We start from the raw sequence: 254588 nt of genomic DNA, 5'->3' as shown, positions 1-254588 counted from the left end.
CCAATTTAAATTGTTCGAATAAACTTGCGTTTTTTAAATTTTCTTTTCTTTTTTTTACTAAAAAAATATCATTAGTGCCCGATAAACCGCTTGCCCAATTTTGAATCTTTTGGCATGCTTTTGTAGATGTTTTTTTTATTGTCTGAATGTGTCCTGAATAAATTATTCGATCATTTTTATGATACTTTTCACTAAAAACAGTCAAAACATGCCTTAAAACTTTTTTTTTTCATGTAAATTTGGATTTTAAGATGATTTGTTGGAAGTTTTCACACAACATCAGATAATTAGCATCATATTTAGGGATATGGAACACAGTGGAAGAAGGTCGGAAAACGGGAAACGTCCCATTTTACCCATTTTGCCCTTTTATGCACTATTTTAATGAATAACATAATAAAGAAGTGAAGATAAACCTCTGCGCCGATATACATAAAAAAAGTTCAATACTATAGCAGAGGTTGTTCTCAATTGAAGTTGAACATTGTCGTGTTGTGTAGTCAACGTAATGCCCCATTTTGCCCCATCTACTTATCAAGTATGTAAAACTAGTTTTTTCATAGATTTTCAAGCTATCTTCGATGTTTCCATGTTAATCATAGTAATCATGTTGAAAATACAAAAGAAAAACAAACGAGATAGAATTGATATCCGCCAGAGCACGTGATGTGGCCTATTTTGCCCCAACTATCCCTAATTTTCATGTTTCGGCGCAAAATTTAATAAAAAAGCCTTGAAGATCTGAATGTATGGAAAATGTTTACCATTTTAGCAAAGATGATCCACAACAAGGTTGAAACATTTTCATGTTGCCCAGTGATCAATAATGTCCCATTTTGCCCCCTTATTCCTTAAAATGTATTGAAGTTAGTTTTTTGTCATAAGCTTTCAAACTGTTTCTGATATTTTCATGTAAATCATAGCAAATTGGTTTACACCATGGAACAACTAGAGAAGTGACCTATGTTGCCCAAGTCACCCTAATTTTCTTGTTTCGTTGCAAAATGTGAGCAAAAAGCATATGATGATCTCCACGGATGATCTACATCTATGAAAAACGATCAGTATTTTAGCAAAGATAATTAACAATGAGGGTTAAGGTGGCCCACACTTATATGTAAAACAAAAATTTCGAAAAATGCCAAGTCCTAAATTAGTTGTTTTGGACTGCCAGAAGCTACGTTCAAAATTTGAGCAAAATCAATTAAGCCTAAGGGGGCGCTCAAAACGCTTGAAGTTTGTATGGGAAAACTTGGCCAAATGTAGTGTGCGCCACCCTAATGAGGGTGGAACATTTTCATATTTTGTATTTCAAGAACATTTCTCATTTTGTTCCATGTTGCTTGAATATTGTGAAAAACTAGTTTTTTTTATAAGTTTTCGATGTTTCCATGTAAATCAAAGAATTCATAATGTTAATAGTTTTGAGGAATTAGACAACTTTGATTTGAACCCTGGCAAAGAACAAGAAGTGACCTATTTGACCCCAATGCCTCTTTTTTCTCATGTTTTATAGTAAAATTTAACCACGAAACATATTAAATGTAATGTACTTTACTTCACGATAAGCTTCTATGGAAAAAGATGAAAAAAGGTTACTACTGTAGGGAGAGTAATTGAAATACGTGCGGTTCAGACTTGAACTGTCTTTATTCTGGCATAACTCAATTAAAATAAACACACCACGGCCAATACTACACTACAGTAACGTATGCATTAGACCTGTTCACTTTTTTTGACCTACCCGTGTCACATCAAATTATCAATCCACATGCAAAAACAAGTCTTCAGTCCAAAAATGAGCCAAATTGGTAAAGGTTTAGAGGTGTATCAAATCGATTTTGTGATTTTTCGAGCATTTTCACGAAAATGTACTCCAATATCCAAAAAATTGCACCGAAAAGGTACCAAAAACACCGTTAAAATATAGTTGGAATAATACTCTACAACTTTGCCGAAGACACTACGTTGTTTAAATTGCTTATTTCAAAGTTATTCAACAATTTTCGTTAAAAAATCGCGAAAAAATACAATATTTTTACGGTTTTTCATGTAAAAGTCATGTAAATTTACATTGTTTTAAGTGACTAAATTAATTAGCTATTTCTCCTATGTGTTACGAACATTTCGTCAATACATCATTTTAGAGTTGGAATTCGTTTTCATTGACTAATTATCAAAAGTATGTCACGTTGATACTAAAAATCGCATAGAGTTGCCAGCACAAAATTAAACAAAGTTACCCATGATTATAACGTCATTACATTTCTTTGTCGCATCTGCATCAGTTTCAATTTGGTGTAGATGGTTGAGCATGAGACTGCCGATTCGAAGATTCAAGGTTCGAGCCCTGGAATAGGATTTTTTGCGTTTCGATCCAGCTATAAGTTAATGAGACTACGCTTTGCATCTTATTGCAATTTGGCATCATAGCCTTGTTTCGAAACCGTAGAGTGCATAGTAAGAATGAAGTTTCCCTTTATCGTGTAGTTGTGTTGCTTGTGGATAGATAGATGGAAGTAACCTCCACAGTTGTATGATAAATTTTGCATCCAGAAGCAGTTCCATCATCGTATTGAATTGTTTTAGCTAAATTAATCGGTATCAAACAGATGTCCAATATTTCGTCCAGCTGATCTCGTCGACACGATTTCTTGTCAACAAGTAAACTAAATATCTAGCTAGTCCTGGAATGGGATTAATTGGCAGGTCCCGATCATCATTATTTGGGAGATTGCGTGTAAGCCATGGGCCATGGCTCATGGCAGATTCATCATCCTAACTGCTACAAAGAAAGAAAATAAAAGTTTATTATGTATTTGAGCTTGAACCTGGGACCTTATGATCCGCAGGCTCGAGTCTTATCATCTGCGCCATTTCTGATACTTGAATCAAAAGGCATTAGAATACGATGGCATGACGTCTTAATCATGGGTAACTTTGTTCTAATTCGTGCTGGCAACTCTACGCGATTTTTAGTATCAACGTGACATACTTTTGATAATTAGTCATTGAAAACGAATTCCTACACAAAAACAATGTATGGACGAAATGTCCGTTACACAAAGGAGAAATAGCTAATTAATTTAGTCACTTAAAATAATGTAAAATTACATGACTTTTATATGTAAAATCGTAAAAATATCGTGTTTTTTCGTGATTTATCTACTAAAATTATTGAATAACTTCGAAATAAGCAATTTAAACACCGTAGTGTCTTCGGCAAAGTTGTAGAGTATTGTACTAACTATATCCTAACGGTATTTTCGGCACCCTTTCGGAGCAATTTTCTGGATTTATGAGTAAATTTCTGTGAAAACGGTTAAAAAAACACAAAATCGATTTGATACACCTTTAAAGCTTTATCAATTTGGCTCAATTTTGGACTGAAGACTTGTTTTTGCATGTGGATTGATAATTTGATGTGTCACGGAGAATCGGAGAAAAAAAGTTTCAAAGTGAACAGGTCTAGTATGCATAAAAATAGTTATTTATGTAACGAGTTGCAAAATGATGATTTTTTCAGCACGAGTCATATAATTATTCAACGAGGCTTGCCACCTTATGGTACCGGTTCCTATTCCTATTTTTCGCAAGTTAATCAATGCTTTCGAAGTGTAATTTACATCAAAACGTGGAAATAAGGTTGGGTGCTACTGCATATGCCAAAAATTTTGTTAGAAAATTGTTCAAAACGGTAAAGAATATCGATAAATATGTGAAAAAAATGTTATCAACTACTTGGACAAGATCCTCACTTACTTTTTTTTAGAATATCTAGAGTCATATATTTTAATATAGGTTCTCTAAAATTGTCTGATAAATCTTCATAAAAATATGCCTTGTGCTTTTTTGAATGGTTCCTGGTCTTTTTGGTATTCATACATGTATAAGGATTCAAAATATAATCAAATTAAAAAAACCTTTTGTATGGGAAAATTTGGCCTTTTATTTTCATAAAAATCATATCTCAAAAACTAAAGAAACATACATCTCTGATTTTTTTTTACATGTTACGCCAAGTTTCCTGAACTTTCTGATATTCTCCTAACAAGCCCAGGTTAATCATCATGAACTTTCTGATAAAAATATAGAATCAGGGTACCTCTGTGATCCCGAGACCATAAAAACGTGAAAAAAACTAATATTTTTGCATATTTTTTGCACAAAAACACAATTTGGCCCATTGAACGTATTTTTCCTGAGAATTAGATTTTTTTTCTTTATTATTGTGTTTTTTAACTTTTAATGTTAGTTCAACACACATTGAGAACTAGAGTTCAATAGCTTTCAAAAAAAAAGAAGTGTCAAATCGGTTGGCTGGTTCAAAAGTTATGATTTTTTGAAAATTTTTAGTTTATAAAAACCTTGATTTTTAGGACCCTATTTGAAAATTGGTCGCCCTTATGACGAAATAAAAAATAAAAAAACCCACTAAATTTCACGATAATCGGAGTTGCACTAGGGTGCCTCTACAGGAAAAATATAGAATCGGAGCCAAAACTTCTTTTAGTATTTATTACAGCGTGTGTTCATGATAGGAACCTTATACCAGTTATGGCTACAACTCCGGTTCCTTTTCGCACTGTTTGCATGCATTCCTTATGGGATTAGCCATAACTGGTACTCTATGGCGAAAAAGGGTGCAAGGAAGCCGCAATTTTAAGGAAAATGATTTATTTCTACCATAATTCGAGCAAAATGTGGAGTTTAAATGAGTGCAGCCGTCTTTTGTGAACATGATCTGTTGTTCACAAAAACTGTCTTGTTGATTTACATCATTAAAGGGTGAAAAACAACTATGGCGAATAATTGGTACTATAGCCATAATTGGAACACTTACCCTTAACATATCAAAAAATTAGGAATGTTCATCAAGCTGTTTTTGAGCTACATTTTTTTTTTGAAAATTTCAAGTCTTGTGCGCATATACATAAGGTCATTCCTTGCATCTCCATCACTTTAAAAAAGCTGTTTATTTAACTTATTTTTGATTGTTTATTAATTCTAATATATTTATATTTGTATATGCATTATCGAAGCAAGTTTACCAAGAAAGTACGATTCTACTTATTTTTTTTTTTAAATTGAAACAAAAGGGCACGGTAAATAGATAGCCTAAAAATCAATGGTCTCCATTCACCGTGCCCCATGTCGCCCCATATAAGTAGAAAAAAAAAATGAAAATTTGAACATTCGTTTTTCTAATAAATCTTGCAAGTTATTACTTAAAATTAATATAAACGAAAAAAAAACTAACTTTGCTTGGTGGTTTTGATCATTTTCAAACAAAAAAAAAGGGGATCTTCTTATACGCGGTGAATGGTGACCTACCACGGAATCAGGCGACCTTCACATCCTCTACTAAATGTACTATATCACCATTTTTTGGGAAAAATTTTCTACTTTTGTGATTATTTCTTTTATTCTAACCTTTAATGAAGGCAACTTACAGCAACTTACCAATGCTCAGTGTAAATATTGGAGATTTTTCTAACGAAAATATGAATTTTTAAAAGTTGGTGTTGATTTGTATGTTACTTGTACATAACTGTTAACAAGCATCAATATTTTTCAGATTTTTTATCGTGCAATTCTATTCGGTACATGTTTTTGACCGTTGAAAATTTTTAACAAAATTGCATTTTGTGTAGATTTTTATTTTGTGGGGTATATGCATTAACCATGTACGTAAATTCCATATTTTAAAAAGTTGTAAAACTCGATATTGATGATGATGATGATGATGATGGTTTCCATTCATTGTAGCACGGTACTAAGCCCGATAGCAGTGGGCTGTCCATCCAATGTGATTTGATCAAGCAAAACATTATAATTATACAACCAAGATCATGCAATTATATATAGTGCAAGCACTTCACATTGGAGGATGCCCCAATGAATGTGAAAAAGAAGAAGCTGTCATTCTCCACATAAAAGTTATAATAAGAAGTTGGCATCTCCACTCTTCCCAACCATTATGTTTCGACTGACAGCTCTTATTTCCCTCCACTCCCAGAAATAGTTGTTTTATACCAAATGTTTTATGATATCAAAAAAATATCATATCATATTTTTCCCACATAACTTACCTATTTTTCTCGTTCATTCTTGCTAACATTGTTTATTCTGTAAAATAATTGTTTCTTTACCTAATTGATGAGAACCTATTTTGTTTGTTTTTTATGATAATTTATTTGGAGCAGGGAAAAGCCCCTGGGAGTGTAGCTTTTTTTGTTAATAATCCACTTCTCCCAAAGGCATAAAACCTGCTCTTCTTTTCAAAAATGATTATACAACTTCTACTCGCTTTTTTTTTACAAAATATATCGCTGTTTGACCCGTACATTTATCTCTATTTTTTATGACATCTTTTTCCAGTGTTTATATCTTTTTCCTCCTTGATTCTCATCGTCCGTCGATACACCTTCCGAAATTTCACTTTCTTCATTGTTATATATTTCTTCCGCTTTTCGTTTCAATTTCTCTTTGTCCATCGCAACTTCTTCCCATTCATCATTATCAATACTATCATATCTAATTAGGTCGTGCTCAAGAGATTTTCTCCACGTCAAACCTGGTCTACCTTCTTTTCTTTTGTTTAAATTTAGATTATATGCTAATTTCAAAGGATGTCCCTCTCCTCTTCTTTTGATATGTCCGAAGTAATTTATCCTTCCAACTCTCACTCTTCTATTTATTGTTTTTCCATTAAGTAACTTTCTTGCATTAAATTTCAAGGCAGAATCTTTCTTACAATTATTAAAAATATTTCTCAAGATTACTTTTTCATAATTAGCCATCGAAATTCTACTTTTTTTAGTCAATACCGCAACCTTAGTCCCGTATAACAAAGCTGGCGATAAAACTGTTATGTAAATCAGTTTTCCTAGCTCCCAAGATGGATGGAATCGTTTACAGAATTCTACTATTAATCTTGATGTTCTTAGAACATTGACTGATCTTAACCTGTTTGTTAACTTTCTGTTCAATGTGGCAGTCATACTAACACCTAAATATTTGATACACTCACATGTTTTATACATTTTACCGTTCAACATTATTTCCTTTGGTTGCAACTCCTTATTATTAGGATACCTGATTAAAATTTGACTTTTATCATGATTTATTTGAAGACCTACTTTATCCAATTCTATTTCTAACACCTTCAATATGTCTTCCAACTCCTTCAAATTACTTGCAATGATCAAAATGTCATCGGCAAAAGCTAATATTATTGGAATTTTTAAGATATCAATATCTATAAGCTTCAATTCCGGAATCTGTTGTGCTACCTTTCTTAATACGTCTTGTATTAGAAAATTGAACAGCTGTGGAGATAATGGACAACCCTGTTTTATTCCTTTCCCTCTTTTGTATTCCCTAGAATACTGATTTTGCCATAAAACTTTGGTAACTTCATCCTTCACACATAATAACACTCTATCTATTAATCTGGTGGGTACATTCAAGTTCATCAAAACTTCCCTTATATTTTGTATATTAACGGTATCAAATGCCTTTTTAATATCTAAAGCTAACACTACTAAGTCTTCTCCAGCATTCCAATATTCTTCCATAAGACGCCTAGCTATGAATATGTGGTCATCAGTAGATCTACTTCTTGTGAATGCAGCTTGATGCAATCCTGGCTCTCCCGCAAATTTATTTAACTGATTTGCTATCCATTTTGCATATATTTTGTACGCTACATTACAAAGGGATATCCTACGAAAGTCATTTGCATCCGAAGCACTTGCTTTTTTAGGAATTGGAATCTGTGTCGTCTTTTTCCAATCATTAGGCATAACATTTTCTATATATATTCTCCTCATTATTTCTACTAACTCTACTACACTATCTTCATCTGCGTGTTTAAGATACTCTATAAAAATTCTATCCGAACCTGGAGTTTTGCCGTTACATGAAGTATTAATAATAAATTTTATTTCATCCAAGGTTGGAGGATTTGGCAAAGGTATAAAGTCATGCTGATCACAAAACTCTATCTCTGGTCCTTGTCCTTCTTCTAACAATTTATCCCATACTCGTGTACTTATCATTGCCGATTTTTTGTTTTTTTCCTTCACATATTGCTTCAGATAAGAATATGTTTTCCTGATTCTCATACCTACATCAAAATCATTCAAGTTCCTGAAAAATGACATTATTTCCTTTTCCTTATGATTTTTTATAGCTATGGCTAGTTCTTGTTTTCTATTTCCTAGCTTATATCTGAAATTCTGCATATCGGGATGCTTTTTGACAACCTTCATGGCTATTCTTAGTTTATCAAATGCTCTTCGTCTTTTGGGAGTACTAGGTATTTTTGATACTCTTAATGTACTTGACGCTGCCGATTTCAATTTTAAAGCTAGATTGCTATATCTTTGATCAATAGATTGTCCCTCATTGATCGGATTTGATTTATTTCTAAGCTTTTCCTGAAATTTTTTCCTTGTCCCCGGATTTTTTAGTAGTTCTACACAAATTTTCGTAGGCTCCTTAACTTTGGCAAATTTTTCATTTCTTTCGCTAAAAATTATACCTATTTGAAGCATCTTATGATCTGTTTTCACTTGAGTCCAAAATCCTTTAATGAACCTAATTTTATAACTATTGAACTGTGGTGCCAAAACATGGTCAATCTGACTTTGTTTGTCTTTACATTTCCAAGTTATCTTAACATTTCTACCTATCTTGGATGACATATTCCTAAGCTTTGATGTATGTAGAAATAATTTCAACATATCTCCGTTTGCATTTGATACATCATGTCCTAACTCTTTTCCTATATATTTTTCATCTTCTTTACTCAAATCTTTCAATCCTAATTGTGCATTAAAATCTCCAAGCACAATCAAATTTTTAAAATATCTCTGATTAGATACTAAACTTTGTAAATTTGAAAGAAACGTATTCTGTTTTACATTAGGAGCATGCACATTAATGAGAATCAATCTATTACCGCGCACTGATAACTTGCACCACATCATGTTGTTTTTAGATATTTTAATGTGCTGGACTTGTATTCCTATACCTTTTCGTATCAATAATGCCAAACCCCTAGTTTTGTTTGTATTGTTGTTTTTAATAATCCAATTGTAATTAGTTGTGCTTGCTTCAACACCCAATGTATTTACCTCTTGAAGAACAGCTATATCTATATCGTATGCTTCCAGAGTACCATCTATTTCTTTTCTTTTCTCTTCTGTTCTACATCCCCTAACATTCCATGTAACAATTTTAGTCAGTATGTTCTTTTTAATACTATTCATTGCTGCTTTTTCTGCCACTTCCTTGTTCTCAATTACATCATTTGTTGCAGTTAAGTCTTTTAGTAAGTCCTGTTGTGATGCTGTTTTTCTTGATGCCATTATGTTATCTGAGCTATTCAATCGTTCGGCGTTGTCTTGTTCTTCTGAAATTATCATTTCTTTATCAATTGACCTATCTTCTATCCTTCTGTTATCATTTGGATTTTTGCCCTTATTTTGTTCACGTGTGTATATCATTTGTTTACTCTTATATGTAACTGGATCTTTCGTATTTCTACCTTTAGCTTTTATCTGAAATTCCTGTTTCTTTACTTCATCTATACTAACATTTGAGCTTTTGTTATTTTTTTCTACTTGTTGTGTACACTGTATCTCTGTAGAAGACAATGAAAAACTCGATATTGAGCTAAAACTCAAAAACTGTTCTACTTAATTTTTTTTGAAGCACGGTTTCGAAATCAGTACTAAATTATGCTTAAAAAATTTTGGTCGTTGACAGAAGTTCACGACTTTCGTTTTATTTTGTAAACTAGTGTAATTCAAGAAAAAAATCCACGGCATTTTGGTGCAATTCTTAAAATGGAAAAAAAAATAAGTAACCACTTTTTTTCTATGCTTCTCCAAATCAAGTTTACACAAAAAAAAATACAAAAAGTGAAAAATCCGCATTTTTTAAATTGGGTATGTTTTTTGATTTATTGACGAGTAAGTTAGAGCAAAAAGCGGAATTTTATAACCCTTAAGATATGTAATGCAATGCTTTAATGTTGATTGATTAACTATAGATTTTTGCTGCTTAAACACCTGAGTGGAAGATTTACTTAATTCCAAAAGCTAGACTTTACAAATACTGGCGTGAGTGGAGTCTGTGGGAAACAATTTCGAGCTGAACTTGAACTCAGGTTAGTCACCACATCTTCGAGTCTTCTCGTATGGTGTACACTCAATTCTGTTTTTACGCGATGGATGCGTCCGCGTAGAAAAAGTCGCGTAGTGTAGTTTGCAACGCGTCTGTCTAGTGAGTAGGAGCCGTGAGTTCGAGTCTCACCGAGGGGACGGGTAACTTTTTCGCAAATTCTACTCCAATCTTCACTCATGAAAGTATTTATAAAGTCTAGCTTTTGAAGTGCTTCAAAGTTTGACCGAAATATATGCTTTTTTGTGGTTGACCATCTTGTAAATATTAGAGATTTTTCTATCGAAAATATGAATTTTGAAAGTTGGTGTTGATTGGTATGTTACTTGTACATAACTGTTAACAAGCATCAATATTTTTCAGATTTTTTATCGTACAATTTTATTCGCTACAGGTTTTTGACAATTGAAAATTTTTTTTTCACGTGCATTAACCATGTACGTGAATTTTCCAAGTTTCTTCAAGCCGTTCTAAACTTAACTATATTGTGAAGATTTCATAGAAGAACCGAAATAAAAAAAAACATACCAGCTTCGAGATGAACATTTTCAACTACTTTTCGATACACTCCTTACGTAAGTAGATTTTTATTTTTTTTGTAGTGAAGAAACTGACTCTAAAAATATGGCATATTAAATGTTCATGGTTTAGTATTTCCTTACAAAAGATCGACAATATTTAATCCAATATTCTTTGAGATATGTAGGAGCTATAATATAAATTTTATGGTTAGTCAAAATGAATGCATGAAAAAGTGTTTAAAAGTCATCATTAGTATACCACTAGCCAGACAATATTATTTCAATATAATACCTTCTTGGAACTTAACGGTGTGTTTTTTTTTTGGTTCAATAGCATCAACTAATTCTCATAGCATGAGCATATATTCGTAGTTGCTACTCCGTGATTGATCGGAGCTATCAAAATTGCACAGAGAATCAATGAATAGTACTCGATACTTACGGGAACTGTCTTCTTTAGTGACGCCAACCACGTCCTCACGGTCATGCGGGATGAGAAGGAATGTTTGTAAGACAAATGTTTTTATTGAGTTGGGGGTTGGTGATACGATCTGGCAATAAATTAAGGACAATCGTCTTGAAATCCCGCTTCAACAGTGCATCAGAACTTCAAACGCACAAATCTCAAGAAGAGAGCTTTACACAACAGTGCATTTCATTATTCTGTTCTTGCTCACTCGTAATAAGCTTGAAATAAGAAGATCAGGTGCGCTGGTTTTGTTTACGAAGAGATTTGTGCCCTCGAAATCGTGAGTAGGTGCCGAAGTCGGCCATTTTGGGATTCTAACAAGTTGAACCAGCCAAGGGCTGAAAGTCTCTCAAATAAAGATAAATCAATCAATCAATAAATCAAAATTCTAACAAGTTTGTCCTTATTATATAGAAACCACCGCCCACAACTGATTTTTTTCTTCTGCTGACAAATGTTAAAAAAAAGCAATTCTTATTCATTTGACAGTCAAAACATTTGTAATTTGTACCTACGTGGTATTTGCTCTGCGGTTGATTTTTGACATCATTAAGCAACCTAGAAAAGTAGATGGCATAATTATGTTTTTCATGTAATGGACAACATTGCTGTTAAAGATAAGAAATTAATGATCTGGATTTTTTCTGCATTTATAAGTAAGTATTTCAAGGAATATAATAATCCAATTGGACACTGTAATCTAGAATCAACATGGCTAAGCTCTATTCGAAAACTAATTGGAACTTGTCAGTTGCATTGGAATCTTACTACGGTATGATCAATAGGATAATTATTTCCACAATATCACTACCCGTATGCCCCATGTTTTACTACCCGTGTATGACACAAATTGCGTGGTTGCGTGTCACAGGTAAATTCTACGATGGGAAAAAGTTGGGTATTTCATATTTCAAAATACCAATTTTATAACTTGGTAGTAGTGAAGCTGGTGATTTATATTGGCCATCATATGAAGAATGATTGAAATCTCAGCATCAAGGAGTAACCTTTCTAGCTTGATGTATATTGTATGTAGGTAACTCTTCCGAAATGATGAGCAATTTAAAACTGAACCAAAAAGAGCAAGAAAATGAAAGAAGCTGTATGCTGCATAACATCCCAGATATAACAACTATAGTGCGTAACTATGGAATACTTCGTAGTCTGAATATTAACAACGTTCATGTTCCTTTCAATATCCCAGACTGATTTTAGGAACAAGGCTTGCAAGTTGATCCAATCTTGAACCAGAATTCCAAAAGCATGAATGTCACTATTCTCGGTCACGCCGGTGGAATCTTCACCGTTTCTTGGGACAGGGGAGGAAATGTTGATGTAGCACTAACTCAACGAGAGGCCTCCGACTCAGTGAGGAATTAGGTCAAGGATTGAAAATCTGGCGATGAGCCCAAGGATTTTGTAAATACCAGCAATCAATAGAGAATCAATTTGTTCAATTTATTTCATAAATAATTATGTTTCTGCTCAGTGAGAGGCACAAGCAGAATCAATCCCTCGTCTTCTTGTTTTTTTATTGAGTTTTTGTTTACAATACGCAAGCAAAAAAAAAAGAGTTAAAAACGACACGGAAAACAAAAAAAAATCACAATTTACCTAAAAAGGTAGTATAAGAAAAAAAAACAAAACATCGTATAACGAGTTCAACATTATTAGGATACGACTGAAACGATAAATGTAACTCATTTCATTACTTAGGTCTCGGTTTTAGGTGTGGCCGAGATGGATCTTGAAACAAAGAAACATGGGTTAGTAAATATTCCTAATGTTTTATTCGGTGTACACTGGTTTGAAACAGAAAAGACTAAGGTTCCGATGTATGGTCAATATCGGTATCATTTCTTGACGATCTCGTTAAGGGATCCGATTTTGACTGAAAAAGGAGCGTGTTAAAAGCGGAACCTATGAATCAGAATCCTTCCTTGCGATTATGTCGAAAATGAATACTGTAACAAAACCGTATACTTTAGAACTTCTCAATGGTGATAAAGTAATACGACATGCACTATACAAAGGACACGGGGAATACCACAATAGATCAAAATATTGGTCGCAGTGGTTATGCTCCGAACAGAGAAAAAAAGTATTGCTTTCAGAATTGCAAACCGCTTTGATCGGAGATAAATACTGTATCAATCCCACCAAAACATCATGTGTACCATAGGTAGAACCAAGTGGTTAATACACTGCTTTGATACCTACAACTGCTACTGAATTTATAGGTACCTCAGCTAGAACATACCTGGTAGGTTTGTTGTGGGTATACACATGGACCTATACGTACCTAATGTGTTTTTAAACGATCTTGTCGATCCGAATGTCAACCAGTCAACGATCACCAACAAGAGCAGTACAACAGGCGCTATAATTGATCATAATGGGAAAACTAACTCGTAACCTTCCCCGATTCTCACCGATTCCGGAGCAGAGGGTCTGTTGTGAGGAACACCTGGAGGAGCCGGAATACTTCTGTGGTCATTGTCATACGTCAGTTTGCGACGTTTGCGCAAACGATAAGCATTTGGAGCATACGTTCCAGTCGCTCGAGAAAGTGAATACACCGGATAAGAAGAAAGTGCAGAAGTCGTCAACGTGCGATAAATCAGTGGAAGCTCGCGTTCAAGACATCGAAAAGGAGTTGGCCAAGTTGGATTTGGAGAAATTGAACCAGAAGAGTGACTAAAATGATGATATTTTCAATAAAGTTTTGAAACATATTTTCGCATTTCTTTTAATGTGTCCCTAACCGACACGTGCAACCTTTACCCCATAGCTATTCCCCATGGTCAGTCAGTGAGCGGTACTATGTTTCCACTATATTCTACGAAGGATAAATAATACAACAGCGTGTCCCTAACAACGGTTTCGCCGAAACGCGCAAACAAATCACACCTCGGTCAGTGTTTTGTTGGTGCGAAGTTGAAAAAAGTTTTCTCGAAATTAACTCTTTAATATCATCAAATTACTGGATCTTTTGTTGGCGATTGCTGCTTAAAACTATGTTCATTGCCATCTGGATAAGCCTACTATGGTTGCTCGGTGTTAGCGATGCTAAATACGTGGAAGGACATGTGAAAACAACTGCGGTAAGCAATCAAGTTACCTTCGCTTTGGGTGAAGATTCTTCCGCTTGGTTACGAACGGAAAGAGCAATGGCCTACTTCTTTCTTTTCCGCAGGATTGGGCATTCCTGGCAAGGTTCTGCTTTCTTTCCAATCATGGTCGGTACCAGTATGAGATTGAGTACGAAAAACGGTACGGGGATTTAAAACTGTTGCTCTACTACGATGACAAAACGCAATGGCCCGCGGTATACAAAACGGATAGACCATTGGTATGGGAGTTGATTAATTTGTAATAAGTCAAACATGTACATATGTATACTTTATTATTTCAGACCTGTTCCGAGAAACTATCTGTTCTGAGCGTTGTTGATAATCAGATTGTGCCCTTGACGCCACGTAATCACCTCTACTCTGGGTGTACCCTCCTGACGCAAACTTCGAAAGATAACAAGGAAGTGCTGAAAAAGACTTCGCCAGATCCTCCCGTGGGTCGCACCCCGTCGAACGAAGATGATACATTCACCTATGATCATTTTTTGAAACCCAGCACACCAGAAGTGAGTGCGGATCCGATCGAAGGGTTCGAATGGAACGCGACGGAAATAGATCTGTCCACGATCGAGAACAGCACGTTTGAGCCGATGGCAGAGGCACACAGCGTGGAATACAACGAGTTGGAGAACAACACAGATTACCGCGTGTACGTTGAACAATTGTTCGACAATGCAGCGGAGGTTTCGGGAAATGTGACTCGAATCAGGCGGGCTGCCAAGTATGATTCGAAGCTGATAGTGAGTTGCAGCAATCACGGAACGTTTACCAGTTCAAGGCAGAGGTACACCTGGGGTTTTACGCAATGTAACACGGAGTATCCTCATATTTGAATGTTTCAGGTGGTGGTACATAGCCATTTCCAACTGTGGGAGTAATCGAGGACTGGACGTTTACTACAGATTTAAGATGACCAACGGCGTACCGGGCGACTTTTGGCATGAACATTTTTCCGCTGATGAAATGTGTAAGTACTATTGAGATATGTAGCTGATTGCCTTCTGGGGGTTAGTATCACATGTCATCTGTTGGTCCTCACAGGCATCTGATAAATTTAAAATTTCAGTGAAAATGGTTCTGAAATTCAGCATGCAAAACTGAATTAACAAATATTGGCCACTATTGGCAAACAACACACTTAAAGCACATTTGTGACGCGATCACCTTGAAATTGCGTTTTTTTTAAGTTTCATTACGGTGATCTCTTCAGTTATGTTGCTGGCTTTTCAATCTTCTGGGAGAATCAAGATAACTCTACACTGATTTTTCATTTGGGCCTAACTGACATTTTCGAGTTCTCTTCATCGATTCTCTCTTTGTGTTATCACAGAATGTGTATTGAGTTTTCCAAAGATTTTTTTGTTGATATGCGAAGAAGACGATTACATGTTACTATAGAAACAAAAAGAATAATGATTTTGTTTGTTTTGATCAAGTTATTAGCGAAAGAGAGAGTCGACGAAGAGAAATCGATCAAGACAGTTAGGCTCTTATGAAAAATCATTGTCGAACTATATGTTATCTTGATTCGACGTATCGGTCCTTATTGGACTTTTTCAAGGATTCTACAATATTTGATATCTTGGCAACTAATTGACCGATTTGCAAACTTTTTTTTAAATTGTTCGTATTTCAAATACTGGGTTTGAGGTGCTAAACGGTTCACTTGAAAATGCATAGTTGTTAGAATCCCGAAATGGGCGATTTTGACCGCACAAATCTCTTTGTAAACAAAACCAGTTCACCTGATTATAATAAAGTTGAAAGCATGTTTCTTTAGATTTGTGCGCTTGTAGCTCTGATGCACTGCTGAAGCGGGATTTCAAGACGTTTGTCCTAAAAAAAAGTACTTTATAACTTTTAACACTTGAAGAAAAATGGCTTTTTCACGTATCATGGATGTATCGAGAAACATTTTTTTGGTTAAGATAAGTATAAGATATGAACCAGAAGATATTAATCCCCTTAACTGCCCAAGTATCAAATTTAGTGAATTAGACTAGGGGTCGTCCATAAATAACGTAGTATTTTATGGGGGGAGTCTCCGAATATGCTACGAGCCATGTATTAGGTATAGGAAAAAAGCAACGGGGGATGAGGGGGTGTAGAAAATCACCAAAATTTTTTTTTTTAATTTCTTTGTATTTTTGAATTTTAACTTAATGCTAATTCTTCATACGTCAAGTAGAGAAAGTCCCAGAGGAGACCTTTCTGAAATTAATGCTGGGTAGGGAGGGGTCTCGCCACACACCAAAAAGTGCTATGTCATTTATGGACCATCCCCTAGAAGGGGTAACTTCCATATTTAGTCAAATAAGAGTTGCATAGATTTGTGTAATTTAGAGTTCTTCAGTTAGCCTTGTCAATAAGGCTTTAGATCGGCAATCCCAATACGGCGGAGTTGATTCCCATTCCGGTCAGCAAGTTCTCTCGGCTCAAAAACACTAAGTTTAAGAGACAGGCTAAGTTTCAAGTGGGAACGTAGTCTCAAAAAATAGAAAAGGAGATTTGTGTAGAACATATGTGCTACTCGGGTAGAAATATAATTAAACCGAAAAAGAGTATTCGGTTTTATGACGGTATTCGTAACCGTTACAAAATTAAATGATCACCAAAATGTTACTGAATCACTATTCGGTTCTGTTACAGTGGCTATTCTCATCTTAAACGTAAAAATAGACTCTGATTGAAAGGTTCTGCTTGTTACGCGCTCCTTTGTTAGCCAAAATTTGAACCCCTAAAGTCAAGACTCTACATTAAACCGATATTGACCATTAGGGTTGTCAAACTTTATATAAAAAAAAACTGTAACTTAAAAAAGCTCCAAAGATTTCTCCTGAGTAAGCAACAAACTCAGAAGGAATCCTTGGAGCTTTTTAAAGTTTAAGTTTGTCACTCATAAGCTCCAGTAAAATGTTAGTTCAATTCCATCAAATCTAAGGCCATGTTCAACGAACTTGAAGTTTGTATGGGACAAACACGTTCATGTATATGCAGAAAAGATATGTTCATATGTTCTGGGCTAACATTTGAAAAAGGCGTCTCTGCTTTGTGTAAGCGAACACGTTTCTATCTCTCAATAGGGTCTATCTACGCTTCAACATCGTAGATCAGAAGACGTAACCGAAAAATGTCGATTTTAGCATTACGTAATAAATGGATGCTGCAAATTCTACATTACACGAAGAAATTTTTTAACAGATCTCAGGTAACTTTAACAGATAACGTATGAGCGAAGAAAGGACAAAACCCAAGACTGTCTTTGTCTTACTCATGCAGAACTGTCAAAGTGACCTGAGAAGTGCTAAAACCTGCAATGAAAAACGGGGTGTATTATAGCAAATTTATTTATCCTACATGCCAATTATTGCTCCTACATGATTGATTCGTATTGTACGTAACTATGGTAACGACGCCTGGGTGGCGTTTGAGGGGAAGAGCAAAAGGAGGTCTCTCAGAATTGGCAAGGGACAAAAGGGCGAAGTGGGGAGTCCTATGCGGGAGCACTAGAGGAACGCATGATGACTTTCAATGGGTTCCGGAGGATTGTTAAGAAGCTTCAAAGGAATTCGGGGATTCATGGGACTGAAAAAGATGTTTAAAGAGAGGGACGTTTGGGTTTTAAGGATTTGAGAGCTTTAGAGGTTCTAGGGGATTTCATGGAAGTTCCAGTACGATTCAAGTGGGGTTTCTGAGAGGTTTTAGTGAGTCTCAATGGATTTTACGGGAGTTTCAGAAGCGTCTCAGGAAGTTTCGGCAGGTTTCAGGGCCCGATTGAAAGCAGACCGGCGCTAGTAATCAAGCGTCTGGTCATCAAGAGCCGATTTCTCTGAGTCAAAGCAACCCTCATCATCCTCCGCATTTGTCGGCACTGACCTACCCCGAACTGCTTCCACGTACCTTGTCATGCCATCTGCTGGTTCCTCGGCTCGAATTCACTCTATGTGGGTCATTATTCCCCTCATTTCTTTCATGGCTTTCATGTTCCACCGCCCACGCAGCTATGTCCCGATTCCGGAATTCCACCCAGGTACCAATAATCTGTTGACCCTAAGTAGTACTAAAGTACCTTGGGGGCTGTCCGTAAACCACGTGGTCATGAGAGGGGGGGGGGGTGGTTCGGCCAATGACTATTTTGTATGGACAAATAAAAAAAAATGTATGGACTAATGAGACCACGCGGGGGGGGGGTTGAAAGGTCCCAAAAAAATGACCACGTGGTTCATGGACAGCCCCTTGTCAAAAATTAGGTTTCCGCCTGGCTGAATCTTCTGAAACAGAGCCGAAAGGTTCCGGGGCCAAAAATAGGGTCTTATTGAGAGAAGTGGCCCAAAAGTGCTTTCTAGCGGTCTCAGGGGGTTTCAAGTGGCTTCCAAGGGCATTCCTATTCCAAGGGGTATTAGGAAGTCTCAGAACGTTTGAGGGGTGTTTACGGTGGTCTCAGGGGTTCCGTGAACGAGCTTCAAGTGATTTTCAGGGGATTTTTCAGTGTCGTTCCCCCGTTTTCAAGGGGTTTAAGAGGCGTTCCAGGAGGGTTTCAGGGAGGTTCAAAGGAGCTCCAAAGAGGTTCAAGGGGTTTTATAGGGTGTTGAGTGGTTTCCATAAGGTTCCAAAGGTATTCCAGGATATTTTAGGAGATTTCAGGAGCGTCCAAGAAATTCTAGATGATTTTAAAGGGCCTTTCATAAACCACGAAGACTAAAATTTAATCATCTCAGATCCCCTACCCCTCTTAGACTTTCGTCCATACATAAAAATTAATATTAGAATGGAGCGAGGACTTCGGAAAGACACATGGTTTATGACGACTCCAAGGTATTTCGTTTCAGAAGCATTCCAGAGATGTTCTAGGTGGTCCCATGAGCTTTGGAAGCGTTCCAAGGAATCTCAAAGGGCCTCCCCTGCTATAAGCTATAAGGGTGTTCCATGGGATTTAAGGCGTCCTAGGAAGCTTCGTTTGGCATCAGCGGGCTTCGGGGGCATCGCAAGGGGTTTCATGAGACATTCCAGCGATTCAAGCCCAGCCTCTCGATTCCCTAAACTCGACTGAAACCTTCTTGCTACTGCATTCAAAGCATTGACTTAATTATGCCTAAAACTCCATCTTTGAATACCCTGTTTTAATACGCATGCGGGTCTTCAGTTAGCCTAGTAGTTAAGGCTATGAATCGCCAATCCAGAGACGGCGGGTTCCCTGGGCATAGTGTATCATTTTACTTGCCTCACAATGGCAGGCAAAGAAAGTCATTCAACTAAAAACTGTGGAAGTGCTCAAAGAACACTAAGTTGAAGCGAGGCAGGTCAAGTCCCAGTGGGGACGTAGAGCCATAAAGAAGAAGAAGAAGAAGAAGAAGAAGAATGCGCATGCACATGGGGTCAATAAAAGCACCCCAGATCATTGTGTAGAAAGAAATTCCAGTAATAAAAAAATGATACATCGTCTTCAACCAGAGATTGCCCAAACTGAACGATCACAAACATTAGGCAACAGACAACGCAAGAAACATCCAGTGGTCCAGTCGAGAATTTTCCGTTTGACAAGAATTTTCACCGACTGAAGTGGGAATCGAATCCACATTCCGAGGCTTACGAAATGCCTAGACGGCTGACGCCACTAACCGCATGGTCACGAAGCCTTTTTCATACCGATTTCTACTAGTATGCTGATGAATTTTGCACTAAAATGTCATTTTATTTTTTCGAGTCAGCCAAATTTTAATTTGTTGTCTGTCCTGAAGTTTTATGATGAACCACCCTAAGGAATTCCAGCAGAAATAGCTTGCGAAATTGTAGCATGAATTACAGGAGAATTTCCAGCAAGAATTTTAGTCGAGTCTAGTCTAGTCTATACATACACAGCCATTCATTGAAAGAATACTGTCATATTAATACTTGCAGTGCATTGGAAATGTATTACAAACATCAAAGCGGCCAGGCCTACTGTGTAGCGTCATTGAATACAATTGAACTAAACAATGGAAGGGCGATATCTCGTAAGCCACTTAGGCATGGTACACAAATTACGTAACGCTAAAATCGGCCATTTCAGACCCCCTTCCCCCTATGTAACGCATTCTGTATGAAAACCCAAAATTTTTTGTATGGATCGTAACGCTACGCTAGACTCCCCCTGCCCCTATAGCGTTACGTAATTTGTATACGATGCCTAGTATAGTATGTACTATTGATGTGAAGCAAAAACGTACGGAGTGAAGTTGCTAAGAAAGACAACGTCACTCCATTGGAGATCCTCTTCCTGGGATGGGACACAGGAATTTTACACAAATGTTCTCGCTTTCTGAAACGAGAAGAGAATATGATAATCCCAGCATCGACTAAACTAATAAAAACCGGTTTTATAATAAGGAAAGTAAGCTGTAAGAATTCTAATGGTAACTTATCGTAAAAAGTGCTTTACTTGAAAAGTAGCATAACATCAAAGATTAATTAAACAAATAAAAAAAACTCGACTACTTCAAAAGAATTGATCTATTGTGAAGCTTAGAAAATGCTTTCACAATAGATCAATAGCATGAAACAAACTCACAAATTCCGTGAGTTGGGTCATTTTTCTACAAACGGTTCACAACGGTTCAGAATGATGCAACTCAGTTGACACAAAACATCAATAGCAACATTTCCAGACATTTTCTCTGTACTATAGCTGGTTTTCTGCGTTCACCACAACTCTGTAAATCTCAAAATGAATTAGCAGCTAGAGAATCTATCCGCTCAGCAACTCGTTGTTAAACATGCTAGTAAAAATCTTCATTTTGCAATTCATTGCAAAAAATATAAATATTTAAAGGTTGATAAAAAGTAATCCACGAGCTCTATAAATATTTTTTGTCTCCATCCCTTCTAGACATTCCACCGATCTTGTTGGTTCAATCGATCTCCTACACGCTGCTACTGCTGGCGGTATTCCTGTGTGCCATCGAGCTGAAGTCCCGCCATCTGTACCATTGCACCTACCGCTTGTTCGCCTTGAGTGTACTGCTCCAGTGGTTCGGAGTGTTGCTGCTGAGTGTCACATGGGCCAAATATGCCGTGTCCGGGATAGGACCTTTCACCAGTTTTGGGGCTTTCTTCACCAGTGCCAGTGAAATTACTTTCCTGCTGTTGCTGCTGCTGATGGCCAAAGGATATACGATCACTCGGGCTCGACTGAAGACCTGCGCCACCGTTAAGATAACGGTGTTTACCAATTTGTATGTGATTGTGTACATTTCACTGTTCATTTATCAATCGGAGGTATGTATGCGGCGTGTGGACGTGGGAAAATGGTGTTGACTGATGAGTTTGTTTTAGGCATTTGATCCAGGGGAAGTGCTGAATCTCTACGAGTCCCCTGCAGGTTTTGGATTGGCTGGGCTACGTTGTGTAAGCTGGGGCTTCTTCATCTATTCTTGCGCTGCTACAATACGAAAGTTCACGGAAAAAGGCCCATTCTACTACCCATTCACATTGTTGGGATCGATATGGATCATGAGTGGACCCATCTTAACCGTCGTTGGAGTAAACGTGCTCGATCCTTGGGTTCGCGAGAGTGTCATGTTTGGGGCTCTGTCTTTGGTAGCATTCTGTGGACATTCAGCATTCCTTTGGCTAACGTGGCCTTCGAGGGCAAACAAGAGCTTTCCCTACCACGTTCGAACCAACCACGTTGGAATTTCGGCTGCCGATGATGAAGTGAACTACCCACGGCATACTTACGAACCAGCACCTCCGGAAACGGGCATCATTATTCCGTTGTCAAGGTAAGTATCTGCCTGACTCAAGATTCCTGAATTGTTCCATATATAGATACATATTATCATTTCGTTTCAGCAACACGGCAACGCTGAATGGAATCTACGATCAATATCTGCGTGAAAGGGACATCTATCACAGCACCTCCACTCCAATCAGTTACGTCTCATTCCCGGCGGCGGCAAAATCGCTCAACAACAATCACCACCCTTACCCAAATCCACAGAACCACCCGGCTCTCCTCAGGACAACCCCCTCCCAGACCAATCAACGCAACATCTACAGCCCCCCTGACAGTGCGCCACAAAGTTTGGCCATCAGTAACGGAACTCATGGCAACAACGATAGTAATAACAATAACCACAACAACGAAGACGATGACGGAGCCAACAATAACAACAACTATGGCAACCACGACATCCTGGTCGATTCCGGGCATCCCTCACTGGACACTTCTATCTCGACAAGCCCGCCAAAACATGATGGTAGCGGTGGTTCGATCAATAACAGTAACCACCTCGACGGTGACACAGAAGGCGAAAACAAGAACAGTACAACCCCATCGGCACCGCCAGCACCGTTGGACGATTCGAATATCAATAGTCCACGGGTGGAACCGAAACCGTTCAATCCGTTTATTGTGGGTGCGGCGGCTGCAGCGATGGCAGAAGAAAGGCGCCGTAACAAGATTATACTGCCCAGTCTGGATGGACATCACGCGGAGGGATCGGTTCCGAAGCATCTGTTTGCTGCCAAACGGGAAGAGAGGTCAAGTTAAACCTGGGAAGATGCTGTGGTCTAATGGATACATTCACACTTCCATGAGTTTCTGGTAATACGATTTTTTAATTGAGTGTCAAACTGCTTTCCAAAAAAAAATCTGTAGAATATCAAACTTGCTGTTTTCATATTTTGTCAATGGTAGTATCGTGCGAGTCGGTAATCCATAGGAGTGTGCATGCATACATTTTGGTTGTTCGTAAAAGAAAAAAAAACAGAGTTTAATCAGGAGAAATGCACACATAACTATAACAAATAAAGTAAATCTTCACAACTTTACGAATGGTTTGAAGTTGTTTTATTAATCCTAAGTGAAACCGTTGAAATGAGTTTCGGGATCGTAGAGCTGGAACTGTGAACGCCCGGATATACAACGAGACTATACGTAGAGTGGGTGTACTGGTCAGTTCCCGTTACACACAGAGCGATCTGCAATGTCTATAAGTTGTGCTCTATACGCGAAGTAATATCGGCTTCTTGGACTCGGACTGTCTCCTTGTGATCAATGCGTTTTTTATCCAATGATACAAAGTGACAAAGCTGAGATAAGAGACATTTGAAGTTTTACTGTTTTCTCTTATTGTCTATTTTATTGTTTCTTCACAACTGGTAAAGGAGTTAAGTCTAATTTTCACGGCCTTATAACCCTTTCGTGACGAACCAGCACAGTTGTGCTGTTGAGCAGTAACAGATTTGCGAAATTTTTTCAACTAGTTAGTCTTTGGTTTACCTGATGTAAATTGTTTTGTATATTGAGCCATTACGTATACTTGCATGTGTGCAAACAAACTTTTGTTTATGTTATGTGTGAGATTCACCATAACAAGTTAAACAAAAAGTGAGCAAAAATTGTAAAACAAGAAAAAGTTTTATCTGTCGCAAATTTTTAATTTTCGATTTATCTAGGTGGATAAAGCTAGGAATCGAAAGTTCACGAGTAGTTCTTGCAAATGTCAAAGAAAAAGTGTTGTTATATTGAAATATCTGATAGTTCTGAAGAGCCAAAATTGAGCAATTTGTATAGAAATTTTAGTTTTTTGAGCTCCGTCCCGAAAGGGATAAACAGTAAATGGAGACTACGTACATTTCGGAAACCAATTGATTTAAATTTCACAATCAAAAGTAATCTCGTGGAGACGCATGGTTGCTCTCTATTTCATCAAGGCTTGTTCCGGTTAACATCAGAGAGCTACCATGCGTCTCCACAAGTGATTGCTTCTTCTTACCAGATTGTTACGGGGTATTTAGGCGCAGTTCGACCATCACCAGGTAGTGGTCATAGTCGATGGTGACGCCACAATAGGTTCTGACGTTGATACTGTCGGAGAAGTGCCGTCCATCATTCAGAACGTGATCGATTTGCGATTTCGTCTGCTGTGGTAATCTCCAGGTGTAACGATTTGAGAGGCTGTGTTGGACGCAAGTGCTACGAATGTATTTAGGCCTCCTATTGTTGTCTACACTGGCAGCACTGTGGTCGATAACGAATTTGAACACGAAGCCCAGTGGAACTCCGTAAGTGAACAATGGACATCGGTTACGAATGCCATCGATCGTAACATGACTGACAGAGGCATAACGATTATGATAGAAAATTTGAATGTCACAGATTTAACCTCGCTGAGACTGGCCCACAATTTACACCTTGTCTTCAAAAATGTTTAAGGTGGCGATTTTCTGAAAGCCCTCGCTAAAAAAAGTAAGGAAAATGCATATGGTTACCTCACGACGCATATCGACTGGGGTAAATATGCTAAATTGGTCTCAGAGGCGACTGCTCGCCCTTGACGTTCTTTCACCGCAGGAAGAATACCAATTCTTGTCCGGGTTAATCGTCGAAAGTGCTCTTCAAGCGCAGCGTAGACCGGTTTCGGGAACTTCGATACGGCGAAGATCCCCCCACACTGTGGTGGGATGAAGAATGTACTGGAGCATATCGCGGAAGATCCGTCGCGTTTAAAACCTACCGGAAGCGCGGTACACTGGAGAATTACGAGTGGTATTCCTCTCTTCACAACAAATTCACGAACCTTGTGAAGGCAAAGAAACGTGGTTATTGGAGGAATTTCGTCAACGGTTTATCGCGGGAGACGTCAATGTGGACTCTCTGGACGGTGGGTAGGAGAATGCGCAACGCGGTATCGGTAAATGAGGATCGAGAAAGCTCGCCTCGATGGATTATCGATTTCGCAAAGAAAGTCTGTCTGGATTCGGTCCAAGTACAAGCGAATATTCGTCGTTATTCACCCGAAAGGAATGTGATGGATTCACCCTTTTCGATGCTAGAATTCTCACTCGCGCTTCTGTCATGGAACAACTCTGCCCCAGGAATAGATAGATTAAAGTTCAACTTGCTCAAAAGCCTCTTAGACCTCGCGAAGAGGCGCTTGTTGAATTTGTTCAATCTATTCTTGAAAAGCAACACTGTTCCGGATGGCTAGAGACGAGTGAGGGTTATCGCCATTCAAAAGCCCAGGAAGCCCGCGTCGGATCACAACTCGTACCGTGCTGCTGCGGTGTTGTCGTGCTTATGGAAGCTGCTAGACAAGATGATTCTCCATCGGCTCGATACATGGGTTGAATCGAAAGGCCTTCTTTCAGATATTCAATTCGGTTTTCGCAGAGGCAAGGGAACGAGCGATTGTCTGGCGCTGCGTTCTACAGAAATTCAACTCAGGAAACAATGTAGAAAGAGTTGGAACAGACGACGTTCGGCTGGTTCGGAGGCTTTCAGGTCGGCTCGCAAGGCCTACAGGAAAGCTCTCCGGTCTGCTGAACGATCCGGCTGGAAAAACCTTTGTACAAATGTTTCCAGCTTGAGTGAAGTCAGTCGGTTAAACAAAATCCTTGCGAAATCTAAGGATTTCCGGGTGAACGAACTTCGTTTGCCAAATGGCGATCTGACTTCCTCTGATGAGGAAGTTCTAGAATGCTTATTCAGCACACACTTCCCTGGATGTGTGGATATTACATCTTCGGATGATCCTGATGTCTTTTCTTGTAGTTATGATTCTTTAGCTTCGGCTCGGAGTATTGTAACTATAGAATCGATTGAGTGGGCTCTTAATAGCTTTGCTCCTTTCAAATCTCCTGGGGCAGATGGGATTTATCCTATTTTGCTTCAGAAGGGATTTGATTATTTCAAACATGTTTTGAAAAAACTACTTGTTTGCAGTTTTGCTACAGGGTATATTCCCAAATCCTGGAGGGATATTACTGTAAAGTTTATTCCGAAAGTGGGTCGTGCGTCGTATGAAGAAGCAAAGAGTTTCAGACCTATCAGTTTGACCTCTTTTCTTCTGAAATGCTTAGAACGCATTGTGGATCATCACATCCGTGATGTTCATCTGGCCAACGTGCCTTTTCATGTGAACCAACATGCCTACCAATCTGGTAAGTCCACTGTGACTCTTTTACACAAGGTTGTTTACGATATCGAGAAAGCATTCGCTCAAAAGCAATCTTGTTTGGGTGTTTTCTTAGATATCGAGGGTGCCTTTGACAACGTGCCTTTCGATGCCATATTGGAAGCCGCACGGAGTCATGGTATATCTCCAATGATTTCCAATTGGATTCACCAAATGCTCAAAAACCGATATCTCTTCTCGACATTGCGTCTAGCAGGGATTAGGAAATTGAGTGTTTGTGGATGCCCCAAGGGGGAGTCTTATCACCGCTTTTGTGGAATCTCGTAGCAGATACGCTATTGAGGCAACTCAATAATAGCGGTTTTCCTACTTATGGTTTTGCCGACGACTACCTAACACTGTTAGTTGGTATGTGCATCAGCACCCTTTTCGACCTGATGCAAAACGCCCTTCAGGTAGTTGAGGGTTGGTGTCGCCAATATGGCCTTTCGGTTAATCCGAGTAAAACATCTATTGTTCTTTTCACGGAAAGGCGAAACCGTAATGGCGTTCGACCTTTGCGTCTCTTTGATTCTGAAATCGATGTGACTGAACAGGTAAAGTACATTGGAGTCATTCTTGATTCCAAGCTTTCCTGGACACCTCACATTGAGTTCAGAATCAAGAAAGCTTGTATGGCCTTCGGGCAATGCCGGCGTACTTTTGGTACAACTTGGGGTCTAAAACCCAAGTATATCAAATGGATTTACACAACTGTGGTTCGGCCAATATTGGCTTATGGATGTCTTGTGTGGTGGCAAAAGGGTGAAGTGAGAACGGTCCAATCAAAATTAGGCCATCTCCAAAGGATGTGCTTAATGGCGATGTCTGGAGCGTTCTCTTCAACTCCTACGGCAGCGCTAGAAGTTCTCTTTGACGTTGCCCCACTACACATTCATCTCAAACAAGAAGCCCTTTCTTGCACTTACCGGTTACGGGTACTCGGTCTACTAGAGGAAACTCCTGTGAACCACAGTTCAACACACACCTCGTTGTTTCCACTTTTGGTGAATTGGGACAAAATTGTCCTTGCTCCAAGTGATCTTACAATTGCTTGTAATTTTCCATATAGGACATTTTCCACGAAATTCCCTTCCCGGGCAGAGTGGACATCTGGTTATCTGGAAAGAAGTATTTCAGACGGCATCGTATGTTACGCTGATGGCTCCCTTCTCGAAGGTCGAGCAGGTGCTGGTGTTTATTCTCGTGAGCTAAGGCTGTATCAGTCTTATTCACTTGGTAGACACTGTACCGTTTTTCAGGCCGAAATCTTTGCTCTTATGTGCGGAGTGCAATCAGCACTTCAGCAGCACGTAATGGGCAAAGTAATATACTTCTGTTCAGATAGCCAGGCTGCTATTAAAGCAATTGCTTCGGCCAACTCCAGGTCGAAGATAGTTATCGCTTGTCGAACTCAAATCGAGGAGCTGAATTCAGCAAACGCTGTTCACCTTCTATGGGTACCTGGTCATTCTTCCATCGCTGGAAATGAATTGGCTGATGAGTTAGCTCGCTCTGGAGCATCACATGACTTCATTGGCCCTGAGCCAGCTATTCCGATATCGAAGTGTTGGATTAAGCTTCAGATTCACACCTGGGCTGTCACTCAACACAGACAATATTGGAATAGTTTGGAGTCATGTCGTCAAACCAAATTGTATAGTGCTGAGCCATCTCTACGGGTGGCGAAGTATCTAACTAATCTGTCTAAGCAGAATTGCAGCATGCTGGTCAAAGCATTGACTGGCCACTGCCGACTCAGCTATCACATGGCGAATATTCAGCAAGCTGATTCATTTGCCTGTGATAGCTGTGAATCCGATTATGGAACTTCGTATCATTTGATATGTAACTGTCCAGTTTTCGCGCAACTGCGTTTCCGAGTATTCGGTAAACACTTATTAAGTGAAACTGACTTCAGAAACCTGAATCTTCAGGATATTCTGTTGTTCTTAACCCGCTGTGGTAAAGAGCTATAGGCTCTCTTTCGCTTTATGCGTTATTACAGTGCCCTTTTCAGGGCGCTGTTTGAACCCATTGTGGTACGCTTGTGCGTTAGTACCCTCTTCCAGGGTATTTTTCCTATTTCCCTACCTGTCCCTATCCCCATCCAAATCCTTTTTCCTTCCTTTTCCCTCAGGTAGATGATGAAATAGGCTGTTATTTTGGCGATGGCACAAATGTCCCAAATGGAGGATAACGTGCCTCTGGAGCCGGCCTTCTGATACCCCAGATGATGGGTAGGAGAATGCGCAACGCGGTATCGGTAAATGAGGATCGAGAAAGCTCGCCTCGATGGATTATCGATTTCGCAAAGAAAGTCTGTCTGGATTCGGTCCAAGTACAAGCGAATATTCGTCGTTATTCACCCGAAAGGAATGTGATGGATTCACCCTTTTCGATGCTAGAATTCTCACTCGCGCTTCTGTCATGGAACAACTCTGCCCCAGGAATAGATAGATTAAAGTTCAACTTGCTCAAAAGCCTCTTAGACCTCGCGAAGAGGCGCTTGTTGAATTTGTTCAATCTATTCTTGAAAAGCAACACTGTTCCGGATGGCTAGAGACGAGTGAGGGTTATCGCCATTCAAAAGCCCAGGAAGCCCGCGTCGGATCACAACTCGTACCGTGCTGCTGCGGTGTTGTCGTGCTTATGGAAGCTGCTAGACAAGATGATTCTCCATCGGCTCGATACATGGGTTGAATCGAAAGGCCTTCTTTCAGATATTCAATTCGGTTTTCGCAGAGGCAAGGGAACGAGCGATTGTCTGGCGCTGCGTTCTACAGAAATTCAACTGGCCTACGCTCAAAAATACCAATTGGGTTCAGTATTTTTGGATATTAAGGGGGCTTTTGATGCAGTTTGCGTTGATGTGCTTTCAGACAAACTCCACGAGTGTGGGCTTTCTCCGAATTTAAACAAATATTTGTACAACTTGTTGTCTGAGAAGCACATGTTTGTATCTCATAGAACCTCGGCAACTTTACGAATTAGTTACATGGGTCTCCTCCAGGGCTCATGCTTAAGGCGAAACTGGAAGCATTTCCACGCTTTATGGTATTTGATTTTTTATTAAATAACGAAGCAATATTTTCAAAATCGGTTTTCGTACAAGGATGTATCAAGGCATCTTCTGATTTTTTTTTCGTAGTGGAAAATGTTTTTCGTTTTTGCAGAAACCATTTTTGAACGAAATTTCACAAAAAAATGGTTTTAGAAAAAATGGAAAACTTTTTCAACACCAAAAAAAATCAGAAGATGCCTTGATCCATCCTCTACACGTGTACGAAAACCGTTTGTTCGCGCAACACTACAATATTTACAATTACCCTACTACCCAAGTAACAAATTGACAACCTTTCAGCTTTCGTAGTATTTTATAAAGGTTTTATTATAGCAGAAAACATGCCACGTTGTGTAAAGAAAGCATTTAAATATACAAAATAACTACAGATAAAAAAATTACTTCTAATTGTTTTCACAACCTTCTGTAGCCAAAATTTAAAACCAAATATGACATGGTATTTAAAATAGGTTTATCATCGCATTCCGTTCCTCTAGAGAACCGTTCGTTTAAAACTATACACATGAACTTATGAATGCTGTGATATATTATTCTATAAATGTACTTTGTTATCATAAAAGACGCGAGTAAACCAAACGGTTTTATATGAGATCAAACGGCATTTAAACCAGCTGATCAGTGGCTGCCTACTGACCGAGCGCCATCATTGCTTTTAACCCATAATTCACATTCCGTAATGGCAATCTTGCAGTGGCCAGCAAGAATCAATGATTCGAACTATAGATAACAACGGATAGAAGTTTATCACGGCATTCTCCAGGCCATGGAAGTACAGCAGAACCACATACGAAATCATAAACGGGACACTTTACGAAGCACATCAGTGCCACATCAGCAGGACGGTTCATAGCCAGAATCGCTAGTCAACTTGAATGAAGAATTGGCGAACAACGCTCGTTTCTCAGTTACTTACCAGTCAGTTCTAAATAGTTTAATATGGTTGCCGATGGGAAAAAGCCATCGTACGTATTTTCTGCTGTTTTTAATCACTTCGATAAGAAAATAGTCACAGTACTTTCACTGCACTCGAATGGATGGCTCAAATGTAAACATCACATTCCAGCTGTCAATTTTGTAACAGGTTGCTGTTTAGTCTTCCTATAAGTAAAAAAAAATAACGGAACGGCTTTATATCAGCTTTTAACGTAACCATTTAGCATACAGGTTGTCATTACAAATGCAATCACTAGGCATTATGCGTTAAATAATGCTTTTATGAAAGCAAAGTGGAAATGATAGAAATTAGATATTTTTAGCGCCGACATATTGGATTGTTGAATTTTTCCAGTTCGATGATGATTTTCAAGCATATTTTTAGGTGACATTTGTACGTTATATTAACGATTTCGAAGAGGGCGCTTATTTTTTCGCATCTTCAATAGCGTATTCCACATTAAATTTCATCCGGCAATTGATTTGGCGGCACTATACGATAAATAATCAGCGTGCAAAATTTGCAAATTTGGAACGTATTATTTGCATCATTTCTCTGACAGTTTTGTTTATTCTTTCATGATGCATTTTTCAAGACGAAATATAATTTATAAATTCGGAATAGTTACGATGAATGTCATTATTAGTGGGGATAGCATTTATCTAGGTAGATTACTCTAGAGATAGTTACTACAAATGCTGGATTACTTTTGTTGAATACACTTCAAAACCTTTACCAGGATGGGCCAACTAGCAAGATTGTAATCTTCCGGAGGTTATGGTAGAAGCAATGCGGATAATGTTGCTTTGACTAGAGTTTTATTGAAGTAGGTTTATAATAATCTTCTAGTGTTTCATACTTGGGATGCCTCCGCCATGGCTGGACGGGAAATAACTGTCGTTTCATTTATTCAACCACAACGTAGGAAATATCCCTGGCCGGTGTGCCAACACCGTTTTTGAAAATATTACTTCGTATTTTTTTTTAAATCAAAAACTGAAAAAATGAGGAAATGCTTCCAGTTTCGCCTTAAGTCCCCTTCTTTACAATTTTACGTCAGAGATACCGACGAATGTCTCATGGAAAATTGCATGCTACGACAGCTTGCGGATGACGCCGTGGTTTCTATCACCGGACCAAAGGAGGAAGATCTGCAAGGACTATTGCAAGATACTCTGGACAATTTGTCTGCTTGGGCTGTAAAGTTGGGTATCGAATTCTCTCCGGAGAAAACTCAGTTAATCTCATATATCAGTTTTTGAAACGTGTTGATGTCAGAGTTTGATGTAGTACGTTCCTTGTTTTCTTTGTCCGTGTTTTGGTTTTGTTGTTCGCCCCTGTCTGTCGTCGTCCGCCTTCTGCTCTCTTCTTGTCGTTGTCTACCGATAAAGTCCTTTCTTTTTAGTTCCGTTACAGATCTGGACAATTTGTCCCATCAATGTTTTAGTATAAGTTAGCAAATAATTTAGTTCTTGTACCGACTTTTCGAACCCTCTAAGCAGAATACCCTCTTTGAATGAGTGTAATCACACAGTGGATAACTGACACTGAGGAAGATTACAAGTGGTAATCGAAATACGCGTATCTGTCAAAGGATAAGCAATTAGGGCGGAATTAAAAGGTACGAAACTGATTACACTCATTCGAAGGCCAAGGGGTGTTTACAGAGGGGAGCAAAGGAAGGCTACAGGTTCGTTTTTGGGCAGTGGTCACCAAATTGCGGCCCGCGGGCCGCATGCGGCCCTCGACCAGGTTTTGTGCGGCCCACAAGCTGATTTTGAAATGTATTAGGAAGTGGCCCACTCATAGATTCCATAATGAAAATCTGAAATTTCAATATATTTTAAAACTTTCATGAGAGTGAATATTAACTACTGATCATGGAGAGTTTTTCAAAAGAAATAAGATTTTTGAAAGTTTTACATACAGTAAAATACTAATTTTTCGAATTTTGTTCCAAAAACATTCGAAACTGTATGTTTCGCTTGAATAATGAGTTAAGGATAAATTTTACAGATTCTCTTCCATGGATTTTGGAGTTGTGGCAGAACTTGTCAGTAGTAATTTGTTTAATTTCAAGAAAATAAAATTAAAATAATGACCATTTTGTTTTTTATCGGTTAAAAAATTTCTTGTAATAGTTATAACCTAAAATTTCAACACTTCTACCAGGAGACTATTCAAAACCATTTTACAATTTTTGCCTGGGCAAGACTGGGTAAGATTCTCTCCATTCGCCTAGCAATAGTTTTGGAAATTCTTCTTAAAATATATATTCTATATAGGCTACAAATACTTACACACATTGTTCAGAAAATCATGTTTGCAGGTTTTTCTTCATTGGCTCTCTAAGAAATTACACAAGATAAACTTAAAGAATCATCAAGGATTTCCACAATAGTATCTCCAGGCAGTTTATGTGAATTTCTTCCGAGAACCCTGAAATTCCTACAAATAATTCTGAAATTTCTCAAAATTCACGAAGTTTCAAAAAACCTCACAGTTCCAAAATTGTTTTTAATAAAGGATTCGATATACTTTTTAGAAAATCCCTAAGCTGCAGAAAAAAACTCAGAAATGTTGCTTAGATCTTGTTCCTTGTACAGTATTTTCAAAAAATCGACAAATGGATTTTGTGTTGAATCTTGAAAATAGTTGAAAATAAACTCTTGAACGACTTGCGGCCCGCATTCTCTATTCAAAATTCAATTTTGGCCCGCAAAGACAGTTAGGCTGAGGATCACTGTTTTTGGGTGTTTCCGAAGGTCTCATGTGCGTTACATGGGGTCCGAGTGGGTCTTAAAGGGGCTTAGGAATCATTTCAGGAAGTATCAGAGGCTGATTTCAGAGGCGTTACGGAGGCGTGTTTAGGGGTTTTGGCTTAGGAGGATTTATTGGGCATTTCGGGATGTTTCAGACCATTTTCGGCGTGATTCAGATGCGTTACGGAAGCGTTACGGAGAAATTTTCGGAGTTTCTCAGGTGCGTTACATGGGGTCCAAGGGGGTTTAAGAGGGAGGCATTTCAAGATGTTTCAGAACATTTTCGGCGGGATGCAGAGTATAGACACTATAGATTCCATAGACTCGCGGAGACGTAGACAACTGTAGCCAAACGAACTGTCAGTTCGTGTAGCCAAACGAGCATGATGTCACGATTTCAATAGCGACTATGGATTGCGTGACGTCATATTTGCTCGGTACACTCTAAATTCTTGGTAAAACACACTACAATCGTATTGTTCAACCATGTCTCCGTGAGTCTATGGAATCTATAGTGTCTATAATGCAGAGGCATTACTTAAGCGTTACGAGGAGTTTTCGTGGGTTTCGGAGCCTCTCAGGTGCATTACATGGGGTTCGAGAGGGTCTAAGGGGGATTTTGAAGGCATTTCAGGACGTTCCAGAGTATTTTCTGTGGGATTAAGAGGCGTTACGAAAGCGTTACGGAGGAGTTTCGGCGGGTTTGGAGCCTCTTAGGTGCGTTACATGGGGTCCGAGGGGGTTCAAGGGGGATATTGATGGCACTTCAGGATGTTTCAGACCATTTTCGGCGTGATTAGGAGGCGTTACGAAAGCGTTACGGAGGAGTTTTTGGGGGGTTTGAAGCGTTTCAGGTGCGTTACATGGGGGTTTAAGGAGGATTTTGGAGGCATTTCAAAACGTTTCAGAGCATTTTCGGGGGATTCCGATAGGCGTTACGGATGCGTTACGGAGGAGTTCTCAAGGGTTTCGAAGCCTCTTAGGTGCGTTACATGGGGTCCCCGGGGAGTTTAAGAGGGATTTTAGAGGTATTTCAGGAAGGTTCAGAGCAGACTCTGAAATACCTTAAAACGCCCCTCAAACCTCTTGGGGAGCGTCCATAAATTACGTCACGCAAAAAATGACCATTTCCAACCCCCCCTCCCCCCTATGTCACACTTTTTGTATAAGACCTCGGAATTTTTTGTATGGGTTGTCACACTTTACTGAACCCCCCCTCCCCCTAACAGCGTGACGTAATTTATGGACGTTCCCTTGCAACGCCCTTCAAAGGCTCCTGAGATCCCTTGAATTGCCCCTAAAGCCCCTTGGAACGCCCCTGAAATCCACTTAATACTATTGAAATACCCCAGAATTCCCCGTAATCCCACGAAAACACCAAAAATCTTGACAGAACACCCTTAAAAGGTTCCTCAAATCCCCCCCAAAAAAAAAACTTAAAACGCCCCTGAAGTCTCTTGGAACCCCCTTTTTGGGCTCTCTGGGAACTTTCTGGAAACCCCCTTAGTCCCACCTCAACTGCCCAGGAGCAAGACCTGTTCTCACGAACTAGATTCTGTAATTAAAGCCCAAACTTAATTTATGCATAAATTTCCCTCTATTTAAGCCTTTTTTAATTTATGCACATTTTTAATTTATGCAGTCCCAGTTATGTGCATAAAAAGAGGTTCCAGTGTACTCCCTTTATCAGATCGTTTCGTGGAGTTGTCGTTGAGGTTCCTCATCCGCTGTGAGGTGCTGAATCCATTGGTAATTGAAAGCTTTGAGAAGCTGATCGAACGAATTCATCAAACAAAATTTATGATAGTGTACTACTCGTACATGACTCTGGAGGTTCACCCTTCATTGAATGTTCTCAACCGTGATTGCTTCCCAGACTTCTCCAATTCCACTATAGGTTTTGATCTGACCATGAAATCCGATCAGGAGCACATTCCAAAAATTTTTGCAAACAAGTTTGGCCAAGTCTGCTGCGACAGAAGGTTTTTCACTGACGGGTCAAAAACAAACGATTCCACTGGATTTGGTATATTTAATGAGCTTCATAGCGCCGCCCATAAACTTCAAAGTCCTTGCTCAGTATATGTCGCAGAATTGGCGGCTATACACTACGCATTTGAGCGAATCGCCTCTCTTCCCTCTGATCAATATTTCATTTTCAGTTCAATTGAGGCTATTCGCTCAATGAGGCCGGTAAAGCACTCCACGTATTTCCTAAGCGAAATACGATCATTTTTGAGTGCTCTATCGAATCAAGCATATATCATCCATCACCTTGGTTTGGATCCCTTCGCATTGCTCGAAGGTGGGCGCTATGAAAGGCGATATTTATGACCGTCATATCGTCTTCAATGTTTTTTTATTGCTCGTCCCAAGAAACAATCACTCATTTAACCAACATTGCAATGACATTTTTATTCCACATTTGATTGAATTACAGTTTAACATTATTTCATCACAGCTTGTAATCAGGCGTTGTTCAAACAAAAGTGGAGAAGTTATTCAGCAATCTTTTCTAAAAGCGCGATATAGGCTTTACAGTCGGAAGTAATCTGTGTTATATCAGCCTCATATTAAACTTGTATCCAGCTATAATAACGCACTGAGAAAACAAAAACAAATTTAAGTGCGAGGAACAATTATAGTCTAATCATGTTTATTTGTCGCATCTAAACACATTTGTAACACACAAGCTCTTCTAAAAATTTCTCAACTTGGGATTTGAACTCGTGATCTTCCAATCACCCGTCGCATGCCTTGCCAACTACGCCATCTTGGAATTGGTAAGTTGCTCGCTGAGAGTGAAACATCTTCACAAAGCTGTGAAAGATCAATATTCAGATCTATGGAACCTTGTAGATATTTATTTAAAAAAAGTTGTGAAGATGACTGTAACTTTGAAATTGCTACGAAAATTAGCAAATGTTTCGAACATTTTGCATTAGTGTGCAACAAACATCAATACATATTTAATAATGAGGAACGTTCTAGTACTGCTGTAATATATTTACTTTGACGTGTTGTTCAATCGAAAAGTGATATTCGAAAAAATAAATTATGAATCCGTTTATATAGCTTACTGTTAAACCATTATTGAACATTCCCAAAATAGCTGAAATTTTAAACATCAAAAGCATTTGTTCAACCTATGTAGACCACAATAATCAGCTATCGAAAACTGTGGAACATAAGCTTTTTTACGCGTAGAAAAAAGTTCTTCTTCAGCTTATATTAAAGCTACTAAGGGCAAATCGAACAAACAAAAATTGTTTACGTTTGCAGCAATAGTTCGACATGCATGCTTATTTATGACTTTGAATTGTTCTTTGGGGTCAGCATGCCTTAGTCAGTTGGCAACAAAAAATGGGATGCAGGAAAGGTGGGCAGGTGGTTACATTCAATTCTCCCACAGGTATCGAAGACGGCGTGGTTCAAGGGGTTGGATATGGGTCGACATTTTATCAAGATAATGTGTCGACTTATGTCCAATCACTACTCTCTGGGCTCGCATTTTTATCGAATAGGGCTCACAGATAGCAATCGTAGTGCAGGCTATCAAGATATCAACCATAAATGTCCCGAATACGGTATTGCCAGATCCGATTTATGTGCATCCCCCAGAGCCCGAGGGAAAACCAGAAAAGGAAGACATTAGAGATGTGTTGGGTAAATTTGATCTTGAGTATATGAAGCTTGTGTACGACTTCTTGAAGCAAGCTGAATTCTTCGTTTGATATCCCAGTCTTGTTGCTCCATTTGTCCACCTCGTGTCCCTTCGAAAATCGTCTGTATGTATCGTTACAGGTTGTTTGTCCACTCTACGTTTGACCAGCAGCAATATGCCTCACCAAGCTGTCACGTGTCAACGAAAAGCCCCATCACCCTATCCTTTCCTCAAATATATTTGTTCCCTCTAACCTCGACTAAACCACGAGTTTTTCGGTTCCCCAAAACTAACATAGTTTATAAGACAAAAACATGAAATTGTAAATAGTTTTAACTGAATTTGGCTCCGTTATGCCTGTTGGCGCATGAGCCTTAAATAAATGATTAATTAAAAAAAGGCATCAGCTTAGGAGGTTTTGGGCGAAAAAGTGCCGGTGAAAGCCTTAACAGCGAAGGCAAGTGTAAAAACCTGCATGTGATCAGCGATTAAGCAGCAGTGCGAAGTAGATGCACTAAGTGCATCGATTAGCATGCGAAAGAGACTCAAATAACTCAACGTACATATGTGCAGATGGGTAAATTATTGGTCAAATTGAGAAAAAATCCACATCTCAGGTGAGATTTGAACTCACGACCCTTATTCGCTAGACAAGTGCTTTACCAACTAAGCTACCGAGCCAATTATTGATCCGGCATTTTAGTTGTCATGAGGTAATCCAAATCTCATCAATCTAGGTATATCATCTTCCCCTAAACCGCAAATCTGTACATATGTACGTTGAGTTATTTAAAAATGCGAAAGGGTCCGGCAGGCACACATATCGCCACGATAAAGCTTGTTTTAGTTGAAAAAGGCTTCGAGTCCGGACGGTATCCCGAAAGTAGCCATCAAGACGGCCATCGAGGCTAGCCCTGACATGTTTAGAATGGCTATGCAGATGGGCCTTGACAGAGGCGAATTTCCGGAGAGCTGGAAAAGGCAAAGATTGGTTCTATTGCCCAAACCCGAGAAACCCTGGTGGCATACAGACCTATCTGCCTTCTGTCAATTATAGAGGAAATTTGAATGAACTATAATTGTCGTCTTCAATTTTGAAACCATGTTGCAGTTTTGGCTAACTTTGTGTTATATTAGAAAAATAATCTAATCGGCATAACTTTTTTCCATTTCAACAATTGTAGGTTAAGTCAAACGTTTCTTTAAAAATCATTACATAAGTCATCATGCTTAAAATTTTATTTCATTGAATCCAGGATATCCCTTTCGTGACGAACCAGCACAGTTGTGCTGTTGAGCAATAACAGGTTTGCATATTTTTTTTTTGTTTTTTTTTTTATGTGGTGTAAACTGTTTTAGTAATTCTTTCAAATGAGGGACAATAATTGTTGTTTTGTTGGGAAATCTTAGATTTCTGGAGAGTCAAAAGTTGATCCATTTGTATGGAGATATCCTCCATCCCGAAAGAGATATGTATATGCCACTGTTTGCGCATTTTTGCGCTAAGCGCGAAAAAAAAGTATTCTATCAGGTTACAATGGAGCCGGATGGTTGCGGAGGAAGCGATATTGTTTGAAGTTTATATTTTATCTTACCATAATTCAAATTGGCTTTAGAATTTTTGATGTAATCCTCATTCTAGCAAGAGGTTATCACTAAGTCACGTGGTCATAGGAGAGGGGGAGCGGAATGAGGAGGGGAGTGATAATGTGATCCATGGCCACAACTCTTACATTTTTATTTTATTTTATTTTATTTTTTAATATTATTTTATTTTTTGACTGAAAAACACAAGAAGGTGGGTGCTCCTGTAGCGGTCCTGCCGACCGAAGGAAGCATTTCCCTCCCTGTATCGAATAAATCTAAAGATCAATGATCACCATTGATCTAAGAAAGACCATTTATTTCCTCATGGTGCTCCACGCAATTAGTGGATTACATCACATGTGGATTTCACGGTCATGTTTATAGACCAACGCCGGTTAACCAAGAAATAAGCGATGCAAGCAGAGAGAATGCTTACTGCTTGTTGCTGGTTGACCTGGTGATATAACGTTCTCGCTCCAATGCCGGAGAAATGTTTTTTCTTTTAATTTTTGTTTGTCGCCCGGCAGCGCTGACTGAACCCCAACAAGGTCTCAGTCACGCGGCCGAACTAATGAAGCCAGAGTGGACGACGCCCGTTTTGGCTTTTCTCTTTTCTCTTATTTCTTTTCAGATCGGGAGAATGAGTTCTTGCGACGGCAAGTTAAAAGACCCGCGATTGACGCCGGGGCGGGGTGTTGTATTGTTGTGTGGATCGTCGGCTGCCCGGTTCGTCTGTTCGCGGTGACGGTTGTTGTGGGTTCGTTGGAGAAGTCCGGGTGTCCGTTTGTCGTCGGTGTCGACGACGTTAGTGTGCCGTGTGGTTGCGAGAAAGTGTTAGAAAGTAAGTCTAGAAGAAGAATAAACAGTAAGAAGTAATAATCGTAGAGTTAGTTTTTCCGAAAAAGGAAGAATAGAAAGAAAGCCAGTGCAGTGCCGTGACCACTTCGCGTCTACATTCTGGTGACAGCCACCACCTCCTCTACACTCCAGTTAAAAACAGTGAGCTGGAGAGGAGGGGAGTGATGACTAAGAATGATTGAATCGACCTCTGATCTGGTCAAGTTCAAAATATCTTTAATTCCGAGTATTGTAGCTATAGAATCGATTAAGTGGACACTATAAAGCTCTGCTTCCTTCGAATCTCTTGGAAATGGGTTTTTGTCCTATTATATCCAGAGGGATTTGAGTATTTCAAACATGTTTTGAATAACTACTTTTTTATGACTTTTCTATTGGTTATTCTCATGGCATAAAATTACTCTATAGTTTTATCCCGAAAAGGTGCGTGCGGTGTGTGAAGAAGAAAAGATTTCTAGATTTATCAGGTTAACCTCGTTCCTGTGATGTTCGTCTGGCTAACATGCCAATTCATGTCAACTCACATGCCTCAGGATATCCTCAGCGACACTTTTGCACAAAGTTGTATGCATTTTCAGGAAAGCTCCCGCTTAAACGTAGTATTTGCTTGGGTGGTTTCTTTAATATCATATTCAAAGTCACATGGCATCACATGCTACATACAATGTGCTATAGGCTTTCTTTACGCTTGGGCACTAATTAAACCTGTTGTGGTATGGGCTGTGACCTCTAGTTAAGCTTATACGTTAATTTCTCTTTTAGGGTACCCTTTCCTATTTCATCTCCTTTCTCCTTCCTAATCCGCATCCCTTGTTCCATTCTCCCTGAGCTAAAATATGAAATAGGCTTATACATATGACGGCATAAGTATCCCAAATGGAGGATAACGTACCCCTGGATCCAGCCTTCTGATACCTGCACAAACTTGCACGTTTATTGTTTTCAGCCTTTCAAAATCTCGCTCGAGAGACGCATGCAGCGCAAAATGACTTTCACCGGATGCTGCTTGACAGGTGCAGCCAGACATCAGCAACCAAGTATCTCCATTTTATTCACAATTTCCCAAAATCACCAGAAAACCTAAAGAGCAAGTAAGAAAACCCGGAGTTCGTCAGTTTACGTAGGGAAATCAAAAGAATTCCTATGGGATCGTCTATTAGGCTCTTACAAAGAATTTGAAAGGCATTTTAAACCATGTTCCCAAACACTTTGGTTTGCTATATGAATGCCATCTTATCACAACTCCAAACAATTTTAGAGCCATCTTATCGAGAACAATCAGTTTATCCTTCTATTTTTGCCTGTAATAGCATATAAGTCCTATCTTTGCCGGGCTTCGTATACGTATGAGATAGTAATATGATAACAGGCAAATTCGGCATCATCATCTGTAAATGTAGAGAAATTGTTCTATTATGAATTCTTAGGCTGTCCTACGCCTACCATCAATATCGTTAATCGTTGATCAATGAAGATCAACGTTGAAAGGGATTTGACCGAGGTCTAGTGATGCAACTTGATGCACTTGACTTAATTGGAAGAGGTCTATGATTAATGTACTGCAAACCTCCAGAAGCGAACTCCACCAACTAACCACACGTCAAAGGTGCCTTCGAGACGACTTTTTCCCATATGACAGAAGACCACAGAGTACAAAGTGCAGCGGACAATGCCAAAAAGGGCAACTTTCTCTTTCGTTCCATCCAACATAACATCAGCGTTTTTTTTTTCATATTAATTGCAACAATGAAGCAATATTTAATACTTTATTTCATTCAATCATTCCTCAATTCAACTGTTGTTGTTTCATATTTTTTTTGTGATTTTTTTGTTTGTGTTTACCTGTGTTGTTGGTTCTCTCATTTGTGTGTTGACTCTGTCTCTCTCGATTCTATCCATTTAGGTATGTTTCTGTACTACATATTGATTTTTGTTTTGTTTTCCATTGATTCTGTTGATTTGCTCCGGGTTGTTTCTCGTGTCTCAATGACGACAATGTTTACTTCTTTATTATCCGTTTTTCTTTTGTTTGCGTTGTGTTTCATCCATAGAGTTATAGGGTTTCGGGTTGGTTTGTTCAATACAATTAAATATGAATTTGGGGATATTTTTCGCTCTTTTTTTTTTGTTTTTGGATTTTTCTCATTCGCATTCTTGCTCATGTATTGTGTGTATTTTTTATTTCAATTTCAATTGATTTTTTCTGCTTTCATTCTCTTTATTCTCTTTTTTAAATGTTATACAGCTATAGTCCTAAACCTAGAAACTTTCTCCTTATACATGTAGGGTTTTCTTTCTGTTTTTTTTTTCATCTTATTACTGTTGCACATGTTTTGACGATTTGTTTCTGTTTTTTCGTGTATGTAGTTATTATCCATTATGGTTCGCATTCATTCTCACACACTTGCATCCCCAGTAGAAGTATAAATTTGATAAAATCACACTCCTTTTCTGCACACACGCGTCAACGCATTCGTTCACGGTTTTCAAACTTAATTCATTTCTTGTATGCTTTTTTCCTTTTTTCTTTTATAAAACATTGATTCTTATGCTTTACTTTTGATAAAGGATTTTGCTTCATAAAAATAATAATAATAGGTGATACGGAAAAACTAACTCTCTCAATTAAAATGGTTTTACTTTAAATTAAAACTTGGTCTCGTGTGTATGTGTTTTTGTTTGTTTTCTTTTTTAACCTTAACGTTTTTAATTAGCTATTTACAAAAAGTTTTGGAAAACATAAAGGACACTTAATAAAGAATAATAAGAATGTTAATAAGCAAATGTTTCAATAAATAAAAATCTGCACGTTTAATTAAAAGGAGGATAATAGTCTAATTACACTATGTACAAATTTCAGCTTGATTTTTGTTTCCAAAGCGACGGACGTCGCTTTGGCTTTTCACTTTTTTTTCTATACTTTCAATTAAAAGTAGATTGCAAACATCTGCTTGTTTTCCATCATCTGTGAAATTAAAATTAGAACGGATTTGATAATTTCATGCTTCCTTTGTGTTTGTTACGGTTTAAAGTACGGTTTTGTTGCTTGCTTCCCATTTCCCCCCTAATCAGGCCCTGCTTAAAAACAATATTTCTGATCTCACTTTCCGTTAATTCTCGTCGCCTGCATCACACGTGTCTTGCGCCCCCCGCGCACAGTGGGACCGTGTTTGGTAAAAATTTGGAATTCCTTGTCACGACTATTTACAGTGCGCGCAAAACTACAAACTCGCGCAGTTTTCAAATCTAGTCTGTCTTTCCTACTGTTATATATGTTCAGTTTAACACACCCCCCGTGCCTGATAGGTTTTCCTTGATAAATTCATCGATTGGTTCGTCTTCCGTTTCTAACTTGTCTGAGTACTCTCTGATTGAATTCAATCATGATTTTTTGTTTCTAGTAATATGCTTAGAACATATCCACAATGTATGTGTGTACGTGTCAATGATTCATCCTCTATCCACTAAAAACGCAATGTCTTCCTGTTTGGCTTGTTTCGATGATTATTACATCATTCACACGATCATGCATCTCGCACAGTCGGAAAGTTTTAAACTCTTCGGGAGGGAATCTGATTGTTGCTGCTGGCCAGCCAGCCGGCCAGCTAACCGCCTTTTTCTCCTCCTCGTTTTGCAGCCCGCGCGCCCCCTCCCCTCTCTCTCGATTGGCGGAAGAGGAGGTAAAATAGAGATCCTCGTTTTTTCTTTTGTTTTTTTTTTTTGCTTTAGGTTTAGGCTTAGTAAAATATCAATGCTCTTCTTTAGTGATTTGCACACACAGTGACGGTGACTCCTCCTCCGTGGAGGGCGGGGCGCGCGTCCCGATTTATAAAATTCTAATCCGTACCTCACTACTCGCAAACTCTAATGTTAAACTTTGTACACAGTTGTGTAAACTGATCTGCCTCTTTTACTGCTTGTGTTTGTTTTAGTAGTAGTTTCCATTTGTCGATCACTTAGTAGTAGTAGTAGTAGTTTGTTGTTGTTAGGGTGGTGGGCGTGGCTTACGCTTCCAGTAGCACCTTGTGGATGGTGGCTGTGGAGGAGGAGGTGGATTGGTGGCGTGCTGGAGAGGGCGAGGGGGATTTTTTCGACAGGTTCAGAGGGGCATCGGTGGTACCGGAGGAAGCGGAACCGCCAGCGATGTCCACTTGAAGCTCGATGAGGCGAGGGGAGGGAGAGGGTGCCGTCACCACGGACTGAGGGGAACCAATGGATCCGGTGGTGGTGCTGCTGGCTTGCTGGGCCATGACGGCCACCGGTGGGGAGATCGATGTCGAATGTGGTGACTGGAAGTAGCGGATGCTAGTACTGCTGCTGGCAGCACTGGAAGAGGAGGAAGTGTCGGCACTTCCGGTGGAATTGAGCGATGGGGAAGGAGTTTGCTGGCGGGTGGTGGTGATTACGCTGGTTGGACCACTTTGCCACCGGCTTCCGGCGCCATTGGCTGCTGAGAAGGGACAACCACTGCCGGAGGAGGATGAGTTACTGCTACTGCTACTGCTGGAGGTCAGCGGAGAGACTGATGAGGATCGTGGGCTGCAAACTAGGAGGCCACTCCGGTACGAGCTCTGCGCTTCCGGGTGGTGCTGAGATTGTTGCGACTCTCGCATGATGTAGTTGTGGATGATGTCGGACCGTTTCATCTGTTCCGGGGTCATCGTGGGTTGCTCCATGAGGGATTTGGCCAACACCGAGTGGGTGCTGGACAGGGAAGACGATTGATGGTGGCTCGCTGGAGGAGTCCCCGCGTGGTGATGGTGATGATGGTGGTGAAGGCTTTGGTGTGGTGACTGATTCAACGGTCGGGTTAAATGCATATGAAGCTGCGATAGAGGCTGCTGCGGAGGAGACTGACCCGCTCCCATACTGCTACTGTGGGACGATACCACCGACGAGGGCGACGAGCTAGACGATGGTTTCGGTGAATGTGATGACAGAGTGATTGTAGAGGACGACGATGAACTAGGAGCAGGCTCGGCTTCACTCTCTCGATGACGCATTGCACGGAACTTCTTGTGCGGCTTGTACGCTTCATCCATTAGGCTGTTGGTATCGTACAGTGGAGGCGCCTGGAGCACTCGCTTGAGGACCGGCATATTCTCCACGATGTGACGCTTGTCGTCCGATTGATCCTCCAGAGAAGATCGGGGACTTGAGCAAGAAGACGATCCACTGCTGACTGGTTTGTGGTCGTGCTTTTCATTGCCGGATTCGATACCGGAATCGGTGGGAGAGTCTAGCTTCCGGTACCGGACGTGATGTGTTCCAACCGATCGGATCACCGGTGTAATGGTCAAGCCGTTCTGTGCCAGATGGGCCGTTCCTCCAATGATATCATCCTCGGCGGACGAACCGCTGCTTGCCCGATGGCGAATGGGGCACTGACCGGACAGGGTAGCGGCCAGCAGAGGCGCCGAAGCGCTCAACGAGGAAGGAATATGCGAGTAGTCCGAGGTTGTTTCCGCCGATTCCGTACTGGATACCGAGCTCATCGGACTCTTGGCCACATCCTCGACATTGTTGCCATCGCAGCTCCACGTGTTCGAGCTGGGACTCTTTGCGAGATCTTCTTCAGCGTTCCACATGTGCTGCCGCAGGAGCTCCTTGTGCTCCGTCCGGAACACTACCAGCTTCTCCGTGTGCAACGTGCTGAGCGTACGCAGATCCGGTAGTGTTCGCAGCAGTTCCTGCATGAACTCGGGCTTGTCGGGCCGGTTCTGCGATACGATCGACTGCAGGCAGGCCTTCAGCTTGGAGTACATGCGTTCGATCAACTCCACGTTCCGCAGGCCCGGTCGGTCGGGCGTGATCAACACAATGGCACAGAACAGACCGATTTCCGCGTCCGTCAGATTCATCGAGTTCATCCGTTCGGCAAAGTTGAACGTCGAATCGACCAGGAAACGGGCATTCGCACCGTTCTGAATCGTATCGCGGCGCATCACCTGACCGTTCAGGCAGATGATCGAGTTGATCTGCGAATCGAACATGCAAATCAGACGCACAAACAGCGCATCGAACAGACCGGCCTTCAACAGCGTGAACTTATCATCCTGGGTCAGCATCTGGAAGCCGGGGATCATGCCGGCGAAGTCGATCACGCCACGAATTACGTGCGCGAACCGTTGGCTAAACTCCTGTTCCGATTGGAGCTCCGGCGCCGGGTTCAGCGGACATGCCTGCAAGGGAAACAAAAGAGAGAAAAAAAAACCGTCGTTATTATTTTGTCTGAGGTTTGGAAATGAACAAAAAAACGCGGAACCACGGATCATCGCCACGCGTCGTCTTTCGATTGCTAGAAGCTAGAAAAAAGCGCGCGCAGCGCACGCGAACGCTCGCCTACGCAAATCGCACGCGGAAGCATTCTCACAACGCTTCCTCATCCAAGTAGCCAGGCGGCAGGCGGCTATAGGGCAATCAATCTAGTACTCCACGTGTCGCCCTTTGTTGTGCGCCAGCGAGAGCTATAAATCACAGTAGCCCTTCGTGACGTGTTCTTGGAATCAGCAGCGGTCAGAGGAACTCACGAACCCTTTTGATGAAAGGGGAAAATGAGTGCTCGAGCGTTGCTCTTGCTCTTTGGCCGCTCATCGTAGTCGGAGTCGAGTCGGGTCGGGTCGGGGCTGGGATTGGGAAAAATGCTTCCTCATCCTGACCTTGAAAAATTATTGATATACGACTACTGGTTGGGAATGAGCTTTATGTGTGGCTGTATGTGAGAGTGTGCGAGGTGTATTCCTATTCGCAAAACTATTTTCGGACATTTCAAGGCCAACCCCGACGTCGTAGTCATCGTCGTCGTCGGACAGCGTTGATAAAAAATTTAGAACTTCCCATTCCAGTTTCCAGTCGCGCAAAAGTTGTTCTTGTGGTGGTCGACGACGAGAATACGAGCGCGCGACGGGCTTGACCTTTATCTGGAGGGTACGGAACCGTTGCTGCGTGGTGTTATGGCTACTAGATACAGCGCGAGTGGTTTTGTCAAGGCACTCTTTGTTGTTGTTTTGTATGACGACGTTGATTAATTATCAACACGAGGCGCGGTTGGCGAGGCCTGCTGCGATGTGAACGTTCGTCACACGAGCTATATCGTCAAACATCACACACGCACGCCATACAATGTACGATTTGTTTTTTTTTTTTTTTCTTATCTCGTACAACAAAGTTGTAACGAAAAGCTAGAATTTCAGGTTCAAAAATCAATTTTCAAGACATATGACAATCGACACAGCTCGTTGAACAAACATTATAGTTAAACCCGACTGAACTCTTAAAAATTCTTAAATTTCTACGAGAAAGCTCCAATCACTCCTAGGTAGATCATTCTGTTTTATTTTTTTTGGTTTTAAGAATGCTTCCACACGATTCCGCACGGCCTACTGGGTTGGTGGTGGTGGTATGAGCGAATGAGTGAATGATCCCCCATTCTGCTGTATGGCTGTGGTGCCCACTGACTGGTGGTAGTGGTGGATCGATATGACGTCGTCCTCGCACGTAGGCAGAGCTCGCTTGGCATCAGCAAACGAGCAAAATGTTCTTTTCTTCTTCGCTACTCCGCTGCCTGCCGTGTATAGATGTTTGCTTTGCGCTCGCAACGAGCAGCAGCGCGCTCGCTATAACATACCACGCCAAGGTCGACGAACTGGGTTCAAGGTTTCGGCAACAGCAGCAGCAGAAGCGTATCGACGCGGCGTTTGGCTTCCTTCTGCTTGGTTTTGCTTCTTTTTTTGGAGGAGCTCATCTTTATTGGAGCGCTTCTTCCCTCCTGATGGGGATCTTCTTCGGGCAGACGCGACTTCTTTTATAATTTATTTGGCCTCAAACCTGTCTGCAGTCGAACGAAGCCGAGAGTCGAAGGGGAAGCCAATAAACTAGAGACGCGCGCGAAATGATTACCATGCGGATGAGAAGAGTGTATTCTCGTGTGCATGCCTCGTTCTCGGAAGGACAATGAACTTGGCCGCATTTGTTCGCATTTGAGACTGAGCTTTTTTCGGGTTTTGTAGCTAGGGGGAGATCAACTGGGCTCTTCGCTTCTTCGAAAACTCATCGATGGGCGCTGCCCAACAATAGAAATTGCTTCAAAGTTTGTTGTAATTCTTAAAAACATCAAAACAAAAGCTCGATTTGCGTAATTTTGTCACTTACGACCTTATCAAATCGAACTCCAGAATTACTTGACGTCTCCTGTTTGAGAAACAATGACATAAGCCAATCTATCAAAGAGTAGAGATATGCTTTGTGAAGAACGTCGTTGTAGAGAAAGTTTCAATCATAGTAGTCATAGTCATCTGGTCAGGATTCAAAATGTAAACGTCAGTTTGTTGGTTAGCTTTCGTGATGGAAAAACATGTTTGGAAGAAAAATGTGTTTGTGTTTTGAATTGAAAGGAAGGATAAGTTACGGAAACGATTCGAGGAACAGGTTTGTCATGCATTACTTGTTTTTGAATTACTAGACGAACGATGATGCATGGATATGAGTAGGGTGCCGAACCTCTTGGGCAGTGGCTGGTATTTCGGGAACTTTTTCGCCATAACTCAGTCAATTTTAAACCAATTGACGTGAACTTTTGTACACGGCTAAATGATTTACGTATCTCACCGCGTACGAAAGAAAAAACGCTAATTTTAAGCGAGAAAATGCCCAAAATAGAAGCCTTCTCGAGGTGTCAATGTTTTGTTGTATGTTTTGCGATTCATTTTGAGACCAACTGTTAGTAGTAAAGTGACTAAAATAAGTTTATCCCAACAAATACAATGATCAATGATCCAACTAAAAACCATCCCAAATAAGACACCTTCACAAAAAGTTTCGCTTCGTCGGTGCCAAAAATAAGACCTTTCAAGCAAAGCTAATTGTGCAACGCCATCCGGTCGACCGATCGACGACCGCTCATGAACCCCCGGTACGAACTTCAAGTTGACATTCAACTGCAATGTTGACGTCACTCGATATAATAGAACCGAGCCTAACCTAACCTTAGTTGGTGCAGTTAGTTAGCAAGCGGTTAGCCCAGCCTGCCTGTGGCATTTTACCCCCTCACTCGCAATATGGCCGCATCGCATCGTCATCCAGGTAGCTAGTAGTGGTGCGCTCAGTTTGCTTGCATTCTCTTCCTCCTCCTGTGCCTGCTTCGATCATCCGTCCATGCATCCGAGAGAACGGTGGCGGCGACGTGTTTTTAAATTAGCAGGCGGCCGCACTAGTCATTCAACATGCAGCTCAAGGTCCTATAACCGTATATTCTAGCGCTCGCTAAATTTATTTCCGCATTATCTGTCTGGTATGGCTGTGTGCACGGGAATGTGCCGCTTTCGTTGTATTAGTACCCGTGTCGCTCGATTATAGGCAATAAAACGCGCAAAACACTTGCTTGCAATCGACGCAAATCACAGCAAGCGACGGCGGCGCGCACGTGGAGGCAATCTAATCGCAAACGTGTGTGCTTGCTTATGGCTACGCGGTAGTCAGTCAACGAACGGACTCACGCACCCTGCAAGGTAGGCCATGACGCGTTGTTTCGATTCGAGCGTTTATCGCCTCGGCGGCTGCGGCGGCATGGCACCCTTCGATTACGGCGATTTCGGCGATGCAACATGCTTCCGTACACTCGGCAAAAATCGCCGAGAACGGCGGCCTGTATTGCTCTGTTGCTATACCCTACTCGTCTTCAAGGTCAATAGCAACGACTACGACTGTGCTGGATGGACGGCGGCTGAGTGTTGTTGTTACTACTACCGCTGTACTCTGTCGGGGGGAGCGTAAACTAAGTCGCTCAGCTCGGCTCAGATCGAGATACATATCTACTTCTAGTCGGTGGTAGTGGCGTATGAACGGGAGCTTGATTCTGATACGAGGAAGTGACGACAAGCTTATTCGCGCGAAAGATGACCTTGAAAATATGTTTTTTTTTTTCGCAAATGGCGACGGCGGCGCCCTTGGAAGTCGGCTAGAACCGCCCGGAAATCGAAATTTTATGTTCGAAATGCTGAGAACGACGTCGTTTGGCGATTTGCGTGGCAATTAATGGCGCAGGTACAGCCGACCCTCCACATCTCATTATCCAGTTATTGAACTGAGAGGTAAACAGTGACTTTCATGGCTACCCAGATGGTCGCCGTGACGAGATGTGGATAAGCGACTTTACTGTACCGAATTGTGACGTATGATTCCAAAATTCAACTTACCAGAGTAGGCATCGAGTAGGTCGGACACTCGCGGGCACGTTGCCGCATCGAGGTGACCTTCTCACGCGTGAACTCACACGTGTCCATGTGCGCTCGCAGCACGGCTGCCAGCAAACGGGGCTGATCGTCCAGCTCGGTGGCCAGCGCCCGCTGGTTCCCTCGGTTCTGCGTGCTTTGCTGCATGGCCGCCAGAATGCGGGCCTTTTCGCGCTTCGGCACCCGACCAAACCTGACCGCTGTAATGAGAAAGAAAAAAGACGAGAAAATGTTAAAATTCAATATTTCCACTGTTAAACGACATCTTTCACCCGGCGGTAGTCGATGACCCACTTCCCACAAACCGAAAAAGAGTATCAAATGTCGATCGGTAACAAACGGCCGCAGCACCTGATCGCGCAGTAGACCATGAATCCTCCAGTCAGCCAGACGATCGAAGCCAGCCCTGACCGTCAACCACATGACTCATTCAAAAATCATAAAGCCGTCCGCCACTCACAGAAAAAACACAACAAGGAAGCCTATGGCAGTTTCATGGCAACACGGACAGCGCGCAAAGTGGTGAAAGGGTTAACCCTGCTCACGGCTTTGGTTCTTCCGAATCGGGTCTCGGAAGCGTCCTCCAGAACACGAACGAGCTCGAGCTTGAACGCAGCAAGCTGTGATCGTGAAGGATGACGGCGTCATGGCCTTCCATTGAGAGCACGAGGAGACCGAATCGACCGAATAAAGGTGTCGTGGCCTGCTGCTGTCAGACGGACGGCGCAAAAGAAGCGAACGAACCACGAGGTCGCGTTCATGGTGCGCTCTTTATAACCTAGTTAAGTCAGTCAGTTCCGTGTCAATCGAGCATCGAGCGAGCGAAAGCCCACCGAATGACCTACTAAAAGCGTGCGCAAGCGAGAGTCGGTACAGCGAGGTGCCGCGACAATGGCGCGCGTAGGTTGAACGACCCCCATTGAACACGGAAGACGCGATCCCCGAAAAAAAAAAAATCGAAAGCGCACTCTGGTTTAATGACCTTCTCGCGGCAGCGACGGTTGCTTTTCACTTTTTTGCCTCGAAGACTGGGTGGAATTTTTGGACACCTCGTCGACTGCTGGTGCTGCTGCCGCTGCACCAGGTGCAAATCAAGGAGGGCGGGAGGGGCTTGAAATTCACTTTCTTTTATCGAAGACGACGGCGCGAGCCCCCCTTTAATCGTGCGAAACAGGGTGCACAGTGGAAAGTGAAAAGATACTAGCCCAAAATAAGCCAACCGACCAACCAAGCAAGCAGGCACGTTTGTCGGGCCAATCGAAGAAAGAGCGTGAGAAGAGAAAGAGCGAGAGGACGGAGGCCAAGATAAATAAATGGAAAAGTGTGTTACTTTCACGCGGCGACGCTATCCGAGCGACTCAGCTGATGCGTGAGGCCGAGGAGGCTCGCGAGAAAACGATCGAACGAAAACAAGACGCAGCAGCGAAGAGGAGGAGGAGCTTCAAATTCGGAACTTGTCTGCGCTGCGCCGTAAAGCGTCCACCGGAAGAGAAGGGGGTCGCGGCGTCCGCGTCGTCATCGGTCGAATTGATGCGAGTGAAATGAGGCTATGTGATTAATAGAGAAATTACAAACAACGCTGCACGCTCGCCGCACACAGCGCAGCAGAAAGAAGACCAAGAGAGAAAGGAGGAAAAGCGAAAATACAAACAGATTTGGCCTTTATTTTGACTGCGAGTTAGAAGGTCTCAACGACTGCTGCGGCTGTGGCGGCGTCTGAACGATTGATCGATCAAGGTGTGCCATGATGCTGCATCGTAGATGCGAGCGGTGAACCGAAGGTGAGAGTGGCATGCTGCGCTTCCTTGTTTCACTTTCGTCTGTCTGCACGACGCACGACGCGGTTGTAGAATAGTAGGCTACGCACATGCGGCATGCAAAATAAAGGTGCGTACGCATGTGGAGCAGAGGGAAAAGTAGGCGACGGCGTGACGCGTTTCTGCACTGCGGAACGAAATTGGCGAACTGAGAAGATTGTGGGGAAAATTTAATCAGTGAAACGATCAAGAGATAATTGCTGTTTCGTCTGACAGTTGATGTCTGGGAGTTTCAATGATGTCGTTTTCGAAAATCGTCTATCAATAGTTTTAATTAACGCAGTTTAATGAAATCTGAAGTTTCAATCGAAGGAGCTTGATATGAAAAGAACATACAAAAAACTTGACCTCTCATTGAAACTTTCTCATTCAAATGTAGAAATCTTATAGGAAAGGGCTATTCTAATGGCCGTCCATGAAATGTCAAAGTGTTCTGTTTGACGTTTCGTAAGTCAAAAATGTGTACTGAAATATGCACGCATATTTCACTATTCCTCAAAAATGTCATAGCTGGAAGCAACCTTTCCATCAACCGCTTTCTCTGCAACTCCATCAGCCAGCGAACTGCGAAGACGGCTCTGCGACGAGTGAGTGAGTGATGGCTCTCGGTTGTTCTCTTTTGCTCACGCGGTAAAAAAAACCCTGATGATGGCCTGCTTGGATGCTTCGAATTCGGTAGGATGGGAAGCGAGCAAGCGAGCAAGCGTGGCGTTGGCGTTGCCAGAATCAAGGTCAAAGATCACAATTATTCGCACACTAACGAGAGGTCAAGTGCTGGGTCGATGGATTGTGGGTGGCCTGGCAGAAAGGAAGCCATTTGCCGCCACTCACGCGCGCGTTCCGATGATATGCGGGGGTGGTCGGGATGGGATTATGGGAATGCGGGATGAGAAGAATGCGCCCTGTAACCTGTGTGTGATATGGAATGATAAGCGGAAAAGTAAGTTCTCTTCAACCTACGTGCATTGTGGTAGGAGACAACTCCCTTCAGGATGCCCTTCAATATTGGTAGTTCTTCGCTCATGTTGCAACTTGTAGAATTCTTTGCGTCAAAAATTGGAACTTTTTCTTTGGTACTGATTTCACTGCTATTTCTTTGCTTCTTTTCTTGATGAGATTTATATCAAACTGTGTAGGTACACCTTTCTCTTCTTGCGGATTACTTCTTGATATCGAACTAGTGCACTCGGAACAGGATTATGTCGACGTTTTTTGCAATCTTGTGCTTTTCATATTGTTTCACTTGGAAATTGATTTTCACCGTCGTCATACACGTCAAATTGCGTTTCCAATTCCGATCCATCCAGCAGAGCGCGCGGCAACAGCGACGAAGGAGCGAGATTTATGCGGCACACTCTCTAGTCACAGTAACCCATGCCAGTCAGCCAACCAAAGCAACCAACCAGCACACTTTCACTAGCCGCCGTGTGCGCTGCAGAGCCTACTTGTTTTCACTGCTCTGCTTTTTCCTCGTGCACTCTCTCTTCGAGCGCTGGTTGTATCTTTCTTTTTTCACTACGTAGGTCGGCTTTTCCCAGCTTGTTTTCATTTGTAACTTCACTAATCACAGAGTGTAGAGCACCTGGAGACACGTTTTTGCTGCTTCCATGCAACTATTTATCTTACAAACACAGATTGCTTCCAGAGATTCGATTGCCTTATCATATCAGAGCAACTAGACGGTTACCCATACGTCACACGGATTGAGATCACACATTAAACACTCTTCCTCGAACGCCCCAAAAACTCCCTGCGTACACCGTTTTTGGCTCCGAAATTTGTACCCTTGAATATGTTGCTTCCTGTTGTCCTTGACGGCGAGAAGCAAGACAGCGGTGGAGAGATCGATCGATCGAGATCGCGATCCGCGCGATCACGTTTCCACAACTTCGATCAACTTGCAAGCGCACTACTATCCACCGGAGGAGTGACTGCTAAAATGCGACCACCGACATCAACGGACTAACTGTAAAGCTCCGTCCTGCCTTACTGAACACCCAAAGAGCCCTCGTCGAAGCGCGATACTCGGCACTCGAACTCCCCGCTCGCTCACTGCTACATAGAAGCAACTGCCCGCAGAGAGACACGATATACAACATGCGGAAAAGCCCCAAGCAACAACCCAAAGCTCACGCTCTTCTTCTACCACCATCAGCGCTCGAGGTAACTCACTTTATCCAAGGAAGAAGACATCGACCACCGCGTTGAAGCCATTCAACGAATCCACTGACCCTGGAACCAATGTCGAACGTCGCTCGCTACCGTATACCTTCCCGTGCTTCTTCCGCTCCGAAGTAGATCAGGAAGATTGGTGGTACGTAGCTTCTTGAAGTGCTTGTTGTCACTCACGTGTTTGCTCTCAATCACTCTCCACGACGGCGGCTGGCGCGCACACATTTTTGCGCATCTGGAGTCTCCTCGCCGCTTGCTTGGCGGTGTGTGGTGGCGAGAGTGTCGTTATAGTTGGCCTTGAACTTATCCGAATTGAATGTTACCATCGGCAACCAACCACCATAGAGGCACAGACACACGTAGGTATATGCCCTCTCCTCATGTATACCTACATATTAGCGCGCGGGGCCGAGTGGTTTATTTTTACACCAGCACGTACCGCGCGCGCTGCCTTCTACCACCTTGTTGACGGTGGTGTTCTTGATTGGAGGTTTTCTTTCCGGTACCAACCAGAACCATCTTCCTCCATCGATTGATTACATGAGTTCGGTTCGACATTGTTTCCTCTTGACATCGCTTGACCCCGTTGCCGGAAATGACGCCGTTCGATGTAGCGAATGCGATCGTGATAAGGGGTCATCCCTCCGCCTACGCGTGTGCATTATCTTCGCACGCAGCAGGCTGTGAAATTCGAGCGGAATCGCATTACATTCTGGCAAATTACTTCCCGCCGCGCCGTCGCCCGCCACCCTCCTCCAAAGTTCGAAGCAGACAGCAGCACGAACAACGAGACGAAGCGGAGACGGGAAGAAGAACGCAGTAGGCACGGCGGAGGTGAATAGAAAAAAAAAACGCTGTCCTTGACTCGTGATAACCTTGATTCACCCCCTATATTTATTTCATGTTTGCGGTGCTCGCTTTGCTTCGCTCTCTTCTATGTATGTACACGAAATCGAAGCAGGCTGTGGCAGCCAGACCCGCGTCGACGGTTGCTTTGGTTGGTTGGGTGGTCGAAAAGCTCGCTCCGATCCACTCATTCTCGCTCTCTCCGTTCGATGACTGCTCGTGAGCGCTTTTGACAGCACACACAGCCTGCTACGAATTTATGGCAAACTGACAGCGCGCTCGCTGACTCACAGCCTGTCTTATAGCGAGCGGGCGTAAGCTCCACGCCTGGGGGGCGCTTCTCGCTCTGACGGACGACGGTTTGAAGCTTTTATCGCAGCGTTTCGAGCAGTGGTGGTGGAGCATAAGGTCGCCTGCTCGAGCTCGAATTAATGAACTTTGATGCTGCCGGGCCGGTTGCTTCACGGTTCGCTGGAAGTAGAACGTTCTACTCGGTTGAACTCTCCTGCTATAGCTCTGTTGTGGTCGATGCTCGCCGTTCGACCCGGGCGCGCGCAAACGAGCAGCAGAGTTCGATGACTTGGCCATTAGTGGTGTCGAAATGAGGTTGCCATTGGAGAGGTGGATGCTTCCTCGCCTCTGGCGCTGGCCTGCTTCGATGCTTCGGGTTAGTTGGATGCGGAAAAGCACGGTTTTGGAAGGTGTTCTAATGATTGCCATTTCCACTCGAACGGATGGAAGGTTTTTGACTTTTGCTCTTGCCAGGGGGAGGAATGACCGAATGGAGCTTGGGATTGATCAAATTAAAAGTCGTTTTTTTCGGGTTGAGAAAAGTATAGTTACATGATTCATGAGTAGGTACGTCGTTCAGCGAGCATTGCCTCCGGTGCGGTTACGACACCGAACGCAGCTTTTCGTCGCTTCATAGGGGGAATCGGTTTAGTAGGCGCCGCTGGAGTAAAACGGCCTACTTCAATACATTCCTGAAGAAAAGAGTTATGATGCAATATTTCTGCACTAATTCAATGAAATTTTCATAACCTATCTTGACTTAAAATTGGAGTTTTACAAGACAAAAACATAATAAAATTGACAACCAAGATTTTAACCCTTTTCGGTTGTTGATTTTGACAACAATTTCTTATCAATTTTGGCAACACCCGTTTTTAACAACACTGTTTTTACCGATTTTGGCAACATGAATTCACCTCGTGTTGCCAAAATCGGTAAGAAACTGTATTTGGTGGTCAAAACGGAACAAAATAGCGTAACTTGACACGAAAATCTCAGTGCTCGTTTGCGAAATTTATGGTTTGTGTGAAAAAAGTACAATAGGCTCCTAAAGTCGTATCGGGATTCCTGTTTTAAACCACAACATATGGTTCAAGAGTACTCATTTTTAGACGTTTTTATTAACCGTAGTTGAAAATAAATAATTTTTATTTTTTTAGCCTTTTGTCTCGTCCCTAGCTTATAACACATACTTTGAGTGATTTTTTTCACCGTGTATGTCAGATATACACGCTAGTTCGGGAATACCCATTAATGGGTACTTTAGTACCCATTTCGAACTAAAGTGGCTTAACCCATTTAATGGGTATTCGCCGTTTACCCATTAATGGGTATTCGACTCGAACTTCAAAAAATGGGTATTGTTTTTAATGATAAATGGGTAAAAATGCCCCATTGTTTTTCAATAATAAATGGGTAAAAATGCCGCATTTTTGGAAATTTTTCAGCCGGGCCAGCTATTAAAAGCACAAATATTTTAATTAAAAAATAATGAATTTTTCTTTACGTTTACTCTTAAATTTTATTCCAATGAACCATTTTAATACATATATAAAGATGCAATCTATAAAATTAACCTAATTTTTTTTCTGCAATGTACACGGGGTTTCGAAGCAGGTTGAGTAGGTTGCACCTCGGGTTGCACCGGTAGCACCGTAGCTCATCTCATGCCTTATGTTCTGCGACAAGTCCGGCGATGTCCGTCATCAAGATTGATCACTTGGATGTCCATCATTTGCTCTGCCCTGAAAGTTCATTAAAATAAGCTTTAGGAAACATTTCTTGGAGATGGGTGAAGTGATCAAAAACCGAGTCAAAAACTTACCTTCCAGCTCCCGGAATGTATCTTCATCGGCCTGTTTCTGGTGTCGTCCGTTCACTACCAAATTTCAAGAGTATTCTAAACTCAACAAAAACTTTTCCAAGACGATTCTCAAAATGGCGGCGTCATTCGTCAAAGCTATCCATGTGCATTATTTACCCATTGTGAGGTTGTCCGGCTTAACTCCAAAATGTGGAAAATACACCCATTATTTGAAGTTTGAAAAATACCCATTATGTGACAGCTCAGTACTTCTTCGAAAAATGGGTACTTGAGACTCATTTAATGGGTATTCCCGAACTAGCGTGTAGGAACATTTTTGAAATCCCAGTGCGAAAAATGTCGAGCTCAGTCACACAAGGTTGACCTCAAATGTCAAAGTAGAACTATTTACCATTTTTCTTATTTCGAATTTTCTCATTATTCCTTTGTTTTTCAAGTTCGAGTAAAGTACATTTCCGATTAGAATACCATGCTTGATCGTATTATTCAATATAAGCGAGATTTCGTCTTTAATTTTAAGACCCTATTGTAAGTGTAGAAAGCATGATGCTGCGAGCACCCCTTGGGCAAAATGCGTCAGTTCACGCCGTAACTCCCAAACAGTCATGTGAACCTTACAAATGCGCATACATTCCTACATTTTTATGCGTTTTATCGCTAAAATCGAGTCAATGCTTGAGGGGATGCATGTCACCCCGATCTCTCCCACTGTTCGATCGTATGCCGCATGAATATCCAATCGACAGTGAGAGTGGTGTAAGTGTGTGAAAAACTCGGTTCCGGTTCGGACCCAATCTTGATTTGGAAAAAAAAGTGGGCCATAAATTTCGCCTTCCATCTCCGCTAAAAATCACAAAGTTATGCCACTCTAGGCACTGGGTGCCTCTATTTTATGTTTTTTGGAAAGTCTCCAAGCCCAATCACGACCACCACCGATTGCACGAGTGCACCCAGTCTAGTAATTGGTGGGAGCAAAGTGAAATTGTGTCTATGACCTCAGTAGGCTGCTCGGCACAGCCTGCTTTGCCACTTTCAATTTCACTATTGAATTCAAATATCTCCTCCAGTCCAGTGACGTCCCTCTCTCTCTCCGCATTCGCTCCATGGCCTGCCACGTTTAGCGCTTCGCGGCAGCGACGGTGCGGTTTTTACATAAACGTCATCCACAACAGCAAAGAGTTCACTAACCTCGGTGCGAGACCGCGAGACTGCCGTGCCGTGTGTCTGACGGCTGCAAAGGCACCATTTCGAAACGAAATCGAAATTGGTTACTTTCACCATCGTCTTGGTCGTGGTGCGCAAACGGCCGCGCTGCCCGAAGCTATGCGACGCGACGCAACCGACTTGGGGATTTGATTTTTTTTTTTTTGGGTGATTTCTCCCCGACACCACCAGACTCGTCAAACTGGAGCAACGAAAGTGAAGAGCGTCAAATGCGCGTGAAGCCGCCCGAAAATTAGTCCTATCGCGGTCGGGTTTCACCGTCTTCGTTACTGTCTGGGAACTTTTCCGTGCAATCTGGTCCAAGGGGATAAGCTATGCAATATCATGATGAAAGCGAACTTTCGATGAGGAGTGCAAAGAAGTCAGCTTCATGTTTGATCAGTGCTAAAATGCTGGTTCTTAATTTCTGCTCCGTTGTGCTTTGTGACATCTGAGCCCATCAAACAAGCGAATTAGTAAAAAAAACACCACTGGGTAAATGTACAACGGGGTATTAACGTCATTTGATGCAAATCGGCCAAAGCGTTCTAAAGGTACGATCTGCAAGATCAACCAATTCACAACTGGTATAATGGCCAACTGTGATCGAAAATTTAAGCACCAAGATAAGCAAAACTGTTGCGACGGAATTTTACTATTATTTCTATCAGTATCTTAATATTCGATTTGATTTCCTATTGAATAAACGTGTGTTGTGCGACACTGCCCCTTGTGAATCAATACATTGACATGCCAATTTCAATGCATTGCGTTCCACGGTGAACAAAAAACAAGGAAGGTTTCTCCGAAAAGTTGCAAATGATAGTGACGAAATTGCTCTTCATAAACAGAAATGATTTGCAGAAAAGTCAATATCTATTGCATAAACAAGACAAAAATTTATAATAAAATTGATTTTTGTAGGCCGGAATAGCCTACCTTATCTGTCTAAACGCCATGCTTTTGTCAAAAGAGTGGCCCGTTGAAAAGAGGAGAGCGAAATTTCCACAATGGGCGGGAGAAACCGGAATTAAAAACACTGTTTCTCGCTATCATTTAGTGAGTACACTGAAATAAATTTTGTTGTAGAAACTACCGATTTCATAGTAAAATTACTAACCGTACCTATGATTCTCAACCGACAGCTATTTCCTGTTAATTCCACTAAAACACTGTCAATTTAACAAGCAGTGCTGTTAACATTACCAAAAATATTCTAAATTTAACAGCTGGGCATTGTATTTTTAACCATACCGTGTTGTAAGATGCGTGTCCAGGAAAAATTGACAATGTTTTGTTGTTGAGGCGACTACGCTTTTAGTCAAATTTACTGCAATGCATTGTTACTTCAATCATAATTCAGTGAACTTAACAGATTTTGTTGTCGGTTGAGAATCATAGGTACGGTTAGTAATTTTACTATGGAATCAGTAATTTCCACAACAAAATTTATTTCAGTGTAGGACTGCAAAAACTAAAGCTAGACTGTGGTACAATTGGCAACCATAAAAGTTTAGTTGTCAGTACAGAAGTTTGACTGAAAAGTTCGGTCAAATTTATAGAAATAACAAATGTGAATGTTTCGTAGTTGCTCCAAGTAACAGTTGAGAAACAAGTCGTTACACAGAAGTATCAAGAGCATCGATGTGTAATTGTTGCCAGAAATTCTCGTCGGAATCAGCGATAATTTTCAAAAATCCTTGAGTCTATTGAAATTTGATGCAAAGTGACAAACCATTGCTTGGTTTCTAGGAAAGAGTTATCATAGTAGGCTTTCACTTTAGTCCTCAGCTCTTGGCGCCGCTACCATCGACTCTTTACAAACGTTTTCCAAAAACCTTTCAAATTTTGAAGCTTCAAAACTGAAAATTTATTTCTTCATTACTCTAAGAACACTTTCCTGCAACATCTTTCGTAAACCTCCCTACATACTGCAAACAATGTGCTAGTAGTGCCTAACGATCTCGCGAGGCCAACGACCTCCGTGATGTAGAACACACTGCGAACCCATAAACAGTTCGTTGTCCTAGAAATTCTACCCCAGTATCAGCGGAGCTCCACAGCACCGTGTCAAAAGGTCACTGAAACTTGTTCAATCCGGAACCACAATCTGGTCCAATTAGCACACACCATATTCCGCCACCACCCCCTCAACCTCACGTTCCTCATTATTCCCAGTACTCCTCCCTGCTCGCCCGCCTGCTTTGTTCCTCATTCTCGTTCGTCGGCTTCGCTGGCGTTTTGTGTGCATTTGTCATGAATCCGTTTGAATGTTCGTCGTCAATGTTCGAGATAACAACACACAGTCAGTCCGTGTCCGTGTCCGTCCCATGCGAGTACAATAGAGCGCACCCGTCCACCCGTGCACACTGGCACTCACACTGGCTCGTTGACCTACAATTGGCAAGCTAGGTGAATAACCTTTTGCGCCGCCAACCAACAGAGTGGTTACGGATGACGGGCAGGCAAAGTAGGCGCGCAACAGCTCGAGTTCGAGCTCGAGCGCTCTCTATCTCGCCCGCCGCCCGCCTCAAGTGTCTAGCAGCCCGCCGCCACCGCTGGTGTTCGGGGCGGGCGATCATCGCTCGCATCGCATCGCATCGCAGTAGGCAATGGTGTGATGAGGTAGCCAAGCGAAATGAAAAGTGAAAACGACCGTCATCGACGAGGACGGTTGCGTTGCCGAGCGATCATTGGAACCTGCCTGCGTCAAAGCAGCAGTAGCAGCAGCAGCAGTGGTGGGAAGTGGGGAGTACCCTGGCAGAGTTCGTTCACCTCGGCTAGGGCCCCGGGCTCACGCGCGCTCTCTCTCTCTTTCTGTCTCTCTCGCGCTGTTTTGCACACATCGACCTGGAAGTTACGTTTTCCTGCCGTTCGACCACCTCTCGGAATCATAAGTTTGTGGTCAACAATTGACCGAAAAATCGTTCAATCGCCAAGAGAAAGTTGACTCAAAGCGGTTTGAAAAGCGAAACCCCAAGAGTGCTAATCTAGTGAGCCATGACGGCGAAGCACACAGACATCATCCAAGTAGCCGTCATTGTTCTCCCCGGGGCGATGCACTTTTTTTTGCACAAAAAGTTACAAAAGAACAACGATAAGCCCTCTTCTTTTCGGGTGCAACAAAGAAACGGAACGACGATACTTGAAACTGTCGCCCTCGATTCGCACCACCATCGTCGAATCCGATATGTGTGCATGGATCGACGTTGCCGTTGTCTTCTTACTTGTCGTTGCTGGCCACTCGGTTTCTTAACCTATAAAAAAAAATGGTACAAAGAAACGCAAACAGCACACCCATCGCGCCAAGCCAACAACGGACGACGCTCGGGGAACAACGATGATTGGGGAGCAGAAATGAGAACAACAGCCGAAGAATGGGGAGCCGCTGTGCTCACCGTACGCAACGGACGAGGACCAGCCGCAGCAGCAGCACGGAGAGCGAGCAGGCACATGTGTGTGCTCGTTTCCAACTTAACTTTTGAGGTCATTTTCCGCCCAAAAATTAACCAATCGAATGTGGTGAAGCATAAAAAAGCAACAAAATTTAGGAGAAGCCCTCATTTCATAAGAGCTGGAGATCTCACGCGCTCATTGTCAGTCATGGACGGTGCCGCGCTTGCTACGATTAGGGTTACCAGACGTACTCTTTTAAGAGTACATGTACTCTTTTTCCGCCAAAAATTAGGCGTACTATTCTTTTGACGTAGGACTACGTCTCTCTTTTCTATACCGGGTGTCATTCTAAATTTTCAGAAATCAGCCGCGTTACGTTTAAAGTGGAGATTTTGAGCGTTAATAGCTCAGCCATTTCTTGTTGAATTTTCCAAATTTTGGCACCAATCGATTGCAAATCTTTACACCAATTATGTCCAATAATAATATTTGCTGTTTTTCAATAACAAACTATTGAAAAATTGGGAAAAGTGAACCCATGTTTATTCCAGCCAATCACGATCGAGCACATTTTGGAGCACATTTTGGATGCTCCCGTCGAATATAAAAGCTACTGCTTCTTCGCATCTTCCCTCATTTGCCTTTGTCGTCTCGAGGTGAACGCATCGAACGAGAGCTGCCCACTTTCTTCGTTTGCGTTTTCGCTCATTATTCTTTGACGGCCGTTTTGGCTCGGCGTCGGTGGTTGTCGGCAAGGGTGCTGTTGCACATTCGCCTTCTAACCGTCTAACGCGGCAGACGAAGGAAAGAATACGTTTCATCGATTGCTCGGCGGTGGTGGCAGAGGCAGCAAAATCCACAGAAAGATCAGCGACATACGAATTTGCGAGTTGCGTCGCTGTCCTCGGGGCTCGGTCCTTTCGCCGATTGATTGGCGGTGGCGCATTGATGATAGCATCAGGAACATCCAGGGCAACAAGCGGCGGGCCAATTTTCGACGGCGTTCAGCATTCAGCACGGAGGAATCCAACACGCATTGCGTGGCATGATAAATTCATGTCATTTTTTTGTCTAAAATCTTTCAATATTCAATCGGTTCTTTTCAGGACCATAGAAAATTATTCATCAAGAGTTGTGAATCAGATAATTATTTCATTCCATCATGGATCGGTAAAAGTGTGGTGCAACCGAAAAGTGAAAGATTGAATGCTTGGTGGCCCCGCAAGAATGATGATGCCGGCCACTAATGGTTCCATCCGGAATTTATCAACCCTATCCGAACCATTTTTCGTGACACATGGATAAATTATAACGTTGTTCGAGTTAAAATGATATTAACCTTACAATATTTTGATTACTTTATTCGTTAAATGGAAATTTTCTCATTTCTCGGTTGATTAACCGTTTCAAGCGTCTGGTGCATGCGGGGCGGGTCATGCAAATAAAATATACTGAAAAGCCAGCCGAATGGGAGGAGCTTCATCTGCTAATCTAGGGCATAAAAGCTGCTCCCTCTGATTTCTTTCGTCATTTTCGTTGGATCAGTCAAGCAGGGTGGATGTCACCTCCACACCTGAGCACTACCCATCGGCGACTCTCGGCTATCGTGCTGATAGCGTCATGAATCTTATCCACGGCAGAAAGCGGCCTACCAATTTTCGGTGGCATCCTGCAGGATTAGCACGGAGAAAACCAACACGCATTGCGTGGCAAGGCGGTTTCATGCCATTTTCTTCCTGAAATCGTTACTTTATCAAACGGTCCTTATCAGGATCACCAAAAAATGATTCTTCAAGAGTTGTAAATCAGATAATTTTACTCCATCAATCGAGAAAAGTGTGGTTCACCCGAAAAATGAATGATTGAATTCCGGCCACTAATGGTTCCACACAGAATTCAGCAACGCATTACCCTATCAGAACTATTTTCCGTAAAACATTGTTTAACTCTAACAATTTTCGAATTAAAATGATCTAAATCATCCAATATTTTGTTTACTTTAACGCTTAATGAAATTTTTTTCCATTTCTGGGTTGATTAATCGTTTGAAGCGTCTGAAGCAGGCGGGGCGGGCCATGCAAATGAAATATTCTGGAAAGCCAGCCGAATGGGAGGAGCTGCATCTGCTAATCTAGGGGTATAAAAGCTGTTCCCTCTGATTTCTTTCTGGATTCCGCCAGACTGAAAAAATGTCGAATGTCGGGTTAAAGTCGGGTCAATTTTTATCGAATGTTGGGCCACTGTTGGACCAACATCGATCAACTATTGGGTCTATGTTAGGTTTGGTGGCTAAAATCAAAATAGGTGAATGATAGGTTGATGTCGGGTTTGACGTCATCAACTATGGTAAAAGCTTTAAACCTACAACACCACAAATTTATGCTTCCTAGCTGGGGCTCAATTGAATGATGTGCCTTGACTGAGGCTGGAGCTGAAAATTAGTAAAAGCTCGAGATCAGTCTTACCCAACCAATCACAATCAAGCATAGTTCTGTGAGGCGACACGACGAAACTTATATAAGTGGTGCACACACTCATTTCGATCATTTCATCGGCACACACAGCAGCGGACGGACAGCACCGAGCAGCAGCAAGATCCCAAAAAAGATCCGCTTCAACGGATGAGCAAGCGGGTGGCACCGCCCTCTGTCCAATGAAGCCTCGATTCTTTTCGGATCCATCGGCAGTGGAGGCAGCAGCGGAAGCAGCATCCAAAGAAAAATCCGCCTCGGCAAACGAAAATTTGATTGGCGTCACTTTTCGTTTGCCGGGGCCCCGATTCTTTCATGGATTGCCGGCGGCAGCAGCAGCGAGATCCCAAAAAAGATCCGCTTCAACGGATGAGCAAGCGGGTGGCACCGCCCTCTGTCCAATGAAGCCTCGATTCTTTTCGGATCCATCGGCAGTGGAGGCAGTAGCGGAAGTAACATCCAAAGAAAAATCCGCCTCGGCAAACGAAAATTCGATTGGCGTCACTTTTTGTTTGCCGGGGCCCCGATTCTTTCATGGATTGTCGGTGGCAGCAGCAGCAAGATCCCAAAAAAGATCCGCTTCAACGGATGAGCAAGCGGGTGGCACCGCCCTCTGTCCAATGAAGCCTCGATTCTTTTCGGATCAATCGGTGGTGGCGGCATGGGTGGCAATGAATTATACCAAAATGGTTCTTTTAAGGGCCCCAAAGCTTCCGAAAGAGTTATTTGGAGCATTATTCAATTATTTCTAAAAATTCAACTAATTCTAATTTTTATAGTTTAGTTTATCGATAAAGTTTAATTTTTATACTAAATATACACCGCTGTATATTTGGTATTTGAAATTCCAAATTTACTGTCAATGTCATTCCAATCGAGTAGCAGGGTGGCCAGTGAATTTCAGGTTTTGATTTCCCGGTTTTCTCCCGGTTTTTTCCCGAAATTTTCAATTTTTTCCCGGTTTTACTTGTTTGTTTACTTGTGTTGAATAAAATAATCCCTATCGGTTCAGGAGCTGTTCCAGGATAAATTTCAGAACTAACATATGTTTGAATTTTCAATTAAACTCCTGGGTGAACTTCAAGAGATTCTTTTGGGTAAAATTCAGAACATAGGTTTCTGTAAAAACTATACATGTACATTTTTGCAACTGTAAAGTACTTTCACATTTCTTCTCATTTTTAGTTTGAACGTCAAAACATCATTTCCACTAGAATTGATACAGTATGCCTTATACTTGTGTTAAAATTTTGAAGATGTTTCATATCAAGTTAATTTAAACAACATGTTCAGATTCAGAAATTTTTGGCACACAGGCTTCTTTGAAAAATATTCAAACTTTTGATGGAAAGCAATTATATTACAGAAATTCTTGCATGAATCGCCCAAGAAACCGTTTTTCTTCGCAGTACGCAGTTGCGAAGGAATGACAATTCAAATGGCTGTCACTGTTGAATTTTTATTCCAGGAATTGGTTTAAAACTTTCTTGAGCGATTCCTTTTGGACACGAAACTGGCCTTATTGCTGAATTCCTTTGAGCAATCGTTAATTCCTTTTAACAATTTTACATTTTTTTTCAGAAAGCCTATAGCCTTTATTGTTTTGTGTTCGTCTCTCATGTTCCTTATAATAACATTATTTGTTTTAGTAACACTTGCCAAAAAAAAACTGCTTAGAATTACGTTTGGCCAAGTAAAAATACTGATTCTAGGTTTCAGTTTAGTTGTATATAACTGTTGTTAAAATTTAGCCAACGACAACGTCCTATTTACTCCATTTAGTCTGTTCATCAATTTCTTGTTGCTTTTGTTAAAATACATTTCCCACAATTTCAATTTGATGTGGCTAAGTGAAAAGAAACATGTGAGTGCCCTTGTTAGTTTTTGTAGCATTATTGTATTTTGGTGACATCGATACAAGACTAATTCAAAGGAAGATTGCCCTGTACTAAAGTTTACTGAAACTTTTTACATTATTACGCAGGAATTATAAATTATTGTTTCTTCTTGATTTGCTGAAAACTAAGAATAAAAACAGTTATAACTTTTAAAATGACTTAACAGATCGACTTCAGCAACCGATATTATGATTTTAAAATTCTCAACATCTAAATATAACGCAAGTCGTATTTTCAATAAAATATATCGAAATATTGCAACTTCTGTTAAACCAGCAACAAGCTTGGCATTACAGATTATTTTCATGGATGATAAAAAGTGTTTAATAATCAGAAATAATAGAGCAGTATGGAATTATTCCTGGAAATGCAAAATTTTCCCGGTGGCAATCTGAATTCCCGAATATTTTCCGGTTTTTTCCCGGTGATTCCGAATTCCCGGCTTTTCCCCGGTTCTCCCGGTTTTCCCGGTTCACTGGCCACCCTGGAGTAGGATACCTGTCAAATGCGCTTTAAGGTTGAAGGATTCGTCATTGACATAATCGTCATCATTGAAAGTTCGAAAGCAGTTTTCTCATTCTAAACTGAAATTTCTGCAGTGAAAATAAGTTCACTGTACTCCAATCTTCAGCCGCAATACAGTGAATACATTTTCACTGCGGAAATTTCAGCTTTGTACGAGAAAACTGCTTTCGAATTTTCAATGATGACGATTATTTCAATGACGAATCCTTCAACTTTAAAGGCATTGCTCGGCAGCATCATCGTCATGATACGGGAATCATCATTACCAGCAACAATCGCCAGATTTCGAGTCTTTAGCATATAGTGATTTTACTCTGGCCGTTATTTTTGCTGAATAGATACACGTTTACTTCATCTGTGAGCCCCAAATTCTTTATTATGCGTTAAAAATTAGTCCTACGTCAACATTGCGGTTATGTCTCAGACATTACACACTCCTAGTTTTTTGTAAAATAGCCCCAATTGTACTCTTTTTGTCAAGAATACAATTTCATAATAAAATATTTCAGTAAAATTATCGATTCTATCGAAAAAATCATAAGTCCTTCAGTGATACAATTTATTATGCTTCAGCACCCCTCGTTTCACAACACGTTTCAAATGTAATGTGGTATTTTCTCCCCCAAGAAATTGCCTACCTTTAGGTGTCATTGTTTACAGATTTCCTAACATCAAAGAACTTCAAAAGTACATGACTTCTAAGATTAAGTATAAAAGTAAAGTTTTTTTTTCAAATAACGTTAAAAACTTTTAAAGCATTTGCTCACAATTGCAACGCTTAATTGCATTAACAATAACCACTTGAAAAAAAAAAATACGTTGGATTACCGTACTCTTTTGTACTCTATTTTCAGAATTCTTAAATGTACTCTTTACATGTGTGCCAAATATGGTATCCCTAGCTACGATTGGATCCAGTAGTCGGCAGCATCTCGACCGACTCGACTCTCGCCGAGTTGAGAAACGTTCACAGCTCAGCTGAAGGTAAAACGAGCTCACCATGCATCCAAGCAGGCAGGCAGGCAGCCCCAAAAGCACGGGGGGTTGCAAATGTATAATCTTTTTTCATGAATTGTAAAACAAGTGAACGACCGTGCATGACCGAATTAAGAGTCAACGACATCGCCTCAACTCGCCTTCGTTTTTTCCATACGTACCAGAGCGTGCACTCACACCACTTCAGCTGGTGGTGGCGCTGTCTCGCTCTCGCACGTGGAGGCGCTTCGCTGTCTCGCTCGGTCTTCGACCCGGAGAGTAGCAGCCTTTATGTAAGCACAGCACCCCCCTGTAGAAGAGTGTGAGTGTGGCGGTTTTGTGAATGTTACTTTCGAAAGACCGTGCGTCCGCGCTCTTGGAGGAATTGATCGCACAAGCGTCCTATGCGTCCGTCGGGTTACTGACCGGGGCCGGCGCTTGGGGCACTTATTCGATCAACGACAACACAAACTGGTTGGAATTTAAACGCTCTGTGAATGGGGATCGTCACGTTTACAACGACGGCGACCGAGACGACAACGAAGACAATTTGCGTTTTCGTCACTCGGTGGTGCTGTAGGTATGTTGAACAATGACACCAAATCGAGATCTATATCGTGTTTGGAACGGGCCTTGTTCGACTGCGAAGCGAACGTGGGGCACCCGTAAACTAGGCGTGAATTAGAAAATGAAAGTTTTCGTGACATTACAGTTAGAGTCTCCGTGGCTCTGATCCGAATGATATAATCAATTGAATGGCGTCAAGCGATAATCGGTGAAATTCGCCGATCCAGTCCAGATTGGAACATTGTCATCAGTGCCTTACAAATTAGGGGCATAGGTAAACATAGTAGGCTCGAAATTTTAGCACAACGGTCAACATAGCACGTGCAAGACCGAGGGTAACCAAGCAACAAAATTCTCGAATGCTAAGGTGTACGAGTTATGGGTCCATACTGTCAAAGCGTGTTCGTCAACACACTGCTAAGGGTGACGGGCAGTTCGTGAACTTTTCGCTAAGGAAATTTTGAAATTCTTTGACTTTATTGGGAACAAAGCGTTTTTTCGTCTGCCACACGATGTACAAATACAAAATGGTCATTGACAAGGAGCTTTTAGTCAAAAACTGTGAAGACGTCAAGACCGCTTCAAAGACCGCTTAGCCATTACGGGAGTGTAGCGTGTGATGCAAAATTGATACATTGCGGTTGCAATTGCGTTAGCTTGACGATTTCCCGACTGGGAAAAAGCTTACTCGGGAGACTTTCCCAGTCGGGAAACTGTCAAGCTAACGCAAATGCAGCCGCAATGTATCAATTTTGCATCACACGTTACACTCCCGTAACAGCTACCCATTACCAGTACTACGGAATACAAGGGTGATTGAAACAAGAAATGTTACATGAACCTATCGCCACCGCTCATTTCCGGATAACAAAAAATCATCAAATTTGCATGTCCCAGTTTTCCCATACATATTCATTAGCTCCGAGCCATACGAGAGTGGTATGGTGCTGGGTAATAATCGAAAAGGTGATTGACATTTCTCTCGTTCGCTTTGCTGTGTGCACCTCTTTCCTTCCAATCCATCCAGCGCAGCGCGCAGAGCGATTACGAAACAAGAGAAAGTGAAATTTTAGATTTCACACGCACCGCGTTTTGAGAGGCTCGTTCGCTTGCTCGCTCGCGTCTTCTTCACCTTCTCGGCCCATTCGCTTCGCATCGCTCATCGCGCGCATACACATACGCGCGCGCGCGGAGCTTCTTTCATAATAACCGGCGCGCATTGACAGACATCACAGACAGCCATGTTGCTTTGTTTAGCTGTGTGAGTCCGTTCGTCGTTGAAGCGAATGCACGCGCGCATATTGGAAGTGCGGCGCGCCATGCGCCTCCATCCTCAATTTTGCACGGTGCCTACCTGCCTGCCTCTCGGCCTACTGCGATGGAGCGTGTTTATTGCTCGCAAAAATCGAGCTCGAGGACACGGCGGAGGCCTCAAGAAGGCCTCCAACGACGAAGCCGCCGTCGCTGCCGCCGACAAAAAAAGAAGAAATAGTAATCGCGTGGAGCGAGATAAAAAAAAAGTGACACAAATTTAGCAGACAATCAAAAACGTTTTTGTGCATACGTGCGGGGCTCTCGACTCGATTGGCCTAACGCTCGTTCGTGTGTCAGCCTGACGGCAGGCAGGAGGCAGGTCGGTGCAAAATTACCTTGAAAAATTGAAGACGGCAAACAAGGAGGCAAACCGTGGGTCCAAGGTGGATTTGCAATGTTAAGATAGACGTTTGGAAAACATGGCGGGGTGCGACAGACGCTCTTTAAGAGCTTATTTACAACACCATTCTGCTGGTGCGTCGCTTCGGAACATTATGAAACGCATAGTAATCCACCTAGTAGCGGTGACAGCTCAAGAAACAAAAATAGCTGAATAACAGTTTCTTAGGCTAAAGTTTGCTTAAGAGTGGCTTGTTCCTCTTTAGCTGTTATACAGCTAAATTGTTTGTTGGGATTGCCTTTCTCATGGGAATGAAAGTTTTGTGTTCTCCGGATTGGCTAAAATATTCAACAAAATTTAATAAAGTTCAACAAAAAGTTGTTCATTATCGAATAGAAATTGGTTGACACTTGCTATAAAAAGGGAAGGTTTTTTATCTGCTATAAATAAACTAGATTTTCTATTTTGACATAATTTTGGAGCTAAATCAAAATTGTTATTTTGCGGTAAACAAAAGGTTTTAAAGTGATCTGGACCAACTTCTTCCTGTCAGTTATTTTCAGCTGACATTTCAGTTGAAAATAGTTCAATAAAAGATGCTGGAAGCGTCAGTTATGTATCAAAACAGCAATCAGTGGAAAGAGATTTCGGTTAATAATCAGGCAGCGTGAAGTTTCAAGCATCTAATCGCTCACCAGACAAACAAATTGCATAATTATCCAAAACAGCGAACGGAAGTGCCCGCATTCAAGACCCGTGTGTGCACAACAGTCCGCGCTATCAAAGCCTTCGATAAAGAGGTGCAATAAAAAAAATTAAAAACCAAGAAGAACACGCAAACGGCCATCGCGCGAACACCAGTGTGTCAGGGCCTCGCTCAAAAAAGAAAAAAAAAAGTAATAGCGAACGCTCTCGTCATCCCATAACCCCCGAAAAACCAAACACATCATCGAAGCAAGCTGCGCGCCAGTGCTGCGAACCGTCGAACCAACGAACGAACGAATGAGAGCGCCACAAAAGCAAGCGAATATTTTTCTGACCTAAATAGAGTTCAAAATGATTATGGCCTAGTTAGACGGTCAATGAACTTCGCTTTAGCCTCGACGTCGTCCGTCTCACCGTTCGCACAGCTTGGTGATGGTGTGTCGCTCTGTATCACTTTCTATTGCGCATACTCACTCGCCAGCGGCGCGAAAGAGACAGCGTTACCGACCGAACCGTTCGGGGTGGTTGACCATGGGTTGAAGCGAGAGACCAAATTGCTCAACACCAACCATACCAAGGCAACCGCAGGCGACTGTCAGTGCAATGTCGCGCGAGTGTGAGTGTGCAAACGATGTCGCGATTGAGCCATGGCACACTCTGATGAGGGCGATGAGGAGCAAGCAGGGCTGGTGCCAACTTGCTCAAGGGGGAGACCCTGGGCTGGGAGCGGCGACTAATAGCGGAATTTGCGTTCGATCGCTCGAGCGACAGAGCGAGAGCAAGGAGGGGGCCGTGAAATTGTTGCGACAACATGCGAGATTTTCGGGCTGGCTCGATTGATCTCCTCACAGACATGGATGTGTGGCGTGTAGATTGAGATTCTTTTTTTTTCGGTTAGCAGGCTAATTGTCGATTCAAGGACTTGTTTACCCTAGACGCGCGCGCTACGGTCACGTAGCACCGAATTTGATTTTGAAGGACTCTCAATTATGAATAGGTTTTTGTACTTACCGTCGCGACTCATTCCAACGGCGATGCATTTTTTCAGCCTACAATACTGGCAGCGATTACGGTTTATTCGGAGTATACTACACTGCTGGTTTTTAGTACAAGGGCGATACTGAATTTTCTGCTGGATCGAGCGCCTGAAGAAACCCTGTAAGAGAGCGAGAAGGAGAACGAATTAATTCGAAGGTTGACGACCATTGGACGGACCGACCAGCCTACTGAGTCGGTTACTATGGTAAAATGAGATCTGAAGAAACAAAATAAATAAAGAGAAGGTTGCTGAATGGGTAGACAGGCAAGCGTAGGTATGGAAGTGAACGTACATGATCTTCGCATAGGTTCTCCTCGAACTGCTTGCAGAGATCATTGATCAGATAGTCGGAACAGCAGTCGCTACTGCTGCTATTGGAACTGCAACTATTGCTGCAGCAGCTGTCGTCGCTGGCGGGCTCCGGAGATGCTGACAGCGACGAGTGGTCGGAACTTTGCGAGGACTCTCGACTCCGGCACGCTCCGGACGTTGTTTGCTTGGGGGACTGTTCGCTTAGTATGGCACACTGGCTGACGCCTTCTACTTCTGCTGGCTGCTGCTGCTGAGGTTGATTCTTATCTGATGAGTCCTGCTCGCATGCACTTATCCACTCTTTGGCGATTGTGGTCTTCTTCCACGGACAGAAATCGATCTTCGGTGTCGTTTTCATCTTCACCGCGGAAGGATCTTCTACCGTTTGACTGGAACTACTTGCTAACACACTGATTTTCGTTTCCTCCTTAGGAGCTACTACAACTACTTGATTACTTTGACTACTACTGCTACTACTAGAACCACTGACACCGGGACTTCCGCTGTGCAGGGTCTTCAAATTTGAACTATTCAGGGGAGCGGATTCAAGAATTTTAACTAGTGCACTGTGGGCCTTCTTAAGGCTGTTGCTGCTGCTACTGTTGCTCCTGCTGGTGCTATCATTAGTATTCTTTAAACTACACTGACTGCTTGGAACTTTCAGACTTTTCTCAGTCTTGAGCGCCGCCGCTGAGGATTTCTCATTGCTGGCGGGCTCCTGCTGCACTGCACACCCCATTTTCCCGAATTCAGACTTGGACTCTTGGACTACTTGGAGGATTCGACTAACAAGTCTTTCTAGTGTGGTGAAGCTCCCGCGCTTTCGTTCTTCACTCCCAACTTATTGCACTTGCGACAGCGCTTCTTCCGCTCTCTCTATTATTACTGGGCCATGATTTCTTCCCGCTTGATTGATACACACTTTCCGCACTTTTTTCCTTTTCAAGGATCCTTCGATGGATCGAACTTTTTTGAGGTATTTCTCTGAGACGCACTGACGACGCACTACCAGCCTTCGACGACGACGGCGCTTCGTTGACGGCGGCGACAACGGCTACGACGGCACACGCTCTTTCGCTTCGAGGCGCACGATGCGATGCTCACATTCCAGAGTTTAATTTGCGAATGAAACTCGATGAAAACAACTCACACTCAAAGCGCTGCCAGTTCGCTGGCTCTGTGTGTGAATGCGCGCGCTAGCTCTGGCTGCTGTGTAGTTTGTTTTCGATCGTAGCATGCTCTGCTGTGTGTGCGTTCGACGTTCGTTTGGCATTGCACTGAGGTGGGTGTTGCTTTCTCGCTCGGGCCAATGCGAGCCCCTATCTTACCACCACCGTTATTTGTCTGTGCCTCTTGCTCTCTGGTCGTGTGGCCTCTGTGTCGCCCGGATCTGGCTCACCATCAAAAGCCACACGGCCAGCTGGGGGGTGTGCAACCAGGCTACCAGCTCCATCCAGCCCCGGCCCGGCCACAGCCAAACCCCGGGCCCCTCGCACTGACTGGCAGCAGCAGTCTGTCGGTTCGGCGTATCGAAAGGGGATCTTCTGACGATGGTCGAACGTGGAAGTCGAATCGGTGCGAAAAACGTTGCAATCAGAGTAACCATGCGTCTCCATTTGGGGGTTGCTGCGATACGGCGTACCATGCGGCTCCTTTGATGAGGGCGTTATCAACAAATCATTAAGAAGGAAGACAAAATACCATATTGCTATGAAATCTTTCTGTGTTTTAATGATAAATGCTCTTACTTCAAGGTAATACAGAGTGAGATTTTCATTGAAAAAGTAACTTTTTCTAAAATAATTTCTAGTACACTTTGAAGGACGGGCACTCAAACACAACATGACCAGTAAATGAGGATACAGAATTGTTATAGAGTAATGGCCTGAAGCCATGATCAAAGAAGCCTATGTTAATTAAGTTGTTTGACATTATTCTTTTCTACACTTATTACCACAGCATAAAGATCACAAGGCAGGCTAGTAACCTATGTAAACATCTATTTTGGATGTAAACATGTGACATCGTTCTTATCGTCTTTCACGTGGATCAAATTGGGTGGAGTACTAGATCGCCAATGAACGATTTGAATTACGTCATAAAAAAACTGTCAGATTTCGGGAATATATTACCTTCTGTACACCGTGGCTTTTTACTCTTCCGACCTCCGAAGTAAATAGACCTAAACTACAACTAGTCTTAATTTATTGGAGTTGTGACAAGAATCATAACAATGGAGTGTAGAAGGAAAAGGAAACGCATGCTAGTTAATGTCTACAATGCTAAGGTAAGTCACTGATCATTTCGAAAGCAACTTACACACTCAAAACAGATGGATCATCAACAAAACGCACACAGCCGTGTGCTTAGTAAAACTATTGACTGATATCCCAGCAAAACGTGACGTTTATGAGCTGACTCTCAGCAAAACTTTTGCTGAATAAGCCTAAACAGATGACGTTTAAAATCAGCTGATTTGGATAATTGACAGTTCTCCTATGAAAATGACAGGTCAGCGTTTGCGTCTTTGTTCGGCAGTTGTGAACAGTGACATACGTGGACCTATCAACTGAAAAGGCCTATCTTAGTAATGAACGGTCAAAATTGCTATTTGGAATGCCATATACTGTTCGCTACCAGGTAGATTACACTGAGGTGTCCCCATGCTATACACTGTCTCAACGCACCATGCTCAAGAGGCCGAACGCCGTCGGATTCGACCATCGCAGCCCAAACCCCCCGTCCAAGAGTGTGTCTTTGAAGGTTTCCACTATTGGTGCCACCAACACGATTGGTTCTACCCTCTAGTCGTCGCCGCTCGAGTCGAGCCAGTTTGCCTTATTGAACAAAGCGCACGCCGAGCAGAGAAGAGTGTGTGGAGAGTGGAGCAGCAAAAGCAAGGCGCACAGTTCATCGACCTGTCATTGCCGTCGCTGGCTGGCTAGCTAGCTAGCTAGCTGCTACTGCTGCTGGTGAGCCTTTCCACCCACCACCCACTCTCCGTTGGCCTGGCTCGCCGTAAGTCCCTCCGTTTAGGTTCGCCCAGATCGCTGCCTCACTATCCGATGGTAGTAAACCACCGCACCGCTCGCACACACAGAGGCGCAAAGTAGGCAAGGTTTTTATTTTTTCGGTTGCTCTCTCTTGCCCCGGTCTACTGCGACCGACCGACCGACCACCCACCCACCACCGACTGAACCAAACAACACCGTGTGCTGCGAGCGCTGCCTCGACTATCGACATCATACCAACCTACCAACCGACCGACCAACACAACCACAGCAGGCGGCGGCCATCGCTCGAAAACGGAACGGGGTTGCACGTTTCGAAAAGGCAGCAGCATGCGATCGTTCCGCGCGCTCTTTCGCTCGCTCTGGCTGTAGCTGGCGCATGCAGCTGTATGGGTATGCCCTCGGAATCGAGCGCTGTGTTGGTAGGTTTTTTCGTGACCCAATTTCTGGTCATCTACCCCGACCGTCGTCGACGACGACGACGACGGACGGCGAACCAGACCTGCTCTGCTCCACTACGATGGTGAAGGTGCAACCAGCAGCAGAGGTGGCTGTCGCGGAGGCCTGGGGTCGCGGCTGGCTCAGTTCAGTGTGATTCAGCCGAAGCGAGCCGCACCGCGCGCGGTTATTGCTTTATTAGCGAACAGCCGCAGCCAGAGCGTGCGAGCATCATCGGTCGCAGTTAGGGTTACCAGACGTACTCTTTTAAGAGTACATGTACTCTTTTACAGCAAAAAATTCGGCGTACTATTCTTTTTGGTAAAATGGGCCCAATTGTACTCTTTTTTTGAAAAATTACTTTTCTTTGAATTTTTTTTGAAAATTTTCTGATAAAATATACATATCAATAAAAATAACCTTACAAGTAGTAAAAAAATCAGTGTGCTACAAATTACCGATAAGTCTAATCTGCAGAAGAAAGGCCATCTTTATTTTCCCTTTCTTCCATCGAAATCACACCAAATTATTCAGATTATGATTTGCTCCTTGCTGAAAAATGTTGTTAAAATTGTCGTTTATTAATTTGCTTTGCAAAAATGGCTTCACTTTGACGTGCAATAATCGGAAGAGTAAATAATAACGAAAGTATTTTGTTTCTGTAATATGTTAGCTTTTGAAAGCAGGCTCAATTTTTTAAACTGTCTTGAACGAAGCAGTGAGTTACATTTTCCATTGAGTTCTTTAAAGAAGTTTGTAATCTGTAAACGAGATTCTAGCCCTTCCGAAGAGAGAACTCATATTTTGCGAGTTTTTCGGGATTGAGATTCGATCCTAGGTCTTCGGCGAAAGCGTCACGTGTTTTAACCATTACACTAGGTTCGTTTCACAAAAAAAAGATAAAAAAAGTCTTAATACGAAACCTATTGCACGAAATTACAGTTCTCGCTCATTCTTAACGAAAGGAATTTGAAAACAAATTATTAACACACAAGTATTTAGATTGGTTAATAGTTGGCATGAATACTGAAAAAATGTGATATTGGAACTGCTGTAATAACTATCCAGTGATGTATTAAGTAGACATAACTTTAGTTTTTCACTTCGTTAGAAAATTTACCTACCTTTAGGTGTCAAGTATGATTAACATAATTTAAACATCAAAAACTTCAAGAGTGTCAAATTAATCGAAAAAAAAGATCAATATTTTCACGATGACTGTACTCTTTTGTACTCTTTTATCAGAATTCTTGAATGTACTCTTTTCATGTGTGAACAATATGGTAACCCTAGTCGCAGTAGGCTTAGTAGACTGATGCTAGGAGGAGAGCTAGCCCCAGCCAATCGTGCCGTCTAGCTCTGGGCCTCTACTGCGCTGCATAGCGTTTAGCGTTTAGTTCGACGCGATGGGACGATTTGGTGAACCTAAGCAAGCTGTGTGCGCGCGCGAGTGGAAAGTGAGAGGAATTCAGCACAATGCGAGCGACCGCGCGGACAAAATCTCGAAGGAGATCGAGCTGCTGCTGCTGCTGCCGAGCTGAGTCGAGTGTGTGGAGCAATACGGAGACGAATGACGAAAAATCGCATTCGCACACTGTTGTTGATGATGGCATAGCGGGTTACCAGGGTGGACAAAATTCATTTGGGGAATCTTTAGTTTTGGAATGATTGCGAGTCGCAATGGATCATTGAAGCCAACTTTTCCGCTACTCACCGCATCAAAACAAAAACGCCACCGTATATGGACGGTAACACAGTGACAGCAGTCGAGTTACGTCAAACACACAAGGCTACGGTGGCGCTATCTGTTCATTTCATAGCGGTCGTTTTAGTTATTTTAGTGATCCATTTGGGACGTACTAGAGTTTAGAATGTTCACTAACTCGAGTTGCATTCATTTTTTAATAAGTTTGTTTGGTTTACTCTTATGTAACTAAGTTTGATCATATTACAGTTACATAAGCATATTACAGCATCTGTAATGCTCGGGAAGTCATTATGATAGAGGAAATGTTTGTCAGACTAATTTAATTCGAAAGCAAACTAGAAATGGAGGACTATATCAGGAAACCCTTCACAAGTAGGTTTCCTGGAGTTTCGTGGAGCCTCGTAGCCGTACGGTTAGGGTCACCAAGCTCATAATCGCACCATGCTATGGGGTGAGGGTTCGATTCCCGCTCCGGGCGTTGAAACTTTTCGTGAGAATAGTTTCTTCCCCGTTTCCACTGGTGCATGCTCCGTTCGTCCGTTGTCTAGTGTTAAGTTTAAACAGTCTGTACAGCCCAAAGCTGAAGACGTTGTCCGTGTCTTTTTAAGTAACATTCACGGTTTTGTCATGTTTGAAGTCAGTTTTGGAACTGAAGTTTGGTATAACAAACTGCAAGAAATACAAAATATTAAATATCGGGTTTTTCCATGAACACAAGTGTCACGTAGCGTAAAAATGACGAAAATACGAATAGAATGTGCGAGCAATCTTTTTTTCTTAACAATTTTGTCGAAAAATTTGCACCTTTGGAAGATCAGGATTTGAATAAGTTGACATTTTAGAGCATTACATGTTGAAGATTTCAATGATTTGGAGGGATACTTAAGCGACGAACCTGTTCGGCCTAATATCATCCCATCATGTGCGGTTCATATAGTAGTAGTCGAAGGGGGAAACTCCTTGGGAAACTCACAAAAGTATGAAACCTGGCTTGAAGGAGTATTTACAAAACAATCTCTGTTGCCAGTTTTGTTTAACTCAGAGACATTTTTGAAAATTTTCTGAAAAGATATCCTACAAAACTCAAGAATTTATCCAATCTAGTCTCAGTACATCTTTGTCAAGTATGTATTTCTTTTGAAAAGATTTGAAGAAATATCTGCAGGATCACCGAGAAAATCTACAAGCAAAAGTCTTGAAGAAATGTATTCGTGTTCATGGTGATGGGACAAATTTCCTAAATAGAGGAGAACGTGCATCTGGAGCCGAATTTCTAGTAACGTGTCTAAATTGCAAGAAAATATTGACAATACCACTGAATAAAAACTTTTAGATGAATGCCTTTTAGTATTTGAAGGCAAACAGTTGGAAAGGCCCCGTAAACATTACCAAAACGAACACGTTTTTGTCGATTGAGAGCCCTCTGGGATCCACCCACACATCTCAATACCATTAACAGATAGCACAGTTTACAAGCCTAAATAAGACTCAATCTTCCAGAAGGCCCTAAATCAACAGGAACGTTGATGTTAGCCTTGATTTCAGACAGATGTCTCGAATGATTATTTGACTAAATCACACAGATCCGTCTGTAATTCCTACCGACGAGACGAAATTGAGAGAACCCTCAAGCCTACGTAACCGGATGGTCCAGCCGTGTACTAGATGGAATATTTTTTTTAAACCCGAGAATTTTCAGTTTTTCTCAAAACACTTAACTTGTGTATCGAACCCTGAGGAAGGTTGAATAGACGAACTGAAACGACGGCGATCATATCCGGGTCGGTTATCCGAGATATTCATGGAAAACTTTGTAAATGTTAGTATAGTTTAAGATGTTTAGTGGAAACAGTTACAGTTTTTTGATGATATATTGAAACAGTTTTAGATAGACTACTGAAAGGCAGTGCTGTTGGATAATTTGACTTACAGTTCCACGAAATTTGTAAAGCAAATGGAATTCTGCACCTAGTTCAAATTTTGACTATTAATTTACTAGTCAAAGTTTTTAACAAGAAAAATGTCAAAATCTCGGTTTTTTACATTGAACGCAATTTTTGATAATCGAGTCCGGTTTTTACTTACTAGTAAAACTGAATACGGATCTCTTAAGACATTCGCGACACATTTAGGACATGTTTTTGGTAGAATCAGTTTCAGGTTGCAATGCTCGTCGACATCTTGGATACATTTAAACAGATTTTTTGGAGAATTCCCTGCGTAAAAAATCATGTTGAATTTTAGAGGGAACTGTTAATTATCTTGAGGAATAATTTTGCCGTTGACATCTTGCCAGTTTGATCTCTGAGAATTTTTGAGCATATGCTTGATTTATCCTAGGAAGTTTGTCAGAACTCATATAAAAGTTGTATGAAATGTTCCACCAAACATTATACAACAAGCACACAGGGATGGGAACACTCACTTGTAAAGAGTTACACTGACTTGCTTTTTTCTCAGCTCAGAAGCATGCTATCAAAAAACAGTGTATGGGCTACTTTTACCTTGTAAAAATTTGCCGAATAAAGTAAGGGTCGCACACGCATACCAAACACGTTAGAGAGCTATGAAGGTGACACTCAACGAGTGTTCCAATCCTTGCAAGCATTATAGAGATTTATCAGATAAATTTTCTTAAATTTCTGTAGAGTAATGATATGTTTCGGAAGAAATATGTGCCCAATTGTTCAAATGTTTTATTGGAAATAAAACTCTCAGTTTACCTCTAAACTTGTCTTCACGAAGAAATTCAGAAAAAAAATGGAATTATACATCATGGTTAGATAGGCCCTTACACATCCAATAGAGCTACATTATACAAAAAAAAAAATTTTATGAAGAACTTAAGTTCCTTATGAATATGCATCTTTATGACACTGAAATTGATTAATTGCAAACATTTCCCGAATAAAGAGAAAACTATACCTTTTTTTTAATGTTTACTTATTATTAGCAAAACTTTTTCGTATTTTGATCTCAACTGTGCCCACTGTGCACGGCACAGTATTGGTTACGTACAATTCAACAACTATTAAAAATTTAATAAGCAATCCACTATTACTTCACTTGTGCAAAAACTTCTTTTTTGAAAGAAAAACTAGAAAGGACGAGCAAATTATTTTTAATTGCACTATCGTGCTTATTTTTGGACAGTTAGGGCTGTTTCGTATGTGACTCACAGACTTGTAGTAAAAAGTAAAATTTTTGAAAATATGTTGTTTTACACAGTCTGCAGGGATCCATTAAACTAATCCACAAAATAGGAACTTGTTTCACGCACTTCGAACATTTGCGCCATTCCTATGAAATTTGATATAGTCGGTGACAAAAGTTAGTAATCGAATGCTGTTTTTCCGTACAAAATGCTCTACTTTGGAACCTTGTATCTCAGCGTAGAGTGGTCCAATTTAGCTGAATTTTTGACCACGATCTACAAATTACATGAATTTTAGTTCAGATTTCATTACGTTCCGGTTTGTGATCAAAAAGTTACAGAAGGTGGTTCGAAGACAAAAGTAAGTAATATAATAATATCGAAAATTCCTTAGGTTACTTACTTTTGTCTTCGTACCACCCTCTGAAACTTTTTTGCTCAGTGTCAGAATGGAATGAAATCCCATAAAACAAAAATTCACGTTATTTGTAGATCGCGGTCAAAAAATTCGCTAAATTGGATCACAGTGAGATACAAGGTTCCAAACTTGAGCATTTTGTATGGAAAAACAGCATTTGATTACTAACTTTTGTCACCGACCGTACGCTGAATTTGACCTCTTAATATCAACCGTTGACACTTCGATCAACGATCATCAACGATCAACGATCAAATCTGACTATACATGTCAATGGTTGCTGCTCCGTGATTGATCTGAGCTGGTACCAATTGCACTGATATCTAACTGAAGAAGGGCTGAGACACTCCACTTATTCTCAAAGTACAATTTAAGCAGCTCATACATTTTCGATCAATAACGGCGCCGGCCACGTCCTTATAGTCAGTTGGGAAGGGAAAGGAATGTTAGAGTGTACACAGTTAAAATTTTCGTGTAATTTTGCGTTGATTTCGATGCACATATTTGGAGCATCGAAATAAACGCAAAATTGCGTTAGATTTTAAAATTACACGAGCTGAATAGCGAGTCGTGTAAAATTCAGTTTCGTTGAAATTTAAACGATTTGCTCAATTTATATGCTGCTGCATTTTTCATGGAAGTTTTGATTTATACCCATCTAATGGAATCAAAATCGATAGACTGGTCCCTTACGTGGAGGAGCAAACATCCTTTGCCCTGTTTTGCAATGAACTGCGCCATCATTCCTGTCACGATGCAAGCAAATTTCAAAACAAAGCACCGGGAGACGCGCAGTAAAGGCAGTTAAAAGGGCCGCTGGTGTGGGTGAATTTTTGCCGGATTCGATGGAACTCTTCGTAATCTGCACTTGCTCGAACAGCCATTAGTCAGTGTACACTCACCAGCCATCCTAAACCATAGAAATCGCGGCACAAAACTGCAAACATCACGTCTTCCGGTGCTTTCCACGAAATAAACATTCTCGGTCGCTGGCGAAACAAAACTGAAACAGATGACGTCATTTGCATTGACTCCAAACCAAAAGTTGTAAATTTACACGACTGGAAATTTATAGCTTTTTTGACAGAAAATCGGATGCTTTTCAATGTATTTATCAATACAAAGTTGAAAATACAATCTGATGGAATTTTGAGTTGATTTAAGAGTGAAATTGCGTGTTTTTCAATGCTCCAAGTATGTGCATCAAATTAAACTCTATTTTCAATCATTTTTTCAATTAAATTCGTTGAAATTCACAACAACAACGATTTACATATCGTTTAAATTTAAATATTTTTTTCTGTGTACTGGTTGTTGCTACTAAAGACCGAGAGCACCTCTGCATTCCCACAACCTTTTTTACACTTGTACACAAATTTCGTCAAATAAAACTTCTGCCAGAAAAGCTCGACTCCGCCGACGCTATCATCACCCATCACCCCTTTGCTGCCCATATTCGGATAGTCGATGTAAGCGCCACTGTACTTTTCAACATATTACACAGATCGAAAAAAGAGTGTAAAGTTCTGTGACATATGATGCACATAATTTGAGCGTGAGATATCACAGAAGTTTACATGACATATCATGTAAAATTCATAAAATATCTTGTAAACTTCCATTATATGTCATGTAATTCAGCATGACTCTGAGTTTTTACATGACATATAACACAAATTTACATGATATATCATGTAAACCATCATAACATTAAGTTTACATGACTGAAATGAAGTTTACATGACGTGTAAATCTCATTATATTTATCGGTGTACATATTGGAATTTTAACAGTGAATAAATATCGTCCCCTTAATGCTAGAACTAGGTAACTGGTTTTGCGAAATCGCAGGAAATTTGTTTATATCTGAACGTACACCACAATAAACACAAGTTTGTCGATTGAAAATCCGAAAACACATATTAATTCAACTTTTAAGACCAACAAAGAGTTTGTTTTATACCAGGAAAGGTTTTACCAGCCATTTATATCCGTATTTTCCAAAACGAGTTACCTAGTTCTAGCATTAAGGGGGCGATATAAAGTTCAAGATTTTTTCCGCGTTGACATCTAACTAAGGGTTAGATATTGTGATCTTTTTAATAAAACTGGTCATACGCGTTAGATATTAGCTTTTGTACGGTGGCATTGCCAATGGTGGTTAGGGGAACTGGGGGTAAGACGCCCACGTTAAGGAAGAGTCCAATTTTAACCTCGAAACACTTTATAATACACATTTTTTTGGCACTAACATGAAGCACCACATGTTTCCTTCCAAATGGAAGAAACCATAAACCAGTTTTATGTTTTACTACTAAAAAATTCAAATTTGAAAAAAAGTTTGATTTTCAGAAATTTAGTTTTAATGCGGGGTAAAACGCGCCACTAGCCACAGCTAACGCCAGGATGCCAAATTGTGTACATATACTTGTGCGCCTGGTTTATTGTCAACTGTTATTGTTCGTGAATGGTATACAGTCATAACATAATTATGGATCACCTGTAATTATGGGTCAATCCCATGTAAACGTCATAGTGAGCTGTTTTATCAATTATTACTACAAAATGACGCATGGCTGTGAACTTATTTATAGTAAAAATGTGCTGTTGCTTGGTTCCAACTTGCGTTCTACATAATTTGTGCCAGAATTTGGATCTAAATGGCTATTTTAATGTAAATAACTAGGGGTGGGCATTTTACCCCACACATGCCTCAGAAGTTTGGACCCTTGTAAAAAAGTTGTAAGGGTCAAATTCGATACTTTTTCCGCTTGGTACACAAATAATGGGAGTGTGCAAAACAGTTTGTGGGGAGAGCGAGAAAAAAATTCTTCTAAATGATGTAAAAAAGTGCAAACTTTTGACAGGCTAAACTTACATCAAAAGAAACCAATATCTTTTTTCGAAGATTTGTACAATTTTTTTAGTAAAAAATATGTAAACTCAAATGTAAAGAAGCATTTTTATTCTTATTTTAGTAATTGCAATTGAAAAAAGTACTGAAAATAACGTGGTTTGCCTAAAACAAGGGTGGCGCAACTTGCCCCCTATGGGCGTTAAGGCCGCAGTTCCCCTACATCGACTATGCGAATATGGGCAGTTTGCTCTAAACAGTAGTTTCACTCGACTCCGCTGACACCAATGGTACTGTTCATGTAATCCAACTTCGTCACCCTCGTCGGTAGAAGTTTTCAATTTCGATTCATTCCGATGAATCATTATAATCAATTTTCAATCCATGCATTCGATCAAATCAGTATATCACTAAATTTTGTAAACAAGCCAAGATTTCTCAAAAAAAAAAATCAAAATGTTACTAAATCCTTAGGGCAGATATGTAACCAACAAGCGGAGACCTAGTAAATTACTAGGTTAGGATGAGTCGACGTAAAGTTCAAAAAAACATTAAGTTTTATACGAAAATAGGTGATTAGTTCATAAAGCACCAATTTTCTCAGCAACTCGACCTCTGTAACTTGGGAAGTATTCGCATTTATTCTCATCGAAATTTGACCACCTCAACCCACTGTTTAACCACATTGTCCAGGTCGTCCCTAGGTTGGTCGTTTGTTCATGCTCGCTGCACTGCGGCGGGATGATGAAGACGATGAGCGTTTGGTCGTCGGGAGCGGGGGAGCAGCAAACTAGACCTAATCATACCCCGTTATGCATAGGTACGCGATGGCAACGCACTAACTGCTGCTCTAAAGTGCGAACGGACTGTCGGCGACGACGACGACAACGATGCGATGGAGCACACAAGTCATTTCAAGACCAACAATTGAAATGGTCGCATCAACCTACATTGCATAAACAAATGCGTTTTTGTCGACTTAGGACCTTCTGGGATCAACGCACTCATCTCAATACCATCTGTTAATGGGATTGAGATGTGGGGGTGGATACAAGATAGCCCAAAATTGACAAAAAAACGTATTTATTTACACAATTCTAATGAGACGTTTCCAAATTGTTGATCTTGAACTGTGGTATGCTCGTTGCTGTTGTGCACTGCTCGTCGTCGTATGCCTACCTACCTAGTACTAAATTGGACTGTGACGAATTGTCAACGAATTTATGAAAATGATGATGACTACTGTGGTGAAGGATGAGTGGTTCTAGTAAAAGGCGATTCGTGTGAGTCTCTAGGCCTAGGGGGCAAGGTAACGTGAGTACTGAAGAGAGGGTGCATTTTGCTCGACCGCTTTTGGGAATTGGTTCAATTTAGTGTCCGTTTATTGTCCTCTCCCTGGTTGGCAGTCGTACAGTCAGGTTTCCTATTGGCGATGCCACTCAATTACCAATATTCGCAATTCTCCCACTAAACTTTCTTCATATTGAGTTATCTCTGTTGTAAGCGTGATGAAAGCGTATCGCAAATGGGCGCGAGAAACAAATGCCAGCACCTTATCGGAGATCCGACTGTACGCTGTACTATTGCATCAGATTGGCATGGCGTGTCGGCGGCGTCGGGCGGATTGTTAGATGTAGATGAACGTTGATAAGATAACCGTGTTCGAGGTCAAGAGGGACTCCGGCGGTTGGAAAATTTGGAACAATTGATCAGATGGGTCACAGTAAATTGCGTGCAACATTTTGCACAGCTATAAATGTATCGTGGGAGAATCAAAATACATACATACACAGGAAAAAATATTCATGTAAAATTCAGCGAAAAATCATGCACATAAAGGGAATGCTAGAGTTAGTGCATATTTACATGAGATATCATGTAAAATTACGTTACGTTTGTGTAAATTTCCGCTAATAGTCGCGTAACCGGTTGGTGTCCATGATGATTTACGCGATGGTTGGCGGAAATTTACACGATGGTAATGTAATTTTACATTATATCTCATGTAAAAGTGCACTAACTCTAGCATTCCTTCTATGTGCATGATTTCCCGCTGAAATTCAATTACATATTTTTTTTCTGTGTAGTTTAATTAAAGTCGAGTCAAAATAGACACTTACCAATAAACTTCATAAAATCAATGAAAGATTTTGATTTGATTAATAAAAAAAATCTTTGGATTGTTTGGAAATTTGCCCAGAAATCCTTCAAATAATTTAAGTAATGTAAACCAGTGTTACCCAAATCTTTGGTTGCGACCCACTGGCGGATGTCAAGTAAATACTTCATTAGCATTGGCGTAATTCCGGAATGGTCAGGGCAGGGAAAATATGTCACTCCAGGAAATCGAGAATGTTGAGACCACATTTTATTGAAATGATCAGTATTTATCAGTCATACCTGGTTAGTATTGCAATGTCAAACCTAGTTAATATTGCAATACGAGTCCCATACCAGAACCACACTGAGACATATTTTTCTAAGAACATTAGGATGGAAGTAAAAATGGTTCAAAAAATCGTTTTTGCTCTACACCGCTTATTCGATTCGTAACCAAATTGTATGCCTTCTCTTAAAAATTGAGCCGGTTTTCAGACTTAACAAGTGCTTTAAAGTTTGTATGGGAATTACTATGGGAAAACGATGTTTTTCATTCAATCGAATGTAGCATTTCCCTAAGTGCCATGGAGGGTTTGTTGAGCGTTGGATCTCATTGGCTACTCTATCAGCTAAAACTAATTAGCTATCAATGTTTATAAAATTAGAGAAACTTTAACCTTAACTTTAATCAAAGATTGCCTTGGTCATCGCGACGTTTAATCAGTTTACGCTGTTAAGTGAATCCCCCTAGTGATTCTTCAGCTTCCCAGCATGCAACATTGCTGCACGTTGCGCTAAAGATAGCACACAGAAGTCATGGCTACTATGTTTCGCTGCAAATTGCAGTGATGCCCATCGGATAGTTTAACTATCATGAACAGAGATTACGCACTATTCTGGATAAAAATGGGTAGCTAACTAATGAGGCATGCGATTTCAATGCAGTCTTCGGCAAGAATAGTAGTTAATAGAGTTTCCTAAGAGTACCAGGGGTGAACTAATGCTCTAGAGAACTTGGGGGAATGCTACGATCAATTGAATTTCAAACACAGCTTTCCCATAGTAATTCACATATTTATAAACTGTGAGAGGCTTGTGCAGTCTCAATTTTCAATCAATCGAACTTAAATTTTGGGAGAAGACATACCCAGTGAACCAGTGATCATATAAAAGGTTGAATAAGATGTCAAAGTGGAGGCGATATGCGTACATTTTACTTGCGCCTAACGGAGGCATGCACGCATATGGCCTCCACTTTATCATCTTAACCCGTATCGGCCTGAGTCAGCGCAAATGAACTAAAAATCTCGCCGTTCAGCGAATACTCAACGGATTTGAATATTTTTGTTTTACAGTACACTCGTACATATGCCTAGTTTGTAAAAGTGGACAGAGAACGTCGGGATGGTCCCTATGGCCGGAGTTATACCGGTGGGTCAGATTCGTATAAAAAGGACTGTTTTTCGATACACACAGTGTTTTCCATTATGATTCGCTATTGAATTCACTCTACTTCCATTAAAACTTACACCTTTATCATTAAACATAGTTTATACACAGTTTTGGACCGTTTAGGAACTACCGGATGTGGCCACCGGACATAACCTCCGGAGGAACCTGACACATACTGTATACTGGGGTACACAACCATAACCCATTTTTTGCAGCTCTAATGATTGAATTTAGCGATATAGTGTCTTAGAAGAATTTGTTCTTTATACTGATCTCTTTATTTTGGGCTTTTCACTTTTGTGATTAACCCATCTTAAAGTGCGACAGAAATTTACTTTTTTCATAAATGAAGAGTATTGGAGTCTTCTGCAAAGTTGTAGAAAACTGTATTGTTGGAAAGTTTGCCGAACAAACTATAACCTTATTTGTTTAATTGTAATAGTTGTGTCATTTTTTTGTGAACGACCCCTTAAAAATAGATTTTTTGTTATAACTTTATCTGGGGATTTTTGGGAATTTTCGTGTGTTCTACAAAGTTGTTCTTTGTGATGAAATACACCTCCTTCTGTTTTTATTATTATTGGAATTACGCTCCAACTTAAACAGAGCCTGCATCTCAACTTGAGAAATCGTAAATAGATTTTCTGGATGAGTCCTTGGAGAAATCCCTGGTGGGATCAAGGAAGGAACATTATAGATATTCCTGGAGTGATAATAGGACTCCTCCAGATATTATTGAAGGAATTCTCCTTACAATTACAGCGACTAGTGTAGGCAACCTTTTAATTTTTCATTAATTCTATTTGATAAAGACGAGAAAAGCGAGATGAAAGAGAGGGCCAGCCCCCCTCTTCCATCTGTCTTTGTCTTGTGTTTATTTAGGAGAGTGAGAAGCTGCCAACACTAGTATTTACAGCTGAGATTCCTTTGAAATTTCCTGCAGTGATTCCTTCAAGGATTCCAATGAGGATCACTACAAGAATGTTCTATGAATGTTTCCAGTTATTCCAATGACCATGACATTCTTTTAGAATTTCTCACAAGTATTTCTTCAGGATTATTGCTGGAATTTATTTTAAAATTTCTGGTAGAGCCCAACAGGAACTTTTGCTGGGATTATGCAGGTAATTCCCGCTGGAGATCATCCTGGAGTTCTTGCAGGACTGCTAGGAGCAATTACTAAAGGATTCCCAGCTGAAAATTTATCGAAAAGTCCTAGTAGTAATACCTACTGCTACTCTAAGACATAGTTCTCAAAGACTCCTTGCAAGAGGAATTTCTATAGGACCCCTTAGATAATTCTCAAACATTTGGGGAAGAATTCCAAGAGAACGTTTTTATAAATTTCTCTAATGGATTTCTCTAGGAATTGCTTCTGAAATTGCTGAAGAAATGCCACCAATGATTCTTCCAGGGAGTCCACTTGAAGCTCCTCCAGGGATTCTTGCTGTGATTTGTCAAATGATTTCTCCAAGAATTGTTTCATGAATTCCTCCAGGGATTTTTCTAATAAATCCCGCAATAGTTTTACCAGTGATTGCTCTTTAGATACCTTCAGAAATTTCTCTTGTGATTGCTCTCGCAATTTTTGAAAAAAATATTACAAAATCTCTTCTGACATTATCACTAAAAATTCTTGCTGGGATCCAGCGATACCTGTATGGATTTCTTCAGAAACTCAAGACTTTTTGTGAGAATGCTCTTCTGATTACTTTGGGAACTACTGCTGGAATTGCTACTGGACTGCTGCTGGGATTCTTCAATTAATTTTAGGTAGGAATCCTCCCGGACTTTTTATAAGTTTCCCACCTGCAGGGAATCATTCAGGAATTTCTCAAGATTCTCAAAAGTAATTATTGGAGATATTCCCTGGAAGAATTACAAGAGATTCAGCAGGCATCTTTTGAAATCCTCTTGGAATTCCTCTAGAAATGTCTGATGGGATTCTGCTGGAAATTTCTGGAATTACATGGATTTCTCCAAGGATTCCTCCGCAAACTGCTGCGGTGATTCTTTTAAGGATTTTTCCAAGGATTTCTCTCGAAATACCCTTAGAAATTCCTGCACGGATTTATGAACTCCTACCAGGATTTCTTCAAGTATTTTGGCTGAGAATTCTCAAGCACTTCTAGGTGGTATTTCTGCAGTGCTTGCTCTTGGGAATTCTTCCTGGCAGGAATTGCTTGAAGAATTCCAGCAACACTTCTTGTAGGATTCCTACCACGAAAGCCTGCAAAAACGGCAGTATAATTCCAGCACCAATTTCAACAGAAATTCTCAAAGAAATTTGAAGAGGATTTCCAGAATACTATGAGATATTCCTGGAAAAATCCCTAGAGCATCGGTTCCCAAACTTTCAGGTCATGCGACCCCCTTTTGCCAGCTGACGTAGTTTTCGCGACCCCCCATAGAAATTCGCTCATTTGTTGTCTGTTACAGTAAAATATTTTACTGTCTCTCGCGACCCCCTGGATGAACGCCGGCGACCCCCCTGGGGGGTCGTGACCCACAGTTTGGGAAACCATGCCCTAGAGGAATTCGGCAAAAAAAAAAACCAGTTGGCTATATATAACAAAAAAAAACAAATAATTCAAACTCAACACACATCTTTATATCTTTTTTAGTACTGAAAAATACGTACATCTATACCAGTGTTTCTCAAACTATAGGATGCGACCCACTGGTAGGATACCAAATGCTTTGCACTGGGTCGCAAATCTTAGTGCAAGTTAATGCAAGACTGTGTGATTCCTAGTACCTGAAGTAAAACGATGCCATTTTGAAATTTTTAGTACGATCAGATCATCTTTCAAAAAGTTGTAGAACTTTCATGAAAAGTGAGACGTTTTTTGAGAAGTTTTAAAAACATTGTATCTTAAAATGTTGTGCATCATAAATTTTGAAATTTGTGTTTGTCAGGGTTTCTCTATGCTTTGTTGTATAGAATTTCATATTCACTAGAAAAAAAATATATAAAAATTTAAACATGAAGTTTATAAAATTAGTTCAAATAACGGCTAAGTTGTACTAAAACTTATAGATCTTTTTGAAAAATAATTTTGACGAAAAATATGCAAACCGACACTGTAATTTTCAATATTTCCGTCATTAAATTTATTTGCAACAATTTTCAGTCCATGCCTTTCTATAAAGTGTAAAAAGAAATCACAACGTGTCATAGACATTCTCTTTATTGAACAATTTGTATATGTATTCATTGAAGATGTCTGGAATCAGAAATTGGGTAGAAATTGATACATTTTATGTGGCTTTCATGTATAATTTTCTAAAAAATCATATCAAAATCTTAAGGTGCCATTACATTGTTTGTCATTATTCCAAATATTTGCCATTGAAGTCCGACATTCATCAAAGGTTGCTATGATTTACGTTGTGTTGGTCACTTGATGGGCTTGTTTGTCATGTCATATTTGTCATGTCTAATGAGACCTTTACATTATAATAAGTTACACAGCAGATTATGCACTAAAGGTCCCATTAGACGTGACAAATATTTGACCAAACAAGCCTAACAAATGTCCAACACATCGTGAATCAAAGCAACCTTGGATGAATGTCGGACTTCAATTGCAAATATTTGGCATAATGACATACAGTCTAATGACACCATAAGATACTTGTATTTGTTTTTTTTTTACCAAAAATTTTTAAATACAGATGTGTCGCCAAATTGTATGGTTTGGGAGGGTGAAAAATGTTGAGAACGCCAATAGAGAATCAATGTAAAGTTAGTTCTTCAAGGACTACTACGATGTGCATCTGAATAGTCTATATTCAATACATATACAGTTAACAAATGCCAATGGACATTCAATATTGCATTTTAAATTGAATATTGCGTTTCTTCGTAAACAACAACGTGTTGAATCATAAAGTGACCCCGTTCCTCGAGGATTATTCATAAGTGTTGATCGTGTATGAATCATTGCCCCCAGCGCGGCGGAGTGGGACACCGGAACCCAATATTTCTGGTGCGAAATCTCGCAGCCGCCTCGCTTCTCTGGATCTGGTTACGGCATCCAACAACACTTTCGGTAACTAAATTCAAATCTATTCAAACTGTCCCTGCTGGACTGGAGGACCTACCCCTATGGATGGTCTCCAGGCTCTAGTCAGTCAGCTCACATCACATGTCTTCGCCATCGTTACCAACGCAGCAGAGCCTCCTTCGATTCGAAATCGTCATCCGATTCCAACGCAGCCAACGCAGCCGTGTAGCTCCGCGCGCGTATTATTTCACCAGCAGAGAGCATTATGCAACACCTTCACTCGCGGCACTGTCCCACCTCCGTTCCGTTCTCCTCTACTGCTGTGGTTGTTGTTGTTGCTGCTGCCACTGCTGGCACTAATGGCTTTCTCCAACTTCATCTTCGTGCCGTTGGTTGTTGGACTGCTCTGCCGCTCGCGCTGCTGAACTGGCTGCTTCCATCCAAGTTGGCGGGTTGTTTGGTATGCTGCTTTGCTTGCTGCTGCTGGTAGGTAGGTATACGGGGACAGAGTAGTGGGGTCTTGTTGCTGTTTGTGTTCCAACTGCGAGCGACCGGAGTTCATTAACCCGAGCATCGCGCGCGCGGCCACGACGGACGGAGTTGCTGTTATATGACGACGTGTTTGCCTGGTCGCCCGCCCCGGAGCTTTCTTCGCTTCCTCGCCATCATCCTCTCGATGACATTCACTATGCGCCGCGCGCGCTGCTGTCGTAATCGCCACCGCTTCCATCGCATTGAAATGTTCGGTATTTCCCGGGCTTTCTTTTTTGCTTGCAGGATTTCGAGGATCCGAAATATCCGTCATTCGGGGATTGCCACAGTCACAGAGCCAGGTGATGATGCATTCTTACCCCGGAATGTGTGGCGGAAGGCAACCTTGTTTCGTCGTTCCAGAACGATCCCGATTGTGACCTCGATTGGAGCGTGTGTGGAGAAGATTGGAGCCAAAGCAGAAGCCAAAAATAGACGAGGCCCCAATTTGGATTCTTTTTTTGCGGGAAGAAGTAATTAAGAGCGCCTATAGTTTTATAACTCTTTCAAAACACAAACAACATCTCGTGAAGCTCAAGCCTCGCGTGAAGAGAAAGGTAAAAACCAGATTAGAAACGGAGTGTGTTGTGGCTGTGGGGACGTTCGTTGCGGCCCGCAGCCGCGAGGGGGAGCCAAAGTTGTTGAACTGCCTTTTTCTCATTCTGCCTTGTCTCTGTGTGCTTCTTTCGTTCGCTGCTGCTGCAGTTGGCCGGCTAGCAGTTCATCGACCCCGAGCAGCGTAGCTGGCAGAATACACCGACGACGACGACGACGACGACGACGACGAGAGAATGTGTGAACTAGCATCACAGCAATCGGCGCGAAAACCAGGAAATCACGTCGTGACGTCATGGGTTGCTTTGGTTTAGCGCTTGCTTTGCTCTTTTCGTCGTCTCCTCTCGACTGTGGAGCGGTGCATCCAACACACTCCTGCAATTGTGGGAGGTGGGTGGGTGGATGAAGAGGGGGGGCAGCCGTTGTCGTGTTGTATGGTCGTCGAAGCGGGTGTAAAATCTGTGGTCAGGACCCGACGACGACGAAGACGATGACGATGACTACGACGACACAGAGCAATCAGCCAGGGGCCAACGACCAGCAGCTAGTTCGTCGGTCGGCCAGCCAGCCAGCTAGCCAGCCAGTCAGTCAGTGGTGGTAAAACATATGGGGCCATCGTATTATTGGGGCACATGGGGTTCTTCTTCCCCCGGATCGGGGGAAATAAACGAGGGAACTCAAAGGCGAGCTTCTGCTTTGTGCATGTGTATGCATCGTATGCATGCATGAATGCCAGGAAGGTGGAAGGGAACTTCTCTGAATGGGGAGTTTGAACTTTGGAACGGTTTTCCCTGCCGGAATTGAGTCAGTGTGAAAATAGAACAATTTTACATGAGGACTTTGCAGCATATATTAAGAAAACTTGGTCGAAAGTTGAATCAATCAATTTTAGAAGTCTAGAAACATTCAACAAATCATAGTATTATAACTATCATGTAAAGAATCAGAGACAAAAACTGGAAGAAATGGTCACTGTTTGAACTGTTTGTATAATTTGTTGTTTCGAAAATAACAATTAAATTTGGTACACAGAGTCATTAGTAACTTTATTATGCTCGAAAATTCATCCTATTGAAAATAAGGGATTATGGTTACATTTAATTTGATTCTTTTTGTTCACTTTTGAAAAAAAAAATCAAAAATAAGAAAAATACAAACAGCGTTTTAATCCTATTTTTTGGAGTAGAATGAAAATGAAAAACTAAGCGCATATTAGTAAAAGAACCGATACCCTATGCTTGATAAAGCTTATCACAGAAGATCACAGCATGCTTTGATTCGACTGGGAGAATCAATGTTTCCACTACCACTTAAGTTACAATTGTAACGACGATGAAGGCAGCTACTCACTTAAGGTGAAAGCCTAGGCTTTTCAGGCAGGACATAAGGTGGAAATTGCTTTCCAGGACGAAAAGTTTCAATGGACTGGAGTGGCATTAGTTTGCTTTGTAACGTCACTCCAAACGTTTTTGTTTCACATCTATAACACATAGAGGGACGGAATCCATCTTCAGCAATGTGCTCCCATTTTCATCCTATCGAAAACGAAGCAAATAAGAGCTATTAGTTTTGTTTTGTTTTTTTTTTTTGTTAGAAGTCAGTAGGCATGATAACAAAAAGAACGGAAACAATCGTCTGTTTTTGGAACATAAAATAAAGAACAGGTTAAACATGGGGACATAGGCTGAAAAAGGGCGCTCCTATGAAATTTTCATTTATAAAACTGGTTCTTAAAATGGACTACACATGTAATGCATTTTAGATGTGTTGCAAGAACTGACAAGAAAAATTATAAGAGCAGTTAATTTTATAATTTTCCAGGATTTCTTGTCCTTACGAAAATCTAGCATAAAAGTCAAGTGGATTCTTTAATTGTTAGGGTTCGTCGCTTAAGTTTTATTGTTGAAGTCTCTAATGTAAAACTTTGAATAAATGGGCAATACAATCAGATTTTATCAATTTAATGCATACTAACTTTTGGAAATTTGTTGGTAAAAGCACGATCATGACATTTCTTCAAGGACAAGCTCGTTAGAATCCCAAGATGGCTGCCACAATGGCCGACTTTTGCACCGGCTTACGATTTTAAAAGCACAATTCTCATAAAAAGCTAAATCAACGCGTCGGATCCCCATATTTTAAGCTTATTACAAGTGAGCACGAACAAAATAAAAATTTCAATATTGTCAGTAGTTTACTTCTTGAGATTTGTGCATTTGAGGTTCTGGTACAAAGTTGAACTGGAGCTACAAGACGTTTTTCCTTAAGAACCTTAGAGTTGTTCTTAAGGGCTTGCAGATCGAGCACAAAATCGATTTTTTTATTCTTTTATCTTAAAGTATGGGTTCTTAAGAATCCTGTGTCAAATTTTCATGGAGATCTAAGCAGTACAAGCAAAGATATAGCGTTTTGCGATGACTTTTTGTTATGATTTTTTTAATATATTTTCGCATGCAAAAAAGTTATTTTTTTGGAAAAAATCGTCTCTGTTTGAAAACTAAAAACATTTTTAAATTTTCTGATCGTTCTTCATGTAACCGTTTCTGAAATTATGTGTCAAAACAGTCCTTCTCAAATCTAAAAAACAAAATGTTTTGAAAAATCCACAGATTTTTTTCGAAATGAAGTTTTTTTTTAAATAATTTTACTAAAACCTTTGGCATTTTGAATAATGCAAATATAGGAAGACTTTGGGTATATTCAAGTTTTGTTTTCTTCGTAAGGGGTTTTTGCCTACAGCTTGGTCGTAAAATACAGTTTTATAAGGAAAGCTAGCTTTGAGGCCGACTTTAAGTTCAATAGGCAAAGTTTAGGTTCTAGAAAACATCCAATAAAAAATGGAACAGAACTGTTGAGAATATATTAGGTAACCCCTATTATAGGTACGCAGTGCCGAATTTACATGAGGGTGCCCGGGGCCACAATGACAATATTTTTATTAATATAGAACAAGAAAAAAAATCAAAAACATTTCATCATTCTTAAAATAACAGTTTTGATATTGTGGAAGAAAATAAACCTACGACAATTTGTGTAATTTAGCTTTACTGTTCATTCATAACAAATAGCAAGGATTGTTGGGTTGTTGGACGATTTCCATGAACATTTGCTGGTGGAATATTAGCAAAGTTATAACACAACTGCTAGGACCGTTAGTGGCAACTTCTTAAAAAAACAAAATTCTGAAATAGACTTCTGGTTGAAGTTCATGAAGGACTGGAAATTCTATAGTTTCTATTTCCAGCAGGAATTATGCAAATGTTGGAAGGGGCCCTCGTTTATTTTTTATTACAATTTCTGATTTATTTATCTGGCTGAATGTCAGATACACATTTTTTACGAATTTATCTATAATTTTCATAGATTTTTAAAGTTTCAATCACACCGTCAAGAGTTAGGTATTTTTCTTCAAAAAATATTTGCGATCCTCAATGAATTCTTAGGTTTTGTCTAGAATTCTCCCATGAATTACATTCTTGATTCGGAAAAAATATCTTTCAAAACACATATTTTTCTTGAAAAATTTGGACCAAAATTCTTAAAAAATGCGCCAACAATTCTTGTAATAGTTTCTCAATAAAATTATCTAATAATCCTGGGGTTGACCAGGTCGTAGGTTTTCTACGTTTTGACATGAACTCAAAATAAATTCTCAATTTTGCATCAGATTCCTCAAATACTTTCGCGAAATCCATGGAAAATTCTCCAAAAAACTTAATAAATTTACGTGAGAAATGAACGAACAGCATACACATTTTGACTTAGTGGTTTACAAAACTTTTCCAATGTGAATAACTTTAGAAGTCCCTTCAGAATTCAGGAAAATATTTGGTTAAAACTGTAGCCTTTTCAATAAAAACAAAATCATATCACATACATTTTGCCAGCAGACAGTTTTGTTTTTGAAGTTCATTGATGTAAATCAAACAAAGAGATGTTTCTTGCACTTTTTTTTCCTTGTTTCACATTTTTATTCGAGACGTGAAATTTGGTGGGTCCCGGGGCTTTGTCTACACCCCGAAGTTCGATGTACATATTATAGAAAACTAGCTGTACCCGGCAAACTTTGTCTTGCCTACTGCGTTTTTTGACGTTTCAAGTTTCTAGCCGAGACCAAGTCCACGGTCAAAATGTATGGAAGATCGATTTTCAAAAACTCAACTTCTTCATGTTTTATGCCTCATAAACCTTCCTTGGGTGAAAACTAACAGAACAAAACTCAGACGACCCAAATCAGATCATCCGTTCGCAAGTTATGCGCGGTTTTATAGAAGATACTCTTCAGGTGCCATTAGACTTTTTGCCATTATGCCAAATATTGAACTCCGACGTTTATCCAAGGTTGCTATGATTCACGTTGTGTTGGTCATTTGTTGGGCTTGTTTGTTCAAATATTTGCCACGTCTAATGAGACCAAATTTCGTTAAGTTTCTTGTTAACTGATGTAGGATACGTGTGCTGTTCGGGCATTATATGCCACGATTTACTTTATGCAACACTTTTACACACAAGGAAAGTAGACCATTAAGGTATGATGGGGAATTGCAAACCATATTTTTGATCAACAATACTTGTTAGATCTCTGTGGAATTCGGAAATATTGCATGAAGCCGGAGCGATTAAATGTATATTAAAAACATGACGAACTATCTCCAGTTTAAGGACTCAGAGGGATAACTTAAACTGCTTGGTCGTTTTAAGCTTAGTCTTAAAGGAAAGCGGAATGAAACTTCATTTTTTAAAGTTTTGGAACCAGAACAGGTATCGGATGAATACGCCGAAGTACAATGGGCCAAAGCACAAATTCTTCCATAATTGATTATTCCTTCTTAAAAAAAGATGACTTTTCGCCTTTCTCGTATTCCAAAGTGTCATCATCAGGTTGGGTTCAGAGCAAGCTGTGCGCTCGAGCGGCTGCGTTTTCAAAACTATCACGCGTTTTCTTTGCTCTGTATGCATTGTTTTGAATATGCCCGACCGAATTAGGAAATGTCATCCAGAAATTTTACCTCGGAAAGTGCTTTCAAATTGATCTTTAGTGTTTAGAAAATTTCTCTTGCTTGACGATGTAGCGGATCACGTAGCGTTGAATAGGATAATTCTCGATTGTTGTGAAAGTTTGTCTTATTCCCATCGAGGTTCCAGAATTCGTCTTCATTGTTGCGTGATATTTGTGTAATTTTTGATCATATTGCTGTTGGATGCCCGGTAGATGCAAATGGAACTCAACAATTTCGTCACGAGAGTACCGGAACTAGTGGCAAGCTTGTTCATATATATCGTTTTGATTCCTTTTTTTTTATTTTTGTGTAGTTTAACTTGAGCTAATTCTACACTTGATTTGGTGCCTAAATGTTGACTAATCGTATCTCTTTTTTTTTAGAGAGACTTTACCCTGAAGGGGCATTCGTCCCTAGCAACCGTATCTTTTGGACTTAACCCTTTCCCGTGACATCTAGGATCTAGGCCTGAGGGAACGTAGAGGTTTCTACATACCTTTCATAGGTGTCCTACTAATTTTCCTTTCCAGTCCCTCAGTTGTCGTAAGGACTTGGCCAAAACAGCTTTCGATCGTTGATTACTTATAATAGGGTCCTAAAATTAAAGACGAAATCTCGCTTATATTGAATAATACGATCAAGCATGGTATTCTAATCGGAATTGTACTTTACTCGAACTTGAAAAACAAAGGAATAATGAGAAAATCCGAAATAAGTAAAATGGTAAATAGTTCTACTTTGACATTTGAGGTCAACCTTGTGTGACTGAGCTCGACATTTATCGCACTGAGATTTCAAAAATGTTCCTATCTGACATACACGGTGAAAAAAATCACTCAAAGTATGTGTTATAAGCTAGGGACGAGACAAAAGGCTAAAAAATAAAAATTATATATTTTCAACTATGGTTAATAAAAACGTCAACAAATGAGTAAATATGTACTCTTGAACCATATATTGTGGTTTAAAACAAGAATCCCGATAGGACTTTAGGAGCCTATTATCCGCAAATCTCTGTGACCAAATCTTTGTGTGGATAACGAACGGGAAGGGAGGCAACTCTCATAACAGCGGCCTGGGACTGTACCAACTACGAATTTATGACACTTGCTTAATGCTAATTCTGGAGTTCAATTCATCTCCAGGTCGGCTGTGTTTATAAGTAGAAAAAGTTACGGAAATCAGCTAAAAATTAGGAAAAATGTAAAAGTATTGAAAATTTTATGAGCTGGGAAGAAATTCATTGTTGTCAAACAACCACAACAATAGCAATACAAAGTTGTCCGGGACAGCTAGTTTTTGGAAAACGCTAATAAACAGTAAATGTAACAGTAATTGCAGCTAAATGAAATATTATGCAAAGTTACTCCTGCTCATACATATAGAGAAAATGCATGAAAAAACTCAAAAAATGTAATTCGAGCTATCTGCAATTAAATACAAAATTCACAAAGCTTGTGTGTTGTGGTAAACATTTCTTCTGAATAAATGCATTGAGAAATCTTTAATAATCCACATACTTGTTTAAGACCAAATGTTATCAAAAATCTTGAAAATGTAATAAATCAAAGTTTCAAAGTAAACCATCAATACTTTTTGAAACAGAGTTCGAAATTTTAAAACTGAACAACTATGAGTAATGTGAGCAAGAAATGAAATAGTTAAACAGCATAAGGTTAAGTAAACAAACGTGGAAACGTCGGTTTTAAACCTAAACGATTGCTTAAAAAAAGCTCGACGACTGATATAGGGCCGAAAAAGCCTCAAAAAGGATATAGAATAGATATCAAAGACTTACTAAATCTCTGAAAAAAACATTATTTCGAATCTTGTTCACATAATTTTGCACAGAAGCTTAAATCGCACATGTTTTTTTTTAAATATGATTTTGATTTGATATGATAAAATCTAAATAAATCACCCACTAATTCAATAGTTTATGTAGAAGATTTCAACAATAAGATATGGTAAGTGACGAATCCAAATGATCAGGTGATTCTCCTGTGACTCACGCGTAGACCTCTGCATGATTTCATGCTGTTTTTCATAAACTTCAAACAACTTGAAATCCATGGTCATTTAGACACTTTTTTAGCCCTATCGATCAGAATTGAAATCATGATTCGTTTCTAGCTACCATACCCAAGTAACATTTTTAGGAAAAATGATTAAAGAAAGTCCTCAAAATTTTCATAATTTTTGGTTCTGCGTAAATAAAAAAAGTTCAATATAGGTGTTCAGAACCACTTTTATCTTAATTGAGCGTGTAACCATTATAGGTACTGAAAATACTAAAACACTAGTATAGTTATTTATGTAACGAGTTGTAAATACGAAGAGTGCTGAAAAAATCGAGTTTTGCAACGAGTTCCAAACAAAATTTTATGCAATGTTTTTTTCATAATGCAACCCATTCGAGTTGCATTATGAACATTATACAACTATTTATCGCTTTGCAACTCATTTCAGTTGCATAATGAGCCAGTTCGGAAAAATTGGCCATTATAATACCAAAATGAGTTATATAAAATGTATATTATGATACTGAATTGCGGGGCCCATATAGCCGAGGCGGTAAACGCACGGGTATTCAGCATGACCATGCTGAGGGTGACGGGTTCGATTCCCGGTCGGTCCAGGATCTTTTCGTAAAGGAAATTTCCTTGACTTCCTTGGGCATAGAGTATCTTCGTGCCTGCCACACGATATACACATGCAAAATGGTCATTGGCAGAGGAAGCTCTCAGTTAATAACTGTGGAAGTGCTCATAGAACACTAAGCTGAGAAGCAGGCTTTGTCCCAGTGAGGACGTTACGCCAAGAAGAGGAGAGGAGGATACTGAATTGCATAAAAAATTTTTGTTTGCCTTTGAATCTAAAAAAACAAGACACATAAAGAAAACATCCCAAGTAACAATTTGGTGAGCAATTAGTCTAGAAGAGGTTTTGAGAACTGTCATAAAACCTTATACCATTTGTTTTGGTTTTATGATGGTTCTAAGAGCCTCTTATAGTATATTTGGCTAAACACGAGGGATAGAACCCTAGTAATAACATTACAAGTTCTATAACGATTATCAATAGCAAAATTAAGTTTGATAACTTCTAAAAAATAAAAAATGCTACTGAAATTGATAAATTTTTGAACTTTTTCGAAATTTCGATAAATATATTTAAAAAATCTAATAATTTTTTATTCATTGACCTGAAAGAATGCCAAAGCTGTGCTGAAACATTCCCAAAATCAATCTTATCTCATAATGTAAACCGTAAACAACCTTTCACCATGCATAATTTATCCGCCAAAATCCACCCACATAAATTACGCCATCAGAGTTCTGTGCTATCTCGCACATTTACCGCGCGCCGCTCCCTTTTCCATCCTGTTTACGGTCTACCGCTCACACGCACGCACACTCAACCTGATGAGTGAGCACTTCTTAGAACGAAGTGCAAAAAACGGAGCAGAATCTAGGTCATCTCCATCCATCTCCCTCCTCATTCCCTTCGCCACTTTGCCCGTGCCATCGTTGTTGTCAATCCCTGCCTGTCGTCCAGCTATCTCTCCCGGGCCCCAGGTGCTTGTCCCGATTCCGCGCCCCCTCCCCTTGCACTCTCTCCCAACCCCACCCATTCCCACAGCTAACCAAAACAACAGACACAGCCAGAGTTCAAAGACCCGGAACATTGGAATACCGTCATCGTCATCATCGTCGCCGTCATCATCGGATCGCATCGCCGCGCCGAGTCACGTTCGTCATTCGACGGACTACACGGGGCTACGCGGCGATGCCCTACACGGAGAGGGCGAGAGAGAGTGTCTTTGTCGTGCGACAACGAGCAAAAACGAACGATCTCACCATCATCATCATCATCGCCGTCGACCGACAATGATGATCACCGCCGCCGCCGCGCGTTGTGATTTTTCTCATCGGAGCAAGCGAGATGGTCGTCTCCTCATCCCGCCCGGAGAGTTCAGTGACACATGCGCACAGACAGCGCAGCGGCCCCAGTCAGTGCAGTGGGGCGGTAATAGTAGGCACTGACTGGTCGTACACCGCGAAACGCGGCCTACTACGATGCCTTCGCCCCGGATGATTGTTGTGTGGTGGCACGTTACTCTTCCTCATCATCACCGTCATCATCATCATCATCCGGGGCTGGCTCTGGTGAGAGGTGAAAGTCGGTCGCTGCGCAGCCGATTGGGGACTACGAAGGTGATGATTTTGTTTGCGGTTTTCTGTGAGAAAGTGAAGGAGGGAAGATTTTTTGCTTTTTTTTCACTCATACTCCCATAAGAAACCCCGTAGGAAGAAAGAGTGTTTCCCGGCTCATCAACCTTCGTAGTCGCGAATTGGAGCAGGGTGGGGGATGAAACTGTGACACCGCGCGAACGAGCAAAAAGCGATCTTCGTCACAAAGCAGTGAGATGACTGGCTGCACCAGCAGAGAGGGGGTAAGCGATGGGTAAGAGTTTTGTTAACTCTTTTTTGCGCTCGTGCTCTACCTCAGTACATCGGTCACACGAAAATTGATTTACACATTAAATCAATGTTCTTTTGTAGATTTTTTTTTGTATTTATATATGTTTTGTTTAACATGTAATTTTTATGTGAATATTTACGTATAATTCCGTTTTCTTCCATGATTTCTATAAAAAAATTAAAACTGTCATTTCGTGGGAGGCTTTGAGCCTCCTTCGTTAAATTTCGAAGTTTCTTCTTTGTGATATGAAAAACAAGAACCCCGTTAGCCTATTTTGCTCCAGAACAAGTCCGTCATGGAGACGCATGGTGCTTCATATTTGTTTTACGCTGGACAAATGAAAACCCAGCGAATTGGCTTCTTTAACGGTGTTGAGATAATTCAATATTCTGAATCTGCATGTCAAACTGAGCCGAAATCCAAATTTTCATGAATTCTGGTGCCCGGGAACCTATTTAAAAATCAATTTGAAGTTTGTATGGGAGCGATTTGTCGAATCACCCCTCGTCGCAGCTTGTACTGGGCGGAGCTGTCAAACAGTTGCCCAGCTGTCAAAAGGTGATTTCTAAAAATCTCTTTGAAATTGATTTAAGGTGCCAAAATAAAGTTCTAAAAATCTGAAAAAAATCATAGTGGCTCAGAAAAAGGTGCTCTTTTGTATAAAATCAAAAAATCGATACATTTTTCAAAATTTAAAAACCCAATTGCAGTACCCTGGCCGTGAGGACTATTCGACATAGTAGGCCAGAATTGGCCCGATTCTGAAGTATTTCGCTTTGTTTTGGGTGAATATTTCTCCACAGGTCACTTGGATATTCAAATATGCAAGTAAATTAAAAATAATTTGAGATGAGCTTGTGGATAATTCGGTGATGAGTTCGCCAACTTCGACGTGTTCTCGTCGGGTCGGGTGCGCCAGCACCGTGCCGTGCCGCAAGAAGCGCACGTTTACGAAAATGAGGAACTGGGCCCAGAATCGACAAAAGTCATTGCTCTCTCTTGACTTTCATGTGCACGGGAAAAGCAGGGCAAAGCAAACGAGGAGGAGGAGAAGGATGAGGAGATCGGCAAGAAAGAATGTGCGTAGAAAACAGCAGGCAAATCAGGGTAAAATGAGGCGAGAAGAAAATCTCTTTCTCGTCGTTTTGGCTCGCGGCGTTCTTCTCTGGGGCATCCCATTCCATTCAGCCGGGCACAAAGAGAAGTGTGAGCAAGGGACGGCCGGTGGCGGGCGGGAGAGTGGGAGGGAAAGAGGTTTAACCTATAATTGCTTGTTTCACCTATTTTCGAGTGGTTTATTTTTGGTCAAAACATTTCAACACATGGGAGGAAGAGAGAGAGAGAGAGAGAGAGAGAGCGCGCGAGCGAACGAGCACACTTTTGTTCTATTGACTGCGCTGATGGACGGGTGAGCAGCCAGGAGGAAACTGTGTGAAGCGATGATAATTCATGTGATGCTCAAACGAGTCGTTTGATTGAGTCATATCATCACCGTCATCATCATTCGATGGAAATTTGGGTTACTGCGATTGCGATGGTTGTTGAACTTTTCGTTCAGTCGGTTGAAATTCCGCGTAGCCTGCTTGGATGTCGATGTTCTTTGTGTTTACGACGATAGCTACGTGTAGGGTATCGGGATGCTTCGTTGGCATAGTCCTCTCGTTCGGCCTATCTCAACATAAACCAAAAACTCAAACAAACATGCATAACAGGATATCGGAAAAGCTATGCGCTATACAACTGTAACATTTTGTTTCAATTTTAGCACTTTGGAGTATTTAAATTGAATAAAAATGACTCTTTGTTTTGCTTTTGTAGACGCCATGTTTCGTCCGCTTAGTGGGTAATCTATACACATGTTCATAAATGGTATGATTCTGGAACATTTCGAATTAACTTTTCAATAAATGAACATTTGATGCGACGGTCAAAGACGCTATTTTTAACTTGTATATTTGTTTTCAACGAATAATAACTATTTTACAAATTGAATATGGGCCGAATATTGAGGACATTTTTTTCATTATGTACCCAAATCTTGGCCCATCAGTAAAATTACGTCAACAACACCGATAAAGTGATGTTAACAACATTCCTTGCGTAAGAACCAGAAAGAACGAACAGGAAGAGAGATTTGGTGTGCGGTAACTGTAAAAATATAACACAATAATAGGGTTGCGTTGTTCTCGTTACTTAATTAAGAAAGAACTTTAGTTTAAGTGATTTATTTATAGTTTTTTGAAAATTTGGCTCCGAAAATGTAATTTAATAGTAAGATTGGTGAACAAACAGAGATAATACTTCAGCAGAAATATTAAAAAAAATGAGATAATAAGTGGTTCTAGTGCATGGAAAGTAATAGGCCAACGTTGTATCCACTAATAGGCCAATTTTTGTACCATAGACCAACGTTGCATACCATCACATCGAATCTTTTCAACTAAATTAAGTAAATTTTTGAATATTTACATTAGTTTACTTTCAATTGGGGAAACATGCATTGCCTAGAGTGTGTAATAGGGTCAACATATTATTTCTAGTGCTTTTAATTCATGAGCTATGGTCAAAATTGTCAAGGCGGCTTGCAAATTAGGCCAAGGAACGGTACATATACCCTATATGGAAGTGAGTCATGGCGCCTAATGTGCGATACACAAGGTGATTGAACTCTGTTTGGAAGCTTCTCGGCGCTTTGCTTTGTTTGTTTATATTTTGGGGTTTGTCCGGAAATTGCTGAGATGGAGCTTGTTGTTTGTTGTTGAACCAAAACCCGTTCTATTAAATTGTTATTGTTACTTGTTCCAAGAAGCAAGTTAGGTAATCTAAATCTATGAGTCACGAAAATAGTTGCACACATTTTTCACGTTCTACCAGTACAAGTCAAAACGCAAGAGATAGAAGTTGACACATTTTCCGTGTCGCTAATGGCGACAACTCGCACAGTAGGCGAGCGTTTCGAAATCACCCGCAAAGATCAGCTTGAACCCAGTCGCCCAGGGCAAAGGCCCCATTATGAAGTTCTAAGCAGCGGCATTCCACCGATGTGTGTGCGTCCACGCCGCCTATTTTTAATACCCGCGACTGCACCGAGGCGGACATTATGAAACCCTAGCGCTCATGTTTGCTTTATGTGTCAGTTTCACCCATTTCGGTTTATTTATGTGTCATTGATATGAATTCATTGCTAACCGAGTAAAACAGTTACAAGTCAATAGCCTCCGAGTGGCTCAGGCCTGCCCCCCTCTCCGGCACGTCACACCACACATACGCATTGGTTGTTGTTCTCGCTAACTCCACAGCCTACTGCTGAGGTTAGCAGCCCTTTGCGGCGGACCAACCAGCTGACAACGGCCATTATCCACGTGACCCAAAGCGCAGCGATTTCAAAATGATCCACCCACCAACGCTAGCTGGCGTTGTAACCCTCCAAGTGACAACAACTTAACAGTTCTAGAAAAGTCACTTACGGGAGACTGGGGTTCGCTGTACTTCGCCGAGAACTTTTTGAACCCTGGCGTGATTCAGAAGACTCTCACAAAGTAACGTCAATAGGTTAGAAGTCTCGTTCGGAAGTACACAACTAGCATTGACCCCACCATACCTTACATATCTGTACTATAACCTAGTATAACTACCCCGCTCTCCCCCTTCGGTGGTGTCTCTTTTGCATCCCTCCTGCCTGCGCCTACTTCGTCGTCATCCAAAACAAAGTGCAGCAACTTCTCGGTAGTGGCGGTGGCGGCGGCGGCAGCAGCGGCAACGTTCCACTCAGAGCCATGGCTTGCTTTGCTTGCGAAACCTCATTGAAGGTTCATTGCACCTTCGAACTAGTTATACGGACACTGTGGTGGGTATGTATGTGTGGGTGTGCTCGCGTGCGAATGAGACGGAGAATGCTTCTCATTACTACACGTTTATTGGTGTTGGTGATATTGAGGCTTTGCGGGTGTGTGCGAGTAGTGAAACTATGGTTGTCTCGTTTGCGCCTTCGGTACGACGGCGAATGACGCACAAAAGAGCGATTCGACCGAGTATTTATATCTGTTTATGTGTACGGCTGTAGCATTGACACATTAACAGCTCATAGACCTTTGGCTTAACCGCTGCGGTCGTGGGTTTTAGTTTTCGGAAAAAATGTCCGCGAAACTATTCAAGAAAGGACTAAGGTTATTGATCCACAAATAAGGTTAGAAATCACCTAAGAATTCGTCATAAGCTGTTTCATTTCGGCATTCTGAATTGTAATCCAATTCAAATACAGAACTTCCTCGCATAATCAAACAAAGAAACTCTGCACCCTGTTCGAAATCCGAATTACAAACAAAAAAATCGAAGTCAAAGCACTTGAATCATCCCACAAACGACTCAGTTTATTCACATCAGTAACCTATATGCAAGGTTGATGACCTAAATAGCTCACTTCGTTCTGCTCGCTTTGTGTGTTCTCCCCTCTCTCTCTCGCCCATTCGCTCTCACACCCCCGTTCACAACTCGGTAACTCGGAAACCAGAATTGTAGAACATTCACAGCTGCTGCTACTGCTGCCGAACTCCTCCATCCACCCTAGCTTCTTCGTCCACCCTTCGCCACACACACACACCCCATCAATGTTGAAATATGACCTCCTGCGATCGCGAGACAGCACGTTGCATCCATCCCACTCACTCCCTCACGAATGCTCGCGAAACGCGTACAAGGCTAGCAGCGATTGTAAAAGTAAACCTCATGCCGTCGTACGCCGTACGCCGTAAAGTGAATGGCTGCCTTGGATGGTATCGGATACCAATACCTGCAAGCAGCGATCTACCGTCTCGCTCTCGCATCCGAAGTGTTAGTATTGGTGCTTCGATTCTCGTGCCGTTCGTACGTGTCTGTATTGCAGCACGTTCTTGATTGCAACCGGCGGTCTTCCACCCACCGCGACTCCGCGGCTCTTCAACAAGCGACGCGCCGAATGCATCGCGATGCGGTCGCATGATTCCCGCATATGGGGCCATGCGTGCGTGCTGCGATGGGGATCGTCACACGACACAGCGCAAGGGTTGCTGAGTGAATGGGAATGAGCCGCAGCAGAAACGAGCGACAAGAGATGGCGCTGCTATTTAAAACACCTACAACAACAACAGCAACAAACAACAGAAGAGTACACTCAGGCAAATAAATCTAAGATTATCATAAGGTCTAACTTATGAAATGGCCTTTAAACAATTCATAACGGCTAGAACGATTTTCATAAGGTCGGTCTATGACACAGAATCGACTCATAGTTTGGCTTTTATACACATTTAGCAACACAAAATTCTCAAGCGTCGATAGCCGCGTGGGTTGGGCACGAGCGCAGTGATCTCGACGTTCATGGATCGATTCCAGTCTGCATCATTTTGTGATTTTTCTGCTCTTTTCATAAGTTTATCTTATGTAATTAGGTCATAATAAGCATGTTCAATTTACATAAGGTATTTTTATGGCATCCATACTTTACAGTTATGGCAAAATTTCATAAGGTATTTGGATGAATTTCGGTAGTTTACTTCGCTGAGTGTAGTAGGCCGTGCAGTGCGGGATGATAAGCGAATGCGAAAAATGAGTGAAGAAGAACGGCAGACGGAGCAGAAGCAGCCGCAGCAGGCGATGACCGAGAAGGGCGCAGGCAGCATAGGGCATTGTACTTTCGGACTCGGTCGGTTTCTGGAAAACTCTCTCATTGTGGTTTGATTGAGGTTGCACAATCAAGTAACGAGCCTCGGTGAAAACGTGAACATTTGGCAGGGCGAAATTGCTGTCAATCGAATGGTGGCGATGGAAATGCACTAAGAGAAGCAGTCTTAGCTAGATAACTCCTTTTGATAATTTATTGGAGAACCCGAGAACCTTTTTCTACGTTTACTACAGTAAACGTTCGATAACTGCAACATGTTTACGTTTTACTTACCGAATGAAGTTCGATAACTGCAACAACTGACAGGTGCCAAAAGACTGCAGAATGCAGCCAATGAGCATTCAAAAAACATCGCACTGCAACAAAAGTGGACGTGAAAAACATCACATCGCTGCTGACATTTTGTTTTGACAGGTAGCGGTGGGATAACTGAAATATTGTTACACCTAGCAGATTTTCAGTTAAAAATCATTGTAGTTAGAGCATTTGCACCGAGCTGTACATTTGAACATGTCAAATCGCATGAAATCACAACAAAAAATGCGACAAACATCAACAAACATTGGTAAATCGAACGGCTTTCAAACAGACGTGAATAAGCGCTGTTTGCAAAACGATCAGAAACACTTTTCGATTTGGAACGCGTTGCTTTCAAGGACACCGGCAAGTACCCAATTCAGCAACAGTCAATAAACCTTTCAACGCAACACCAGCCAACACATACAGCAGCGGTTCTAGAACCGCTTCAAACTCGAACTCCTTCGGTGGCGTCGCCGCGCCACCACAACTCGCTGCGCCATCTACCGCGCCACATACCGAGTTAGTTGCTGGTTTTTTCTTCTATTCTGGCACGTTCTGCTTATTCTGCCTACTTCGATCGTGGCTAGATCAAGAAAGACGACGACGACAACGTTCTTGTTCGGCAGAACTCGGACCAGGTCAGTGTACTATTCAATGCCATCGCCGTCGCCACCGCCGCCTTCGATCGTCGAGAAACCTGACGACATAGGCGCCTTAGCTTCGGCGCTGCGGTTGAACTCAGCTCGAATTAAATCGAGGTTGATCTAATGACCAAGAACTGGTTCCGCGGTCGTCGCTCGTTAGAATTTATGCTACATACTAAAAGTGTGCAAAACGCGATGAAAAAGTACACACACGTGCACTGTATCGCGATTTTGTGTGGAAAGGGACACATGGTGCACGATTAATTGCAGCAGGCCACGTCTCGGTTGCTATGCAACCGATGTCGACGAGTCGTTGAATGCGTACCCGAGTGTGTACGACAAAAATTGGATTCTGGCGACGGAGCAACCCGTTTCGCCGGAAAACCATGGCAATCGTGGCTGGTATCAATGCTTGCTTTGTTTTTAACAATGCAAGTGGTGCATTGAACAGAGGACATTTTCCGAAAAACGTCGTGAAGGCATTTGTTACCAGCAACATTCCGATTGCGTACCGTGGCATCCCGACCAGAGGGAAATGTCACATGCAATTCTAAATTTGAATGTCAGTCCCAAATGTCATAGAAAAAGGAGAACTCAGTGGTAACCTAACTAGTCCATTTGATTCTTCGTTCCAAGTTTCGCCCAATTTTGATCACCCACTCCATTCGGGCATCCGCGAGGTTATACTTATGACACACATGTGATACAAGAATCACTGTACAATTGCGCTTGAAATGAGTGCCATACTGAAAATTCTCTCGGTTCAAGTCAGTCTTGTCAAAATTTTCTTGACACTGCGTACCGTTGTACAGGAATCACACTCGTATCACATGTCTGTCCGGGGTATTATGTAGCGGCAGAAACGACCATCATTGCGCGCGGAGCGACATACCTTCGTCTGTCGGAATAGAAACCTTGCCTCGCTTGCTCAGTTGTAGTGGCGACGGTGGCAACGGAGGGGTACGTCGCAGCACCATGGAAACTTGTTTTTCAGCGCCAACTGCTCAGCTCGTTTGACTGGGTCGGCGACTACGAACGGCACACGAATGGCATGAACGAACGAACGACTCCCAGTCAATGACCGATCAATGAAGTTTATCGGCCTTTGAGTTTCTCCACTTTTGGCTTTGTGGTGTTGTTCGGTTGGGTTGCCTGAACGGAGTCATTGAATGGCGGAGTACAGACAGAGCATATTGTGCGGAGAGGGTTTGTGGTTAGGACCCCTTGGTGAATGCTATGTTGGGTTCATGGAATTTTGCTGAGTAATCAGTCATTACAATTTGGAAAATTGGAAATTTTCGTTTTTTTTTACAAATCACCAATAAAATTGTTATAATTTGGCCCTTTTTAAAAGTTTGACTGTCTGGAATCATACACGGAGAAACAAATGTTTTCAAATAAACACGATTCGTATTTCGTCCTCCTCCTTGTAAACATTCGAAAGTCACATTCGGAGTGATGGACGTTTTTGGCGAAACAGCATTTGTAATCGAAAGAACTTCAACTTCTTTTGTAAACAAAAGAACCTCAATTTCTACACGTTGTTTTTTTTTTCAGTGTACAAGCTCGAGTTCTGTTTTCTAGTCAATACAACTTGAAAAACTGTAAAAATGTATGTTGATCTTCGAGAAACAAACGATTGATAAAAACATAAATGTCGTCAATTGGCCCTTTTCAAATGTTTGGCTCTCTGAAATTATACACGGAGAAATAAAAGAACTCAAAAAGATTTCATCAAAATAAAAAAAAACCTACACGAAAGTAAATTTGGGCGAGAATTACAATTGGGACGTAACAAGTTTTGTAATCAAAACGATCCAACAGCAAGTAAAGACGATGACAACTTTTCTACACATTAATTTTTCAGTGTACGAACGCGAGTGAATAACCTATGCGGCGGGTCTCTATGAGCAGGAGGCATTGAACTACCACCGCCGTTCGGATGAAAAACGTACCGCACAGGCAATAGAATCGGATATTTTATGGAACATTGGCCAACGACGACTGGCTGACGATGGTCGCCCGCCAGCATTGGACACAAGCATTGGACACGGACAAGTTTGTGCATGTTGGGTAATAGACATGGTTCTTGGTGTGTGGATTATGCAGTTAGAAAGGCGCAACGTGACCAGCTGAAGCTGAAGGTTAACGGAGTGGTCTGGTCAGCCAGCCTGCCTAACTAAGGGAGCTAGTTGGGCGATCGATCGGTAACTAGATCAAGGCATACTATGTTTTGAGAAAATATGTTGTGCAAGCGTTTTGCGCAAATGATGTCGCAGCAAATCCGTTTCAGTTTCGTTCTTAGGACTCATGATTATTTCATAAAACTCTCAATGTTTAGTTTTAAATATGCTCTGAAGACCGTCATAAAACCAAAACGATTAATATTTGGTTTTATAACAGATTTAAGATCCTTTTCATTAAAACTGTCATGTGGGAGTATTCCTTGGCTTTCATATATTTTAGGAAAATTCAAAAAACATTTATTTTGGGTTTTATGGTGGTTTTAAGACACTTCTTGGGTCGATTTTACATAAAACAACAATGTGAAACAATCTGTTCCGAAGTTAAAGATACTGCGGGCAATGTTCAGTTCCACAAACAAAGGCAGCAACAATGTAACAACAGTAGGATACACCGTTTTTTTAAGTATACATTTTGAAAAGAAACACCTAGATTGTCTAATTTGATGTGAAATTGCATCATTTTGATCGCCTAAATCCAGCGTTTCTCAAACTATGGATCGCGTTCCACTAGTGGGAGGAAATATACAAATACTCTTTTGAAGAATCGGTATCCTTGTTACTAGAAATGGGGTTTCTCAACTTAATTACAAACTCTCGTACGATGAGCGTTAGTCCGAAGTATAAGCTACTTGCCTGTGTGCTGAACTCGGTTTTGTTGTTATAAATTTACCACAAAAAAGTTTAGGAATTTGGTAAAATTTCAGTTTTTTTTACATGTTTTGAATAAGATTAGTTCAATTACTGCTCGTAGTTTGCAATTTCGGTTTGATTTAAACGCTAAATATGAAGTTCAGTGGCTTGAATTCCAGAAAATAGTTCAGTATACCAAATTTCAGCAAAATTTCGGAATTTCGGAATTTCGAAAAAAAAAAACTATCGAAAGTGTGGTAATCTTCTAATCCGGTGAAGGTCCACAGTAGATAGAATAAACGAAGATTTTCATCTAGCATTGCCTTCTCTAACGCTTGCTGTAACGCTTAATATACGGTTTGGTTAAATTTCAAAGACAATTCTTATAATTCTGCTAGAGTATCATAGTGGCAATATCTCCAAGGTTTTTTTTTTGTAGAAATTAGAAGTTTCGAATGATTCTTAATTGTGCAACAGGATTCCCAAACTATGTGGTGTTCTTGTAGTGTTGAAATGGATGAAACTGCATTAAGGAACTTGCCAATTTATGTCAAATTCTTAAGACAGAGAGTCCACTGTGGTTGATTGTTTGGGCTTTTCCTGAGCGATGCCAGGAGGTGTTGCTGAAAAAGTTCTAGTAGAGGAATTCTTTGATCGATTCTGGAAAGAATTGCTAAAATATTGCCTGTTGCGAGGTCAGGATTTTCTGAAGCAATTCGTGGGGTTCTTCCTGGAGTAATGCTTTCAGGGAGTCCTCACGGAATCCCAGAAGGAATCCCTCACGGAATCCCTCACGGAATCCCAGGAGGCATTCCTGGAGGAATTCCATGGAAAATGTGATGTTGTTGCGATTCCTGAAGGAGTTTTCGAAACAATTCTCCTGGAGAGGGGATGCTCGTAATGAGTCCTGGAGGAATCACAAGAGGAGGGACTTCTAGAGGACTTCTTGGGATACATTCCTGAAAGCATTTCTAGAGACATTCCTGGCCGATTGCCTAAAGCGAAACCTAGGGAAATTCCTGAAGCAATTCCTGGAGGAACTTCTGAAGGGATTTCTGGAAGAATTCGTGGAAGAATTTCTGGAAAAATTCGTGGAAGAATTCGTGGAAGAATTGCTGGGAAAATTTTGGAAGGATTCATCATCTGGAAGAATTCCATGAGCGTTTTCTAGCGAAATACCTTGGGAAATTTGCTGTTGCGATTTTTGAAGCAGTTTTCGAAACAGTTCTACTGGAGGGATGCTCAGAATTGATTCCTGGAGGAATTACAAGTGGAGGGACTTCTAGAGGACTTCTTGGGATAAATTCCTAAAAGCATTTCTAGGGACATTCCTGGACGATTGCCTAAGGCGATACCTGAATGTCCTGAAGCGACTCCTGAAGGGATTTCTGGAAGAATTCCTGGGGAAATTTTCGGAGGAATTCATCTGGAGGATTCCTAGGTAAATGCCTAGAGCGGTTCATTTAGAAATTCTGGAATGGATTTTCTTCCGGAGGAATTCTTAGTGGGATTCATAGAGGAATTCCTTGAGAAGTTGCTGAATGAATTCCTGGTAGGACTCCTGGAAAACTTGCAAGTGGAGATACTGGAGGAATGCCTGGAGGTGTCCTAGGTGGATTCCTGAAGGAATTACCGAAACAATTCTCCTAGAGGGATGCTTGGAATTGATTAAAAGAGGTGGGATTTCTAGAGGGCTTTTTGGATAAATTCCTGAAAGGATTCCTAGAGCCATTCCTGAACGAATGCCTAAAGCGATGCCTAGAGAAATTCCTGAAGGGATTTCTGGAAGAATTCCTGGGGAAACTTTTGGAGGAATTCACCTGGAGGATTCCTAGAGAAAAAGGAATTTCTTCCGAAGGAATTCTTAATGGGATTCATAGAGGAATTCCTGGAAAAGGTGAATGAATTACAATCATTGAATCAAGCGGAGTTCCTAGAGGAATGCTTGGAATGATTCTTGGAGAAATTCCTGAATCGATTCCAGTAGCATTTCCGGAATGGATTTCCGGAAGAATTCCTGTAGAAATAAAAACTACACTGCGGGAATTTTTGGGCAGATTCCAGCAAGGATTACGGGAGGAATTTCTAGATTTGACAACTACTATCTCATACTTGATCTTCAGAGTTGATGTGAAATAAGGCACCATATTATTCCGGATGTACAGTTCGGATACAAAAATTGACAAAAAAAACTTTCTATTGAAAAACAAGAATCATAAAAATGCAAACAATAGCGATGATTGCATCACCATATCCAGCCGAACTCGCATCGCAGTGGACATTCGACGAGTTTTCCCTCAGCGCCTACTACTCGACTCCCCACACTTTTCAACGGTCAAAAACCTTTGTCTTGTTTTCCATTGCCTTCTTCGTTCGCTCTGGGTCGAAAAACCCAGAAACTTCCAAACCGGCGGCTAAGCTAACGTTCATTTGAGGTTATTTGCGATGCAACTCATTACTAGGCGATTCCGAAAAAAAAACGGAGTTCACTAGCCTCAAAACTTTGCTAGAACGTATGGACCATAGACACCATACTGTTGTCGAACCACCGGGGTTTTAGTTCGATACACTGGTCACCCTACATTGCCTTATGCATTGTAAATTGAAAAATCTATTATTGTTTTGATTTAAAAATTTGTTTTTCAACCCAATTAAGAAAATATAGAAGTTGTGAAATTCGTTCTTTTCACAACTGTTGGCCGGATGCTTTTTAGGTATTTAGGGAGTCGAATCATAACTTCCGGAAGCAGCGGCTAGAAGATTCTGATAAAGAAGCAGCTGCGGCTGCGAGTATAGCGCAATATTTGATGGTATCACGTTTAATGTGTATATCGCAATGACATTTGAACATGTTTTAATTCGATAAATATCGCATGAGCAGGGTACGCGTTAAAAAGTGTCGCATGACCGGGGTAGAACGGTAAAAGTTCAAGTTGGAAACAAGAATCATAACAAATCGATTTTGTTGACAATTGACACCCTCATTCAGGCATATTATCCAACGAAGAGGAAGTCATTGATTACCCAATGTTTGTCACAAAAGGCAAACAATGCCAAGATTGCATCATCATCATGCCCACCAAAACCCACCGCAGTAGGCCATCAAGTTTTCCCTCGGCGCGGCAGCCAGCAGCGCCTACTACTACTTGGTCCCCACTTTTCTTCGGTCAAAAACCTTTACCTTTTCCATTGCCTACTTCGTTCGCTCGCGACGCGAGTCTAATCCAGCATAACCTAAAAAAATGAATCCAAGCAGGCCACCGCTAGAGCTAAGCTGCTTGAAAAATAGAAAAGACTTCACACACTGCTTCGGCGGCACCAGTGGCAAGTTCAACGCCTGTCCATGGCTCTCTGTGGCAGCCGCAGCAGCAGCTCTAGACACTTAACGAGCGCGCGCGATCGGTCACTAACCTACGTGCTGCCGAGGAGTCAATAAACTGTGATTAAACAAAGTAGGAGAAACTACTAACTCGTATTCACATTCCGCTGTTGCGTTGCACCCCTCCTCGCACCCCACGACCGTCCTAAACCATCGTCATCGTCGCCTTGTTTATAGCTCAGCGCGCGCAGTGCCGCGCGCTTCAACACGCATAGAGCTGCCGGCCGTCAGTCAGAACTTTGTTAACAGTAAACAAATCGGAGTCGTTGGAAAAGCTCCGTTCGTTTTTGAGGCCAGTTTCAAAACAACAACACACCGCACCGATGCGATGTCGAGTCGTCGACGTCGACGACGTGATTCATTCAAGGGTATTTCCATCCGTTCACCTCATAGCCGGTCGTTCGCCACCTCGTTCCCGCAGTGCATCAACGAGAGAAGTCATCGTAGGCCGTAGCGTGCTAACATGGCGAGGCGATGACGAAACGCTCCCCATCGCAGTAGGCGGGTGGACGGACGAACGAACGAACGTTCTTTGCCCTCCGCACATTGTCATCATCATCGACACATTTTCCACTACAGACGGACGCGTGAGGTGCCATCAAAGCAGGCAACGCAAGTCATCCATCCATCCAAGCAAGCGCAGCGTGGTGAGACATCATCATTCGGTCAATGTGCCCATTCTTTTTCATCCTCCACCTCCGCCTGCTGACGTTTCCTCGTCCACGCTCTGCGTTCGCGTCTGACACGGTCGGTCGATGATATGCACTCGTCGTCACCCCGTTTCGCTTCCTTCCTCTACACGTTTACAACAACCTTCGCGCGTCATTCTACCGACAACAACAGAGAAGGGAACGAACGAAACGTAGCGGTTCAAAACCGCGCTGCAGGTCAAAGCACCCCAGAACGACTCGTCGATCTGACCCACGTTGAGTGAGGGGTCATTCGATTGATACGACCTACATGACCCCCCTCGTTTGTACTTGGTACAGGCCATTCACTTACCTTGCAACCTTCGCAGGAGTGCACACCGTAGTGGAAGCCGGAAGCTTTGTCACCGCACACACGGCACAGTACGGTGGTTCCGTCGAATTCTGGAATGAGAGAAAAGGGGTGAAGGGGAAAGATCAGAATTTTGTTGTATGTAATTTGAATGCGAGGTCATATGGGCAACGATGCTTCTCAATTGTTTGAAGATGAGTTCAAGAAGTCGGAGCTTCATAAATCCAATTTTAACCTAAACGGATTCATTACCACAAGACTCAGAACATTACTTAAATAGATTTCAAGGTTACAGAAAAGTTTAGGAGAGAATGACCAGGGGATTTCAAGGTAAGTGCATACGGCACTTAATGGAAGGTTAAGAGGAGCCAAACGAAAATCAGAGTAGTTTTAAAGATACATCAGAGAACCTTCTAGGGAATTCAAGGAGGATCAGGAAGTTTTGAGACATTTCAGGAGGTTCAGGAAGTTACAATGGGGTGTCAGAGAACACTGGGTGATTTCAAACGGTCTCAGAGTGTATCAGGGAGACTTCGAAGAGGTTTCAGAGGGATTTCAAGGCGTTTCAGAAGGTTTATTAGAGTTTCATGAGTATTGAGAGCAGTTCCCTGGGGGTTCAAGGGGATCTAAATGCGTTTCAGGGTGTCTCAACAGGTTAGAGGAGAATTTCCGAGGGAGCGTTTCAGGGATTTCTGAAGGATTCAGGAGCATTTACAAGAGCTTTTAATGTGGTTCAGGGGTTTAAACGCATTTGAATCCTACTTCTAGCATGACGAGAACTTGTGAATTTGTTGATAGGAAATATACTAAATGTATGTACGTTCGAAGAGCATTGTATTGAAACTCCATTGCATTCGCAGTAAAAAGCGAAAGCAAAGCTCAATTATAACTGCTAAGTGGTTGCACCCAACCGACGATTACTGCAACAACAACAACCAGCGGTCATTACCACTGATGCAACGGCCTGCTGCGATGACTAGCGAGCGTATTAGATCCGCACCAGCGCGAGCAAGCTAATCCTGAAAGTGAAAACTCCTCGTTGTACTGCACCTACTGGGATCGAGGACCGATCCATCGACCGATCAACAGCGGTCATTCACTCGCGTGCGTGCTCGCTCGCTCTCCCGCTCTCCCACTCTCTCTCTCTCAAGAGTCAAGAGAGCGACCCTATCCAACCGATCCGATCGACACCCGGTGAAAGTAAAAACAAAATCGAAAAGAAAGCGGAGAAATTCCTCCCTTCCTCACCGCGTCGAAGATCGATCGAATCCCCGCTGGACCGAAACGTGATTTTGTTTTGGTACGCACTGTTCTTCATCCTCCTGTTCTTCGTCTAATGCTACCTGTGCGCGCCGCGCATCTCCTCAAGCAATCAACACTCGGGTTCTTGCGCTTTCTACTTTCTTCGCGCGTGCTCTCGCGCGCTTATCGACTAGTTCTCTCATTTCCCTTATATAATCCCATCGTCATCCCATTCTTCCTTCCCACCAACTTTCTTCGACTGACTTTGACTGACTCTCCCGTGTTATACAACATTATATAACCCCCCAGGCCAGGGGGAGCCTTCCCTCCGTCCCCGCCGATAAACAACTTTCTCCCGTATTCGGAAATTCTTCCTTTCTCGTCTTTCTCTCGGTGTGTCGGGACTGCTCGCGCGAGACGATCGGTCGCTGCTTCGACTCCGGCTTCACCGGCGCTAATTGAGTGATAAATCATGGCCAACTGCGCTGGTGCGCGTGATGTGCGATTGCTACACCTGGCGGACGGACTTTTCCAATCCCTGCCGGCCACGGCCACGCTCGGTCAATTTTCTCCTCTTGGCGTGGCGTGGCGTTTATGATCATCATTATTATCGATTGTGTTTCATTTTTATCTCATCATCGGATTTTCGGTTCAGCGCAATCCGAAAGAAAGTGATTCGATTTCCCACAAACGCCATGGCATGGTCTGCCTGGCGGCTAATTAGGCTAGTAGAGCTGTGCGATATGCGGAGACGAGCACTTTCGATTGTTGTGACTGAGTCAGTTTGCGCACGGTTTGGATTTTCTAAAAATTATTATCGATTTTTGCGATCGCGCACGGAATCAGGGCTCGATTGGAGGTGATCGGAATGGATTCACGTGCGTTTTCTGCAGTGAATTGGATTGATTGGTAAACTGATGGGAACGTGATAATCAATAAGGCTGTAAATTTGATGCCGATTGTGTCTATTTTTTCATTTGTTTAAAGACCGGTCCAGAAAGTATGGACGCAGTAAGAAAATACTGGCATTTCAAAACTATTGATGGCTAGTTCTTTTTGAAAGCTACATCCTGTTGGTCAACCTATTTTCTCAGCATTTGTTTAGTGGTTTTTGTGATTCCAATAGTTAGTTTCAAAATATATGAACTTTCAGTGGAACATCATCGAAAAAATGTGCACAAACGATGTACAGAGCTTGGAAGGTCATTTAGAAAATGAGCAAAATATGGTGGGTGTAAGTGAGAAAACCGAGCAAGCAACAATCAGTAAACACAATGGGGATAACACGTTTAAGCATAAGCAAAAATTTGGTAAAAAAATAAGATCTTTTTAACTCTCCTTTAGATCAACAAATAGTGAAAGTATTTGAGCACAAGAAAAAACCATCTAACTTACACAGACGAGGTATGACCAAAAAAGTTCCCATTTTGAATTCCAATGTTCATCGTGGCAAAGGACATTTGAATTTATGATCCTATAGTAAGCAGAAACAGCCAAAACGAAGCCCGAAACAAGAACCATCGATCAGGCTCAGACAACTGAAGACTAGGTGCGTCCATACTTTCTGGGGCAGTCTTTATTTCATTGAAATATTCGTAAGTGGTCAAGTGTAATCACCTGTATTCACCTGTTTCACTTGAGTAAGATGTTCGAAAGGTTATGGGCCCAGAAATGGAGATCTATTTGACGCTCAAAGCATACACGCACATGAGTAGACTTTGGTTATTAAGATTGTAGAATCCGTGAACAGAGTTCTCAACCAAATTTCAAAAGCAGTATTCTATTCTACAAAAAGGTATAAATGATTGCAAAAGGACATAGATTGCATAGAACATTCCATTAAGGTAGGAAAAATCTTCGGAAAAAGTTTATGCACAAAAGGCAACGTAGATAGCCATGAAAAAAATCATCCCATGATTAAATTTCCGAGAATCTGGCATCACTGCTCCAGTATTGCCAGACCAGCTGAACTCACAGAAGAAACCAACATGATGACAACCAGGAACTAGTAGGCATCCCCGCGGTTTCGATTGCTTACTGCGGATTGTGGAAGCATGCTATTTGTGGTGAAATATGTTCGTATTTAAACACGAGTTCACTACACTACAGAATTAGTATTTGCTACAAGTTTGGAGTAATCAGCTCAAGAAGTTGCTAAAGGTGAAGTACTAGTGTTGGCATTCCGGTGTAAATCCGAAGGAAATTTGGAAATTACGATTATTATGAAAATTATGAAATATTAAAAATTTCTAAAAAAACGGTCCATATTGATCTGGTTGTTCCGTTGAATACTAGTAACCGCTGGGGAAAACCCATGATCTCGTGGACTCTTTCAGGGATTAGAATTTCCTTCAGAGATTTGTTTAGAGATCATCTCAGAAATCTACCATGGTACCAATATAGTCCTGGCTATTCTGTTGTATACTAGCAAACACTGGAGAAAACCCAAGGTCTCCAGAATCCATTCCGAAATTACTCCCTGTAGCAGTTTTCCTGTAATTCTTTCCGTGATTTTTCCTTGAATTTCTACCGCAATTCGTTCTTCATATTCTTACTCAGTTTCGTAAAAAAATATTTCGTGATACATTCAGAGATATTTCATAAAGCTTTGTTGGTTTATCTTCCAGGATTTCTCCAAGAGGTTCTCCCAAGATTTCATCCAGAATTTTCCCAGATTTGCTCTCATAGTTCATTCCAAGATTTTCCAGCTCCTTCTGAAGCTTTTACGGAGATTTTGCAGCAGTACATCTCGGGATTGTTTCAAAAGATTGCTCCCAGAGTATCTCGGAGGACTGCTTCCGGAAGTTCTAACCAATTTCCCTCCCAAAGTTCGTTTAGGGATTTCCGGGATAGTTCTTCAACAGTTTCTCCTGAAATGTTTGCAATGCTTGAGTAGAAGTTCTTCCAAGGACTTATCCCAAAGTATTTTGGGTATCTAACTGGATTCTACCAGGAGTATCTTCCAAGATTCCATCCATGATTTTCTAGGATTTGCATCCAGAGTTTATTCACGGGCCTTCTGCAGAATTACCTCTCGGGATTTCTTCTAGAGACTTTGCCGGTACTACTCCCAAAGCTCGTTCAGAGATTTCTCGAAATTTTCCGGGATTTCCGGGGTTTATCCCAAAATATTTTCTGAATTAACCTTGGAGTCCCTCGGAAAATTTCCCCAGTAGTTCCTACATGGGAATTTCTGCTACACGTCTCCTTAAATCCTCTAATATTTCCACGCGAGATTACTAGATCTTGCCGATACTGTTCCCAGAGTTTTTCGAGAGACTTCTGCTAGGGTGCTTTCAGCAATATTTCAAAGTATTTTCCGAGATTTACCGTGGAGTTCCCGCGGAATTTCTACCGTTGTTTTCACGGACATTTTTCTCAAATAATGACATAGTTTTTTTCTGAGAATTTTCCAAATATTTCTTCTTGTGATAAGTTTTTCCCTAAAATGCCCCAGTTTTTCTCAGGATTCCAAAGTTCGTCTTATAATTTCTCCAATAGTTATTCCCAAAATCCTTCGCAAGATTCCACCAGGTTTTTTTGATGTTTCAGCTCGAATATCTTACCAAAAATTTTGTAGGCTATCCCAGCAGGTATTCCAGGATGGAATATTCTAGCAAGTACTCCATGTACGGAAACTCAAAGAAAAATCTTTATGAGTATCACAGCTCAAAATTTCAGAAACAACTACGAGGCACAGCCTGTAAAATCCCCAGAAAGAAATCGCAGGAAGAACTCCTTGAGAAATATGTAGTAACAATTACTTATCCCAGTAGAAATCCCAAAAAAAACTCTGAATGGGAGAAACTCTGAGAGACATCCCGGGAGCAACACCGGAATGAATCTTCTAGGAGATGTTTCGGGAGAAACTCGGAGAGAAGTTTCAGGTGAAACTTCTAGAGAGATCTTGCAAGATTCCTAGCCAAGGAGAAACTCCTAGCGAAATAATCCAGGGAGTGGCTTTTCTAGATGAAATTCATGATAAATTATAGGAGAAACTCCGAAAGCAATCTCACTTGGGGGGGAATCCTCTGGAAGATATCCTGGAATGAACTCCTTCACAAAACCCATGAACAGCTCCTAATCCCAATGAAATCCTAAGAGGTACTTGAGTTAGCAGACATTCCAGGAGTAACTTCCGTAGAACAACTAGGAGGAATTCCGGAAAGAACTCCTTAGGACACCCAGGGAGGAATGCCGGAAAGAATCGCAGAAAATACTTTAAAAGGAGTCTCGTCAAACTCTAAGAGAAATCCGTTGTTGCTGTGATAAACCCTGAGGAAATTCTTCAAAAATTTGTTGGAGAAAACGCAGGAAATCTCGCGAGTGACTAGCAGCAGGACCACTGGATGAAATTCTTGTAAGGAATTTCACACAATAAAAAGGCAAAATTAGTCAGAAATCCTGGAAGATTCACATTGGGGAATCCCTAAATCTTGGAAACTGTCTATGGGGAAAATTCTGAGTGACATCCAGAAGGAACTCGAACTCGAAGAAACTTCAGGACATCTCAGATGAAACTTTATAAGAAATCTTACTAAGCTCAAGAAATACTCCAGGAGAAACTCCTCCAGAACTACCGAGAGTAGTTCTAGAGGAAGCTCGTAATGATTTTTTGAAGAAATTACAGAAGAAACTCCGAAAGAAATGTCGTCAGGTATTCTGGTATCAACACCGGGGAAACTTCTTGGAGAAATCCTCAGAGGTTCTACTGTAGAAAACTGCGAGCTCTTGAAGAAATCCTGAAAGAAACTTGAGTGGACATAACTTGAGTGGAATAACTCCTGTAAAAAAAATGGAGAAATCCCAGGAAAAACACCCGAGCAGATTCTCATGGAGAAATCCCTAAAGTATTGCTGGAATTTTGGAAAAAAATCCGATAGGTATCCGGAAGAATTTCTGGGAGACTTCATAGGAGAAATACCAACAAAGTGCCGTAAAAATGTGGCAGAAGTCTTGAAAGATTTCATTTGAGGAATAACTCCTATGTAACGTCTAGGAAAAATACCGCGAGGAACGCAAGGAACGAAGTGCACAAAATAATGCAACAGGAACATCGGGAGAAACTCTAAGAGAATTTCTCTGGATAATCCCTGGGAAAATCACAAGAAAGCTTCTTGAAGAAACCGCAGGAGGAACTATGGGAGAAATCCTGGAAAGAGCTCCTGTAAGACCCTTGTTAAAATATCAAGGCGAAAACGGTTAAACATCAGGTAAATTTTCATAGAGGAATCCCAGAAAGAATTGCCTAAGTTTTGGAAAAACTGCCTATAGGATTCCGGAAAAATTGTGAGAGGAATGCCAAGAGAAATGCCTTAAAAATACGGCAGAAATCTTGCATGAAATCCTAGAAAGCATTCCTAGAGGGTTCCTAAATGAATTCCTTAATCAGGGATTTCTGGAGAAATCCTCGTGTAGTGTTTCGTGTTTCTGGATGAGTTTGGACTTCCAGATTCAACCGCATCCACCTGAAGTTTGTGTCACCTTAATCAAAACCGTCGACTTGCCGGAGATATCTGCTTGATTTAAGAGCCAGCCTCTTGTTTCTTCAGCACTGTTATTTAGGTTTCTTCTGGTTTAACTTGCTTTCCAAATAATTATCCTGAAAAATCTGCAACTTCTTCCCGGAATTACAAGCCTCCAGTAAAAAACTCCATTATTATGCGGAAAAATGTTTGTTTTGACTACGACATGAACTACTGTTTGGCAGGAGTCAAATGCTATATATTCGAATGTTTCTTCAATCATTGTAGAAAACTTAGAAAAACGCAGAAGGCGTTGCCGCGTGCAGTCGCGTTGTCACATTTTGTTTCTCCCGTCAGTTTCTTTTTCTTTTTTTTTCCGCGATTTCGCTGTCGGTTTAACCGGTGCTACGCCCTCCGGATGGTTCTCCCTAGAGAAGTTGTTTATAAGGGTTCATTCACAAATGTCATAACGCTAGAATTAGTCATTTTCAACACCCACCCACCCCTTGGTAACACTGTTTATATGGGGAAAATTTTATTTTGTTCGAGCTGTAACACCATGAAGGACACCCAGCCACCCCCTTTAGCGTTATGACATTTGTGAACAAGCCCATAACAACTTTTCTGGTTCTTCTGCGGGCGGGTGAAAGAATGTTTGTTCTGTGTTAATTGATTGATTTTGAGAAGAACTGTGAAGGGTTGTGTCCGAACTCAATTCCGCATTGCTGGAAAGGCTATGTACGGTGCGCTACAGCATCCGGATTCCGGAGGTGTTTCACAGTTGTTGTTCACGTCATTCGCTGATATGACACGTCATAAATGATGCACGATTGGTACCATAATCAAACAGTGTAGTCTCATATGCCTAATTCTTATAGTGATTGTGGTACTTGTCCAGTTGACAGTTGTAATAATAATGATCCTCCAGACCTAGGATCTCCAGACTAGCATGGCCTACTGATGTACCAAACTACCACAGTAATGAAGCGACGTTTCTGTTTCTGTTTATTTATTATACGTAACATAAGACTTACATCTTTTCTCGTTATAAGCGACTATAATAGTTAACGAAGTGTGGCAATACTTTTAGGGATGTATCATTAATTACTTTACAAAAAGAAACGAACAATCATACAACTACATATACAATATAGACAAAAACAACTAGAAAATTTCTCAACACCTTTTTTAAAGGCTGCTTTACCGACAATAGTAGAAATATCTCGTGGTAATTCGTTCCAGTAGACAACTCCTCTAACGAAAAATGACCTTCCGTATTGCGTTGTAGAATACCTTGGCAAAACAAGTTGGTTCAATCTGATACTTCGAAATGGGCACAGCGTTTATACTATGATTAATGGAAAAACCCGTTTTATGGAAGATTAAACAGCTACCGCATCTGTCAGTTCTACTTATTTTCACTGAAGTATCACTAATCGTCTCAAGGATGCCTTGGATGCGACGCCGAAAATCATTATTGTATGTTGTTGCTTTCCAGAGCAATTCATTTTGCAAGCATGCTTTGATTTGACTTTTTGTTTCACTGACAGGATGATTTGAATGCGCCAATTGGCGCATATTTCTTGCATATACGTGCGTGATGTGCGCAAATCCCCACGAATGCCACAATAACTCCCGAACCACGTGAAATTTTCACTTTCAATCGATCAATCCCGCACTGTTATTGGTGCATGTGCGTGCGTACACAGCGCAATGGAGAAAATCGGCCAGCCGAGGAAAGTGAAAAATGCCCCACAATCGCAATCGCCAGCGCAGCAGCGGTGGCGCCACCGCTCCACCATTGTGCATTGCGCGAAAAAGTGAAATCCGCACCGATCCGCATATCCGTGTCGAATTTCGGTATCACTAGGTTATAGGCCTAGGCACATGGCTACTTCGATGATCGTCGCTTTTCCCCGGTCGTTGGACGCGTTCACACGGCTGCTCGGCTCGAAGGGGGGTCGTTGGCCCTGAAGTCGGTCAATCAACTACCATCGTAGCGAGATGAATGACCTCCCCTCACCTACCACCAGAGGAGTTCCATAAACCTCCCAAGTGTCCAACCCAGGGCTTCGGTTTCGATATCCGATCCGAGACCCGAGAGCAATCAACTTAATTGGGCGCTGCGTTTGGGAGCCCCATTAAAACAGCAGCCAACAACGAAGCGAAAAGTTTTCCTTTCACTAGGCACCACTAGCCCAAATAGCGAGCATTGCTCTTTGGCTACTTTCCCGCCAGGTGTCATTACCCTCTCGGCTCGACAGCGCGGCTGCGCTTCACTCTCAGTTTCGGTTTTCGCGCAGTTTGCACTTTTCCCGCAGAAGCAGCGCCACCGACTATGATCAACGTCGTCGTCTTATCCAATTTCCAATAGAGCAGAGCATAGATTCGCACGCGGGCCGCGAAGGCAAAGCAAGCCACGAAAAAATAATAATGGCACGAAGACGCCCAAATGAAAGTGAAAAGTAAAAGTTTTTTTTTCGTTCATTCACCATGTCGTTCCGATTCCGACTCCGACTCCGGTCAGAAAAATGTTTTGTATACATTGCAGCTCCCCGCGGGTAACGGACGCGGCAATGTTGGCCGCCCGGCGCAGTTTATGTTGGGGCTGGGGCTTTCTTTTCTCCGCCTCTGCTGGTGTGTTTTATATTCATTAATTCATCCGAACAACGACGAGCGAGAGAGGTCTTTGACATTACAATGAGCGTGGATCGTGGTAGTAGGCTGTGGTACTCGCACGGCCACTGACTGGCCAACTGCGGTGAAAGATATCGAAAATTGATCAATCGAACCGCGTGTCAAACCGGATCAACAACGTTGTTACTCTGTCTGAGTTCGTCGTGACGGGACGGAGGCTTGTGTCGTCGTTTAGGTTGTAAAATTCCCAACAACTACTGGACATGGATGAAACCGAAAGTTTGTCACGTGCTGCAATCTAGTGCAATGTTTCTCAAACTATGAGTCACGACCCACTTTGGTACTCGGTACTGGGGGTTGAAGGATAGAGCAAGTCGCACAAATTCGTAGATGGTACAGTCCTAGACCGTTGTTATGAGGGTTTCCAAAACACAGAAGCTTCGGGCCAATCACTGTCTCTAAGACAAGATTGACGCAACCGTCAAATGGTTGAAAGTTGTCCTGGCCACGTCCTTGCAACAGCTGTGGGATGGGAAAAGAAGATTGATTGGACACCTAAGAAAGGTGTAGAGGCCTCTTTGTCCCCTAAGGCCTATGTGTCCCGGAAATTTGAAAGTTATTAATGAAAGGGCTAAGTCTAAGCTCTATTACCGAGACGAAATCATTGATTTCCATTTGCGTCACCAGGATTCCGTCATGGATGGATGAAATAGCACTACCAGGCGTTTCTCAATTCCGCCGATCATATTCAAAACAACGCGGAACAAATAAAACGCGTCCGACAGACGGTTTTGAAAACGCAGCCACTCGCGTGCACAGCCTGCTTCGATCTCGGTTTTAACCCTACTCAAGATCTACGAATACGTTCTTGACGAATTTGCAGAACCTTTGGATTTGGAATCGTGGTCCGAGGTATGTTCTGTAATCAATTCTAGACCAGGGTGGTTTGGATATACTACCGAAAGGTTTAAGAAATTTGGATTTTGCAGTATGATTTCATTAATGTTTAGACAGAGAAGAGCTTAAGTTACTGCTAAAAATTTGTATTTTTGGTTATGTTTGTCAAGTATTAGGTTACAGTGTAATCCAAAAAAGATGCTACGATGTGGGCTTCGTGGCTGTGCGGCTAGAGGTGGCAGCCATCCAGGCGTTTCGTAAGCCTCGGAGTGTGAGTTCGATTCCCGTTCCAGTCGGTGAAAACTTTTCGTCAAACGGAAAATTCTTCACTGGGCCACTGGGTGTCATATATTTTGTCCGTTGTCTAATGTTAGTGCTTGTTCAGTCTGTAGAAGTCTGGTTGAAGACGATGTAGTGTCTTTAAAAAAAGCTGCTTTCCGTTTAAAACAAGAAGACCTATCTGACCATCCAGCGTACACCCGATATGTTTATCGCACTGGTCGTTTTTCCACCAAAATTCAGTCAATTTGTAACCAATGCACATGAAAAATTAGACACAAAGAGGCACGGTATGAATCCCCTCTTAGTCCTACTCTCTCATTATTTTAAAAGCCGTTTTTTCCATTAACAATATTCTCTTCATCTACATTTAATTTTATTTACTGCACTTACAATTGCCTTCGTTTTAAAAACGATATTATCAATCATCATCCTCATATCTTTGCCACTTTTGTTATTTTAACTTTTACCACAGCCACGCCAATCTTCCGCCAATCTTCTATCTCTTATATTTAAACTCTCATCAGCATCATCACCATTTCTCATCTCTCATCATCATCATCATCTCTCATTCTTTCTTTCTTATCATCATCTCTCTTCTCTCATCTCTTTACTCGCATCTCTCATCTCTTATCTTTTATCTCTCATCATCATCATCACCATATCTCATCTCTCATCATTTTCGTCTCTCATCTCCAATGTAATGAAATTAAGATGTAACGGGGAAGATTCTAAATGGCGCAACCAACTCGTGTGAAATACTTCACAATACTTAAGTTTCATTGCATCTTGATCGTTTGTTTCGTTTGCTGTGTTTATCCGGTAGCGAATGCTATATGCCCTGTTGATCCTTTTCTCGGTGTCCCTCTCAATCGCTACACTCTCCAATGAGTTCCTTCAAAGGGTTAGGCAGGACCGGACCGGACTCACAAATGTGGTGGCCAGGGCGACAATGTTCGCCAGTGTTTGCTCGTGGCATAACATTTCAAAGATTGACAGAGTCCCTAAACAAATTTCAAGTAGAATTTGAACTACAAATCTTCGAGAAACTTCAGGTATAATTGGTAGTGCAATCGCTGGGTCACTTTTGCAAAAGCTCAGGAAAAAAATCTAGTAGAAACCCTGGTGTAATCTCTTAGGGAATGCTCATGATCTTCAACCATGTTTTCCTTCGTGGAATCTTAGCATAAAAAGTTTCAAGCCGACTACTAGAGGAGTTTCTAAGGCGACCTTCCGAAAAAAAAAATCGAAAGTTTTTACTGGAGACTTCATGAAGTAATGGAAGCGCTATAATTTTAGCAACAATTGTATAGAAATTGATTGATGAATTTTAGAAATTTAGTTCACAATGAGTTCCTGTTGTTTCTGACTTAATTTGTAATACAGTTTCCTGTATTTTTTTTTAGAAAATGTCTAGCGGAAATCCCGGATGAATTTTTAGTCGATTTTTGAAGAAAATGTTCGTCGTTTTCGCCAGAATTTACGCCAAACACTAAGTGAGTATATCTCAAGATCTCAACCATAGTTTTCTTAAGAAATTCAGACCAAAAAGTCTTAAAATTCCGCCTAGAATTCTTGCTATAGTTCCCATAAAAATATCTCAACAGCTTTCAACAGGCCCTAAGTTTGGTAGAATTCTAAAAATTCTTCAGATAGAAATTCCTGAAACTCATTCAAGAATTCTTTAAGAAATTACTAAAATTCGTCTGAAGAACTTACTGGAATCCATCTAGGACATGTTTTTGACAATTGACGAGTTTTCTGAGTTCGGATAGAAATTCCTGAAATTTATTTAAGAATTTAAGAAGAAATTCCTGAAATTTATTCAAGAATTTCTAAAAAAAAACTCAAATTCGTCCTGTTTTCGACGAATTTTCGGAATTTTGATAAAAATTCCTGAAATTCATGTAAGAATTCCTGATGAAATCACTAGAATTCATCTAAGAATTCATGAAGAAATTCCTGAAATTCGTTCAGGACTTGTTTTCGAAAATTATCTCCAGGATTTCAAGACTAACTATTCAAAAGGGGAAGAATGTTAACAAGTTTTGGAGTAAGTTTGAAACTTCATAAGTTGCTGGACAACTTGATGCAGTCTTTCCAATTAGACCATGCTCACCGCTTCTCAATTAGAAATCATGCTCACCGACTTGGGTTACCATCCGTCCTGGTCAGGACATGTCCTGCTATAGTAATTTCGGACAAATGATGGTCAAAATTTCTTAACAAACCCGATGAGTTTTACTCATTATTTAGAAAATATTTACATGAAATGTCCTGATTTTCAATGCTGTGAAGATGGGAGCCCTACATCCGACAGACAAACAATTTCATGTTCTTATGAAAAAAAATGAATTTAAGAGATGTTCATTCCACTACATATTTTTTTTCTGATACACAGCCCCAACACGTTCGGTAACTGCAACATGTTTTCGTTTCACTTATCATATGAAATTCGATCACTGCAGCAACTGAAATACATCAAAGAACTGTCAATTGCTTCAGAATACAGGCCAGCTGCATTCGGAAAACATCGCATTGCTGCAAAAGTACACACGTAAAACATCGTATCGCTGTTGACGTTTCATTTTGACGGATTGGGGAGTGATAACTGCAAAGTAGTTGCACTTCGCGAACTCGCAGTTAAAGGCGTTTGTATCGAGCGTCGCCTACTGTATCTATGATACGAAAATCCAGGCAGGTAGAACGCCAAATTTCTATACCATTAAAAGTGGATCGCAGGCTAGAGAAGTTTAAGAACCCCTGCTCTTGTGTCTTCTTCTGTAACTGGTGTACATGAATGCACGTTTAAGGCTATCATAACCAGAGTCAACTGTCAATGGAGTCAGTAAATTGATGAAAAAACTCCTAATAAGTTAGATGGTAAACAATTGTATTTTGATATTTGAGATCGATTTTGAAGTGATAAAATTCAACGTTTTTCGCACTGGGCATCAAAAAACTGTTCCGATCTTATGTACACGGTAATATAAATTTACTCAAACCATGAGTTTAAAGTTAGGGGTGGGACACGTATTCAAAAAAAACATAATATTATTATATTATATTTTTCAACTACAATCAATAAAACATCGAAAAATGAGTAAAAATGTATTTTTGGACCATCGCTACGTTGGGCTTTAGTACCATATTTACTAATTTTTCTGTACATCGTCAGACAACAACGTTGCATTTTCTGATATTGGGAGATTTTCATGACCGATTTTCAGTCGTCAATTGATTTTTTTCCCTAATATTGCCAACAGGAAAAGTAGGCCTTTTTCAAACGCTCCCGTGTTGCCATTGAAATCGTCGTCCCACAGAAAAGAAAACGAAAGTGATTTATTTATTTCTCCCACAGCATCGTTGTCGTCTCACCGTCAACACTCCATTTCGGTGTCTTTCTCGACCTTTTCCCTTCGAGAGTTTCCCCCTACACACAAACCTGAAGTTCGTTGCCCCTTGCTGCTGCTGCTGCCGCGCTAGGTCAGATACCTAGTTTTCTCCAGCAAGCAAGCAAGCACCGTGCATTCAGGTTTTTCGTTCGTCTTCACCTTCCTTCGCTCCCTTGTGTACCGTCGTATTCCGTCCGACGAACAACGACTTCAGGCCACTGAACCCTCCACGGCACGGCAGTGCACGGTCGCAGTAGGCGATGATGGGACAAATTCTTCCCAACACGACGAGATAAACAACGCAACGAGCATCGGTTTTCCTAACCTCTATTTCCAGTTTCCACCACAGTGACTCTGACTGTCGTCGAGCGTCATCGTCGTAGGAGGCTGCGGCCAGTCACCACGATTAGGGTTTTAAGACATCGCCGCGTCGCCGACTTCGCCGCCACACCGGTTGCCAGGGGTGACGGCGGCAACGCCGACCGACGAGCGATGCGAAGGAAAGTCCAAGGCATGCTACGTTGCTACGTTGAAAGAAAACGAGAGTGAGAGTGCCAAGCAGCCCAGCCGCCAAACAATGGGGGAGAAACTGAAGAAAAAAGTTCGTTGACTTGCAACATTTTCACTGCACCTACAGCGTACAGCGAGAGAAAGAGCGATCCTACGAAAACGGTTGAAGGTGGGAGGCAAAAGAAGGTCGTAAAATGAAGTCGTAAATAAAAGTCGAATAGGAAAACGGTCACCACGGCACGGCGGCGAGGCGACGTGAAAAGTGACGGGGGAGGCCGCTATTAGATGCACCAACCATAGAGTCTATTGAACTGTGTGTTGAGCTTGGGGAGGGTGATGTAGGGGAAATCGGTTCAAGATGCGTCGTTGAGGTTTTACGGTCCGCTTTCCAATATCTCCTAGGTAGATGAAAATGTTTGATGTAAAATTGTTGAAACCTCCTCGCTTGCCAGCGTTGACAACCTTCTAGATTTATCTTTATTACCCAAATATAGATTTCACAAAAGTCGTTTCCGGAATTTGTAAGGTTTTCGACACGATCCAGAGTTTTCCAGACAAAACTACTCAAATCAGGCCAAAGATTTCTGAAGGTCCAATCTGCAGAAGAGAGGCACTCTTTGATTTCCCTCTCTTTCGGTCATATCTCAGCTGTTTATTTGAACTATGATTATCTCCTTGCATAGAACGATGGTCAAAACAATCTTCTTTTGATTTGCACTGCAAAAGTAGTTGAAAAACGTATCATTACATTGTAATAACAGGAAGAGAAAGTGAACAAAGAGAGCCTCTCAAATGCAGATAGGACCTATTGCAATGTTTGGCCTGAAATCATGCAGATTTTTCTAAAGTGGGTGCCGCTTAACGAATGTTAAGGTCCAAAATGTTGAGTAGCTCCACAACAGCCGCCTGCAGTAACACAGAGTATAAAATCAGAACCTGTCAAATGTACATTGATTCCGTTAAACTCAAGCTAGTCAAACGCCGTGATACATGCAGCACTCAAACCACAGTAGTTACAATGACCATGTTAACGTGTTTCATGACCAACATCCTTAGGGTTCCTTTGGGGTCGCATGTTACCTCAATCTCTCCTAAAGTAGTGACGAAACAGATCATAGCCAAGAAATCGACACAAAAGGTGAAGGATCGGAGAATCGATGCGGAGCTTGTGAAAGATTGCGGAGCAAACAGTAGTTGCTCGCCGTATTTCACCTGGGTGCGTGAGAAATAGGTTCACTTTCACTAAGCTCCGTATCGTATCGATGTACCCTTGCAAGAGGTTGTCGAACTCTAGGCTCGATCCAGTCTTCATCTGCTGATTCCGTCAACCCAAAACTGGACTACATCAAGGATGTTTCGGGTTCTTGACTCGCGTCTGCTAATCTGTTTCCTGTTACCTTGGTACTTATCTATAGCTGGCCGCGCGAGGCAGATGACTCGGCAACGCGCAAACCTAGATGTCCCTGAAGCTGAATTGCAAAACCTTCAACTGGTTCAGCGCTCCCCGACACGACACGGCGGTTCAAATTTTCGCGCGAACACCCACTAGCAAGGTCGAGCCCGTCAATCATACCCCGAATTGATTCGTACTTGAAGATTCGTTATCACAAGAGTGGTGCAGCAGAGCACCCGAAACTGATAATTAGCGTTGGCTTAGCATAGCTAGCTAGCTAGCTGCTGTTGGCGTGCGTTTCAGGAAGAGCTCTGCAGATGAGGTGAACGCCTCGCAAATGCCAAGGTAGGACGACTTTGCGGGGAACAATAAACTCGCGTTCGCTTACTCACCGCAGAGCCGCAGAGCTTGAACCCGCTGCTGCCGGCTCGCGTCAACGGCCCATTTCAAGTTCAGCGTATGCACTTGAAACACACGACTGTTTACAATATGTCACAAACAACCGTTCGACCGCGCGCTCTTGGTCTCTCGCGCGCGCGATGTTCTCGCGGCGCGTGCTCCCGCTCGCTCATTTACGTTCTCTTCTCGCGAGCGCTCGTTTCGCTCACGGTTAACTAGCGAGTAGCGGCGGCAGCAATAGACTCTTCCGGCTATCCCTGAACCCATCCTCGGACGGTCGTTGCGTTCGAGGCAATACCCCCAAGAAGCCAAGAAACCACCGTGATCAGTTCTTAGGCGGTCGAACTACGCGAGTCTTACCGCGCACCACGCATCTTTCACATTCTCGAGCACGCGGGGAATGACCTCACTCTCGCTCAGTGGGCGCCCGAGCGAGCGAGGCCAACATATGAGCGTGTAGCGAAAAATGCAGACATTTAGGCGTTTTCGTAGCTCGGGTGTTCTCCCCTCTCGTTGAACGGGGCTGCTTATTATGCTGTGCTGTGGAGCCAAGGCTCATTAGCGGCGGAACAAGGAAGGGAAAATCAAGGGCATTCTCTGTCCTACTCGCGCTTGCATGCGCTTCTTCTTCGGCGTCGTTGTCGTAGTAGAGCGTAGAAATGCAAACTCAACCAAGGCACAACAACAACGCGAGGGGGAGAGAGTCACCCGTGTCTTCACGTTCGTCCAACGACGGTTTATGCTCTGGGAATGTGCATGCATTCTGCTGTTTGAATGCGCCCGGTTCTCGGAAAGAACCATCCAGAAGCGAGCGAGGGTCGTCCGTCGCCAGAGAAGCGCATGAACGATGGAAATTAATTTCATCACCCGGCAGCGGCCAACGAGCATAATCGAAACCCGGGGGAAGTTCAAGTTCATCGAACGTTGTGAATGAGCGAGGAGATGTGTGCTGGAGATGATGATATCAATGTGAGTCGATCCAAGGAACCATGTTTTGATGAATTGTAACTTATCAGTTAGTGGAATGGGCTTCGGTGAGTCAAAGTATGCCTTGCACTAAAGCAAATAACCTCGAACAACATTAGGAGCAAAGCCAGGAGTAGTAGTAGGCTATAAATTAAGGGTATGCGATATACCGAATGATTCCGCCATGCTTCCGAACCGAAATTCCTTGGAATTCATCTAATTGAAAGTTGTTTTTTGAATTTTGTATCGTATCGTCAAAGTCTAAAAGTTCAGCAATCTTAAGAGAAAACGCTGATTCTTCTCTTTAAGACTTCTTAGCAGATAAATAGAGTACTTCAGGTATAAATTCGTGGAGAAGTACCAGAAATATTAGTCGAAGAATCCCCTGAATAAATGTTGGATGCGCTTCTGATAGGAAGCTCGGAACTTCTTGAGGGCGAGAAATATGTTGTTAATTTGTTAATGAAATTGTATGCACGTTGTAATGTAACATTACTTATTCAGTTTCAGGTGAAATAGTGTGAGTTACGGAGAGATATGAGAGAAATAGTTCCAATAAAACACTTGGAGAACCATAACAGAAGTTCTTGGTGAAATTTGGTGAATATTTCCCTATAGAATGATTTAGGCTTTTGATCTCCAATGAGAAATCTTAGTTTAGTTTTCAGATTTCTGGTGTGAAAATTTCGTCCAGGTAACATGTGAACTCTGTGGAATAAGGGATCCATTACGAAAATGCCATATTGCAGTTTTTGAAATATGCAGGCAAGTTTAAAACAGAACATAAGGGGTCATCCATAAAGTACGTCACGATTTGAGGGGGGAGGGGGGGTTTGTGAAAGTGTGACAACCAATGTAATAAGTATAGGAAAACCCCGTATGAAGGGGGGAGGGGGGGGGGGTCGAGAATTCCCAATTTCAGCGTGACGTACTAAATGGATGCCCCCTAAACCATTATTTCTGGGAAAACTAGAAGCTTATAAAACTAATTTTAGGAAAAAAAAAGTAGTTTTAAAGTCTGCGACACAGACACTTCGAGCGAATCCAGAATCGGCATCGATCGACATCGACATCAAAATTTCCGCATATCGTTTCGTTTCGCACCGTCTTCAAAACCAATCCCATACCGCATATCCTTACACTATGGGATCGTGTTTGGTGTTGATTCGTTTGCTTGTTCACTGTTGTAAGCGAGCGAGCAAGCAAAGCAAAACGAACGAACGAACGACCGAAGAAACGAGCGAGCGCAGCACAGCACGGAGTACCTCCATCGGAGAGTAGCAAGTATAGTGTATAGTGTGGATGGATAGATGGATGGAATTGGAAGAGAAAGGTCAACGACTCACGGCTACGAGGGCATTGGCTTAGCTCGCTCATTCGTTAGCTCGCTGCTACTGCTGCTGCTTGCGAATGAATGGAGGAAGGGCAATGCACTGGTGACCGTGTACCACCAACTTCAACTTCTGCAAGGCGCGCGGGTTTTTTGGAGAGTTGATGAGGTGAAATTTTCCGTGGATTTTCTCTTGATGCGCCCCTCGCGCCGCCGGGTCCCCTTGGTTCAGAGAGGCATCTTGGGGTTATGATCATGGTTCAAGTGCGGTGTCTTATTAGATCTTGTTTTAGCTGGGATCGTCTCGTAATTATTTTGACTACATAGAGAGGGAAAGTTTGAACTTTCTAATTGATTTAAATGTCTCTTTACCTATGTTGAGGTCCGGTTCGCCTTTAGAACTACTGGCGACGCTGTTATCCATTATGACCGGGGGTTTCACGTCGACAGGAGCAGCCTGATGGTGCATTGGAGCCGGAGAACCGACTGAGAACATGTGATGCTGCCCAGTAGGGGAAGACGGGGTCGGATGCGAGTACCGGACACAATCTTCACTCTTCGGAACCAGAAGTACTGGTCCCTTGGAGAACTGAAGATGATGAGCCAGTTGCGTATGCTGCTGCTGCTGCTGCTGGAGATGATGAGCTGCTAGATAATCCCCAGCCAGAATTGACTTATGCGATGGAGAGTTCTCCAATACTATATTTTTCATACTATTGATAATTTTAGGATGGTTGGTATACGTTGATTGCACTACGGTAAACTCCTTGGGCGGCCGAACTTCTTCGATCCGGCCGACCGTGGTACTGTTCGGGATACATGGCTCTCCCGTGGCCGCTCGGTAACTTATGACCGGCGTTTGCGACTGAGAACACTTTTGCACCTGTACCACATTCATCGTGTTTTCTTTGATTACTGACTGCTGGTACGAGATGTCCGATAACATTTTCACCTTCCTGCCTGCTTCACAATCTCATATCACAAGTATATTTCCCACTATTTCTTCTGTTAACAAACACTCTTTCTTCCTTGTATCAATTTCCCAGCACTTGATTTCAGTAATTCTCACAATTCTGCAAAAACTTTCCTCTTCTTGGTAACCATTAATCCACAATCGGCTGGTTTTCCGCTTCAAAACACCTTATTTTCCTTATTCACACATTGATCCTATAACAACACCTTGCACTCGGCGCGCGCCATCGAAGCAACCCGCGACAACCAAAAACATCGACCGTCGATATTCGAGCGATATCGTCAAATAAAACCACACACCAAAACGTGGATCGACCGCGGTTCGAAACGCGCAAACCAACCGAACGAGTCGCTAGCAGGCAGGCAACAAAACCCAGAGAGCGCCGAGAGATACGTGAATACCGCCAACGAGGCTCCTCGCACGCTGCTGCTTTTTTTTCAACCCAAGACCAACGAAAGGAAAATTGGTACTGACGGTCGAGCCTACGTCTCTAAGCGCGGCAACGTGAAACATCAACAGCGCGAACCCCGCGCATCAGAAATTGAAGGTCATGTGGAGGGGGCTGGCTGGCTGGCAGGCAGCTCTGCTCTAAATGAAACGAAAAGAGTGTAAATAAACACCCGAAATCGTGCGGGGAGAGAGAGAGAGCGGGACTCTCACGTACCTACTCTCTTCTGCTCACGCCGATCGAAGAAGCCATCGCCGTGCTGCTGAAAGGAAAAACTATGGCAACTCGATTGACGAATTTTCCTCCCATCCCAGTAGGCCCCGCGGTGCTGGCGCTGGTTTCTGGCGAGAGCGAGCGCACTCAGCCGTTTTCATTTTTCAAACAAACGTGCAGGATGATTGAAATTTTCCTCTCTCAACGACGGCGACTGACGACAATTCTTTAGATGGGGGGAATCACCGTCTTCCTTCATAAGAACCCATTCGGGGGTGGGTGGCGCGCACTGAGGGGTGGAGGATCGTTCTCACTCTCCGTTGTTAGGTTCTCGCTCGAGTCGCGCAATCTTGTTCTCTTGCTCGCCGCCGCACGCAACAAGAACAACGCATCATCACAACAGCAGCGAAACGAACGATCAGGTTCTTGTTCTGGTTCTGGTCTGGTGCGGTGCAGCAAGCAACATCAGAAGACACTTTCTCGCTCACCAACCAACCCAGACAGCCAAGACAGCATAGGCCGCCGAATGCCGAACGCGCGAGTTGCATGACATTTTTGCATAAATATTCTCATACATATATATAGAGGAGGTACGGTGCTAAATTTGTTATGAAATGCGACGACGATGGTGAGTAGCGGTGGCAATAGAACAAGAACACGGCTGGTTGGTTCTAATGTTGGACCGAGACAAGAACGAACGATCGCGGGACGCCTACCTACTAGATCGGTCTGTCGTGGAGCACAGAACTCGTTGCTTGGATGCTTATTGCGTTCAGTGGAGAAGTGGATTAGGTCTATGTACTCCTCCAAGGGTAAAAAATGGCGAATCAGCACCATTTGGATGGACACTAGGAAAATTTTGCAAAATAAATACCGAGTGGATTTTTGAATTATGAACAATTATTTGATTTTCTAATTTTAATGTAACTCAATGTTTACTGTGCGGAGGCAAGTATCAAGTTACATTTTCAGACAGATTCGTTTCACGGTTCTCTTGTTTTGTGCTCGAGAAAATTGGAGCAATGTACTCCAAATATCTTGTCATTCTTCTTCTTCTTCTTCTTCTTTAGGGCTCTACGTCCCCACTGGGACTGGGCTTGCCTTGCTTCAACTTAGTGTTCTTTGAGCACTTTCACAGTTATTAATTGAAGGGCTTTCTTTGCTCGCCATAGCATGAATTTGTATATTGTGAGGCAAGGACAATGATACACTATGCCCAGGGAGTCTAGAAAAATTTTCCGACTGGAACGGGAATCGAACCCACCGTCTCTGGATTGGCGATCCATAGCCTTAACCACTTGGCTAACTGGAGAGTAGAGACCTAGTCCTTAAGGATAAACGTCTTGAGATCCCGCTTCAACAGTGCATCAGAACTTCAGATGCACAAATTTCAAGAAGCACGCTTCAAATAACAGTGTATTTTATTATTCTGTTCATGCTAACTTGTAATAAGCTTAAAATAAGAAGCTCAGGTGCGCTGGTTTTGTTTAAGAAGGGATTTGTGCCCTCAAAATCGTGAGTAGGTGCCAAAGTCGGCCATTGTGGCGGCCATTTTGGGATTCTAACAAGTCTGTCCTTAAGGTATCAATTATATCAATTTCAAAGAGAGAATTTTCCATTACACTTTGCTTGACAGTTCTGCCCAATACAAAACTACAAAATACTACGAGGGGTCTACAAAACGTTCCCACACAAATTTTAAATATATTTTTGTAATTGCGTTGCGTTTTCCCCTACTTTTCACTCGCGGTTACAATGATAAAACGGCCTACTTTTCTTCACTAAAACAAAAGTGCCGAAAAGTATTACTTTTCGGCACTCTTAAGAGTGCTGAAAAGTAGCACTTTTCTTCACCTTTGCCAGAACCCATTTAGGGGTGGTGGGGGTAAAGTGGACAGGTGGGGTAAAATGGACAGGGTACAGTTTCATGGCTTTTATTGTTTTTTAAAATGTTTCAACGATTGAAGCTTATGCCTAAGCATGAATCATTATACTTTTGCTGATCTTGAACATTAAAATCAAATAAACCTATTCAAGATGACAAAAACTTTAAAAATCAAGTGAAAAATCGGAAATAATGTAAAATTTGCTTATAATTGCTAAGGTTTTCTCGTAACTTATTTTCAAATTATTACAAGTTTTACACCCTAAACCAATAAAGTCCACGTAGAAGAATATATTTGACCGAAAAAAAATAAGTTTTGTAAAAAAAAATGTTTTTGGGAATTATTTTTACAAAATCAGACCGTGGGGGTAAAATGGACAATCGGTTCAAATTTCACCCAAATTTCATATTTTTTTTGCAACCTTCAGAATCATCAGCCGTCATAGCTATCGTGAGATAGTTGAAGTAAAAAGTTATAAACAAATATTTTATATCAACAAAATATAATTTTCATCCAAAACAGTGCTTGTTTTTTACACTATTTTTACAATAATTATTCAAGTGTGTTTCAAAGTTTGTATTAAAAGTTTAAAAACAACAAAATAAAGGTATCGTATGAAATTTGATAGTTTGTATTTAAAAACATAGAAACAAAATGCTGTTATGTAACTTCTAACGACTTGTTCCTTTTACCCCGTCGATTGTCCATTTTACCCCCACCAATTTTTTCACGCTATTTTAATGCACGATTTGGTGAAGAAAATAATCAAAGAAAACAATATTTTTTAAATGCAACCCCTTACAAGATTTCTAGAGTATATCATTACCTTCCATGTTACTCGCAAAAGCAGATGGATTTTGCCGCCTTTCCGCGGGAAACGACCAAAATGCTTAGGTTGTCCACTTTACCCCCACCACCCCTATCGATAACTTTCGCGGCTACCGTAGACACAGCTGCTGCTTCTACATCCTCTGAGCAGCTCGAATCAGAATTAGGACTATTCAGATTCGGATTAGGACTGCAGCAGATCAGGCGTAGAAACAGCAGCTGAAGCTACTTTTGCTCTTGCACATTAGGCTGCGGCTTATTTTTCAAAAGTTGATGAAACCTGGAATTCGTAAGCTCTTTTGGATTCAAATGATACATAAATACAAACCTCTGAGTTCAAGCCAAAAATATTGAGATTTAGAGGTCGCGCAATCGCTTCAAAGTTGAATTTTCGAGTAATAAAAAGGTGTTTTCACTTCAAGTGCCATAACTTTCTCAACTTTCAACCGATTTTCAATCTTTTTTTATGAATTTCTCACAAATTAAATTTCGAATAAACTCGTAGAACATCATTTTTTTCCAAAGTCACGCAAAATATGAGTTTTTGAAGATTTAATTCATTTTTTTCCTCTTTTTACAAAAATTTTTTACTTTAGAGTCCTATAACTTTTTAACCGTTTGACCAATTTTAAAATTTTAGCTTGCTTTTGTAGATATTTATGTTGCCTATCTTTGTTCTAAACAAACTTTTCATCAAAGTAGTCATTTTTATGATACTTTTCTCCAAAAACTGCCAAAACATGCCTTAAAACTTGATTTTTTCATGCAAAATTGGAGTTTTTGACGATTATTTGAAATTTTTTACTCCAAACCAGATACTTAGCATCATATTTAGGGATATGGAACACATAGGAGGATTTTTTTTTAAATTTTTTTTTTCTCGCATTTCGAACATGAAAATATTTTTTGATTCAGAACACTCCAAAAACTGAAGTTTAAGGCTTCCATATGATTATTGAGAATATTTTTTTTTTCACTTTGTGCCCGAAACTAAGCATGATAACTATTAAAATTTGGCCAAAATTCGGATTTTTCCAACAAAATACGTGTTTCTGAACGGTTTTTGGAATTTATCTATTTTGAAATGTTTTTTTAAAGGTTCAGTTTATCAACAGCATACTTAGGCAACAAAAATATCTACAAAAGCAAGCTAAAAAAAATTAAAATTGGTCAAACGGTTAAAAAGTTATAGGACTCTAAAGTTAATTTTTTTTTGTAAAAAGAAGAAAAAAATGAATTAAATCTTTAAAAACTCATATGTTGCCTGACTTTTAAAAAAATGGTGTTCTACGAGTTTATTCGAAATTTAATTTGTGAGAAATTCATAAAAAAAGATTGAAAATCGGTTGAACATTGAGAAAGTTATGGCACTTGAAGTGAAAACACCTTTTTATTACTCGAAAATTCGACTTTGAAGCATTTGCGCGACCTCTAAATCTCAATATTTTTGGCTTAAACTCAGAGGTTTCGCTTTTTGTGTCATTTGAATCCAAAAGAGCTTACGAATTCCAGGTTTCAACAACTTTTTAAAAATAAGCCGCAGCCTATTGCCCATGCTGTGGTATGATGGTATGACGACGACGGGATCTTAAAAATTTCTGACACCTACCCTATCATAGCCTACCTGGTCAAACAAAAGCACCTCGCTAACGCACATGAATGCTGGCACGTGGTTCCTCTTGATACATGTTCGTGTAGCAAGAAAAGAATATACTGATTGGGTATTTTTCGCAATTACAAAAAACTTTGTATGCAACTCGTTGCAAAACTCGATTTTTTCAGCACTCGTCGTAAATGTACGACTCGTGCAGAAAAAATCGTGATTTTGCAACTTGTTGCATAAATATCTATTTTAAATAGGTTCCCGAGCACCGGTATTCATGAAGATTTGGATGTCGTGCAGAATCAGCATATGGAATCATCTCAACACTGCAAAAGAAGTCAATAATAGACGTGATCACCAATACACGAAGTATACCTCCTTGTTGTCCGGACTCAGATAGCATTATCAATCACATGAAACTCGACACCGTAGCAAAATTGATGCTAAATTTTCTGATTTGTAATAGATTCAAATCTTTACCCAAGTAACCAAAACTTCGGATAAAAGTGTACTTTATGAGCAAAGCAGCTTGTTAAAGGTTAGAAGTTGTTTTTAGCCTTCTAAGCAGCTTGATTTTAAGTAATTTTGGAACTTGAAAATTCACATAAGAAAGCTTGACAGCCTTCTATGCAGCTTCATATGCAAGTTTCTCGAAGTGAACGTACTTTTCAGATTCACCACTGCATTTTTGGTTAGCTTTGTATTGCGTGAAACCAAACCAATCTTATATTCTACATCCCAAGAAACAATTATAACTTTACGAAATATTTCTCAAAGCTGTGTTGTTAAGCCTTAAGTCGAACTATATTTGATTTAGTTGAGATAAAACTGTTGTTCAACTCTTGTTAGCCCAGAAATGGAAAATCTATTCAACATCAGCTGTTCTATAAGTATTGTGAATGTTATGTTTATTAAATGATCGTTGCTTCGTTGTACGGCTGTTGTTCAATGTTCAACCCGTTTGCTATTTACAAATATATCAACAACTGATGTTATGAAGTTTACTGCGCTACTGGACATGTGATGTGATGTGATATAAAACCACCACCAGTGCAGGACTTGCCATGTCGTACGGTTCCTCCTACTGCACTACTGGACATGTGTACAAATCTAGCTGTCGGCAGAGCACTGATTCAAGTCAGATTTCAGTACTGTGCAACTTTAAACCGCTACCGAGAAATCATCCACTGCGGCACAGATGACAACACACGTCCTATCGTATGAAGGTCTACACTACGACTTACTCGCTGCTCCTGACCGGACATCTCACCCCACACAAGGACTTCATCGCAGTTGTGGAGTTGGGGTAGAGTGTAAAAGGCTCTTACCCAGCGGCTACTGGTTTGAATCCGATGGGCGACATGTTTTTTTTTCTTTGCGCTTTAATTTTGGTAATTTAGTCAAGTTGTTTTGCTAGAAGAACAAAAAAATATCCGTAGCACATCCCCGGGTAGAGGCTAATGGCAAACAAAGGACAAAATAATAACTTGTTTTGCCATCATATCTCGTTTTGCCATTCTTCTGTTATTATGAAAAACTTAAAATGGCAAATCAATAGCAAAATATACAATCATAGCAAATCTTGTCATTGATATGTTATTCATGAATAATGCTAAATAACACATCAATAACAAAAATTACTATCATGGTAAAAGTTGCAATTTAGCATATTTTATAATGAATTGTATAAAATATCAAAACAATAACATAATTTACATTCCTAGCTAAATTTGCCATTATTTTGATATTGTGAGAAATTATTTATTTATATTTATATTTATATTTATATTTATAAATTATTATTTATAAACATTAGGCACCATAACATATTTTACTCTTAATATACCATTAACTATTATACTGTATATTTCAAGCATAACTTTTCAATTCGACGTATCTCGCAAAAGTAAACAAATCCGGATTCTCAGCTGTGTGTTTGATTCGCAATAGATTCTATTTGATGCACATCAATTTATGTTAATTTAGAACTCAAACAATTAATAGAAATATCTCATTTTACCTTTCTTCTGCTACTTTGAAATAATAACTGAATCTACCATTATTTTAAAATAGAATTTGAACAACTAAACCTACCATTATTTTGATCGCCACATAAACAGCTAAATTTGTTCTTATCCTGTTATCAATAACTCAAGAATGTCATATTTTGTTATTCACCGATAACAGTTAATTTGGGTCTTATTTTGTTATCAATATCTCAATAATAGCTTATTTTGTTCTTCAATTTAATCCGCATGCTTTACCATTACTTTGTTATTACAATGGCAAAATAAGTTATTTTTAAGTTTTTCTGCTACCAAAATTTTGTTATTATTTTTATTATTTTAACTCTTATTTCAAACAAACAAATAACACATTTTGTCATTCAAACATTCTGTTTTAATGGTAAAATTTGCCATTCTTTTTCCATTAAGCTCTACCCGGGTCTTGTTGCATTGAAATGAGTACGAAGTTCCAGTAAGGCTCATTGTTAGCTTCTTAAGCAGCCAAAAAGTTCCATTCTGAACTTAATCTGAACTTCAAGGAACTTGAAAGTGCATTTTGTCTTAGTGCTCGAGAAAATCATAGGCAAAATACATTGTCTGCACGGCAGTTTTAAACACATTAAATTTTATACTCCACTTTTTCGACTAGCTTGTTGATGAACTGGTAATTAGAAATATTTTACTGAGTACCCAAGCGGTGGATATCCCAGGTTATCCACTTCTAGTAGAGAATAACCACTGAATAGCCACAGTCATGTTGATGATTAGCCTGGGCTTGTTAGGGGAATATCTGTAAATAAAAATAAAATCGCGTTAAGTACTGTTCCTTTTAATTCCACTAAGAATTTGCATCCTTTGACAGATACGTATTTCGACCTCAACTGTAAGGTCGTCTTTAGTGTCTTGTACTTGACTCGACTCAAGTACAAGACACCGAAGACGACCTTACAGTTGAGGTCGAAATACGTATCTGTCAAAGGATGCAAATTCTTAGTGGACTTAAAAGGAACAGTACTTAACGCGATTTTCTTTTTATTTATTCACAGTCATGTGTTAACTAGAGAAACTACGTTTGAATGAAATCTCAAAGCAGTTTTTGGAATAAAATAGATTTCGTTACGTGACTAGAAATTGGATCGGAAGTGTACTGAGTGTAAACTAGCGAAGCTCATCAAAAAAGCTCAGTTTTTGCCTTAATTATAATTTATGGATGCCGTTGCCATATCTTAAAGCATATTAACCGTACACGGAGAAAAATATAAAGTTATGTCAATCATATTACGGTCCCAAACAACCATATTTGTGCACTGACTTTTATAAAATCCTTTTTTTTTTGAGATTTTATTATGCATAATATAATAGGTCGAAAAATATTGGAAGCTTGAATTAAACAGAATTAAAGGTTTGATTAGAGCAAGAAATATGATTCATTCAACTATACTATGCTTACATTAATAATATTTATGGTTGATGGTTTGACAGCTCACTGTTTCTCATGGTGGAGTCAAGCATGTTTATGCTTAAATTAACCCTCAACTTGAGGGTTGAACTAACTATATCGGATGGTTGGCTAAAGCATACACTGAGAATCGTTCATGATGTTTTTATTATTTCTAAAATCATGAAAATCCTTATATTTCGGGTAAACGCGTAGATTAAGATATTGTTTAGAAAATATTACGGATATTAGAACTTAATTGGCTTGTGATAGTTATCAGAGTCAAAGACAATTCGTCAATCACTACAATGCTCTTTGTTCGTTAGACGTGGTGAAGGCAGGAGAGCTTGTAGATCTTCTGTTACAAAAATAAAAGAAATTAATTATTACATAGTATTAACACTTCACGATACACATAGAACCTTACAAATGCACAAATTAGGGACATCACAAATTGACGCAGAACAACACATAACATAAATGTGCCCTGTTATCCAGATGGATAACATATTCCGATCACAGGATGACGAGGTTTCATGTAAGGGTTTGTGTCCATCAGTCATCCTGGAATTGTATCAATTAGCAGCTATGAAATACCATTATTGTTTGTTGGAAACAAAATAATTTAAATGCACTTAATATAGAAGTAAAACTTTGGATTATACATACCCAGAGATGCTTGGTTGAGTCATTTGATGGTTGATCTTCAATGACGTTGATTCAACCCAAAAATATTCCTGGTGCAAACATTAAATCATTGTAAAGCAACCATTTGAAGCTGTTATAGGGGAACTTACGTACTCTCGGCAGTTCTGTTATCTTCGTCATGGTTTTTTTTTTTTGAAACCTGTAGATCTCAGATTTGGCCTCAAATCCTTCCCAACCAAGCTGAGTTATATGCCTAAATTTCAGGCAATTCATCCCACAAAAACCCCCCATGACGAAGAGAACAAACCTGCCGATAATACCCATCGTCACCCTACCACGAATATCTTTGAATCTCGATAGAACTATGGAAAAAGTTATATCGACCAGACAACATTTTTGTCCGTCTACTTGTTATAATCAATTTCATAAGATAGACACATGAAAAAAGTTAAGTTAATTTGGCTGAGTATAGATATCTTCGCGGCATCAAATGGCCGTCATGATGAATGTTGTTTTGCCATGAGTGCTGATGTGTTTGCATGTTTTCCGGTAGACGCAAGAATCCATAGATCCAAATGGGTGAGCTCCTTCCATATTATTGTTCAATGCTGGATGTTTGGATTTATACAATGATTTCAGAAACTGGCTTATCGAATTTTAAATGGTCCTTTACGATGTTGGGATTCCTAAAGAAGTTCTTGTGGGGATTGCTTCAAAATGTGTCGTAGCAGGACATTTCCCAGGAATTCCTACAGGAGCATCTCTAGGGAGATATCCAGACATTTCTGTGGAGATTTTTCCAATTATTCTTCCTATATTTTGAAATTTGTTAACTTTTACTTTTCAAATCGTTTTGGCATAACGTTTCGGCCTACTTCATTCAGCCATCATCAGATACAAAACGTATGTTCTCCACCACTGTGGTCTATCCTATAGTTAATCCGAGGCTTCCAGGAATGCATCTGGGGATTTTCCTTTTGGGAGGATTTCTTCAAGAATTCCTGCTGAAATGCCTCCAGAGATTTTTTTGGAGATACCTCTTCCTAAAAAAACTCTGGACGTCTATAGTTTCTCCAGAAATTAACCAATCAATTTATTTCAGGAAATTTATCCAGAATTCCGCTATATACTTCCCTATGGGGCCTTTTTCATAAATTTCCTCGTGGTATTTCTGTAGGAATATCTTTTCCTATTGCAAAAAAAGAATTTCTGTTGTGATTTCTTCTGGGAGTCCTGCATAAATCGTCCTAGGATTTTCCTTCGTGGGTTTCTGCAAGAATTTGATCTGGAATCGATTTATTCAAATATTTTAATAGGAATTGCTCATATGATTGATCAAGTAAGATTGCAATAGGGATTTCATTTCAAATCACTCAAGGGATTTATCTGAGAATGCCTTTACAGGTTTCCACAAAAATTACTTACGGAATTGCTGCAGGAGCTCCTGTAAGATTTCGTCCTGTAATCCTCCTCATAGTTTCTCAGCGAATTGTTCCAGGGATTTCTTCAGAAATTTCAACTGGATTTCACCAAGGATTTCTCCATTGTTTTTTTTAGAGGTTTCTCTAAGAATTCTCCCACAGATTCCTACAAAGATTTTCCAAGGGATACCTCTATTCCAGGGATTCCTTTAGGAACTGCGCTCACTCTTGTAGTGTAACCGCTCCCATTATTAAGTGTGTGTCTTGAATACGCAGCAGGGAATGTTTTCGGTTTAGAACACTTTGGATATTCTTCATTACACCAACAAAGCTAGCCATGAAAATGTTTGACACTTCTCAGGTCATTTTAACAGACCACACACATGCACGGAAAAGACGGATCATATATTCTACTTTATCGATCTTGTTGCCGACCTGACCTGAGACTGGCTGTTGACCTGAGAGTTGTCAGTCATTTTGAGGTTAGGTTCATTGGTATAATAAATAATAAGAGCGGAAGGAATACGGAAACAGATACAGCTGCGCTAAACGGTTCCATTTCCATTGCCGTCTACAGTCTTTTGTAGAGCACAATTACTACAAGATGTGAGAATATTTTTTTAATTCTGTAGTAAAATGTTCAATACTTTTAATTTCAGAACAGTTAGACTTCCCCCCAACTCGTCTCTTCCTTAATCTATATATGAAATCTTTAGCTACCTCTCGTAGCTGGTCTGCCATTACTTTGTAATTAACTGATGCCAAATTCAAATCTATTCTACAAGAAACTTACTTGAAATATTCTAAGACCTTTTTTGAAAGCAGCACATAATGCGGAAAATTAAAAATCGCTTCATGAAGGCCACACAATTTGTGAGATAGCATAGACAGTTGAATGTAAATTAGCATATTACAAATCCTTAATGATCTAGCAATATGGTGTCTTTGGTAAAGCTACTTGGGGTGACAAGACCCCGCACTGATGTGCTAGATAAGCTTGACCTTGGCTTGGCACAAATTTCCCAAATGGAGGAGAACGTGCCTCTGGAGCCGACCTACTGATACCTGAAGCTTGACCTTGAGTACATGGAGCTTGAATATACTTTTTTTTTAATGCAAGCTGAAATCCCCGTTTGATTCCTTGTCTTGTTGTGGGGCTATCCCATCCCTTTCTCAAACATTTATTGCGGCGCAGTATCATAACGTCCGCGGCCATAAAGTCCCAGGACTTTATGGCACATTTTTTCGTTGCATAACGTCCGAACTTGCAGATACGCCACGAAGTCCAAGGAAAGAAGGCACATAGGATATTATGACGCATCCAAACTTTTGGACGCTATTTCGCAAAAAAAACGCGACTTAATGTCCGGGACTGTATGGCCTCGGACGTTGTGATCCGGCCCCCATTATTGCTCCCCTTTATCTGGGAGAAGCCGAGTCCAAAAACTTACCTAGTATATAAGTAAAAATCAAGAAATTGTAAAAAAAAAAGTTTCAAAACATTTTGGCTCCGTTATACCTAATGGCGCATGAGCCTTAAATAAATTATTAAGTTAAAAACGACCCCACACAAAGTGACCAGTCCAATTCAGATTTCAACCGACAGGCTGCGCTAGTGTTTTTTGTCTCATATAACTTAGGATCCTGAGTACTCAGAAAGATGGTGTTTGGTAGTCAAATACTTGTTTATGAAGATTCGCAAGGTTCATAAGCTCCACATCTAGGTGGTGCTAGTGAGCATTCAAATTTTACAACACATCTTAGAATGCTGATTATTTAGAATGATGCCGTCTTCGACAAAGTTGTTTGGTAGACCAAGAACTTCAAGATGGTTGGTCGTTTGATTCGAATAGCATGTAAATGATATGTGTCATACATCTCAGTATCCTGATTACTTTGGAAGATTGTGAATTTAGCAAAGTTGTTTTCTGGCAGATCAGACTAACTGATGAAGAGCCGTATGGTTTGGAACTCCACATCTGGGTGGCGCCAGTGAGTATTCAAATTTTATAACTCAATAACTCAGGATATTGAATACTAAGGAAGACGGTGTCTTTGACAAAGTTGTTTTGGGGGTCAAATACTTACTGATGGGAAGCCGCATGGTGTTAAATTCCACGTATAGGTGGCGCTGTTTACTTAGAGAGATGGTGTCTTCGGCAAAGTTGTTTGGTAGCTCAAGGGTTAACATCACTAAGCTGCGTTATAGCGAGTATGTAAATTTTGTATGTCATACATCTCAGGATCCTGATTACTTAAGGTGCTGATGCCCAAACGCCAAATACTAGACAAGTTTTTACAGATAAATTTTGGCAGGTTGTTTGGCTCTGTTTGTTTCTATTCGTTGTTCGAGAGTGACAAATATTCATGTTTTCCCAGTACACTTTGGTCCAAATTAAACTGTCAAAAGTGGTCAGGTTAGGAAGATTGTGGATTCAGCAAAGTTGTTTAGTAGACCAAAAACTCACTGATGGAGAGCCGTATGATTTGAAAATCCACACCTAGGCGGCGTTAGCGAACATTCAAATTTTAAAACCGATATATCTTAGGATCCTCCTGATAACTTGAAAACTTTATGTTTTCGACATAGTTGTTTGGTAGATTCTACTTACTTGATTGGGCTTAGTGTTGGTGTGCCATTTGATGTGCGACTACTAGGTAACGCAAAAGATTAATTTTCCAAAACATGCCGTCGATGGAATTTCCCAGAATGTTTTCAACAAACTGTATTATTTGAGGGCCCAGGGGTGTAAGTGACCATTTTGTCGATTTTGGGCTGAGCATATCACAAAATTCTTCAGATTTTAAGCTTTCAGGAACTTTTTTAAGATTGTTTCTACGATGATTGAAAAAATTACAATAAATCAGAGAAAATTGGGTTGATTTTGAAACTCCATACATTTTGTATGGGAAGAAAAATTGGTCAAAAACTTTAAACCTCATTTACTCGAAAGTGGGTTTTTGTCACTTACTCCCCTTTGCTTCTAACCCCCTCATTTTTAACCGAATCAAATCGATATTTCAATATTTGAGGTAAAAATGTACAAAAAATCATTGCATTCTGTTCGTTTAGCCTTCAGATAGAGCATTTTATATTATGACAGTGGGATCACAGACAAACAGACGTTACATTTCGGACAGTTTCCAATTTAAATTATAGTAACGGAAACATATTCGCCCAAAGCTAAAATGACCATGAAGTTTGACCACGAACTAACGGTGATAGTGAGCAAACGTCAAACACGAAAAACGATACGAGCGCCATTTGCAATAACAGTTTTTCTCTAAACAATCAGAATACTAAGATATTGTAGAATTCATGGATTTACACAAAGTACAACGTGCGTTTGCGATAATATATATTCCGAATATATAATACTGATAATATATCCTTCTGAAACGCCTGTTTGGCACTTTTTATAAAGTCGCTTTAGAACTGAACTAAAAAGAAGTTTAGAACAAAAATAGTCAATAATAGTTACAAAAGCTGAAAAAAACGTTATAACAGAACTACGATGCATAGATTTTCAAAAACGACTCATAAACCTACGGAAAGTCACAATTATCACTATTAGGGGTATTGTTGGAAAAGTAGAGAAATACAAAATATACCAACTTCTAAACATTAATAACTATGTTTCAACAATCAGCGTGACAACTCCGCCATCCAAAAAGAAAGCCGTGTGTCCCAGAGTATCATTCAATGCATCAAACCGCCAAACCAACTACTAAACTATCTGTTCCGAGCATGTTCAACTCGCTCAAGTCGATGCTCCGCAAAGTGTCAGCAACCTCTTATCCGGGCTCACAATTTCTCGAAATGTGAACGTACGCAGATCGGCCTGCTCGGTTTCTTGGTTGGTCGGTCTCAGGAGCCATTGACTTTTCTCTGGCTTTGTGTCATCCGTGCTGCTTCGGTTCGGTCTATACGTGCGGCGAGGCCTACTACAAACCTAGCCCAACTCGATGGATGGTTTTGGTCTTTCACTCTTGCTTTCTCGCTCGCACGCCGCATTTCTTTTTTCGCCTGAAATTCGTCTTCGTCGTAATTTTAATGTTGCTGCTGTGCGCATTCCCATGCAAAACAGAAAACAGATTTTCCACAGCATAAAGAAAACAAGAAAATCACCTGCAAAATTTGGAGAAAGAGTTTGGCTCTCACACGCGGTCCGCCGAAAGCAAGCACTATATTATAGTTTCTTCTGCGCTATCACCCATCATCGCGGGCAGCGCAATCAAAGTGCATTCGCTGCGGCGCACCAGGCAGTAAATATGTTGCCAGGGAAATGGTTCATGAACAAAAAGCCGATTTTGCGGCGTGTATGTACCTACCACCAAGTGCGGTGGTGCATTGTGCGATCAAGAGAGAGAGCGAGTGCGCGGTGAAAAGAAAACAAGGAGAAGCACAGCAAAAGTAAATAAACTGTGGTACATTAACCCATCGACCGCGAGCAGTGCCATCCATAGCATCGCAGCCGAGCAGCGCAGCGCAGCGCAGAGAGCTTAATAGTAATCGCCGGCACTACCAACACAGCTCCAACCCCAGCCCAATCCAAGCAACCGTACCGTCCTCCTCTGTGCAATTGCAGGTTAATAACATCGTGGAGCACCCCAACAATAGTGTGTAATGGATGGGCCTATACCATACCGGCCGCAGTGCAGTGCTGCCTGGGCAAACGAACGAAATACATTCCACTCTCCTTTCGATATTATACGAAAGTGCACGCATACATGGGGAGTGAAAATATAAACGAGGCACGATTATTTTCAGAGTCCGACCAGCAAAGACGACAACGATGATGGTGCGGGGACACATTGCACTGCATTGCATTACATTTTCCACCAGCATCGGTGGGTCGGTCGGAGGACGCACTGCAGCGTGAACGTGAGATAAGGAAAATTAAAGTGTAAGTGAGAAGTGCTGCCAGCACTGCCAGGGGAATTGTTTAGCAAAACGGGGTTTCAAGATGGATTTAAATTTAGCGGTAGAATCCAAGGTAGAATCCAAACTAGCGAAAGTGTGGTCAGAATAGAGCATTCTAGCAATCATGCGTCTCCATAATTTAATTTTGCGTAACTATGGCAACAAAAGGAATGGTACACGCAGAACTCGATGTACACAGCGTAACGAGTAACTTTCACGCAGCGACCGAAAAGACAAAAGAATTGTCACGCAGATTTGTGTCACACCGGATCAGCACATTTTTTGTGTTGATCCAGTCGTACACAAATATGAGTGAAAATTCCATTGTCTTTTCGCTCGCTGCGTGAAAGTTACTCGTGCGCTGTGATGTTTCATTTAAGGGTGTAGAAAGTTTTCGTAAGAACCTTACTCTGAGAAAATAATTCCTCTTATAACAACGATTATTGTGTTGAAATGTATGTCCGTATGTCTGTGGTTCAATCAACACCCCTTGAGATCGAGACAACTTTTATGTTATATTGATGTACCATGTCCGTTAATGCGGTGTCGATGTTATTGTTTTGTATATGCTCATAGAATGTAAATAAAGCTCATTCGTTCGTGTACAGTGTAATCGTACAGTTGTTGATTCCTTTCTCGGTCCGTGAATTCCATCCGCCGTGCATTTCTCGTCCGCTGTTGAAGCTTCCGCTGTGGTCAAATTCCAACAGGTTATGGGCCCAGGCATGGACGAGAAGGTAAAAATCACGGCGTTTGATGGTTCCGGCTTCCATAACTGGAAGTTTCGGATGGAGACAATCCTGGATACGTACGATCTAGTTGATTGCGTCCATCATGAGATCGATGAGATCGAGGAGTTGCGCGAGATGGCTGCCGACAGCGCGGATGTAAAAGCGGAAAAGAAAAGGAAGATGGTGGTACGCAAAGCCGCAGAGAAACGGTGTAAGGCAGTTATTATTTCGGCGATAGCTGATAATCAGCTAGAACTCGTCAAGGATTGTGCTACTCCGAAGAAAATATGGGAAGCGTTGAAAGCTGTATTCGAACGACGCGGTGTTGCTGGGCAACTGTTTATCAGAAAGCAGCTTCTCACCCTGAAGTATGTGGAGGGAGCTAGTGATGGATTGGCGGAACATTTGCTGAAATTCGATCGATTGATTCGGGAGTTAAAGGAAAGTGGAGCAACAGTAGAAGAATCAGATGCTGTTTGCCATTTATTGTTGACGCTGCCAGCCTCATTTGATCCGGTAATTACTGCGATCGAAACACTTCCCGGTGGAGTAACAATGGCATTTGTTAAGAATCGTTTGATTGATGTCAACCTAAAGAAGCGAAATCTGATGAATGGTGACAGTGATAGTGAGGATGTTGCTATGATGGGGAGGTTCTCCAGGGGGAGAATAAAGTGTTTCCGCTGCGGTAAATTTGGACATAGAGCAGCCGATTGCCGTGTCAGAACAAAAGAAGATACCGTTGCGAGTGAGTGTGAACGTGTGAAAGTTAGAAATCGTAAAACGAACATAGCCATTGAAGACGATCGGGGCTCGGACTGTGGAGCGATTGTTTTTGTGGCAACAAAAGAAGAACACACGGTGAAGACGGATTGGTTACTGGACTCTGGTGCTACGGAGCATATGGTCAAAGATGCTAGCTACCTTAGTGAAATACGACGTTTGAAGCGGCCCGTGGAAGTGGTAATAGCGAACGGAGAGAAGCTGCTGGCGGATTACTGCGGTGATATGGTGATGTATACGGATGTCGCAGGCAAGAAGAAGAAATGTGAGGCGAAGAATGTTCTATATGTGCCCGGACTGAAAAGCAACCTGTTCTCAGTGAACCGAATAGCGAGATCAGGTTTGCAGGTAAAATTCTTCGACAATAGAGCAGAACTAATCAAAAATGATGAAGTGATGGCCACCGCGCACTATACTGGTAAACAGTACGAGATGAAAATGATGTGTGGACGACGTTATTAGTTAACATTAACAAGCTTGAGCGTGAGAATAGAGACCCGTTTGTACCAAAACTAAAGTGAGTCACTGTATTGAGAAAGCTAAGGAGCCTATAGTTAGAGAGGTTAGCCAAGCAGGCAATTAGTGGAAACGTGATAAAAATAAAAATGATTTGTTAGTGTAACTGAGTATAGGAAAACATACAACGAATGAGAGGTTTCAATGTGGAAGTTTTTGACAAGATCAAGAAGATGTTTGTAGAAAAATTAGATAAGAATAAAACTTGGAAGATCAAGTTTTTCGAATTTGTAACAATCAAAGAAAGATTTGAGCTTAGAGTTATTGTAGTCTTTGATGATCTGAACTTTGATAATTACTAGGGATGTTGACTTGAGGGGGAGTGTTGAAATGTATGTCCGTATGTCTGTGGTTCAATCAACACCCCTTGAGATCGAGACAACTTTTATGTTATATTGATGTACCATGTCCGTTAATGCGGTGTCGATGTTATTGTTTTGTATATGCTCATAGAATGTAAATAAAGCTCATTCGTTCGTGTACAGTGTAATCGTACAGTTGTTGATTCCTTTCTCGGTCCGTGAATTCCATCCGCCGTGCATTTCTCGTCCGCTGTTGAAGCTTCCGCTGTGGTCAAATTCCAACATATTGTAGAAAATGTATTTAACTAAACTTTTTTCCCAATCATAATTCAACAACTGTAGTCTGTAAATAGTCTTGGACCAGCCAGACTTCCTTCTTTTGTTAAGGTACATGTATTTCATTGTTTATTCTTTGTCTAATTAGTGATATGAATGTATATTGTGGATCATAATGTGATACTCATCGAACGCAATGTGACTCAAGACAGGACACAGCACTTTCAGTACATACCTCAAGAAATTGAAGTGACACCATGTGATCAAAACAAAGAGACAAGTTTCTGTTTGTATGCACTTTATCCAAGGAAGGCATCAACTCTCTGGAAGCATATCGTAGGCTATTCAGCAGGTTCTTTTTAAAAAAGTCACATGACCCTAGTCTGGGTCTATAATTTGATTATAGTTTCAAAAAATCATATCAACTTTCTGAAGCTAACGCAGTGAAATTTACCGGGGTTCTGCCAAGAGACTTTTATTGTTGTCAATGTTTTATCCAAGCGTTCATCCCAGAAGCCATATGAATTTTTTGTCCGGGCTTCATACAGGAGTTTATTTTTGTATTCTTCAGAGATTTTATTCTAAAATTTTAATGAACATTTATTTTGAACTCCATTGGAATCTACAATTTATAGTATACATGTAATGGGAACGTTTTCAGCTTGGCAGTCGGAAGACAAAGTCATACGTTTTTTTGTTTATTCTGATCCGATGTTTAGGGCCTCTATTGGTCTTCTGGAAAATATTCGAATTATTGAGTAACTTGCGTACTGAAACAACCTTGAAGACAATGTCTTTATGTCACCACGTGTCACCCAATTCTTCCATCCTACATAGTTCCCGACTACTACTAAGTTTCATCTCGTTGCCCTTAACAACGAGCATATGTATCGGATCACCGAAGTTGACCTTCCACTCATTATTTTACAGCTATTTTCAACAATCATCCTGTATTTTTTTTCTTTTGCAATAGTGTGAAATGAAGTTATAAAGCACCTTGTGACTTTGTCGCTCTCAATTAATCAGTCTTTCATTCCTAGTTTGATCTATCGCAGTTTTCTTGGGTTTTTCATTTTCCATACGTGTTTTATTGACAGTAGAATATTCATGTCTGCCACTTTTCTGTAGCTGCTTGGCATGGAAAAGTGTTCATTAGCTCTTGGAGTATTCTGGAATTCACATCTGGTTACGATCGCATTTAACCCTTGAATAGAATAAAAATTTATATCTTTCCTGTTTGTACGAATCGCGAACAATAATCCACGACTGCTGACTGACTTGATATCATCAATCAAAAACAGTCTGCAGATATCAGAACCACACATAAATAACTACAACGCATTAAGTCAAATTTCAATTTAAACTTTAAATTCCATCATAGTAGGCACGTAGTACTGTGGTATCCTAGGCAACATAATGTACCATTTCAATTTTCAAAATAACACGCTTGCGCAAACAAATGTTTTTCTTCCATATACAATATTTGTTTCGAACTTTCCCAGTTCAGCTTATGCTTCTTCTAGTTATGAAACCGTATTTTGTTACAGTGAACACTTCCGGTCTTGGATTTCCTTTTTTCCAGATTGATGTTTCACAGGTATTACACCGCATTTAAGGATTTCCTCCGGTTCGGGATTTATATTTTCAATTCAATGCATTTAGGCAACTTCTTGCAGTGGACTCTAAGTTCCTTAGCTTACCACTGTCACCAGAGTGTAGGGTTGATATTGAATCCATTAATGTAAGATTCACAAAACCACCATCGGAAAATAAACAGAAAATTCCGAATCACGATCACGATCAAATCTGACTATACATGTCAATGGTTGCTACTCCGTGATTGATCTGAGCTGGTACCAATTGCACTGAGATCCAAATGAATAAGGGCTGGAACACTCCACTTATTCTCAAAGTGCAATTCTAGCAGCTCATACATTTTGGATCAATAACGGCGCCGGCCACGTCCTTATAGTCAGTTGGGAAGGGAGAGGAATGTTAGAGTGTACTGGTTGTTGCTACTAAAGACCGAGATCACCTCTGCATCCCCACAACCAGCACGGACTGGGGTATTTGTTAGACGGAAAGGATGGGAGATCTGGGAGTCACCGTCGGGTCGGTGATGCGATCCATGGATAGGGGATTATTTATAGTGTTCGTAAGGTGACAGATTGTGTGGTGAATGAGGTGAATAAGGTCAAGCGGCACAGTACGCTTTGGTTGCATAACTTGTAGGCGTTATATACACTGTGCTGTGAGTGAAAATTGGAAGGGAGGGAAACGACTTTTTTCCAATTCGTTTCTGGTTCTAGCGATGGCTATGAACATATGAATATACATGAGTTGTAGAGAAGAGAGAGAGAGAGAGAGAGTGAGGAAGTGGATAGAAAGATACAAAGTAGGATGAAAGGGATGGGCCAGGGATTGAACCCATGACCTTCTGCATACGAATCAGAAGCGGTAGCCACTAGACCACCAAGCCCGTCTCAAATAAACAGAAAATTCTGAATCATTGAATTACTTGCGGTGTGAAACAATCTTGAATACAACGTCTTTATGTCACCACGTGTCACCCTATTGTAGCTTCCTAGATGGTTCCCGACTGCTATGACCGTTTCTTATTGTTGCTAGGAGCACAACAAGCACGTGTGTCGCATTATTTTATAGATGCAATATCTATTTCCTATAAAACTCATATAATTAAAAACAATATATCCATACTTTTCTGTACAAGTTTTTCCAGTAATTTTTATTGGAGCAGAATATTGACCGGTATGTTCTCGGGTCTTCATCCAACTCACTGTCGTAAGACGCGTGACGACTACGAGCGTTGGCAGCAGTGGATTCAAGTTCTTCAACAGCTACCCAAGCTAAAAGTTCCACGTCACTACTTTCCAAATTGCGTTACTTATAGTCTTCAGAGTCAACAGCTTCTCGAGTTCGTGGATACAAGTGAAACGCCACATTCTTACGTCGCTTACTTTCGGAATGAAGATCAGGAAAGGGGACTCCTATTCGTACTTAATTCGACCAAAACAAAAGTGCGCCGATGTCAATAACGTGTATAAAGAGCTCCAGGCGGCATTCATTGGTACACGCTTGATGAACTTTATCCAGCAGGGCCATAAGCTGCCTACCAGTCGTTCTGTCATGAATTCAATTAGATCAACGGAATTATCGGCAGTTCATTTCGATGAGCGAAATCCAGGATATTGTCGGTTTTCCCCCCTTATCGAACGCGACGATTTGAATCCGCCGCGGGTGAAACCATCACCAGAGTCGTCGCCAGCCAATAAACAGGCGGGAGACTGACGTTTCTCCGATCTCACTAACACAAACAGCAGCAAAGGTGATGCTGGATTCGTTGCGATGATTCAGAAATGCCGGCTGGAAGCTGGCAGCGTGTTTTGTTATTAAAGCAACATACAATACCAAACTGGAAGAATGAAGATGGATTCCATCCTGAACAGAAGAACCACTCTTCAACTTCAGGAGGTTCTACAGTCTTCAACGTTTAATAGCTACTGCTAGAGAAAGATTTGTTGCAAACGTTCATGACCTAAACGATGGTTATCATGAACAAATATAACCTTTCTCATGATCGGAAGTCATTTTTGCGAGAAGCGTTATTCAAAGCTATTCTAGTTTTTAACAATAAAATATAATGACGCTTAGTCATGAAACCATGGCTTTGATACCTGCAAACATGACTCGGTTTACTGTAAACATAAAACGATGACTATATTTCATCTAAACTTGCCCAAGTAGCATTTTTAGTTTTCTTATAGAATACAAGTTGTTGTTATAATCTAACCGTTAAAACTTGTTTTAAAGCTTAGTGGTTTTAACAGCTCTAATAAACCCATTATAAAACCCTATTAAACCCGAAAGGGTTTAACAGGCCCACCCTACTGGAGGTTGTTAAAACCATTGCTTAAAACGTTGAACATGCTACTTGGTTTATGGTATATTCTTGTAGTATACTACACAGCATAGATAAGATCTGTTTGTAGGTTGCAAGAAAACAAATAAGCCGTTTAAAAGTTCAAAAAACATCTTAAAAGAACTATTAAAGCCAAAGTCTTAAAGTTAATCTGAAACAAGTATCATCACATTAACTGGCAGTGCAATTGCAAATTATTGATAATAAAAAAAACGACAATTATGTCGGTCATCCATGTCAACAATATTTAGTTTTCAATTTTCACGGAGGAAATCTCTGTTGCTATGACATATAAATTCATGCCAAAAAAAATTGCCGGTGTAATGCATTAAAATACTTCTGAATAAGGCAAAGCGCCACGCCATTTTGAGGATTTGGGCATTCTAAAAATAACAATTTTAATCTAGCTTGCTAAACTATGCATTCGAATCACAATCCAAACATCAACATGGCGAACATAATTTCCAAGCAGGAATTGATCATCGTGTTGAAAAATATGGATGCCGTCATGTTAGACCCTCCTAGTTTTGTTTGAGATTGTTTAAGATCAGTTAGGTGTAAAAGCAACATGTTCTAGAGTTGCTGTACTTTATGAATACGGTGCGAAGACTAGCGTATACCTACTTATTCTTAACGCATACATTTGTGCACTACTCAAACACAAATAGGTTTTATAAAATGTGGACCCAGACTGTATGCTCTTAAGAAGTCGCTGCTGCTGCGAAATGTAAACAAACTATTTTCGCAAAATTCTCAGTGGTGTTTCATTTTCTAAGTTGTTTTATTTGCTCGCATGGTAAGTATACAGTGAAAATCAATAAAGATTTTCGTAAACCGGTTGCATCTGGCTTTTCTCACATAAAAGTGAACTACCATGATGCCGGAGCCAGAGCAAATGATGCCATCCCTACCACCCATCGGTTGCTTCTGAAATTCTGGTCACAAATGCGCATTACAAGGTTAGTTTGGCCGCCTAGCTGTAAAAATTAAGCCCGCCAGAGATTTTCCCATCAGATTTACTTCAAATATAATAAAACAAAGTTGTTTCCTTTTCTGTTTGTGTGGCATAAATCTATTGATCAAAATATGATCGCATTGCTAGCTCCTTAGCTAGCTTTAATGCTTCCAGTGGTTATTCCAAAAAGGTTTAAGATGGCTTTATTACGACTTTCTGTAATCTGTCAGGTTTTAAAACTGATAAGACGTGATATGCCTGCGGCTTAGAAAAAGGTTTTTAAACCAAGTTTTTATACGCTCTTTACAGCTCGGTTACAATGAAAATTTTGCTTAGCGAAAAGGCAAGCAGATAAGTTTTATTCAATGAATTTCTAGATATCTCCAAAGTGTTTTAAAGTTGCTTGTATCGTTAAAGCTGCTTGGCAATTTAGACTGCATCACCAAACCTTAAAGGGCTTAACAAATCCATGACAAAACCTCAATAAATAATGTCTAAGAGCAGAAAGGATACAAATTGTTACTTGGGTTGACTTCGAGTCATAAAGCCATAAATCAAAACAAAGTATTTGGTGCCGCAAAACGCGTCGCAATGCAAAGCTGTCAGTCATTTTTTTCATCTCAGTCAAGGCGTCCCGTAGTGTAGAATTAGCTCATGTTAAAATACACGTTAATAAATAAAAAAAGGCGTACCATTCTATCGGCGATGTTTTGTGATGGAAAATGGAAATGTTGTTTATTTTTATATTTTTTCTCAGTTCAGAAAGGTAAATTAGTGAGAAATCAAACAAGTACACAAACGCTTGTTCTAGGTTTCAAGCAGCGGGTAAAAAAATGTTGAAGCGTTTTCTGTTTTTTGCAAGAGATGAAGGAGGTAAGTCCCCATTCCGTTATTCCGTAAGCCGTAAAAATAAAATGTTCCAGCAGCATTGACCATTTTCTAATTTTAACAATGCTTTTCTGTTTCTGTCTGAAACTGTACATGATGACACTTTCTATTAAGTTTTACGCTATAAATGCCATGATAAATGCTAAGGCATATACTCATTATTTGAGGTTAGGTTTCTAACATATTTGCAGTAGAAAATGGAGCCGAAACCCGTCCTCTATTACATTAGCTAAATCGGTCCTACTTGCCATCGTCATACCGATTTCCCACGAGCAGACCCACTTGATGACCATAAGACTCCTGAACTTGCGGTGGATGTAATGATGCTGAAGGCTGGCCGAAATACCCGACTCGAATAAAATTTGTATATTGATTTATATATTTTTTCGATGACATATGAATCATAAATAACAATCTCTAGACCCATCATGTTTTCATGAATCGTGTTCGTGGTTATAAAGCTTCATGATTTTATGACTCTGATTGCCATTTTGGGAAAAAAATATGGATCATAAATCACAAAAACTAGAATCATAAATTATGCTTAGGTTCTAAGTAACTTCATAGTTCCGAAGTGCATTTTTCCATGCCAATTTGCCATTTTCCCTCAACAATTATCTAAAACGTAACGCTAAGGTTGCCTTACGACAAAATGAGTTATGATAAATCATGACCTTCTTTCATGATGTATTGTCATAACATCAAAAAGCACATTTATCTTTACATCAAGACCCATTTTTACATTTTCGGGTACTTGATGTTTTCTTGTGCAACGGGTTGCTCGTTTTTTTTCTACTGTCAGTGCTTCTCACACGGAAATAACCAAACGGTGTTCGACGAAATACTGTTACCAGTTTTATTTCTCAGTGGCACGTTCGATTTTAACTACTACTGAATATTCTACTAATTCAAATGTACATTTATAGGGTTCTTCTATCACGCAGGAGGATATAGCCCTAGCAATCAGAGTGGTTGCATACTTTCAGATCATTTCTGGCGACAAATAACTGCAAGGCAGGCAGATCTATCCCTAGCACGGACATCAAAATGCAGTCGTCTTGCATTAAAATCCGATTCGGGGTGGTCGATTAGGATTAGTTTTCCTAGACAAGATCAAGCTATGAACGCAACAGCAATGACTGTCAACTAAAAGGCTAAATGTCATTCAAAACATAATTTCAGGATAACTAATGGACCCTAACCAATTAGTAAAGCCTCGTCATCCTGTGATAGGTATTGTGTTTAAGTGTTAATTCGAACTACTATATGTATTGTGCATTTGTAATGTTCTATTTAATTTCCGTAATGTAAAGGAATCAGAGCATTTATAGTGTTCCATTATTGTTTGTTCGTAATACCCAACGTGGGCCAGGAAATGTTAATTTTTTTTTTCATTTGTTACAATACGCCAAACATTTCACATAATCTAAACTTCGGATCATCATTTGACAGAAACAGTGTACGTGGTGCACTGTCAACAAAGCCATCCCACGAGTTGTCAAGATGAATCCACTATCAGAATCCTTACGCATTCACGTTCATCGGCGTGGTTTACTGCGGATCATTCTCAGTTCGGAGATCGCGTACAAGGTTATGAAATGGGTGATGATTGCGTCATGCAACAGTATCAGTGTCAAACCTGTACAACCTGGATATTCCGTGATATCCAGGATCAGAAGTCATCATTTATTGGATTATGGAACAGCTGGAAACGGGTCAACAGAGAAGTACATGCCGTTGTATGACGGACTGACGTCTAGACTGCCCAAGGATTACTATAGGTTTGATACTGGTTTAGCGGCGCTCGAAGTGATGAACGACAAGGAAGTAATGTTGTAGAAACCAATCGCCCGATAGCACAGACACTAATCGATAAACCAGGTTGGACCGATTCAACATCAGGTTGTAGAATACATACATGATATACCTGACAATCTGGACACACATGTAATTCACCCATTACAAAACTAATAAAACTAAAGACCAAACGCTAAGACTAAAGAATAAAGCCAAAGAAGTAATAATATCTCAAGCTCTCTTTCCATCAAGCTCTCATTCCATCTGAGGTTGCTCATGTAATTCCGAGATTCTTTCAGGAACTGTATCCAAGATTTCTCCAGGAGCTTCTTCTGGGATTTCTCTAGAGACTGTCTCTCAGAATCGCCAAGGAGTTTCTTCAGTGAAGTTTGGAGTTCCTCCCAGAAGTTTCTTCTGGAATTTCTCCAGGAGGTTTATTTTTCGGATTCCTCATGAAATTTCCTTCTGAGTTCCTTTAGGAGTTCCCTCGTCATTCATCTAGGAAGAAATTACTCAATAAATCAATTGTAGGAATTTCGTAAGAAACTCATGGAAAAATTCCTAACAGAACTCTCAAAGCAATTCCCTAAAAACCTTCTGGAGGAGTTCTGTTATGAACTATTGAAGGATTTTCATTGAACACCTCTGGGAGAGTTCTAGAATAGACTTTGGGGTGGATTTCAAAAGGATCTCCAGGAACTTCTGAAAGAATCCCAGAAGGAGTTCCTGGAGAAATTCCAGAAGGTGGTAGAAACTCGTGAAGAAATTCCTGGTGGACTCCTAGTAGTAGTTGCTGAAGTAATCCCAAAAAAAGTTCCAGAAGTATTCCTGGAGAACTTTAATGAATCGCAGAATTAAACCCTGGACAAATCCAGAAAGAACTCGTGAAAAAAAATCAGAAAGGAATTCAAGAGAAATCCCAAAAAAACACTCCAGGATAAACCTCGGTAGTAACTCATGGAGGAAAAACAGAAGGAACTCTTGCACGACTTCTTCTTCTTCTTCTTCTTTATGGCACTACGTTCCCACTGGGACTTGCCCTGTCTCCCACAGTTATTAATTGAAGGGCTTTCTTTGCCTGCCATTGCATGAATTTGTATATTGTGAGGCAAGTGCAATGATACACTATGCCCAGGGAGTCGAGAAAATTTTCCCGACCGGAACGGGAATCGAACCCGTCATCTCCGGATTGGCGATCCATAGCCTTTTTTTTTCTCTGTTCGGGACATAACCACTGCGACCAATATTTTGATCTATTGTGGTATACCCCGTGTCCTTTGTATAGTGCATGTCGTATTACTTTATCACCATTGAGAAGTTATAAAGTACTCGATTTTGTTACTGTAGTCATTTTCAACATAATCGCAAAGGAAGGATTCTGATTGATAGGTTCCGCTTTTAACACGCTCCTTTTTCAGTCAAAATCGGCTCCCTTAACGAGAACGTCAAGAAATGATACCGATATTGAACATGCATCGGAACCCTAGTCCTTTCTGTTTCAAACCAGTGAACACCGAATAAAAGATTAGGAATACTAACCCATTTTTCCTTGTTTCAAGATCCATCTCGGCCACACCTAAAACCGAGACCTATCACTTTCAACAAGGTGTGCAATGTAATAAGGACCAAAGTGTTTCCTTCGATTACTCAAATGTGCTGCTCCACTAGCTGGAAGCAGTTAGGACTAGGGTTCGGTTTGGTACATCTTTCGTCGCAACGCAACCCAAAAAGGTGATCTTACCCACGCTACGGGCTCCGTTAAAGATCGAGCATATTTTAAACCCCCTCAACCATTCATCCCTCAGCACGGGTCGCCTGACACCTTGAATTGGGGTTACCTGTTTGGTGGACTTTTACCCCCGGAACAGGTAGTCCGTAGTGCTATTCTAAGCCGGCAACTACACGGGCAATCCATAGCCTTAACCACTAGGCAAACTGGAGACTCCAGAAGTATTCCATGAGAACTTTAATGAATCGCAGAATTAAACCCTGGAAAAATCCAGAAAGAACTTGTGAAAAAATCAGAAAAGCATTCAAGAGAAATTCCAAAAAACAATCCAGGGTAAACCTCAGTAGTAACTCATGGAGGAAAAACAAAAGGAACTCTTGCACGACTTCTTCTTCTTCTTTATGGTACTACCTTCCCACTGGGACTTGGTCTGCTACGCTTCAGCTTAGTGTTCTTAGAGCACTTCCACAGTTATTAATTGAAGGGCTTTCTTTGCCTGCCATTGCATGAATTTGTATATTGTGAGGCAAGTACAATGATACACGTAGTCGAGAATTTTTTTCCGACCGGAACGGGAATCGAACCCACCATCTCTGGATTGGCGATCCATTGGTTTCACCACCAGGCTAACTGGAAACTCTTGCACGACTCTTAGAATTAAGTCCGGGAGAAATCCCAGAAGAAATACCTGAAGAAATCTTGGAAGGTATTTGAGTAAAAAAAACTCCTGGAGAAATTGCGTAAGGAACTCCTAATTAATCTCAGAAGTAAATCCCGGAAGAGTCCTAGAAAGAATTCCTTTTGAAATCACAGTAGGAATTCATAAATAATGCTAATAGAGTAATCTCTGAAGAACTCCTGGACGAATCTTCGAAAGAATTTCTGGAGAAATCCCTCAAGGAACTAATGGGTGCATTCTGAAAGGAACTTCAGAAGCATTCGCGGATCATAACTGGAGTGGAGGGATGTCAAAATAAAGTATTGGTGGAAACTTAAAAGAATACTTCTGGAGCTTCTAGAGGAACCGATGAAGGCATACCTGGAGGAATCTTAGAACGAAATCCTCGAGGAATACCAGAAGGAACTCCTGGTCAATCACAGTAGAAAATTTTATCAATAAAACAATAAAGATTCTAAAATCTCATAGCCAGAAGAAACTCCTGTAGGAATTCCAAAAGGAATTCCTGGAGGAATGAAAAAAATCTCTGGAGGAATTCCACAATGATCTTCTGTAAAAAATGTCACAAAGAGCTCCCACTAGCAATAAGAACCAATAGAAAGCCGACGAAATTAGAATTATTTTCACCCATCAAACCATTTTTATGTTTCTGTTAATGAAATATGATGATGTTAATGAAATTTGTTATATTTGCATTTTTTTTCCCCCAGTCTTATACACTTTGATCGTTTTGTGCGAATTTCACTTTGTTTACAGATCCAAATGTTCCTGAATTTTACATGAAAATGTCTTGATTTGAACCTTATATAAAGCCTGTATCCGCAATAATCGGGACACAGAAGTACGGCTGTAGCTCTGTTATGAATCGGTAAAATTGGCCAAATAATTGACTGAGAACTCTTTGGTGCATGTCCATTGTTTGAGACAAATTTAATAAAAATCGATGCATTACTTTTGACTGTAGATGAAAACCAAACAGACGTGGTTTTAAGCATTTTGTACAATCATGACCAATTTTCATTCGCATAACAGATGGTTATTTTACACTACAGTTCAAAGTATTGTAATGATAATGATGAAATTTCGTTAGCAGTTACGGTACTTATAGAGACACTTTTTTGCAAAATTTCATCAACTTTGATCAATTGGCTTGACAGCTACTGGTGTTGGTAGAGGTGAGTGCCAGTGAAAATTTTTCGTGTTTTTCATATGCGATGTTTGCCCATTCATAACTGAATTTCTCTGCCAAATTTCATGAAATTTTCACAGAAGGTAGTTGATTATATTATGCCTGCAAAATTTGATGATTATTGCACGCAAAAAAATCCGTTCCGATATACGTGCACTCTCAGTCACGGAAACAGGAACAAACGGGAACTATGCATAGCAACGATAACAACAATAAGAAATGTACACCGTGAACTAGATGTCACGGTCTCTAGAACGCCCATATTGACAGCTGGAACTAGTTCCAGTTCACGGTGTATATATGCATGCTCTCATATTTGCGTTTGTTTGTTCACGTTTATCAGAACGGATTTTTTTAAAGAATCTTAATGGAGTAATTACTAAAGAACTCCTGAACGAATCTTAGAAAGAACTCCTGGAGGCATTCCAAATGAAATTTCAGGAGCAGTCGTGAAAGATTCCTGGAGTGGAGGGATACAAAAAAAAGTGTTGGTGGAATCTCAAGAGAAAACTTCTGGAGCTTCTGGAAAAATCTATGAAATTAGAATTCTCAGAAAAACATATCTTAGAAAGAACTCCTCGATGAATACCAGAAGGAACTCCTGGTCAATCTTAGAAGAAAGTTATGTAGTTCACCTTCCATTGTGAAGACTTTAGTTTGCATATCCTGATGTTCCTAAATGTTATGTGAACATGTTTTACTTTGAACCTTATATACTTAGGTTTGTTTAGAAAATATTCCCAAGCTGCCAACACTGCCCCAAACGCTGAACATTGGACATGAAAAGCGAAAAGCCCATTCCCCATTTTCACCGAGCTTGTACACAGCGCGCAGCACGCTAGGGACCAACCGAGCGAGCGATGCGATGCCGTGAAAGCATTCGCGTGCGCCCCATCGTTGAAGAGCACCAACACTCCAAACGGAAAACCTAAAACCCAAACAGTACCAAACCAACAACAACAACAATTCAAACCTCCAGTCAGTCTGTCAGCCAGTCGACCAGCCAGCGCTTCTAGGTATTGGTGGATTCGACGGAACCCGGTCGACGACGATAGGGCTATGACCTTGGTTCATTTTATACCTTGCTCGGTTTTCGCCCAACACAAGAGTCAAGGTTTCATCGAGCCGAACAGCACTCCAGTGCAAAGCCCCCTTCGATCATCGTTCCGCGTTTGTTGCCCCACGTTACGCTGCGCCTACTCCGCCGCCGTCGCCCAGTTCTTCATTTCTATGTACAACAATTAACTTTAAAAAAACCTCGCTTGCTGTGTGGTATGGTAGGTACTTCTACACTTTGTTGTGATTCCCCCTTTGCCGACTGGTCCAATCATTCTTCACGCCGCCTTACATTCGCTGACGACGGGAGTGTTCTGCTTTCCCAGTGTTCTGGTTCTGCTCTACCTACATTAAAATTGCTATTTATTGTGTACTTCTTTTGCTTACCATTCTACCTTTTTAATTCATATTCAGCGAATCTTAAGCAGGCGAATGGGAACGCGTTAGCCTACATACACTGCAAAAAAGCGTTCTGATCGAGTGGGTTTTTGTTGCCAAGTTTTCTTGGTTCTGACGTGTTCTTCGCTCTTGGGTTTACCTCTGTTTGGAGCCAAATCTTGCTGCGTAATAACACTTCCGCGAATTTCTGCTAGTTCTGGCCGGCACACATGATCGACACAAACAGGTGTTGCCAGAGGATCTATTTCATTTCAGAATCATTCAAGAGAAACTGATTCGTTTCTATACCTGAAGCGAAATTCTTCTTTCCTCAATACAAATTCTACTGGCTGCTGTTTTGGGTTTCTTTTCTTCCCGAAACTCCTCACACGCCACGGCGAAGTCCTTGAATTCAAATTAACGTTCGCCAAAAAAAGAGCTCATCGCAGCAACCGAGCTCGCGGCGACTGGGTTCTAGCCGCCGCAAGCAGCCTTGCCGATGATGCCATGGCGACACATCATCCTGACCCGAACAATAGCCTGCTGCTGGCTGTTTTATAATTTGAACGACCGTGAACGTGGGTTCCGTTCAAATGCGCGAATTTTCGTTCTCTTCTTCGCTTCCGATTCGATTCATCCCCTTGCCTAACGACATGACATTCCAACAACGCCGAGATACGATTTGCGTATTTGCAAATAGGTAGCGCTTCCATCAACAGCACCATCATCTGTGTCTGTGTTTGCCTGTTTTTAGTCAAAGGGGATGACGAGTTCAAATACCGAAAGTGAACACAAATCGACCACCGATGTCCCTGAAATCGGACAACCCGTAGTCATCGTCGTTGTCGTCATCATTTTTATTGTTGATTCGCGCTCAAAATCGCGGAAGTAAATCTATGCTTAAGCTGGCGCTAGTGTACGAGCGCGCTCGATATCCTCCACGCGATCGTGTGTGGTGTCGTCATCAATCGACACGCGAACGCGAAAGAGAGCCGCTAATGAGAATCGTCTTGGAGCGCCGCGGTCGGTCACCACGTGGGTGAGCGCCCGGACTTGTTCTACGAGAGCATCATCTTCGCGTATCGGTACAACAGCTCGAGGTTCCTTTGGAATCACTCACTCACCGATCGACCTTTTAGCGTTTATTGATCTCACCCGCAGAGCCGTCAATAACCGCGCTCTCACATGTATCACATCGCCTACTAGGTGGTAGGGGTATGCGATACATATTATTGAGAATAGGGTCTGTAACGACGGGCATTCTTCATTGCACGAAGAAAATTTATAACAGATCTCAGGTCACTTTGATGGATAACGCATGAGCGAAAAAAAGTACAAAAGCCAAGGCCTCCTTTGTCTTACTGATGCAGAACTGTCAGAGTGACCTGAGAATGGTCAAATCGTGTTATGAATAATAACCGGGTGAAAAGACAAGAATTCCCAATTCGAACAGCTTAAGCTAGAAGAACTGCAGTGATTATTCATGACTCGTTAGGAAATTTCCATGACACTTCGTAACCAAGCGTTCAGTAATAATCGTTACCGTTTACCTACTACAGCGAATCAGATATAGGGTAAGTGTTCCAATTATGACTATATTACCAATTATTCGCCATAGTTGATTTTCAACCATTAACGATGTCAACAAGAAAAAAATATGAACAAGAGATCACGTTCACAAAAGATGGCTGCAAATAATTAAAAATTTGTGTTTTTGTTGCATAGGAATTGGAAATACAATCTTTGTTAAAAATTAGCCTTAAAATTCATTCAATTTGTTTAAATTTCTTTGATTTTTGTTTTTAAATACAAAGAAAAAACTTTATCTTGCATTCTTTTGCATCATTCGTGAGGCAGGCATGAAGATACTCCATGCCCAACGAACTCAAGAAAATTTTATTGCAAAAAGCTTATCATTCCGTCTAAATGGGCCCTTTTTTGTAAAGGTGAAAATAAGAATGAGAGTTTTGGAAGTTCTATCAATTATGTCTATCACGACAGGACAAGGTTGATGGCAAATGCTGATTACAAAAAAGCGAGGATTTTTCAACGTGTTGTTCGGAATATAACAGCGCAAACACTTGAGTGTTAAAAAACATACTTAATTCGCTGTTCCTCAAATGGATTTTAAAGTGGCTTACCTGAAATAGAAAAAAAGCATAGATAATAAAAATTTCTAGAAAAAGGAGATAACATATTAAAAGTTTGTATTTTAAATTTAAATTTTGAATTCAAACCATTACATTTTTTATGCAATTCAGTATCATAATTTCTATTTCATTTAACTCATTTCGGTATCATAATGGTCATTTTTTCCGAACTGGTTCATTATGCAACTGAAATAAGTTGCATAATGAAAAATAGTTACTCAAATGAGTTGTATAATGAAAAAATCATTGCATAACATTTTGTATGCTACTCGTTGCAAAACTCAATATTTTCTGCACTCATCGTATTTATCCAACTCGGCAAGCCTTGTTGAATAAATGTACGACTCGTGCTGAAAAAATCAACTTTTTGCAACTCGTCACATAAATAACTATTGCTGTAGCCGAATAAATAAACAATAATAAAGTAAAACAAAATAAAAAATAAAGTGAGTATTTCACGCTTGAGTATTATTTAATGGGTCGAAGTGGGTCGTGACATCATACTCACATGTGAGTATGATGCTTGTGAGCATGAGTTTCCCAACACAGAAATTCTCCCAGGAATTTGTAATGAAAGCTCTACTGAGATTTATTAAGGTATTTCTCATGGGGTTTCTTCAGGAATTGCTCCAACAATTTCTCCAGGGATTCACCTGAGAATCATCACTGTGATTCTTCCTGAAACAAAATCCGAGATTATTTAAAAAATGCCTCGAAGAACTCTTTTAGGGATTTCTCCAGGATTTCCCCCTGGAATACTTTGAAAAACTCTTAGGACTTAGGACTCTTAGACTTCCTACAGGAATTGTTTAATGATTCCTTTAAAAATTCCTCTTGGGATTTCTTCCGAGATTCCTCCTGGGGTTTCTTTCGGAACTGCTACAGAGATTGCTCCAAGAGTTCTTGTACGTACTTTTTTGGGATCCCTTCAGGATTTCCTCAGGAATTTCAGCTAATACTTCAGTACTTCCCCTAGAGATTTTTTTTTATCTGTATTAACGAGATTTTTAGCCCTAGGCTAGTTCATCTCGGGACCCACGTTTTACTTCCCTTCCGAAGGAAGAACTCACATTTTGCGAGTTTGTCGGGAGTGGGATTCGATCCCAGGTCCTCGGCGTGATAGTCAAGTGTTCTAACCAACACACCAGGTCCGCTCCACCCCCTGAGATTCTTCAGAAACTCCTCCTGGAATTCCCTCAGAAATTGATCATTGCATTTCTTCAGTAATTTTTCCTGGGATTCCTTCAGGAATTCCTCAATGGATTCCTCCAGAAATTCCTCCAGGAATTCTTCCACGATTCCTCTGGGAATTCCTGCAGGGTTCCTTCTAATAAATCCTACAGGGATTCGTCCAGGAATTCCTCTAGGAATTCCTCCAGGTATTCCTCTAAATATTTCTCTAGAGATTCCTCCAGGGGTTCTTCCAGGCATTCCCCCAGGAATTCCTCTACGGAATCCTCTAAGGATTGCTCTGGGAATTCCTCCTGGAATTCTTTTAGAAATATCTCTAGGCATTTCTCCAGGAATTCCTCCAGATATTACTATGGCAATTTCTCCAGGAAGTCCTCCAGGAAATTCTCCAGGAATTCCTACCGAAGGTTATCAAAGAACTATTCCAAGAATTCCTCCTAGGATTCCTGCATGCATTCTTCCTGAGATTCCCCTAGGAATTCTTTCAAGGATTTCTTCAGGAGTCCTCCAGGAAATCCTCCAGGGATTCTTTCAGAAATTCCCCCAAGGATTCTTTTCGGAATTTATCCACGAATTATTCCAGGTATATCTCCAGGATTTCATTCAGGCATTTTTCCAGGGATTTCTCCAGGAATTCCACCAAGAAGTCCCCCAGGAATTACCCCAGGTATTTCTTCAGAAATTCCTCCAGGATTTTTTTCCAATGATTCCAACGGGGATTTGTCCAGAGTTTCCTCCAGGAATTAATCCAGGATTTTTTCCTAACGAGGATTCCTCCAGGCATTATTTCACGAATTCTCCAGGTATTTTGCTAGCAATTCCTCCAGGAATTAACCAAGAATTGCTTCAGGGATTCCTCCAGAAATTTCTCCGATGATTGCTCAGGTAATTCCCCCAAAAATTCCTCCAGTAATTCCTCCAGAAATTCCTTTGGGAATTCCACTAGGCATTTCTCTACGAATTTCTTCAGAAATTTCTTTAGGGATTCCTTCAGGAATTCTCCCACGGATTCGTCCAGGGATTGCTCCAGAGTTTCCTCCAGCTATTCCTGTACGAATTCTATTACGGTTCCATCCAGTAACCCAATTAACGATCGCAAGCCACAAACAAGCTTGCATGCTGAACAGTTGCTTTATAATAGTAATGGTAGCTGAACTAAAATTAGGCTGTGCACATTACTGTACAAACGCTTTTTCAATTGAAAACGTAGCCAATGTTCAACCTTTCGTATCGATATCGACAATGAAAATTTAAAACACTTTGCAAGCGTTTAATAAAATTTTTATTCGACTCCAGTAATTCCTTTACGAAATAGTTTAACAAGACTTTTTCTGCTTCCTGTTAAGTTTGTGTACAAATTAGCACATGTGTCTGAATAATGTGTTTTTCACAAGTCAAATAAGCGCTTTCATTTCATAATAATTCGACTCGGAGTACAGGATAAAAAACACATGTTTTTGCTCAATAGCAGCTGAATTAATGTGTTTTTCAGTTGTTCACCATAATGGTCTGTGCTAATTCACCACTGCTGAATAGGAGTCGAAATATGATCATCTTCAAACCACGGCAAGTTTATGTTTTGATTTGAGTGCTTCATTCATCATCCCTAGGGTGGCGCAGATAGGAAGGCATGCGGCTGTCAATCGACGAATCTTGATTTAGGTAAAATTATGTGTAGTTATTATTTCATTATAGTTGATCATAGCATAGATGCCAATCATAAACTCTCGTGAAAATTGACTTTTTTGCATTTTATTAATTTTTAATCATTTTTGCTCAAGCTGAATAACAGCATTACTATATATTTGTAAAATGCTTTTAACAACAAACAGTTCAGTTGGTGCACATCATTATGCTTTAATTTTTTTCCAAATTTATGTGAACAAAACCCAAACAAAGGTTGTACTTGAAAATTATCCAAATGTTATTCAGCATCATGCGGAATTGACTCGTCATGAAGGTGCTTGTTAAATGAGTGATTGTTAGTTGGGAACCCCTCCAGGGATTTCTCTAAGAACTCATCTGAAGATTGCTCCGGGGATTCTTCTAGAGGTCTCTTTCCGAGGTCTCTAGAGATTCCTCCAGGAATACATATAGGTATACATTCAGGAATTCTTCCGGGGATTGTTCCACACGGAATTTCCCCAAGAATTCTTCTAGTGATTTCCCCAAGAATTTCTAATTGGATTCCGCCAGAAATTCTTTCGAGAATGGATTCTTTCTAGAATTTCTAAAGTAATTTCTCTGAAAATTCCTGTAGGAATTCTTCCACGGATTCATCCAGTAATCCCTCCAGGGATTTATCTAAAAACTTATCAGAAAATTTATCTGGGGATTCATCTAGAGGTCCCTTTCCGAATTCCTCTAGAGTTTCCTCCAGGAATACAATCAGGGATTCCTCCAAGAATTCTTCCAGGGATTGTTCCACGGAATATTCATAAGAATTCCTTTGGGAATTTCTCCAGGAATTTCTCCTCGGATTCCACCAGATTTTTTCAAGAAGATCCTCGAAGAATTCCTCCTGGAATTCTGACAGGAATTTGTCTAGAAGTTCCTCCTGGCATTCCTGCTGAGGTTCCTCCAGGAGCTGCTTCACCCGAGCAGACGAGAATAGCAACAGCATAATAAAATGTGTTATTTTGGAAAAACAACTGAGTAGCGGAAAGAGTTATTTTCATGTTATTTACATAACATATCCTGTTATAAGCTTGTCTGTCTTAAGCGGCAAAATTACAAATATTATAACAAAAAAATGTTCCTGGAAGACCTGTTTTATAACATGTTTTGTTAGTTTCAATAACAACTTAATAACAGCGAATTTTGAAAATATTTTAATAACAAATTTTGATATGAATAGGTTATTGATAACAATCTGAAAACAAAATTTGCTTTTTTTTCTGTTGCGGATAGGAACTCCTCCAAAGTCCCATATGCATTCAATGGGATACGCAACAATAGGATCTATTGTTAAATGTTTCATTCATATTTGGGACGCTTTTTTTGTCGCAAGCGATTTCTTATCGAAAACAGAGAGAAACAATAATTCCCGTTTATTTTCCAAACAGCTTACGATGAAAAACTACCGTCGTTTTGAAACCCTTTATTAGGTGGTTTATTGTTTATAAGATTAATTTATGTACATTATTACCTCATTGAAAGTGGTTTCTACTTTTAGTGGTATTGCGTGTACGTACACGCTGCATTACACGAACACTACCGGAGTTACTGGTTGAAAATAGTAAACAAAGATCAGCTGTTCCCAGCAAAATCAAATGGGCATATTTTCAACCAGTAGATTTGCATTAGTGTTAGTGACACCGCACTGCGAAACCACTATTGACATATTTATCCTAGTTAATCTAAGTGGGCTCGATGCAGTGAAATCAATAAAAATAAAATGTCTAAAAATAATCAATGGAGTTCTTGATGACTTATTTTTTTTTACATTTTTGTCGGAAATGTGTTGTTCGTCGTTGAATTCCACCAGTTGATCCAGAATGTTTCATAAAATGGCTAACACTCTATTACACTCTCTATTTTCGTATTCATACCTAACTGAAACTGGGACAAAAAAAAACAGGTATACTTTTCAAAGTGCTTATAAAACAACCCAGGTAACCAATAAGCAGTTAAAATGGCAATAATTCGGCACTATATGCGCCTTTACAGCAGGTCATTAAATGCTAGTCTGCCGTATATGCGCCATACAGGGGATGGCCAAAATGTTTGGGATAGGCAACTTTTTTTTCTCTCACAAAAAAGTTCAGCATGCTATAACTTTTCATAGAGCGCATCAAAAAATCTCAAATTTTGACTGTTTGTCAACCTATTATATGTGCATCATTGGTACAAATTTGAGCTTGATTGATTAATATATCGCAAAGTTAGAACCGTTCGGGTAAAACACCTTTTTTTAGACAACGCATTTTTGAGCTGTCATATCTCGGAAACCAGTAAACCGAATTGAATGAAATTTTGAACGTACACTAACAATATGTAAATGCTTCACAAACTATTAAAACATAGATACTTTTTAAACGTTGAAAAAAGTTATCATGGATTGACACTTTTTGGACTTTTCTCGAAAAAATGTAATTTTTTTACATTAATGTGAATAAATTTTAGTGTTGATATCCAAAGATTTTCCACTTCTGTTCTCAAATTATCTCTAATCAGATATATTAGAGCCTATTTAGATTGAAGGAAAAACACATTTAATAATTTTTGTGTGGTATTGTTAATTTTACTTATTTTCCTCTATATGGGTAAAAATTTCAAACCGATATAACTTAATTCGCCGTAAGAAAATATTACATTTTATAACGTCGTATTGAGTATCAATATATTGTTGATAAACGTTAAAAAATTCATTCAATTTGGTTCACTGGTTTCCGAGTTATGACAGCTCAAAAATGAGTTGTCTAAAAAATAGTGTTTTACGCGAACGGTTCTAAATTCGCGAAAAATTAATCAATCGAGCCCAAATTTGTACCAATGATGCACACATAATAGATTGACAAACAGTCAAAATTTGAGATTTTTTGATGCACTCTATGAAAAGTTACAGCATGTTGATTTTTTTTTGTGGGAGAAAAAAAGTTGCCTATCCCAAACATTTTGGCCATCCCCTGTATGTGCTAATTAAATGCAGGTTTTGGTCCGATATACGGCTGATTAAATGCTTATCCCTCCTATCCCCCACATTGTCAAAACCAAAAACAAATATTTTCCCCTGCCCATTTTACAGCTTCCATTCTCTTCTATTTCTTTCTCACTCTCCCGTGAAACTTTTGCGGCTTGGAGCATGGTCGGAACTGCCGTTGTTGTTGATTTTTTTGCTGATTTCGGCCAAGTTAGGATTCGATCCCTCAGCCCTTGGCTGGATCGTTCAATGGAATGTTTTTGACATGGCATGATTTTCCCATTAATCTTCTTCGTTGTTACCTATGAATTACAGTACATGCAAATGATAGTGGCTTCAACAGCCATGATACGTAAATAAGAAGTGGAAATGTTTTGAGGTTTTAGCATCGCTCATCTCTCTTAGCAGTTTTATGGCAATAAAGTAGCAGTTAACCAAAACTTACTGTGCATTTGAAATGCTACGCAACTGCTGTCAGAATTTAAGTAGCATTCAAATTGTTAATGTAGGGCAGTTTAGCAGTCGAATTACTATGATACGGCAGTAAGCAGGTCGAATGCAGATATGGAACAGAAATACAGCTTATTCAAATGCTTATTGGTTACCTGGGAAAAGGCTGATAAGTTGGCTCTGTAACGTAATGTCAGTGAGAAGATGAACTGATGACAAAATAATATTTTCTCTTACAGTTCCTCACGGAATGCTGTGAACAACGAAAATCTCGAATGGTGTAGTTTTGATTGCAAAGCTAGTTATGTTGTAATATTAATGATCAAATATTTGTACTAGTCTCAATGACACAATAATAACTGAACTTGTGCTACACTCATTGCACAATTATGGGTCACACACAATTATTAGTCACTTTCCACTTTAATAGATAAATACTAATTAATTGCAAGCTTTTGTTAGCTATTATTATTTTTCGCACATAAGTTGATTTGTTTTGTGTCACTATACGTACCGCACACGGGCTTATACATCAAAACATACATATTTTAAATATTTTTTTGTTCGGCGCAAAACTAGCTGTCAAAGTAACGCTTCGATGGTAAATATCGGACAGTGCGTGCGCTGCTTTCGTAAGCTCTGTAAAAGCGAGCTTCAGTGATTTTCATGTGCGAAATGGTATCGTCACCAGAACAAAGGTATAATTAACGTTCTAAATGTAGAAATTCATGTGACTGCAGCCAATTAAAGCTTATTTCTGGCAAAATTTAAGTGACTCATTATTGTGCCAAGGAACACCGAAAATCACACAATTATGGGTCACTTTTTGTGCAGCATAATATTGACAGTTCTGCGTACATAGGCATTGCATACTTTAAGGCGTTTATCGGTGGATGTGTTGGAGATTTTGACCCAATTTTGAAAAATTGATTCCAAATCGTAAAAACACGCTTCGTTAAGAGGTTTGAGACCAGTTTTAGATTCTACTATAGTTGATCTATCGAGAATAAGTGATCATTCATTGAAAAAAAAGACAAAACATTATTTTAGACCCGATTTCTCTTAAGTGACCCATAATAGGCAACAAATTGACCCATAATTGTGGTTTTCATTATTCACCAACATTTTAGTAATTTTCACCGCCTAAAGTGAATTTTATAAGCAGATTTTTATTTAAAACAATAAAAAGGGGTTTCAATGATGAGAATATAAAATAAAAATAATGAAAGTGTTATTTTTGTATGAAAAACGATTCATATTATGAAATGGTTGTTCCTTGAGTGACCCATAATTGTGCAATGAGTGTACAACAAAACAAGTTATTGAAATGTAATTTAAAGAAAATATACCAAGAGCACGATCATAACAAAATAAGATTGCCCAACAGAACATGTTATGGAACGGTGATGACTTAATAAGTTAATAATAACAAACCGAGATATAAAAACAGGTTTTGTGATTCCGTTGTTATTATTTTGATATTTTACTCTGCTCGGGTATGTTCGTCATTAAGACAATGGTTTTCATTTTTTTCTAATATCCATATATTAGGTCTGACGGACTGTGGGGGGGGGGGGGGGTGTCAGGCACCCCCCAGGCCCCCACTAGCTACGCCAATGACTACTTTAAATTTCTCAAATAATGCGCTAGCGATCCAGTGAGTTTAAACATTAGCGATATTTCGAAAATATCGCATACCCTTACAACTCCGAACCTAGGAGAAGCGATTGAATCGTTGATGATGAGCAACTATTGGTGCTCTCTATGACTCGGAGGCGGAGGAGCAATATGTACTGAATTTTCCCGACCCCCGAGACGCGGACGACCATGTACGGAAATTCCGAGAATATAATTACACCACCACCACTGATCAAACAGCTAGCTGGGGACCGCCTCGGCAGTATGTGTCGTCTTCCCTTATCTAAGCGTTTCTTTTCCCTTTGTTGGTTGGATCGGTTTCCATTCACGTTTGATTCAGCGGGATGAGACGCGAGACATGAGACGAGAGAGAGTCTAATCACACATGGGAGGTAAGTATCGGGCGGCGCAAGGCAGCTAACGACACCGTTGAAGGTCGATGTCGCAATAAACAAGTCGCAGCCGCAGCTACAGCGCAAAAAAGGAAAGTGTGGGTCGTTCGTTGGTTACCTTGAGATAAATTCTAATCTGCAACGAGGCAGGCAGCTGACGACGACGACGACGACGTGCGCGAACAAATCGGTTAACGGTGAGGTTCAAGGTGGTTTGCTATCAGAATTACCTTGAATAGAGGGGAATCATTGCACTCGCGATTATTTTTGGGAGCGAAATGCATTTTTCGGAAATCGATTAGGGTGATTCCTTATCTTTTGGAAAATAAATGAATGTTGTAGTACACGTGTTACGTTTGCCAAATGTGTCATGTATGCAAGGGAATTGTTGACGATGCAATCTCATGCTCCCATTTTCATCCTCTTCGAAAACAAGCGATTACGGCACCGATTGACTCCATTCTTTTTGTTTTCATGGGTGCTCACTTCTAACAAAAAATACAAAAATAAGAAACAAAACAAACAGCGCTTCAATCCTTTGTTTTTCGTGGGATGAAAATGGGAGCCACATGCTTAATAAGGGAACCAATACCCTACATCGTGAAATTCGTTCCACTCGTGGTTATCTCCGCTCTCCTTATTGACCCTCTAAAGCAATGTTAAACAGCAAGCACGAAAGTTCATCACCTTGCCGTAACCCTCTGGGAGATTCGCAGGGACTCGAGAGTCTCCCTAATACTCGAGCTACGCACATAACTCGATCCATCGTCGCCTTGATCAACCGTATCAGTTTATCCGGGAATCCGTATTCGTGCATAATCTGCCATAGCTGTTCTCGATCGATTGAATCATAATCCGATTTGAAATCGATGAACAAATGATGTGTGGGCACGTTGTATTCGCGGTATTTCTGCAACACCTAGCGGATGGCGAACATCTGGTCCGTTGTAGCGCGTTCACCCATGAATCCAGCCTGATATTGCCCCACGAACTCTCTTGCAATCGGTGATAGACGGGGGCATAGAATTTGAGAGAGTATCTTGTAAGCAGCGCTCAGTAGTGTGATCGCGCGATAGTTGCCGCAAATCCAACTTGTCGCCCTTTTTGTAGATGAGACACGCGACACCTCCTGGTGTAATATACCAGAAGCTATTAGAGGAGTATCGTGAAGAATCTACCTGAGTAACCAATGAAATTTTTAGATTGATCCACTATCCATTTCTAGAGCTATTCCTCGAGAAATCGCTACACTGTTGAGAAAAACTCTGGAGATAATTCATAAATAAATAATATGAAATTCATACAATAACTACCGTAAACCGGAGTCAAATTGATCTCCGGGTCGAAATTGATCAGACGATTTTCCGTTAGATAAAGCCTACTTCAAATAGTTTCCGTACAAATACCGTTTAGTATATGTTTCCAACTGTACGATACTTGAAAGAAAACTATTTAAAATATGCTCAGCCTAACTGAAAATCGTCTGATTAATTTCGACCCGAAGATCAATTTGACCTTGGTTTACGGTACTGGCCATAGCTCTGAAATAAAGCCAGGGGAATATCAAAAAAAGAAACCTTGAAAAGTTGGTACATTAGCATTAGATGTCCCAAAGCTACTGTAGCTTCCTAGCAGTTTCTTCAAGAACCCCAACAGTGAAGAAAGTATTGTTCTGAGGATTAAAAAGGTATATACCTCTAAGCCAGATGTTTACAGAACAATCACCACACCTTCGTTTTAAAACTCATCGCAGAAAATTTTCAAGAAAATTTGAATCCTATGCGTAAAATTCTAAATGAATTTGGTTAGTTCTCTGGCTGTCACATAGGATCACGACCATGGATACGAAAATAGTTATTTATGTGACGAGTTGCCAAAAGTTGATTTTTTCAGCACGAGTCGTATATAAATTCATCCAAACATTTTGTGCTTTTCATTAAAAAAATCTTCACTTTATCTCCCGATTTCAGCCAGATTTATCCTCAGAGATTTCTGTAGAGGTTTTTTTTGTTAAGTTTCTTAACAGAGATTCCTGTAAAATCAGTAACGATTTAATACATGGTATATGCATAGGATTTACGAGTTTGAATTACTATAAATCTTAGAACACTGAAATATATCGTTCTCTTGTTTGGATTACAGCTCTGACAGTAGGGCACCGCATGCCGCGAATGCTAAGGAAATATTTTCTATGTCTTTAACATTTCGTGGCCTTTTTGTTTACGATTTGGAATTGGAAAAATTTCGTCGGCTTCCATGGGTAATGTGATTGGTTTTCAAAAAATGAGAGCAAAGAAGGAAATCTAGCGATCATGATAGGATCCCAAATGTGTCGCGGTTGGAAGGCATCGCGCGATCATAGCAACAACGATAGAATTTTGTCGTCAAGTATTCATAACAAACTATGCTCCACAAATAATGAATCCCTCGGTATATGCGGCCACGATGCGATCGTTATCATGAAGTCGAAATGATAAATATCGATTTTCGGTCACTTTTTGTGCATTCTTATTGCTGAAGCTTCACGATCTGCATATGAATGTAATATTCCAGATCATGAATTTTGGTTCCGGGTGCAAAAGTAGCCATAATCGCGGCTATCTTTGATTGTTCGTATGGTGTATCATTTATTGTTAGAAATGATTTTCTTCCATCCTTGTTCATCCGCGTAGAAGGGTGCACTAGTTTTGTGACTTAATGATGAGTTTCTGAGGAAATCCGAATTGTGGGACGGAAATGCTGGCTGACATTTCGGGAGGCATTCCACTGGTATTGCAGAGGGATTGCAGGTAGAAGTATGATGGGTTTAAAGCGTGATTAGATTGCGGTTCAGTCTGCGGTAGTAGAAGCACTCTGTGGGGATTCCCACGCAAATGTAGTGGAACATCTTATGGAATTCCAAAAGACATATTGAGGACGAACTGTTGTATGACTAAGAGAAAAGTTATGTGGGAAATTAGGTAATGACGATCCTCTCAGGAGTTTCTTCTGAGATTCCTAAAAGCTATCATGAAAGATTCCTTCAGAAACTTCTTCCACGATTCCTTCTGGGATTGCTTTCAGGATTTCTCAGGATGGAAACCCGGAAGGAGCTGTTGGATGAAAACCAGAAGGAACTTCCTGGTGTATTTCCTCAGGAAAATTCTGCAGGAACTACATGGGATGGGAGATTCCATGAACTAACACTGCAGGAGGGATTCCACAAAATACACCCCAATAATCTCCTGGATGATTTCCAATAGAAACATCTGAGAGTGCTTCCGGAGGAATTCAGATGGATCTGCTGGAATTCCAAACGGAACTCTTGGGGATAACCAGACAGTTCTGGAAAGAGTTCCTGATGAAATAACGGAAGCAGTTTCTGGAAGAATTCCAGAAGGAGTGCCAAGAGGAATTCGGGAAAGAGTTGCCAAAGAAATTCCAGAAGAAATATCAAAAGGAATCCAGGAAGAAGTTCCTAAAGGAATCTCGGGAGAAGTTCCCGGGAATAATTCCGTGGAATATTCCTCGAAGGAGTTCCAGAAGTAATTCGTGACAGACGCCCAGAAGAAGTTCTCGGAAAAATCCATGAAGGAGTTCCCGAAAGAATCCTGAAAGTAATTTCTGAAGAAATCCCGGAAGAGCTTCTAGGAGGAATCACGGAAGGAATTCCCGGTGTAATTACCGTAGAAATGCCGGAATGAATTCTTGAACTAATCAGAGGAGTGATTTCTGAAAGAATCCCGGAAGGAGCTCGTGGCAGAATCCCGGAGAAGTTTTTGGAGGAATACTGAAAGAAGTTTCATGTAGGCTTCCAAAAAAGAACTCAGAAAGCGTTCCTGAAGAAATCCAAGAAGGAACTCCGGGAGAAATCTCGCATGGAATTTCTTAACGGAATTCCTGTCGGAATTTTGGAACGAGTTTCTGATGGAATCTCGGCTGAAATTCCTGAAGAAATCCCGGGTGCAATTGCTGGAATTTTCAGGAAAAATACCTTTTGAAAGTCAAAATAAAAGTTCTGAATACTTTCACCTAAATTAGTGAAAAAAAAAAACACGGAAGATATTCCTGGAGGAATCTCAATAAAAACTGCTAGGATAATCCTAGAAGTAGTTCATGAAGGAATCTCAAAATTAATTTCTTGAGAAATTCCGGAAATAATTTTGAAGAAATCTAGGAATTCCTGAAGTAACTTCAGAATGTATTCCTTGAGAAATCCAAGAACTTGGTTGGGATACAACTAGGATGATTTTGCTTCGGAATATTGGCTTTGCAGTCTTTTGGGGAATCGAAAACACTAGTATGATTTTCCCGACGTTTCGGTCCGAATGAGACCTTTTTTAAAGGGTTCAGTCGTACAAAGTTTGAAAAAGGTCCCATATGGACCGAAATGTCAGAAAAAATCATAAACCAGTATTTTCGATTGCTCCAAAATACTGCAAAACCAATATCCCGAAGAGAAATCCAGGAAACAATCATTGTGAGAATCTGGAGAGTACGTCCTGCAGGAAGCTTGGAAAAAGCTCTTAAAGGAATCTCGGACGGAACCTGTTCAGGGATCTCAGGAAAAACTCCTGAGAGAATCCCAGAGGGTACTTCTTATAGAACCCTAAATAAACCGTAGAAAGAATCTCATCCAGAACTCCCTGGGAGTCCTGGAACAAATTTGTGAAGAGAAACCGTGAAGGAATCACGGATGAAATTCCTGTTGATTCCCAGAAGAACATCCAGAAGGGCTGCCACCGTGCCGTCATCAAGTCATAAATCCCACTCTCGTGAACTCTGCCCTTTTCAAATGGAAATCGCTCAAAGGGGTTTTTCCCTCTTCCAAATTTTTAGTTAAAAATAAATAAATAATAAATAATAATAATAAATAACACCGCCCATGAAAAACAGGTATTCAGAAACTAGTTTTGTAGAGTTGCTTCCGATTGCCTTGCGTATCTCGTTCAAGAATTTAGAGACTTCATAAGCAGTTTCATTATTGCTGTACAACGGCTGAATAAACGGCTCTTAAGCTCGATTTTAAAATTTTTGGCTGAATGAGCTATAATTCAGCTTCCATTGTTACTTGAGAACTTTCTGACTTTTTTGGTTGATGGCTCGTAAATTAATTTCTACAGGCACTTGAGTTGCTGGCAGAATCCCAAAAGAAATCAACCAAAGAATGCCAAGAATGTAATCCTGAATAAAATGAAACTATGTCTCAAAAATACCTGGAGTAGTTATTGAATAAACTCCATGTCTAAGATAATACGGAAAACTTCATAAACAAATACAATGACCTGAGTGGAGTAATTATTTGGCAAATATCTAAAAAAGCCTTTCAATGTATTTGTCTGGACTATTTTGGAAGAGCTTCTTATAGAATATGTGAAAACTGTGTAACCCTACAAATTTATTTAATTTCTGCCAGACTAGTTTGATCTTCTCTGGAATCTGGAGTCTGGAATCTGAATATACATCGTTTTGATAGTTGTTGGTTTATCTCTTTAACCTTTCAGCATGCGCGCTCACGCTGTAAGGAATGTTCATTAAAGAAAGTGGACATCTGTTTACCAATAGTTTAGAGTTAAAACTAAACAAAAAATTGTGAATTTTTGCTCAGTGTGTAAAAACATTGTTCACTTCGGCAACACACTCAAAGAAAACGGAAAAAGTAAGAAATTTCGAGCGATAGGTCGTATTAGCTTTGCGACTAGCAGATTAATTCTGCACAAATGGTGTTCCAAAAAGTTGTCGTTTCGAGAATTGGCTTACTAATACACTTCCGGGACCGCAATTTTTTAACGCTAAGCAGGGGTCAGTTGTGCCAGATGATGTAGGGTACATCAGAACTGAAAAATTTGGGAAAAAGTTTTTAGTGTGGCAAGCCAATTGTTCATGTGGCTTAAAGAGTTCTTCGTATTTCACAACGGGAACAATCAACGGTGAAAATAACAGAAAGGAATGCATCAAAAAACGACTTCTACTTATCTACCGAAAACATACGGATCCTCTATTGTTTTAGGTGGATCTGGCATCCACTTATTACGCTTCTTCTACACTAGAGATGCTCAATACGAAAAAAGTCGATTTTGTCGAAAAATGGCAAAATCCACAAAACTTCTCTGAACAGCGTCCTATGGAAAGATACTGGACAATAATAAAGCGGCATCTTAAGAAAGATGGAAGAGAAGCAAGCTCTGTTGATTGGTTCAGAATAATTTGGCCTGCGGCACAACGAAAAGTTACGGAGAAAGTTGTGCAGAATCTAATAGAAGGTGTCAAGAGGAGAGTCCGAGCGTTCTTCCGAAAAGCGAAGTAAATGTTCAAACTCACGTGAATTTGGCCGCATGTACCTATGTTGATTGTCATTTATGAAAAATAAAATTATGAATTTGTTCGAAAATACACATTTTCAATTGAAAAACAGGTACCCACTTACTTTAATGAACAGTCCTTATACGATGAGCGAGGTTTTTTGGTGGAGTTGTACTGGATGTGATGATTTGACTCTTACTTTATGAAAGGTCAGCGACTCACCGACGCCCCCATAGGTGTCAAAGAGTTGGATATTAGGAATGGGTTGATTTGGGATTCGCTATAAGCGAGTGATGCGACAAGATTTAGATTGTGTAAATGTATTACAGTAGATCATGTAGATGTATTGGTTTGGGTGTAAGTGTTTTAGTATATTTAAACACCAACGTTGGGAGTGACGTAGCTAAAAGATGTTGTCACTACATGAGCCTTTTTGCTTCAGAGATGGGGCACAGGCATTTACACTGTGTCCTGGATAACAAGCCAAGGCTTAAGCGCTATTGGTCGCTCTCTGAAACAAAAAGAAATACAATTGTTCCTACCTGAAGTGGGAAGGGATAGTAGGGATGTGATGAAATCTATTTATCGAGAGACCAGCGACTCACCGGCGCCCTCGTTAATAACATGGAGCTGGGTTTTTGGTCAGGGAATAGTCTACGATTCACTATACGTAGGCAATGCGACTCGAATATTATTGTTGGGGTTAGTAGTTCAACAGAGTTTGACCAATTTTGAATACAAACTCGCACAACACCCTAGTTATGGAAATATACAGGATCAAAATTTTCTTGGACTTCTGGACGAAGTAAGGCCGGTGGATCACTGGGTCCAGTCGAGTAAAAATAAGGCCAAGTACGATTTGCACCACTATAACTTTCTTCTTAACGAAGTATTGCAATGGAAGTTTACATATTCCGTTGCCTTCTGATACTTGAAGTTGCTACAAGTTCGATTTTGAGATTCCTCGATAGGTCTCCTTTGAGTTCTTGGGATATTGAACATTCCTGAACCATCCAAGTCTACATTTACGTTTGTTGTATTAAAATGACATTAAACACGAGATATGGTTCTTTTATTTACCTCATGGGTCATCGGAGATATCTTAAGAACATGTGTTGCCCTTGTACTACTGGTTATATTTTCTGAATCTCTCGATGGATTGTCGGAATCCGTCCTTACAAACTATGATTACTCGAAATAAACACAACGTATAATTTTCAATTATTTTTATCGCTCTTAATTGCATCAACAATTGAAAATTTGTAAAATGTTTATGCCAACGTATTGCAAACAACTTGGACGAACTGATTGAAGTCATTCCTTGACTTCAGAGAACAATAGTTTGACTACAATGAGAGTTTTTTTGTACGTGGAAAACATAGGTTAGTCAATTCTTCATCGAACAAGAGTAGGTAAATTCCTCGAATAAATTCCTGAGTACCCGGGATGGCCTGGTTGAAGTCAGATCTTGAGTTCATTGAGCTGTAGATGGCCTGAAATCACGCCTTTTACCTATGTGGAACCTCTGTGCCCTACATAAACACATATTCTATCAAGTGTCAATAAATAGGTCTCTCACCACTATTCCTAGGAAAATTTGGTGATCTATACGAAGTCATGCCTTGACTTCAAAGATCCGTATCTAACAAAGCAAGCTGACACCCGACTGCGGCAACGAAATGAAGGTAGTGAAAAGTGTCGAATGTTCACAAGACTGATCACAAGGCACAATGGTCGGAAAAAGATGAAGTTCGGCCAAAACTCTTTTTATGTGTTTAATCGAAGTTATAGGTTGTCTAGATATGTTATATAGTATTTTTAATGTTTAAAAAGGGGTATTCAAAAATTACGTAACCTCAATAATTTCAAAAACGGTAAAAATCAGTAAACCCCACATTTTTTGCGTTTTTTGTTAGAAATTCAATTTGAATTTAATTAAATGATCAATTTTCGATCAAGTTTGTTCAAACCGTGTGAAAAATGTGGGAAGATAAATTTTATTTCAGTCACAAAAGGAAAAATAACGTAAAATATATGAAAAAACATGACTTTTTTAAATAGCTCTAATTTGAAAAACAGCAAATTTCTGCAAAATATTTAAACGTTTTTATGCAGCCCTAAGCATGATGTTCAAGATGTACTATTCGAAATTGCGGCGACACGTGACGACACGAACCGTTTTTTAACTTAAAAATTACTAAAAATCGTAAGGTACAATATATGAAAATTTGAAAAGTTTTGTGATATATTAATTTTGCACCATACGTGCATTCAAACTGTCCAACAACAAGCTTTCATATGCTGGATAACATAAAATATATATTCCATTCTCAAAATATTATTATATTACTTTTTTCGAATGGTTCATTTTCCAATTTTATGACTTAGGCCACTTTGGCGGTGAAAATGTCATTGAAATACAAAAGCTGGTATACTTTTAATTAAGAATCATAAAACTACAATACATTAACTTTGTTATAAGGTGAAATAAAGTTTAAAAATATCAATTTCGTTTTTTGAGAGTTTTGGCCGCCCCTTTGTATGGAGCCCGACCAATGTGCAAGGGCTGGATCGCTTTGCGGTCTTCATCAAAGTTGGATAGTCTAAATTGAGTTTCGTTGGGTGTTTTTATTCTTTTACTTAAGAACTATCACCAAGATTAGGAAAATCATCGAAATAATATGCATAAAACGCATTATTGAAGTCATTTCCATGGGGGCGTACCATTATGAAGGGCGCTGAAATTTGAAAACCTTGGATAACCTTGGAAATCCCAGAGGGAACTACTAGAATAATATTCTGAGGGAGCTCCTGAAGGAATCCCTAAAGAGAACTCTCGGAGAAATCCGTAGAAGTTCCTGTAGGAATTACTTTCGAAGCGACCACTTGGAGGAGCCCCCAGAAGGAATGCCTGGATGGTTTCCCAGAGGAGACTCCTGGAAGAAACCCTACCCCCCAAAGCCCGCCCCAACACCACCCCCCGAGGGACCTCATGGACGAACTAATTGAAGTCATTCCTTGACTTCAGAAAACCATAGTTTGACTACAATGAGAGTTTATTGCACGCGGACAACAGCGGTTAGCTCCAGAAACCAATACTTCATCGAACAGGAGTAGGTAAATTCCTCGAATAAATTAGTGAGTACCCGGGATGGCCTGGTTGAAGTCAGTTCTTGAGTTCAATGAGCTGTAGATGGCCTGAAATCGCACCTTTAACCTATGTGGAACCTCTGTGCCCTGCATAAACACATACTCTATCAAGTGTCATTAAATAGTTCTCTCACAGCTATTCATAGGAAAATTTGATGATCTATACGAAGTCATGCCTTGACTTCAAAGAACCGTAGATGGACAACAATGAGAGTTATTTGTATGCGGAGATAATCGCACGGTGTGCCAAAAACCGTTATTAACAAATAAAATTGTCCACCCAAATGGCACCCGGCATTCGAAAGATATACTATTCTAGTATCTCCTCTGAAAATTTGAAAATCTTTCATTGGGGGAAACTAAAGTTTATGTGATTTGAAGATTTTGAGCCATTTCCATTGAATTTTCTTATATGCGTAAATATGCGCGCACGGTGTGCCTGAAATCACTATAAACAAAAAAAATATACACCATATTGACACCCGGCATTCGAAAGATATACTATTATAGCATCGCCTCCGAAGATTTGAAAATATTTCATCGAAAGAAACGAAAGTTTTGACTGTTTGAAGATTTTCCTCTATTTTCATAGAATTATCTCATATAAGGGAATATTGTCATACGGTGCTCTTCATATCATAAACAAATAATAACACTGCTCGACAAAATTAAAAAAAAAATAGTGTTATGGGATGAGAAAAAAAAGATCAGAGTTTTGAAACCCTAGAATTATCATAGTGAAAGAATTTTCGAAAAATATTGGAACGAGACTTCACAGTTTATGACCGAAGTTTGAATTAAGAACTTGGAACATTAGGGTTTCTAGGGTTCCAGTCCATATTCTTTTTTTTTCTCATCCCATAACGCAAACTAGTGTTGAACGGTGTAATCAGTTTTACAAATTCCAAAAGTACAATATTCAAGCAACTTCTCTGAAAATTTAACAACATTTCATTGAGAGGAATGTAAATGGTTTAAGAATCTAAATTATATTACATAGTTCTACTTGCTACTCGGATACAAATAAAAATGTGGCACTCGTTGATTTAAGAGATTTCTAAGAGTTTGGCTGCCGTTTTTTTGTTTTTAAGCACGTGATATATTGGTATCTTGCCGGTAAATTTGAAAACGGTTCATGGTGAAACAAGAGTTAAAGTGAATTCACAGCCCACGGTTTTGGTATTCCTAGTAGGCTTTGTAAATCGTTGGTATAATGTTTAAGATATTGAAGCTCTTAAAGTAAACCTAAATGCTAATCGTTTTCCTATAGCCAGCTTTATACGTCATGTTACCAACGTGTTTTCCGTGAGTTTATAAGTATTTCATTTGAATGATCATCAGTAACAACGATTTTAAGCTTTGATTCCAATTTAATTGGGGATATGCATATTATCGCTTTATCTATAAACACGTCAAAAACACCTATTGAGTTTTGTAACAGTATCGCAAAAAATGTGATAAATAATCAAAGTTCTAGATGAAGTACAAAAGATATATTCATTGCGAGGAATGATTAACATGTGAAATTTAAAGAATATTCTATGAAGGTACTATGTACGAAGAGCGAAAGCGATTTGTTTATTGTTTGAAACTGTTTGCCTATCGTACAGGCAACGCTTCCTCAACCACTTGTAGAGGAAGAACAATGCTACCTGGAAGGCGATCAAACGCGTCGTTCGCATTCTATTTGATACGACGGGTAACTACGTAGAGGTAGATGCTCGAAAACGACTCACTTGAAGTGCAAATTTTCGTACATATGTACAACAGAGATGGTTATATTTGCGGTTTAGGGGAAGATGATATAGATCGATGAGATTAGAATTGAACCTTATGACAACTAAGTTGTCGGGTCATTAATTGGCTCGGTAGCTTAGTTGGTAAAGCACTTGTCTAGCGAATAAGGGTCGTGAGTTCAAATCTCACCTGAGCTGTGGATTTTTTCCCAATTTAACCAATAATTTACCCATCTGTACATATGTACGTTGAGTTATTTCAATTTAGTTCATTTTTGTATGTGATGAGTTTATAATAAGCACTAACTGCACCGAAACAATCAGCTGGATTGGCTGCAAGACAGCTGAGAAATTGCGGTGGGCGTCAAGTGGGTGGCAGCGTCTAATAGGAGTCTCGACTGCATGAGCTAATTCTATGAAAATAGAGGAAAATCTTCAAACAGTCACAACTTTCATTTCCCTCGATGAAATATTTTCAAATTTTCGGAGGTGATGCTATAATAGTATATCTTTCGAATGCCGGGTGTCAATATGGTGTATATTTTTTTTGTTTATAGTGATTTCAGGCACACCGTACGCGCATATTTACTCATATAAGAAAATTCAATGGAAATGGCTCAAAATCTTCAAATCACAAAAACTTTAGTTTCCCCCGATGAAAGATTTTCAAATTTTCAGAGGAGATACTAGAATAGTATATCTTTCGAATGCCGGGTGCCATTTGGGTGGACAATTTTATTTGTTAATAACGGTTTTTGGCACACCGTGAATCACTCTTTTCAATCGTGAGTTAAAATGTATTGAACATAGCCACACGACATCTACTCAGTGGTGCGAGTTTGTATTCAAACTCTGGCCAAATTCTGTTGAAAAATGGGCTGTTAGCGATTTTTTGAACTTTTATTTCGCAGCTGAGAACAAACGGGAATTAATTCCTTCAGAAATTTATCTGGGCATTCCTCTACGGATCCCTCCAGGTATTTCACCAGCGATCTTATCCAGGGATTCGACTAGGAATTCTTCTTGGGATTTGTTCAGGGTTTTCTCATAGGATTCCTCCAAGAATATCTGTGTGAATTCATTCGCGGATTTCTAGGTACTCTTCTAAGCTCTAGGGATCTCCAGTGGTTTTATCCATCGATTTCTCCAGGAAATCGTCTTGGCATTATTTCAGGAATTCTGCTTCGAATTCGTTCAAGAACTTCTCTGAGGTCCCTCCAGAAATTCCTCCAGAAAATTATGCTAGAATTTCTATAGGAGTTCCTGTTGGAATTTCTCAAGCAACCCTAGCTAGGATTTCTACAGAACTCCATCCTGAGGTTCCTCTAGCAATTCCTACAGAGATCATTTCATGTTTCCTCCAGAAATTCTCCCTGCCATTTCTCAAGGAATGCTCCTAGAAATCTTTTCAAAACTCCTGTAGGAATTCTTCCAGGAAATCCTGCAGAAATCTCTTCAGAAATTCTTTCAGGGATTCCTCTAGGAATGTCTTATGGGATTTCTCCAAGAATTTCAGGACCCAAAATTGTCAACCCAAATCTAGTTGTCACTGAATAATTGATGTATATCGAGATGTTGCGCAATTCCATGACCATTTAAACTATTGCTATAACAACATAACAATTCATTCATTCTGTCATAACCTCAAACAAATAAGCCATGAATATTGAAAAATGACTCAATACTGATCTTTTCCTCGGAACAACTCGAACAGGATCAACTCAACCACCGTCCTCCTATGAATAATAATATTTCGCGAGTCATTTACCTCTTGTTTACTCATCCAACCCACCCACCTTCAAGCACCTCCGCGTTGACTTCCTGCTTTTGCCCGAAAATATCACGAGCCAAGCGAATATTTGTTACGCAAAACACATCCATCCGCAAGACATCAACAAAAAAAAATCGCGTAATACTTCTTCATTCCCGTACCTTCCAACACTCTGAAACGCATACGCATACCTCGACAAGCACTCAAAAATTTTGCGTGACTTTAAAATATTCGCTTGCAGAAAGAAAAAACGCCTCAACCAAGACATGTTCTCAATCAGCAGCGAAGAAGTAGAGTAGAACAGCAAAACACCACCAGCGCGATCAGAATCACCTCCCTCCCTCCCGTCGTCGGCAAATTTCCTCACGAGTCGTCGCATTTTCCATCCACCCAATCGAAGTGAGCGGATAAACTCAGACTCAGAAGACGACGACGACGACGATTACTGCGATCAGAACACTCTCCGTCCGTCCGCGTAGGGTCAAGTGGGGTAAAATGCCATTTTTCAAACTTTCATCGTTTTCAATGATAATTAGCCTCATTTGTTAGGCTTCCAAAGTGGTAACAGCAACTAGAGAATATTTGCTCGATACTTCAGCAAAAATATTCACAAAACTATTGCATTTTCATCGATTTTCAGCGATTCTAAAAACTGATTCGTAAAACGGAAGTGGTGCAAAACGACCAACTGCCATGGGGTAAGATGCCACTTCATGAAAACATTCAAAAATTACGTCCATCAGTTTTCGGACATTTCCGACTCCTTTTGCCCCCTCTGTCCCGCTTTTTTCGTATACTCAATAAATGAAGTGTTACCCCCCTCCCCACAAAACGATGATCGTAATATTTGAATGACCCCTAACATGGAAAGCTTAGACTTCAACAACCATGCGTCTCCATGTGTGCCTCAATCTCGTTGGAAACACTTGGCTGGTAATAAAATCATCAGAAAACCTTAATTGCAAGCACGAAAAACCGGAAGTTGCCAATTTTCATTGGGAAATCAAAGGATTTTTCGTGGGTTTGGTGGTCTAGCTTCTAGAAGAATGTTTGATGCAAACACATCTTGACACCATTCACCCATACCAAAGATCAAGTCCCATTCAGGAATGATTTTATGAGTTGGGCCATTTTACCCCATCTTGGCATTTTGGGCTTTGTTCCCCTACTTGTTGTAGGCAGCAGGCTAGGTACGTAGTAGGTACGTACGTTGCCTGCTCGCCCGCCTTCGAGAGTGTATGAGTTTGTCAGCTTGATTGCGCGGTGGCGGTGTGTTGCTCGTGCCACACGCTTGCTTGGATTGGAGCGGCGTGAGGAGCAGGAGCGAGTGGAGTGGTGGAGTCAATGACCGACTAACCTTGAATTTATATAAAGGCAGCCCCAACAACGTCGACGTCGATGTCGAGAGCGCTCTGTGTGTGTACGAGTGGCGCGCGGCGGAGCACGATTCCAATCATCCCCATCGGCATCGGTGGTGGAATCGGGAATCATCCGGCGTGGCGTGGTGGCGGTGGGTGAGAGTGGAAAGCGTGCGTTGGAAAAAGGGGTGGTAGAAGGTGCGCAAAAAAGGAAAAAACAACTTTGTACATACATGTGTACATGGACGACGCACACGGGGGCGGAGAGGTTTCGCGAGGAATGATGACTATTTTTCGGGGACCAACAACAAGACGTCCAGGCCAGCTCGCCCACGGTTGACATGTACACGATATGCAGGTTGTGCTCGGGTACATACGCCGCCCGTCAGCGCAATTAGATTATGGTTATTAAATAATGGTGGGATGCATATGGCCACCCGAAAATTTCAGGGGGGTTTATATTTCCGATTCTCTCGGTCAGGGAGGGAAATAGGTCACTAGAGAAGAACTCATCCCCGCGCCGCTCTCGGGGGTTGGAATTTTTGGCAGTGCTGCTTACATTTGCTGGAATCGATAGAGAATCCGAAGAAAACGTGGAGCACAAGACGACGGTGCGTGTGCTCCCATGACATACTGAGCGAGAAAATGTGCGTTTGACGTTCGAAAAATCAATAATCGGTGTTGTTTTTTTTTTTGGGAATAGGTGACCTTGGCATGCGGCCTACTAGGATGGCAAACGGAGTAGGGGCACACGTGACAAGAATTGGCGCGGGTGGCTGCAGGGAGGAACGATTACATAGCCTACTGGTAAATAGTTAATGTGAGCTGAGGCCTTGATAATAAAAGGATCGTTGCCCGTGTGCCGGAGTTCGGGTAAGAAAGTTGGACGACTATATTTGGATACCAATTATGGGCGCTATGTACCACTGGAAAAGGTCAAGGCGATTGGTGCGGTAATCTAGATTAGTGGTCATTAGAGATAAATATTCAATCTAGTAAGCCATACTGGGTATCTACTTAGCCTTGATGAATACAACATGACATATTATGATTTTTGGGCTCGGACAACAATCACAAGTTTCGGATCGCTTTGAGGCCTTCAACAAAGTTGGATGGCATAAACTGAGTTTCGTTGGGTGTTTTTTATTCTTTTACTTAAGAACTATCGCCAAGATTAGGAAAGCCATCGAAATAATATGCATAAGGCGCATTATTGAAGTCATTTTCATGGGGGCGTACCACTATGAAGGGTGCTGAAATTTGAAAACCTTGGGTAACAAGCTCTGATTTTACCATGACAGCATTGGGAAACCCTGGAGGAATTCCCAGAGGAAGCTACTAGAATAATATCCTGAGGGAACTCCTGGAGAAATCCCCATTAGGAACTCATGGGGGAAACTCCAGAGGGGATTCCTGGAGGAACCCCCCAAGGGCACTCCCGAAGGAATTCCTAGAAAAAAAAACTCTTGGAGAAATCCGTAGTGGAAGATCCTGCTGGAATCTTCTAAGCTACCACTTGGAGGAGCCCCCAGAGGGAACGCCTGGATGATTCCTTAAGAGGGGGCTCTTGGAAGAACCCCCCCACTCGAAGGTGTCTCCAGAGGGAACTCATGTAGAAATTCCCAGAGATACACTTGGAGAAATCCACAGAGGAAACTGTAGAAGAAATCTGCAGAGGAAACTCCTAGAGAATCTCCAGAACAAACTCTTGGAGAAAACCTCAGAGGAAACTTCTAGAGCAATTCCATGAGGAAACTCCTGGAGGAATTCCACGAGGGAACTCCTGGAAAAATCCCTAGAGAGAACTCCTAGAGATATCATTACAGGACACTGACTGTTGAAGAAATCTCAAGAAAAAAAAAGGACCTGGAGGATTCCCAAAATAGCACTCCTGAAAAATCTTCAGATGAAACTCCAGGAGGAATTCAGAAGCGACAAACCCGGAGAATCCTCATGAAGAACTCTTGAAAAAATCAGGAGGAATTTCTGGAGATCTCCTGGAAGATTCATTACATAAAACTTCTGGAGAAATTCTCTGAACAAACATCTAAGAAATCCACGAAAGGATCGTCTTGAGAATTTCGCAAAAGGCACTACTAGCGAAAACAAAAACTCATAGCGAAATTCGAAAAAAAAGAATTCCTGGAGGAATCCCCAGAGGGAACTTCTGGAGATCTCCGCAAAAGGATTTCCTGGAGGAATCCCAAGAATAAACTCCTGCAGGAATCCCCAGAGCAAACGCCTGAAGGAATCCTTCCAGGAAACTTTTGAAGAAATTCTCAGAGAGAATTCCTAAGGAATTCCCAAAGAGAATTCTTGGAGAAATTACCAGAGAGAACCTCAGAAGAAATCCCCAGAAATAAGTCCACAAGGATTCCCTTGAGGGAAGTCTTCGAAAAATCTAGAGAGGGAACTCCTGAAGGAATTCCTACAGCGAGCTCCTGAGGGAAGCCCCAGATAGAATTCCTGGTGGAATCCCCGGAGGGAACTTTTGGAGGAATACCAAGAAACATAATCCTAGAGTAAATCCCTGAGGGAAATACTGAAAGAATCCCCAAAGGGGCCATCCATTAAGTACGTCACGTTCTTAGGGGGGAGGGGGCGGGAGGTTTGTGGAAGTGTGACAACCAATGGATTAAGTATAGGAAAAACCGGTACGAAGGGGGGAGGGGGGGTCGAAAATTCCCAATTTTAGCGTGACGTACTTAATGGATGCTCCCAAAGGGAACTATAGTAGGAATTCCCACAAGAAACTCATGAAGGAATCCTCAGAGCAAACTCTTGAAGGAATCCTCAGATGATGCATCCAAAGGCACCCCCAGAAGGATCTCCTGGACGAATCCACAGAGGGAACTCCTGAAGCAATCCCCAGAGAGATCTACTGGAATAATCCTATGAGGAAACTCCTGGAGAAATCCCCAGAGGGAACTTTTGCAGGAATCCCAAGAAGGAACTTCTGGAGGAAACTCATGAGGGAACTTCTGAAGGAATCCCCAGAAGCAATTCCCAGTAAGATCTACTGGAACAATCTTTAGAGAGAACTACTTGAAGACAACTTCTATCATTTTTCATATCAATATTAATACTTGCAATACATCAGAAATGAATTACAAGCATTAAAGCGGCTTGGCCTACTGTGCAGCGTTACTTGCAAATTGAAGTGGGTTTCAAATTTTGTTTCACATTTAAGCCATAGAACGGGGACATCTCGTATCAGCCGCTCAGTTTTTTAGAAAGCAAAATATATATAAATCGATGGGAGTGACGCAGCTAAGAGGGTTAATGTCGCTCCTTATGTCCTCAATTTCCTGTAATGGCACACAGGTATTTCCCCGCGTGTCCTGGTTGTTATGCCTTTATCAAATCGCTCGCGAGAACGAGGAAAAATGTGATAAGTGATTGAAAAAACGACTATTCGCACACGCTGCCTACTGCGATGATGCTTGAAAACATTCCATAATATGGATTTCAAAAGCTTTGCTCCAGGTTGATTCGATCCACTTAGCCAACCAGTCTAAGAGAACACATTTCTTGAAGAATTTTCACATGAATACTTCCAGGATTCCTTAATATATTTATTCAAAGTTTCTAGCAAGTATTGTTTCATGAGTTCTTCCATTTGTACCCAAATGTATTCTCCTAAATGTTAATTGAGAATTTCTTCCGATGTTCTCCACATATTTTACGTTATTTTTTTAAGACGTGGACACCACCTTCAGCCTGCTTCGAGTGCCACGAAACTCCGCAAAAGCTATATTAAAACTCCTTTTGGTATGAAGCCCAGGAGGTTCATGTCGTGATTGTTCAGAGATTTCTTGAAATATTTTGCCAGCATTTTTTTTTTTTTTTTGAAATGATGTCTTGGATTGCTTTCGAGGTTTCTTCTAAACTAATCTAATCTAATCTCACACTAACGCAGCCATTACTTGAATGCATCCTGGAGAATAAAGACTTTCAATTCACCCAGGGATAGTTTCAAAAATTCCTCTGGATAGTGGAAACATCTAGTGAAATGTCTCTCGGCATTCGTTTGGAGAATCTGTTGAAGATTCCTGGAGAAAAACTACCAAAAATATCTACAAAAATTGTTTTGGATTAAAATTTCCCTTAGAGATTCTTTCAAAAAATCTACCATAGATTTATTGAAAAAAATCTTCATGGATTTATTTTTCGATATTCCTCTTATTCTACAAATTCTACAAAGAATACTTTCAAAGCATCTTGCATGATTTACTTCTAAAATTCCTCCATTTTCATAAAAAAAAATATATTCATGTATTGCTCACATTTCCAAAAGTTCTTTCGAAAAGTCGTTCAGAGATTCCATTAGAAATTTCTTAAGACATTTATTCAGAAATTTCTCCAGATATTTCTTTAATAATACTTCCAGCGATGCCTTTGGAAACTTTCCAGAGTTTTCCAGAAAATGTTTCAAAAGTTCATTCAAAAATTTATTGCTTTGAAAATTTTTCCAAAGATTTGATCAGGAAATTGCCACAGCAACTTTCAATTTCTCCAGAAATTCTACTAGGGATTCCTTCAGAAGCTTCACAAAGAGTTGTGTAAGAAAGTTGTGCATAATTTCCGAATATTTATTCCAAAACATTCTCCGGGTTTTGCTTTAGAAATTTCTCCCGTTTTTTTTTAATTTGAATTTCTGTCAGGCAGTCTTCTAGAGATTTTTTTAAAATATTTCTCGAGGGACTCTTTTTTTTTAATTTGAGATCTATTCTGGAATTCTCTGCAAAAATTCTTATAGGAACACTCCTAAAGGTTCCATCTCAATTTTTTCGAGGGATTCTGTCAGAAAATCTTCCATGGCTTATAAATTCGACTCATAAATATCTCCAGATTTTCTTCCACAGATTATTTCACAAATTTCTCCAAGGAAAAAACTTCCACAGATTTTACGATATTTCTTCTAAGAACCCTCGCTGAAATCCATGCTTGGATTTATTTAAAATATCTTTCACGAGTTCCTGAAAAAATCTCCCAGGGAATCTGAAATATTTTTTTTCAGAAACACCTTTGGAAATTCCTCGTAGATAGATTAACTTTAAAAAGTCATCCAGAAAATCCAAAAGAAATTCAGTCAGAAATTCTTCCACAATATGCTCTAGAGATTCCTTTAGACTTTAGAATTGCATCCAGAAATTTGTCCAAAAAGTCTTAAAGATGGTCTTGCACGGATAGCTTTCAAAAATGTTTCATGGATTCCTTTAAAAAAGACTTCAAGAATTCCTTTCAAAAATCTTGCATAGATTGTTCCAGAAATTCATCTACGAATTTCATCAGATTTTTTATTATTATTATCTTTATTAACGAGATTTTTAACCCAGGGCTAGTTCATAGAGATTCCTCCACAAATTATTCAAAGCATTCATCTAGAAAACCTTCCATAAACTTTCTCAAAAATACTCCATGGATTTTGTTTTTTTTTTTTTTTGGAAAAGAACAAGAAATTCAGAACTTTTTTTGCTTTAAAAATTCTACAAGAGGTTACTGAATTCTTCTAGGAGTTCATTCAAAATTTTCTTCAATTTTTTTTAAATTTCTTCTGAAATTTCTTCAGCTATACTTTCGGAAATATCTTTAGAGACTTCTTCAATATTCCTAGAATTACTTCAGAAATTTTAGCAGGAATTTCAGCAAAAGTTGTTCCATGGATACTTTTAGAAGTTGTTCCAGCAATTCCTCCCGGAATGCATCCATGGGAATGTACCATTAAAGGGGCACTGAAATCGGGTAACATTGAATAACTAGCTCATTGTTACCAGGACAGGACATAATTTATTCCACAGCTTGTCAGTAATCTGCCGAAGCATTAAAATGACCTTTTTTATGGAATTTGCTACAAAATTTGGAATTCAATCAGCTGAGTATACGTAAAGATAGTACGGTCGAACCTCCATGAGTCGATGTTCCTTGACTCGATATCGACGAATGGTGGTAAATTATTGGCATGTACCAAAAATATCAGGAAAATATTAAAATTTTCGGTTTTGGAAGACATAAGAAATCTTGACAGATGTTTGTTAGAAACTACTTTTGTTGTAATTTAGTAATCCCAGATAAGTTAGAAGTTTGCTCTACAATTGAACCAGCTAATTTCTTAAATATTTTTGGATTCTTAGAATTTCGAAAGAGGGGTTCGTAGCCAAGTTCTTGTAAGAATTGTAGGAATAGAATCTGGAGAAAGTCTACAGAATTTTTTTACCATTTTTCTAAAAGGAAAACTCATATTATGGAAATCCTGGACTTCGCATCCTTCCAAAAAATCCTTTAGGATTGCTTTAGAAATTCTTCTTGGGACGTTTTCAAATTATTCTTTCAACAAATCTTGGTATTTTCGCCATAAACTTTTCTAGAAATTCAAAAAGAAAACTCCAATCTTCTAGCAATTTCTTCAAATATTAGTCTATAGATTACTTTAGAAATATTTCAGACAATCTTCCAAGGATTCCTTAAATAATTCTTCCAGGGAATTTTGCTAAAAATCTTCCAGAAATTGCTCAAGCATTTTTTTTTCAAAACAGTTTTTCATTTGGAAATTTTTTTTCGGTGTTTCTTTCAGAAATTCTTCTAGGGGTTCCGCCAGAAATTTCTCGAGGGATTCTTTAACCCTTTGGCGCTGAAGGGGTCATACATGACTCCGTCTATGAAACCGAGCATAACAAACGTATTAGAGACTAGCGAGGTTGTGGCAGCAGACATCAGCTGGATTTTTCATCAAGCATTATAAATACTTTCATAGAGTACTCAGAACTCAAGTGGAGGAAGGTAAGGTGAGAGTGCTCGCCAATTTCTTCATGAGATCTTTTAAAAACTTCTCCAGAAGTTCCTAAAAAAAAACTCTCTATTGATTCTTTCGATAAACCTCTCACAAAACACTTCAGAATTGCCTCCATCAATTTCCTATCTTCTTGGGATTTTCTAAGAAATTTATCCAGGATTCTCTTATAAATTTCCGATGAGATTCTACCTTCAGTAATTCTACCGGTGGTGCTCTCTTAAAGCCGTACAACGTTATGTTCAGAAATTCCGAAAATCCTCCAATGTTTTTTAGGAAGTTCTTCCATAGAATTCGGAAGAAATTCCTTGAAGGATTTTTTAAGAAATTCTTCTAGAGATTCCACCAGTAACATTTGCAAGTGTGTTTCTAGTCAGATACTTCAGAAATTCCTCCATGGATTCCTCCAGGAATCTCCAAACGAATCATTTCAGAAAATTTTCTACGGAATTCTTCAGAAATTTCTCCAGCGATGTCTTGAAAAAAAATATTAGAACTTCTTCAGAATGTTCTTCAAGGATTCTTTTATGAAACGTCCCACGAATTACTTCCAAAATTGCTTTATGGATGTCCTTCAGATTTTTTTTTATCGGAAATTCCATCGGGGATGACTTTGGAAATTTCTCCAGTGGAGGCTTAATATATTTTTCCAGAGATATATTCAGTAGTTTATCCGAGTATTTTCCCAAGAGTTACGGAATTACTTCAAAGGTTTCCTCTTGGAGTTCTCTGAAAAATTTCGAAAAAATGCCTTCAGGAATATCAAAAATTTCTTCAAATCTTCTTGGGATTAGATTTGAGTTTATCGGTTAAGGATAATCACCGTAGACCTTTCCTATCAAATAGATAGTAGATTAAATAGAGTTTGTATGCAAAATATAAATTGGATTTCTTGATGTTCCACCTAAAACAAGCAGGAATAGAAACATATTTGAAATTCTACAATACATTCTTCTATGAGCTTCAGGTGATTACATGATTGTGCACTAGTATGGGACAAATATCAAATCCTCGCTCCAGTCGACATTTTAGATGCCATTTAGGTCCCATATGAACTGTGCAAAATTTCAGCGCAATCGGTGAAACTATAATTTAGCGCAAGAGGTTCAAAGCTTTCATAGGATTTACTATGGGAAAAGCTACACTTTCAGTTAAAAAATCGCAGAGGTCGGCCCTTGTCTCCTTAATTCAAATCGATCAATGCTTCTTGTAGAAAAATCATGTATGAAACTTTCCTTCGAAGACCGCAAAGCGATTGGAAGCATTTGGCAAAAGTTATTGGTTTATTACCGATAAGTGACCCAAAGATTGACTTTATGTTTTGTTTTATTAGCAGCACTGTAGCTGCTGCCTTGACTGCTGCTGTTTCTGGGGGTGGTGGTGCCTCCCGCCACCACATGCAACAACGGCAGCAGCAGTGCTGCTGGTAAAACAAAACAAAAAGCCGTTCGTTTTATCACTAATCGGTAATAGATCAATAACTTTTTCCACAAGCATCCAATCGTTTTGCGGTCTTCGAAGGAAAGTTTCATAAATGATTTTTCTACAAGAAGCATTGATCGATTTGAATTAAGGAGACAAGGGGCGACCTCTGGGATTTTTTGTTTTAAAGTTTAACTTTTCCCATAGTAAATCCTATGGAAACTTTGAACCGCTTGCGCTAAATTATAGTTTCACCGATTGCACTGAAATTTTGTACAGTTCGTGTGGGACCTAAACGCCATCTAAAAAGTCTACTGGAGCGAGGATTTATTTTTTCCATACAAGCGTGTCCCATACTATTGTGCACATAACTATCAATAAATTGAATAATTGATTGTATTGTAAGTATTTACGTCTCGCTGAAATTGTACCACCATTCACATACTATGTACCTGTGAAACCAACATTGTGAAATCAGTTGCTTCAGTTCAATTTCTTAAACGATCATTATTGCCCACTGTTCCGTCCAATTTTCTTTGCCCGAAAAAAAAATGACCACCATCAAAGTAGCCATCGTTCTAATTACACAGATCAAAACAACTCCCTTTCTCCCCAACCAGCCCCACCCCACTCTCACCCATCCCAGGCAACCGGGTTAGTGCGCACAATTTCTTCAATTTTGTTTTGTTCTGAAGTTCCTCTCTCTCTTCATTCCATTCCACCAGCTCGGGCTCCAGAATGTATAATTCCAGAACACATAAAACTTCCAGTGCGCAAAACAACAACCTCCAGGATCCAGGAAAATTGCGATCAACCACATTATATCAACCCACCTCTCTCACTCTCGCTCATTCACTCGCCGCAGAGTTTCTCTTTCCATCTCCTCAGCCAGCAGCGATGGTGTTGCGTTTCCTCTTGAACTTGACTTCGACCGAACCGCGCGGGGCTCTGCTTGGCGTTGGCACTGAAATTGTGCTGGAGCTCCATTTCAGGTCGTTCCGTAGCACTTCTTAGGTCATAAACCCCAACTCGGTTGTCGGCCGGCAGCGATCGGATCGGAGCTACAATACACGATCGCCTCGAAGTTGCTCGTTTCTGAGCCACTACTTCGATCGAAGAAGGCAGCACACAGAACATTGACTTTTGTGAGTTGCTTCTCTTATGGTTTTTTGTTTGTTTGTTATTCGGTTGGAGAACCGAAACAAAGTAAGCCTTGATGTGGGGGATCATGACGACGAACGCGAAAGGCTGGAGGAGCCGGGAGTGCCAGGAGTGGCCGAAGCAGGGTGGTGGAAAATCAAGTAGGCAGCTGCTTTTTCTGGACACACCGTGGGTAGGAATCGGGATTGGCATTGGTGTAGGAAGCGGGAGAATGAGGGGAGGGATCTCAGGATCTGCCAGTCCTTTAAGTTTCTTTCAGAACTTGACTTTTCATACATGAAAGTGCAAATATTAAACTGCTATTAAAAATTTAAACAGAATACTGTTGTACTTCTCACGAGATTTTGATTCTCTTTGTACGTTTGGGTACATATTAGAATTCCCAAAGATTTACTAGGACTGTATGATTATTTGTAACATAACAATATTTTCGCGACATCGAAGGATTTTTCCTGAAAAACCGGTAAACATATTACCGAAAATATTTTTTTAATTATTTAGCTTCCTAACATTTTTTTAAACAATTTCTGAAATCATTTCTGATCATTGAAAAAAAACATCGAAAACTTACCATCTTGAGAGCTTCTTGGAGTTTTAATCGTTGTAATAGTGGATGCCAACTTCGTGTCGAGACCAAGGTCGAGACGATGGTAAAAAATGAGATTTGTTTTCCCCACACACAAAACTACATAGGTCTTTAAATCCAAGAAGGCGTTGAAATCTGTGCCTATTTGTACATCAGCTTATCAAGAAGCAGAAAAAGGCCTTGTTAAACTATTTTGTAAAGGAATTAATGCAAGTTGTGAAGTGTTTTATATTATCAATGTTAATACCGATACTAAAGGTTGAACATTGACTTCTTTTTCTATTGAAAATACATTTGTACAGTAATATGTGCAGCATAATTTTAGTTTAGCTCTCATTACTTTTATAAAGCAACAAATCAGCATGCGTGCTTGTTTGTGGCATGCGATTGTTAATTGGGTAGTTCAACCATTAGTATCGACTTTAACAATGATAATTTAAACACTTTTCAAAAGTTTAATAAGTTTTCTGTTCGACTTGCAGTAATTCCTTAGCTACAAACAAACAACAACAGTTCAGTTGGTACACAACACTATGCTTTATAATTTCTCCTGATTTGTGTGAACAAAACCCGGACAAAGGTTGCAGCTGAAAATTATCCAAATACTATTCAGCATCATGCTGAATTAATTCGTCATAAAGGTGCTTGTTAAATGAGTGATTGTTAGTAGGGTAGCCAGCAAATGTCTCCTAAAATTCTTCCAGGGGCTTTTAAAAATCTACCAAAGATTCATTCGCAAATTTTCTCCAGAGTTTTCTTTAGTTTCTTGTGGATAATTTTAGAAAATCTTTTGAAATCCTCCAGGCTTTTTTACAGAAATTCCTTCAGCTATTTCTACGAAAAATCTATCAATGATTTTTTTTAAGAAATCCCGTTATGAATGTTTTCGAAATTTATCCAACAATTCATCTAGGAAAGCTTCCATGGGTTTCCTTAAAAGTTTGTTCAGGATTTTACCAGGAATCCGTACGAGAAATCTTTCCAGATTCCTTCAGAAATGCTTTCAGCGAATATCAAAGCTTTTTTTTCCATAAATTTCTCCTAGGATTTTTTTTAAAGAAATTTTTTCAGGGATTCTGCATTTCCTTATGAGATTTCTCAATAAATTTGTCCTAGTACATGCCCAAGAATTCTAAGTCTAGAAAATCTTCTATGGATTTCATCCAAATTTGACTCGTGGATTTCTTCAGAATTTACTACAGGAATTCGGTCTTAGAATCTATCAAGGTTTGTTTCAGAAACTCTTCCGGGTTTTTAAACGGACATTTCTGCAGACCTTTCTTAAGAAACTGCTTTAGGGCTTTCTTGATATATTTCCTGCTGAATTTCTCGATAAATTTCTACAGGTATGCTGTTGAGTTGATTTCAATGGGTTCCTTCTGAAATTCCACCAAGAATGACTTTACAAATTCTTCTAGAAAATTATTCAAAAAATTCACCGGAAATTTCTTCAGGGATCCTTCAGTATTCTTAACAGGGATGTCTTTGGCATTTTTTCCTAAGATTTAAGTGGTTTGATACGAAATTTTTCCAGATATTTCAGGAGAAATTTGTTCAGAAACTGCTCAAGAGTTCCCATTGAAAATTCCCCATATTTTTTTTTCAGGGGTCAATCCAGAAAATTCTGCAGGATATCCTCAAAAGATTGTTTCAGTGGTTTAGACAAAAAATCTGACAGAATATGTATCCGGATTTTTCTTTAATGATAACTCCAATAATTTCTCCACAAATTCTTTAAGAAATTCATTCATATATATTTTTTTAAAAACAATTCTACAGAAATTACTTTAGAAATATCTCAAGAGTTTATTCAGGGATCTTTGAAGATGTTTTGTAATACTACATAGTATATTCCTACTAGATTTTTTTCAGAAGTTCGTTTAAATTCCTCCAAGAATACTTTCAGAAATACGTCAAGTATTTTACTAAAGGATTTCTTTTCCTACAAACCCCTCAATATTCCTTCATCAATGATTTTCTGAAAAAATCTCCAACAAGTTCTTCAGAAACTTCTCATGGGATTCCTTCAATAATTTACTTGGAATTTGTTCTAATATCCTTCCAGATATTCAGTCAAAAGTGCTTCCTTACATTTCTACAGTGATTCTACTGAAATTTGGAAATTTCATCAAGGCTCCTGTTGAGATTCCTTCTGAAATTCTTTTGAGAAGATATTCTCATCTCCAGGGATTTTTTTTTAAATTTTCAAGGGATTTCTTCGGAGGTTCTTGAATGAAGTTTTTTTTTTCGAAATTCTTCAAATGATTTCTTTACAAATCTCACAGGGATTACTTGTAAAATTCTTCCCAGGGTTTCTCCGCGAATTGAAAAAAAAAATCCTTCAGTGATTCCTGCAGAAATTCATCTGAGACTTTTTTTTTAGAAATTGCATTTTCACTTCCATCAGCATTCTCCTGGGATGTCTTAAGAGTTCACTGCATATTTTTTACATATATTTCTCCTGGGATTTTTCAGAAGTTCTTCCAGAAATTGCACAAAAGTTACTGAAGAATTCTTTAAGGAATTCTTTAAGTATTATTTCAAGAGATCTCTCTTAAACTTCTGGAGATACTTTTGAAAACTTCCAGAAGAAATTTTTGGATTTTTTTTTTTGAGAATATTTTTGACAAAAATTTCTGAAGCAATTTCTGAAGTTACCTCTTGATCAATTCCTGCAATAATGCCGAGAGTAATGCCTAGCAGAAGTTCTGAAGTATCACCTTAAGATGCATTTTTACATCTCTGAAAAAAAACCTGATAGACTTCTGGAGTAATTTTGCAAGTAAAATTCCAAGGAAAATGTTGCAGTAATTCCTGGAAAACTTGTGGAAGATTTGCTGAAGGAAACTCCTCATAAATGTCAGCAGAATTTGCAGACAAAGGTACTGGTGGATTTTTTTAACGAAATTTTTCAATAAATTTATGTGAGCTCCCTGGAGGATTTTCTAAAGAAATCCTTTGAAGAACTGCTAGAGATACCTCGGAGGGAACTACAATTTCTGAAGAGATTTCCCGGAAGGATTTTTTAGAGAACTATTGGAGAAATTTAATTAAAGAATTTTTGTAGGAATCTTTGAAATACCTGGAAGAACTGAGAACTCTTCGCAGGTATTCATAGAAAAGATTCTTGGAAAATGCTATTGAGTTGGTTCTGGAGTAACTTATGCAGAAATTGGAAAAAGCCCTCTTAGAATGTTATATACAGCTAGATTCTAAGGACAGGGGGGATGCTTGAAGAAAGTATGGGTATATATTCGGATACCATGTTGTGGAAATTTCTGAAAAAAGTCTAAAAAAATCTCTGCTAGACTCGCTTCAGAGTATTGTGTTAAAATGTGGAGAAATCTCTCTGTAAGAACATTTAGAAAAGTTTCTACTTCTAGTAGATTATAGATTTTTTAGCAGAACGTTTGAAGAAGCATCCTGTTGTCCTCAAATTTTTCCCACGCGCACTCCTCTTGAAATCGGAAGTTTTCTGTAGCACAATTTTTGCACGAAACATTGAAGAGGATCTCTAGGAAATTTGCTAGCTGTCTCCGACAAACTTTGTCCTGCCTACTGCGTTTGTTAACGTTTCAAGTGCCTATCCACTTCCAAATACTCGTTCAAAATGTATAGTAAATTGTTGTTCAAAATCTACTATTTTTTCCATATTTTTTGCCTCATAAACCTTCTCTGAGTGAAAAAAACTTATACTAGATAAGAGACATACGGAGCATGCACCACCACTTGGATACGCAGAAGAAACTATTCTCACGAAAGTTTCATCGTTCGAAGCGGGGGGATGCTGTACAAAAGTGGAAAAAACAGCTCTTAAGCAAACTTTAGCTTGAGAAACTGTTAATCAGCTCGTTCTGTTGCTTGGGTGGTGACCGTATTCTTTTTAAGTATTTAAGGAACTTAAGTGAAAACTCCTGAAAAAAATAACACAACAGGTTTTGGAAAGACTCATATACCAGTTTTAAAAAAAGTTTAAGTAAAGTTTTGGCAGCTTTAGGCTTGCCTCTCACAAAAAATCCAATGGAAATTTTTAAGAAAATTTCTGATACACACTACGTTATAGTAATCTTAACTTTTTTTTTAATTTGCCCAAAACGTGTTTGCTATCAACATTTTTTTTACAAATCGGTTTACATTTGTCTTTTTAGTTACACTCTTTGGCAAACCTTTGTGTGAATCAATGTTATTGTTATAATGTTATATGTTAGAATGTTATAATCGTGGATGCCTACTTTGTGTCGAAACGTTGGCAAGTTTTGAGATTAGTTTTTCCCCCACACACAAAACTACACAGACATTGTTACTGAAAAAGTTCAAATCTAAGACAACTTTGGAATGTTTTTGAAAAGATTTTAGAAAAAAAATTAGAAATAACGGAAATTTGAAGAGACATTGTTGAAAAGGATTCCTTTGGTCATTCCTAAAAGAATACTAAAACAAATAAAGGTTTCTGTAAAAAAATATCGTTCAATCCACCATTTATTGCAGGCTCTGGTCACCTTACTAGAAAACTTATAAAGGTTGATTTTTAAGGAAAAAAAAATCGTTCGGGATTTTTCCATTTTTTTTCATAAAATTAAAATTTTGTTTCGATTTGTAGATACTTAAGCATTCTTTCCCAGACAGTTTCTTCAAAGTTCAGGAGGAAGAAATTCAAATCGGAAAGTATGAAAAAATCCTTAGATGTATGTACTTCTGCTCAATAACCTCAGGTGAAGCTTGCATGTAGCAAAACTAAAGTAAGAAAATTGAAAAAGGAACAAAATTTGTGATAAAATATTTGGGATGGGTAAAAATTTCTAGCAGGAATTTCATAATACGCAAGGGTACAATTTTCTGGGGGAAATACCAAAATATCCTTCGCGGAATCGCCTTTGGCATTTTAAGTGCAAATTCCCAACAAAACGAAAAATAAATTGGAAAATAGTCATAGTATTTTTTTTAATGATGGGAGAATGTCTAACATAAATAGTCTGGTAATTTAAGATTTTTTTCAAAAAAATAGCCAGTATATTTCGCAAAGTTTCAAGCTTCGCCGGCTTTTTTTGTAATTTCATTTATCTGTTTGTTTCTTTTTTATTTTTTTATCTTTTTAATGTAATCGTCGAAAAGCTTGTTGCAGAGCAACTCAAACATACTTAGTAGAAAATTTCTAAAAAAGAAAAATCTTTCAGAGCATTCATGGAGTAATTCAAGTACGTTTTCAAAAAATATTCTCGACAGGATTCCCATTATATTTTTCTATAGAAATAACGTAAGCTAGTGAGAAATTTTCATTTACGTTCCTTACGTTAAGTCTTGGTTAACTTCCAGCAAATATCACATCCACCAAAATATGTAGTGCCCATTCTTGAAGAAATCCAAAAAATGATTTCTGAAATATTTCATTATATGTTATTTATTAATGGGAGCTACACAAGCAACATAAGGAAACACCTGAAAGAATACTTTGAGAAATCTACGGGAACTTTTGTACCGAAGTCGTGAATGAATTTCTGAAAAAAAAAAACGATTCCAGGAGAAAATCCTGGAAAAATTTCCAAAAAGATGTAAATTAATCTAAAACACCAATGAAATCGAAAAAAAAAACCTAAAATTCATACAAAATAGTCTGGTACAATTTGTGACAAAATGATTCCTTGCATTCATGGGGAAGTAAGTGAAAGAAGCCCTTTCAGAATGTTTCATATGACTAGAGCTTCGGACAAGGGGGATGTTTCGAAAAAAAAAACATTAGGCGTCCTGATAAACTATTGTCGAAATTTCTAAAAGAAAATCTTTAAAAAATAGAAGTACACCTCGGTGCATCCGATGTTTTTAAATTCCAAAGTAATTCTTAAGAAAATTCACGGTGAATTTGTTACAGTTTTTATTAATGTGTATTTTAACATGAGGCTAATTCTAGACTAAGCATTTGTTATAGTGTATTGTTAAGGAATTTGGAGAAATTTCTCTGCAGAAATACTTAAGAAAAGTTTCTAGTCAAATATCAAATATTCAACTGAAAATTTGAAGAAGCATAATATTGAAACCCTTCTACAAATACGAACTCATGGCGAAATTCCTGAAGACATTTGTAAAGGAATAGCTTAGAAAGTTTTGAAAATGTTTTTTTTTGTTAAAAAACATGAAGACGTTGCTAGAGGAGGGCCCATATAGCCGAGGCAGTAAACGCACGGGTATTCAGCATGACCATGCTGAGAGTGACGGGTTCGATTCCCGGTCGGTCCAGGATCTTTTCGTAAAGGAAATTTCCTTGACTTCCTTGGGCATAGAGTATCTTCGTGCCTGCCACACGATATACACATGCAAAATGGTCATTGGCAGAGGAAGCTCTCAGTTAATAACTGTGGAAGTGCTCATAGAACACTGAGCTGAGAAGCAGGCTTTGTCCCAATGAGGACGTTACGCCAAGAAGAGAAGGACGTTGCTAGAGGAGGAGATCTGACATTATTTCGGAAATTATTTTGCAAGAAATATTTGAGGGGCCCAGATTCAAAGGGGTGTAAGTGCCCGTTTTGTCGATTTTGAGTTGAGCATATCAACAAATTCTCCAGATTTCAAGCATTTTGGAACTATTTTAAAATTGTTTTTACAATGATTAGAAAAATTACAGTAACTCGGAGAAAATTGAATTGATTAAAGCTCCATTCATTTTGTATGGAATAAAAATTTGGTGAAAAACTTTAAACCTCATTTACTCGAAAGTGGGTTTTCGTCACTTACACCCCTTTGCTTCTAACCCCCTCATTTGGATGAATAATTACAGCAGATGTTGATATCACATCTCTACAGCACAACATCTGGAAGAATTCATATCTTTTTTTTTTTTTTTGAAATTATCACATAGTTTAAAATATTAGACAAGCTATGAAGGAACTAATGCATTTCTGATAATAGAAATCCAAATGGAGTTCTGTGCAGTTTGTTGGTGGATGTTGGAAAAACCCCTCTGGAATATTATCGAACATAGAAAATTTTAGTACTGAAAAAAGCACAAAGGAATCTTTAGAAAACGGTTGGTTCTTTCACCGCTAGGTGGAGTTAGTAATCAAGCACAGCTTTGAGTTCTTAACTGATAGAATAGTGTTGTATTTTTAAAAATTCTTCAGGAAGTCTAAAGCAATATTTACATAGATGCGTTAATTAGTTGGAAAGTTCGGCACCAGATGGTTCTTGTTGTTCAGTAAAGTTTTGAACTGCTTTATCTAAACATTTAAAGTCAATTCGCCTTCGACGAAATTCTTCAGAAGTTCAAAGCTATCTGGTAGTTGTCAATTTCGCCGTTAGATGGTGTTAGTGAAGTTTTGAATTGCTGTATTACTAGATCCAAAGTAGATAGAAAAGTGTCGTATCTGGCAAGGTTCTTCAGAAGGTTCAACAATTAATTGGTGATTTCGCTGCTTGGTGGTAAATATCATGTGAAATTTTGAACCTCCGTTTCTCGGAATCCAAAGCTACTACTAACATCTAAAAATGTGTCAACATTGCTTTTAACGTTGACTAGTTCATCGTTGAAATCAAGCAGTTTTGTCGTTCAAGCGAAAAATTACCATCCACTGTATTCCACGTGAAGAATAAAATACAGTGAATATTTATTTCATTGCCGTTGTTCCAGATTACAGTTAAAGTTTGCCTCATTGTTTAAGATTTGAACACTCCAGATTGTGAGATTCCAATGGTATACTGCGGTGTTCCAAGGGAACTGCTCATAAGAGAAATTCCACTGGGATTTCTCAATGAGTTCTTTCTGGGATTTCCAAGAATTCTAATGTGATTTTTTCAAGAGTTTTTTTGTGATTCCCCGAGGAATGCTTCTGGGATTCCTCCGGGATTCATGAGGGAGTTCTTCTGGGATTTCTGCAGGAATTGTTTATGGGGTTCAACCAGGAAATCTTTTCTTCATGAACTTCTTCCAGGATTCCTCAATTAGTTACTCCCGGGATCCCTCCAGGAATTACTTCACGGGTCCTTCCTATTGTTTATTTCTGAAGGTCTATATTCTGAAATAGCACCAGCAGGAGTGACATCAGAGAGCCATCCAGAAATTTCACGCAGGGTAGCTTCTCAAGGTGTTTTCTGGTAATGCTTCAGTAACTTCTCCCGGCATTTCTTCAGGACTTTCGTCCAGGATTCCTTCAGGAATGCAAATCAGGGATCCTCAAGGAGTTTGTCCTGGGATTAATTGAAGAATTCTTTCTGGGATTCATGCAGGGCAGTCTTCCGGTGTTACTCCAGGACCTTCTTGTCGGATTCCGTCAAGAGCTTCTTCTAGTGCTTCACTAGGAACTTCCTTCCGGGAATTCTTTATTATATCTTACCGCAATTCCTTCAGAAACCTCCTCTGCAATTCCTGTAGGAGTGCCTTATGGCATTCTTTCAGATCATTTTGGAAACACTACTGTAGCTCTTTCCGGAATTTTCTCAGATGTTCCTCATAAAAAAACTCCAGGAACTATTTTTCTCTGTTTATTTTTAAGTAGTATTCCAAGATTTCCATCTGAAATTCTCTCATGAGTTTCTTATAACTTTTTTAAAGCACTTTCTTGGGGAATTCTTCCAGCTTTTTTTAAAAGGATTATCTCCAGCAGTTTTGTAGGGAATTCCTACTGGAGTTCCCTGTAATGTACCTTCCCAGAAAAAAAAAAATGCAACCATTCCAGAAGGAATGTCACACCGGACATGGTAGATTTTTGTAGGCCAAATTGCCTGAAAGTTGGTTATATAATTCAGTTTGACTGAGAAAGATTTGACACCAATTTTGAGATCAACAAGTTTAAAAAACTTGACAACAAGAACAAAATATGTAAGTTCTCCTATACATATGTATCATGGTATTTAAAAAACATTTATTTTTTCTCTAAGTTCCCATTTGAAATCGGAAATCTTCTGTAGGAATTTGTATGTAGGGCAATTCTTGCACAAATCTTTGTATAATTTACTTTTGAAAATAAGGAGGAAAGGAAAGTGACGAAAACGAAGTGAATTGTCTCATTATTCAATCTATAGTTTGAAAACTATCGCGAGAAGCACTACCAGCAGTTCTTAATCTGCAGAAATTCAAATATTTTTTTAATAAATTTCATGTATTGTATACTTTTTACAATGATGCTATATATTTCTAACTTTTTACAACTTAAAAAAACTTGCCATCACAGCAGGCATGCTTGGAACTAAAAACTTTTACTAACTCAAATCCTGACCTCTTCCCTGAAAAAGATCATCCTTGCTACGCCACTGTGAGATGAAGTAGAATAGAGAATTCTAAAATAACAACATCAACATCCACAGAGAGTAAAGTAAACAAGCTGGTTGCTGGAAACACAAACCGCGTCGATGATGGGTTGAGATTGAATCCCTCACATCAACATCAGAAGATCGTGTTCTTTTATTACCACATTTCTGAAGAAACTGTGATGTTTTCACTGGTACAGCTGAAAGAAAGGCTTTGCTCTTATTTTAACCTTTGTACAAGTCAATTTCAGTAAATATTCGACTGAAATTTCACCTTATCACAGCCCGAGAGACAATCAAAACCAAAACGAAAACCATTTTGATGATCCGCCGGCCGCTGGAAAAAAGTGAAACTTCCCGGTAACTTTCACCCACTGTGCCAATAGCATAGCTACGACGGCTGGCAGCAGCAGCATCGAAGCAACCCATGATGCCGGATGGATCGGAGGAAGAAGAGGGTTGCTGAGAGAGCGCGCGCAGAAATGTAAACGAACTCCGCCGAGTCAAACGAGCTAGTTCAGGGTCATCGCGATGGATGGATGACTACTTGCCACAGCCACAGCAGAGTCATGCTGAAGAGGGGGAAATACCATGGCAGCAGTGAGTAGGTAGTAAGTAACTGGAACCGTTTGGTTGGTTCTTGGTGTTTAGTATGCAAGCATTGTTCCCCTACAACAAAAGGGGGAACAGCAATACAGAACCTGTGGGAATGCAACCAGCAGAAGTTAACAACTGTCGTCGTCGTTGGCATTCCCCAGTGGAACTGGTGGAGCCATCTGAAAGAAAGTAGCATAAAAGCAGAAGGGCCCGTACGGGCCTGCGCGAGATGGCGACAGTGTTGCCAATATCGGAAGGCCACCCACCGCGTGTCACCTTCTCCTTTGCATCGCGCAGCCCACCGCGTTCGAGTCCATTCAACCTCAACTATCGTCACGAATGCATCGCCTCGCCGCAGATAGGAATGAACTTTCAATCGTAGCATGCTCTCTGCTTTTCCCTCCACGAACGGAGGAGCTTTCCCATGCATGGAGCGGCAGCCAGCGAGAGTAAAATCTCAGCAGGCGTCGATGCTTTTCCAACACCGACTGCTGAGAGTGCGAGTGTGCCCCATGAAAATTCCTCTAGCCTACTACTGCGTGTTGTTTGGTGGTTGAGCTTCGTAACCGATAAATAAGCAATTTGGATGAAAGGCGTACGAAGCGGGGCGAAAGAAATTGGAGAAAAAAAACGAAAGCAGTCATAAGTGCACGCGGCTGGCTGGCTGCGTATCGTTGTTTCGTTTTCACACCTTCATTTTCGTTATTATCGATGCATTTTTACAATTTATTCATACACGAATTTGGAAGAAAGTTCCGATTGCCGGCCATTGGGTTTTGCGAGCGCTCGACGCAGTTTTAATTTGAAAACACTTTCCTCCGCACGAATGAAAAGTGAAGCTTATGTGTTTTTGTTTGGCTTATTTACATTTGGCCATAGTTGCAAGTAATAACAAAGTGCACTGTTTTTTAATTGTCACCGTTGCGAGAGCGAGAGTGGAAAATGAAATGAAAGTAAATATTGACACATACGACACGACACGATCTGTGAGACATTCTTACGAAATGTAACAAATTAGAGGTGTTTGTTGATGCTGGGCGATGTTTCCACGAAGAATTAACACGATTCTACGTCCGTCTCGAACGGGAAAGGTAGAATAAAGACATGTTTCCATTTAAACGATGTTTAAAACACAGAAAAGACATTACATTCCGCATAGATATTTTGAAATACTTAACCTCAACTTATTCTGGAAACGACTGATGAATTAGCGAAGTTAATCCGAAGGTATCCCCTGAAGAAGGTCCAAACTAAGAGCCGAAACGTCCGATGAAGTAGTATCATTCCAATTCTGATTTATCCTGCCAGAATCAAACAGTGGAAGAATAACTTAGTCTAAACTAAACTTTACGTTCCTCACGCAAGTCTTGCCAAGTTTTGGAAAAAGTTCAGGTGATATTGAAGATCTCCTAGTAAAAATACTGCGGTATTTCACCGAAATTAAAAAAAAAAACTCTAGAAAAACTTCTAAAATAGTTAGAAAAGGGAATCCGTGAAGTATTGCGACATTTGCACCCACTTAGACTTGGCCCAAATTCATTATTTTCACAGTTGAATTTCACACACGATTTCGCTGCGCCTGTACGTCAGGCAAGTTCGCTTCAGTTGTTTACAAGGTCGTCTGCTGAACAACAGTAAAACAAAATATGTGACATTTAGCTGGTAAATCATAATTCAGTGGATTTACAAATTATCACAAAAGTCAAAATATCAATGAGAATTCAATAACATTGAAAACTTAAAAGATTCTTTTAGTGGACTTAAGTTAAAAATTGATGCGTGAAATGTATGATATAATCAGTGAAGTAATATGCTGGAACCTCTATTTGATAATGAGTCGGGAGTTTTCTTTAGGTTTTCACGGGAATTCTTCTAGAAATGTTTCACAAAAAAACTCCTTAAGAAATCAATTCCTGCAGACAGTCCTTAACAGATGAAAAAAAGTTCTTCAGGTGATTTCTTTACAAGTTTCATCGAAGATTGCTCCAGTTATATTATTCAGAGATCCCTCCATAGATTCTTGCAGGAAATTCTCCAGAGGTTTATTCCGGTATTCATTTCGCAAATCCTCTATCGATTGCTTCAAAAATTAAGAACCTTTTTGCAGGAATGCTTTCTGAAACTATTGATGGAGTTCCACTTCAAGAAATTCCTTGTCAATTCTCCTGTGCTCTTTTCAGGAACTTCTCCGGGGATTCTCTCAGGCATTTTACGAGAAATTATCAAGAGATTCTTCAGAGAGTTTCCCAGAGAATCCTCAGAAATTCCTCCATGAGGTATATAATGAGATCTTTCTACAGGGTTTTTTTTTGAAAAAAAAAATCCACGGACTCTTCAGGAATCCCTTCAGAATTTTTTTAAGATATTCCATCAGAAATCACTTCAGGAATTATTTTTCGGCGTTCCTCGAGAATTAGCTCAAAAATTACAGCATACTGTTCTCCAGTTTTCCAGGCATTCCTTCAATTTCTTCAGAAATGTATTTTAGTGACTCCTTCAAGAATTTTTCCAGTTCTGTTTTAAATTTCTACTGCTGAACATTCCTTCAAAAATTCATTAAGAGACTACTTCTGACATTGCTCCAGGGATTTTTGTCCACTAAAATGTACCTTTCAGGCTTTATGCAAGAACTTCTTTCAAGAATTCCTTCAGAAGTATCTCCAAGAGTTCTTCCAGGGTTTACTACAGAACATACTCCAGGACTCCCTTCAGGAATTTATTTGGAGATTTATTTAAGAATTCCTCCTGTACCTCTGTGTGGCTTCGTGCGGCTAAGGTCATCAAGCCTTTAGTCACACCGTGCCAAGGAGCGCGGGTTCGATTCCCGCCGCAGCTGTCAGGAAAACTTTTCGGCTGTGCCACTGGGCGTTGCATGCTGGTCCGTTGTCTAGTGTCGTGCTTCCTTCAAAGAGCAAATAGCTCACTGGAAGCATTAAATGTGTCAGTGTCTTTAAGATCATTAAGACCTCTGCAATTTCTGCATGAATTCCCGCAGGATTCATTTCAAAAATTCCTTCAAAAATTGTTTCGCGGTTTCTCAAGGGTGCCCTTTGGAAATCCCATCAGATATATTCTCAGAAACTACTACACAAATTCCTCCCAGGGTTTTTAGTTAAACGCTTCAAGGAATTTCTCCAGAGCCATATCAAGGAGTTCTTCCAGATATTTGCCAGGAATTACTCCAGGTACTTCTTCAATGGTAACTTCAGAAACTGATTCCGAGATTTTTTATTACTCTCTTCAAGAAATGTAGAAATATCTCCAGGGATTCCTTTAAAAATTGCTTTGAATTATTTCTTGAAGAATTACTCCAGTATTTTTATGTGATATTATAAAGAACTTCTGCAAAAATCCGTGAAAAAAAGCTCCGGAAATCTTTGAAGGAATTTCAGGAGATATTTTTAAGGAAACCGCATGAGAAATTCCAGAAAGAAACCTTCCAGAAATTGCTTCTGTTACCCATAACGAAATTTTGCAACGGATTTTTGAAGGAAATAATTTCAAAAAGAATCGCTTGCAACTATTTGAAATTTCTGAAAATTATCTATGGAAAATCTATGGAAAAAATTATGGAAATACACTAACTACTGGAGGAGTCTCTGGAAATATATCTGAAGGAATTCCCGAAGAAGTTTTGGATGAAATACATAGAGGAATTTCCAAAAGAAGTCCCTGGGGATATTTGTAGCACTTGTAATCCTGAACAAATTTGCCGAAGATCATTCCTTCCTATCTGGATTCAATCTTGTGCTATATCCCACCAAAGTCGTACCGGAAATCACTATGTACACTAGCGTGGCTCAAAATACCACATGTCAAAAAGTTCGATGGGCCCCTTCTCATTTCGTTCTATATGACGCCACGATGCTCTGATCAAATTTTTAGCTAAATCCGTTAACATTAGGGCGGTGCTAAACTCGTTTGAAGTTTGTATGGGAGTTTATATGGAAAAACACCGTTTTTAGCATTTTTCTCATAAGGGGCATTATTTTACATGAAAACATATAACCGATTATATGGTCTCACATGTGCTGAAAAACTTTGTCAAAGACCGCAAAGTCATCCGAAGCTTGTAAGAAAAGATATTACATGCAGACCATCTGGTGGTGCTTAACATTTAACATGTAAAGGAATAACAATATCAATAAAATCTCATTGAATGAGCCCGTACTGACTAGGCTATAGCTTTTTTCGCAAGTGTCTGATCACTTTGCGGTTTTCAACAAAGTTTTTCGGCATATCCCAGGCTATATTTCTATGGGATCGATTACGTGTTTTAAAGAAAATTTGAACCCCTCCGAAGAAAACTGCAAAAAACTATGTTTTCCCATATAAACGCCCATACAAACTTCAAACGAGCTTAGCACCGCCCTAATGTTAACGGATTTAGCTAAAAAATTGACCAGAGCGTCGTGGTGTCATATAGAACGAAATGAGAAGGGGGCCCATCGAACTTTTTGACATGTGGTTTTGCCATACAAGCTTGAACACCCCAAGTAACGATATGGCACTATTATTATTGCGTGCCAATACAGTGCAAATGTAGCCGTATAATAGCTCTATGAGGCCAAAAAGGTGAAATGTAGTATAGCACTAATGGTTACTTGGGATGGGACTAGCGCAACGTGGTAGGGAAATTCAGAACTATGAAATCCATCACCAGGAATTGGTTGTTGTTCTGAGCAACTTTACCGAAGACAGAACCCCGGTAACAATTTGATGCTGTACAATCGTTGCTCCAACTATTTTAAATCAGCCTTCATTTGAACAAAGACTGAGCACAAGAAGTACAATCCTTTATTCAGCTCTTGAACATCTAATTTTGGTGATGCTATTCAACCTTTAGCTGATTTTAGCTTCTTTGAAAGGCTGTTTTGAAACTTAATATGCGCTTAATCAGTAATCAAATAAATTTATCAATTGTGTAAAAATAAAAACACTTTCGGGAGCCTATTTTAGCCATTAGCTGATTCTATTTCCAGAAGAGATGTTTCGGAACGTATAAATTAATCTGTTGGAAAACTGGGAATCGAACTTGGCCCTCCTGATTTATAGTCACTCGCCTTGGCACCTACACAGTTCAAATATTTTGTAGTACGCAAATCACTCAGTCACGACGCTCGCATCGTTTTCGCTCCTGTTTGACGTTTGCTCACTACCGCCACCTACTGAGTGGTTTGCGTAACACAGCTTGGTTAGCATTGGGCGATTATGTTTTCGTGACGATGATTTTTATCGCAATTTGTTCCAAGTGATGCGTCTGTTTGTCTGTGATTCAGCTGTCATTGTGTTCAGCCACTGACACCATTAACCTGCCACTATCCAGCTAATACTCTCACTGTTCAGCATTCATTGTTACTTGGGAATGTTGCTATCTTATCGAGGTTCCGAAAGAACTCGCCACAAAGTCATGGTACTCATAACTAATCTGGGAACAAAACGGAACCGGAAGAAGTTAAAAATGTGGAACTTATGTATTCGCCAGGTTCTCACCATGAAATTCCAATCAGCTTTCACTACACCTTTCTAGAATAGTGTAGGACCCGATAACGCAAAAAGATTGAAATTTGGTTCACTAACTACTGAGATGTGGATAGCATATCATAGCATAGCATAGCATGAATACTTGCACAAATCTTGGATGGAGTTGCAAAGTTGAATATATCCATTGACATTGCTGATGTCGCTACTATCTACAATGTCATAGATTCACTCAGCTCCACACACCTGGCCAAGTCCTTGCAAGCATTTATAAATCCCTTCATCAACTTAGAAAGAGCCCAGAACTGAAGCAGCTTCCAATAGATGAAAGGATGTTGAAAATAGCGAATTTTCAACTTATATGTAGTTATATAGCAAATATATACTGAAGTAGAATTATTTATAAATAAATAATATTGAAAAGATCTCACCAATTGTTGTGTGGTTTTTGTGGTTCAATGCCGATCATCTAATTGTCTTGATTAATGTTCTTCTCTACAAAGAACAACACAATACTCAGCAACAGCGAACGCGATCGATTATGCCGCCATACACACCCCTTACAGGAGCGATGCATGCACAGCAAGAACAACACAATACTGAATACTAAACACCCGCGCATCTACTGTTATGATTTTCACGCGCAATAGCGAACGCGATCGATTATGCTGCCATACACACCTGTTACAGGAGCGATGCATGCACAGCAAAGAACAACACAATACTCTAACTACTGAGATGTGGATGTGCAAAAAATAGTTCCTCGTTTTTTGCTGTCGATACTTTGCGTGTTAATGAGGGAATCTAGTTCGCGAGAGCAGGTCTTGCTCCTAGGCATTTGAGAAGGGGCTAAGGGGGTTTCCAGAAAGTTCCCAGAGAGCCCCAAAATGGGGGTTCTAAGGGGCTTCAGGGGTTTTCAAGAGCCTTTTTGGGGCGTTACAGGGGGTTTGATGGGCGTTCCAAGGCATTTCATAGTCATTTCAGAAAGTTTGAGAGGGTTTAAGGAACATTTTAAGGGCGTTCCATGAAATTTAAGGGGCGTTAGATAGCATTTCAGGGGCGTTTCAAGGGGTTTCTGGAGCCTATTGAAAACGTCCAAAGGGGGTTCAGAGGCATTTCAAATTGATTATGATGATTTCAAGGGCGTCTCAACAAACATGTTTGATGTACAAGAGTGGAACAAACCACTCTCAAGCAAACTTTAGCTTAAGAAACTATTATTCAGCTAGTTCTGTTTCTTGGAGTTTCAATGGGATTACGGAGGTTTTAGGGGAGTTTCGAGGCATTTCATGCAAAATATATTGTGATGAGTTCTCTGAAAACCCTCTAAAATTACCTGAAATCGCCACCCACATGAACCCCACGTAACGCACTTGAGAACCTCCGAAAACTCCTCCGTAACGCATCCATAACGCCTCTGAATCCAGTCGAAAAGGCTCTGGAACTTCCTGAAATGCCTCCAAAATCCCCCTTAAACCTCCTCGAAGTCATTTTCATGGAGGCTTAAAGGAAACTTTTAGAGACGTTTTAAAGCATTTCAATGCGTTTCAGGGCATTTGAAGGGTCTCAGATGAGTTTTAGTGGTCTGCACAGGGGGCTTTCAGAAGTGCTTCTAAGCGTTTCAGAAGGTATCTGAGTGGTTTTACGGGGCTACATGGGTTCTCAGATCGGTTCCATGGAGGTTTCAGAGGTGATTTAGCAAGCGTTAAAAGGCGTTTCAATGTGTTTCAACTTCAAGGCGAATCAGGGCGTATCAAAAATTTTAAGAGGGGTTCTAGAGGTCGACGAGGGCCTTCAGGTCCGTTCCATAAGACTTTTGGGGAAATTTTCAGAAGCGTTTCAGAAGGTTTCAGAGCGGATTTAGGAATCTGCGCATGTTCTCGGGTCAGTTTCATAGGGTTTTTTTTTCTATCTGTATTAAAGAGATTTTTAGCCCTAGGCTAGTTCATCTCGGGACCCACATTTTACTTCCCATCCGAAGTAAGAATTCACGTTTTGCGAGTCTGGCGGGAGTGGGATTCGATCCCAGGTCCTCGGCGCTATAGTCAAGTGCTCTAACCATCACATCAGATCCGCTCCACTCATAGGTTTGAGGGGGATTTCAGGCGTTTCAAAAGTTTTCGAATGAGTTTTAGAGGGCTACATAGGCTCTCCCATAAGCTTAATGTGGGTTTTAGAGGCGTTTCAAGGTGTTCTAAGACGTTTCGGAGGTGTTTCAAAAGGATTCGGAAGGGTTTCAAGACGTTCAAGACAGATTACGTTTGTAAATCCATTACCTTTTCTCGAAAATTCTCAAACAGATTTGACAGCACATACAAGTGGATAACTGACACTGAGGAAGATTACAAGTGGTAGGTAGTCGAAAAACACGTATCTGTCAGAGGATAAGTAATAAGAGTGGAATTAAAAGGTATAAAACTGATAACACTCTTTCGAAGAGGGTACTCTGCTTAGAGGATTCGAAAAGTCGGTACAAGAGCACATACATAATTGCATGAGGCTGTGCAAGCATGAGTTTCATGAACACACAAGATATGCATGTAGATTATATTTCCGATTACTTATGGTCAAGGAAGTTATTAGGGAACCTTAAATAGTCCCAATCTACACTCAACTCTTACCGCTGAACACACCCTAAACTCCCTTAAACTCGCTGCCACTTTCTCGTACACCAAACTTATTCATTGTTGATATCCGGTTGTTGTTTTCGCATTGTAACTGTTGTATCAGTTCGCTCTTTTCGCGAATTACTCCTGAAATACTTTACATATCAATGTGAGCCAATGGCTAAATTCAATATAGCCCTATTAAAACAACAAGATTTACAGTGTTCTCTGCTGAGAAGCTCCAAAAACTTTGCAAGATCAGTTCACCAATATTTTGCCAAGGACTTCCGTCATTTCTAGACATCCCAGACAAGAATCTGTTATCGAATAGCTGAAGGACAAAGCCCTTCTTGAACGAATGGAGAACAACAGTTAATCCAAACGGAAAAAAGCTTCGAAATTCCGCCTAGGAAGAAGTTCCTAGTAGGAACTCCTTCAAGCAGTCATCAACGATTACAAACTCTTCTGGCATCCCTGATTTCAATCACCTATGCACATCATGAGTTCCGTTTTCCGATTTGGTTAGAAATCGACAAAGCTCAATGTATCCACTCACAACGTTCGCTCTTTCTCTTCCGAGGTTGTCTGTGTCACAAGGTCAACCGTACATTGGAAGCACAAAACAATGCAATGCAATAAAACACCAGCAGCACCACCAACAATAACAAAACTACAGCAACCGTTGGTACATAAATAACCAGTTCGGGTTGTTGTCAGTCAACCAAGTAGGCAAATCAAATGTCGTCGCCGGCGACGAATGCGCCGTTGGTTGGTTGGTCGCTGTGTAGAGAGACGGTGAAACATTTCCGCATGGCATACTGCGACCGAGCGACCGCGACTAGCCACAACCTACTCGTGCTGTATGCAGCGCTGGCTGTAGTCGCGACTCGCGACTAGTTGTTCTGGTTCTTTGAAACACTCACATGAAAACAAAACCGTTCTGAATGATGACCATACCTGGGGCTGGAAGTTTAACAAAAGCACCAGCCAGCCAGTCAGTCAGTATAATAGTCGGAGAATGGAAATATGTGTAAAGGTGACAAACAAACAAGCAAACAAACTACGGCGGTGGCCAACAAAATCAACAAGAACAACAACCACCGCACCACCAGGTTCAGCGTTAATAAACCGCACGCTGGTTGTTGGCTGACATCAGAAACCGACGAAAACGCAGTAAAAAAAATTCTCCATGTATTCAGACGACGACGACGAGCGAGGAGCGTGTTCTTTTTGTCAATTGACCGCGTTGAAGGTCGCAAACGGGAACTCTGTTTTGGTCACTTGTCACGGGCCGATGCCCAAATTGGGTTTGGTTTTGCTTTACGGTTTGCTTGAGCTGTTGCGCTGTTGTTGTTGTATGTAGGTAGGAACGGCGTATTTTAGCTCTCTCCCTCTGTAAGAACGTAAGGTCAGATGGTGACACATTCTGGGTGGATGGTGAATTCGAAAAGTTTACTGATTTTAATATTAGTTTTATCGGGTTAACATGCAGAACAGCATAACTGTTAAAAAATTAAGTATTTCTGAAATATATGTTCCACTTTTTTTAATGAGCGACATCTGTTCCCTCCAAGAATTTTATGCGAGGTTTCTCCTGGAGATTCTTCTACGATTTCTACAGAAGTTACTTTAGGAACTCTGAGATTCATCCAAGAAATCCTTCCGAGAGTCCTGCCGTAATTCCTCCAAGAATTTTTACCAGAATTCCTCCAGGACCTCCTTACGGAATTCGTTCAGAAACTACTACCGGCATTGTTTCAAGAACTCCTTACGGAAATCTTCCCGGTATTGCTTCAGGATTTTTTTCCTTCCTCCATCCGAGATTCCTCCAAGAACTTCATTTAGGATTCTTTCGAAAATTTCTTCGAGAAATCCTCTAGGAACTCCTTCCGAGATTCCACAAAGAACTCCTTCCGGAATTCTTCTAGAAATTCCTTCCGGGATTCCTATGGAAACTCTTCCAGGGATTCCTCCAAGAACTTCTTCTGCAATCCTCCAGGAAATCCTTACAAACATATTTCAAAAACGAAAGCTCCTTCTGAGATTTCTCCAGAAACTCCATCCAGAATTCCTGTATGATTCCTCCAGGAGGTCCTTCTAGAATTCCTCCACAAATTTCATACGGCAATTCTCCCAGATGTTCCTGAAATGGAAATCCTCCAGGAGTTCATGCTGGAATTACTGGCGGATTTGTGGTATTCTTTATGGAATTACCCAAAGAGTTCCTTTTGAAGTACCCAAGAATTTCTTCATCAGCTTTGTAAGGAATTTTCTCTGGCGTTCCTTCTCGGTTTCCTCCAATATTTCCGGGATTCCATTTTTCCAGGAATGCCTTCTGTAGATCCCAGAAAAAAAATCCTTTGAAGTTCCATAAGGAATCCTGGAAGAATTTCAGAGGAAACTCTTAAAAACCCCAGGAAGAATCTCAGATGGAGCTTCCGCATGAACGGAGGCAACTCCTACAGGAATATTGGAATAAATTTTTGGGCAAACCGTGGATGGAATGCCTTAAGGAATCCTAGGAAACTTTGCTGGGGCAGTTGGGGTTCCTGGAGAATGCTTTCGGAACGAATTCCTTGAAATATTTCGGAAGGAATTTCTGGAAGAATCCAGAAACTTTTGGAGGAATCACACAACCACGGAAGGAACTGTGAAATCTCAGAAGGAGTTACGTACTGAAAATTATTTTCCAACTGCATTTAGCATACCAAAATACTAAAAGCAACACAGAACTTCCACAAATTTACTAAATTTTAGTTAATTAAGTTTGAAACTAAATACCACACAAAACTGCTTGAAAAATGAAATTTTCTTAGAAAATATACGATTACCTACTTCCTAAAATCCTCTGTGAATGTTGTCGAAAATTTGTTGACGAAATCAGCGATAGCGATTACTTTAAAGTTAAAAACATTCGCTTAGGTTTTCATAACATGCACGGTACAACTACAGAATCAAAAGTTTGAAGATATCTTTCTAGATCGCTAAATTTAGGAAACATTATTGCGGACATTTAGAAAATTTTCCACTCTGCTGTAGCCGCCGAGTTCTACCGCAGCCGTCACAGGCCTACCGCAGCCATGAAAACAATCGTATCATTGAACAAGTTTGGCCAAATCGAAGCATGCTTGCAAAGTGAATTGTTCTGAAAAGCAACAACAAATAATGATCATCAGCGTCATATCCAAGGCTCGATCCAAGGTATCCTTGGATTGATTGATGATACTTTGGTGAAAATCATTAGTCTGACAGCGGCGGTAGCTTTTCAACCTTCCGTAAAGTGTAAATTTGTCTCTAAATTAGCAATAACAAAATTAATGCATTTCACCGTTTTTTTCACAATTTAAAAAGCTAGTTCGAATAACAGAAGTTGTGCAAAATGACACCTGTCGTAGTACCATGGGATCAAACGCCACTTTACATGGATAGCACAGACATCAACAACCATGCGTCTCCATGTGTTTCTCTATCTACTTGGCAACAAAATCACGGGAAAACCATTTTGTTAGTGATCGGAATACTCTCGGATCGTTTCCGTAACTTAGTTTTATTCCGAATTCAAAACACTAACATGTTTTTCTTCTAAACATGTTTAATCATCACGAAAGCTAACCAACAAACTTACATTTACACATTTGAATCCTAACAAGATGCCTGATTGAACTTTTTCTACACCGACGTTCTTCACAATTCACATCTCAACTCTTTGATTTATTTGTTTGTTAAGCTTCTTGACTTCATCTTCATTTTCTCCACAACTCATTGGTTCTTCAGAACTTTTTTTTCTACGGCGATCGCAACAGTTGCATAGGACAGGCCATGAAGTCGAGGTAATACGGAATCTGGAAAAAAAAAATCCTTTTCCCTTTTGTGGGCTGCTTCGGTACAATGCTCGTTGATGTTTACAGCGAAAACAATTACAGTAATTATCGGAACTGGACTGGAAGTAGTTTGGATAAAGCGCTGTTTGCAGATCAAAAGGATTTTCTAAGCCTATCTTGATGTATGGGAAATTCCTTGCCTGAATTGCTCAAGAAACCGTTTTTTCTTCGATCGCAGTACGCAGTTGTAGAGAAATGACAGTTCAAATGGCAGTCACCGTAGAAAGTTTCTGCCAGGAATTGGTCAAGAAGTTCCTTGAGCTATTCCTGTTGAACTCTAAACTGGGCTTAAACCAAAATATCACAAAAGTAATTAACTATATCTGTCCACCTTCAAGGAGGTTCAATGTACATTGACGATTATTCAACGATAATAATCGATGTATGCAAAAGCCTTTTATTTTAAGCCATTTGAAGCTCCGTACCAAGCTTCGTACTTCCGATTGGTGGAATATTTGAACAATCTCTTGAACGATTCTTGATATTTCAAGATGTTCGTGAACCCTGGATATAGGTCGACATTTTTTTCAGCGCAGTAATATATTGTTAAGGTTTCTAAAGAGATTCCGTCTGGAATTCCTTCAAGAGCTGTTGCCAGGATTCCTCTAGGAAGTACTCTCGAGATTTTTTTTAGAGATTTTATCTGGTGATGATTAACCCTAAAAGGGATACCTGGGCCCATATAGCCGAGGCGGTAAACGCACGGGTATTCAGCATGACCATGCTGAGGGTGACGGGTTCAATTCCCGGTCGGTCCAGGATATTTTCGTAATGGAAATTTCCTTGACTTCCTTGGGCATATAGTATCTTCGTGCCTGCCACACGATAAACACATGCAAAATGGTCATTGGCAGAGGAAGCTCTCAGTTAATAACTGTGGAAGTGCTCATAGAACACTAAGCTGAGGAGCAGGCTTTGTCCCATTGAGGACGTTACGCCAAGAAGAGAGAGAGAGAAGGATACCTGGGGTCCATTGGACCCCCAGGCGCCTTTCAGAGCTCGTCTTTGATGGAACACACTCAGCGAGGTGACCAAACTGAGGCCATGAAGGTATCCCTTTTAGGGTTAAGGAATACCTTCTGAGGTTACTTCAGGAATTTCTAGATTCCTTCATCCTTCTAGATTTTCCTAAAAGTTTCTTTTGTAATGTCTTTAGAGGTATTTTTCGATATCCAGAAAGTATTCCTCCGAATTCTAGCAATACACCCGGGATTTCTTCCAGTTCGGAATTCCTCCAATAGCTCGCTGGGGGATTGCTTCAGGAATTCGAGCGGAGTTTTCTTCAGAAACTCCTTCTAAAATTCCTCCAGGTATCCTCTCCAGGAATTCTATGCGATATTCCTCCCGGATTTCCTTCTAGAATTTCTTCGGGAATTATTTATGAGATCCTACCAGGAATCCTACAAGAACTTCTTTCAGTAGTCTTCCAAAAACTTCTTCGGGATTTTTCCAGGAGCTCCTTCCGGGATTCTTTTAGGAACTACATCGGGAATGGCTTTAAGAATTCTTTCCGTCATTCCTGCGGTAATTCCACGGAGAACTTCTTCCGGGATTCCTCCAGAAAATACTTCCAGGATTCTTTCGGGAGCTCCATCAGGGATTACTCCGGGATTTTTTCTTAGCTTTTGTCAGGAATTGCTTCTAGACTTTCTTCAGGAACTCCAACGGGGATTTCTTCGGGAACTTCTTGCGGTACTCATTGTGGAACTCTCACTGGGATTTTACTTGGAATTCATTACAGGAAGTTCTTCTGGAATTCTTTCAGAAACTGCTTCCAGGATTTCTTCAGGAACTCTTTTCATGATTCATCTAGGAACTTCTTTCTGGGTTTCTTCAAGAGTTCCATTTGGAATTCCTACAGGTCCTTCTGGAATACCTCTGGACGTTTATTCTGAAATTCGTACAGATGATTCTAATGGAGATCCTACAGGATTTTTAGGGATTATTTTGAGAAACTTCTTCGGCAGTTTTTGTTTATGGATTTCCTCCTGAAGTTCCTACACGATTTTCTTGAGGAAATACTCCAGCAAATTGCTGCGAGTTTTCAACAAAAGCTATTAGGACAATCTTGAATGGAATTCCTGGAGGCTTACCGGATCTCCATGAGAAACCCTGGAATAAATCCCTTGAAGTGATTCTGGAATGAGTTCCTGAGATGGAACTTGTTTGGAATCTCAGCAGAAACTCCTGAAAGAACTTCAGAAGGAATTTCAGAAGGAATCCCCAAAACGAAACTCAGATATAGCTCCCAGACGAATCACAGAAGGAAATCCTAAGAGGATCCTAGAAAAATGAGAAGAAACCACGGAAGGAATTCCTGGAAGAATCTCAGGAAAAAATGCTTGGTTAAACTTGGAAGTAGTAATCCTAGAACTCCTGAAGTTCTTTCGCTAGCACTTCCTACAAGTAAACCAAGAAAAATACCGGGTATACTTCTTGGAGGAATCTTGGCAAGAGCTCTTGAAGGAATCCTAGACGGAACCTCTTAAGAATCGCAGAAGAAACTCCTAGAAGAACCCCAGAGGGAATCCTTAATAAATCCCTGAAATATTCTCATCAAGAACTTCCTCTCAAACTAATCGAATTGGAGTCCCCACCAATAAAATAGCTGCTACTATACAGCACACATGGTAATGTTGCTAAATTCACAGAACAGCAGCGCTTTGTAGCTCGTTATGCGATTTCATTACAGCTAGAAGCTGTAACGAATAAACCGTTGGTTGAAAACAACACGGCTTGTCCCCGAGCAGACGAGAATATCAAATTAATAACTACGAAATCACACAACTTGTTTTATATCTTGTTTTGTTATTGTTTTCTTATCAAGACATTCCTGTTCCATAACATATTTTGTTTGACAATCTTATTTTGTTATGATCAAGCTATCCGTTAAATAACATTCCAATAATATGTTTTATTGCAGGCCAAGCTTAGTTATCCCGTAAAGTACCAGGACGAACCAAAAATTTTCAAACTGCTCGTTCTCAGCAGTGCATTGACCGATTCTCAAAAACTTGGACTTTTATTGAAGGGGAATAGTTGTACTAACTTTTACTTTTGGTGCCACCCCGCGAAACCCCTCCCCCCTTTCGGGGGAGGCAAATATGTCTGTTTTTTTCCTATTCTTCTGCTAGTTTGAGCAAATGCTTCAGGTTTTTCAGTAATTTCGATACCCAGCATACAAAATCCCACCGGAGAAGTATAATTTAGTTGCATGACAGTGTCCAACATTGTTGGGGACCATTTGGTTTCGATGTAAGGGTACCAGGCCCACCGGAAGATCCGGAACATCCGTAAAAATGGCCATTTGATGAAAATTCCTCTAGAGCTATGCGATTTTTCCCAATACAATAAAAACTCTTGGTCTAAGACCATAGTCACTGATTTGGTCCTCTTATGGACCACAGTGGCCACTTATTGGCCCATCGGATGGTCCGGAACATCCGTAAAAAAGGCCATTTGATGAAAATTCCTCTAGAGCTATGCGATTTTTTCCAATACAATCAAAATTCTTGGTCTAAGACCATAGTCAATGATTCTTTCCTCTTATGGACCACAGTGGCCACTTATTGGCCCACCGGAAGATCCGGAACATCCGTAAAAAATGGCCATTTGATGAAAATTCCTCTATAGCTATGCGATTTTTCCCAATACAATAAAAACGATTGATCTAAGACAATAGTCACTGATTTGGTCCTCTTATGGACCACAGGGGCCACTTATTGGCCCACCGGAAGATCCGGAACATCCGTAAAAATGGTCATTTGATGAAAATTCTTCTAGAGCTATGCGATTTTTTTCCAATACAATAAAAACTCTTGGTCTAAGACCATAGTCACTGATTTGGTCCTCTTATGGACCACAGTGGCCACTTATTGGCCCATCGGAAGATCCGGAACATCCGTAAAAATGGCCATTTGATGAAAATTCCTCTAGAGCTATGCAATTTTTTCCAATACAATCAAAATTCTTGGTCTAAGACCATAGTCAATGATTCGTTCCTCTTATGAACCACAGTGGCCACTTATTGGCCCACCGGAAGATCCGGAACATCCGTAAAAATGGCCATTTGATGAAAATTCCTCTTGAGCTATGCGATTTTTTTTTCAATACAATAAAAACTCTTGGTCTAAGACCATGATCACTGATTTGGTCCTCTAATTGACCACAGTGGCCACTTATTGGCCCATCGGAAGATCCGGAACATCCGTAAAAATGGCCATTTGATGAAAATTCCTCTAGAGCTATGCGATTTTTTTCCAATACAATAAAAACTCTTGGTCTAAGACCATAGTCACTGATTTGGTCCTCTTATGGACCACAGTGGCCACTTATTGGCCCATCGGAAGATCCGGAACATCCGTAAAAATGGCCATTTGATGAAAATTCCTCTAGAGCTATGCGATTTTTTCCAGTTCAAACAAAATTCTTGGTCTAAGACCATAGTCAATGATGCGTTCCTCTTATGGACCAAAGTGGCCACTTATTGGCCCACCGGAAGATCCGAAACATCCATAAAAATGGTTATTTGAATAAAATTCCTCTAGAAATTTGCGATTGTTTTTTCAATTCAATCAAAATTCTTGGTCTAAGACCATAGTCGATGATTGGATACTCTTATGGACCAAAGTGGCCACTTTTTGACCCTTTGGAAGATCCGAAACATCCGTAGAAATTGTCATTTCATGAAATATTATCTAGAGCTATGCGATTTTTTCCAAAACAATCGAAATTTTTTGGTCTAAGACCACAGTCAATGATTGAATATTCATATTGATCAATGTGGTCACTTATTGGCCACCAGAAGATCCGGAACATCCGTAAAAATTTCATATTATGAAAAATCATCTAGAACTATGCGATTATTTTTTTTCAATACAATCAAAATTCTTGGACTAAGACCGTAGTCAATAATTGGATTGTGGGCCAAAGGGGCCACTTATTGGCCCACCGGAAGATCCGGAACATCCGTAAAATGTTTATTTCATGAAAATTTCTCTAGAGCTATGCGATTTTTTCCAATACAATCAAAATTCTTGATGCAATACCATAGTCAATGGTTATGAACCAAAGTGCATGCACTGTGCAGCTTGTGTTTTGCCAATAGGAAGAGCAGAGGAACCCGCGTAAGTTCATCCATTGGCCGTGTGCGCAACACATTTCATCAAGAAAATCTTTCCCAGATATTTTTCATTGCTTCGGCAGATCATGTTCCGGGGGGCTTGTATTAGTTTTCTAGATATTCCTGCCTGAAATCTCTACATAAAATTAGTTCCGATATTCCTCGTTATTCCACCAGGGATTCCAAATTTATTGTGAACTATTCTTGTGAAATTCCTTGAGAAGTGCCTCCAAAAATCGAAATTTCTGTAAGCTTAGAGAAAGCTTACTCATTCTGTGGGTCAAAATTTCCGTACACATTCCTCCAGAAAATCTTTACTGCATTCCTACGGAAAATGCTCCTGAAATTCACGAAGGAATTCTGCAAAAAAACCTCCAAAAATCCTTCCAGGAATTAATCTAAAATTTCTTCCGGAAACTCGTCTATTAATTCTGACGGAAATTCGTACAGAGATTCTTCCAGAAAAATTCTCCATAAACTCTTCCGGGAAATTATCCTGAAATTCCTCCGGGAATTCTTCTAGGAATTCCCCCAAAAAAAAATCCTCTGAGAATTTCACCAGAATTTGTTCTGGGAACTCCTCCAGAAACTCCAGAACTCCTCCGGTAATTTTTCCAGAAATTTCTCGAAGACTTCTTCCAGAAATTATTCCTGCAATTAATTCAGAATTTTTCCAGAAAATTTTCAGGGAATCGAGAAAGTTCTTTAGGAATTCCTCCAGAAATTTCTCCGGATACTCCTCCAAAAATTCCCTCGTGAATTTCTTATTGAATTCCTCAAGAAATTCCTGTGGGAATAATTCCAGAAATTACTTCGAGAATTTCTCCAGAAGTTCCTCTGGAAATTTCTTCAGAAATATCTCTGTAAATTCCTCCAGAAATTCCTTTAGATTTGTTTTCGGATATTCCTCCTGAAATTCTTACGTGAATTCCTCCAGACGTTTCTTCGGGAATTCCTCCAGAACTTCTTCAAGAATTTCTCCAATAATTCTTTCGAAAAATCCGCCAGAAATTCTTCAAGAAATTCCTCCAGCCATTCCTCCAGAAATTTGTCTGGGAATTTTAGAAATTCATTTGGGGATTAATTTAGAAATTGTTTCGGAAATTCATCAAGAAATTACTCTGGGAATTCCTACAGAAGTTCCTCCGGGAATTCTTCAAGAAACATCTCCATGAGGTCCTCCAGAAACTCTTCTAGGAATACCTTTAACCTTCCAGGACGCGCGCCATCAAGCAACCGAAACTGCACCGCGCTCGAGCTGTATACGTAAAGCGAGTTTTTTGGTAGTGTTGTGCTTTTTACAACAGCGCGCGCGCTGAAGGGTTAAAAATTCCTCCGGGGATTTTTCAAAAATTCCTTTGTGGATTTTTCAGCAGTTTCTCCAAGAATTTCTCGGACATTCCTCCGGTTATCTTTCCAGAAATTATCCAGGAATTCTTCCAGAAGTTCTTCTGGAAGTTTGTCGGGAAATTGCACTGCAAATTCATCCAGAAATAGATTAAAGAATTCCTCAATAAATTCCTCTGGAAATTACTCAACAAATTACTCCAAGAATTTTCCAAGAATGTAAGGGAGTTGAGATCAAAGTGCATAATGAAATGATAGATATGATAGTATGATATGATAGGTTGTGAACAATTGTGAAAGTTTATAGAAGGTGAAATTAGGCATGAAGGCAATGTATTGAACGAATACAGAAATTTCGCAAGCAATATCTCCATAAAAAAAAACATTATTGAATTCCTACAGGAATTTCTCCAAAAATATCACCAGAAATGCCATCGTAAATTCCCCCAGAAACTTATTCCGGAAATTCCTCCGGAAATTTCCCCAGGAATTCCTTTGAAATTTTCTATAAATTTCTTTGAAAATTCTTCAAAAAAATTCTCTAGATATTCCTCCGGGAATACCTCCTGAATTGTCTTTGGAAATTCTAGTAATTCATTTGGGAATTCATCCAGAAATTTCTTTAAAAAAATCATCAAAAAATATTCCAGGAATTTCTCTAGAAATTCCTCCGGGAATTCCTCAAGAAACACCTCCACAAGGTCCACCAGAAACTCCTCCGGGTATTCTTCCAAAAAATTCTCCGGGAAATCCTCCAAAAATTTTTTCGAGATTCCTCCAGAATTTTCTCCGGAAATTGCTTCAGAAATTCTTCCAGAAGTTACACCATGAATTCCTCCATAAGTACTTCTGGAAATTTCGCCAGAAATTCCTTTAGGAGTTCCTCCAGATATTCTTTCTCAAATTTCTCCAGAAACTCCTCCAAAAACTCCTTGGGGAATTCCCTAAGAATTTCTCTAGAAAAATTTCCTCGAGAATTCCTTCAGAAAATCATCGACTACAGTCTTAGACCAAGAATATTTGTTGTATTGGAAAAATCGCATAGTTCCAGTTTATTTTTTTATGAAATGGCCATATTTTACGGATGTTCCGGATCTTCTAGTAGGCCAATTAGTAGCCACTGAATAAAAACTTTAATTGTATAGGAAAAAATCGCATAGCTCTAGAAGAATTTTCATCAAATGACCATTTTTACGGATACTTCGGTTTTTTCGGTGGGGCAATAAGTGGCCACTGTGGTCCATAAGAGGACCAAATTAGTAGATAGGGTCTTAGCCCGAGAATTTTAATTGTATTAGAAAAAAATCGCATAGCTCTAGAGGATTTTTTTATCAAATGGCCATTTAAACGGATGTTCCGGATCTTCCGGTGGTTCAATAAGTGGCCACTGTGGTCCATAAGAGTATCCAATCATCGACTATGGGTTTAGACCAAGAATTTTGATTGTATTGGAAAAATCGCATAGCTCTAGAGGAATTTTCACCAGATGGCCATTTTTACGGATGTTCCGGATCTTCCGATGGACCAATAAGTGGCCTCTGTGGTCCATAAGAGGATCAAATCAGTGACTATGGTCTTAGACCAAGAGTTTTGATTGTATTGGAAAAAATCGCATAGCTCTAGAGGAATTTTCATCAAATGGCCATTTTTACGGATGTTCCGGATCTTCCGGTGGGCCAATAAGTGGCCACTGTGGTCCATAAGAGGAACGAATCATTGGCTATGGTCTTAGACCAAGAATTTTGATTGTATTTGAAAAAATCGCATAGCTCTAAAGGAATTTTCATCAAATGGCCATTTTTACGGATGTTCCGGACCTTCCGATGGGCCAATAAGTGGCCACTGTGGTCCATAAGAGGACCAAATCAGTGACTATGGTCTTAGACCAAGAGTTTTGATTGTATTGGAAAAAATCACATAGCTCTAGAGGAATTTTCATCAAATGGCCATTTTTACGGATGTTCCGGATCTTCCGGTGGGCCAATAAGTGGCCACTGTGGTCCATAAGAGGAAAGAATCATTGACTATGGTCTTAGACCAAGAATTTTGATTGTATTGGAAAAAATCGCATAGCTCTAGAGGAATTTTCATCAAATGGCCCTTTTTACGGATGTTCCGGACCTTCCGATGGGCCAATAAGTGGCCACTGTGGTCCATAAGAGGACCAAATCAGTGACTATGGTCTTAGACCAAGAGTTTTTATTGTATTGGAAAAAATCACATAGCTCTAGAGGAATTTTCATCAAATGGCCATTTTTACGGATGTTCCGGATCTTCCGGTGGGCCAATAAGTGGCCACTGTGGTCCATAAGAGGACCAAATCAGTGACTATGGTCTTAGACCAAGAGTTTTTATTGTATTGGGGAAAATCGCATAGCTCTAGAGAAATTTTCATCAAATGGCCATTTTTACGGATGTTCCGGATCTTCCGGTGGGCCAACAAGTGGCCACTGTGGTCCATAAGAGGAACGAATCATTGACTATGGTCTTAGACCAAGAATTTTGATTGTATTGGAAAAAATCGCATAGCTCTAGATGAATTTTCATCAAATGGCCATTTTTACGGATGTTCCGGATCTTCCGGTGGGCCTGGTACCCTTACATCGAAACCAAATGGTCCCCAACAATGTTGGACACTGTCATGCAACTAAATTATACTTCTCCGGTGGGATTTTGTATGCTGGGTATCGAAATTACTGAAAAACCTGAAGCATTTGCTCAAACTAGCAGAAGAATAGGAAAAAAACAGACATATTTGCCTCCCCCGAAAGGGGGGAGGGGTTTCGCGGGGTGGCACCAAAAGTAAAAGTTAGTACAACTATTCCCCTTCAATAAAAGTCCAAGTTTTTGAGAATCGGTCAATGCACTGCTGAGAACGAGCAGTTTGAAAATTTTTGGGTTATTATTGTATTATTGAGAGTGTACAAATATTTTATCAACAATAGCACAACAATAACAAATTTTGAAATTCATACCATTCATGAATTCCGTTGTTTAGAGCATTGCGTGATGATGAGCGTGTGCGTATTCTCTCATCAGTACCTCTTTCTCTTCTTTCTGGCATTACATTTTAGCTGATACAGAGCTTCTCAGCTTGAGAGTTTTAGTACATAGCAATTATGACCAGATTTTCTGTCCCTCGTATTGAGTGACAAATATAGGGTACTTCAAGCTGTCAGTCTAACCTCACTTTTTATGATATATGTTACAGACTTATTTCTTTGTTGCTTACTTTGTTATGAGTTTGATATTAAACTAAATTTGCCTTTGGATTATTATCAATAACTTTTAAAGTTCAAAATTTGTTTTTAAATATTTTCCAAATTACCTGTTATTAAACTGTTATTGAAACTAACAAAACATGTTATTGAATTGGTCCTCCATGAACATTTTTTTGTTATGCAATTTGTAATTTTGTCGCTTATGACAGGCAAGTTTATAACATAACATGTTATGTTAATAATACAAACACATCAGATTTTGTTACTCAGTTATTTTGCCAAAATAACACATTTTCTTATGCTTTTGTTATTCCCTCCTGCTCGGGTCGGATGTAAACATGATTGTCAAAACAAGCAGTTAGCGGGATAGCCATATGCAACAGTGCAACTCAAATACTTTATAACTATTCATATCAGTTTCTTTGCACTATAGTTCACCTCCGGAAGAGTTGTCGGAATATGTGCCAATCGATTAAGTATTGCGTTTGACATTTCATAGGCTTTTTCGGCTGAATGAAGTTGGGTAAGCTTTCTGGTGTCACATTAATAAAGTCTTACCAGGTGTAACACGAAACGGGCTGTTTTCATTGCTATTCAAATATGATCGTATAGCAGCGAGGATACCGCCGGGACAAGTTAATACGGAGATCGGGAGTTCGATTCCAAGTTGCGGCAGGTAATACAGATCTAATTTTAAAAGCCTTAGTTCCAGTTTCACATGAATTACGTCACGAGACCTATCATACCTAAAATAACATTTGTTCGAATAACTTTAGGTAGCCGTATAGCTATTATCTAACAGCTGCCAAAAGGTTGAAAAAGCGCCTTCCAAAGATGTTACAGAGTTTAGTGGTCACTTATGAACCGAGAAAAAAGCTCCCACAGGAACAGAACTAGCTGAATAACAGTTTCTTAAGCTATAGTTTGCTCAAAAGTAGTTTGTTTCATTTTTGAAGAGCAACAATGTTTGTTGGGCTATGATTTGATGGCAAAGAAGTTGCTTGCACAGCTTGTGCATGTTGACTAAGTTCACCAGATTCATTGGTATCTCGCACATTAAAAAGATGCAATTTTGGTGTTTTCTGCATATATGTTCTTCTGGCCAAATTTGTCTGCTATTCAATGTAGTTGAGGGTAAAAAACAGCTGGCACTTAAGTGAAAAAAACTGCATTTGCTAATATCTCGGTGCGATTATGAGAAGTAACGATGGCGTCTTCAACCAAATTGAGCAAGTGAATAAAAGACTTGCGTCGAAAAAATAATATTCAAGAACTACCGCACTAGATGGCACTGGAATGCATAATTTATGTCCTGATATTTAGGTCAACATACAAGGCCTCCCGCAGGGATAAATCTTTGAAAATATTCGGCAATTTTCCCGATATTTATTAATGGATTTCTTTCAGAATTGTAATGAAGTGATGAAGTAATTCATTCCAGTATTTGTCCAAGAATATCCTCCAGTATCCCATTCTGGATTGTTTCTGAGATCCATTCTAATTCTAATTTATTCCACCCGTGATTCATTCATTGATTTTTCCCGAGTTTCTTTCAAAGGTTTCTCTGGCATTTTAGCCATAAGCCTTGAGATTTTTTTTAAAGATTTTTGACGGCATTCCTCCATTGAATGATGGATCAATTCCAATAGGGATTTCTCTTGGAATTTATTCAGGGATTCTTCCAGGATTCCTCTCTGGATTATTCCGTAATTTCTCCTGGGATACTTTTAGGAATATTTTCCGGAATTTCTTCATAAATTTTTTTCAGGATTCCTTCATTGATTTCTCCTGGCATTCCATTAGGTTTTGAATTTCAGCTTTTTTCTCAAATTCCCTCAGGAATTTGTCAAGGATTCTCCTTGGGTTTTCTCCTGGGATTCTATTATGGATTACATTCGGTTTTTTTTTTTTCAAGGATTTGTTCAGGAATTCCTTTCTGAGTTATGTATTTGATACCTCCCAGAATTACTTCATTGATCATTCCCGGGTATCGAATTTCTTTCTGCATTTCATTCGAGATTCTTTCCTGGAATTACTTTGTCAAGCCATTCCTGCAGCAATTTCTACCAAGATTCTTATTCGAATTCTTCTCGAAATTCTTTTGGAAGTCTATCAGGGACATTTTCCACTTCCATTACGGATTTCCCCCGGGATTGCTTATTTTTTTTTCTTCCTGGATACTTACTGGGATTTATCACGAGATTTCTTCCGAGATTCTTTCAGGAGTTATTCCCGAGTTTGCTTCTAGATTTTTTTTTATATTTTACCCTCATCTCAGTTCTTCTAGAATACCTCCCGGGATTCCTTCTGGTTCTGAGATCCCTTCATTAATTCCTTTTGGGATTCCGTCCTTCATACTTTCAGGTATTTCTCAGAGAATCATGTAAGCAATCCTTAGAGGATTCTTCCTGAGTTTCTGTTAGAAATTGTATACTGGGATTTCTTCTGGAATTTCTTCAGACTTCTTCAGGGATTCCTTCCGATTTTTTTAGGAATTTCTCCAGTGGTATTTCCCGAAATTCCTGTAAAATTTTCTCATAGCATTCCTTAGATGATTGCTTTAGGGATTTCTTTTAGGATTTCTCCAGGATTCTTTCAGAGGTCTATTCTTTGAGGGATTCGTGTAGGATACTCAAAGGAAATCCGTTTGCGATTTTCTTTTTCAAGGATTATTCCAAGAATTTTAAAAGGGACTTTTTTAAAATTCTTCCTGGTCCGAGATTTCTTCTAGGATTTCTTCTGGGGTTTCCTCTTGGATCCCTTGAGGAATTCTTCCCAGGTATCCTTCATTGAGTCATCTCGGAATATCTTCATTGATTCTTCTCGTGTTTCCCTTAGGGATACTTTCGAGATTCTTTCAGGGACTCCTTCAAGGACTTCCCCGGGACTCCTATGGGCTGAGCATGCCCCCTGGGATTCCTTCCGACATTATTTTAGATATTTCTTCTGAGCTACATTAAAGAATTGCTTCAGGAATTTCTGCCGAGATTTTTTCAGAGAATCCTTCCGAGATTCTTTTAATGATTTCTGCAGGAATGCTTTTGCGTTTCTTTCATGGGTTTCTCTTGGAGTTCCTGATTACATTTTTTACTAGAATTTGCCCAGGATTCTCTCAGGGACACCTTTTGAGATTCTTTCAGGGATCAGTAGAAAATAATTTTATGGATTGTTCCCGGAGTTCCCTCAGAAATTTCTACTGAGATTCGAAAAGGTTAGTTCCGGGTCATTTGGCCGAACGCCATTTGGCCGAATGCCGTTTGGCCGAAAAAGGTATGATAAACTTAAGTGAGCATGTCACTGTTTCCTATATCTGTATAACTCAAAAGAATAGCCTATGATTAAAAGAAGGAAAAATCTCTGACAAAAATATTCTTAGTTTCAACGCCAACTAGCCTCTTAATCGTAAAACTAGAAAGAAATGATTAAAAGAAGAAAATATTTCTGATGACCATATTGGCAACTAGAATGTTCATCAGAGTTTGCCTACGTCTCCAAATCCTTTGGATAATAATTCGGCCAAACGGCATTCGGCCAAATGGCCGGACACCGAAAAGGTTCAACGTGTAAAAAATCCGGACGTCGAGCAGTGCGTAAAAATCCCCATTAATTAACTTTCCCGTTAACTTAGCAAGGTTAAAAAATGCAAAATAGGGTTTAAATTTGTACCATTTCCACAATTTTGAACTATTTATACTCAGTGAGGCCATTTCACCAAAATCCCGACATTCCTCCGTGTAAATACGCCACTTCACAAGATGTTTAACTTCGAGTAAGTGAATGTAAAAATTTGCAATTACCAAGATTAAAACCGTCAATAAACCACAGGTCTTGAAAACAAATCCAAAGCAGAGGATCGAAACGCCGGCTTTGAATTAATAGATTCAACGCTTATTTCTTCTAGTAACCAAAGTTGATTATGCAACTTGTTATGCAACGTTACTCTGTATATGGCGGATATGACTACTGTTACGAGGTTACTGTTACCTGAAATTCCGTAATCTAAGTCAGTTTAGCTGATCTGAAATATCTCAATAATATCTCTGAATGGCATTCGAGTTATAAAGAGATTCACTCATCCCAGCAAGCTATATTATTATCTGTTGTAAATTAACAGAGTTATTACTGTAGATCTTAAGGCCTGCATTTCAGGACAGTTTGTAACACCTAGAGACACAAGATATTAAAAAATACTGTCCCAAAACGTAAAGAAGACTTTGACAAATATGTACAAATATTTTATTTCTCCATTTTTTTTTTGGTGTTTACGATAAAAACTCTACGATGTCAATCAAACCCGAAACCCATTTACTCATAGTTTTATCTAATAAAGGAGTAGGCATGCAGTAACTATTACAAAGACAGAGTTTACTTCTCTCCAGTCTCCAGCTCTCCAGTTAGCCTACACGGAAAGATCGATGTACACAGAGCAAGGAGTAACTTTCACGCAGCGATCGAAAAGACAAAAGATTTCATGCAAACTTGTGTGAAATTTTACGCAAATTTGTGTAGCATCGGATCAGCACATTTTTTGTGCTGATCCAGTCGTACGCAAATATGAGTGAAAAATCCTTTGTCTTTTCGCAAGTTACTCATTCGCTGTGTACTTTTGTTTAAGGGTGTAGTGTTTAAGGCTATGGATCGCCAATCCGGAGACGGCGGGTTCGATTCCCGTTCCGGTCGGGAAAATTTCCTTGACCCCATGGGCATCATTGTACTTGCCACACAACGTACAAATTCATGCAATGGCAGGCAAAGAAAGCCCTTCAATAAAGAACACTAAGTTGAAGAAAGGCAGGCCAAGTTCCAATGCGAACGTCGAGCCACAAAGAAGAAGAAGAAAAAAGGATCAGGAGTTACGTTCTTTCACCCCATCCTACATCTTAGAGAACATTTAAAAACAATTGTACAATAGGATAAATACAAACAACAAAACACTCACCTAAATCCGGCATCGAGCTGGAAGGCTCCTCATGTGCGCTCTTCATCTTGGCCATCATGCCACCACCCCCATTCCCACCCATACTGCTGACACCCGGGGGAGGAGGCGGCGGTGGAGGCTGCATTGAGGTCACATGGTGTTGCTGCTGTTGCTGTTGATGATGTTGATGTTGTTGTTGAACGATCATCAACGTCGCTGCCGGAGGTGCGGCCAAGTGTTGCTGTTTACTACTAGACACCACCGAATGCGGAGGACCATCCAGGATGATGGTGCTGGTGGTGGAGGCAGAATGGTGGTGTAGCGGCGGAGGCGGTCTACTCGGAGGACTGCCGGTATCACCTCCACTACTGCCGGCATTGGTTATGATGAGACCGCTCGGGGAGGGTGACAGCACCGGGCGATGAGATGGATCCTGCAGGTGATGATGGTGCGACGATGGAGACGCATGGTTATGCTGAAGATCGTAGAACCGTCCATCCCGAATGACGTGCACTTCCTGAGCCTGAACGGGCGCCGCACTCTCGCACGGTTTGTTCGAAGGCTTTGCAATTATTTGAATCCTGGCCCGGTCCTGTCCCAGCTGGTGGTGACCATTCGAGGTCACCATGGAAGATGGCGCAGCCTGGTGGAGCCCGGCGGCAATCTCCAGTTTGACCGATTTTTTACAGTCCACATTGCGTGGTGAATACATAATTCGCTGGTTGTCACCGATCACGAATGTCCTGATTTCCAGCGAGTCCTTTTCGTCCTGAGTGAGTTTGTTTAAGCACTGCATTTTCTTCGGGGTATATTGCTCAGTAATTAGCACACTGACACCTAGCGTTGACCGAGCGACACACTATTCCATATTCCCCTGTTTCTTCTCATTCACATCCACAAACTTGAAAGAATGATTGATAAGTTAGAGGCGCTTCGTAAAAAAATCAGGAGCTGAACTTGGCCTTCGTTTTGGTTCGGCAGAAATAATGAAACATATAACACATACAGGGGATAGACAAAATTAACGGGGCATGCAAAAGTTTTATTTATTTTTATTGTATAACTAGTTGTAAGTTTCTGAAAAGTGCTCAAAAAGTAATTAATTTGGGATTCTACCTAACTATATTACATCCGTTTTGAGTACACGTTTTGAGAAGAGAGATTACACGTGATAATGAATCCAAAAAACAATGTAGAATAAAAGCGACCAACCTTTATAAGTTTCTAAATAGAACGAGTTTAACTTGATTGAAATTAGACGTCTTTAGAAATTGAAAGAAACCCCTGAGGCATCAGGGGGAAAGTGGGGAAAGTGGCAAAACTTCATACATTAGTTATCAAGGTATCACAGTGGTCTTTAAGTTTCATCAACGCATGGATTATCTTCTCCAAATTTCATAGAAATAGAAATGTAGTCTCTCATTATACATAGACGAAGAAACCAGGTTTTCTAGATCTTGTGTATATGGAGTAAATACTTTAAAAAGTACAAACTTGTAAATACGTATGATAAAGCATGTAGAACAATTTTTAACAAGTAACAATTTTGCATGTCCCGATCTTTTCGCCAAACCCCTGTAGAAGTTCTTTCTCACCTCACTCACCACCACATCGCAGTAGGCATGGATAAATCGAATATTTTCACCATACTTTGTGTGGCATTGTTATTTTATTTTTTGCTCCCCTTCCTGCTTGCTTGCTCTAATGTGCGAACCGAGCCGCGCGAGTTCAAGGTCAATATTTTCGGAAACTCAAAATAAAATCTGACTGTCGTCGTTGGCTGTGTGTATACACCAAAACATGCACACGGCTCTTGTGCTGTTGACTTGTAAATCACGCATTAAACACGAAAATAAAACCAGCACATAAACACACTGAACCAGCCGACTGGGTTGGGGGAGCACGTACATGTAGAACGGGAACCCAAAGCAAGCGTATATATGTCACTGACACTGAGCGAGAGAGAGACCACTCACGAATCCAAAACAACTGCCAAAGTCGCTCCCAAGCACTCACTCACACACCCTCAAATGTGGGGCGGTAGCACAAAACGGAAGAGCAGCCACCAACCTCAAACTGTGGCACTGGGTACTCCTCCCTATCCCTTTCGCATTACAACGCACAGGGCCAGATCATTCGGTTACTGGCGTTAACGCGATCGAACGCACTCTCAGCACACCATGAACCTGCTGCCACTACTGCAAAGGGTTCTCACGTTTAGCAAGCTCGCGTGCTTCGGTTGCTATGACGTTGGTCCTTGAACGTATCCTTCACAGTCCGACTCAAGGCCTTCTGCGCGCTCACTTCCAACACATTGCTTCTTCGTCCTTCGCCTTGATCATACCCTTTCCCAACCAGCGCCTACTGCGATAGGCGAGCTATTTCACGTTCAATGTCAATTTCGAGACTTTTCTTCGATTTTCCACTTCTCACAGCGTTATTTTCACCGTTCCTCTTCACTCTTGTCGCACATTTTCCTTTTCGACCGATATTTATTAATATTCACCCCCGCTGTCAAAACGACCAACCTGCGGACGATGTGACTATTTGAAGTTTGCGAGCTCACTCACCACACGAATCACCACCCCAATCGCGTCAATATTCGTGCATGTGCCAGCGCTACTATTTGTGTTATTGTTTTCCAATTCAGGGGGAATCCGCGCGCCGCTTCTTCTATGTCGACGTTCTTTCAAGTGCGAGCCAAAAATCGCAAATTTGCGCTCCTCTGCCCTGCTGCTGCTTGCGCTGTTCGCTGCCACTCGCCTGCACGCTCGGACCGATATTCTAAAAAAAGACACGGGAAATAATTTTCATGGTCAACATTTCACCTTGAATAAGTTTATTACTTTTATGATTGAATTCGCGAGCTCTGAGAGGCAATTTTTGCACATGTATAGAGGAGTGTCTCGCCCCGATACGGGCGGCGACGGCGGCGCGAGTTTACACAAGCAAACACTGGTGATGGCAAAGCGACGGTCCCATGCATGGCCTGCTGCTGTTGATACCATCAGCAGTTCCGTGCTACTACTAGCGGGAACGTCCCCAAGCGCCTGCTTTGCTTGCTCGGCTCGCTAGTGCGGTGAGCAGATGAGTGTATACTAAATCGACACTGGCGACGGCGACTGTAGGGCAGTCAGGGCTGAAGTTTCTCACCGTGTGGTGATATGGATGATGGCACTGGGTAGATCACAAACAGGTGTGATGATTTTAGTGGGTTCTCGTTGAGTGTGTTTGGGGGTGTGAAATTGGTTTTATTTTGGACAAAAATGACACAGTGATCTTTCCACGCACGACGCACTTTATCTGCGCCATTTTCTTCTACATATATATAGGGGAACATACGCATTTTCGGCAGTTTTGTTCTCTTCGTCAAGGGTTTTTTTTTTTTGAAACCTATTGAACTCAAAGTTGGCCTCAAATCCTTTCCAACCAAACTGAATTATATGGTGAAGTTTCAGGTAATGTCGATGACAAAAACCCCTCATGATGAAGAGAACAAACCTGCCAATAATACCCGAGTATCCAATAAGCCTCTGCCGCCAACTGTGATTTCAGAATTCTTGTCATTCCACCACTAATGTTGATTTTTAGAATGCAATGAGCTTATGTTTGACATTAACATGGCATCAAAAAAGATTTGAGTTACATCAGACCCCCTCAACTTACATACATTTCTGGAAACATAAATGCAGCGCCATCAGCAAGCTTGCGGAAGAATATAGAATCAAAATAGTGGTATAGGGGTAGAAGTGTGCCTTGCTTTTGGTGGTTGCTAACTAGGATGTTGCTAATTGAAAGTTACTAATAAACAACACTGTTTTCAATTATCAAACTTTTGTGCTCTGTGGGGTAAGAAAAGGTATGTAACTTCGTTTCATTTCAACAATTTATTATTGAAAACTTTGCTTTTAATCATTTTAGGCTTATGCCAAGTGTCTAGCTGAAGATAGTAGTAGAACTATTACAATTCTAAATTATGGGGGCGAGTTGCTAAAGGAGTTAAGCTGATCTCTAGAAACAATGCTGCGGACAATCTGGAGCATCCTGGCGAATGAGAGAAACCCGGGAGTGGTGCCAGATCATTTGTATTACGCCGTATAACGTACGACACGAGTCACCCATTTCAATAGAGAAATGTCAGCACTGTGCAAGAACTCGGAAGTTCAAATAATTTTATTATGAATGTTTCTTTATAATGCAAAAAAGAAAAATATTTGTAAATATTTGTTTCATTCATTATGTGTTAAATATGAGAAAAAAATTAAAAAAAAAACTAATTCAAGGGGCGTAAATTGGTTTAACATGCTTGGGCGAGACGGATTGAACATTGAACACCATCATTTCCCAAACTTGACTCTCCGGACGCTCGCGACCCCCAGTCTGTTGTCATGTCGCACATATAATCAGTGTACCAGTAGCCACTCATGAGACTAAGAAATGCACTTTATTCAAATTCCTTCCGCCAGCCATTCTCTTAAAACTTCTCCACTAATCGAACATCCTCTGGATGCGAGTGATTGCGATCATCGCTTGGCATCATCGGAAACACGATTACACATTGTATATCCATATTTTAACGAAAAACCTGCCGGAAGCTATGCCTCTTTCCTATGTCTTTTAGATCGACCAAGATCTGAAATTCGACCAATTCAAAACAAATCAAATGTCATTTGCTTCAAGAAAAATCTTAGTATGCCTTGTAACGTTTTCCCTAATAGTTCTATATTGTTCCTCTACGTAGCAGCACAATCGCAAAAAAGACATGTTTCCTACGATTCATATGGACACCCTACTCACATGGCCATCTTGTTAATCGGATATCTTTGGTTACATTCAATTGTGAGCAATCATGCGTCTCCATTTGATTGATTACATCAGTACATACTTAGCAACATGTGCAAAAGAATTATGTAAATTGCAAAAAATCAGGCAAAAACTTGGAGGATTCATTCTCGCCCTACATATCAACACATACTTCACTCCAAAAGGGTTTCCAGTAATTGACGATCCAGCTACCTTTGTAGATGCACATGTTTCCAGTTTGGATAACAGTTTGTTGATCAAAATCCATTGTAAAATTTAAATTTTTTCAAAGGTCTGCCAAACATTGAAGCTCTAGAATTCTTATTCAATGTTTACCTCGGATGTGTTCACATTACATCACCCAGAGCATTAGACTAACTAGCCACAGAAGTTCAATGTCGCGACTGTTCGTGTGACTAACATCTAGTTTGTCACGCCCTTACAGCGTCAGCAACGGTACTGGAAGTCTCAAGTAAATTATGTTTACCAAAACAAAAGATCCTCTACAAGATGAGCACTTCAAACAATCAATTTATTACAATTAAGGTTATTAATTTAATTAACTAGCAAAAGCTACTACAGCGCCCCTAGAGTTCTAGCAAGAGTTCTAGTGTATTTCTATTCCCAGAGCCGAATTCACAAAAGGTGGGGTCCGGGATCACAGCTCTTGCTAGAAAAATATGTTTGCTATTGTAGAATGAAATTAAAAAAAAAATAGTTATCATTTTTTACGAAAATTTATGGAGGTTGCTGTGGAACAAATTAAGGCTACGACATTTATTGTATCCAGGATTCAAATGTGAAAACGATGATAAAAATATTTAAAGTGATTAGAAGGTGTTTTTTTTTTTTTTTTTTTATTCTTCAACCACTTAACCTAATTTACAGCTCTTTTGTCCACTACGGCACTGCGTGAGCGATTTCAATTGGCGGCTGCACTCACACTTTGTGCAGCGCCTAAATGTATTCTATTCTAATTCTACTAATTCTAATTCGAACTGGTAGCCTTTGCGCTGCTGTCTTTTCTACCCTGTCCATGGTAGAATGAAGAGCACAATGTTGCTGTGTGGCTCTTGTTCCATTTCCAGTCCGATTGGGGGTCCCATTATGAGTTGCCGTTAACCGATATCCGAGTTTCCGAGTCCGTTAGAGCATATGCTCAGAAGAGGGTCAGGTGTCAGCCGCTCTCGGGGGGAAGAGCAACTGACGAAAAATTGCAAGTGCCGGGGCTGGGATCGAACCCATGACCATCCACTTATGAAGTGAACGTGTAGCCACAACGCTACGGGCCCCGGCATTAGAAGGTGTTCTCAAGGCATTAGAACCCATAGAATTAGTCAGAATTAGTGGCAGAGTCCCTACAGAAACATAATGCTATGTTCAGACTGGAAACTGAATAACATGTTATTCAAAGTATCACCATGAATAACACATTCAAGACAGTGAGATAATATTGGCTTGATGAGGTTTTTCTCGGTGATAATTTGAATAACATGTTATTCAGATTGCAGTGCGAACATAGCATAAAGAATAAACTAAAGCAGTAACTTAAAAAAAAAATAATACAAAATTGGGGTTCGTGTAAATTTGGGGTGAAAATTCAAACGCGATTTTTTTGTGGAATCCCTGGTGCACGCTCCGGAGAAGTTTTTAAATGGCTCACATTTCTGGTGGAATTTTAGGACAAAAAGTTAAAATATAATTCGTAGGGCCATTGACAACTTTTCAAAATCTTTCGACAAAACTTCGAAATGCACCTCTGATGAAAATTCACGAAGGAATGGCAATCCTGTAGTTCTGTATCTATCAAAAAATTTGAATTTTTTTTTGATGAAATATTGGTGGGAACCCATGTTTTGTTTCTATAGGAGTTGCCAACTCAATATCTGAATTAATTTTCTAAGAAATTAATTTTTTTAGTTGATTATCATTGTTCGCTACACCGTTTCCCATTTTTTTTGATCAGGATGACCCATGTCTTAGATCAAGTATGACATACTTCTTTCAATTTGAAGTCATATGTGAGTCAGTTTTTCGACAACTTTGCCGAAGACATATTTTAATTTGTATGATCAATTTTAAATTTTGACTAAGAGTGATTCACGATTTTTTCACAATAACTTTTTTGTTTGATTTTTTAGGAATGTGACCTTCAGAACATTTAACAAAAAACAAACAAAAAGCGTTTTTTCAGGGATCACCCCAAGCGGAAATTTAAAATTGACCTACGTTCAAATTAAAAATGTGTCTTCGGCAAAGTTGTTAGAAATAACATTGCCTACAACTTTGCCGAAGAACTGGTTTGCATTGACATCTGTCATCGAAGTAGCAATCGGCTATTCTGGTCGCACTGTCCACTAAGGTGGTTCAAAAAATCGTTTTGCTCCACACCGCTTATTCGATTCATAACCAGATTCTAAGCCTTTCCCCAAAAATTGAGCTTATTTGGTTGAAAAATGAGAGTGCACAAGCCCTTCAAAGTTAGTATGGGAATTACTGTGGGAAAAGTGCGTTTTTCATTCAATTGACCGTAGCATTTCTCCAAGTGTCCAACAGTGTTACTTGACCTTTGGTACTCCTGGGCTACTCTATCAGCTACAACTTTGCCGAAGACCGCATTCAAATCGGACGCCTCATTGATTTTTTGAACCACACTACTGTCCACCCTGGGCCGCCGCCCAGCTCGTTGCCTAGCAACCAACCTTAGAAGGTCATAGTAAGCCACGACTGAATTTGGGTTTTTTTGCAGTTTGCACTTCGTGCGGTATAGTCGCGTTTCAATAAATCTATTAAATTGTTCTACAAGTTTTCCCGTTTTTCTTCTTGAGTCCCGGTAACAAATCCCAATAACATCAAATTAAAAAGTTGTACATCAGATTTTTTGAAAGACACTACAAGTTTTTTTTCCTGCTAAAACGTGCATGCAGACCATTGTGGATTGGTAGCTCGCCTGGATGCATTGCATGATTCCATGCCCTGAGCCACCTATTCCAGAATTCTGGGCTGTACTGCAGCACAGAACAAATAATATTGGAATAGTTTTGAATTATGTCACCAAACAAAACTTTATTGTACTGACCCATCTCCAGCCATCTTATTCAGCATTTCTGATTAATAATTATTGTTCATTTTTGTATTGTTTATATTTACTGATTCATATCAAAGTAACAATTGCATTGCTGATGGGTTTTGTTTGACTTTGATAAGGGTTTTATTACATCAATAGCTAAAACTCACCATTGATGATAGGTTTTATAGTATACTTGAAGCTATCCATAAACCAGAATTAACGAGTAAATAAAACTCTTTATTATGTAATCCTTCTGGCATAATTAATGACCATAATAAAACTGCTCTCGAGTTCACAATCATTTAAACATACTAAATAACATTCGGTAATAATAATAATATAGTATTCACTATAAATTTTAATTAGATAGCCCTAAAAGTTTCTACTACATAGTGGTGTAGTAATGGTGGAATTTCGATGAACTTTTTACGGAAAATTATAAATTACATAAAATATTAACAATTTCGAATAAAAACGGGCTACACTGATTGTCCTGGTTATTCCCATTGATATTACTCTGAAGAAAACATGTAATGCTGAAGGGATAAGGAATTTCTTGTTTGTTTAGGAACTTGCTTGGAAATCTATTCGTGCCGAAATTCTTCTGAGGGTTTTTCCTTCGAAATTCTTCCCAAACGTGTTGCGTGTATTCATTCGGGACTCCTCCTTGAATTTCCACCGCTGTTTCTCACATAATTCATCATGGGAATTCTTCTTCGAATTCATTATCATTTCCTGTTCCAGTGTGTTCAGAGTTTTTTTTTTCAGAATTTCTCCAGGAGTTTCTCATAAGGTTTTTTTTTGTGGATTAGCTCCTAGAGTTCCTTCCGACATTCTTCCGGTATTTATTATTGTTGTTCTTGAGATTTCTACCAGAGTTGAAGACTGGACTTAAGGAAAGTGAGACACACAAAATAAGGAATAACTTTCGATAACGTGCATAAAAATATCTGTTTTTTTTTTAAACCAAGATTAGCATATTATGTGTAGTTAATATTATAAAAATATTGTCGACATAATAAAATGTGATTTTCGAACCTTTCGGCATCCAAAACCAAAATGTTTGAGCTATAACTATGTTGTTGGCTCATCAAAGAATCTGAAAATTTGACTATAAGTTTGCCAAGTAAGGCATAATAAGTGGTGAAAGTTTCATCATAATCGGTTCAGTACTTTTTTTTACATTTCATACAAAAAAAAACGTTTTTTTTAAGTGTCTGATTGCCTAATGGTTTCCAATGGTAAGTTTCTTGCTTCGGCGATATCTCCGCGAAAACTTAATCGATTTTAATGATTTTTTTTGTTCCTGGCAAGAAAATTAGCTATTTTTGTGTACGCAATCAAAAATTATTATTTTGTTTGTCCCACTTTGTTCGAATGTAGTCTTTATTCCCACGGCAGAAGGCTTCCTCAATTCTTCAAGCGTCAACTTTTTTTTTATCTGTATTAACGAGATTTTTAGCCCTAGGCTAGTTCATCTCGGGACCCACGCTTTACTTCCCTTCCGAAGGAAGAACCCACATTTTGTGAGTTTGTCGGGAGTGGGATTCGATCCCAGATCCTCGGCGTGATAGTCAAGTGTTCTAACCATTACACCAGGTCCGCTCCAAGCGTCAACTTTTTGTTGTTGCTAAAAATACATATTTGATGTTAATTTAGTTTTTCATTTTTTGATTTTTTTTTTAATTGCCGGGTAATAACTGAAAGAAAACCTGCAAACAACTATGAGGAAAAACCTGGAAAACCCTCATAAACGTAAAGGCGAGACTCTGAGAGACATCCCAAGAGCTACGTCAGAACGAATGTCCTAAGAAAAGACTCTCGGGAAAAACTTCGAGCAAAATCTAAGGAGAAACTTCAAGAGAAACTTCGCGAGAACCTTTATTATTATTATTATTATTATTATTATTATTATTATTATTATTATTATTATTATTATTATTATTATTATTATTATTATTATTATTATTATTATTATTGACTTTTTTATTATGGGGAAATTCAGCTCGTGGCTGGTTCATCCCCGTGAGAACCTTTATGAAATATCCCGGGGGAAAACTTTGAGCATACCCCGAGAGAAACTATGAAAGAATGCCCACGGGAATTTCCTCTGGAAATTACCAAGAGAATCTTCAGAAAAAAACCAGAGGGAACTTTGTGAACCTCTGGCAGAAATTCCACGAAACACTCCTGGAGAAATGCAGGGACAAATCTTGGAAAGATATCCAGGAGACATCTCAAGAGAAATACTTTTGAGTGTTACTTGCACACTTTGAGCTCATTTAACTATCCATAAAACTTGGTTTAACTTGGCGGCTGTCCATTAATGTATTACGTTAGACAAATATCACGATTTTTCGTTCACCCCGCATCCCCCACTTTTCAACATTTTTGTATGGAATATCAAATATTTTTGTATTTAAGTTGCATATGATTTTTCAGGTACAGCGTCTGAGAAGAGCTGGGAGCAATTGAAAGTAGATATGTCAAGGGTCTCCTGTTAGCCTAATAGTCAAGGCTATTGATCGCCAATCCGGTGACGGCGGGTTCAATTCCCGTTCCAATTGGAGAATTTTTGTCGATTTCCCTGGGCATAGTATATCGTTGTGCTTGCCTCACAATATACAAATTCATGCAATGGCAGGCGAAGAAAGCCCTTTAGTTAATAACTGTGTAAGTGCCCTAAGAACACTAAATTGGCTTCTTTAACGTTGCTGAGATAATTCTATATTCTAAATCTGCATGCCAAACTGAGCCGAAATCCAAATTTTCATCAATTTTGGTGCCCGAGAACCTATTTAAAAATCAATTTGAAATTTGTATGGGAGCGATTTGTCGAATCACCCCTCGTCGCATTTTGTACTGAACGGAGCTGTCAAGCAGTTGCCCAGCTGTCAAAAGATGATTTCAAAAAATCTCTTTGAAATTGATTTTAGGTACTAAAATAAAGTTCTAAAAATCTGAAAAAAATCATAGTGGTTCAGAAAAAGGTGTTCTTTCGTATAAAATCAAAAAATCAATACATTTTTTAAAATTTAAAAACCCAATTGAAAGAGGCAGGCCAAGTTCCAATGCGAACGTTGAGTTATAAAGAAGAAAATAAGTTAAAATTAATGAGTGTAACGTGGAGTGTAATCAGTTTCGTACCTTTTACAGGGTGCGGCAGGAAAAAATGCGAAAAGTTCAAGGCACTATTACACGCTAAATATGGGATATATATGACTATTTTTTCATAACAGTGTATCAGTCAATGTCTATATTCTAGCACTGAAAAATAAAAATGAACATATTTGATGTTTAACATGTGATAATGTAGGCCTAATAAGCGGATATCAATAAACTGCGCGCCCAATGGTCATTAAACAAAATGACTATAACAGTAACAAAATTAGCTCAAATTCGATGAACAACCAGACCACACTGATCCAGAGCCATGTAGTTTCACATACCAGATGAAATAAGTACATATATTTGATGATATTGTAGAGAAAATCAAAAATGTTGTTTTATCAGATGCGAAATTTAGCGACCTGTGTGATTTTCTGCGGTTTGAAAATTCTGGTTGTCTTCATCTTCAGGCGCCGCCCTGTAAAGGTTAGTGACCAAAATGGGAAATTTTTTAATTAACTTTTCAGAAAACCTGCCTATTATAGATCATGGAACGTTGAAACATAGATTGGTTAATGTCAAATGGACGAAAATGAGGTTTGAAGTTGAAAAACACTATCGCATTTTTTCCTGCCGCATACTGTAATTCCGCCCTATGTTGCTTATCCTGTGGCAGATACGCGTATTTCGACTACCACTTGTAATCTTCCTCAGTGTCAGTTATCCAGTGGAAGTGGTAGTCGTAATACGCGTATCTGTCACATGATAAGCAACATAGGGCGGAATTAAAAGGTACGAAACTGATTACAGTCATTCGAAGAGGGCATTCTGCTTAGAGGGTTCGAAAAGTCGGTACAAGAAGTTAAAATGAATTTTCAGCACTGACTACAAGTAGTGAATTTCGCTATGTCTTGTTTTCTGCAGCAGTAATTTATATGCGAGTTTCATCGTGAACTTAGATGCAGTTAATTAGAATTAGAGTTACCAACCGTGTTTGCGGCAAATTCATATACGTTTTCCACTATTATTCGAGAGATGGCGCTCTAATCGATCATGAGCTTGTCACTACGGTCGACTACACGGAACTACAAATCAACCCAAATTTAAGTTGTTTTGATACAGTCCCGGTCTTCCGTGGAATTACTCCAATTTGCGTCAAACAGCAATAGTGGAGAGTAAATAGTTCTCGTTTGATCGCAGTAAAAATATTTAACCAGTGGTAGATTATTTTCACCTAGCGGAGCCCTTATTTAACTCAAATTTGGGTTAAGCCAAGATTACCCAAATTTAATTTCTGCCACGGAGCTACTCGGGTGTGCCGGTTCTTCTCTCTTTGTTTTTGACAACATTCGTGTGGAGTGAGCAACCCAATGCTGAGTAGAAAATAAAAGCTGTTTAGTCCAATTTGAATTTTTTAAACTTATTCGCTGAGTTAAAATATTTTTCCGTGTACGGACGAAATATATGTTTATACTTGTCAATTCGCCCCCAAAACGACGATTCGACCGCTTGGGTGTGTTGTCGTCGTCGTGATGATGCTTCCCGAAAGCAATGTCAAATTCGTTCGGGGTCTCAAAACATTGGAAAAAAATTCATTATTTTTACAGTCAGATTGAGATTTACGAGTAAATGAGTGTGATCCGAAGGTATAACTGTTTATTCTGAGCATAACAGTATGTTTTACGGCAGTGAAAACTAATTAGAAGTACGATATTTCTGGGTCTGAAAATCGTTCAGGCGAAGTGGATAGCAAATCTAACCTAGAATATCCTACAATTCTAACCTCAACTCCTCGCTTGCACAAGCCGGATCTCATTTTTCACGGAAATGGTGGAACAAAATGCAAAACTAATGTACGTGCGACCGAGGGAATTGAAAGTTCTACCATTTCACTTAAAAAAATTGTCGGATGTGGGTTGTAAGTAGGAAAAATAAAATAATTCCCCCAACAGATTATGTTGATAGGTATGTAAAAAAAGGTAAACATCATCAGTTCGGTAGTTGCGCTACCGAAACAAAGATGGGTAACAGTATGTTTTGTTTTGCCCTTGAAAGCCAATACAACAGCCTACTTTTTCTACTAAGGTTGAGGCCACAGGATTAAATATATGATAAGGGACGAACTAAAGATCAAACATCTGTTCGACACTAATGTAAATTCGATCAAGTCAAACATAATGTTTGAGCATTGGTTTCTATCTGGACAAATATTTGACCCTGTGTACTGGGATCGTTAGTCAATCAGTTGTTTATAATGCAACCCATATCTGTTCCATAACGAGTCATAATGCAACTCTTTGATCAACAATGTGTGTTTCCATGATAGGAGCTTACAGTCACATAGCATGTTTGATCCTAATTTTGTGTCTGACATGTATGTAGAGGTATCCCAATAAACCACACCAACATTTTTAGAAAAAAAGGTTCAATAACGCGATTTATGAATATTGAAAAACTGATGCTTTTCATCTACTTTTCGAACTCTGCAACTCTGTCTTCGATTGAGTGAAATGAGTTTTTACACCACCCTGATAATTCTTTTAAAATTTAAAAAAAAATACTTGGTAACCGCAAAAAAATACATAAATCAAACAACGGAAAATTTCTGAAAATGTTAGTTGGGGTTGACGTAGTTCAATAAAATTCCAAGGAGGGCTTAAACTGCCGATTTCTATATCCATGAATGCTCCACTAAACATAACTCCACACTCATATTTATTTGGCATCCTGAAAGGTATATCAAATAGTTATTGTGTTCTTGATTGTGCACCAATCATTTCTGTCACCCATTTTCTCAAATATCCTGTCTCTTCGAATCCTTCATCAAAATGTGTCACCTGAATCATCCAAATCACACGCTGCATTAAAAGAACTTCAACCCTGACTGTGAGTTCTTCAGTTGCACTAAAAACAAAAGCCATATTTTGTGTCGCTTCACTATACCATTCCTTCTGCTCCTCGCTCTCGCATCAAGTGGTCCACACTAACACATCCTGGTAGAGTCCTCGCAAAGTTCAACCGTCTATGCAAAACAGAAAAAAAAACGACAAAACTAGAATTCACCTCACCTCAACCAGTTGTTAGTCACACGCAAAGGAGGCCCGATCAAAGCTCAGTCCGCTCTCTGCGCGATATTCCTTCCCTTTCCGCCAGCACGCTCGCTGCAGCTTATCCTAAACAAGGCTCGTTGTTTACAACTAATTGACGTAGGCATTGGCGCAGATTAGTCTTCGCCGCGTCGCACACACTTGTCTCTCATTAGCATTTCTACCAGTTTCGCTTTCACGCAGTGTCCCGTCCCGTCCCAACAACATCCACAAGAATAATCCAGGGAATCCAGTCTTGATCTCTGTGCTGCTACTCAGATCGATTTCAGTCCACCAACGCAACGCGCACCACAGGCTCTCGGGGGCCGATAACACACAATACAGTCCGTAAAAGTCCAAGGACACACACGGCGGCTGGTCGTGCCGCAGTCTTCTGTCGAATCGCGCAAATATCCAGGAAGCGATACAACGACTCACATCATCTAGCAGGCGGGTGCTGCGTTCACAATGAAACCAGATCAGAGTAATCCTTGGGTGTATCCTAGTAGTCCTTGAGTTCTGTAGGGAAACCTTGGATGCTTCTTCGGCAAATCAATCGAAATTCAAAACCGAAACCGAGTAACAGACGTAGAAACAGGGAGCGTCGAATGTACGCGTAACCAAACCGTTGTTGTGTTACAAGTGGGACTTTCAAACAGGGAAGAACGCGATTGGAGTTCGCGAGACTAACCAAAGTACCAACCAATTCACCCAAAAGATTTCCCTTTACTGTCGCTTTCATTGGGAATGAATAGGTGATGTACCACACCACACAGTCTGACCGACCTAACAAACATTCCGGTCTCCCGGCACTTGCGACTGCGACGGCAAAACATGCACAGAGAACCCAATCGACCCGAGCCCGACGACGACGACGACGGGTTCGAGTTCTCTCGCTCTCATTCTCATGGCCGTCGTCGTCGCCGGCCGCCGCCGCCGCATGGTCCACCCCGTCGTCAGGCCAGTACATAAGAACACCACCCCCTGCCTGCCCAGGCAGGACCGAGTGCAAGCTTTTCGGGAACACCAACACCGCTCCAGAAAGTTTGTAGCAGTGAGTTCACCCCCCGACAGACTGACTGTGTACACATAACCTCCAGAACCCATCAATCGACCGGCCGGCGCGGCGGCGGCGGCGACGACGACGACAACGGCGGCAGCGGGCAACAGACCGGCATAGGTAGTCTGGCCGCGACCATGGAGTGGGAACTCACCGGGAGTGAGTTTTTTACCTTTCTTTCGCCAAGAAAGCGAAAGGGAGCAGCACGCTGCAACAGCGCGGCGTGCACACGGCTTGCTTTGTTTTGATTGCATCACTACACTACAACTGTGGCGTGGCTGCGCGGCGAGTTCCGCTGCACAGCGACTAGCCTACTATTACTGACCTATAGTGGGTTCAGTTTCAGTTGGATGTTGCTATGATTAGATGCTTGGGTGTCTGTCTTATTGCCTACATTTCGCTAATGCTATTAGCGAACTTGTGGCGCGGCGGCGTGTAAGTTGTTTACAAATATTTTCGGTTGATTGGATTGTTTTCACTTTCGTGAGCTCCGGTGGTATTCTGGAACATTGCTCGCGGACAACGACGTGTCAGGAGGGTTGGTACTGACTGTGTATTGCGCAGTTCTTCTTCTTGAAGAGCACTTGACTTAGAAGGCGTAGCTAACGTGAAATTAGTTCAAATTAGCTGTCCCCGGCAAACTTTGTCTTGCCTACTGCGTTTTTTGACGTTTCATTAAGTTCCTAGCCAAGCCCAAGTCCCCGTTCAAAATGTTTGAAAACCCAATCTTCAAAAACTCTCAATTTTCTCATATTTTTTGCCTCATAAACAGTGAAAACTAACAGAACAAAACTTAGACGACCCAAATCGGACCATCCGATCATGACGCATCCAAACTTTTGGACGTTATTTCGCAAAAAAAAACGCGACTTAACGACCGGGACAGTTGTGATCCGGCTCCGCCGAAAACGCCAGAACAATCATTTTAGAACTTGAAATAAGCCGGGATGCAGACGGTGTGAAATAAGAGATCTCTTTTTTAAATCACTATCATTTTAACACATATGTATTAGGGTGGGTCAACGTTGTATGAGAAAATTTAAAATTGATCAGATTCAATCAGATCAAAGCTTTTAAGATGCCCTTTGAGGTCCCAAATAACTGTGCAAAATTTGGACATGATTGGTTTAGCCTAAATTTTGCGCATCGCGATTGAAGTTTGTATGGGATTTTACATGGGAAATCATACTTTTTCGAATTTTTCTTGAAAGTTGCTCAAAATTGTCGTATACCATATAACCGCTTATGTTAAAGTATAGCCCAGGATGTGTCGAAAAAAACTTTGTCGAAGACCGCAAAGCGATCCGATGCATGCAGAAAAAGATACAACCTTTGAAAGTCAGGCCAAAAACTGAGATTTTATTATTGATGTTATTCCTTTACATGTTAAGAGATAATCACACTCAGGCGATCAGTAGGTTTTAGCTTTTGTTACAAGACTTGGATCGCTTTGTGGTCTTCGGCAAAGTTTTTCAGGACATCTGAGGCTATACTTTTACATACTTGGTTCAATACTTTCAGAATAAGTTTATTCTTTTATAATGAAAATGCAAAAAAGTGAGTTTTCCCATATAAAATATCATACAAGTTTCAATCGAGATGCGCAAAGTGTAGGCATGACTGATCGCGCTCAAATTTTGTACGGTCGTTCAGCATCCGAAATGGAGTAAAAAAAACTAAACTGAAAAAACGACCTCTATGACCCACGCTAATATGTATCTTCCGAACAATCAAAATTGTTAACATAGAACTAAAACTAGTACCAATATGAATACATCAATGACACAGATGACTGTTTAAAAATCAGAGCAATCGAATTTGTGCAAAGACCCAGACAATTTAAGATAACGACCAAACTATTTATTATCCGAAGTGTGTACTTTTTCCGATGATCCATTGTTAATACTGAAATCAGTGACGGACACGGTTGATTTGGAAAAGCTGTGTAAGATCAGATAATAGGGACTAAAAGCCATCACATTGAAGCACCAAATTCATGGAAGTATTTCACCGTAGAGAGCACCAAACTTGTGTTTCATGCTTGAGCTTATACTTTTTAACCACAGACCGTTCATCCTTATCACGCGTCGCATGAACACTTCCAGTGCTTGCAGGTTCTCCTTGATATGATTGCTAAGGTACATTTTTCCAAGTCTTTGACGTTTCTTGACCTGCTTGTTTACAATTTGGTTTAAAAAGTTTCGCCTACTTTTCATGGGTGGTTCGATTTAATTTAAAATGTGGGGTTTACGTGCGTGGGAAAGTGTGTTGATTTATGACTTGATGACGGCACGATTGCACCCCTCAAGGAGCTCCTTCCAGGATTCCACAGACATTCTTCACGATTTTTCCACCAATTTTCTCCAGAACTCTTCCAGACTGCACTACAGGTCGACCATAGAAGTAGGGACACCGCAGAATTTCACTCTGGAGACTGCCATCCGACGAACTGGATCTAGGTGAGATCTTTCTGATTGCACTTTTTGTATCCCAAATTGTTGTATGGCTAGATGTTCATGGAAAATTCTCTAGTTTCAACATCCTCTCATCTGCTTCAGGCCTCGGCTCTAAGTTGATGATTGGACTAAGAAAACAGATTGCAAGGACTTGGCCATGTGTGTGGAGCTGGGTGGGTTTATAACATTATAGATAGTAGCGAGATCAGCAATGTCAACGAATATATTCAATTTTGTACCTCCATCTAAGGTTTGTGCAAGTATTCATGCCATGCTATGCTAAATTTGTTCCAGAACTCCTGCAGGAGTTTCTTCTGCCATTCTCAGGGAGTTCTTGATGCGATCCCTCGGGGTTTTATTTTGGATTCCTTCAGAAATTTTCTCTGAGGTTGTTCCAGGAGTTTCTTCTGCGATTCCTAAAAAGGTTCTGTCTGGGGTTCTTTCAAGAGATTTTACCCTGGTCACGGTATTTAATCAATACGGAAGAGTAAATAGAACGGTTCGTGAAAAGTTCCCAACTGGCCTAGGATTGGATCATGTGCACACTGGCGTTAGGGGTGTGTACATTGACATCGACAAGGAAATTCCTCCTTTGATTGAAGTGAACAAGCAAAGAGGAAAAGTGTTTTACGACGGACTGAAGGACAAGTGTTTCTTTTGTCACTCAGTAGGACACCGGAGAAACGCCTGCCCAGCAAGGAAGAAGACCAACAAGCCTAAAACTTTTGCCGAAATAGTCAGTACAGGAGAAGTCGAAACAGTTATTGAGGAATCGGATCCAATAGATGACGATGTCGTGGAAGTAGTTGAAGAAATTCTCGAGGAAACACCGTTAGTGCAGGAATCAAGCGACAAAGAGGAAGAGAAGTCAAAATCGGCTATCAACGATGAGTACTTTGAGCGGACCTTTGGTATTCCGAATGCTACACAGCTAGCGAACAATTTCAACGCCATGATGAAGGAGAAAACCAAGAAACTGATAGCAAGCCAGCGTCGGGCTCAATTTGCTTCATCGGCTTCAGGATCCACAACAGATCGCACTCCCCCGAGAAAGAGTTCGCGCAAGAATTCAAAGTGAATTGTATGTAAAATGTAGAATAGCTTTAGAATAACA

General features: G+C 40.3%; 2 protein-coding genes across 12 annotated transcripts; one reads left to right on the top strand and one right to left on the bottom strand.

Annotated features, from left to right (window-relative positions):
* The first annotated feature begins 13957 nt into the window (after nt 1-13957).
* LOC109425802 (transmembrane protein 145-like) lies at nt 13958-23116 on the top strand. The gene is made up of 7 exons (XM_019701145.3): nt 13958-14288; nt 14381-14536; nt 14600-15102; nt 15161-15285; nt 21184-21572; nt 21630-22078; nt 22149-23116. The coding sequence occupies exons 1-7, from the start codon at nt 14202-14204 to the stop codon at nt 22846-22848; spliced, it is 2409 nt and encodes an 802-aa protein (XP_019556690.2). The 5' UTR covers nt 13958-14201; the 3' UTR covers nt 22849-23116.
* Nucleotides 23117-40899: 17783 nt separating this feature from the next.
* LOC109425803 (ecdysone-inducible protein E75) lies at nt 40900-250723 on the bottom strand. 11 transcript variants are annotated; one of them, XM_062856768.1, is made up of 7 exons: nt 249941-250723; nt 237496-238675; nt 235913-236792; nt 114649-114737; nt 70733-70877; nt 49341-49576; nt 40900-45329 (listed from the first exon to the last, which is right to left on the bottom strand). In XM_062856768.1, exons 3-7 carry the CDS (start codon nt 236685-236687, stop codon nt 43152-43154), a joined length of 3423 nt encoding a protein of 1140 aa, XP_062712752.1. In that variant the 5' UTR covers nt 236688-236792; nt 237496-238675; nt 249941-250723; the 3' UTR covers nt 40900-43151. The 11 variants fall into 11 exon arrangements, with proteins under 11 accessions (XP_062712752.1, XP_062712754.1, XP_062712755.1 ...); XM_062856770.1 differs by having other exon boundaries at nt 237908-238675; XM_062856771.1 differs by having other exon boundaries at nt 238015-238675.
* Between the last annotated feature and the right edge of the window lie 3865 nt (nt 250724-254588).

This window comes from Aedes albopictus, chromosome 3, assembly GCF_035046485.1.
Source record: "Aedes albopictus strain Foshan chromosome 3, AalbF5, whole genome shotgun sequence".
NCBI lineage: Eukaryota > Metazoa > Arthropoda > Insecta > Diptera > Culicidae > Aedes > Aedes albopictus.
This window is presented reverse-complemented; position numbering and strand designations above follow the sequence as displayed.

Excerpts from the sequence above, each read along its gene's own strand:
- LOC109425802 (XM_019701145.3), top strand. The coding sequence starts at position 14,202 with ATGTTCATTGCCATCTGGATAAGCCTACTATGGTTGCTCGGTGTTAGC. Across the intron at positions 15,286-21,183 it reads TTTTTCCGCTGATGAAATGT|ACATTCCACCGATCTTGTTG; the intron begins GTAAGTACTATT and ends CATCCCTTCTAG. Across the intron at positions 21,573-21,629 it reads TGTTCATTTATCAATCGGAG|GCATTTGATCCAGGGGAAGT; the intron begins GTATGTATGCGG and ends AGTTTGTTTTAG.
- LOC109425803 (XM_062856768.1), bottom strand. The coding sequence starts at position 236,687 with ATGCAGTGCTTAAACAAACTCACTCAGGACGAAAAGGACTCGCTGGAA. Across the intron at positions 70,878-114,648 it reads ACTCCTGCGAAGGTTGCAAG|GGTTTCTTCAGGCGCTCGAT; the intron begins GTAAGTGAATGG and ends GCTCTCTTACAG. Across the intron at positions 49,577-70,732 it reads CGTTGGAATGAGTCGCGACG|CGGTCAGGTTTGGTCGGGTG; the intron begins GTAAGTACAAAA and ends TTCTCATTACAG.